At 38.9% G+C, this 288358-nt stretch overlaps 7 protein-coding genes across 7 annotated transcripts; 6 read left to right on the top strand and 1 right to left on the bottom strand.

Moving 5' to 3' along the window:
- Nucleotides 1-18873: 18873 nt before the first annotated feature.
- On the top strand, nucleotides 18874-19812 carry LOC140236532 (uncharacterized). Its single transcript, XM_072316456.1, has one exon. The coding sequence runs from the start codon at nucleotides 18874-18876 to the stop codon at nucleotides 19810-19812; it is 939 nt and encodes a 312-aa protein (XP_072172557.1).
- Nucleotides 19813-99775: 79963 nt separating this feature from the next.
- On the top strand, nucleotides 99776-100426 carry LOC140236531 (uncharacterized). Its single transcript, XM_072316455.1, has one exon. It carries the CDS (start codon nucleotides 99776-99778, stop codon nucleotides 100424-100426), a length of 651 nt encoding a protein of 216 aa, XP_072172556.1.
- A 6008-nt stretch (nucleotides 100427-106434) lies between these two features.
- Nucleotides 106435-133989, top strand: LOC140236404 (coiled-coil domain-containing protein 78-like). Its single transcript, XM_072316334.1, has 21 exons — nucleotides 106435-106491; nucleotides 108914-109077; nucleotides 109813-110042; nucleotides 110900-111057; nucleotides 111658-111801; nucleotides 112672-112868; nucleotides 113218-113392; nucleotides 114592-114717; nucleotides 115793-115924; nucleotides 117887-117973; nucleotides 118753-118932; nucleotides 120773-120946; nucleotides 121675-121716; nucleotides 122495-122583; nucleotides 123757-123835; nucleotides 126194-126319; nucleotides 126753-126946; nucleotides 127677-127853; nucleotides 128963-129014; nucleotides 130332-130432; nucleotides 131242-133989. The coding sequence occupies exons 2-21, from the start codon at nucleotides 108965-108967 to the stop codon at nucleotides 131402-131404; spliced, it is 2739 nt and encodes a 912-aa protein (XP_072172435.1). The 5' UTR covers nucleotides 106435-106491; nucleotides 108914-108964; the 3' UTR covers nucleotides 131405-133989.
- Nucleotides 133990-134951: 962 nt separating this feature from the next.
- LOC140236530 (MIF-like protein mif-2) lies at nucleotides 134952-139052 on the bottom strand. Its single transcript, XM_072316454.1, has 3 exons — nucleotides 138945-139052; nucleotides 137868-138040; nucleotides 134952-135042 (listed from the first exon to the last, which is right to left on the bottom strand). Exons 1-3 carry the CDS (start codon nucleotides 139050-139052, stop codon nucleotides 134952-134954), a joined length of 372 nt encoding a protein of 123 aa, XP_072172555.1.
- A 28724-nt stretch (nucleotides 139053-167776) lies between these two features.
- On the top strand, nucleotides 167777-199128 carry LOC140237326 (arrestin domain-containing protein 2-like). The gene is made up of 7 exons (XM_072317264.1): nucleotides 167777-167903; nucleotides 179589-179726; nucleotides 190090-190325; nucleotides 195019-195201; nucleotides 196088-196276; nucleotides 197535-197643; nucleotides 198503-199128. Exons 1-7 carry the CDS (start codon nucleotides 167777-167779, stop codon nucleotides 199126-199128), a joined length of 1608 nt encoding a protein of 535 aa, XP_072173365.1.
- Nucleotides 199129-213361: 14233 nt separating this feature from the next.
- Nucleotides 213362-251614, top strand: LOC140236817 (translation initiation factor eIF2B subunit gamma-like). Its single transcript, XM_072316754.1, has 12 exons — nucleotides 213362-213509; nucleotides 213834-213991; nucleotides 214435-214603; nucleotides 215600-215708; nucleotides 216447-216545; nucleotides 217385-217512; nucleotides 218326-218519; nucleotides 242060-242134; nucleotides 243402-243422; nucleotides 249329-249477; nucleotides 250251-250354; nucleotides 250948-251614. Exons 1-12 carry the CDS (start codon nucleotides 213362-213364, stop codon nucleotides 250995-250997), a joined length of 1404 nt encoding a protein of 467 aa, XP_072172855.1. The 3' UTR covers nucleotides 250998-251614.
- Nucleotides 251615-279224: 27610 nt separating this feature from the next.
- Nucleotides 279225-284888, top strand: LOC140236816 (uncharacterized). The gene is made up of 3 exons (XM_072316753.1): nucleotides 279225-279309; nucleotides 281395-282783; nucleotides 283579-284888. Exons 1-3 carry the CDS (start codon nucleotides 279225-279227, stop codon nucleotides 284886-284888), a joined length of 2784 nt encoding a protein of 927 aa, XP_072172854.1.
- Nucleotides 284889-288358: the final 3470 nt, after the last annotated feature.

Here is a 288358-nt window from a genome sequence, read left to right as displayed (position 1 = left end):
TTAGAATGTTAATTTTCAGTCAGTTTTCAAGGGACTTGGTCAGTATGAATGTTTTTTAAAGTTATGTTGAACAAAAATCTGATTTTCTGATTTTATTGGCAAAATAGGCATGTCTCAAAGTGGGTCCTATTTTATGGAATTACCCATATATATATATATATACACTCAGCAAAAAAAGTAAGTTCCCCCCTAACATTTTTGGATATATCTCAAAAAGTATTTTACGGATGTTCATAATTCGAATGGGAATGGATAGGGAATTTCATTACTCATAACATGAATGGCATATCATTGCCACCAGACATCATTATTGGTGTAAAAAATCACATTTTATGTCAAAATGCATGGGGAAAAAAGTTGCACTTTAGGCCATAGAGAGCATATTGTATACATTTCCTATGTAAGTTATCAAATGATCTTTTTAAATTGTGTAATTCTCAGGAATTTCTTCAGGTACAATGTGCTTCCCTATTAAACAGATGTTATGCATACTTTTTGAACAATAGGCCTTCTCAATATGAAAATATTGGTAGAAGCCATGTGATTTGTAATTCCAATTCAGGTTGATCACATTAATGTGCCTGTGGGCATTTTGCATCATGCCCTCAAGTTGTAGATCAGTTTGCTGAGGGAAATGGCATCGAACGTATGGAGTGGCCTGCAAGATCCCCTGACTGTAATCCAGTAGAGAATCTTTGGGATATCATTAAGTGGAAAGCGAGCAAGAAGTTGAAAGATGACACTTCACTGCAAGAATTTCAGCGTATCTTGCAGAGAGCATAGACCAACATTGAGCAGCGCCAAGTACAAACTTTAGTTAACAGTTTGAGGAGGAGATGGCGGCTGGTCATTGCGGGTGGTGGACATATCAATTATCAAATACTTCACTATATGCTCATGAAAAGAAAGAGATAGAGAAATATGCAATAACCCATGCTTAAATGTTCAGAATCATGAGTGATTGTTTGATTATTTGTGTAAAAGTCATTGCAAATCACTAAAGTGCAACTTTTGTTTCCATGCATTTTGATATAAGATGCATTTTTTTCACACCAATAATGATATCTGGTGGCAATGATTTTCCACTCATGTTATGAGTAATAAAATTCTTTATCCATTTCCGTTTGAATTATGAAAATCGGTTGAATACTTTTTGAGATATATCCACAAATGCTAGGGGGGAACTTACTTTTTTTGCTGAGTGTATATATAGTTGTATATGAATACAACCTACTGTACTGTAGTTTACATGCGACACGTGCGATGCTATGGTTCAACCACGTAGAGCAGACTCGTGTATAAACTCCTACTGTATTCTGTATCCAGTGCTCTACACAAGCATATTTATGTTGAAATGCTTGGCCTTCTCCTACTTTGTCCCTCCCTGCATGAATCTCTGCGTATATAAAGCGTAGACATGCGCTGTAAGCAGTCAGTATTGGTACGACTGTGCCACTATACCAGTATTTTCCCACAATCATGTGATGCTATCCAACCAATCACAACGCAAATTTCACTCTACCTATACACTATAATGTCATAAGAAATCCTGATAAATTATTTTTTAAATGACACTTCACTTGCTATGATCTGATGTTCTTGAAATGTGCATAACAGGTGAGTATGAGGACAGATTAAAAGTGAAATCTTGCAACAATTTTGCTATTGATAATATACAGGTTTGATGAAAAAAGGCCACTGGAATAGTCAATATTGGAATGAGAGCAATTTCAAGAACTCTCATTTCCTTTACATTAGATGACTCTTTGGTCAACCGTTATGTTTAATTCTAATCTGCAGATACTACTGAAGTTTCAAATTCATGGATGAAGCCTGGAATACAATGATAATCTCACAATGCATTCCTTTCAAGCACATTCCTTCCCTGAAACGCCTAAGCAAACAGGAATTATACTGTTTGACACAACACGTTTGCTCCATCTTGCAACATTTCACATTTGCCCTTTCCTCACACTTGGTCCCACTGTGATTTCCATGAATGCATAGTGTAAACACATGTGTTTTCATTGCAATGAAAATTTATCATGCTTCCTTCTGATGCCACCATTGATTGAAATTATGTAGCTTTAAGAGAAATATGACACACCAAATTGGAATTGAAGAGCCTTTTTGGAGGAGTTTATATGTAAGGATTGCCTAAGTATGAAAAAAAAACATTTCTTTCTTTATTCATCACTGTCAATGTTTGCAAAACATTAAATGCCATGTCCACTATTCTAACATTTCATGTGATCATTGATGCTATATTTCTTTTTCGTTTTAATCTCAGTAGGTACTGGGAACAGTTCCATTGCTACAACTTAAAATGTGATGCAATTAGTGAATCCTCATTTCCTGATTGATGAATTCTATTAACTTCATAGGCCAGACAGCAATTGCCACCAGCAGATGCGGAGCATCTTGCTCATTTCATGCAGCACAGTCATAGGACGCAAGGGCGTTATTACAACGCGTTGCAAGGTGGCAGCGTGAACTTTAGCTGCTCCGAATTCATAGAAAATTTGTGGAGGGAGGAGGTAATGGCCTGTGTTGAAGACACAAACTACAATCATTTTAACTACAAACAGTCATTTCTGTATTAAAGTTTACTTCTTGAACTTGTTCTATGTTTTTTCTGTCCTTTTTTCAAGTATTTCCCTCTATATTTCAACAAGTACACCCAATTTCATATTAAAGAATGAAGAGTATTATGAAAAGCATTGTGAAGAGTATAAATGACCAGTACTGTATTCCAATGTACAAATGAATTTAGGGACTCATCAAGTGTTGTCAAGGTAAGTCTATCAGTGTTCTGTCATACACATTATACGATTTAAGGGATTGTATAGTTTTGGTTGAGACGTAACTTCCGGTTTCCAATATTTCTTGTTGAAATAATGAGAAACCTTTTATGAAATGTGGAAGACCATGCGATTCAAAGAGGAATTCAAAGTTCATTAGTTAAAACACCATTCCAAGACCAATTTTCATCAAATAAACTTTGAATTCCTCTTAGAATGGCATGCTCTCAACTATAAGTGGTTTCTTGGTGATATGAAAAAAAAGGCCAATGCCCAATTCTCATCTCCACCACTACTATACCATCCCTTTAACTGGGTATAATTCAATATGAAATGAATTAAGTCATGAAGTCAAATTACATTCAAATTAATGCAGCTTAATTGTTGAAGTTCTGGACCTACCCCAGTATCCATTGTTTATATGGCATTTCTCCTTTCGAATAAAATTAAACCATGGTCTGAACTCATTTCCTATAAAGTGATTAAATGTGTGAACTGCATACTTATAAAATAATTGTTATCATATCACCAATAACTATGTTTTGATAGTGAAATTGACCTTGAGAAATCAGTGCTTTTAATCATTCATTTTAGCTCCTTAGGTATTTCTGGATTTGTATAATGTTTGTAACTGCCAAGTATGTGCACTACTCTATTTGCTGATGGATTTCACTGGGCATTCTTATGGAATTCATGCTCAAACTTTTTTATTTTACTTTCTTTATCTTTTACAATTCCTTTACTTCCTCAATTTTTGAAAAGAAAAAAACTGCTGATAACTTCATGATTATGAATTTTTAATAAAATTAATGATATATATGTTTTTATGTTTAATGATTGTTACATTCAATCCATTGCTGACTACGTTTCAATAGCCTCTCATTTTATCATGCATGACTTTCCTTATTACTAGCTCATACTTGCGGCAATGAGATCTCTATTTGTAGAAGACAAGGTGATACCAGGAAATACAGAGAAAGAAGCGAGTCTACATGGAGACACTTGCAGAGGAAGAAAGGTCTCTGAAAGATCATGGTCAAGTTTGACAGCCCTACCAAGTTCATCTCACTGGTCATACATTTCCCAGTCGGCATGCAAGCTAGAATGCAGGATAACGGTGAACGCTCGTAGCTCTTCCTGTCACAAATAGCATAAAGAAAGGCTGCGTCCTCGCCCCATCCCTTTTCAGAATCGATGCTCTCAGCCATGCTTTTCACGAAGGTGACATCAGAGTCAATTTCAAATTCAGAACTGAAGGAAAGCTTATCAACCTACAGAGACTGCAGACAGAATTGAAGGTTCAGGAGAATATCGCCTGTGAATTTCTCTGTGCTGATAGCTGTGCCCTGCAGGCTAATACGAAGTCTGATCTAGAAGGAATCATTGACCCATTTGCCAACACCTGTGATAACTTTGGTCTGATGATAAACATAAAGAAGACTGAAGTGATGCATCAGCTAGCTTTTTCAATTCCATACGCAGAGCCAACCATCACAGTCAGTGGCAAGAAGCTGAAAGTGACAGATAAATTTGCTACCTTGGCAGAAAACAGTCATAAAATATCAGCATCGACAGACTCGGAGACAGGTTGTGGGAGAAAAGAGGAGTAAGTCTTCAAAGTGTATGCCTGCCAAACATAGACAGTGTACAGCCGGCATGCCAGGCAGCTGAACTCTTTCCTCATGAGATGCCTCTGAAACTTGCTGCAAGACAAGGCAAGATGGCAAGACAAAGTGACAGACACCAAGATACCACAGAGAGCCCAGATGGAGAGTATTCATGCGATGCTCAAGCACCCTGCTCAGATGGACGGGGCATTTACTTTGAATGTTCAATGAACGTGTCAAAGCTGCAGTACTGGTAATTTTTACACCATAGTCCCTCAACCATGAAATTTTACCCACAAGTATTTTGGTACGATAGATGCGCATATGATGTACGTGTATGTCGTCTACCTTCTTATGCTGAAATTTGACATTTGTTCTGATAGCATTAAAGAGTTACAAAATTGAGCTTCAGAACTTTATAAAGCGACAATTTTGCATTTAGAGTATGCATACTGAAGCATGACCAACTGATATCTAAATAATATCATATCAAAGGTAGGTAAGAAATATTGCTGAATGCCCCTGTCTTAAAATTTCTTGAATGGTTCGAGATTTAAGAATTAAGAGTAATTTGTTTAGAATGTACTTATTTTTTGTTTAGTGATTTCATGAATAATCTAACAATTGTGTTTGGTTTCTTTTCCATTAGGATCATATCTTCACAAGGTTGCTGACTTCAGATGGTAGTAAAGTCTTTCAGCAGGTGCACATTTTTTATCATAGCCTTAACAACATCAGTTGTGTAAGTATTACTGTTTTTAAGTTGTGGTAACTGAATCCTACTGAGTAAAATCATGTACTGGTCATTTGTCCTTATTCTCAGTGGACAATTCGTATTCATTGATATAATTCCAATATGTGTACTTGTTGAAATGAGGGAAATACTTGAAGTTATTATATCTCTTTCTCAAACTACTAACATGTTAAATTATTTCTCTTTCAGTCATTTGAACACACCCTTATATTTCTAAGTATGATTTATTTAGATTCAACTTCCATTTTAAATGATATGTATATGATCATCTTTGTCTCCATCACGGATGGTCTTGGCATATTTGTCAACTCTTTTTACTTGACATCTAATCAAACCAAATGTTAAGAATCCTGAAATGATGTTACCCTTCTTTCCTCCCAGGTACCCTTGTCAATGTTACGAATGCATATTATTCATGTCACTGGTGTCTTTGTAATATAAAATGGTTTTCTCTTCATTTAGTACAGATTACCAATTAACCTGTGGGTCCGTTGCATAAAACTTACCGTCAAAATTTGGCGTCACAGCCAATCAGCATCAAGGATTATAACATTTAACGCTAATTTGAAGACTTACCGCTAGAAAGGAGCGGTATAAGTCCAGCGGTAAGGGTTTTATGCAACAGGGCCCTGTATCTTTTTCATCCATTGCCACTTTAACAATGTGACCATTGCATCAGTTATTCTCTCATGAAATAGAAATATGAAGAAGAAAAAAGTGCCAAACGGTGTCATAGTCATTGTAGTGGTTTACGTCATGACCACTTGTGTGTATGCATGTGTGTTTGAGTATGTGTGGCTCATTCCTTTACCTGGAGCAAGTAAAATCATCTTCATCCCCCTGCATCGTCCTCAGATTTGGTAGCTTATCATGATGTCATGAATGCACTTTTGGAATTAACTGTACTGAACTCTCTCAACATAGGAAGGGTAATATCACTGCCCCAACGACTTGCATTTGGTATCTCATCATCTGCACAACTTTCCTCCTTAATTATTACTAGCTCATACTTGCTGCAATGAGATCTCTATTTGTAGAAGACAAGGTGATACCAGGAAATACAGAGAAAGAAGCGAGTCTACATGGAGACACTTGCAGAGGAAGAAAGGTCTCTGGAAGATCATGGTCAAGTTTGACAGCCCTATATACCAAGTTCATCTCACTGGTCAGACATTTCTAAAACACCCTTCTCCTCCCCCCCCCCCCCTTTCCTTATGTTTGCACCTGCTAATTCTATGTAATATTTCTATGTACGTTTTATTTCTTTCCTATCCACATATATATGCAAGATATTTCACAGTAATGCAGTTGGATAACAACGGTACTGTGGTGTAAGGTCAGGAGGTAATTTGCATAATCATGGGGATCACACCCCCTTCAAATAATTGGAATCTCCCTGTGAGGGGTACAGGGAGTCCTGAAGTTATTGAGATGGAGCACTTCCTTTTCACCATTCTCGAGAAGGCGTCCAAGCAGGCAACATCATTTAAACAACCTGCTCCTGTGACTAACTGGTCTAGTCCCTCATCCTTTGTAATGAGGTAAGAACATCTGTGTGATGTGTCTTCATCATTTTATTTCAAGTAAAACATATGTGTTGTTCTCTATATGCGACATATGATAATTGTGTGGTAGTTTTTCATGTCAAATGATTAATTATGGATTTTGTTTCCCGCAATAGATGTTAGCCTGTCTGTAGCAGCCATATACTCACATGGAGCCTAGCCAAGCTGATGATACAGCCTGTTTTTCTGCTTTTTAGCTGTGCCAGTCATTCATGGGCAACGTTCAGTGATCACCACCTGCTTTCTTTATGACTGTACACATGCTACTGTGCAACAATTTGATATGCACCTGCAAATGCACAATTTCATTTCTTATAGTTCAGTAGATTACGCCACAGGTAATGTATGTGCCCGTTTTCATAGCAATTGCGCAATCGACAGCCGAGATCAATCCTCTGCCAGCCACAGAACAGTCCAAAAAGTTGAGGCAAGAAAACCTCTTCTCCCATTTATACTATGTGTGATATTTCAAGTTGTTAAATAGTGAAATGGAAGTACCTATCTTTTGTACATGTGTGGATTACTGTGCCAATTTAGTGAAAAGGGTTGGTCTGTCCTTCAAGTGAAGTTGCCAAACTACTTCCAAAACTCACTTTGCTGTGTGGGCATAATGACTGATGTATTTTGTAGTTGGTTGATATAGTTAACCTTTTTAGATTGAGCAATGTTTGGCGTGAATAATCATTTCATTTACAGTACAAACAAGCACACGTACATGAATTCATCATGACTTCATTTACAGATTCCTAACATAGGGAAAGATTAAAGGAAGTGTATTCATTTGCATTGGTAATTTTAGAAAACACCAAGTGGATGGACCCCAGAGCACTGCACTTTCTGTAATGTCAGAGGGTAATAGTTTTCTTAATATTGTGTGCATGGTAATGGAAGCAACAAGAATAATATATATAGCATAGATGTATGCTACTGGCTCTTCCTTTCTAGAGGTTTACTTTCCAAATGGTATCGCTCTCTTGAATTCAATGATTTTGTAACATTTACTGTCATTGATGTATTTCAAAGGGACAGTTTGCATGCTGTGGAAGTTTAAGGATAGCGCATTGACGACGCCTTATTCCCATGACATGTAAATATTTGGTTGCAGTGAACTATTATGATACAATTCATGCAAATCAATATGCTTATGATTTGCTTATCAAGAAATGTTTATCTAGTTAAGATATTATTGCTTTTAATTCACAGTACATTGTAATGTTCACATGATACTAAATGTAAATACACTTGCTATAGATCTTGGTGATATGTCACTGCATTTTTAAGGGAAGAGTGTGTAAAGTTACATTATGATTGATTCACCCTTTGTGTTGTGTAGCTCTCAGTTGAAAAGGGAGATGGACTGGCTGTACTCTTGTGTTGGACAATGTTGCGTCACTTTAAAGGGATCATATAGTTTTGGTTGAGACCTAATTTCAGGTTTCTAACATTTTTTGTGAGATAATGAGAAACCTCTTATGAAATATGAAAGAGCATGTAATTCTATGAGGAATTCAACATTTATTTGATGAAAATTGGTTTTGAAATGGCTCAGATATCCAAAAAAGAGCAATTCTAATAAAGTGTGGGACCCACACTTTATTACGATCGTTTTTTTTTTTTACTTTGTTTTTTGGATGTTTCAGTCATTCCAAACCTGATTTCCATCAAATAAACTTTGAATTCCTCTTAAAATGGTATGCTCTGTACAATATCATAAGTGTTTTCTTCTTATCTCGCAAAAAGCTAAAAGCCCAATTCTCATCTCCACCAATACTGTACTATCCCTTTAAACTTGTTTGCTTTGTGTTGTTTTCTATATCGTTGCTGTCATTGAGATACTTTTATTGTCACGTTGATTTGTTTTAGTTGCTTTGCACTGTCATAATTGCTCTGTTTTTACTTCACTTTGTTGTTTTGTGTTATTAGTTGATATTCTTGAGTTGCATTAACTTTTTACACTATTTCATGATATAGTTGAATTTGTGTTTCCGTCAATTATGTTCACGGGGATGGCTTGTAAACGATCAGTGTGAATGCTGAGGGATGATTTTTCCAATCCTTGTGGGATTCATTCAAGAGTACATTATATATCTACAGTTGTGTGAAAATTATTTGCTTCAGAACGGTCTCATATTCAAGTAATGTGCAGATTAATGCCCCGTCACTGACCAGGCACGCTAACCTGGAAACATTAAACCGCACATTACTTGAATATGAGACCATTCTGAAGCAAATACTTTTCACACAACGATAGATACATAATGTACTCTTAAATGAATCCCACAAGGATTGGAACAATTATCCTCCATGCAGCATTCCCACTGATTCCCACTGATCAGTTACTAGCCATCCCCTTTAAGTTTGTTTTCAGATAGCATTTGTGTTGATTTTAATGTAACAATTCTGGAGTTGTTTCCATTTTGTTCATTTTGAAGTACTGCAACAAAGTTGCACACCTTTTTTTTTTTTTTTTTGTTTAAAAGAAACATGGAAATCCACCTTCGAACATTCCTTCTTTTCCCAGTCCTTATTAAACAGAACCATGTGATTGATTTTGTCTACATGAATTTGTAGGCAACACTGACTGGACGTGTCCAGTCAGTCACATATTCAATGATGATAGGGAAAAAAAAAAATCATAAAAAATATGCACCAGGGGCCCGTTGCTAGAAACTTTGCGTTTAAACGCAACTTGCAACTGATTGTCACTGGCCAATCAAAATCATTGTTGCATTCATGTCTTCTTAATAGGGCAGACCCTGAGCCAATCAGAATGGTTGTTTCAAAATTAGCAATTATTTGCAATTGATTGCAACTTTCTTGCAACGGGGCCCAGTTCAATTAATTCATAACTGGAAATTCAAAATTGCCCTGGTATGGGATGGAGGATACATGTAGGCAATGCACAAGGTTGGATAACCTGTCTATAGCAGCCATCTGTCTCCCGTGGGTGGACACTTTAGACAAGTTCGACTGTGTGATATGTTTATATGAAATTTAATTTTGTGCTTGTTATAAATGCTGATTAATGTATATAACATTTTATCACAATTTCATATTATGTACATGTTATTATTTAGCAAAATTCAGTTGTCTCTCATTTTCATGTTCTGCCACTCTTCATTACACCACCTATCGGGCTTCCTACTGGTCTACCCTTACCTCTTTGTATTGTTTGTGGTCTTATTCATGTTCGTCCTCCACAGATTCATGGATTGCCCTCACGAATCCTAAGCTGTGGCTTCTCCATTTGTACACTCATCTCTTTGCTTTCCCCTCTTTGCCTATTTGTCTCCCTACCCTGGTGTTTTCATTGTTTTGTATCCCAAGCCCTCTTCAGCCTGTGCTTGCTGTGTGTGTAGTCTTTGTGATTACTTTCCCTTCATTTTTTTCATTTCGTCTCTGACGAAGATTCAGCCCCCTTTGACGTCATTTGACACCGAGTGCTCAGTAGCTTATTGGCAACTTTTGCTACATTTGTCTGAGAGTTTATCGTAAAAATAAGTACACTTTCTCACCATGATCTGTCCCCGGAACATCACATTACGTAGTTCATTTGCAAGTTGTCCAGGTTGGTAGATCCATTCTTCAGTATTAAAAGCTGATTTCCAGGTAGGATCAGATATAATGCGGCTTCCTCTTGATTGGGCACAGACGAAGGCAAACAACTGAGAAAACCAGCTTCTTAACAGATACAAGTCTATGTTTATGTTTTTTTCCCCTGAAAGGTTAAATAGAACATCTCAACCATTTTTATGCAACATTAATTACATGTCCATAGGATACTTTTTTCATTTGTGTACATTTGACTCATAGCACAGAAGTGGTTGATAAAGATAAGACTCCCCTTTTGCAGTTGGTGTGAATCATTTTTTTTTTAATTTCTTGTCTTTGCATGTCTTTGATGATTATTTTTTTTATTTTAATTCAAATCACTCTTATAGTAATATAATAACATGTGTGTTTTTTGTTTTGTTTTATGAACTACTAAAGTCTGACTTTAACTTGTACAGTTTTACTACCGATGCTCTATTTCTGTAATAAAAAACTTTATTCAATTTAGGTGAGTAACTTGCCCTCATTTATACAATATCGAACTATTACCATTTGTAGTTAAGTTTAAGTCTTTATGTACCATGGGAACCTCCTGTTTGCCACATTATTCTGAGACAACAAAATATGCATGCTTTTGGAAAAGATTCTTTGTTGCAAATGCCTGTAATCCTTATAAGATTTTTGTTACCCTGGACATTTAAAGGTCAAAGTGTGAGTAAATGCCAAGCTTTGGTGTAATGTGGATTGTATGACAAATGAATGCTTTCTTTTCTTTCTTTCATATAACAAGTAGCTACATTGTTATAGAGGTATGACTACTGCACACAAAACTGACAAAAACTGAGAATTGATTTGCAAATCAAGGAGGAACATTTTACAAGGGCAATTATCTAAATTATAAGTTCTTGAAATGTTGATGCAGTTAATGTTTTGTGAATCTTACAATCTTTACAGCACTTCAGATTAGTAAATGAAATAAGTTTTTTTTTTTTTTTTCAGTGAATTTGTCAATAATGCTTGAAGACATGAAGAAAAAAATTAGACACCTGTATTGATACATTACTTTGTATGATCGTGTGATTGATATCAAAAGGGTGTGAAAGGCTTATTTTATTTGTTTGAAAAAGTGTAGAAACTGCAACTGAATTTAGAAGGATTCTGCTATTCCTTTAAAAGTTTGCATATATTCTCATGGACATTATGTTTTAACAGACCATTCATAATTAAAATTTAATCACAGAATTACTTTAATAAGTGAAATAAGAGCAGTGAATATGTGAAGATAATGCTTGAAGGCATGTGAAGAAAATTAAACACCTGTATTACTCTTAATGTGTAAGACTGCAGTATTACAAATATGATTTACAAATATGACTGTACAGTATATCTCATCCATTTTGTCGACCACAGCCATCATCAACCATTGCTGCCCCTCCCAAGGTAATGCTTTGTGTTTTAGAACAATTCTTACTTATTTTAATGTTTGCTTTGTAATGTGTAAATAGCCACTAAAACTACTTGAAGTCTGTGATCTCGCAACTTAAAACATATTATGGGTCACACACTTTAATTTTCAACCTTTTCAATACTGCATGTTTCTTGTTTCTTTTTTCAAGAACAATTCCTTTTCCTACAATATGTAGAATTTTGAATCAGGAGACAGATAAGATATTTTGTTTTTATAATTTTATTCTTCTGCTATCTATTCTTCTATGTACGATTGTGTTGTGATAGGGAAGAGGTGTGATAAACGTCTCTTCATTTCTTTGAAAAAGTGGAGAATTCTTCACTTACAATCAATTACATTTAAGGCTTCTGCTACTGCTGTAAATGTTTGTAATACTCCAAGTGTGCGAGACTAGTTATACAAATATGACTGTATATCTCATCCATTTTGTTGACCACAGCTATCATCGAGCATTGCTGCCCCTCCCAAGGTAATGTTTTGTGTTGAAAAGCAATTGTGAATTATTTGGATGTTTTCTGTGTAATGTGTAAATAAGCCACCAAAACTACTCAAACTTTCTGCCACTAAGCATGTGATCTCACATCATAAAACATGCCATTGGCGTGTATTCTAATTTGCAACCTAATCAATTTTGCATTTTTTTTTAATATTCTTTTCAAGAACAATCATTTTCCAACATTATATCACAATTTGAAATGAGAAGATGGATGATATTTTTTTTTTTGTTCCTGTCAATTTCTAGAAGAATTTTCTTTTTGTATAAACATGTGATTAAAATCAGCAGGAGGCTTGTTTTGCTTTCATTTCTTTGGAAAAGTATAGAAACTCTTCACTTATAACTCCATTACATTTGAGAGATTCTGGCAATGCTTTAAAAGTTTGCATATACTGTTGGACATTATGTTTTAAAAGAGCATTCATGATTTAAACTTAATTACAGAAATAAGTACAGTAAAATAAGTACATTGAATATGTGAAGAATGCTTGAAGACATGTAAAGTAAATGAGACACCTGTATTATGCCTAATGTGTTTACGAGTACAGTAATACAAACATGGCTGTATATAGTATATCTCATCCAATTTCTTGACCACAGCCATCATCGACCATTGCTGCACCTCCAAAGGTAATGCTTTGTGTTGTAGAACAATTCTTGATTATTTTGATGTTTGCTTTGTAATGTGTAAATAGCCACTAAAACTAATTGAAATGTGTGCCACTAACCCTTAATAATTTTTTTTTCTTCTGCCATCAACTCTTCTGATGATCGTGTGATTGTGATAGAGAAGAGGTGTGATAAACTTCTTTTCCTTTTCGTTGAAAAAATGAAGAAATTCTTCACTTACAATATCTGCTACTGCTGTAAATGTTTGCATATTCTCATGGACATTATTGTTTTAACAGAGCACTCATGATTTTAACTTAATCATAGAATGACTTTAATAAGTGAAGTAAGTACAGTGAATATGTAGAGAATGCTTGAAGGCATGTGAAGACTAGAAATGTCGCTTTGGCGACTGGTATGCCTCCGCCATAATACATGATTTTCCCAATAGGTCTAGATAGTACATGTGGACAATGTGTGACTACATTTTCACAAAATTGGCAAAATATTGAAATAACAAATTTCTCACAAATGTGTTGAATGTTCACCTTCCTTGACCTAGGTTTAATTGGATGAATAGGAGAGCATGTATCTAGGGATTTAAGGACTTTAACTTGACTTTGACCCATTCATACATTTAGGCATTGAGTAATTTTCAAGGTACAGGTGTGGAGAATTGGTGTGAATTTCTGAATTGAATAGTAAATTGTTACCATTTTCATCTGGCCCTTGACCCTAAAATTCATAAGATAATCACTTTCAGGTAGAACATGCATAATATGTACTAAGTTTCAAGATAACTTGAGCCACTTCCGAGATATGGAGGAAAAAGTTAGTTCAGCACTTTCACTTGATCTTTGACCTTTTGACCTTTGAGGCAAAAAAAAGAAGAAAAAAAAAAACTTTCCAGAGAATTTCTATTAGGTTACACATGCATACACCAAGTGCAAAAAAAAAAAATATATAACCCTGCTGGCATTGCATAAATATGAGGGAAATAGTAAAATTTTGAAGTGTTGCACTTGACCTTTGACCCCTGACCTTTGACCCCATGAACCCTACATTCTCTAGATACAATCAATTCCAGTCAGTACATGTATATACTATGTTCCATGAAGATACCTTGAACAATTTTCCAAGGTACGGAGAAAAAAAAGAAGTTTTAATATTTTTACTTGACCTTTTGACCTTTGACCTTTGACCTCATGACCTAAACTTTCACCAGAGAATCTTCATTGGGTAATACATGTATACACTAAGTTTCAAGAAAATATCTTCAGGCATTCAATAGATATGGTGGAAATAGTGATATTTTATGTATTTGACCCTGACCTTTTGACCTTTGACCTCATGACCCAAACCTTCACCAGAGAATCTTAATTGGGTAATACATGTATACACTAAGTTACAAGAAAATATCTTCAGGCATTCAATAGATATGGTGGAAATAGTGAAATTTTATGTATTTGACCCTGACCTTTTGACCTTTGACCTCATGACCCAAACTTTCACCAGAGAATCTTAATTGGGTAATACATGTATACACTAGGTTTCAAGAAAATATCTTCAGGCATTCAATAGATATGGTGGAAATAGTGAAATTTTATGTATTTGACCTTGACCTTTTGACCTTTGACCTTGAGCATGTGCACCCAAAAGTTGATAGGCACAACTTCACCCCCTAATACACATACATGCCAAGTTTCATTAGGATACCTCAACAGGTTTTGATAGTTACCTTGTCCACAAAATTCATTACGGACGGACGGAAGGACGGACGGACGGACGGACGGACGGACAACCCGAAAACATAATGCCTCCGGCACCACTTCGTGGCGGAGGCATAAAAAGTGTGATGGCATCTATGAGGAGGCTAGCTTCTCTCTATGATCATTTCAAAGAAGCAGAGGACCTAGGCCCATATGACATGTCTGAGGAGAATGCAGTCGATATGTTCTCTAGAAGAAATTACAGACACTTGGAAGCTGCCATCAACTCCTGCAAAAGTGAAGATGGTCTCAAATATGGCCTGAAAAGTGCTCTGTATTATCTCATCAAGAAAGCCTGTAAAGTAATTAAAGGCACATATCTCATTGAAGATAAAGATTCAACGGCTGATGCCATTGACAAATTTGTTGAGGTGCTTGGTGCAAATCATGATTACCTGTTTGGTGATGCCATATATGCCGTGAACAAATGTCAAAGAGAAAAACTGTGAAAACCAGAGAGTCTTCCGCTTGACAAAGATCTACAACTGGTGCGAGAGTATTCAATCCATCAAATGGACCACTTGGTGACAAAGGAGAAATATGAGCTGTATGAAGGCAGTCACTTCACTGAGCTACGTGATGTAACAGTTTGCCGGCTTACACTGTACAACGCAAGGAGGGGAGGGGAACCATGTCATCTAACGCTAAATGAATGGAAGGAGGCAGAAAATGGAACCCGGATCAATGCAATAGTTGTTCAAGATCTCAATCTACCTGAAAAGGAGCTGATTAAGGACTTCAGAATAACTTATCAAACAGGAAAAGGAAAACACTTAGTGCCAGTAGTTATCCCACCAGACTGTCAGGAATCTCTGCGTATTCTTGCAGACAGAGAAATGAGAGCTGCTTCTGATGTTCTAGAAAGCAATAAATACTTGTTTCCATCAACCAAGCAGTCAAAGGAACATGTGTCTGGTTGGCACGCAGTGCATTTGTTGTACTCAAGGGTACCCAATGTGGAGAGGGTTTATCTAATCACAGCAACCAAGAATCGGCACTGAGTCAGCACTATCTATGTATTTTCTGTATTAATGAATAATTCATTTATGTATATATATTATCTATTTGTATCATGGGTCTAGAAAACTTTTCCCTTTCCACTAAGAAGGTATTAAATATGCATTTTCCCATGTTGTATTTTATTTCCATTCTTCTAGGAGTCCCTGGTCATCCTGTGGTTACTGAAGAAAAGACGGATTTTGTTCATCCAGCCAGTCCTGGTCAACTTGACCAACCCCTGGGTGATGTTTCTACTAGTGAGATGCTGATTACTCCAGAAGATCAAGGTGATTTGCAAATTCCCCCAAATATTTACATTCCTTGGGGTCTAAGATGTAGAATAAGAATCTTTGCCTGACATGAAGCTTACTTTTGACAAGAACAAATTATATGAACAAAGTTTGTATCATGGGTCTAAAAAACTTTGTTCCTCTGCACTAAGAAGGTATTCAATATGCATTTTCCCATGTTGTATTTTATTTTCATTCTTCTAGGAGTCCCTGGCCGTCCTGTAATTCCTGAATAAAAGACAGACTTTGTTCATCCTGCCAGTCCTGGTCAACTTGATCGACCCCTGAGTGATGTTTATACTAGTGAGATGCTGGTTACTCCAGAAGATCAAAGTACATTTTCCAAGTCTACTGTTAGATATTTCTGTGTTTTTTGTTGTTTTCCAAAACATGTTACAAAAGGGATATGTTGCTCTTCCACATACATTGAATTACTTTTTATTTGAAACAATTTGAGTGTTAAAGTTCCTTTCTCTCTCTTATTTACTTCCAGGGCCAGTTGATACTCCTGAAAGTTATGGCAGTCCATCTGGTACTGATTCCAGGAGATCAATTGTACAGGGGCAGTTTGTCCTTGTGAAACTGCCACTTGGGAAGAGATTGATATGCAACATTTGCTGCAGAGGTATGTATGCAACATGTGGAAAACTGATAAAGGAGGAAAATTTGTTATGCACTGTAACCCCGTAAACTTCGATTTTTTGTACTATTTTTAATATGTATCTTTAATATTTAAAGCTTACTAGTTTTACTACAGAGTACTAGTATTTTGTAGACTTATTTACTCATTTTGAATATTATTTGACAACAATATTGCAACAAGACTTAGATATTAATGCTTATGAAAAAGGTGATGATTACAAAATAGAAAAGTTTGCATTCATTTTCAAGAATTTGTAATTAATTCAAGGATATTGTGAATTGCATTTTCTGAGTCAGTCTCACAACTGTTACACGTATATTTAATTATTTCTTTTCCTCCTGCATTTTCCTCTTTATCTCTGAGGCCAACACCTTCATAGAATTTGTGCAGATAATGCAGTGTATGATTATGATTTGTTTGATGGAATGATCCTTTATATTGCCTTGATGCAATGTATGGGTTCGATTTGTTTGTCAGATTTATTTACAATATGATTTTCCATATTTGCATTGATGCAATGAATGGTTTTAATTGTTTGTATTATCATGATTTTCTGCTGTATGAATTTTCATATTTTTATCTGAATTATTTTGTTCAAGTGGCACACTCTTGCACCACTTCTTTACCCCTGCGTACATTTCTTCTTCCTCGTCCTCCTCCTCCTTTTCCAATATACTTCTCACACGCAATTATGGATAATCATACAATATTCGCAAAATAGCGACTGACATGTTTGGCTCAAGTTTTGCTCTCAAAACAAAACAAGCTGATATCATCGACAGCCTCACAGGAGGGAATCACCACCATGGCTATTCTGTCGACTGGATACGGCAAAAGTCTGTCCTACGTAGTCTTCGGCCCACTAATGGACAAGGCAGGTGTTGTTTTTCAACGCACACGCCACGCTCGCTTTGGAGCACCTCAAGTCACTCACGTGCATAATTTGCAGAGGTCAAGGCGCCATTTTGAATTCTGCGAGGATGAACCCCAGCTGTCAGGGATTGCGCCACACAACGGCAAATCGCATACATACGATACCTAAATTCAGCCTCAAGAGAGCGCTCGGCTCAGAACGCTGTAGCGAGGACCAATAGCAGACAATTTTTCTGAATGAAATTGCTGCGCACGCGCACATACACCATACTAGGTTATTGTGACATTTCCCATATGCTGCATCTTGGTTTCTGGATCACAGTCATACCAAATCATCGTAGGATTGCTACTTTCACGCATGCGTGGACGTGATGCAGCTGTTTGATTGTGTTTACGTGTTTTCTGTGTCAAATTGTGTGTGTGTGTGTGTGTGTACGTAGAGCTACATTTATGCATTACAGAGTGCAGATTCAAGAGTTATTTTTAGATCGTAATTGTTGGATGTTAACTGAATGACTGTGGTGCATGCAATTGTACACATGTGCATCCATATACGTTATAATGGCACAAGATGGAATGAAAGGTGACTGTTGATATATACACAAGAAACATAAGAAGGTCTGAATCTAGAGTAGATTGGTCAGATATCATAGTCCCAAATTTTAAGAAGAAAAATAGAGAACTTTGAAATAATAAAGATTTTAAAAAACTTTAATTCGAGAAAGGGTCAAATTAAGTTATGTAAATTTTAGACATTCTTGCAATAAGAAAATTTCGGTATTTACCATTCATTCGGTGAATTGTATGTTGTGAATTTAGATGAAAGGCATACTGCTGTAAAAGTTGTAAGGCAAGATCAGTAATATAATCCTTGTAAGAATGTTATTTATATTATGATGTATATACCTTCTGACATTTTCACATATATATGACCATTCATGGCATAGATTTATGCCATTCAAGTTAATCTGTTCCATGTTTAGGTAGTGTATTAATTATTCATTCATGTAATCATATTGAACATTAACACTATTGAAGAATATTAAAAGAGATAATTTTCAATTTCTGTCAATAGCCTGTGCATCCATAACATGTTTAGAATGCTTCATTACAGAGCTAGTCCTGATTTAGTATTCTATAAACCAAATTGAAACACACACTCACACACACACACACACACATGTACACCCCACTTATAAATATGAGCTTGAAGCAGCAAAATGTATTTCCTGAAAACTTATTGACTGAGTTGAAGTTATGTGTAGTTGAATTTCATTGTGATTCAGCCCAGTAATTAAATAATTGTTCATTAACTTGAACCTATTTTTCTCTCAATTTTACCTCCAATAGATTCTGTCATCATGGAATCAGGAGTCGAAGAGGCTCACACCGGATGATCGTCTAGCCGCGCAAGTAACAGCAACTTTGACCAAGGGACAATACAAAGATGTATACAGAGTCACCAAGGAAAAAGGCGATGCTATCTTTACTGCATCTCACAATCCTTGATGAACTGGAGGAAGAGTACCTGCCAGGAAATGTCCAATTCCAGCTATCAGGTGTGGCGGAGGTATTTCATCACACTCCTGTGAAGAAGGGGCAGTCGACGGAGTATGGCCAGTTTGCCTTTGAGCCCCTTGACGTTGGTGCTTCATTTGACGAAGCTCTTGAGATACCAGCCCCAAATTTCAAGGCAGTTGCCTGGCCCTATCCAAATGCGCTGGCCAAAACACTCGAAGAACTAGATGAAGAGATAAGTGACGGCATTGTGAAGCATGGACTCGATCCGAAGGAAGACCATCTTATTCTGACGACCATCAAAGATGGAGCAGATGGGATGGGTGATATTTCGATCTCGAAGGAAGCAACAGAGCGCATGCTCCCTGACAAGGCCTTCAGGGCAGCATTTACCATCGTGCAATGTCAAATCGAGCTTGAAGGTAAACTTCTATCAGTGTATGAGCCAGAGGCACCAAACTCTATTTTTGTGACCCGCCCTCTTCTCGAAGGGGACGAGAATAATAAAGCCTCCGCAAGAGAGATGCTGGAAGAGATCCAGACAGACATGCAGAAACTAAAAGACACCGAAAAAGAAAGAGTATTGGCTAGAGTGAGAACACAAAGTCCCCAAACACAATGTAACGAAAGAAATAGTCTGGAACCTCCAAGCCACCAGCTCCAACCGTCCAGCCACCGGCCCCCGCCGTCCAGCCACCGGCCCCCGCCATCCAGCCACCGGCCCCCGCCGTCCAGCCACCGGCCCCCGCCATCCAGCCACCGGCCCCCGCCGTCCAGCAACCAGCCCCCGTCATCTAGCCACCGGTCCCCGTCATCTAGCCACCGGTCCCCGTCATCCAGCCATCAGCCCCGTTCTTGGCTTCACTAGTCTCAAGGTTGGAGGCACTTGAGGCCGAAGTTCAAGATCTGCGAGCCTGGAAGAGACGCGAGCTGGAGAACAGAGAGAGGACCCCCATGGCCACAAGCAGGGCAGAGATTCAGAGTCGTCTGGAGTACGGCCTTGTGGATGGGAAGCAAGTGCTTCAAATTAAGCAGGTTGTGATCGAACAAATGCTGCCATTTGCTTCCTCCCACATGGACGTAGCTAGACGGCTTGTGAATCTTCTGTTTCTGCTTGAGGAGCTGATTGACCGGAACGTACGAGGCAGGAAGAATCTAGCGATGGATCCAGAATGAATTGCAGCAATCGAACATGGAGTCTTCTTGATTTGTCCAGCTGGAGGAGAGCCAGTGAAGAAGTATTGGGATAAGTGCGTTGAGGCAATCAACAGCCAGAATAGGAACCTTTGCAAGAAGAGGAACCTTCGCCGGCCATAGGGACTTCCTCCCACAAGGACGTAGCCAGACGGCTCGTGAATCTTCTGTTTCTGCTTGAGGAGCTGAATGACCAGAACGTACGAGGCAGGAAGAATCTAGCGATGGATCCAGAACAAATTGCAGCAATCGAACGTGGAGTCTTCTCAATTTGTCCGGCGGGAGGAGAGCCGGTGAAGAAAATTTGGGATAAGTGCATTGAGGCAAATGACAGCCAGAAGAGGAACCTTCGCCGGCCATCGGGACTTTGTATAGATTTGCCCATTTTTTAGTTACTGTAACTTTTAAGATTTGAAAGGTTTGCTACTTTTAGTCCATCAATGTGGAATTTTCATATTGTTTCTTATAATTTTCAAGACCCCGTACACTTCTCATTTGCATTTAATTTCTTTTAAAATGTTTGTTGCGATTATGCTAATTAACCGGATTATTCCCTTTTTATCAAATGATTTGCATTTGGCAACATAAAAAGTTTCCTTTACTGAATGTATGTTATTCAAATCACATTTCATTAGGTCAAGCAATCTTGTGCTATAAGAAATGTTTGTATTCTATCAAAATAATAAATTTGTATCCACTCTTGCTTTGTTTTCATGTCAAAAAACATAGTACAGAGATATCAATGGTACTGTTGCAAATACATCACAACTTAACTCCCTGGTATAATGTACACTGAATACAAAGACTAAACACTTATGACTGAAGTATGCAATGAATTGCCCTTTGTAACAGATCCTTGACTATTTTATATCTTTTTTGTCACAAAAGTAGCCCTAAGCATTTCATACCCCTTTCATACAAATTCAAAGAAGACATCTTAAAGAAAGTTTTGGGCAGAAGGCGAGAAGCATCCGTGAGAAGGATGCATGGTCAAAAAGACAGAAGAGGCAAAAAAAAACATGGAAATGTTAAATCAACTTCCCAAAACACGACCCTTCCTGCATATGCTTCAACCAGTAGGCCTACATATTACAACAAAGTATCCAAATTCAGGAAAGTTCTGCCGTCATCACCATCAAAATTTGCAGCAGTCATCAAGGCTCTTGTACTCGATGCATTGCCGGAGAAAAAGAAGGCACTGGAAGCACATGGCGTAACTGTCACCGATGCAAGTCTAACCAAGGAAAAGTAGAAATTACGCGGTGCGTAATATATGTCCCCCCCCCCCCCCCCCCCCCCCCCCGGAAGTAGCATTTTGTAGCCAATGTACAATACAGGTCAAAAATCAAGGTCAAAGGTCAAAGAAGTCAAAGGTCAAAATTCTGTGTATAAGTTTTGAAGCCCTCACCTAGTGCCATCACATAAAGAAAACAGAATCGAAATCGGGTTAGAAATGGCGAGGGAGTAGCATTTTGTAGCAAAATGTACAATACAGGTCAAAAATCAAGGTCAAAGGTCAAAGAAGTCAAAGGTCAAAATTCTGTGTAGAAGTTTTGAAGCCCTCACCTAGTGCCATCACATAAAGCAAACGGAATCGAAATCGGGTTAGAAATGGTGAAGGAGTAGCATTTTGTAGCAAAATGTACAATATAGGTCAAAAATCAAGGTCAAACAAGTCAAAGGTCAAAATTCTGTGTAGAAATTTTGAAGCCCTCACCTAGTGCCACCACATAAAGCAAACAGAATTGAAGTCGGGTTAGAAATGGCGAAGGAGTAGCATTTTGTAGCCAATGTACAATATAGGTCAACTAGAAATGTCGCTTTGGCGACTGGTATGCCTCCGCCATAATGCATGATTTTCCCAATAGGTCTAGATAGTACATGTGGACACTGTGTGATTACATTTTCACAAAATTGGTAAAATATTGGAATGACAAGTTTGTCACAAATGTGTTGAATGTTCACCTTCCTTGACGTAGGTTTAATTGGATGAATAGGAGAGCATGTATCTAGGGATTTAGGGAAGGGATATTTATTCTCACTAGCGTTCTACCGCGGGATCCCGCAAATTTGCGGTAGGACGATTTGCCGAACGCGTAATACGCGCTACACGTTTTTTTGTACGCGCAGCGGCAGGGGAAAAAAATCGTGCGGATGAACGCGGTAGGACGCCGATCGTCCTGCCGCGGTAGGACGGGCGTAATTCATTCTTCGTGTGCACGCAACTACGGGCAGATACTGAAGTAGTGCACGCACATCCTTTCCCCGTCGATCGGATCTGTGGAACAACCTTTGTAACGTTTGATGCATGTACGATACACTCGTACACTGGCGCTGAAAATCAACACATGTATCATGTTGTAGTGTATATTTGGGCGGCTCGTGTGTTTCACGCGGGATTAGTATTAAACGGTACGTTTCAATTTTTGAGTTCTCACGATCGTATTAATAAACATTATCTACACTTTCTTTCGATCTCAACATCAGCAAAACTGCGTTTGACTTGTTTGCACCTTACGAATCCTTTGAGCTCTGTCACAGCACGATCATGACAAAGTTTTATCAAATTCTTTCGAAATCATGCTCAGCAAAACTGCGTGTGATTTGTCTACAAATATACAATCTAGCAAATTATTTGGGCTCTCTCCAGCACGATCATGACATTTTTTTATCCAATTTTATCTTTTTTTTTTGTTCGATCTCACTTACAGGAAAATTGCGAGTATTTTTTTTTCTCGAGTTTGTACAGTACGATCATGGCATGTGAAGTAAACTTAAATCTATCACACACTTTCTCATACTAGTAGTAAAGTTGGGCAAGCGTTTTGGAACAAGGAAAAAAATGCTTGACCGAATCGGGCAAGCAAATTATTTTGAAGTCATCCTTTTCCCCCACATTTTCCCTGAGCTCCAATATCAATAAACCCATAAAAATCGAGCATACGGAAGCCCTAAACTAACGACTGTCTAGCGCTGCCACGCAGTTTCAACAACTTTCTAACACTTACTTTTCGATGAAACACGAACACTCGAGAGATCGCTATGATCGGAAGTACGAGTTTGAATGTACTTGAATATTCCATTGCAATTTGTGTGTGAATAATATTCTGTAGTGACAAAGCCCAATATTTTGGCAGTAAAAGTAGCCACAGCAGAGGAAACTGCCGTTTTCTGCTCGCCGTATTCAAAGCTGTTTGCAGGTGAGTATAGGTGACCCCCCTCCATCGTAAACAGCTATACAGTAACTGTTTGTGCACCACGTGTCTGTAGAGCACGCAGTGAGGAATTCGGAGAAACAAAACAGAACGCAGTCACGTAGACAAAGTTGTGAACACCAACTTGACCAAGAAGGAAAACATGAAAAATCCCACGATGGCAAGGTGCCAGACTTGGGGAAGGGTGGGGCGGTAGGATAGAGAGCATGCAACAAAGGAAACCGCGCGCACTGGTGCATTCCTGGAGGTTATTTACAGTCTGGGGCCTGGGGGACCCGGGATGGACAGGTAAGGAAAGCAAGTCGACGACCGAGGGCGAAGACCGAGGATGTCAAACATTACGATTCGTTATCACAGGCTATTTTTTCTTTTTCCTCTCATTTCTTATCTGTATGATCTTTCATTTATCGGTACAAAGAAAAAACAGTAATTGATGTCAGGATTCAAATAACTTGTTTTTTTTGTGCGTGCCTCATTTTCTTTTCTACTAAATTATATCTTGCCTGAATTATCACCACTGATCGGGGAAAAAACAACAGTAACTGTTCGTTTCTCACAGTTCACAATCCGATGTTTTTTTTTTTGTTTTTTGTTTGTTTGTTTTTGTTTGGTTTTTTTTTAATAAAGAAAAACAAAAATGAGAGAAAAAAAAGTTTCGGTTTTCCGAAGGTTCGCTTTACCAAATGTGATCATATGAAAAAAGAAGAAGAAAAGTTTAGTAATTTTGAAAGTTTGTTGATTCGAAAGCGAAACACAATGTGTAATTCTGAAGATTCCGCAATCCCGAAACTAATAGGCCCTAAGTTTCGTACCACTCAGACCTATACATGAGAGTTCGTTTTAAGATTAACAAACTTTTTCTCAGATTTACAAACCCTGGGAATATTCGTATTAACGAACCCTTACATTTGCTTTAACAAACATCTGGAGATTTTGCGTGTTTCAGATTCGAAATAACGGGGTCATCACGAGACTGACACCCACGACTCATACAGCCCACGAGTTCGACACTGAAAACAGGTCCATGAGTCATACAGGTCACGAGTCATAGAGCCCACGAGTTCGACGCTAGGCAAATGAAGTTCATGTGTTCGACACTCGGTAAAAACGGCTAACGAGTTCGACATAAATAAAAACAGCCCACGAGTTCGATGGATACAACACGGGATTTAATGTGTCGGTCTCGTAGGCCTTTTTTGCTTACGTTAAATGGATTATTCAAATACCGGTTATTGATTGGCTAAACACAGTCACGTGATGGAGGCACATTAGTTATGTTCGCCCATGGCAGCCTGTGCCATTTTTGTAATGTTCTCCCATGGGAAAACATTTTCACGTAAGAAATGACAAACGATAGCAAACGATTGAACGATCATATTTTCACGCAATCGATAGGATAAATTTGCCTATTCTGTATACAATGTGAAAATTAAAGCAGATGACCGATAATTGTAATGCGTACGAAAGTGTGATAATTTGACTAACCCATAGGCCTAATCTAACAGATGATGACTTTTGTTGTCGTGAACATGTACCAAACATTCCACCATCAGGGTTTGAAACACTATTTCGGGAGGCTGTAAGTTCCTCGACTTCGTCTCGGGACTTTACAACCTCCCTCAATAGCATTTCAAACCCTTTGGATGGAACATTCGGTATTTTCCCTCCCCCGCCAGTGGACATCATCTATGTCGAACTCAGGGCTGTAATGACTCGTGAGGTGTATGACTCCTGGACTGTATATTATGTAAATATGACTCGTGGGTGTCGGTGTCGTGACGTACATGCACCCGAAATAACGAAACATCAGAATTTCCTTTCAAAGGAATAATGAATACCGTGCCTGAAAGAAATCAACCACTCTAAACCAAAAGATATACTTATTTGTTACGATTTTATCTCCACGTTTTCTATACCTCCTTGTAAGGTATCACTCACTGCTATATGATTACTCCTCGATAAAAAGTAAACTATGTCGAACCATGTAGTTAACTTATCTTGCCTTAAAGATTTTGTCTTTTCTTGATTATCCCTAATAACCAGAAGGTTCGATAATAAAAAAGAAATAAATATATAAAAAAATGAGAGGAAGAAAGGATCGAAGGTTCGTTCATTTGATAACGAAAATTGATTCGGTATACTGCAAGTTCGTTTATCAGAAAAAGTTTCGTCCGACGTGATTCATTCTCTGATCAACGAATCTTATTTCATTTCCAGAGAAACGAACCTTCGGAATAATGCCACAAGTCGGATAAACGAACCTTGTTGATTATTTTCAGATCGACAAACTTCTATAGTCGGCAGTGGGAATCTGCGCGTATCGGATTTGCAATAACGAACCATCGGCATAACGAACCTCCTTCTTCTTCTTCTTCTGTCGGAAAATGAACACCACGCCTAGAAATCATCGATAGTGTCAAATAAGAATGAAACTGATTTCTTATACCTCAAAGATTATTCTTTTCTGAACTTTCTCCCAATGCCCGAATATCAAGAGTGGTTTTATAGCGTGTTGCTCTGAAAGTGCTTTATTCCAAAGGTTTGTGAATCCGAATATGATGAATGATAATTATGGCCTATTAAATTCTCCGAAGGTTTGCCAATCCGAAATGAAGGTTCGATTTTCTGATGGTTCGTTAGTTCATAGGGTACTGTTCGTGATTCCGAAGGTTCGTTAATCCGAACGTGCATTTTGTGGCGTTATTTCGAAGGTTCGGTAATCCAAAAATGAAATAGGGTTCGTTATTCCGAAGGTCCGTTGATCCGAAAATGAAATAGGGTCCGTAACGAACCTTCGTAATAACGAGCTTTTATTTCATTTTCGGATTAACGAACCTTCGGAATAACGAACCTTATTTCATTTTCGGATTAATGAACCTTGGGAAGAACGAACCTTTGGAATAACGAATCTTCGGAACAACGAATCTTCTGACTAAAGAACCTTCGGAATAACGAATTGTAACCATAATATGTATGTTGAAAAAATGGTGTTATGTTGAGGCGCATGTAAACACAATGTTACAAATACAAGAACACACTATTCACAAACTGGAATACAATCGTAATCTCAATTTGTCGAATTGATGAATTATATATCTACTCCTGACATTATTGTGATGAAAGAAAAAAATATCAGTTCTGCTTCTTTGAATCTCTCTGAAAAAATCGAGTGAAAATATTCACTCTCAAAGGAGTGAATACAAAAAAGAGTGAATTTAGAGTGAATTTCGAGTAAATTTTAAGTAAAAATGTTCATTTTCACTCGTTTAATAGAGTGACCTCAGGGATCACTCCAAAATCTAGATCCCTGAGGTCACTCCAAAATGAGTGAAAATGAACATTTTCACTCAAAATTCACTCCAATTTCACACTAAATTCACTCTTTTTTGTATTCACTCCTTTAAGAGTGAATATTTTCACTCGATTTTTTAGAGAGTACGTGTGTGGCGGAGATGGGTTAGATGACAGGTGGGTGGTCGAGTCGCGACTTGATAATGTTTTCATCAGCGTATACTCCATTACAAACAGTTAAAAAAAAAATGGAGATATCAAGGAATGAAAATTAAATGAAAACACGCACCTATACAGAATCACGCACATACCCGTTTAAAGCTGACAGACATGGTAGGCGTGGGTGCTGTTCGTTTTTCCGAAGGTTCGTTAATCCGAAACACACAAATTCCCTATAATACCTAGAGAATCCGAAAATGAAAAAGGGTTCGTTATTCCGAAGGTTCGTTTATCCGAAAATGAAATTGGGTCCGTAGCGAACCTTCGGGATAACGAGCTTTGTTTCATTTTCTGATTAACGAACCTTATTTCATCTTCGGATTAATGAATCTTCGGAATAACAAACCTAATCACTTTTTCGGATTATCGAACCTTCGGAATACCGAACCTTCGGACTAAAGAACCTTCGGAATAACGAACTACAATCGGTAGGCGTAAATTCACACACGAATACACGATATACACCAAGCGACGAACTGGAATATAATCGTAATCTGAATATGTGGAATTGATTTTATCATTATTATTTACATTTTTTCCTCTTCCTCTCCCTTCACACGAAACTGTGATGATGAAGAAAAAAATAATTTCTGCTTCTTGTACAGGTTACTTCATTATTATTACACTTGTGTGCGAAGGTAAGGTGAGGGGTACCGAGTGGTCAAGTGTCGGGGTCATCCAACGAGACATTGGACATTGCAGTAGTGCATACAGATGAGGCTTATAAATATGTCTTACGGTATTTTTTGAAAAAGTGGACCTTCCAGACTTTTATTTTATATTTATTTATTTATTATTATTATCATTATTATTACTTTTTTTTTTTTTTGGGAGGTTATATACGCATGCACCCTACTTCACCTACAGGACTTGTATACCCCACCCCCGCTACGGGCCTGCTGATCCTGATCATCCTCTTTGAAATAATGGGCTGCGTGTCCCCCTTGTCATATCAGCCCCTTCTCATCATCATTTATAACGATGACCCCCCCCCCCCCCCCCCCCGTCTTCGCCGCAGGTTTTTCACTGCTGTATAAGTTTATTTTAATTCCATTAAAGGAGTGGTATAATATATTGGGTGATTTTTTTCATAGCAAGATACTCACAAACAACCTTTTTGAAAAATTGAAAAACAGGAATTGAACATTCATTTGAGGAAAATCTTTTTTGAAATGGCTTATATAAAAACAGTGTAAAACAAACGATCGTCAAAGTGGGTCTAACTTTTATTGAACTGCTTTATTCCACCTCCCTGATATCTCAGCCATTTAAAAACCAATTTTCATAAATAAACTTTGAATTCCTCATGTGTGTTCTCTCATATTTCATTAGAGATGTCTCATCTAAAAGAAAAAAAAAAATCTAGTCCCATCTCAAACAAAACTGTACCATCCCTTTATCGAACCTTTCCCTGTGGAATAATGAACCGTCAGAAAACTCCACAAAGAGTCCGGGTAGAATTCCGCAAAATACTAGTACGTGGTGGCCATATTTTACTCTTTCTTTACAGACCGATCTGCAATTCCAAATGGTAAATACAAATTCCAGTCCCGTCCAGTCAAAATGGGATGATGTTCGTTATTCGGAAGGTTCGTAATTCAAAACAAATTTTCATCAAATACAACTTTGAATTCCTCACAGAATTATGTGCTCGTAAGCAGAAATTAGTAGAGACATACTCAGCAGCTCCAAAATTCGTATTTTGCCCTAAGAATAAAGATTCCTATGTTCAGCGTTCATTGATTGCTTTATGTTATACCAAGGACGCAATATCTGATGTTATACCGAGGACGCAATATCTGATCTCCAAAAGCTTCGGAAGGGGGGGGGGTGCGGAAACTCCAACTGCCTTTCAGGGGAGGGGGATACTTTGATCTTCTCAAGCGAGCTTTTGTGAGAGCGAATGCAAAACTTTGTTGGGTATTTTTAATTATCGTTTACTATAAAATATAGACATGCGTTGTTTTCAAGCTTTAACTTTAAACATCACCATTTCCCGGCGAAATATATTATTCCAGTTTCTTTTCCCCTAACTATAATCTGAAAGTCTGCCACATGCATGATCGCTAAACGCCACGCTTTGCGTGGATGTGCCAAAGTACGAAACGGTTTACAGCTCGTTATTCCGAAGGTTCGTTATTCCGAAGGCCCTTTAGTCCGAAGATTCGTTATTCCGACGGTTCGTTGTTCCGAATTTCATTTTCGGATAAACGAATCTTCGGAATAACGAACTTTCGGAATAACGCCACAAATGTTCGGATTAACGAACCCTTTTTCATTTTCGGATTAACGAGCCTCTAGGTATAGGGAATTTGCGTGTTTCGGATTAACGAACCTTCGGAATAACGAACAGCACCCGTACGAAACACGTGGTTTCACTCAATTCAAAGGAATGAGGTTATTGCAAGTTCGATGGATCGAATGCCCCTCATGACTTAGTTGAAGAAATCAAGAAGTCTTTTACGAGCAAAGAAATAAAGATGAGAATGAAAAAAAAATAGAAAAACCCTGAACGAAAGTTGCTAGCCAAAATATTCTAAGTAAAATTTAGTGGAAATTTACAGTATATATATATATATATATTTTTTTTTTTTTCACAGGTGAAGTTCCTTCGAACTTTGAATAGGGATACGCAGTTTTGAGGGGCATGAAATTGTCATGATTTTGCTGTCTAATCGGGTACATGTAGCTCTCAATAAGCATGCGGCTGCATAACATTCTCGTAGTGAATTTGTCTCGGCATACGAGACCCTTCATACTAGTAATATTTCTGTAATTCCATTTTTGATTGAGTGATTAATCAATCCATTTTATAGTTCAGTGAGCATTAAAAATACTGGTATTCAAGTATATACAATCGACTGTTCGATGTTGTCTAGTATGGGCCAAAAGAAAGGCTATACACAATCATGATGTGTTGCTTAGATTTGCCAATTACAAGCTGATCGTTGTTCGATCGATATTTCCAGGCTATGTAATATACGCTGTTTATTACCAGAAGTGCGCGCATTCTTTCGTCTAGCACCTGGAGTCTGGCAACTGTTTTTGTGGAAATGCCCACAAGTTAGTGTGTGTGTGTGTGTGTGTGTATTTTTTTTTTTTTTTTTTTTTGGGGGGGGGGGTCAAGTTTCTTCTATCCGAAGAGACTGCATACGCACAATCAGCTCTTCGCTTTTATTTTACTGTCGTCAATGTTTTTTTCCCCTTATTCTTTTCTGGTAATGAACATCTAACCCTTTATAGCATTCGTAATTTAACCGAAAATAAAAAAGGTTAAACACTCAAACGGTTGGTTATTCGGCAATTCCATCCAAGTTGTAAGTTAGTTTATCATAAAGAGCAATGCATGTAGGCCTACATGTACTAGTATTTGACAATTACAACAGTGAAAGAAATGATCAAATTTGATCCTGAAATTTGATCCTAATGGCGATGTAGAAGAGAGAGGGAAACGTGGCAGATGGAAGGATTTTTTTATCATTGAATTTTAAGAAAATTACAGATCACCAGTATATTTCATTTCGTCAAAACTATATCGTGTTTTGTGTTTATGTCAGTGCGTGTATGTGGGCATGTTTTAATTCAACTTTCATCGTGTAATATCCCATAATTATAATTACAGCAATTCTGCGCATCCCCAGAAAAAACTGAAAGATGTAGCATCTCCTTGCTCAAAGTCTTGTACTACGCCTCCGCCTCCACCACCCCCACCCCTCGAAAACCAACCTAACATAGTGTGTTTGAAAACACCGCTATGCTTCTCAAAAAAAAAAAAAAAATAGAGAAGACAACAACTGTACATTTGTTCGCGTCGTAACGTGTTGATTGCACGTCGGTCTCCCACCGCACCACTCAAAGAACATCTTACTACTACATGACACCGTGGGAGCTGAACATGAAAGTTGCGTTCTTCCCAGGCACGCACATGTTGAATGACAGCACGTGGTTATTGCGCACCTCGCATTGGACACAAAGTCATACTGAGTAGACTTCTTCTGCAATAGACTGTTCACAGACTGACTTGATTACAGTTGTTCTCAATCATTCAACTAGTGTACGAGTTTCTCTTCATATTTATGCAGTTAATAGCCTGCAGGGAAAACAACAGCTTGTTTGAAATGGAATTGTTGGGAATATATCACAGGTTACTACTGATTTGAGAAGAATTTGCTTTCCTGTCTTCCAAAGTGGTATGTACAGGCAATCTCCCCTAAAAGCCTAACCAATTTAACGTAAAATCCAGCGGTTTTCTTGGGATTGCAACGGTATTTTAGCAGCAGCCAATACTCCTGTAATGATAGGGAGATCAGGAACGAAATTGCACATCGTTTAATACAACCTTTGGCGTCCTTACACACGGAATGAGTTGCCCGTCGAGGCGTGGTAAATATTCTGTAGACTGTGTATGTACCATTATATACCAGATTAAGAACTAATTTCCGTAAAACAGTATCCCGACAGTCGGTAAAATAATGTCAATGTGACGATCAAGCTGTAATAACAATGTACAAAATAAATTTACAAACTAACTTTTTACAAGAAAGACATATTACATTCGTTCATCAGAAGTGAAATTCACCCACCAAAATTTACGTCTAAAGGCGAGTCTAAGCAAAGTGTGTGACCGTGGCACATGCCGTATGTAAATAATCATAACAGTGGTCAAAATGCAGCTTCACGATGTCTTTTTCGTGACTTTTGTTTTGTCGGGTTTTTTTTTTTTGCGAGCTTCGATATTTGAAGCTCACTTTTCCCATTGGCATTTTAACATGTCAAACGTTGCACTCTCGCTATTCAATTGCCTGACAAAGAATTCTATGAGTCACGTGTAGATTTTTTTTCAGTGATTTCGTTCATTTATATCAACACAAGACTCGCGAATTGTCATGTCACATTATATAGCTCATTTCACTGTCGTTAAATCAGGATTCAGGTACTACTAGTAATCATAATCACTTCATCCTTGGATGTAAATTAGGGCCTACACTTTATTTTTTGAGTGATCCCGATAGAATAGTGTCTCAGCTTGAAGGTTGCTCGACGATATTTTTCCACCTCATTTGTGATTAAACTGGCACCCATACGGCCACAAACAATTTCAAGCCGTGTAATTCTAGTCTTTACGCTGTGAAAATCGCCATACGCATCGTAGTACACCGATAACTAGCTTCTGGCTCTCGTTGTGAGTTCTCACTTCTGTTTGTTGTTCTGGGATCAACACAACCAAACCGGGCTCCTACACACACGCACAAAGCATGAGACGTGACCAAAGTGCTCGCGCGCGCGTTGCATGCTTATTTTCACTTTGAAAGCAGCGGCGGTAGAACGCGGAGGGACGACAGTCGTCCTACCGCGGTAGGACGATTGCTCTCTTACAGAAAAAAATCACCAGCGCGCACACCATGTCAAATGCGCCTATATACGCGTAAAATCGTCCTCGAGCGTTCCATGCGTCCTCCTGCGGTAGAACGCTAGTGAGAATAAATATCCCTTCCCTATAAGGACTTTAACTTGACTTTGACCCATTCATACATTTAGGCATTGAGTAATTTTCAAGGTACAGGTGTGGAGAAAAAGTGCAATTTCTGAATTGAATAGTAAATTGTTACCATTTTCATCTGGCCCTTGACCCTAAAATTCGTAAGATAATTACTTTCAGGTAGAACATTGTATGCATAATATGTACTAAGTTTCAAGGTAACTTGAGCCACTTCCGAGATATGGAGGAAAAAGTTAGTTCAGCACTTTCACTTGATCTTTGACCTTTTGACCTTTGAGGCAAAAGAAGAAGAAGAAAAAAAAAACTTTCCAGAGAATTTCTATTAGGTTACACACGCATACACCAAGTGTAAAAAAATAACCCTGCTGGCATTGCATAAATATGAGGGTAATAGTAAAATTTTGAAGTCTTGCACTTGACCTTTGACCCCTGACCTTTGACCCCATGAACCCTACATTCTCTAGATAATCACTTCCAGTCAGTACATGTATATACTATGTTCCATGAAGATACCTTGAACAATTTTCCAAGGTACGGAGAAAAAAAAGAAGTTTTAATATTTTTACTTTACCTTTTGACCTTTGACCTCATGACTCAAACTTTCACCAGAGAATCTTAATTGGGTAATACATGTATACACTAAGTTTCAAGAAAATCTCTTCAGGCATTCAATAGATAAATGGTGGAAACAGTGACATTTTACGTATTTGACCCTGACCTTTTGACCTTTGACCTTTGACCTCATGACCCAAACTTTCACCAGAGAATCTTAATTGGGTAATACATGTATACACTAAGTTTCAAGAAAATCTCTTCAGGCATTCAATAGATATGGTGGAAATAGTAAAATTTTATGTATTTGACCCTGACCTTTTGACCTTTGACCTTTGACCTCATGACCCAAACTTTCACCAGAGAATCTTAATTGGGTAATACATGTATACACTAAGTTTCAAGAAAATATCTTCAGGCATTCAATAGATATGGTGGAAATAGTGAAATTTCATATATTTGACCTTGACCTTTTGACCTTTGACCTTGAGCATGTGCACCAAAAAGTTGATAGGCACAACTTCACCCCCTAATACACATACATGCCAAGTTTCATTAGGATACCTCAACAGGTTTCGATAGTTACCTTGTCCACAAAATTCATTACGGACGGACGGAAGGACGGACGGACGGACGGACGGACAACCCGAAAACATAATGCCTCCGGCACCACTTCGTGGCGGAGGCATAAAAATCAAGGTCAAAGGTCAAAGAGACTCGTAACAAGCCAAATATCATTCTAATTCACTTCCGAACGAACAGCAAGCACCCAACATTTATTTAAGACTGATATTTATCCGAATATTATTCTAATTCACTTCCGAACAAAACAAGAAGCATCCAACATTTATTTTAGACTCAAACAAAGCTGAATATTATTTTAAATCACTTCCGAACTAAACAGCAAGCATCCAACATTCATTTTAGGTTAATTTCAATTTGAATATTATTCTTATTCACTTCCGAATGAAACAATACACACGCAACATTTATTTTAGACTCATGACAATCCAAAAATTATTCTAATTCAATTCCAAACGAAACAGCAAGCACCCCACATTTATTTGAGACTCTTACTGAACCGAATAATATTCTAATTCACTTCCAAACAAAATAGCAAACACCTGACATTTTAGACTCTTACCAAGCCAAATATTATTCTAATTCACTTCCCAACAAAATAGCAAGCATCTGACTTTAAGTTTTAGACTGATACCAATCCGAATATTATTCTAATTCACTTCCGAACGAAACAGCAAACACCTGACATTTATTTTATAATATTACCGAGCTGAATATAATTCTTACTCACTTCCGAACGAAACAGCAAGCACCCCACATTTATTTTAGGCTCATACCAGTCCGAATATTATTCTTATGCACTTCGAACAAAAAAAAGGGGGAAAAAAAAGTTCCCCCCCCCCCCCGACAATGGCAGCCGCACCACTTTAAATTGGCTCATCCCGCAGGCCTTGGTTGGTCGTATGATAAATCATTTTACTTTGTATGGTCATCAGAGATTTCTGCGGCAGTAAAGCTACGCAAACTTCTTGATGGATATCTATTGCCTTCTCAGGAAACTTCACATTTTAATCACTGACATTCATTGGTTGGTATTCCTCCTCGATCGGCCGATAGATTCCAATGATATGCTCGCGTACATGCAAAACTGTCAAGCATTTTATTTTAAGCTGCAGCGATCTGGTTCCCTTTAATAAAAAGATACATTTAAAACTAATCTATGCTATACACTAAAAATAAGATTTATTTAATATTTATGTTTTGACTTACCCCTTCGATTTAACTTCTCCGGTCCTAATAAAAATATTTGCTTTGTATTGTATTGTTTATTGATAACTGATATAACGAGATATCTAATAAAACAAACAAAATGTTTAGGTTCCAACAACCTCCTTATAGCGAGTTTTCCTGTAATGATGTGTATGCTGGTGCACATGAGGTAAACAAATACCATCGCAAAGGGATCTACCATTCTATTGATTGCTGGGTGACCTGAGAGTGCAGGTCACCGGAATCAAGAAATCTTGAATAATTTTTCATATTTCTACCTTAGTTTAGACTAGTTTTAGTATCTATAGACAAGTTTATATATTATTTAATGCAAACCCGGTCTCAGCTGCTGAAAATAAAGTGTTCAAAAGTTTCACATAGGCAAGTGCATCAATGGGATCTATCGCCCGACAAGGAAAACAGACCAACAAATGTCAATAATTGAATAGTTACATTTTCAGAGGAGGTGATAGATTTACCTATCAAACGTCTGTTATACACTACGGTGCATCATAAAGTTTTGAACACATGGGCAATCCCACGATAACTATTCCCTTTTTGACTGTTGATATTTGGGCATTGATAATAAAAGTATACCACATCTGTCTCCTTGTAATGTATTTATTTTCCTGATCTGAATGAGTGTGTGAGATAGTATAAATAATATCAAGTTCATTCATTGGGGAGATATTTATTCACATCACTTCAAGCGTCAATTAACGCTGTGAAACACGCATTGAAAACGGGACATTTCAAGTGTCAGAAATCTCATCAAAATTTTTTAAAAAAAATCTGCGATGAAACACAAGCCAGAACAGTACCAAAATGTAAATTGTATCGGATTTGAAACTCTCAATCTTTTTACCAATAAAATTTACTTCAGTATTAAATGAAAATAGATTTGAAAGTTAAGCATGTATAGATGCACACATGTCTGTCCGCTCCGTTACGTACCTTCGCCTGTTGATTACTTTTGTTCTCAGTCGGCAGATACGAAAGTTTGGGGTTCCTATCATTTCATTGTTGGCTCAGTCTTCAAGTGAGAATTAAAACTTGTCAAACTTCAAAGCCGTTTTAAATTCACGGCTGATCAAAATTTACTATTGATTTGTCTGTCCACTTTACGAAGGTACGTAACAGATCCTTAAACAGATTCGTCTTTTCAAACAAAGCTGCGTCGGCTCACTCCCTTTTATCATATAACAGGCGAGGGTAATGTTTACCAAATTGACACACCTGCTAGCCCCGTGGGGAATCCCAGAAACTTCCGCCGTGTTCGGTCGAATGCAACAGACCTGTCTGTCCGCCTTGATACATACCTTCGTTAGTTACGTACCACTATTAAAAATCAATGTTTATGAAAAATACAGAAAGATCGCCCACAGTGATTCCCAGTGTCAAAAAGAGGCAATAATGTTGCAATGTCTGAAATTATTTTTCCTTCCCTGGCCGATGTGGAAATAAGTGTGAATTTACTTTTTGTGCTTAGGCAGACTTGTTGCTTGTTGCCAGGGAAACCGTAAGTGTTTTAGTCATATCATTATAATTTTTTTGCGAAGTTTGTAAGCTGTTTCGTGACAAATTTGCGTTATTAAATTTGATCAATCATGTAAATAATTTTGTATTCTACAGTGCTTAGCCTTAGGTCTACAGCACTGTGTACCGAGAAAGTAATTACTGCCTAGTTACGTTTGTCGTTGACATCGTTATTTATAGAATAGTCCCACTTACTCGCATCCCTGTGTAGGGTTGGGGGTACCACCTATCGTCACCCTGTAAGGATCTGTAGCTTGTTTATTCTAAAAATATAACACAAATTCGCCTAATTCTTACCTCAAATATGCCATGAATACTGCAGTTTTGAATGTCGTGACCGTCTCGTTGATTATGAATCTCCGTTTTAAAATAGTCTAGCGCAATTTTAGTGCGTGCGTTCCGTTTTCTTCGCGCAGCTAAAAAGAGTACCTTGCGATCGGCACCCCCTCCCCTCCATAGGTAATACACGTGAATTTCACAGCATAGTATAGGTAATACACATGAATTTCACAGCCATGCGTCGTTACTGAGCGGATGTGTAATTTTTAGCTTGGTTTGTTTGAGTTTTTTTTTTCCCCGCCAGCGTTGAAAAACAAAAGCTGGGGGTGGGGGTGCTGATGAATTAGTTTTAGGTGTGACAAAAAAAGAAAAAAAATTCCAAACATGTTCTACATTACCCCCATCCCCTTTCCCTACGTGTATATTAAAATCATATTTTTAATTATTATTACCGTAGTTATGGGTAAAGTCGGCCTAGCGGGTAAAGTCGACCCACAGCGTGCACAGTACAACTATCTATAATGCGCGCGCTGGGGGCCGAGTTTACCCGCTATGCCGAGTTTACCCATAACTACGGTAGTACTTAGTTAAACTAGTGCCATATCTTATCCTTTTACATGTGTAGCCATACTTAATCCCATTATAGTGGGGAGAGGGGCTCGAGCATATGAAGTCATGCCACTTCAAATATCGGTACTCGGTGGGGTATCATGGGTCGACGGACTTGGGGGGCCACGCCCTAACTACGCCCCCCCCCCCCTTATGTGTGATGTTTGCTGGGTCCCAAGGTCCCATTGCTAACTTCAAAGGCTGTTTTTTTTTGTGTGTTTTTTTTTTTTTTGCCAAATCACTTTTAAATTTTAGTGCCAACACGAGCTACCACATACTTGCAACTGAATGCAAATTACTCCTTCTTATTTGCCCAAATTTAAGTTTAGGTATAACAGGGCTGCACACTAACCCATTTTTTCTGCCGGTCCAACCTGTCTCTGTCGGACCGGTAAATGCCCCGTTTTAACATTTTTTACCGGTCTGAACAGAAAATTTACCGGTCAACAACGACAACCTAAAAAATAAACTTATTTTCTTGTTTTTTATGGACGTACCCCCCCCCCCCACCCATGTACATTTTACAGATTGATATTTTTTTTTTAACTTGCATTATTTATTGCACAAGAAATTTAAAAAAAAAGATAGGAAAAACTAGAATGTTTGTTTGTGAATTACAGTGTAAAATGATAATGAACAAAATTAGATTGTATCAAAATGCGTTTGCGACTTTTTCTAAACATCGGCGCACGAACTTGCTGCGTAACCAGCTCTTGGTGGTCAGTTGGATTGCGACGATTTAATTAATTATTTTAGCTGTGAAATTTTCTGATGTACGCGCTCCAAGGAGTTCTTTATTTTTCTCCCGATAATCTATTCGCATTTGTGCATGCGTTCTTGAAAGGCACACGACATGCAGGGCCGAATTTGCAATCCTTTCTGCGCCCATTTCCACCTCAAATATTAGCGGGATTGTGACGATTTCATAAACTACTTCGGCTGTAATCTTTTATGATAGCGCGCCGAAATGGGTTGAAAATGTGTCCTTCATTTTTTCCCGATAAACTCTTCGAATTTCGTAAGTGCGTTCTTTAAAAGATGCACCACATGGCCGCGAATTCATGATACTTTTTGCGCTTATTTCCACCTCAAATATTAGCGGGATTGTGACGATTTCATAAATTACTTCGGCTGTAATATTTTCTGATGCAAGCGCCAAAAGAGGTTGAAAATGTGTCCTTAATTTTTTCCCGATAAACTCTTCGAATTTCGTAAGTGCGTTCTTAAAAAGATGCACCACATGGCCGAATTCATGATACTTTTTGCGCCTATTTCTACCTCAAATAATCAGCGGGATTGTGACGATTTCATAAATTACTTCGGCTGTAATCTTTTATGATAACGCGCAAAAATGGGTTGAAAGTGTGTCCTTTATTTTTTCCCGATAAACTCTTCGAATTTCGTAAGTGCGTTCTTAAAAAGATGCACCACATGGCCGAATTCATGATACTTTTTGCGCCTATTTCCACCTCAAATATTAGCGGGATTGTGACAATTTCATAAATTACTTCGGCTGTAATCTTTTATGATGCACGCGCCAAAATGGGTTGAAAATGTGTCCATTACTTTTTCCCGAGAAACTCTTCGAATTTCGTAAGTGCGTTCTTAAAAAGATGCACCACATGCCATGGCCGAATTCATGATACTTTTTGCGTCTATTTCTACCTCACCCTATCAGCGGAATTGTGGCGATTTCATGAATTACTTCGGATGTAACTTTTTGTGATGCACGCAGCGGCTAGAATGGTTGAAAATGCGATCTTTATTTTTCTCCCCATAATCTCTTCGCATTCCGTACATGCGTTCTTGAAGGGTATATACGACACGGCGGAATTCACGATCCTTTTTGCGCCTATTTCTACCTAAAATATCAGCGGGATTGCGATGATTTTATGAATAACTTCGGCTGTATTCTTTTATGCTAATGCGGCAAAATGGGTTGAAAATGTGTCCTTTATTTTTCCCGGATAAACTCTTCGCATTTCGTAAATGCGTTCTTAAAAGATATACGACACGGCCAAAAATCATGATTCTTTTTGCGCCTATTGTTTCCTCAAACTTCAACGGGATTGCGATGATTTCATGAATTATTATTCGGCTGTAATCTTTATGATGCACGGGCCAAAAGGGGTTGAAAATGTGTCCTTTTTTTTTCTCCCAATGATCTCTTCGCATTTCGTACTTGCGTATACGACACGGCCGAATTCACGATCCTTTTATCGCCTATTTCTACCTGCAAATATCAGCGGGATTGTGGCGATTTCATGAATTACTTCGGCCACCTTTTGTAATGCACGCACCAGAAGGGTAGAAATGTGTTTTTTATTTTTCCCCCGACAATCTCGTCGCATTTGTGCATGCGTTTTTGATGAACAACACGGCATGCAGAACTGAATTCAAGATCTTTTTTGCGCCTATTACTAGTATTTCCTCAAATTTCAACGGGATTGCGTTGATTTCATGAATTGTTATTCGGCTGTAATCTTTTATGATGCACTCACCAAACTGTTTCCTTTATTTTTTTTTTCTCCTCTATAATCTCTTCGCATTTCGTACATCATACGCTTTTGAAAGATACGACGCGGCCGGTCGAATTCATGATCCTTTTTGGGACGATTTCTACCTCAAATATGTAAGCGGGACTGCCATGATTTCATGATTTTTTTTCTCCCTAGTATTATCTCTTCACATTTTGTGCATGCGTTCTTAAAAAGTTCACGGAAGGGCCGATTTCGTGGTCCTTTTTTGCGCCTATCTTCATTATGAGACCATTCTGAGCGAATGAAAATATTCATTTGTGAAATGACTGTGTAAAATGAAAATAAACGCAATCAGATCCATTTACTGTATCGCTGAATATCGAATGTGTTTTTACTTTTTCTAAAAATCGACACTAGTATATTAGTTCTAACATAACTGCCACGCTGCAGCGAAGCCGGGATCGGATCGATCTTGCGTTAAAAATCATGAGTAAAATGACCCAGAAATGCGTGCGCTTCTATCAATGCTTCTTGTCTGGCATGACCGCCGATCGCAAGCAATCGAAAAGCAGTTACACTGTACATGCTTTGCATGTATTGCATTGCATGCAGTGCGTGAGCAGCGCCAAATGCGCAAGCTAGCGCGACTCCGATAACTGGTCGACTGCTAGTGCTCAAAACTAAGGGAAGGGATATTTATTCTCACTAGCGTTCTACCGCGGGATCCCGCAAATTTGCGGTAGGACGATTTGCCGAACGCGTAATACGCGCTGAACGTTTTTTTTCTACGCGCAGCGGCAGGGGAAAAAAATCGTGCGGAGGAACGCGGTAGGACGCCGATCGTCCTGCCGCGGTAGGACGGGCGTAATTCATTCTTCGTGTGCACGCAACTACGGGCAGATACAGTGCACTCCCGTTATAACGAACACGGTTATAACGAAATTCCGGTTACAACGAAATGAAATTTAGGGCCGCAACATTATCAACTCTATGTATTTTTATTGTTTATTCATTCGGTTATAACGAAATTTCGTTATAACGAAAGAAAACTGCCGGTCCCGAGGACTTCGTTATAACGGGAGTCCACTGTACTGAAGTGGTGCACGCACATCCTTTCCCCGTCGATCGGATCTGTGGAACAACCTTTGTAACGTTTGATGCATGTAGTGTATAACGCTGGGCGGCTCGTGTGTTTCACGCGGGGTTAGTAACGGTGCGTTTCAATTTTTGAGTTCTCACAATCGTATTAATAAACATTATACACTTTCTTTCGATCTCAACATCAGCAAAACTGCGTTTGACTTGTTTGCACTTTACGAATTCTTTGAGCTCTGTCACAGCACGATCATGACAAAGTTTTATCAAGTTCTTTCGAAATCATGCTCAGCAAAACTGCGTGTGATTTGTCTACAAATATACAATCTAGCAAATTATTTGGGCTCTCTCCAGCACGATCATGACATTTTTTTATCCAATTTTATCTTTTTTTTTTTTGTTCGATCTCACTTTCAGGAAAATTGTGAGTATTTTTTTTTTTCTTTGAGTTTGTACAGTACGATCATGACATGTGAAGTAAACTTCAATCTATCACACACTTTCTCATACTAGTAGTAAAGTTGGGCAAGCGTTTTGGAACAAGGAAAAATGCTTGACCGAATCGGGCAAGCAAATTATTTTGAAGTCATCCTTTTCCTCCACATTTTCCCTGAGCTCCAATATCAATAAACCCATAAAAATCGAGCATACGGAAGCCCTAAACTAACGACTGTCTAGCGCTGCCATGCAGTTTCAACAACTTTCTAACACTTACTTTTCGATGAAACACGAACACTCGAGAGATCGCTATGATCGGAAGTACGAGTAGTTATACAATGTACTTGAATATTCCATTGCAATTTGTGTGTGAATAATATTCCGTAGTGACAAAGCCCAATATTTTGGCAGTGAAAGTAGCCACAGCAGAGGAAACTGCCGTTTTCTGCTCGCGTATTCAAAGCTGTTTGCAGGTGAGTATAGGTGACCCCCCTCCATCGTAGACAGCTATACAGTAACTGTTTGTGTACCACGTGTCTGTAGAGCACGCAGTGAGGAATTCGGAGAAACAAAACAGAACGCAGTCACGTAGACAAAGTTGTGAACACCAACTTGACCAAGAAGGAAAACATGAAAAATCCCACGATGGCAAGGTGCCAGACTTGGGGAAGGGTGGGGCGGTAGAATAGAGAGCATGCAACAAAGGAAACCGCGCGCACTGGAGCATTCCTGGAGATTATTTACAGTCTGGGGCCTGGGGGACCCGGGATGGACAGGTAAGTCGACGACCGAGGGCGAAGACCAAGGATGTCAAACATTACGATTCGTTATCACAGGCTATTTTTTCTTTTTCCTCTCATTTCTTATCTGTATGATCTTTCATTTATCGGTAAGAAAAAAAACAGTAATTGATGTCAGGATTCAAATAACTTGGTTTTTTTTTTTGTGTGTGCCTTATTTTCTTTTCTGCTAAATTATATCTTGCCTAAATTATCACCACTGATCCGGGAAAAACCAACAGTAACTGTTCGTTTCTCACAGTTCACAATCCGATTTTTTTTTTTTTTTTTAAATAAAGAAAAAAAATGAAAGAGAAAAAAGTTTCGGTTTTCCGAAGGTTCGCTTTACCAAATATGAAAAGAGAAGAAGAAAAGTTTAGTAATTTTGAAAGTTTGTTGATTCGAAAGCGAAACACAATGTGTAATTCTGAAGATTCCGCAAGATTCCATGCAGACCTATACATGAGAGTTCGTTTTAAGATTAACAAACTTTTTCTCAGATTTACAAACCCTGGAACCACGACTCATACAGCCCACGAGTTCGACACTGAAAACAGGTCCATGAGTCATACAGGTCACGAGTCATAGAGCCCACGAGTTCGACGCTAGGCAAATGAAGTTCATGAGTTCGACACTCCGTAAAAACGGCTCACGAGTTCGACATAAATAAAAACAGCCCACGAGTTCGATGGATACAACACGGGATTTAATGTGTCGGTCTCGTAGGCCTTTTTTGCTTACGTTAAATTGGTTATTCAAATACCGGTTTCTGATTGGCTAAACACAGTCACGTGATGGAGGCACATTGGTTATGTTCGCCCATGGGCAGCCTGTGCCATTTTTGTAATGTTCTCCCATGGGAAAACATTTTCACGTAAGAAATGACAAACGATACCAAACGATTGAACGATCATATTTTCACGCAATCGATAGGATAAATTTGCCTATTCCGTATACAAAGTGAAAATTAAAGTAGATGACCGATAATCGTAATGCGTACGAAAGTGTGATAATTTGACTAACCCATAATGTATAGGCCTAATCTAACAGATGATGACTTTTGTTGTCGGGAACATGTACCAAACATTCCACCATCCAGGTTTGAAACACTATTTCGGGAGGCTGTAAATTCCTCGACTTTGTCTCGGGACTTATAACCTCCCTCAATAGCATTTCAAACCCTTCGGATGGAACATTCGGTATTTTCCCTCCCCCGCCAGTGGACATCATCTATGTCGAACCAGGGAGGTGGCTCACCTCCCTGGTCGAACTCAGGGCTGTATACGTATGACTCGTGAGGTGTATGACTCCTGGACTGTATATTATGTAAATATGACTCGTGGGTGTCGGTATCGTGACGTACATGCACCCGAAATAACGAAACATCAGAATTTCCTTTCAACGGAATAATGAATACCGTGCATGAAAGAAATCAACCACTCTAAACCAAAAGATATACTTATTTGTTACGGTTATATCTCCACGTTTTCTATACCTCCTTGTAAGGTATCCACTGCTTTACTCCTCGATAAAAAGTAAACTATGTCGAACCATGTAGTTAACTTATCTTGCCTTAAAGATTTTGTCTTAGTATCCCTAATAACCAGAAGGTTCGATAATAAAAAAGAAATAAATATATAAAAAAAATGAGAGGAAGAAAGGATCGAAGGTTCGTTCATTTGATAACGAAAATTGATTCGGTATACTGCAAGTTCGTTTATCAGAAAAAGTTTCGTGCGACGTGATTCATTCTCTGATCAACGAATCTTATTTCATTTCCAGAGAAACGAACCTTCGGAATAATGCCACAAGTCGGATAAACGAACCTTGTTGATTATTTTCAGATCGACAAACTTCTATAGTCGGCACTGGGAATCTGCGCGTATCGGATTTGCAATAACGAACCATCGGCATAACGAACCTCCTTCTTCTTCTTCTTCTTCTGTCGGAAAATGAACACCACGCCTAGAAATCATTGATAGTGTCGAATAAGAATGAAACTGATTTCTTTTACCTCAAAGATTATTCTTTTCTGGACTTTCTCCCAATGCCCGAATAAAAAGAGTGGTTTTATAGCGTGTTGCTCTGAAAGTGCTTTATTCCAAAGGTTCGTGAATCCGAATAATTATGATGAATGATAAAAGTTATGGCCTATTAAATTTTCCGAAGGTTTGCCAATCCGAAATGAAGGTTCGATTTTCTGATGGTTCGTTAGTTCATAATATATATATATATATATATATATATATAAGGTACTGTTCGTTATTCCGAAGGTTCGTTAATCCGAACATTTGTGGCGTTATTTCGAAGGTTCGGTAATCCAAAAATAAAATAGGGTTCGTTATTCCGAAGGTCCGTTGATCCGAAAATGAAATAGGGTCCGTAACGAACCTTCGTAATAGCGAGCTTTTATTTCATTTTCGGATTAACGAACTTTCGGAATAACGAATCTTGTTTCATTTTCGGATTAATGAACCTTGGGAAGCACGAACCTTTGGAATAACGAATCTTCGGAACAACGAATCTTCTGACTAAAGAACCTTCGGAATAACGAATTGTAACCAAAAATTAAAAAATGGTGTTATGTTCATGAGGCGCATGTAAACACAATGTTACAAATACAAGAACACACGATTCACAAACTGGAATACAATCGTAATCTCAATTTGTGGAATTGAATTATATATCTACTCCTGACAGTATTGTGATGAAAGAAAAAAATATCAGTTCTGCTTCTTTGAATCTCTCTGAAAAAATCGAGTGAAAATATTCTCTCTCAAAGGAGTGAATACAAAAAAGAGTGAATTTCGAGTGAATTTTGAGTGAAAATGTTCATTTTCACTCGTTTTAGAGTGACCTCAGGGATCACTCCAAAAATGGAGATATCAAGAAATGAAAATTAAATGAAAACACGCACCTATACAGAATCACGCACATACCCGTTTAAAGCTGACAGACATGGTAGGCATTGGTGCTGTTCATTTTTCCGAAGGTTCGTTAATCCGAAACACACAAATTCCCTATAATACCTAGAGAATCCGAAAATGAAAAAGGGTTCGTTAATGCAAACATTTGTGGCGGTATTACGACGTATTACGAAGGTTCGTTATTCCGAAGGTTCGTTAATCCGAAAATGAAATAGGGTTCGTTGTTCTGAAGGTTCGTTTATCCGAAAATGAAATTGGGTCCGTAGCGAACCTTCGGGATAACGAGCTTTGTTTCATTTTCTGATTAACGAACCTTATTTCATCTTCGGGTTAATGAACCTTCGGAATAACAAACCTAATCACTTTTTTCGGATTATCGAACCTTCGGAATAACGAACCTTCGGACTAAAGAACCTTCGGAATAACGGACCTTCGGAATAACGAACTACAATCGGTAGGCGTAAATTCACACACGAATACACGATATACACCAAGCGACGAACTGGAATATAATCGTAATCTGAATATGTGGAATTGATTTTATCATTATTATTTACATTTTTTCCTCTTCCTCTCCCTCCACACGAAACTGTGATGATGAAGAAAAAAATAATTTCTGCTTCTTGTATAGGTTACTTCATTATTATTACACTTGTGTGCGAAGGTAAGGTGAGGGGTACAGAGTGGTCAAGTGTCGGGGTCATCCAACGAGACATTGGACATTGGAGTAGTGCATACAGATGAGGCTTATAAATATGTCTTGAATATTTTTTGAAAAAGTGGACCTTCCAGACTTTTATTTTATATTATTATTTATTTATTTATTTTTATTTATTTATTTTTTTTTTTTTTTTTTGGGGGGGGGAGGGGGGTGGCGTATAATATATACGCATGCACCCTACTTCACCTACAGGATACCCCACCCCCGCTACGGGCCTGCTGATCCTGATCATCCTCTTTGAAATAATGGGCTGCGTGTTCCCCTTGTCATATCAGCCCCTTCTCATCATCATTTATAACGATGACCCCCCCCCCCCCCCCCCGTCTTCGCCGCAGGTTTTTCACTGCTGTATAAGTTTATTTTAATTCCATTAAAGGAGTGGTATAATATATTGGGTGATTTTTTTTTTTTTCATAGCAAGATACTCACAAACAACCTTTTTGAAAAATTGAAAAACAGGAATTGAACATTCATTTGAGGAAAATCTGTTTTGAAATGGCTGATATAAAAACAGTGTAAAACAAACGATCGTCAAAGTGGGTCTAACTTTTATTGAACTGCTTTATTCCACCTCCCTGATATCTCAGCCATTTAAAAACCAATTTTCATAAATAAACTTTGAATTCCTCATAGAATTATGTGTTCTCTCATATTTCATTAGAGATGTCTCATCTAAAAGAAAAAAAAATCTAGTCCCATCTCAAACAAAACTGTACCATCCCTTTATCGAACCTTTCCCTGTGGAATAATGAACCGTCAGAAAACTCCACAAAGAGTCCGGATAGAATTCCCCAAAATACTAGTACGTGGTGGCCATATTTTACTCTTTCTTTACAGACCGATCTGCAATTCCAAATGGTAAATACAAATGCCAGTCCCGTCCAGTCAAAATGGGATGATGTTCGTTATTCCGAAGGTTCGTATAATTCAAAACAAATTTTCATCAAATACAACTTTGAATTCCTCACAGAATTATGTGCTCGTAAGCAGAAATTAGTAGAGACATACTCAGCAGCTCCAAAATTTGTATTTTGCCCTAAGAATAAAGATTCCTATGTTCAGCGTTCATTGATTGCTTTATGTTTATACCAAGGACGCAGTATCTGATGTTATACCAAGGACGCAATATCCGATCTCCAAAAGCTTCGGAAGGGGGGGGGGGATGCGGAAACTCCCACTGCCTTTCAGGGGAGGGGGATACTTTGATCTTCTCAAGCGAGCTTTTGTGAGAGCGAATGCAAAACTTTGTTGGGTATTTTTAATTATCGTTTACTATAAAACATACACATGCGTTGTTTTCAAGCTTTAACTTTAAACATCACCATTTCCGAAGTATATTATTCCAGTTTCTTTTCCCCTAACTATAATCTGAAAGTCTGCCACATGCATGATCGCTAAACGCCACGCTTTGCGTGGATGTGCCGAAGTACGAAACGGTTACAGCTCGTTATTCCGAAGGCCCTTTAGTCCGAAGATTCGTTATTCCGAAGGTTCGTTGTTCCGAATTTCATTTTCGGATAAACGAATCTTCGGAATAACGAACCTTCGGAATAACGCCACAAATGTTCGGATGTTATAACGAACCCTTTTTCATTTTCGGATTAACGAGCCTCTAGGTATAGGGACTTTGCGTGTTTCGGATTAACGAACCTTCGGAATAACGAACAGCACCCGTACGAAACACGTGGTTTCACTCAATTCAAAGCAAAGAGGTTATTGTAAGTTCGATGGATCGAATGCCCCTCATGACTTAGGTGAAGAAATCAAGAAGTCTTTTACGAGCAAAGAAATAAAAATGAGAATGAAAAAAAAAAACCCTGAACGAAAGTTGCTAGCCAAAATATCTAAGTAAAATTTAGTGGAAATTTACAGTATATATTATATATATATATATATATATTTTTTTTTTTTTTTTTCACAGGTGAAGTTCCTTCGAACTTTGAATAGGGATACGCAGTTTTGAGGGGCATGAAATTGTCATGATTTTGCTGTCTAATCGGGTACATGTAGCTCTCAATAAGCATGCGGCTGCATAACATTCTCGTAGTGAATTTGTCTCGGCATACGAGACCCTTCATACTGGTAATATTTCTGTAATTCCATTTTTGATTGAGTGATTAATCAATCCCTTTTATAGTTCAGTGAGCATTAAAAATACTGGTATGCAAGTATATACAATCGACTGTTCGATGTTGTCTAGTATGGGCCAAAAGAAAGGCTATACACAATCATGTGTTGCTTAGATTTGCCAATTACAAGCTGATCGTTGTTCGATCGATATTTCCAGGCTTTGTAATATACGCTGTTTATTACCAGAAGTGCGCGCATTCTTTCGTCTAGCACCTGGAGTCTGGCAACTGTTTTTGTGGAAATGCCCACAAGTGTGTGTGTGTGTGTGTGTGTGTGTGTTTTGTTTTTTTTTTCTTCTTTTTTTTTTGGAGGGGGGGGGGGTCAAGTTTCTTCTATCCAAAGAGACTGCATACGCACAATCAGCTCTTCGCTTTTATTTTACTGTCGTCAATGTTTTTTCCCCCTTATTCTTTGCTGGTAATGAACATCTAACCCTTTATAGCATTCGTAATTTAACCGAAAATAAAAAAGGTTAAACACTCAAACGGGTGGTTATTCGGCAATTCCATCCAAGTTGTAAGTTAGTTTATCATAAAGAGCAATACATGTAGGCCTACATGTACTAGTATTTGACAATTACAACAGTGAAAGAAATGATCAAATTTGATCCTGAAATTTGATCCTAATGGCGATGTAGAAGAGAGGGAAACGTGGCAGATGGAAGGATTTTTGTATCATTGAATTTTAAGAAAACTAGATCACCAGTATATTTCATTTCGTCAAAACTATATCGTGTTTTTGTGTTTATGTCAGTGCGTGTATGTGGGCATACGTTAACTTGCGTGTTTTAATTCAACTTTCATCGTGTAATATCCCATAATTGTCCCCGCCGAACGAGTTCGAGCAGGGGACTATGAAACGGGCTCCGTACGTGTGTGTGTCCGTGTGTCCGTCCGTGCGTCCGTGTGTCCGTGTGTCCGTGTGTCCGTCCGTGCGTCCGTGCGTCCGTGTGTGATCAAAATGTTCAAAATGCTACTCCTTCGCCATTTCTAACCCGATTTTGATTCTGTTTGCTTTATATGATAGCACTACATGGGAGCTTTGAAACTTCTATACAGAATTTCAGTTGTGACCTTTGACCTTGACCTTTGACCTATATTGTACATTTTGCTTCAAAATGCTACTTCTTCGCCATTTCTAACCCGATTTTGATTCCGTTTGCTTTATATGATGGCACTAGGTGAGGGCTTCAAAACTTCTACACAAAATTTTGACCTTTGACTTCTTTGACCTTTGACCTTGATTTTTGACCTATATTGTACATTACCTACAAAATGCTACTCCTTCGCCATTTGTAACCCGATTTCGATTCCGTTTGCTTTATGTGATGGCACTAGGTGAGAGCTTCAAAACTTCTACACGGAATTTTGACCTTTGACTTCTTTGACCTTTGACCTTGATTTTTGACCTATATTGTACATTTTGCTACAAAATGCTACTCCTTCGCCATTTGTAACCCGATTTCAATTCCGTTTGCTTTAAGTGATGGCACTAGGTGAGGGCTTCAAAACTTCTACGCAGAATTTCGACCTTTGACTTCTTTGACCTTTGACCTTGATTTTTGACCTATATTGTACATTACCTACAAAATGCTACTCCTTCGCCATTTCTAACCCGATTTCGATTCCGTTTGCTTTATGTGATGGCACTAGGTGAGGGCTTCAAAACTTCTACACGGAATTTTGACCTTTGACTTCTTTGACCTTTGACCTTGATTTTTGACCTATATTGTACATTTTGCTACAAAATGCTACTCCTTCGCCATTTCTAACCCGATTTCGATTCTGTTTGCTTTTTGTGATGGCACTAGGAGAGGGCTTCAAAACTTCTACGGTGCCGACCGCGGGAAACGTCACACTTTTCCGAGATCTGGACGAGGCCACTGACGCGTATCCCCGCGGGTACCCGCGGGTATACGCGTTCAGTGGACGAGTCCATCCGCCCGCACGGATAATCCATCCTCGGGAATTTGCGTCTCGATTGACGCGGGTTGGACGAGGGTGGACGAGGGTGGACGAGGGTATTCAAGGGCACATTCCCGTTAAGCTTTATTTTGACCGCTCAATCAAAATACATTTCATGGAGTTCCGACTTTGCCCATTTTCATCAAATTCCGATTTCAGGGGCTTCTTTTCGATTTAATCACACTCTGATGTCCACTGCCTTGATTGTTCGCTACTTTCTAAAGAAGTACACCTGCGGAAGTTGTGCACATGCGTTCATCACTCAAGTATCAATAATTATTAGAACATATCGACATCGGTTACGATCATCTCGCTATTCACGACTTTTAACGACCTGCGCCACCAAAATTTCATTGCTGAAAATTCGGTGGCCCAATCGGGCTACAAAAAAAGTCGGATGTTTGCCTTTACTTTTGAAAATGAACAGCGGTAACAGTCGGCTCCGTAAGCCCCAAAAATGAATGTCGCATGTTTACTTTTGATTTTAGAAATGAATCACGGTGACATTTGACTCCGTATGATACTGGAATAAATACCGAATGTTTGCTTTGGCGTTCGGAAGTGAATGATAATATTCAACTCCGTAAGACGATAAGATAAATGCCGGATGTTTGCTCTTACGTTCGAAAGTAAATAGCAATAACATTCAGCTCCGGAAGATGCTTGAGTAGGCTATATGTCGAATGATCCCTTTGACGTTCGGAAATGAATAACCAAAATATTCAACTCCGTACGATGATAAAATAAAAGACGGATATTTGCTTTTACTTTCGAAAATAAATAGCAATAACATTCGGCTTCGGAAAATGCTAACGTAAATGTCAGATGATTGCTTTTACGTTCGGAAGTGAATAGCAGTAATATTCTGCTCCATACGATGCTAAAATAACTGTTGGATGTTTGTTTTTAGATTTCGAAATAAATAACAGTAACATTCAGGTGCGTTCGGTGGTAAAATTAATGTTCAATGATTGCTTTGATGTTCGGAAATGAATAACAATGACATTCAACTCCGTATATACGTTTATAAAATATACAATGTATATCTGTATAACAATATAGCAATAACATTCAGCTCCCGAAGATGCTAAAGTAAATGTCGAATGATCCCTTTGACGTTCGGAAATAAATAACAAAAATATTCAACTTCTTACGATAATAAAATGAATGACGGATGATTGCCTGTACTTTCGAAAGTAAATAGCAATAGCATTCGGCTCCGGAAGATGACAAAATAGATGTCAGATGATTGCTTTTACGTTCGGAAGTGAATAGCAGTAATATTCTGCTCCATACGATGCTAAAATAACTGTCGGATGTTCGCTTTTAAATTTCGAAATGAATAACAGTAACATTCACCTGCGTTCGATGGTTCGGAAATGAACACAATAATATTCAACTCCGTGTATACGATGATAACATAAATGTCTGATGTTTGCCTTTATGTTCAAGAGTAAATGGCAATAACATTCAGCTCCGGAAGATGCTAAAATAAATGTCGAATGTTTGCTGTGACGTTCGGAAATTAATAACAAAAATATTCAACTCCGTATACTGAGTATACGATTTTGCGTTCGGAAGTGAATAGCAGTAATGTTCTGCTCCATACGATGCTAAAATAACTGGCGGATGTTCGCTTTTAAATTTCGAAATGAATAACAGTATACATTCAGCTGCGTTCAATGGTTCGGAAATGAACACAATAATATTCAACTCCGTGTATATGATAACATAAATGTCTGATGTTTGCTTTTATGTTCAAGAGTAAATAGCAATAACATTCAGCTCCGGAAGATGCTAAAATAAATAACGCATGTTTGTTGTGACGTTCGGAAATGAATAACCAAAATAACTCCGTATATACGATGATAAAATAAGGCGTGACAGATTTAATTTCACGAGCGTTCGGCCGCATGGAGAACGCTCGCGTTCCTCCTTTTGTTAGGGGACGCCCCTATTCCTCCTGCGTGCAGAATGGGGGGCTTAATCCCTCTATTCATCAGCCTAATGAGGGCGTTCCTTGGACGCAACAGAACGGACTTGCTCACAAGTCGCATTCATGGCGTTCCTTTCCGCTTTAGGAACGCAAGGATTATCCCAACCACGTGCCTTCCGCGCACGGCTTCACCTATGAAAAGAACAATTTGCGCCGGCAAGTGCACAATTTACGGTGGACGCCAGAATTCCACATCGTTCTTGCCAGTTAAAAATAAATCGCGTGGCAAAAAACAGGGTGAGAGAAATCGCGCACTTCAGACAGTTTACAAACGATTGCGACTCCACATGCATTTTTAATCGTCAAGTACAGTCGCCTACGCTACGGAGTAACATTGCACCAGTTCGCAAAATTCTCTCGACTCGCAGTTTCCAAGCGTCATGAACAGGGCTGGTATTCCAAAAGTTTTGCCAAAGTTTTGCGATTATTCACAAGCAATGATTCACAAGCGAGAAGTTGCATTCTGGTTTACTTTTCGATGACATTAGTCAAGGCTCGACACTTACGGTGGCCCGGTGGCTCGGGGCCACCAAAAACGCACGTCGGGCCACCAAAATTTCAGAAATGAAGATTTTGGTGACCCGATCGGGCCACTAAAAAAGTCGGATGTTTGCCTTTACTTTCGAAAATGAACAGCGGTAACAATCGGCTCCGTAAGATGCTAAAATAAATGTCATATGTTTGCTCTTAATTTTGGAAATGAATAACGGTAATATTCGACTCCGTATGATACTAAAATAAATGTCGGATGTTTGCTTATACTTTTGGAAATGAATAACGGTAATATTCGACTCCGTATGATACTAAAATAAATGTCGGATGTTTGCTTATACTTTTGGAAATGAATAACGGTAAGAGTCAGCTCCGTACGGTGCTTAGATTAATGTCAGATAATATTGATTTTGCATTCGGAAATGAATTAAGGATAACATTCGGCTCCGGAAGATGCTGAAATAAATGTCGAATGTTTGCTTTGACGTTCGGAAATGAATAATAATAATATTCAACTCCGTATGATGATAAAATAAATGTCTGATGTTTGCTTTTATGTTCGAAAATAAATAGCAATAACATTCAGCTCCGGAAGATGCTAAAATAAATGTCGAATGTTTCCTCTGACGTTCGGAAATGAATCAGAGTGATATTCAATTCCATACGGTGATTAAATAAATGTCGGATATTTGCTTTACTTTCGAAAGTAAATAGCAATAACATTCAGAAGATGCCAGAATAAATGTCAGATGATTGCTTTTACTTTTGGAAGTGAATAGCAGTAACATTCTGCTCCATACCATGCTTAAATAAATGTCGGATATTTGTTATTCCACACTGCTCGATTAAAAAAAAAAAAAAAAAAAAAAAAACTGTTACGATTCGCTATTTTGATATGCTGAAGGTTCGCTTTTCTTATAAGTTTCGAAATTTCGGACGTTATATAGCTGATTCGAAAACGAAGTTTCTTACCACGAATATGATAATTCCTTTACAGATAAACGACCCACCTTTTTTTCCATTTTCGGATGAATGAACCATCTGAATATTTTTTTTTTTTTCCGGAATGATGAATATCGTGCAAAGAAGTAAACGATGTCACGTTCAGAAATAAACCCATATTCCCGTCACAGGAAAAGATTCGGCGTTTTTAATTTTCTTTTAGCCAAAAATGATATAAGTTTCGTACCATGCACGTAATTCATTCTCACATTTACGAACCTTCGGAATAATGCCACAAATGGTATTAACGAGCCCTAATACAATTTTGGATTAACAAATTTATTAGTTAAGGCATATCAAATTTGCGTGTTTTGCGGGTTCTGCAAAAAGAACCATCGGATTTACGAACCTTATTCTTCTTTCGGAATAATGAACATAAGGCAAAGGAAATAACGATGCCATAATAAGAATTCAACGTATTTTCTTGCCTCAAAGATTTTCAATACTTATTTTCCGAACTACTAACCCCCAATGTCAGACTAAAAATCCGAAAATTGAATAAGCTTTGCTTTCTGATGTTTTGTTAATCCCAGAAATTAAAAGGAACAAGTTGTGTTATTCGTTTTCAGAGTAACGTAATTAATTTCATATCCCGATAAATGCACCTTTAGAATCACAAAATTCGTGCGGTTTCGGATTAATGAATCGTATTTATTTGTCACATCAACGAATATCAATCACGGCAATCACGGCCTGTCACATTTGCCTATCTCGTCTCACAGCGTTGTTTCACGTCCGTCCCGTTTTGTCCTTGATGGCCTGAAATGTGACTGCCGTGGTTGCCGGGAACATGGTGTAAACGCGGCTTTTAGCTTTACACAACCCAATTCCACATCTCCAAGAGCCTGAAATGCTCAAAAGCGAGATTCTCTTTGCAGGTCGACTTGAGAATGGACAGGTTGGTATTCCTCCTGTGCGGAAGCAGTCAAGCTGTAGGCCTATACATGTATCCCCTTTCCATGGTCAACTAGTCATGTGCCATCAAACAATGAAAGTATCGATCGGGCACCAGCAGACACATAGTCATGAATAGACATTGCGCTATATGGGCTCACAAACTCTTTTGTTGTATACATGAATATTGTCACTGGAGGCAGGTATCTACTGAGCTGAGCCTCTATCGCTGTGTACATCTTCATTCGAGTTTTATTGCGAAACAAGCACACGCGGATTTGTAACGGCATTGCACAAAACCCAAATCTCTTGAGAGATTTTGAAAGAGCGGGATCCGAAACCTGGACCCGTTTCTAGACACTGTACGTTTTAAATTTGATTTGAAAAAAACAAACGCATATTCCCCAAAGTGCATGCAACTTTGCGATTTAAATGCAAGTGCGTTGCTGTGAAGATATGCGTGTGATTTCGTATGATTCTGTCGAGATAATTTTCAGTGTCGACTGAGTTGAAATAGGATGTGTGATTTTCCTTCCCTAAGTCGCCATGTGATTTTGTTTTGTTTAAATTTCTATTGCCATACTCTGAAAATGAATTGTTCTCGCGCTCCGATTCGCAACATTACCGCTCTGTACGGCGCGGGCCAGTCTGAAATAAAAAGAAGAAGAAAAATTTGTTAATCCGGAAACGACATCTTTCGGATTACTAACCTTCGTAAAGATGAATATCTTTCCATCGTCGGACTTTGATTTAACTTTGGACTGAGATTTATACCTTCGGAATAGCGAACTGCAGTAACAATAATTTGCTACTATTTTTTCACTGACATTTCGTGAAGCACGATGCGTTTCGGTAGTTTGAAACGTGTAAATGTTGCGATGTCTTTCCCCTGCTAGTGCAGACTAAGTTCGGTCACGGCGAAAGTTCCGTTACGAAATAAAAAAATATGATTCTTAAAGTCTTTTCAACAATAGCACGCTTCGGTATAGATTTTTATGCGTTTAAACGCAGTTTCTAGTTTCGTACAGAAACCGCAAGTCTTTTCTGCAACGCTCTTGCGTTTTAAATACAGCGTTGCTTGTGATTTTGATGGACTTGCATTTGACTTTTAGAATTGCGTTTAAACGCAATTGAGTTTAAGTTTCTTACAATTTTCTAGTGTCGGATGATTATCAAACGCAAGTCTTTTCAGCGTTCCGTGTGATTTGATGGACTTGCATTTGATTTTTGGGGTTGCGTTTAATTTTTAATTTTGCGTACGAAGTAAAAAATAATACAGGTCTTTTCAACAATAACTCACTTCCGTAGATGTTTAGAGATGCGTTTAAACGCAGTTTCTTATAATTTCGTACAAAAACTGCATGTCTTCTCGGCAATGCTCTTGCGTTTAAATACTAGCGTCGCGTGTGATTTGATGGACTTGCATTTGATTTATAGACTCGCGTTGAAACGCAACTGAGTTTTAAAGAAGTTCCCTACAATTTTCAAGTTTCGTACGATTATCAAACGCAAGTCTATTCAGCGTTCCGCGTGATCACAAGGACTTGCAATTGCATTTGATTTTCAGAGCTGCGTTTAATTTTTAATTTTGCGTACGAAAAAAACAAACAAAATACAGTATTCATCGCATAATCGGGACAGGTTGGGAGTAGCAAACACGGCCCCTTTAAGCGGGGTGCCCGATTTCGCGATGAGCATTCACCATACACTATACGGCATGCGACATGTACATGTAGTGCACACACACACACACACACACATGCATACTGACGTAATGTACATGTACATGAACACACAACCACGCTACCCCTCGGCGCGACCCTCCAGCTCTCCCTGCATTCTCGCAATGATGTAGAGTCATCGCAACCGGGTTCTTCTTCTGTCACCTCTCTTCGAACACAAAATAATAATATGTGGATTAAAAGCTAGCACTTTCTTTAACATTCGTAGAATTCTTGGACACGTAGGGTGTTCCGTATAAATACATATCCACAACCATGGGAAATGATTACCCAGAACTGATGTGGGAACGTCAATGAAAAGTCCTTCAATCATTCAATCATCACGGCTTGATTGTCTACTTGGATGCCGCGATCACTGCACTGTACACGTGTTGTCAATATGTAGCGATCTAGCTCGCCATTTTTTTTATATACACATACAGAAAAGCGAAGGCGGGCAGCGAGCTGAAATGTACGTGTACTGGATGGACGGAGGTCAAAACACACCAGTCCAAAGCTTGCTTTGTAAGTTCGATGTAAACGACAACTGATAGGGAATCTTTGAAATGTTGTTGTGGTATTTTGGTGGATTTTTTGTGTGAAATATCAACAAAATCAAAGATTGCTTGAAGAAAAATTGTCCCGTTTATCAGAGGTCCCCGCCCGATTATCCAGTGAAAATAACGTGCATTGGAAATGTTTCTGGGAAGCGTATGTCATTTAAGCGAGGTTCCCGATTATCAGATGCCCGATTATGCGATGAATACTGTAATGCAAGACTTTTCAACAATAACGCACCTCCGTAGATGTTAAGAGATGCTTTTAACCACAGTTTCTAGTTTCTTACGAAAACCACAAGTCTTCCCTGCAACGCTCTTGCGTTTGAATACAGCGTTGCGCGTGATTTGATGGACTTCATTTGACTTTAAGAGTTGCGTTTCAACGCAATTGAGTTTCAGGTTTGTACAACTATTTTCTAGTTTCATATGATTATCAAACGCAAGCCTTTTCAGCAACGCACTTGCGTTTATGTGCAAAGTTGCTCGTGATTTGATACACCTGCATTTAATTTTCAGTTGCATTTAATTACATGTAGTTGCATTTGATTACTTTTCTAAAAACGGGCCCAGGTTTCTATTAACGCTTCGGAATAATTAACGTTAGAATATTCGGTTAAACAGAAACACCTACACGTGTATCATGTTCTGATAATGATTTTCTACTAGGACCTTTATGTGTACACAGTTTGTGCGTTTTGAGAATAACGAGCAGGAGAAAAGGGGGAAAGTGAACTGCTTTGGGTAGGCAACTACATGTAATTCTCCAAAGAATGTAAATGAATGTATGCCCTTTCATTTCTGGCGTACAAGACAATGGACGCGTGGCGCGAACGCTACCACGCCGTACACTAGCGAATTACCGACTCGCGGGAAAACAATTCTTTTTCAGAGAATGGCGATAAGATTTTGAGCGAAAAAAAAAAAAATATGTCGACTTAGACGAGGGAATAAACACGTATTTCAGCTCAGTTGGCACTAAAAAATCAGGTCGACTTACGCGAGTTGTCGACTTCTAAATGTCGACTAAGACGAAGAAATTTTCAAGGAATAACAAAGGCAAAAATCGGGACTTTTTTTATCGTGTCGACTTTACTGTACTATAGCTCCATAGTTTCAGCAGAGCCAGATGTGTATGCACCTCCCTGGTTTCAGGCAGGCAGCTCTCATCAGCTAGCTCTCGCCAACTCCAGCACTTGTCTCCATCAGCATGCTCGTATTATACAGCACAGGGTTACTATACATAGCCCCTGTTCCCAGGCCCCATGCAATTGACACGATGTTTACGACCCATTCAGCGCGTACGCAAATTCCTTTACCCTGCGGTTTTGCCTGGCGGCAAACCTGCTTTGAAGTTCCTGGAAATTTCCACCAGCCTGTTGCCTGGCTGGCACGGCCATGGGTGTCAAGTTTCCGTCAATCTACCTAGCTATTGTGAATGTTTTTCTTAATACACTTGTCACTTCATTACACACATTTTGCTTCACCTGAGAAGCTGCTTACAAGAGTGGTCTCACGCTCATGTAAGGGGAATCAATACTCTTTCGGATATACTTTTTGATTACGCCTCTCGTCGACGCAAATTAAGGTAATCACAGCGTTACTAACGCGTAATAGTGCGATGCCTTTGGTGGTTTCATTTGTTTGCTAATTTGTCCGTTTTTTAAGCTTCCATGAAATCAACTGTGTATAAATGTTCAGCACAAGACAAAGGGAAGACTTAATCCGGGCGTTCCCGAACGCTGGCTACATGGAGCGGTGGCTTCGTGGTCGATTGGGTGCAGTGAAGTTGACGCTATTGTGTTCGAAACAAAGGCACTAAACAAAAGACTCTTAAGCTGGCGTTCCCGAACGCGGACGGCATGGGCGCATGCCAAGCTCGAGCCAAGCTGGCTACTTAACAGATAAGAAGGCATGCCGGACGCGGGCGAACGCTCGTGATATTAAATCTGTTACGCCTAAATGTCTGATATTCGGTTTTACGTTCGAAATATAACAATAACAATCAGCTCCCTTCGACTTTCGGAAATGAATGATAATAATATTCAACTCCGTACGATGTTTAAATAAATGTCGGATGCTTGCTTATAATTTATATTGCTATGTACTTTCGCAAATAAATAGCAATAACATTCGGCTCCGGAAGATGCCAAAATGATTAATGTCACATGATTGCTTTTACGTTTGGAAGTGAATAGCAGTTACATTCTGCTCCGTACTATGCTAAAATAAATGTCGGATATTTGCTACATGTTTATTACATTTCGAAATGAATAGTAACATTCGGCTGCGTTTACATTTCGAAATGAATAGTAACATTCGGCTGCGTTTGATGGTAAAAAAACAAAACAAAAACAAAACAAAACAAAACACACACACAAAAAAAAAACTGTCTGATGTCTGCCTTGACGTTCAAAATTCGGCCCCATACGATATGATGAAATAATTGTCAGATGACTCATTTCACTTTCGCAAGTGGACAACAGTGACATTCGGCTCCGTACGATGATAAAATAGATGTCGGATGTTTGCTTTTATATTTGGAAATGACTAACTGTTAAATTCTGCTCCGTATACGACAGAGCTGCCAACCTTTCGAAGCACAAATTAGTACTCAGCAGCTCCAAAATTCGTGTTTTCCACCAGAATTCGTATTTTTTTTTCAATCTCCCTCTTTTTGCTATGAGGCCTACAGGCTCTAAACATAACGTTATGACACATGCCGAAGCATCCAGCTGGTCACCAGCACGATAAAGATTCTAAACTACGCAATGTTCAGCGTTGATTGATTGCTTTCTCGCAATGTGTACAAGTGCAAGTTTGTACCTCCAAAATCTTTCTGGGCTGATTATGGAAGCTTCCATTTTCTAGCAGGTGACGGGGAATGCTTGATCTTCTCAAGAGAGCTTCTGTGTGAGCGGATGCAAAACTCTGTTCTGTGTTTCCAATTATGTACTATCAAAACATAATCATGCGTTGTTTTCAGGCTTTTTTCATTTTATTGGATTTTAAACATCAGTATTCTTCGAAGTATTCCAATTCCTTTTCCCCTGACTGGAATCGGAAAGTCTGCTATAACGATGATCGCAAAATGCCGCGCTGTGTGTGGAAGCGCCGATGTGGTGCAAACACGTGGCTTCATTTTCAAGTTTAAATGAATGCGCCATGTGCTCCTGCCTATAAGAGGTTACTGCAAGTTCGATGGATCGAATGCGCCATAGCTGAGCTGAGCTGAATGGCTTGTTTACGGTAAACATGTAATTTACGTTCGATATGAAGAAATCATTACGTCTTTCACGAGGGAAAAACACACAAAACAAACAAACAAACAAAATACACCCACGAACGAATGTTGATAGCCAAAACTTTGAAAAGTAATAAGCAGTTTTGATGCGCGTGAACTGAAATTAATTGTCCTTACACGTTGTATTTTGCTGTCTAACCAGGTGATGACTGCATCTCATTGGACCTTCTCGTAGTGAATTTGTCTGGGCATACGAGACCTTTCATGTATTTCTGTGATTGCATTTTTAATTGACTAATAATCAATCCTTTTGTTATTGTTCAGGGAACATTAGATATTCGATCAAGTACACTATAATCGACTCTTCGATGTTCCCTACTATGCGCCAAAAGAAAGGCTATAGACATAGAATCATGATATCTTTGGAATTATTCCTTTAATTCAACTAATGAGCTGGTTCTTCGATCGATATTTCCAGGATACTTACACGCTGTTTATTCCAATGCGCGCATTCTTTCGTCTGGCACGCACCTGGGTGTGGCACCTGCTTTTGTGGAAATTTCCACAAGGGAGAGGGGTGGGGTGTCAAGTTTCTTCGAGCCGAAGAGACTGCATACACAATCTCTTCGCTTTTATTTATTGTCATTCGTGTTTTCGCCTTATTCTTTGCTGATATTGAACATTTAGATTTAACTTTACGAAAGTTGCTATAGCACATGGTTCGTTTTGTTGTGAGGTGTACGTAATTTCTTTTTTTTTATCATTCTTGAGAGGGGAAAGAAGAGTAAGGGGGAAAGAAGACTAGAGGGAAAGGGAAATAAAACAAACGTCACGTACGCTAAGCATTCACAGGAATCCGTCTTTTTACGCCAGTCACCAGCATAGTTATCATCACTATCAGACATCACTCAAGATCATTTTAGCCTTTTCCTATGATCAACATTAAGAAACACGCATAATCCCTCGAGATAAATACCTAGGAAACTCATAGTTACGTTCAGACGGCAGGCCCTAACCTCGAGGTTAGGAAACAAATACAAAGTATCAACACTTCCCAACAACACAAACATTTAGAAAAGACAACAAATAGCACATCGAAGCGGCTGGGATCAAACTCCGTCGCTTCGATTGCAGCGAAGCGGAGAAATCGCCGTTACGAAAATAACAGTGCGAGACACTAAGAGAATAACGTTTAAATACTTCAAAGTATAAAGGGAACAGATAAAGTGATATAAAATGTAAGAAATCGTACTAAACGAGGTGTGAGAAACGACGGAAATAAAACGAAGTTTAGTAGTAAGCTTAGGCCCTAGCAAAAGTTTTGCAGCACCGAAAGCTACGCGAAAATAAACACACATATAAAACTCGGTATTGCGACGAGATCCTATGGGATCAAGTCAATAAACGATACAAAACAAAGGAAATTGATTCATTTTGACGGGAAAATAGTTTGTTATAAGTATTCTGTTATATGAAATCTCCTTTAATAGGCCTAGAAATAATCGAGTTTCCACGATACTCTGGAAAGAAAGTTCGAACGCTTTTCACCTGCACATATACTGCAGAGGGCAGTGCACATCAGTCATCAATACACGAACAGAAACTCACCTCTACAACTTCCTCGCAGAAAATGATGCAATAGCGTTATAAAAAAAAACACACAACACTCTAAAAATAATTTCGTACTTGGGAGGCAAGGGACAAGAGGATGAAAAGAAGAGAAAAAGAAGCAGACATTGCACAACGGGACGCTTTCACCCCGCCTCATACGGTACTGTAGTGGCAGCTGGCTACAGTGTGTAGACACTCCCCAGCCGGCCGGCCACACATTGGGATACCACGGCGATCCATGTAAACATCCAGGGTCCGTAGGCGACAGGGATTCACGCGCGCGAAGTTCTGTTCGGTGTACACAGTACGCAAGCAGCGATATGCGTGCGCGCACATTTTTCTATTCAGCGCTTTCCACATACGGTGCGTACGCAATGCATCGATATCCCAGCTGAATACAGATAACATGGCACATGCGACGTGCGTTTGCGATATTTTTACCCATTATTTTTCCCCACTGTGAATTCGTACTTTCTAAGGACGTTTTCATATTGTCGTATTCCCTTCGATTTTTCGTATACGAATTTTTCGGAACGGTTGGCAGCTCTGGTACAATGCTAACATAAATAACAGATTATTGCTTTCACATTTGAAAATGATTAATGGTATACATAGGCTCAGTATGATGCTTAAATAAATAGAGGATGTTTGCTTCACATTCGGAAATCAATAAGGGTAACATTCAGCTCCATAAGATGCTAAAATGAATGTCGGTTGTTTGCTTTTATACAGTGTATTTGAAAATGATTAACGGTAATATTCGGCTCCGTAAGGTTCTAACATACTATAGTAAATGTTGGATGATTGCTTTTACAATCAGAAATGAATAGCGGTAACTTTCGGCTCTTTACAATGCTAAAACAAACAATCTGGAAATGCTCCCACTTTCTCATCCCAAAAGTAAGCTATGACCACCTATATAGGCATCAACTTTTATAATTATCTATAAGCCTATTTGCTAAATCTTAGAATTCAGAATAATGGTGATAAGATGATCTACTTTTGTATTCATTTATTTTAGACATGGGTACCTGTCACGTCAGTAATGCTTAATAATTGTTTTTAGTAGGACCGATTTAGTTTTTCCTAGATGTTTTTCTTGATTTTTTTGGCCACCAAAAAAAAAATAGAAATCAATGATTTTGGTGGTCAAAAATAAAAATTAGTTTGGAGCCCTGCGATATCATTGGGCTCATCATTACTTAATCTTTCCCATGATACGCTAATATTTATATCATCAATCTGCCGACGTCATCCGACAATTCATGATTAAAACCTTTTTTTTTTTGCATCGTCCGTAACCCAACTTTGAACACAGAGAGGGTGTTCTTTCTCATTCTAGAGTAATGAAGGAGCGCACTTTCGGCTGTGATCTAAGTCCTATTATCGATGTCGCCGTTTAGTGATCTAAACTTCAGCTTTGCTGAACTGTTCAATGTCTTGAGCAGGAAGCGAAAACAATGGCTGGACTAAGGAACCTTCGTTTTTAAAAGGGGGAAATAGAAACAAAAAACAACACTGAAACCGAACAGGCCGGCCGAGCATTGTTTAGGTTAACCACGCGTGGTGATAATCGCGCCCATTGATCGCTCTGTCCAGCTGGCTTAACCCTATTCTAACTGGGAGGAGTTTTTACTGGGGTGACCCCCCCCCCTTCAGATCTCGGCCACCGATCGCGCGATCGCTGCGAAATTTTTCCTGAAGATAGAGCTGGATGTCAACTACAAGATTACATGGTCATACAATAGAAAAATATTGCCTTTCTATTTTTAATAAATTGATGCAAAGTTGTGCATGAAATCATATTTTCACCTATAACTCCATAAAAAAGACTGAAGTATTGCTAAATTTTTGTGTCAAAATTCCTCAAGACATATAAACCAATTTTCATTTAAAAATAAAGCACAGTCAAAACCAATTTCTTTTGTTTTTTTTGTTTTGTTAATTTCTTATGTATTTTATTGTTTTTTCGACCTTGTGTTTTCTGTTGTTTTTCAAAATTTGTTGCAGGCACTTTTTCAGGCTTATCTACACTATATAGAATTGATTAATTTCAATGGTTCAAAGATGAAATACTATAATTTATATCAATTTAACCCCAAAAACACAATTTACATTCAATTTGCACACGATATCATGAATTTGAGCTGTTTTCCGGTTGACATGCATTTGCATAACATTACGTAACTTCAGAACGGTGTACTCAGACGTCGCAAATTTGGTCTCAAAATATGCGGAAGACTTCAATGAAAAAAGTTGTGAAACGACGCGGCAAAATCTTTGCTCGTTGCAGAATCGTGACGCGAAAAGTGGGGGGGGGGGGTCAATTTGACCCCCCCCCCCCCCAGTTAGAATAGGGTTAAGAGTATGCATATTGACCAAAAATAGAGGGATGCTAATTTACTCTTACAAGCTATCGCTACTATTTAAGTTGAAAACTGGAACTTTCTGAAAGGTTAAAGATGATCGTAAAATCAGTTCTGGCTACAGGATTTTATAATAATTATAATAGCATACAACATGTACCAAGTTTTCATCGTTTACCTGTCTTATCACTCCAAAGCAGTTCAGCTTAACTGTTGGCTTATAGAAGTGATCATGAATCGGTAAGGATTAGTCAGATGAATTCATGAATTCTCTTTATGCATCACGGCTAATCGAACTATTCAACATCGTTGAAGTAACCATACTTTTTTATTTTCATAGTTCAAACTATTTCTTAACATTTATATGCAAAACGAAAGTACTCTACACGTTTTTCAAAATGCTCAGATGTAGTGAGTCAATTCCACAAAGATTGAATTACGGCAACCTTTACTGACCTAAACAAGTTTTCTATAGAGCTATCAGTTCTATTATAATGGCATTCTGATAACTTCGACTGCGTTTTGAAGTCCTACCGAGCACAGCATTCAAAACAACGGGTTCCTCAGGTCCTCTTTAGGTACTGGTATACTTGCTAAAAGCATTCTCTTTAGCTTCCATTGACAACAACATGGGAGGAGAATGGAAGCGATCAACTTTCTCGGTAAATGAGGCTTTTCGTATATAGCACGCATTGCGTGCCTCTTTCTTTTTTCTGTTTCTGTTGTTTCAAACTACACTGCAGCCGACACACAACACAAACACACCAAAGTTTACATTCAGGCAACCGTATTTTGGTATTGGTTAGAATCGAATTATATCTGTCTTGTGATTGGCTAATTATCTGTAGCAAAAACAAAACAAAACAAAACAAAACAAAAACAAAAACAAACAAACACAAAAATGCTGAAAACTGCTTATCGAATATCAGTGGCGTGCCAAAGGAGTAAAATGGAGTCTATACTCTAAAGGGGCCTGAGCTTTTGATTCCAAAAGAATCTTCGTCAGAGGCAAAATGATAATCAGGCAGGGAAAGCAATCACATTATAAAGAAGTTCACACAACACGAACAGTCAGGGACAGGCTAGGGACACGGAACAAAGAAAACAAAAGGAGAGGATGGGAGGTCATGGGCAAGGAGGCCAACAGGTGAAGGGAGGGGGATTAATGCAGGAGGGTGGATAGACAAAAGGCATAGGAGGGTCAGTGATAATCCTGAGTGCCATGGGGGTGCATCCATTTAAGAATGAATTTTCTCACACACCCAAGCTGTCGCCATTTAAGTGTGTGCGATGAAGCGTTAACGCCGTCGCTATAAAGCAGGACTGTTGCATCATGGGGGGGGGGGGAACGGGTTGTGAGCTTCAACATAACCTGAACTTTAAGGGCGATTTTCTTTTTTTTTTTCTTCTTCTTTTATGACTTCTAGGGATGCGGAAAGGGGTTGTTTTATGTATTATTGTAAAGATAAAACTATACAATGTATGTAGAATTCAAGTATTTATATATACATGTGTAGACATGCCTAAAATTTCGTTTACTGCGACATACGCATTTCGACCGAGCGCATCACGACCTGCATGGACTACGCACATGTATTCTTTTATCTTGCGCTCTGCTTTTGTGGGAATTTCTTCAAGCATAGGTGTCAGGTTTTCCTACGTTACGTCTGCGGTCATTAATTCCATATTTGTTAGTTTGTCTGCTTTCTTATTCTGTGTTTATGCATTTTACTTGAACTTAAAGGTCTAGACATTTCGTTTGCTAAATGCACGCGAGTCACGTTGCATTGTATGATGTATTTTGTTTCGTTGACCATTCATGAGAAGCGTTTCTTTGAGCAAACTCTCTTTTCACACCAAAATCACTTATAGAAGGTAGTCATCCACATTGGTTATCAAAATAATAATTCCGTCATTTTCCTTTCGTTCAGAAACAGGAATCAGAATTCTCAACACGTCATCCACATTGGTTATCAAAACAATTCCGTCATTTTTCCTTTCGTTCAGAAACAAAAATCTGTTATTCTCAACACGTTATTACAAAAATTACATCTCACAGCAATAATAGGGCCTACTATATTATAGAACCAACTCATCGCAGCAAAATGACACATTACGGTTACGAGGACATACACAATGCTTGAACAAATTACTTTGCTTCAAAATGTAGAAACAGATGAAGTGACATAACAAGAGAAAGGGCGCACCGAAAGAGGTACACTGTATCAAGATCAACTGAGATAAACTCTAACAAAAAAGAAGAAGAAGAAGGAGGAAACTATTCCCCCCCCCCCACACACACACACGCACACACATACACACAAACGAGTAGATACACAAAGGTCATATGTTTACCTTTGGGAGCAGTGATTTAAAAGATGTTTTAGATATCACATGTGATGCATAATAGGTCCGTTGTGCAAAGCATCCTACATAATTTTTTGTAATAAAGCCTAGAATATAAGGAGATATCAGTATTTCTCTTATAGATTGTAAAGAACCTTCGGAATTAGGACCTTTGTTTCATTTTCGGATTAACGAACCTTCGGCATAACGAACCTTATTTCATTTTTTGATAAATGAACCTTTGGAATAACAAGTTACAAACCTCATATTTTCGGATTAACGGACCTTCGGAATAGCGAACTGTAACCGTTCACATAGTGTACTGTATTTTCGATCATACGGATTCAATTTTTTTTTTCCAGCAGTTGTTTCTATCCCTATAACTCACATTTCAGAACTATGGGGGTTTTGTTTCATGTATACGTGGTGAATTAATACGCCTTTAATGCAAGAGCAAAAACATGGGAAAGTTTGAATGCTTTTCACGTGCACAGATTCTGATAGGTATTATCCCGTAACAGGGGCGGATCCAGGAATTCCGTAAAGTGGGGGCGCGTTTACAAAATTAAAGGGGGGCGCACGCACCCCTCCCCCATTTTTTTTTTTATTTATTTTTTTTTTACATTTCTTTTGTTTCAACAACAAAAAATAAAAATAAAGGGGGAGGGCGGGCGCCGGTTGCGGTCCTCCCTGGATCCGCCCCTGCGTAACCAAGTAAGTTTGAGAGAGAAAAGTTTGAGCCAAAAACACAGCGTTGACAAGTACTACCACAAATTGCATAGTACACAGTACGAGAAAGTATACAGCACGAGATCTCTAGTTTGATTTTCATTTCGCTTCGAATAGTAGACGAGCAGTGACAATCCGTCAAAGTGCTAACTACAGCTAGGGCCTAGCGGCACAGTTTACAGGTCTACCTTCTGTTCACTGCATGGTACACATAAACAAGAACAAAAGCGTTTTCTTCTTTTGCATGTTAGCATGGGGACGATAGTGAATTAAGTTCACCAAGATTCAATGTTTGTAAACAAGAAAGCAGCGCGGAGCAAAGACCTCAGATCGTTGTTATAGCACACGTGCATCTATTGTGGTAACATTTTAATCAACGCACTAACACCATCTGAACATACTCAACGATCATGCCACACAATCACTGTGAAGGGGAATTTAATGTTCAGCAACAACAAGAGCACGAGTATGTAGCCTACCATATACTGCACGCGCATTCATTCCGTGAGTGCCAAACACAAGCTAGAAACACACGCAATAAAGAAACATCGAAAGTTCGTGAACTGAGGGACCCTTTTTTTGTCTTATATCTTAACAAGATAAAGACGTGATTTCGGGTGCTGTTCGTTATTCCGAAGGTTCGTTATTCCGAAGGTTCGTTTATCCAAAACACATAAATTCCCTAAACCATAGAGGTTCGTTAATCCGAAAACGAAAAAAGGTTCGTTAATTCGAACATTTGCGGAGTTATTTCGAAGGTTCGTTAATCCAAAAATGACATAGGGTTCGTCATTCCGAAGGTTCGTTAATCCGAAAATGAAATAGGGTTCGTTATCTCGAAGGTTCGTTGATCCGAAATGATATAGGATCCGAAATGATATAGGGTCCGTAACGAACCTTCGAAGTAAGTCGAGCTTTGTTTCATTTTCGGATTAACGAACCTTCGGAATAACGAACCTTATTTCACTTTCGGATTAACAAACCTTCGGACTAAAGAACCTTACTAACGAACCTTCGGAATAACGAGCTGTAACCGTGATTTCATATCCAATTTGTTTAATTGGACCTTTTAAAAGCTATGACTGTATCGAATCATTGAGAGCAATGAAATTTAACGGCCTTCTGTCCGCCGTATCAAAAGTGTGATGATAAAGGGGATGTGCGCATTGTCATTCGAAATACATGTAACTACATGTAACTCTACATTTAAGTAATTAGTCTGATTATTATATAGAAACTGATTTTGGGATTGATAGTCACTACTGACAGTTTTTATTCTCGTAAACGGCACCTGTCAATCTCACAGGCGTCAAGTCGAAGTACTCACACGTCATGAATTGACCATAACGTAAAAACGACAGAACTCTACACACAAGAGTTCTGTGATAAAAACACGCTGGGCACACAAGATGAGTATGTTGGAACCACATGGCGCACTCACTGCTGGCAGGGCAAGCACGTGCTTTGCTCATCGAACTGATCGTTTTTATAGCGATCATAATATCGCTGCACAGCAGAGATTCGTATTCCAATGCACAGTAGGCCTTCTCTCTCTCTCTCTCTCTCTCTCTCTCTAAAAAAAAAAAAAAAATGAAAACATTCACACTTGAAGGAGTGGATACATTTAAAACGGAGTCAATTTAGAGTGAATTTGGAGTGAATTTTGAGTGAAAATGTTCATTTTCACTCGGAGTGACCTCCGGGATCACTCGAAGATTTTGGAGTGCTATTGATGTAGCGCGATTCCGCTGCTTAAATGCATTCAGTTTTGCTCATAATCATTGATTTCATCCTTCTTTTTTTTTTTCTTGGAAAGCAAGCACTCCTTAAAGAGGGAAAACCCCGATTGGACAAATTGCGACGTAAACATGCATTGACATAGTTATGTGATACGTATAAACAATTTATCATGAAAGGAGAGAAGGGTACCTACAGTACATGTATCCAAGATAAACATTATGCATGCACGTGTAGTACCACTTCTCGGGGACTCGAGTGAAGTTAAACGCAGCTTTGTTGATTACATAATGCCACTCTGGTGGTTTCGCCATACCCTTCTCTCTCTCCTACGTTTTCTTTGTTTTCTCCCTCTCTTTGTCTTTTTCTTTTTTCCCTACAAATCGTGTACTTTAAGAATAGACAGACGGTGTTAAACTTCAACTCAAGTGGCTTCTTAAGATCTGCGCCTCTTTCATCCATCTTAGGGACCGTGACACTATTGTGAATGACACAATTAAAAGCATCACACAAGGACTTTCACGCCTCGTTAGACCTTTAAGACTCAGATCTTTTTCTTTCTTTTTATGTGTGTGTGTGTGTAGACGTGGACGCCATTGGGAAATATCAAGCTCGAGACAATAAGTGGCCACTTACAATATAATGACCGACCGATGTTGAAGGTAGATTAAATCAGTAACTAAGTCAGAAATTGGGGAACCAGTAAATAAATAGGCAGCGATCGACACTTCGACGGTTTGCCAATCTAATGTGCAGCGATCGACGTCGAAAGTGTCAATCAAATACGTTATTTACGGTCGACGTCGAAGGTTGATAAAATCAGTAAGCAGCGATCGATGTCGAAGGTTGATAATCGGATGGGTGCTGTTCGTAATATTCCGAAGGTTCGTAATTCCGAAGGGTCGTTAAATTCGAAACACACAAATTCCCTAAACCTACAGGTTCGTTAATTCGAACGTTTGTGGCGTTATTCCGAAGGTTCGTTATTCTGAAGATTCATGAATCCGAAAATGAAATTAACGGAACAATATACCTTCTGAATAACGAATCTTCGGACTAGAGAGCCTTCGGAATAACGAACATCGGAATAAAAGCTACCGATGTGTAAGGTTGATGAAATTATTAAATAGCGACCAATGTCCAAAGTTGATTAGGTCATACCGTCCGACGTTAGTGATCGAGAAAACTATAAAGTAGCGGCTGATGTCGAAGGTTGATAAAATAAGGACAATTAAATCAAATAGGTATAGCGTCCATAATGTCGAGATCAAATAAAATTGAGCAGCAACGAAGTGTCGAAGGTTTATGTAATCAACTTGGTATCGCACGACGTCGAATGTTAAGCAAAATTATCTGATTTATCCGACATTTGTTTTAGCATTGTAAAGAGGCTAAAGTTACCGTTATTCATTTCTGATCGCAAAAGCAATCATCCAACATTTACTAGTATTTTGACACCTTACGGAGCCGAATGTTACAGTTAATCATTTTCAAATGTTAAAGCAAACAACCGACATTCATTTTAGCATCTTACGGAGCTGAATGTTATCCTTTTTCATTTCCAAACGTGAAAGCAAACATCCGCTATTTATTTTAGCATCTAACTGAGCCGATTGATACCGTTAATCATTTCCAAATGTAAAAGCAACAATCTGTTATTTATCTTAGCATCGTTCGGAGCAGAACATTACCGTTATTCATTTCCAAATTTAAAAGCAAACATCCGACAATCATTTTAGCATCGTACGGAGCCGAATGTTACTGTTTTTCATTATGAACGTCAAGGCAGACATCAGACATTTACTTTACCATCAAACGCAGCTGAATGTTACTGTTCGTCATTTCGAAATGTAATAGCAAATATCCGACATTTATTTTATTATATGGAGCAGACTGTTACTGCTATTCACCTCCAAACGTAAAAAGCAATCATCTGCCATTTTCTGGGCATCTTCCGGAGCCAAATGTTATTGCTATTTACTTTCGAAAGTAAAAGCAAACACCCGACATCTGTTTAATCATCATACGGAGTTGAATATTAGTGTTATTAATTTCCGAACATCAAAGGGATCATTCGACATTTATTTTAGCATCTTCCGGAGCTGAATGTTATTGTTATTTACTTTTGAACGTAAAAGCAAACATCCGGCATTTATTTTTATCATCGTACAGAGTTGAATATTATTGTTATTCGTTTCCGAACGTCAAAGCAAAGATCCGACATTTATTTTAGCATCTTCCGGAGATGAATATTATTGCTATTTACTTCCGAAAGTAAAAGCAAACATCCGACATTTATTTAATCATCGTACGGAGTATTATTGTTATTCATTTCCAAACGTCAAAGGGATCATTGGACATTTGCTTTAGCATATTCGGGAGCTGAATGTTATGGTTATTATTTTACTTTCGAACGTAAAAGCAAACATCCGGCAAATTACTGATACTTTTCAAAAGATTTTCGCGGATCGATTTCAGCTAATTTCCTTCATGTAGCCGATGGTTGACGGGAGAGTTTGATTTTCATATCATTAATTCCGCGCTGGAGCGCTCGGGCAAATGCGGGTGTTTAGACGAGCGTGAAAGTGCGGGCGACTTCCCTCGTCTGTACGCGTCCAAATGCCCGCGTATTACCTAGTACGCCCGGACGAAAGGGCTTCCCGCATTTGCCCTAGGGGTTTTCGTGACGTTTCCCGCGGTCGGCACTGTACATAGAATTTTGACCTTTGACTTCTTTGACCTTTGACCTTGATCTTTTTACCTATATTGTACATTTTGCTACTAAATGCTACTTCCGGCGGGGACATATATTACGCACCGCGTAATTTCTACTTTTCCTTGTTATAATTACAGCAATTCTGCGCATCCCGAGAAAAAAACTGAAAGATGTAGCATCTCCTTGCTCAAAGTCTTGTACTACGCCTCCGCCTCCACCACCCCCACCCCTCGAAAACCAACCTAACATAGTGTGTTTGAAAACACCTCTATGCTTCTCAAAAAAAAAAAAAAAAAAAAAAAACAGAGAAGACAACTGTACATTTCAGGTCGTAACGTGTTGATTGCACGTCGGTCTCCCACCACTCAAAGAACATCTTACATGACACCGTGGGAGCTGAACATGAAAGTTGCGTTCTTCCCAGGCACGCACAGGTCATGTTGAATGACAGCGCAGCACGTGGTTATTGCGCACCTCGCATTGCAATTGGACACATACTTCTTCTGCAATAGACTGTTCACAGATTCTTGCAGACTGACTTGATTACAGTTGTTCTCAATCATTCAACACTAGTGTACGCGTTTCTCTTCGTATTTATTCTGTTAATAGCCTGCAGGGAAAACAACAGCTTGTTTGAAATGGAATTGTTGGGAATATATCTCAGGTTACTACTGATTTGAGAAGAATTTGCTTTCCTGTCTTCCAAAGTGGTATGTACAGGCAATCTCCCCTAAAAGCCTAACCAATTTAACGTAAAATCTAGCGGTTTTCTTGGGATTGCAACGATATTTTAGCAGCAGCCAATACTCCTGTAATGATAGGGAGATCAGGAACGAATTTGCACATCGTTTAATACAACCTTTGGCGTCCTTACACACGGAATGAGTTGCCCGTCGAGGCGTGGCAAATATTCTGTAGGTGTATGTACCATTATATACCAGATTAAGAACTAATTTCCGTAAAACAGTATCCCGACAGTCGGTAAAATAATGTCAATGTGACGATCAAGTTGTAATAACAATGTACAAAAATATATCTACAAACCTAACTTGTTACAAGAAAGACATATTACATTCGTTCATCAGAAGTGAAATTCATCCACCAAAATTTACGTCTAAAGGCGAGTCTAAGCAAAGTGTGTGACCGTGGCACATGCCGTATGTAAATAATCATACCAGTTGTCAAAATGCAGCTTCACGATGTCTTTTTCGTGACTTGTGTTTTGTTTTGTCGGGGTTCTTTTTTACGAGCTTCGATATTTGAAGCTCACTTTTCCCATTGTCAAACGTTGCATCTCGCTATTCAATTGCCTGACAAAGAATACTATGAGTCACGTGTAGATATTTTTTTCAGTGATTTCGTTCATTTATATCAACACAAGACTCGCGAATTGTCATGTCACATTATATAGCTCATTTCACTGTCGTTAAATCAGGATTCTACTACTAGTAGTAATCATAATCACTTCATCCTTGGACGTAAATTAGGGCCTACACTGTATTTTTTGAGTGATCCCGATAGAATAGTGTCTCAGCTTGAAGGTTGCTCGACGATATTTTTCCACCTCATTTGTGATTAAACTGGCATCCATACGGCCACAAACAATTTCAAGCCGTGTAATTCTAGTCTTTACGCTGTAAAAATCGCCATACGCATCATCGTAGTACACCGATAGCTAGCTTCTGGCTCTCGCATGGTTGCGTTGAGTTCTCACTTCTGTTGTTCTGGGATCAACACAACCAAACCGGGCTCCTACACACACGCACAAAGCATAAACGTGACCAAAATGCTCGCGCGCGCGTTGCATGCTTATTTTCACTTTGAAAGCAGCGGCGGTAGAACGCGGAGGGACGACAGTCGTCCTACCGCGGTAGGACGATCTCTCTCTTACAGAAGAAAATCACCAGCGCGCACATCATGTCAAATGCGCCTATATACGCGTAAAATCGTCCTCGAGCGTTCCATGCGTCCTCCTGCGGTAGAACGCTAGTGAGAATAAATATCCCTTCCCTAATCTAATTGAACAGTGCGATATCTTGCATTCTGTTTTCTCCCTGATCGGGGCTGCTCTTTTTCTTTCTTCTGACCCCACCAATTTTTTTTTTTTCTTCTTTTTTACTGGTCACGTCGGACCGGTAACTTGTGGATTTCCTGAAAAGTTACTGGTCCGACAGTGACTTTTACCGGTTTTTGACCGTCGGACCGGCGCCAGTGTGCAGCCCTGGGTATAAGACTGGATGACTACTTGCTCTGATCATTGCTGAAGAAACAATACATAGGTACCTACTATGATTTATTTCTGCAGCAATGCTCGTAGCAAGTAGTCTTATAGTTTATACTGAAATTTATTCATTTCAAAAATGTAGACAGATCTTAACTTGTCTTTCAACTCTCTCTTTTACATTTGATATTAGATTCTGTGTTTCTCATACCAGTGGTACTTCATAAGCCACATAATTCTTCATGTAAGCACAACTAGAAGAAAGAGCAAAAAATGCCACTACAAATAAAACTTAGGAGCTTCACGAGGAATGTAAAGACCACACAAACAGAATCTTGTGAAACTCCTCGTCACCCAAGTAAAGATGCTGCACGTATGAAAAAGAATCTACAGAAACTAAAAAGGGACAATCCAGAAGGTTACAAGGCTTTCTGCGTCAAAGAAGCTGCAAGACTACGTTTGTACCGCCGAAGTCTATCTGGAAACAAAAAAAAACATATAATGAAAAAGCAAAAATTCGGATGAGAAACTATAGAAATAAGAAGAAACTAGAACAAGAAAAGGACCAGAGTACAGGCAGGGACAAAGTTAATGCACCACCAAGAACACGTCTCTCAGACCTATGGAACGAAAAACAAAGAGAACTAGAAACGTTGCTTTGGACACTGGTATGCCTCCGCCATAATGCATGATTTTCCCAATAGGTCTAGATAGTACATGTGGACAATGTGTGATTACATTTTCACAAAATTGGCAAAATACTGAAATGACAAGTTTGTCACAAATGTGTTGAATGTTCACCTTCCTTGACCTAGGTTTAATTGGATGAATAGGAGAGCATGTATCTAGGGATTTAAGGACTTTAACTTGACTTTGACCCATTCATACATTTAGGCATTGAGTAATTTTCAAGGTACAGGTGTGGAGAAAAAGTGCAATTTCTGAATTGAATAGTAAATTGTTACCATTTTCATCTGGCCCTTGACCCTAAAATTCATAAGATAATCACTTTCAGGTAGAACATGCATAATTAAGTTTCAAGATAACTTGAGCCACTTTGAGATATGGAGGAAAACGTTAGTTCAGCACTTTCACTTGATCTTTGACCATTTGACCTTTGAGGCAAAAAAAAAAGAAGAAAAAAAAAAACTTTCCAGAGAATTTCTATTAGGTTACACATGCATACACCAAGTGTAAAAAAATAATAACCCTGCTGGCACTGCATAACTATGAGGGAAATAGTAAAATTTTGAAGTGTTGCACTTGACCTTTGACCCCTGACCTTTGACCCCATGAACCCTACATTCTCTAGATAATCACTTCCAGTCAGTACATGTATATACTATGTTCCATGAAGATACCTTGAACAATTTTCCAAGGCACGGAGAAAAAAAAAGAAGTTTTGATATTTTTACTCGACCTTTCGACCTTTGACCTTTGACCTCATGATCCAAACTTTCACCAGATAATCTTAATTGGGTAATACATGTATACACTAAGTTTCAAGAAAATATCTTCAGGCATTCAATAGATATGGCGAAAATAGTGAAATTTCATGTATTTGACCCTGACCTTTTGACCTTTGACCTTTGACCTCATGATGCAAACTTTCACCAGAGAATCTTAATTGGGTAATACATGTATACACTAAGTTTCAAGAAAATATCTTCAGGCATTCAATAGATATGGTGGAAATAGTGAAATTTTATGCATTTGACCTTGACCTTTTGACCTTTGACCTTGAGCATGTGCACCCAAAAGTTGATAGGCACAACTTCACCCCCTAATACACATACATGCCAAGTTTCATTAGGATACCTCAACAGGTTTTGATAGTTACCTTGTCCACAAAATTCATTACGGACGGACGGAAGGACGGACGGACAGACAACCCGAAAACAAAATGGAGAGAAGAAAAAAGAAAACAGAGAGCCAGATTAACTTCTCAAAAGAGGAGGAGGATTAGGGAGAAGGATGCTGCACGCAAGAGAGACAATCGAGAGAAAGAGAGGGACAAAAATAGGAAGGAACACAAGGAAAAGAGACAAATACAAGAGAATCAAACACATGAAAGCAACAAATGCTACAAGTCAAGTGATGCTCAAAGAAAGGCGGTGTACAGGGCCAGAAAGAAGTTGCCATCCAGTGCCTGCAAGAGAATGGATGTTATATCTTCTCTCTCGAAGAGATTGTTGGCCCGTTCTAGACCTAAATCTGATCAAGGCCAAGATGAGACACTGGACTGCATAGGGAAGGCGCTGACATCCATGAAAGAAAGAAAAAGAGAATTTATGGGTGGATTCACGAAATACACTGACCTAAAACATGGCCTGAGACAAAAAGCTGCTGCACATTTGGGTGTGTCTGCCAAGGTGCTGAAAAAAATATAGTAAAATGAGACGTTCCCGTGTAAATCTTCTTAAAAGAAAACAAAGGAAGGATGCCTTCCAAGAAAATGTTCAGAAATCTGTGGAGAAGTTTCTTGAACGGCCTGATATCTCTACATGCCTTCCGAATAAAAAAGCAGTTGGGAAAGATTTCAAACCAAGGTATGTCCTCCAAAACACGATGCAGGAAACGCACAAAAAATTCTGTAGTGAGCACAAGACAGTAAGCATGGGCACATCAACATTCTCTTAACTACGACCGAAGCATATCTGGTTACAGAACAAAGCAAAATTACAGCAGTGTCTCTGTGAAACTTGTACAAACATTGACTTGAAGTTGTCATGCCTCAATCAGGAGCTTTCAGGTGCAGGCATTGAAAGAATCAACAGCAGGTACACCTTGTCAAATATGACACTTTGTAAGGATTCTGGAACAGAAAACCTTGGTTGCATCGATCAAAAATGCAAAAAGTGTGGAACAAAAAACTCAACAACATTCTTAAGCTATTAACAGATTCAAAGGGAGACAAAGTTGTGAATTGGAAGCGATGGCAGTCACTCGAGTATGCCCCTGGGAAGAAGAGAATGGCTCTTGTTCAGCACACAGGCACAATCCTGCAATTGTTGGATGAACTTCAAACAGACCTTACACCATTTGCAAGCCATCTATTTGAGGCTAAATGGCAGCAGACTCAATTTGTGTCCATCATGACGTGTCCTCCTCCGTCTGCAGTTGCAGCGGTTATGGATTTCGCCGAGAATTATGTTTGTGTAACTCAAAACGAGGTTCAGTCCGCACACTGGTATCAAACAAACATAACTCTGCACCCATTCGTAACATATTATACATGTTGCGATCCTGCCTTCACTGACAGTTCAACAGTACGTGAAGCAGTGGTGATAATTACCGCAGACAACAATCATGATCATCACGCTGTCAATCACTTCACCACCTTGGTAGCTGATCATCTACACAATCGTGACCCAGCTGCAGAGCGTTTCATACAATATTCGGATGGTTGTGCAGCTCAGTACAAATGTAAAACGTCCTTTACGGACATTTCATTTGCTCCTACCAGCTTGCCCTTCAGAACCGTTGAGTGCCATTACTTTGGCAGTCAACATGGAAAAAAACCCTGTGATGGGGAAGGAGGGGTCATTAAAAATTGCGTATCCAGAACTGTGAAGGCCAACCCGTCGGTTATTGTTGGGGACAGTGACGCCTTTTTTCAACTATGTTCTGAGAAGCTTAGCAAGGGGACCAAGGACAATGATGGGAAGTGTTGCCATTCAAGGAGGACCTTCATGAAAGTTTCTCCTGTGGACATCTGTCGTGATAGGAGGGAAAAAACAGATGTGGAAACGGTTAGGGGGACCCGACAGATCCATGCTGTTCTTGCGGTGGAGCCATACCAAATAAAGACCAGAAGATTCTCATCCTTCTGTCAAGGGTGTTTGCAGCAAGAAACCTGTGTCAATAAAGGTGTTGTTGATGCCTGGCAGTGTAGAGAAATCAAGAAGAGGTTCAAAAACTCTAAAAGTGTAAATCAGGACACTGCTAAGATCCATGTTCAAGTGTCCATTACTGATGAGGAAATTGACTAAACCGCAACTCCTGTCCAGATCCAGGATACCAGAGAAGATCCCCTGGGCTTGATCATCGTAGCAGGTCCGGATACAGCCTATAAGAACCAAGTCACGGGGCAGGCCAGTGCTGCTGCAGATGGTCCAACAGCTGAAGAATCTAGGAGGCTTGAAAGGGTACATTTTTATTATAATTAATTGTTACTACTTAGTTGTTTTTTTTTCCAATAATGTGAAAAGGTACTTGAAATTTAGTGAGTTTCATGATTTGCCACTCATTGTTTAGTTTCATAGATTGAAAAGTAATAGCACGTGGAAAAAACTACCTGAAATTTCATTGCTTTCTTTTTTACTTTAAATATTACCAGGTTGTTATAACTGTAGAGAAAATCCAATAAAACAAGTGTGATTCTGATATGGAGAATTAAACCAGTTATCTAAAATTTATTCTACCATCAGAAACACGTAATTCAAGTAAGTATTCCTGTTGCTAATAAAGATAAAGTGCTACTGTTGATCGTCCACCCACAGCTGAGAAGTCCAAGAGACTGGACAAGGTACTTGAAATTTAGTGAATATAATGATTTGTTACTTGATGTTTTTTTTTTTTGTTTGTTTTTTTTTTTGAGAGAGAGAAATTGGACCCGATAAAATAAATTTAAGTTTCTTTCCTAATTTTTTCTTACTTTGAATATTGCCAGTTTGTTATAGCTTTTGAGAAAATCCAATGACCCAAGTGTAATTCTGATATGCAAAATAAAACCAGTGGTATTAAATTTATTCAATGTGCTCCAAGTATTCCTGTTGCTAATAAAGATATTGATTAAATATAAATTGACGTCACACTTTTCACTCGACTCCTGACCAGGATGAGATGGTCTCCAGAGACTACCAGGGCACGGAGGCGGTTGAAGATGGCCAGGACACAGCAGAGTCAGAGTGCCACCAGGTAACCACACTAGTCGGTGCTTCTGTTGATTGTCCAACCATGGTGGAAAAGTCCACGATAGTCGAAAAGGTACTTAAATTGTTGTGCATTTGAGTTGTCACTCATCGTGGTTTTTTTTTTCCTACAATAGTGGAAAATGACCTTAGATTTATTTACTTAAAATTCTTTTTTTCACCCTTTACTTTTGATTAGCTGACTGACAACTTCCAGTGCGGAGACTTCGTGCTAATCAATATTCCGATCGGAAGAGAAGGGAAGATGATGGAGTTTGTCGGAGAGGTATGCAATTACTTCAGCAATTTTTATGGTCTATAGGCCCATTTACACTTGCTTGGAAAAATCACGATTTTTCTAAAATCGCGACATTTGGGTGCAAGTTGCTAAGCAACTACACCCAAACGCCCTCGAAACATCGCCAGAAAAATCGCCAGCCGGAGTGCGATTTTTTGAAACATCGCGAAGTTTGAGGCAAAGTTAGCGAGTGTAAACCCAAGCTGCAGAAATATCACGATTTTTCATCACGTGACTTTCGGTATCGGATTGCCAGGAGTTTACGCGCGCTCCCGATCCCTCTTTGGAACGTGTAGAGAGTACGTCGGTCACTGGCCAGGGTAATAGTACACGGTACAGTGTACAGGTCTAAACGGTCGATCCTCGATCGGCTTGTGGTCTCTCACCTCCCTCTCCCTGATGAAACTAGTACGTGAAAACTACTACTAGTAGCAAACCTGAAGTTCTCCAACCACGTATCATCACCCCATGACGACTTAACAAAATAATGTTCTCCCAGAAATGCGTTGATTGTGGGAGTGCCCATACTGCTCTCGATATACGTTGTTTGTGGAATACAGGAGTACGTAACAAGTGTGAGTTCTTGCTGTCGCCTGATAATTTAAAATACCAGTCCTAACTTCCAAGTCCTATATATACTTCTCACTTTCGTCATATCGGCGAAATTTTATGATCCTCCTGAATGCTGCTGTCATCAACTTTTCCATACTTAGATGAAGTTTTACACACCTACTACGTATGTGATCTATTTTTATATAGCAAGCTATATAGTTTTACTGTAAGTAAACAGTCTCGAGAAGCACGAATTTATGTGTGCATTGTACTGATAAAAAGCCCTGGCTCAACGTTCCAACCAGCTAGCTGTGATCAAAATATACTGCACTGCAGTGAAAACGAACAGAGTACACCCTGAAAAGCGCGCGCTTCCACTCAGCTACCGTGTTGAAAAGAGGTAAATTATGCATGCGCACTACCGACCCAAAAATCGCGATGTTTTGTGAAGCTCAAACTTCGCATGCTTTTGCGCAAGTGTAAACGGTGGAACCAAAATATCGCGATTTTAAAAATCGCGATGTTAGTAAGTGTAAATGCGGCTTATGTTTAAATCTCACTTTCGTTCTAATTTTACTGAATAAAAAAACATGATAATCCCTGAAAACTAGCACTTTAATGTCCTTGTACCTACATTGCGAATTTCCCAAATACATTCTTTATTCGTGTGTATCTTCTAGTTTGCAATCTCATATTTGCAGTTCTCTCGAAATCTTCATCTTCTGGAAATCTATATTCTTTTGAAATCTTTATCCTCTGGAAATCTATATTCATTGAATGCACAGAATAAGCATTTCTTCTTCTATTTATTCTTTTATGTATTTGTTCATATTGCTTGATGACCCCTTTTTCAAAATTTTGTTCAAGTAGTTGCCTCAAATCATTCAAATGCTCCATCCCCCCCCCCCCCATTTGAGAGTGTTGTCCTAATTACCCCATTTTTTTCCTAGCAAGTAGGTACTCCCCTATTACTATGGATACAGACCCCCTTCCCAATTGTTTTAATTTCTGAATTGTAAATCCTTTCTTGCAGGTGAAGGCTGTTCTAGATGGTAATGTAATCATCAAGTATATGGAAGAAGTCCGCCCTGGTGTTTATAAGTGGCCAGCCAAAGATGATATGTCCCAGGAACTGGCTTCCAACATCATCAGAACACTACCAGATCCGGTGATGTTGGAAGCCTTAAGTTCCTCAAGGACCCAATTCTTCTCTTTTCTTAATGCATCGGAAATTTAAAGGACAAGTCCACCTTCATATACATAAGGATTGAGAGAATGCATCAACATTAGTAGAACACATCAGTGAAAGTTTGAGGAAAATTGGACAATCCGTTAAAAAGTTACGAATATTTTAAGTATCTGCGCAGTCACTGCTGGAAGAAAAGACTACTATAGTGTATGATGTCATATGCGTACAACTATATAAGGAAAAAAAAAAAGAGAATTTCACAAAACTTTACTTTTCGAATAAAGTGCACAGTTCTTCGACTTGCTACTGACGTATGTTAAGGGTAAAATCATTCCCCCTGCCTTCTGAAAGAGAGAAGTGGAGTGTTCTTTTGTTATGCGAGAAAAATGGAAATATGTTGAATTTTCTTTATTCTTTCTTTATATCGTTGTACCCGTGTGACATCACAAGCTATAGTAGTCTTTTCATCCAGCCGTGACTGAGCAGAAATTTCAAAAATTCTTAACTTTTTAACGGATTGTCCGATTTTGCTCAAACTTTCACTGATGTGTTCTATTAATATTGTTGCATTCACTCAACCCACATGTCTATGAAGGTGAACTTGTCCTTTAAAGCAATAACATCACTCACATCTTAGAAATGTCTTCAATCAATCTGCATTGGATTATGGCATTTCTAAGCTTCAATATTCAGTTAACTTAGAAACTCAAATTACTGTTGTAAAGAAGTTGTACAGATAATTATACACAGTATGTCAAACTTGATGTTTGATGCTAATGCTTGTTGTGATTAATGCTACTTTCACGATACAAAGATAATTGGCTATTGAACTTCTGAAATGTGAGCACAGGAAAAGCTGTGAAAAAAAGTTGGATTTTACCCTTAAAGTAACATGAATATTTATTCTCTAAAATTCTTTGGATGATGAAATTTGGTTTGACATTTTGTCACACCTGAAGTTCTTGTTTTGCTGCAGAAATGTGAATGATGCTCATTTACAGTAGACTGTAGACTATATAATGTTGAGTATTGGTATTCTCAATGGGATTCAATATGACCGCTTACAATGAAGCAATGTTCACCTAAGTCGATTTGCATGTAACACAATTCTCTTACAACGAAATATTTTGCCTGGTCCCAAGCAATTGACACATAACTACATTGGTCAAACTTGATGTTTGATGTTTGAATTTGTAATGTGAGGAATGTTACTTTTAGGAAATTAATTTGCCATGTAAATTTCAGAAATGTGGAACACAGGTACAGCCTCGAGAAATCTATTTTAATCTCGCGGTTTCATTGTTGTTGAATTGACATGAATTTGTCTCATGCACGAAGTGTATGTACTGCTGAAGAATTGTGAAATAATATTTATGTACGGTAAACCAATTTTTCCCTCTCAAATAAAGCGGAGTTCACAAAGGGAGATGAGAGAGAGGATGTTACCATTGTACATTTATGTAAATACAATGCACACATTGAATGTTCTTGATGGGATTCAATAGATTATACTGTATGTATCTGAGTAAGATTTCCACCAAATGATGCTAGATCAATCAGGAAATGATACTACTTGCCATGAATTTGTTTACATTCCTGCATGTATCAAAAAATGTTTGCTAATCTAAAATTGTGTCATCTGATTTACAGTTACTTGACAGGAAAAAAATGCCTTGTGAATCTTTGAAATTTGAACTTGTGTACGGCCTAGATAAATCCATTTTATCTTGGATTTCATTGTTAAATTGAAATGAGCAAGATTTCCAATTGGCCTTGAAAATGAAACTACTTCTCATAAAGTTGTTTGGGAAACTGTGCATGTCATGCATGCTAGCTATATCGATGTTTGACAATGTTTGCCTTCTTTGCTTTCATGGATTTCACTTTTGAATTGACATGACGTTTGTTATTGCTGCATACTACATACAGGTAAATCAATCACTTTGTTAGAACAGGATTTACCTGTATACATGCATGTATGGCTGAAGAATACTTACATGATATTCAGGCTAGTTTGTGTTTCTTTATGACGTTTCCATTTGTAATTCATTATACACTAATGGATGTTATTTCAGTGCTCTTATAAACGTACTTAAGTGAGTCCATAAACATTTACCTGTTCGTCATGATGGTCTGATTAATTTAATACTACATGCGCCGCAAGCAAACAATTAAGTCAATCATAACATTGCTAGTCATATGGTGTGCAGGTGACTGGGTATGTCAATGAGGGAATGTGTTGAATAATGCAGTATTGACTTGCCGTAGCGGGGGGTTACCGTAACATACAATGATATTGTGGAGATGTTTAATTTGTGCTTGCACATCTCATTTATGTACCTCAATATGCATGACAACAATACATTCGAGTTTCAGAGAAATAATGTGTGGCAATAGCTGAGATATTCATTGTGATGACAGATTTGACCTGAAGAAGAGTATTGAGCTAAGACCTGGACTGAGTGTTAATATGTACATGTATAGCACTCAAGCAAGTAGAAAGAGCAGGAACTGAATGTGGTATTTTTAAAGGTTCATGTTACCACACAAGGGCGGCGGAACCGGGGGGGGGGGGGGGGGGGGGGAGCATTTGGGGGGGGGGGGGGGGGCAAATGCTCCCCCCCCCCCCCCCCCCAAAAAAAAAAAAAAAAAATTCCCAAATCGGCAAAAATGCCTTTTCTGGGAAAAATGTGCCCTTTTCCCAGTGCAAAGTGCCCTTTTTTGCTTTTGCCCCCCCCAAAACAAAAGTCTTTCCGCCGCCCTTGTTACCACACCTTTAATCTTCTATAATGCATTCCTAGAACAAAATAATATGAATAAATAAATAAATGAAAAAAAAAAATCATCAAGTGTTTTTTACTTCTCTTTTTTTTTTTTTTTTGCAATCGTTCAAATGAATCTTGTGGACAGAATAACACCCAGGAAGATCACTGTTACAGGTCTGTTTTATTTCAGATTTTCTAGAGTCGCACAAAACTCGAAATACACATGTACATGTTTTTGACACACAACAGTGCACCCATATACATGTAATTAGCACACAACTTTAAAAAAAAACATTTGATGCATCCTTTGTGAGTTTACAATAATACAGTGTGCACAGATAATTCTTGGGAGGTATTTTGGATGATTTATCTATGCAAAGGCATGTAACGTGGCCAGATGCCTGTCTATGTTACATTTGCAGGCATGTAGCATTGACAGACATCTGTCCATGTTACATACCTTCAATGTAAGAGGCCCCTGACAGCTTTCTAGTGTGTAATTATACAGGATCAGAATACTGCCAATTCTTCACATGGATTTTACTACTTTTATAGGCAGATCGGAGAGTGCAGGTGTTTTCAGAGGGAAAATTTTGGATGATTTTACACATGAAGGTATGTAACATGGACAGACGTCTGTCCATGTTACATACCTTCAATGTAAGAGGCCCCTGACAGCTTTCTAGTGTGTAATTACACAGGATCAGAATACTGTCAATTCTTCACAATGATTTTACTACTTTTATAAGCAGATCGGAGAGTGCAGGTGTTTTCAGAGGGAAAATTTGGGATGATTTTACACATGAAGGTATGTAACATGGACAGACGTCTGTCCATGTTACATACCTTCATGAACACATGCCTTTTACCACATAGTTAACTTAATGCTTTAAGTCAAACCAAATGTGTTTCTGTGAAAAACATTTTTTGTAAGTAATTTATGCACAAATTAAAAATAACATAGGCTGTTTCGTAACGATCTGGCTTTACAAGTAAGCTCAGGGAGGAATTTACATTTAATATGAACATACAGTTTCTGTACACTTACATGAAATAAATATTAATATTTCTTAATATTTTATTTATAATCGCTTAAACCAAGGAGAAATCTACCTGAACTTTCTTTGGGCTTGGTAATTCAAAGTATTAATACATTTTTCTTTCAAGTTCTGAATAAATACAAATGTCTGGTTGTATCGATGTCTGTCCATGTTACATACCTTCACTTTAGTGTACATGCTGATCATCAGCTCTACAAAAAAAAAAAAATGTGGTCCTAATTTATCTTCCCACAGTTTGACCAAGACAGAACACATATTTGGGTTCATGGAAATCATAAAATTAAAACTGGTTAACAAAATTTAATTTTTAGCCTAAATGTCCCGCTAAAGTACCCCACTTATTGTGAGATTGCCCATATGCAAAATTGATCTATGACTTTTTGATATTACTGTATTCAGAATATTTTTCCATCTATTTTTGAGTGATCTGCTAAGCCTTACCCCTTAAAATATCAAAAGTCAAGCTTTGATTGTAATCAAAATGTGTGACATCATATTAGTCAATCATCAGTATCACAAGAAGCTGTAATATTGAGAAGACAGAAATATGTGCTACCCTATTCAATCACTGGCTATCAAACTGAGTGACCACAACAGATCTGCTACTGAACTAGTATTAGATATAAATTGTCTTGTGTACCTTTGGTCTTTAAATATGAAAGTTTTTCAATTTCTCCTAAAGTCACTCCATCACAATGTCAAATGCAGCTAATGTGACTGACACTCTTAGATATGAAATTTAGTCTTTGACCTGGTTTTACCTTAATTTAACATTTATACGGAGAAATGTTATTTTTTGTTGAAATTGTGAACCATTAATCATCCCTTCAAATTTTGTTCGTTCAATTGAAACAGGAAGATGACGCCAAATCTCCAGACTTTCGGTGAGGATGGGGTTTTCCAGGGAGAGACCCTTACTGGACATGGAGATATCAACTCTGCTATGATCGCAGTCCTGTCTGGACTTGAGAAAAGTCTGGATGGCAGGTTCGCCGACATGAAAACTACAGTACTCTCGGCCCTGAAGATCTCAAGCTTCAAGTTCTGGCCAAGCAAAGAGGATCCAGATTCAGAAGTTAAAATCAGGGCCGCATTTTATCAATAAAATATTAGCAATTATAGATTTCCTGTATACACAGCTGCCTCAGACAACTTATGAAAGAAATTATAATCAATTATAACCAGACTCTTCACAAAACACGACCTAGCAGGCCAGGTACAGTCTAATTTTGATGCTGATATTCAATCAAAATAGAAACTAAATGTTCAGTTTCTGATTCTGGATCCTGTTTTTGCTGGGCCAGAACTTGCATGCACATGATGTTGGTTTTTTTTTTCTATCTCTCGCTAAAATTTATACACTTTCACTTTGTTCATTTGACAGACAAAATCTGAATTTGCAATGAATGAAAATTTAAAGCCTAAGTGACACCCTTTCTCTTTGTAGTTTATCATTTGGGAAGAATTCAAAATAGTGTAGTTATAATTTCATTTTTTTTTTTGTAAGTAAACTTTCATCTTACAACATTTTTTGTTGTAAATTTTTTTTGATCACTGCACTAGACTTTGGAAGTGAGGAAGTGAGGACCCTCAACGAACACTTCGCCCCAGTCCTCGCAGAAGCTGGCGTGGCTACAACGGAGGCGGAGGTGGAGTGGGAGTTACTCAAGGAGAGAATCTATGGAAAGTAAGTAAGCTGTGTATCATGATCAAATTTCTCGTGACGTGGGGGTCCGTGGATATGCAAAGCCTAAGGCTCAATAATAAATTCCTATGAGATTTTCTGTGAAACATCATTTCATCAGCTCTAAATATTAATCCCAAGTTTGCAGCCTGATCTACATGTCTTACACTTTACGTACTTGAAAATAAATTCAGTAAAAATTACTAGTAAATACAATGTACATTGACTTTCCAAATTTAGTTCAGATCGTGATTGTTGTTTTTATTATTTTCTCTTGTGATGTAGATACAAGACAGTGACGAACGCCTCCTGGAGTGACATCATCACTCTCCACAAAGATGACTTCCCCCACATCTGTTCCTTTGTTGACTTGATGCTCACCATACCTGCAAGCTCAGTTGATGCAGAGCGTGGCTTCAGCCAGCTGAAACTTGTGAAAACCGCTCATCGTACCAGGCTCAATGATGATACTGTGGGCGACCAGATGATGGTGGTTCTGCACGCCCCCAGCATCGGAGAGTTCGACCCTAACCCAGCCATTCAATTGTGGAACACCGCAGGACCCAGGAGGCGGCGTTTCCAAGTTGACAGTAGTGACACTGACAGCGACCGAGAATGATTAATGCTTACCCAATTACCTAGTACTACCTTGCTTACCAAGAATCCAAGACAAGTTAATGTAACATTGTGGTTTTTTGCTATCTTGAGCTATCTTTGTCTCCAGCAGGGGTATATCTTCTTTGTCAAACTTAAAGTATGAATTCTAGCTCGAGTCTAGTATGTTGTCTAGATACAAGTAGTGTTCGATGAGCTGCTACTTGCGCTTTAGATCAGTGATAACATTGTTGCTATTTCAAATTGAATTGAAATAGGGGGGTCCTCTCAGTCTGTTATCATTATGTTGGACAGAGTGATGCAAATGTGCATTATGGGCACATCATGAGTTTTCATTGTCGTTCATATATAGGCCTATCTGACTTCTGAATCGTGTGGCTCAAACCTGCCCCAGACTCAAAGATTGGTTGATTTTATGACATTGTTTATCGGTATGTGAGTGGAAGACGAGTCGAGTTGACAAATATTTATAAGAACTTGTTGGAAAAAAAGCTGGTTAAAAGATAGACTTGACAACTTGGAGATAATGTTCATTGCTACTTTCACATCTTTATCGGTGACTGTATACTATGATGCATGATTATATTGTGGCCATATCTTGCTTATTGAAGATGAGTTTTATGAGCGTTTAGCAGTTTAAGTTTATAGAGAACTTTATGGATGCCCAGTATTGAATGCAGTACTGTTTGGTTCTTTGTCCTGAGAGTGAGCAAATTGATTCTTGCCATATTATGTTGAGTTTTGTATTCATGATTGAGAGAATATTGAGATCTGCTGCCGGCTGGATTGAGTTGCAATCATCTTTATATGTGGTATCTGTCAATTACATCTGCTAATTAGTCTGCTCAGACTCATTATTATGATTTGTGTGACTACTTGTAATGTTCAAGTTAGTGAGACATTTAATGAACAAGTTCAAGAACATTGTTCAAGTAGAAGATTCATTCGAGCAAGAAACGCTCTCTGACTGTGACCTCAAGATTCTCTTGTTTACATCCTTCAGGGATTGGGTTGAACGGCACCCTGGTTCGGTTTTGATGATCCTGCTGCAAATTAAAAAGAACTGGTCTTCATAACCAACATTGCGAGTCCCGACTCTATTTGTTGTCGTTACACTAAGAACCTGTTTGTGTCTATGAGTATCACAAATACAGATATAGCATGACTACAGGTGATGATGATGAATACGGATGATGCAGCTGATCATGATAAACCCATGTGATAATTTCGTTTCATTTTATTGTTTCTGTATGGTATAATGGTATAAATCAACTATGTTCACTTTCAGAAATAAACACATGGTTCATAATAATTCATGGCTCACGCTGATTTTGCATAAAAATGAGATAAGCAAATCATTGTGACAAAGAACGGGGACATAATGATAAAAAGTCCATGTATTAACACGGGATCCCCAGTAAGCTGAGCTTAATATTGGGGCCTCATGCACAAAGAAATAAACAGTTTCAACCAATTATCGACAATTATTGATAAGAATACCATGGCAAAATCGAAATGAAAGAGTATTACAAACAAAACAGCAAGAAGTAAAATATGACTAATGTAGAATTTTACTCAATGTGAAATCCCATGACATTTGCTGATACATCTATTAGACATTCATGGGGGGGGGGGGAGACCATTGTTATTCAATAACTTATAAATACTCAGGCCCTCCCCAAATTAACACGTCTTCATGGAATTGAAAAAACTTGACGGACTAGTTAAAACTTTCTGTTGGCCAGCCAAAAATTTTGCGGACTAGCCAAAATTGAGTCTAACTGGTCCGCCTGGCTAGTTAAAAAAAAAGTTAAGCGCGACCCCTGATAGAGCCATGGTTTTCATTGTGGCACTTCTTGCCGAATTCAACAACGAATCTCTCAAGGAATTCCTAGATCGCTGCTGGAGAATTGTGACCGGAAAGGCGTTGGATAACGATATGGAGAAGAAAATGATCCCTCATGCCTGTGCCTACCACGTAATGCAGGATGTGAAGAAGGCTTGCAAGAAGCACTACTCGGGAAATGTAGAATATGGGTTGTATTCATTTAGCACCATTCTTAACAGTCAGTCGCTGGAAGAGGCGGAGAATGCACTGTTCGATCTGGCAGTGATTTTGCAGGGCCGCAAAATAACACCAGAAGTTCAGAAAGTGAGCATGAGAATGTCGCAAAGGATCAAGTCTCTGTCTAAGGACAGGAAGCAAGAAGTGACAGAAGCACACCAGTACAAAACAAGCGTAAATATTTGCAAAGAAGAGACATACACACAGAAAAACATGAACAGAACAGAGGAAGAATTTTTCCAGCTCGCTGAAGGAACCTCCTTCAAGAAATGGTCAAATTACAAGCACCTCAAAGCTTTTTCAGGAGCAATTTTCCATTTTGCTTCACTCAGGTCGCCTTTTCCCCCTGTTTTCGCCAGGAAATTCGTAACAATATGGAATATATACAGGGTGTTGGCTAGTAAAACTTGAGTACTAGCCCACTTTTCGTTGTCATGAATTCAAAGACGGGATATCCAGCTGCAAGTAACCCAAAGATTTTTCAGGAGCAATCTTCCATTTTCCTTCAATCAGGCCACCTTTTCCCCCTTGTTTCCCCATGAAAATCGTATGTATACGGAATATATAGGGGGTGTGGGCTAGCAAAACTTGACTACTAGCCCCTTTTTGGTTTTCATGAATTGAAAGAAGGGGTACCCACCTACAAGCACCTCAAATTTTTTTCAGGAGCAATTTTCTATTTTGCTTCAATCAGGTCGTCTTTTCCCCATATTTTTCCCATGAAAATTGGACTAATAAGGAATATATAGGGGTGTGGGATAGTAAAACTTGACTACCAGCCCCTTTTTGTTTTTCATGAATTGAAAGAAGGGGTATGCAGCTACAAGCACCTCAAAGCTTTTTCAGGAGCAATCTTCCATTTTGCTCCAATCAAGCCGCCTTTTCCCCCTTGTTTTCCCCTGATAAATCGTAACAATGTAGAATATATAGGTGTTGGCTAGCAAATCTTGACTACTAGCCCCTTTTTGGTTTTCATGATTTGAAAGAGGGGGTACCCACCTACAAGCACCCCAAAGCTTTTTCAGGAGCAATTTTGCATTTTGCTTCAATCAGGCCGTCTTTTCCCCATATTTTTCCCACGAAAATCGTAGGGGGTGTGGGCTAGCAAAACTTGACTACTAGCCCCTTTTTGGTTTTCATGAATTGAAAGAAAGGGTATCCACTTACAAGCACCCAAAAGATTTTTCAGGAGCAATCTTCCATTTTGCTTTAATCAGGCCGCCTTTTCCCCTGAAAATTGCAGGCCTAAATAGGGAGTATGGGCTAGCAAAACTTTACTAGCCCCTTTTTGGTTTTCATGAATTGAAAGCAGGGGTACCCACCTACAAGCACCTCAAAGCTTTTTCAGGGGCAATTTTCCATTTTGCTTCACTCAGGCCGCCTTTTCCCCCCTTGTTTTCGCCTGGAAATTCGTAACAATATGGAATATAATATGCAGGGTGTTGGCTAGTAAAACTTGAACAAGAGCCACTTTTTGGTTTTAATGAATTGAAAGCCTAGGGGTATCCCCCCCCCCCCCCACAAACACCCCAACCTTTTTAGGTGCAATCTTCCATTTTGCTCTCGTCAGGCCGCAATTTCCCCCTTATTTTTCCCTGATAATCAAAACAATATGTAATATATGGGCAGTGTCAACTAGTATAAACTTGAGCGCTCCCCCAATTTCTTTTTAATGTATTGAAAGAGGGGGATGGGACCCCCCGGCCTCTACAATTTTTCCAGGAGCCTCCATTTTGCTTCAGTCAGTGTGCAGTGTTCACTTTTATTTTATCGTTGGTTTGTTTTTTCTGCGTACCTCTCCTGCATCCCCCGCATCCTCCTGCATCGCTTTTTCGAGAATCTGTGAGCAATCGCATCGCGCCGTCTTGAGATATTACGTCACAGATCTGTGCAGCCAATGAGAGGTCCCGATTTCCGCTCTGCTAGCTACTGGAAATGTGTGCGGGTTTCGATGTGCTATTCTCGGCTGTGAGATAGAGCACATCATAACCTTTAAAATGAGTACAAACAAACCATAAATTTACTTTCAATAAAAATTTAAAAATGATTTGGCTTTGCTACTCTACTTTTCAACAGTGCACACACACACACACACTCAAAATAAATAAATTTACTCAGAGAAGTCCATGCTTCTTTCATTCAAGAGATAAGAAATTTGTATTTTACCTGTTCGGCTGGACGCTGATCTTTCAGAGTCATAGTCTAGATTCAGGGTTCAGTGATACTGATACGGATACATACCACAAGACCTGCCCTCTTGCTTGCCTTGTTGCCTTTGTGGAAAATTGGCCAGGGAGGAGGAGGGGCAACACCCCCCTGGAATTCTTCCTGAACTTCAGTGAAGTTGAAGCGTGATAAAATATCAAGGTGCTGTTGTCACTTTGCGAGGCTTCCCATCAGCATGACTGCCCGTGTCATGTCCAGGCAGCTCAGCACTTATCAGTTTGGCGAGGCAAAATGTCTGACTGACGACAAGCCAGGGTCCGAAGCCCCAAAGTCAGAGTCCTGGAGCAGCATCAGGTTGCAGATTGAGATGGAGCTCCATGTGTAACCCTTAGAATCACTGTGCGCGTGGCCGTGGTGTGGTTAGGGTCTCTATCACCTCGTGATGGAGAATGACGCAGGAGCCAGGACGGAGGGGCATAAAATAAAGACCACATATTACACCAAAACGTGGCGCTAGTGCGCCAAAAGCATAGCCAAAGCACAGTCTAGTCAGACACCGGCCTAGTAATATTAAATGAGTTTTTCGGAGTTTTACTTGTCTAAGTTCTAGTTAGCAATAGCAGTCCCCGTTCGTCTTTCCCAGAATATCTGCATCATCATACACGTGTGTGATACCGAATGCATGCCTCTTTGGTCTAAGCGGAGGGCCAAACCCCAAAAAGTCGCTTACTTAATGAGTGAGTTGCACTCTCTCTACAAACTAAGTAGACCATGCTTATTTTCAAGTTTTTATTGTAACAAACAACATTCCACTGGTCTACCTCAAAAAAATTGTTGCGAAAGCCTCCAAATCCAAGATGGCGTCCAAGATGGCCGCCATATTTACTGAATTTGTTATTTGCAAGATAGAATTTGATTGAAACATCAGACTTCAACAAATTTGATGTCATATGAAAGAGAATAAAATTATCTACAAGTTGATACCATTTTTGTGGGTTATTGTGATCACTGGATTGAGATTTTAAGGAAAAAACACTCATTTTTTGATATTTTTCTGAAAAAAGGAAAATCATGAAAATGCTTGATTCAGCATAAATCAAAGAAAGACTAAAGGATTATCTTGAAACATTTCAAAAATTTTGATTTACATATAATTGATATTTGGAGAAAATTTGGGGTCAGTACCATCTTTGGATCAGGAGTAATAATGTCTCAAACTTGAAAACTCACTATGTAAAAATGGCCACTTTAGTTGTGACAAGATCTTGTTGGTTGTGAAAAAAGCCTGCGCGCGCAAAGACTACTACACGCACCTCTGGCACTGGCGCTTGTAGCAGTGCCAGTGGTGCGTGTAGTAGTCTTGGCAAACGCAGACTTTTTCTTTGACAAACAAGGGTTTGTGCCTGCAAACTAACTTTTCATACCAAGTGGTAGCTCAGGTGACGCTGATTGCTATTATTTCAAAGTAGATTGTTCTGAAGCAGATGAAATGAAGCAAAAAATATCTTTCAAATAGAGGTAGAAGCTTGAAACACTAACCTTGCTATAGAAAGTTTAAAACAAAATTTGGATCAATCACTCAAAAAATTCAAGATTGCAGGCCATCAGAGCTGACATAGTGTATTGCGCCAAAGTAAATGTATCATTTTAATTTTGATACAATTTTGTCTGTTTTGCTGTCTATTTATATGGTTTTTATATATTCTGAACATTTTAATGGTATTTCAAACCATCTTAGGCTTTTATGGAGACATTTTTCAGAATGCACCATGAATATTTCTCTGAAAAGTAAAAAAAAAAACAAATAAAATTGAAATGTTTATGAAAACCATGCAGAAATTAACATCTTTCTCATAATATAATGAATATTTGGAGAAAATTAGGGGTCAGTATTGTATTTGGTTCAGGAGTTATAATGTCTCAAACTTGAAATCCAATTTTACATAATATATATTTGCACGCATCTGTTCCCAAAGACGTCACAGAGGGTCAAATCCAAGATCGTGCTTACTTTTCGAGTTCCACTCTCTCTATAAACAAGACCATACATAATATTAAGTATACTAAGCAATGTTCCGTAAGTACGCCTAGATTTGTTGCAAAAACCTCCAAAGTACAGATGCGGTCCAATAGGGCCTCCATTTTTATTGAATTTAACAGTTCAAACATAAAATTTGATAGAGACATTGGATTGCAACAAATTTGATGTCATATGAAAGAGAGCAAAACTTCATAAAAGTTGATACCACTTTAGCTGTGTATTGTGATAAATTGGGGGGGGGGGTTGTTTGCTTCTCTTTTTTTTTTGGGGGGGGGGAGGGAATACATATTTTATATTGTTTTGAAAAAAGGAAGAAATGTAAAAATGCATGATTTAATATTTATCAAAGAAGACCTCAAGAATTGTTTTGAAACCTGCGATTGAGATTGAGATTTACTGAGATTGAGACATATTATTCATATTTCTGGAATTATAGGTAATATCATACACTGTTGACAAGTTAACATCTAAAACTTGAAAAAAATATATTTATGCATTATACATTTTGCATACAATGTGTTTACGTGGTCACATGCAATATTGTTATGATTTAGTGACTTGCAAGTACCTGCAAACTAACTTTTCATGCCAAGTGGTGTATAGGTGTCGCTATACTGTAGCATTTCATCATAGAAGATTGTTCTGAGGCAGATAAGATTGAACAGAAAGTATTTTCCAAAAAGAGATAGGAGCTTGGAATTTGGCAAAAATTTTGCCAATGTGTAATATTTAGCGATAAAAATAGTATCCACACAAAATTCAAGATGGCGGTAATTAATCAAGGTTGTCGTTCAAGGCATTATTTACCATTAGTGCACGTAAAACAAAAACCCAGCTTTACTTATAATGCCTCAAACTAGTTCTAAACTGTGACTTCGGGATAGAACAACTAATGCACAAACTTAAATCAGTAAAATTAATGCTAAATGTTGTTAGATATAGTAAATAGATCTGATAGGAATGTGTTTTTTCTTAATATACTAAATTGTTAACAGTTATCATGGTTATGGTTTCTTGAAAAGAAATGGTGATATCTCCGTATGGTTTAGGCTTTATTATATTTTTTTTTTTACATGGTAGAATGTTTTGTGATACAACTAACCTGCACATATAAATCGAATGTGATGTTGATCCCAATGGTAAACAATACCTTTAGTGTGTTGCGTGAAAGTTAAATCTCAACTTATATACTGTAACTTATAATTTGATATATTTTTTAAATCTTCTTATATTGCTGTGTATTACATGTTTCTATACATCCGAACGATATTGTACTAGTGTAAACCATATTGAGGGTTTTTTTCTTTTTTTTTTGGGGGGGGGGGGTGGAGCTCATTCCAGTGTTTGGGTAAGGCCCAATCTTTGATAAAAAAGAAATGCTTCTTATCAAAGATATGCTTCTTTACTTGTATGTTACTCTGCTGTTGTAGAAACGTGAATGATGATGGTATATGTGTAATAATGTCTGATCCGCGATGTCCTTGAAAGCCCTTCTGATCCGAACCCCCCCCCCCAAAAAAAAAAAAAAAAAAATCCGACATGGCGGCAATTTCTCAACTTTGCTCTTAAATGTGTTGTGCGAAATTACTTTTCAGATTATTGTTCGAATAAAATTGTCCAAATTTGTTATTCGTGCTGTATATTCACATTTACAAATAAGCATGCTGAAACTGTATTTACTGTTATCAGATTTTCTTACATTGTTTTTAGGCTGATTTCATGTGGGTTATAGTGTCACAATTGATCTGAACTTATGCCATTGGTATGTCTAGATGCTTTCCCATATTAGATATAAGGATCTCTCGAAAGTGAAAATGTTCATTTTCATTCATTTTAGAGTGACCTCGTGGATCACTCGAAGAGTGACGAGTGATCCCTAAGACAGGGCTCGAAACTAACGGTGGTCCGGTGGCCCAGGGCCACCAAAAACGCACGTCGGGCCAACAAAATGTCAAAAATGAAGAATTTGGTGGCCTGATCGGGCCAACGAAAAAGGTCGGATATTTGCCTTTGGGGGACCAAAAATAAAAGTTAGTGTGGGGCCCTGCCTAAGGTCACTCTAAAATGAGTCAAAATGAACATTTTCACTCAAAAGTCACTCCAATTTCACTCTAAATTCACCGTTTTATGTTATTCACTCCTCACATCAAAAGTAACAACTTCCACTCGATTTGTTTTTTTCTTTTTCGGAGAGTACAATATCACTAGTTTTAAAAATATGTCCATAAAAACCTAAGACGGTTTAAGATAGCGCAACAGACAAAATTGTATCAAAATCGAAATAATACATTTAATTTGGCGCAATACACTATGTCAACTTTGATGGCTGTCATCTTGATTTTTTATTTATTTATTTTTTTTTTTAGCGGTTGATCTAAATTCTGTCTTAAACTATCTACAACAAGATTGATGCCAAGTTTCAAGCTATTACCTCTATTTGATTTTTTTTTTTGGCTTCATCTCATCTGCTTCAGAACAATCTAATTTGAAATAATAGCGATCAGTATCACCTGAGCTACCACTGGGTATGAAAAGTTAGTTTGCAGGCACAAACCTTGTTTGTCAAAAAAAAAGTCTGCATTTCCCAAGACTACTACACGCACCATTGGCACTGCTACAACCTCCAGTGCCAGTGGTGCGTGTAGTAGTCTTAGCGCGCGCAGACTTTTTTATGACCAACAAGGTCTTGGTCACAACTAAAGTGGCCATTTTTACGTAGTGAGTTTTCAAGTTTGAGACATTATAACTCCTGAACCGAAAATGGTACTGTCCCCTAATTTTCTCCAAACATTAATTATATGTCAAACAAAATTCTTGAAACGTTTCAAGATAATCCTTCAGTCTTTCTCTGATTTATGCTCAATCAAGCATTTTCATGATTTTCCTTTTTTCAGAAAAATATCAAAAAATTAGTGTTTTTTCCTTAAAATCTCAATCCAATGATCACAATAACCCACAAAAATGGTATCAACTTGTAGATAATTTTATTCTCTTTCATATGACATCAAATTTGTTGAAGTCTGATGTTTCAATCAAATTCTATCTTGCAAATAACAAATTCAGTAAATATGGCGGCCATCTTGGACGCCATCTTGGATTTGGAGGCTTTCGCAACAAATTTTTTGAGGTAGACCAGTGGAATGTTGTTTGTTACAATAAAAACTTGAAAATAAGCATGGTCTACTTAGTTTGTAGAGAGAGTGCAACTCGACCTCTGTTTTTAGCTTTTGGCCCCCCGGTTAGTCTATTAAATGCGTTTAAAGCTAGCACATGCACGATGCATGCAGCAGCAGTCCTGACGTGGACGCAGTTCGAAGAATTTGCACATCGAAAACACTGAAGTTCGAATTCGACAATACTTGAAGCAACTATATAGGCCTACTGATGATACTGCCCTGCCCTTGTGGTCAAGCAACTCACATCAAAGCGGTGATATGTGATAAAATATAAAATCGTTGACGACGTCGTCTGGGAATCTTCACTAAGCCGAGGTTGAATCATCCGAACTTGCCGCGTATAGATGTCGGAACTCAAAATTTTATATCATGGGCCGGCGAACGGCGAGCGGCGGGTGGCGCATTTCAGCCAGCGGTGCAGGCTGTGGCCACCGCGTGCATGCTATCGACAGCATGCAGCGGAGCTGCGCAGCTGCTACCCTGCGCCCCTGGATCCCTGGGTGTACTTGCTACCAGGCTCAGCTCATACTCATGGTGTAAACAAAGTCCGCGAGAGTATGGGCCGCCAAATATACAATGCGAGGTTACTACAGTACCGATCTGGGACCCGTTGCATAAAACTTACCATTGAATTTCAATGGTAACTACCGTCAAAATTAGGCATCACAGCCAATCAGCATCAAGGATTATAAAATTTACCGCTGATTTGAAGACTTACCGCTAGAAAGGAGCGGTAAGTCCAGCGGTAAGGGTTTTATGCAACAGGGCCCTGACGGCGGAGGGAATATCCAAAGCCTATGATACAGTGTATATAATATCCCTTTATGTAAAAAACAAACAAAAAAGCAATTCCTCGTGGATTTTGCCGTATTTTTGGTTATTCATCATTTTCCGGTGAAAACGCTGAGGTGAAAACACTAATGCCACGCCAATGTAGCTTTATTTCCATCAAACAATGAACCGGTACAATACAATACGTAATAATAAATACTATTGTAAATGAGCAGAGTGATTTTTGTTTAAAACTGATGTATTTGTTGAGAGGGTCCAAGTATAAAAACAGTATAGATAATTCCTTTTATTAGTAACTTTAGATATGATAACGGTACATTGTTTTGTTTTATTGTTTTTTTTTTTGTTGCAGTGTTTACCAGAACTGATATTGTTGTTAATCAGACAAACACACACACACACACACACACACACACAGACACGGAAACTATTGTCACACAATTAGTCCATGGGCCAAGACCCGAAAAATGGGTTACTGGTACCACCTGAGGTGGCAAGTTCTAGTTGTGCATTTTGAAATGGCATATATCTAAGGAATATTATTTTGCTATAAAAGTATAATAGCATTTCCAGAGTAGTAGCTTAGTCATAGATTTCAGCCATCAACCCGACCAATGCCAAATATTTTTGACGCTCTTTGACCAAAGACAGGCAGAGTGTGACCCTTTGAAAATTTCCACTAGATTATTGTTTGTTTGTTTTTGTTTTGTTTTTGTTTTTTTTTTTTTTTTGCTTTTTTGCTTTTTAGATAAAGGGATATACACTCTATCATTAGCTTTGGATATTCCCTTCGCCGTTTTGAATAAAGACTATAATAAGCGCTGTGGACATCATAACCCTTGGATATTCCCTTCGCTGCCTTGAATAAAGACTAAGCGCACAGCGTTTACAACAGAACACCTGTGGACATACTATAGAAGACAGTGCTCTTCTTTCTATAGCAGTTAGTTTCGATTCAGAAGTAAAGGGATATAACAGCGAAACCAAACGGGATAAAAATTCATTTATTAGGACTAAGCTACTCATTTGGAAATGCTATCATAGCTTGATAAGCATATCTATGCCCGACAAACAAAATGACACCAAAAAGGTTTTGCCACCTCAGATGGTACCAATATCTGGCCTGGCCCATGGACTATAGGAAAAGAATGACGTAGCAACAGCACAATTGAAGGGGAGATTGAACAAGCAGCCAATCAAAAGAACTGATGTACAAGATGTGGGATAACAAAATGTATGTGACACGACGTGATTGTGTTTACATCATATGTCGTTTCTGTCTTGGTGGCTGCTCCAGATGACTTTGGGTTAAGGGCGAGGTTATGGGAATTTCGATAGAAAATGTGATGGAAGGGGTCATGATGGTGAAATGCGGTTTCTGGAGTGTTTGTTTGTTTGTTCATTTCCATCTGAGAAGATGGCTGGATAACCCATATTCAGCTACGATAAGTTGGTCTTCCATGCGGTCCAGTTGGATGTGATGAGGTGGGACCACTTCGTCGGGTTAAACACCCTGAATGAATGAATGAATGAATGAATGCCAAATGAATGAATAAATGAATGAAGCGGGATCTTGTACGTGCACAAGTTGTTACTCTCTCAGACTCTCATACACGGGACCTCCATTTTATATGTCACTATCCGAGGGACACAGTGTTTTCCCTCTTGCTAGAGGGGACGGTATGCTTACACATGCACGACATTGCTCAGTCCAGACTCGGGTTCGAACCACAGAACTCTACACTCAGAGTTCTGTGGTTCGAACCCGGACCCTTAGGATCACGAGGCAGACGCGCTACCGGCTGATCCAACTCACCACCCATCAATTTACACAGTATAATCTCGGACACAAACACAATGTTTACTACCATGCTACCATGAGAGTGATAGTAGTGCTCAGAATATAGGTACAAGAGTTTAACGGTACACAGATAAGCAATAGCTGGTAAGACAAGGTGGTGACTAATAAAGCAGTGTCACATTACTCGAGTGTGCCTTAGACGGAATGAATTAAGAGCTATTGTATGTTTGAAATTGAATAAGCCACTTAACTGTTCCACACTTTTCGCTTACGCAGAAAATACACATATTATGTACATATGCAATTCCCTGTTTTGCAGCCTTGTACAAAAAAAAAAAAAAAAAAAAAAAACTCTGTAGGCCCCCTAAACTGCAACGTCTTCATTATTGTGCCACTAGATTACTTTCACAAAGAAAACTTTTTAGGTAGAAATGAGAGCTTTATAAGAGTCTCTCTATTATTATTATTATTATTATTATTATTATTATTATTATTATTATTATTATTATTATTATTATTATATTATATCATGTTATATATTATATTATATATACAATATACATATATATATATATATATATATATATATATATATATATATATGTATATATATATATATATATATAATTTATAATGATCAGGCATGTTGTTTTTCAAAATTAACTGAGATGAGCATCCTCAATTTATTGATAACTAGTATTCATAAAATCCTTGTGAATAGTGATTGCCAGTAACGTCCCCTTGCATAATAGCAAACCTGGTATTTGGTAAGATTAACATACATTTACAAACTGATGAAATGGATGCCTGCTGAAGTACAAATAAGGGAACTATTCTGGACGCCTGGTCAAATTTATTCTTTATTTGAGCATGAATTCCACGAATTGTTTCGTCAGGCAACCCTTGTGTATTATGCCACTTTGAAAATGACTGAAACAGCATGAGGTGCCTAACCAACTGGAAAAAAAGAAAGAAAGAAATTCCGTTTGAATCGATATACCAATGCGCATTTGATTTGATTGATTTTCAGTTAGTATGAACTAGGAAGAAAGATTTGCGGTGACACCATGTGTATGTAGTCCTTAACCGGATCGTAGTTTGGAAGAAGAGCTTAGAAAGAGGAGAAACGAAGAGGGAAGCGACATATGGGGGTTGTGAGGAGGGCAAAAAGTGAAGAGTGGGAGACAGTAATGGGCTGGAAGTTGAAGTTGCACTAGTGGAGACAGTAGAGAAAGGAACACAGAGAGTGGTAAGGAAGAATAGTGTGAGAATCAAGTAAGATGTTCGGACATCGTTAGAAGGGGAAAGATGAAATACATAGAAGGGAAGAGGAAGAGGAAGGAGTTGAATGTTGGAGAATCATGGAGAACGCTGGCACTTTCTCTCACCAGGTCTACCGCAAACCCACTCACACAGACAGATATCTTCACTACCGCTCCTTCCATCATCCAGCAGTCCGTCAGTCAGTACCGAACGCTCTCGTCCGACGTGCTCATCAAATCAGCGACAAAGAACATCTTCGACAAGAACTCGAACATATCACAGACACACTCACCACTATCAACCAATACCCCAAGCACAAAATCAACACTCAAGCACCTTCTCATCCCAACCAAGCAGCCAAGGAACAGCCCATCACAACTGTTAATCTTCCCTACCTCGGCGCCACCTCGCACAAACTACAACGCATCTTCAAGTCCGCCAACATCCAGGTCCGTCATACATCTTCCAACAAACTTCACAATTCATTGCACTCACACAAAAACAAGCACTCCAGACACAAACAACCAGGTGTCTACCGTATCCAATGCGAATGCGGCAAAGTCTACATAGGTGAAACAGGGAGATCGCTAGAGACCAGACTGAAAGAACACAAAACATGCTACAGACGTTCGGAATGGGAAAAGTCAGCCATCGTGAAACACGCTCAACAGTCGGAACATCGCATCAACTGGGAAGACAGCAAACTCATCACATCCATCAAAAACTGGAACACACGACCAACGGCGTAAACCCATACTGAGGAGTGGGGGGGGGGGGGGGGGATGGTCACCATCACCACGATTACAAGCCCATAACCGGACCGGCGCAGCCTTTTTTTTTTTTTTTTGTGGGGGGGGGGGGGAAGAAGCTTTGTGCCCCCCTCCCCCCCCCCCCCCACACACACACACTTTACAGGGATCGGATGCCCCACTCTTTTGCATGAAATATAAAGTGGGAGAAAAGTGGCAGCAACAACATAAAGACTTTTTGTTCTTGTTGCTTTTTTTTTTTTTTTTTTTTGCTTGTCAGACGACTTTCGGCGGAAAATCAGACCTCAAAAAGTATGAAAAATTTTTTTTTTTGGAAATATCTGTGAGAGGGAGCGGAACGACCGAACGGGGGAAGGGTGTGTATGGGGGGGGGGGGGGGTATCCCTCTCCCACACGAGGAAGATTTTGCATTTTCAGGCCAGAAATTCAGCGATCTGGTGCTCACTTGTGGTGAAAATTTTGTTTTCTTTTCTTTAAAAAACAATAAGAAAATGGAATATTCACAATATATTATTGAATGACAAAATCGTGGAATTTCAGCTCTTGCTGTGCGACATCACTGTGAAGGCCTACTAAATAATGGGGCCTATCATCGGCGTAGACAGGATTTTATCTTAGGAGGAGCGGTTATGTGAGGGAACGAATCAAGCGAGGGGGGAGGGTATGGTAGGGGGTTTCCCCCTCCTACGGTGAAATCTCTTTGCGTTGAAAATTTTGACATTTTCAGTCCAAAAACTGCCGTTTGTAGCTATATTCTTCGCTTTGGAAATTAAGGGGGGCACACCAGGCGCAACTGCTGTCAATCACTGGCAGCAACATCAGGAGAATGGCATAGCGATTAAATGCGAGCGAGCGGAGTGAGCGAGCATGAAAATTTTAACATTTTACAGTCTAAAAACTGCCGTTTGTAGCTATATTTTTTCGCTTTGGAAATTGAGGGGGGCCGCATCAGGCGCAACTGCTGGCAATTACTGGCAGCAACATCAGGAGAATGGCATAGCAGTTAAATGCGAGCGAGCGGGGCGAGCGAGCTTGAAAATTTTGACATTTTACAGTCCAAAGACTGCCGTTTGTGGCTGTATTTTTTCGCTTTGGAAATTATGGGGGCACACCGGGCACAACTGCCGGCAATCGGGCAGCAAAATCAGAATCTCATAACGATTAAATGCGAGCGAAAGAAGCGAGTGAGCTTGAAAATTTTGATATTTTACAGTCCCACATGTCCTTTGTGGCTGTACTAATATTTTTTCGCTTTGGAAATAAGGGGGGGGGGGCGCACCGGGCGAAAACTGCTGGCAATTACCGGCAGCAACATCGGGAGAATGGCATAATGATTAAATGCGAGCGAGCGAAGCGAATGAGCTTGAAAATTTTGACATTTTCCAGTCCCAAAAACTGTCGCTTGTGGCAGTATTTGTTCGCTTTGGAAATTAAGGGGGCGCACCGGGCAAAAACTGTTGGTAATTACTGGCAGCAACATCAGGAGAATGGCATAATGATTAAATGCGAGCGAGCGGAGCGAGCGAGCTTCAAAAGTTTGACCTTGACAGTCCAAAAACTGCCGTTTGTAGCTATATTTTTCGCTTTGGAAATTAAGGGGGCGCACCGGGCGAAAACTGCTGGCAATTACTGGCAGCAACTTCAGGAGAATGGAATAATAATTAAATGCGAGCGAGCTTCAAAAATTTGACATTTTACAGTCTCCAAACTGCCGTTTGTAGCTATATTTTTCGCTCTGGAAATTAAAGGGGGCGCACCTGCTCACAATCACTGGCAGCAACATCAGGAGAATGGCATAGCGATTAAATGCGAGCGAGCGGAGCGAGCGAGGTTGAAAATTTTGACATTTTACAGTCTAAAAACTGCCGTTTGTAGCTATACTTTTTCGCTTTGGAAATTTAGGGGGCACACCGAGGGCAACTGCCGGCAATTACTGGCAGCAACATCAGGAGAATGGCATAGCGGTTAGATGCGAGCGAGCGGAGCGAGCGAGCTTGAAAATTTTGACATTTTACAGTCCAAAGACTGCCGTTTGTGGCTGTATTTTTTCGCTTTGGAAATTAAGGGGGCACACCGGGCGCAGCTGCCGGTAATCGGGCAGCAAAATCAGAATCTCATAACGATTAAATGCGAGCGAGCGAAGCGAGTGAGCTTGAAAATTTTGATATTTTACAGTCCCACATGTCCTTTGTGGCTGTACTAGTATATTTTCGCTTTGGAAATAAGGGGGGGGGGCGCACCGGGCGAAAACTGCTGGCAATTACTGGCAGCAACATCGGGAGAATGGCATAATGATTAAATGCGAGCGAGCGAAGCGAATGAGCTTGAAAATTTTGACATTTTCCAGTCCCAAAAACTGTCGTTTGTGGCAGTATTTGTTCGCTTTGGAAATTAAGGGGGCGCACCGGGCAAAAACTGTTGGTAATTACTGGCAGCAACATCAGGAGAATGGCATAATGATTAAATGCGAGCGAGCGGAGCGAGCGAGCTTCAAAATTTTGACATTTGACAGTCCAAAAACTGCCGTTTGTAGCTATATTTTTCGCTTTGGAAATTAAGGGGGCGCACCGGGCGAAAACTGCTGGCAATTACTGGCAGCAACTTCAGGAGAATGGAATAATAATTAAATGCGAGCGAGCTTCAAAAATTTGACATTTTACAGTCCCCAAACTGCCGTTTGTAGCTATATTTTCGCTTTGGAAATTAAAGGGGGCGCACCTGCTCACAATCACTGGCAGCAACATCAGGAGAATGGCATAGCGATTAAATGCGAGCGAGCGGAGCGAGCGAGGTTGAAAATTTTGACATTTTACAGTCTAAAAACTGCCGTTTGTAGCTATACTTTTTCGCTTTGGAAATTTAGGGGGCACACCGAGTGCAACTGCCGGCAATTACTGGCAGCAACATCAGGAGAATGGCATAGCGGTTAGACGCGAGCGAGCGGAGCGAGCGAGCTTGAAAATTTTGACATTTTACAGTCCAAAGACTGCCGTTTGTGGCTGTATTTTTTCGCTTTGGAAATTAAGGGGGCACACCGGGCGCAACTGCCGGCAATTACTGGCAGCAACATCAGGAGAATGGCATACTGATTAAATGCTAGCGAGCGAAGCGAGTGAGCTTGAAAATTTTGACATTTTCCAGTCCTAAAATCTGTCGTTTGTAGCTATATTTTCGCTTTGGAAATTAAGGGGGGCGCACGGGGTGCACCTGCTGTCAATCACTGGCAGCAACATCAGGAGAATGGCATAGCGGTTAAATGCGAGCGAGCGGAGCGAGCGAGCTTTAAAATTTTAACATTTTACACTCCAAAAACTGCCGTTTGTAGCTATATTTTTCGCTTTTGTTTGTCCCACTTTTATCTGAGAACCATCCCCCCCCCCATCGACGCCTCTATACATATTAGGTTGCTTTTGTTAAGTGAAAGATCTGCTGCACACTCTTTGATAAATTAGGGAATATACGTCTATGTCAAAAGTGTACAAAGTTTATCCCTTATCCTGTATAGCGGACCATTTGCATGTTCATGATTGCAATACAACGATCTGGTGCATAATTCTGGCGATATTTGGACAATTTTCCATTAAGAAAGTTCGAGATTTGTCCTCATCTCGGGAATTGCTTGGGGGATAAATGATTTGTCTGTCTAAACACTCGCTTTGGGGCGGGGCAAATGCCCCTTTGCCCCCCATAGATACGACGTCCCTGATCTTCCCTTGGTATGCCCATAGATGTATCCTGACTGAGTCATCAGTCACTGTCGTTTCTCAGGAATGATTCAGGAAATGGAGGGGATTCAATTATGGCGATAAAGTTGTTGTTATTGTTTGTTTGTATGTTTTCGTACATATTTTGCAGATGGTCCCCAGTTACTCGCGTCATAGCATGTTTACATGTAGACCTTGTCCTATACTATTTGACGTTGTCAACGCCTGAGCCATACCTTACAGTGTATGTCGATGTTACTTTCTTCGCGAGCGAGCGAAGCGAGCGAGCGCTTGAGAAAATTATACATTTTCCTACAAGATAGACAGTTCAGCTCTGTTACCTGTCTGAAGGCCGGCGTACAAACGTCATGCAATATGCCAAAATTGATACAATCACATTTCTGCTTCCTCCATTTTTTCCCCTCAAAATTCAGGGGGGGGGGGGATGATTGTACAGGCCATCCCCCCCCCCCTCCTCCATTTCAGGGGGGATATATCCCCCCCATCCCCCCCCCCCGGGATTTACGCCCATGACACACACACACAAACACACACACACACACACAAAACACAGATCGTCCATTGTCCATATGTCCATTGTCACTGTGTATAGCCTTTGGCGGTAGAACTATTAGCAGGGGAAAGAGGTTTGATGGAGTTTCCCTCCATCAAAAGGGAGTTTGTTTGTTTATCTTATATTTTATTTGGTGGAATTTTGAGAAAGATTAAAGGACGTAAGAAAACTTAAAATAAAAGGATATTATGGTATAATAACCAAACGGTTCATGCAGTACTGACACGCACTTTGTTGGAAATAAAAAAGCGCTCACTTAAAGGGGAATTAACCCTCAACATTCATGTTGATCGAGTGAATGGAGCAATAATAGTTGAATACATCAGTGAAAGTTTGGGGGAAATTGGACAATCCGTTCAAAAGTTATGAATTTTTGAAGTTTAGGTGAACACAACATCTCCCAAAAAAATGTATTTAGGCGTGTCTTCATCAGCCCGAAGTTTCAAGATAGCGCGCTATCTTGCGGTTACCAAACTAGTCCGATGTCAAAATAGCGCGCTATCTGTGTAGTGAAGACGCAGATAGCGCGCTATTTGATCGGGAAAATTTCCCCCAAAATCTTGGTCTAGTTCGTCAACTAGAGCGCTAATTCGTGAAATAGCGCGCTATCTTGGGTGCGTCTCCATCAGCCCGAAAGTTTCTCGATCCCTCCACGCTTCTGGTTAGCCAGCTGGCAATGGAAAGCGCATGTACAAGCAGCTAGTGATTGTGTATAGTACCTTACACGCACGGTGTATTCAAGGATCACATGTGTGTACTATAGGCCTACTGTTCTTGTCATCTTTAAAACCAGGGAGGTTATTTCTCTCACCTCCCTATTAAAACTCAGTGCTGTGCATGCTAGCTGTTTTTTTTTTTTTTTTTTGTGTGTGTGTAAACTTCTTCTTCTGGTCCACTCTATTCATACCTTAGCTGAAGATTCTTGCAGATTGTGTGCATTTTGGATTTGTTTAAACATTGCAATTCGTTAATTTCATATAAGATGCCTCACTGGACAGAAGAAAGAGTAGCGTTATTAATATCCCTTTGGAGAGAATTTACTGTACTGCTCACCTCCCTGGTTGTAGAATCGTACATACGGTGATATAGGAGATTTTGAGCGGGGAAATCCACTTTCGAACCGCGAGCCAGGCAGAGTAATATTGCAAAGTGCGCATGCGTCAATTTTCGGACTAATTTCCCGAAGCAGGCTGTTCGAGCTGATGAAGACGCACATTCGCTGTATCGGGCTATTTTCTAAGACCGCAAAATGTCCCGCTAGTTTGAACTTCGGGCTGATGAAGACACGCCTTATGTAGGCCTACGCGAAATACAGCGTATTATAGTGCCCGAACTAATTTCAGTCTATTTTTGCATGGCATAACAATTGAAGAAAATAAATACTCGTAAATCTACAATGTACTACTAGTACCACATTGGTTTGTTCAACACCACCGGGGTTCAGGACCTGTTCAAGAGCAACTTACAGAAGCACATCTACTCTTTGGTCAAGAGTACCCGTGATAATCGCCCTCTTTTGGCGACTAACAGGGTAAAATCGATCGTTCCTTTGACAACGAAACGCGCTGGTTGCTTTTGTGTGAGCGATGAGCCGATCTCCGATCGATCGCATAGCTTAGCTTCATAGAGCTCTATTATACGTAAATACAGCTCTATGCATGCTTAGCTTATTAGCTTTCAATTCACTTGCACTGATTTGTAATCCTACGGACAGTGACACTGATTTCTTGCGAGGTACTCTCTTTTACGGCAATATTTTACTATGAGTGAGTAAACTAACCATTTTCCCAATTACTTACAGCATGTATGTCGGCATTTGGGCATATTGTGTCTTCGGTTCTTCTGATTATTTGATGGAATAAACGTAAATTTTACGTGTAAATGTAGCGTAGTCTAGACACTAACTTTTGTTAGTCCCATATGTAGAAACTGACGTTAGACTATTATTAAATTTAAGTATTAAGTTTGTGGCCGTTTACTGTATGCTAGTGAGGTGCCCGCACCTCGTCAGGGGCCCGAATACTGTCATCCCGCTTAAAACTGTTGCAAGCACACTGAACGAAAATTTATGCCCCAGTGTTCAGTATCCCTTAAAAAACTTGAAACTTGGCAGAGTTACCAGGGCCCACTGTACTAAACTGCAGCAGCGACCCCAACACGCTGACGTACCGAGTTAAATTAAAATTTAACGTTACTGGTTACTTAGCTTTACAGTTACAGCGCCCCACGCCGGGGTTAGGTTACCACAAACAAGCAAACTGTAGTGAAAATGAGCAGTTTTTTTGCAAAAATCTAAAATTTACATTAGGAATAAATTATCACATTGTAAAATTAAGTATCATCACCAATCACGGTCACCCGTTGACCGACAAGTGGGCCTAGACTCTAATCTCTAACGTTAGATGACTCTATGTCTAATTCCGCGAAAAACTTCTCATTTAATTATAGTAATGACATTTGCTGGGTCAGTTTTTCGCTTCTTAGACACCATTGATACATACCACAACGGTTTCAACCGTTCTGGTTGAAACGCAATTTCGACCCTGTTCCCCCCGCATAAAAATGGTTATCATTAATTATTTTTTCCAGGTTGGTTTTTAAACCAGTCTGGAAAAAAAAAATATATACAGGATTAATCAGTAAACATTTTGACTCACCTCTTCCACTGTTTCCTCCTGTTTTCTAGTTGTTTCCTCCACTTCTTTGCAGCGCTCCCCAATTCATTGCCACCTTCATTTTGAAAAATGACCGCACGAACGTCTATGGCAAGCCAAATGCTCCATACAATCACTATATTGGTACACTTACGTTTATTGACTAGAGTACTAAGTTGTTCAAGTGCTAGATTTAACTTTGTAATATTGTGGATGAGCATTTGGCTTGCCATAGACGTTCGTGCTGTCATTTTTCAAACGAAGGCGGCGATGAATTGGGGAGCGATGCAAAGAAGTGGAGGAAACAACCAGAAAACAGGAGGAAACAGTGGAAGAGTTTAGTCAAAATGTTTACTGAGTAATCCTGTATATGTTTTTTCGATATTGGTTTGAAAACCAAGCTGGAAAAAAAAAAACATTTTTATGCAGGGGGAACTGGGTCAAAGTTGCGTTTCAACCAGAACGGTTGAACCCGTCGCAATAGCGTATATATCAATGGTGTCTGTCTAAGAAGCGAAAAACTGACCCAGCAAATGTCATTATTATAAATGAGAAGTTTTTCGCGGAATTAGACATACTTGTCGGTCAAGGTCACCCGCACACATTACATACTTTGTCTATGGCAGCGCGGGTGAAGAGTTGCGGGCTCCTTCCTTAGCGCACAACTATTTCGCGTCATTCGCATTTGAGGAGGATACTGTAGCTGCAAATCTCCGATATTGATCAGTGACCAAGTGATTCTATTGGAATCTTCATCATTTTTCCTGTATGTGAATGGGATTTCAAAGAATTTCAGTGACGAAATGTGATTCAAATATGCATAAACATTAACTATGACGAGGTGCGGATCACCCGCCAAGTATACCGTGTCCTCCCCCAAGCCAAGGCCAAGCATAACCAGTCAAGCTAGCTGCACTGGCAATGCCAATACATTCGCGTGTTACTGGTAACAGCGCCTCGGGTTAAACACCAAAAATGCCAAAAGTGTGACACAGAAATGTAATTCACCTGACGTGGTCTTTCGAACTGCTAAGTTTACTGTTAGAGTAGTTAGATTCTAGAAGAAGATGTCGATTTATCACAACACAATTCACAAGATTTTATTGCATATCAAAACAACATAAATTGTTTCAATTCAGTGGTAAAAAGGCATAAGTTGTTTCTAGATATATTTGTAGATCAAACACTTGTTTTAAGTATAACATGTTAGGTTTAGAAGGGTGTATTGGACCTAGATCTACAACTGTAGATACCCTATATTCCTAATAGATAGATTGGTATTGAAAAAAGCAAAGAAAAAAAAAAGCATCCGCGTGTCAATAATAGTTTAGATCTAGAACTAGATGCATCTACAATTTGTAGTTAGATCCTAGTACACTCTCCTATCAGATTTTAGTGTGGATAGCCATTTCTGCCAGTGTTATTGTGAATTGTAGCATCTAACGGTCACCATAATGTTACTTCAGAAATATTAACGACTAATTAGGACTTAAAGCTACACGTTTGCACATCAGATCGTCTCCTTCTCTTTCAGAAAATGTGAGTACATTTCTACATACCCTTGGCCTTGTCAGCAACAACGAAGATGAATATTGATGTCATCGCCAGAATACGGCCACCACTTAGAGGAGAAGGAGCACACAATCTCAATGTTCAGGGGACAAAGATTAGACAAGATGAGACCAACACAGCTCACACGTAAGTCGCTTGCTACTGACAGGACATTCAGAGAAAATCACTGTGATAAGACTAAGAGTATGCCCAGCCTGTCACACCTATTCAATGATGTGGAGTTTAACCCTACCCAATAAACAATATTTGAACTTAAGGGTAGATTGTCCAGTCAGTTTAAATCTGGCAGACTCCCTTTATGTCTGATTTGGACAACCAGATGAAGACCTATACCTTCAAAATGTTACTAACAATGAATGCAAGAATAAAAAAGAAATTAAAAATATGGTATTCAAATCAAGAGGTTTCACTGTGTGATAAAATTTCACTGCTAGTCCTGTGTCATACGTGTAACTCATAATACACAGTGGTAGTAAAATCATGGGGTGTTCCTGAAAAGGTAATTTCAACTTACAGTAAAATCATATGGTTTGCCACTTGTTTCCGTGTTCAGCATTATTTCATGTTTTCAGAATCCACTTCAAATTTAGAGACAAATTCCTTTGCCACTTTTTTTTTTTTTAAAGGAAGTTACAATGTAGCATTGAAGACACTACGTACCATGATTTTGAGTTAATCTTAAACTTTTAAGATTGGTTTAAATTCTTTGTGAACTATCCCCAGTTCTACATTAAACCAAATCGTCAGACTATACCATGATATCAATTCATTCACAGGTAAAAGATGAAGATTAAGATATTGATGATAATAAAGACGTATTCCACTTGTATAATTTCTATCTACTGAATGTTTCTTTCTCAGGTTCAGTGCAGTGTATGATGATGACGTGAGTAATGAGACCGTCTACCAGGAATCGGTGTCCTCCCTGGTTGACCTGGTGGTGTCAGGATTTAACTGCAGCCTTTTGAGCCTGGGGGAGAGTGGGGCGGGAAAGAGCCACACCCTTCTCGGAGATGGCAAGACAAGGCTTGGTGTGGTCCACCTGGCTCTTAGGGGCTTGTTTGACCGTATCAGTGACTCGAGAGAGAGAGGTATATTGTACTCTGTAAATAGTCATGGTTCAGATTTTTGGTTTGTAACATCCAAGATATGGCAATATGGTGTGCTTGATGATAGACTTGATGGTAGACTTATTCAATGTCTCAAAGTAGCAAAGTACATTTTAGGTCTGTTTCAAAATGTTAAATTCTGTGTGTGTGTGTGTGTGTGTGTGTGTGTGTGTATGTATTTTTTAAATTTTTTATTTGTATTTCAGTTTTTGATGACAAAGTGCATCCAAACTCAGTTTAGTTGTTAATACTGCTCATGCAATTAAGTGGAGTGCATTCTGGATTAGATCTACCGTACATGTAGTTGAAATACGTAGAAGGTCATTGTCAAATATTTGGTGTATTCATTTTGTTTATTTTTTTTTTTTTTACTTTTTACCGTCCTGTGGATATTGTCAAATATGAGCATATGGGGCAGGCATTAATGAAACAAAGAGCACAATAAAGCAATACAAACTGATTGGGGGGGGGGGGGATGGAAAGAGAGTGTTTCAATGGAAAGTCTCAACTTGATGTTATTTTGCAATGCTACACTCTGAAAAGCTACAATTATATTTTATTTATTTTTAAAGGAAAAGTAATGACATGCAGGAACTTGTTTCAATCCCAGCCATGGCTGCTGCAAAAGAAATATTTCCATAGATACGCTTATGGTCTCACTCAGGAATGTTGAAATGTCATGAAGATTCCATTGTATGATGTGCTTGTTTCTATGATATTGATAGTCACAGTGAATTCAGGGATATGCGTGTGCAGGTTTTTACTATTTTGTTTTATCTGTGCTCAACATATCATTATTCAATTGTCTCAATATGTGCGTCATCTCCATCTGTTCAAAGCGAGCCGGGCTGACAACCTCCTCAGCTCTGAGATCAGCCTCAGCATGTATGAGGTGTACAACGAAGTCGTGAGAGACCTCCTGAAAGGTGGAGGTTCCCCTGTGGCCAGGGAACCCAGTGACATCACCGTCACGGCACAGCAGTGGGCACATGTCAAGGTACTCGCAAGTTGATTGGGCAGGGGTCATATTTCTTCTTCAATGTGTTTTCATCATTACCAAGCCCTAGGTTCTTTGTGTCTGCAATTTGTAGAGATTATAATGAATATCCGTGAGTATGATGTGTGAGTGACAGAATTATGTGTGGATTTGCCAGTTTTCCTCAAACTTTATAGCGATGTGTTCTGCTGACATTGCTGCATTGACCTAACCCACATACTGTAAAACCATAGATTTTTGTGTGCACAAAACTTTTGCGAATTTTGCGAGAAGCACGATTCATGAAATTAAATGCTAGTAAAAGTCTTGTCTTCAAAATGCATTTATATGCCAGTGGCAATTATGAATGTTTCATGCCACAAAAATCGGCCATCAGATCCACTTCACAAATGTTTCACGCCACAAACGTTTTTGGTTTTACAGTGTATATTTGGGTCCCCTTTAACTGATCATGGATATTCCCCCTTAACTGATTGAGAAGATTTGCTTCCTGTTTGTAGTTTGTAGTAAAACTGGAAGTACCAGGGTAATCTAAAATAGGGAGACAATGACAATCAGTGACCAAACCATGTCTACATTTTTGAATGCCTGGTTCCACAGGATCTGACCTGGCTCCCTCTGAAGTCCGACAGTGACGCAATGCCGGAGCTGTGGAGGGGCTGGAATGAGAGGACGCAGTCCTCCACAGACTATGGCAGGACGCAGGCCAGAGCAACACTCTTTATAGAGATCAGGCTTGCCACGGTGAGAACTGATGGATATACTTGATGCTATGCCTTTTTTTTTTCTTTCTTTCTTTCTTTTTTTTTTTTACCAGTCAGGAACAAGCAATTAAAAATTGACCTTTCACAGAACAGTGCATTAATGTCATTTGAATTCATGAGTTGATACTTTGTAGTTGACGGTGATGGTAGTGCACATTTCCTGCAAAGGAGTCATTTGGAGAGTTCTGATATGCATGGACATCTCAGAGCAAAGAATACATTATAAAAGAAGAAGTGAAGTAAAACTTGTGACATAAGTGTGATTACTGCAGAGGTAAACAAATGAGTTTAGGTGTTTGTTTGTTGGTTTGTTTGTTTGTTTGATCGATCACTTGTTTTTATTTTCTTTCTGGCAATATGGATGGATAACCCATATTCAGCTGCACGAGCTGGTCTTCCATGGTGTCCAGTTGTATGTGCTTTGGGCCGACCACTCCACTGTTTGTATTCCAGTATTTTTTAGTGAAATGCAATCAAACTTTTTTTTTAAATGTTGTTCTGACTTTGTGCATATTGAACAAATTAAGCCAGTTTTATCTAATGAGTCCCAATACAAGTAATGCAGTGAAATTCAGAGATGAGAAATTAAAGGTGACAATATGACAATTTCTGCAGCACGTTTTCCCGAGGAATCAATGGGTTCAGGGAATAATTTTCCTGATATCGCATCGCAATTTGCTGTATATTTTGTATACCACTGCTATACAAACTATCTTGTGTGCAGTAGTTTTCCTCCATAGAAGTGTGCAGAATACCATTGAAATATTATTCATCGATTGAAATCGCTAATCAAATCTGAGTTTGAAATCATTCCCATGTGTTAATTAGATTAATCCCTTGATGTCTACAGGACAGGGATGAATTTGGTTATCCTCACCAATCAAGGTTCCTCTTTGCGGAGCTCCCTGGCATCGAGAAACTGGCAGAGAACCAGCAAGAGCTACGTAAGAGAGAGGGCGCCGTCCAAAACAAGTCCATTTTTTCGTTTGGCCACCTGGTCAGCGAGTTGTCCACCAGACAAAAACCAGATCGCGTCATAAATTACGGGTCAGTGTCACATGAAGTGCTATTGAGAATTTTCATGTTACAGTTCAATCAGTTTATGTGTGAAGGGTAATAGTGGTGTGTCGAAAAGTTAAAGTGTTTCTTGATAATTACATTTTTATTCACATTCACATTGTGCTGTAATTAACCAATTCAAAAAGAATCATAATTCTGTTGATCTCTCAGGTAAATGTAAACGTAATTCGAGTATGATTGACATTGCAGTTTTATTTTGCATGGTTTGCTATACGTCCAGGAGACTTTGTTTGTGTGGATTGTGTGTTTATTTGTGTTTGTGTTGTGTTATTTTACATTGTTTGATTTTGTTCTGTTTGCAACAAAATTCTCTCAGGGAGTCCAAGGCAACCCAGCTCCTTGATGTGACCATCGGAGGCAATTCCAAGACAAAGGCCATCATGCACCTCAGCCCTAACCCCGAACCAGCCACCCTCAAGATGTCTCTCAGAGTCTCAGATCAACTCTCACGTATCAAGAACTTCTTCATCCTGAATGATGCTGCTGCTAGGGTAAGGCCAGACTTTGTCATCCATGATTGTTAGAAGTCTGCAACATACCTGTAGACTCGATTCTGCACTTTTAAAATTTAGAAGCTTGGGGATTCATCGATGGCCTGATTTATTCCATGCCCACCAGGGTACATTTGAAAACTGCAAATAACACTGGTAAGCAAACATGTGCATCAAAGTGTATGCTGATATGTAACTAACAGTTGAGTCCAGTCAAGATTGTTTGTTCACAGTTTGTAGCAGGAATTCTCGAATATATCCTAGCAGGACTAGCTTACCCACTCCATGGTGTACCCACTTTACTGGGTCTTTAAGTTTCAAATACACTGAGAACCAGTATAATCATTGATGGTGTGGGGGGGGGGGGGTGGATCTACTTCAGCATACAAATATGCATCATCAACTTCGTGATCCTGGAAGCTTGACACAATTTTTTTGAGTGAATGGATGATTGGGTAGAGGGATGTTTGTTTGTTTGATCATATGAGCTAGGAAGCATACCCATGATTGCAGTGCTTGACTCTCCCATTGAATAAGGTAAAAAAGGGCAGTCATGTGTATGGGCTAGTCACAATTCATGCAAATGAAAGAACCCGCCTCTTTTCCCCTTGTGAAGAGCAGATGTTAACCTGATGACATGGTCCATCCCATGCACACCCAGGAAAACGGGTGAACAGTGCTGACCCGTTGCACTTCACCCCAAGATTAGAGGCTGGCAATGGTTGGCAAACCAGGGTCCTGTTGTATAAAAGTTGAGCTCAACCTTAAGTCAGAAACTCAAACACACAAGTCTCTAAATATTCAATGCTGTTTGGCGTATACCTGACTTATGCTGGATTTTCTGACTGATGATTGGTTGCATCTTTTCATTCAACAAAGGTCCACGAAGACTGTGTCTCATGAATGTGTGAATTAAAAACGCTTGAGATTAATGGCAAAGCACCATGATTACAATGACTGTACTTTAGGACATTGCTATTTTCCTTTTTAGAATTGTATATCTATTTATTGAAGAAATGTTATTCTGTCTTTATTATGTCATATATCATCTCGTACACATACCATTACTTTGAATGTATTTCTCTGCATGTATGTAATGTCAAGCAGACACGAAACATTGCATCAGATGGTAATAAACACTTTACATGTTTTATCTCTATGTGTCTACTTATGATGTGTTTAATTTGTGTATATGATAGGCCTTGATCATCCAATACCAAGCCAGACTTCTCAGTCTACAAGGTCAACTTGGGGTCAATGCGGTAACAGCCGCTACAACAAGGGATGAAACGTCGGACGACCAGGCCAAGCTAGCCAGGGAAAACGTACGTATTGTAGCAATCTGCGCAAGATTGATGGAAAGCCAATATGTCATATGTAGTAATAATTGGCTTCCCTTAACACGACCCTCTTGTGTCAAATGTTCATGCAATCTTACACCTTTGGATAACACTTATGTCACCATGGGAACAAATTAAAAACATTCATTGTAGTACTTATAATCTCTCCTGTAGGCATAATGAAATTTCTCTTTGTGCTACAAAACTATCACTTAGCCTTTGTTTCTTTTTCATTTTACTCTTCTGTTCTTCTTCTTTCATTTCTCATTTTCTTCAGCATTCATCTTCGTGCTGTTCTCCTTCTTTGTCATTTTTCTTCTGCACTTTCTTCTTCCAAAATTATTTAGTGTACAAAGAATTTTCCTGCTCATTAAAACAATTCTTGTAATCACAGTAAAAGCTAATTTTATTTTCTCTGGCCAACTTAACTGAGCGAAGAGGTAAATTTGTGCAATAGCAATGACTAGATTTTTCATTTTCCAGATGGAAAATTAATAAATTGAATGCTTGTGTGGGATTAAAGGAGACCTCCGGATGATTTTCAAATTTTTACATTTGAACATATATAAATTAGTAATACTGGGTACAGAGTTTCAGGATTTATAATGATTGGGATGAAAAATAAGAATGTTTTCGAAGTTTATATAAATTGCAATGAACAAGGATGATGACATGGCACCCTCACCATAAGAATGCATGAGATGTGGCTCAAGGAAGCAGCACAAAAGAAGAAGGCATGCATAGATTACACACAGGTGAGCTTGCAAGCATGCGGTATTGTAATGGAATGACACTGCTACATTTCTGAGATATGTGAGGCTCCTATGTCATCATGTTTGTTCAGTGTAATTTGTTTAAGGTTTTTGAAAGTACTGTTTCTCTGATCAAGAACCACAATAAATTCTACAAATCTATACATGAAGCTGTTGATTTATGTACTACATGATGTGAAATTATGAAAATCGTCCGGAATGCCCCTTTAAAACCTTGATGTGATAAAACAAAATGTCTGAGAACACGAAATGTACAGGTTCTAAAATGTTGATCATGTGAAACACAGCTGAAGATGAAAGAGGAAAATGACTACCTGAGGCGAAGGCTGGACCAGATTCAGAGTCGCTTTGGAGACGTTGCGTCGGCCAAGACAGACCTTTCCTCCAGACTTATAGGCAGTGAGGAGGAAAAACTCAAGGTAAGAGACTTTGGTAGTAGAGTCTGTCACAGCCTTTGCCTTCCAGATGGCCTGTAGGGCAAGATGTTGTTGTTGTTGCTGTTGTTGTTGTTTTTGTTGTTGTTGTTGTTGTTGTTTGGAGGAAGTTAGGGGTTTGATGGATTGATATCTAGTTTTTGTCCCCGCCGAACGAGTTCGAGCAGGGGACTATGAAACGGGCTCCGTACGTGTGTGTGTCCGTGTGTCCGTGTGTCCGTCCGTCCGTCTGTGTGTCCGTGTGTGATCAAAATGTTCAATTTGCTACTTCTCTGTCATTTATGACCCAATTTTGATTCTGTTTGCTTTATATGATAGCACTACATGGGAGCTTTGAAACTTCTACACAGAATTTCAGTTGTGACCTTTGACCTACAATGTACATTGTACATTTTGCTTCGAAATGCTACTCCTTCGCCATTTCTAACCCGATTTCGATTCCGTTTGCTTTATGTGATGGCACTAGGTGAGGGCTTCAAAACTTCTACACAGAATTTTGACCTTTGACTTCTTTGACCTTTGACCTTGATTTTTGACCTATATTGTACATTTTGCTACAAAATGCTACTCCTTCGGCATTTCTAACCCGATTTCACTTCCGTTTGCTTTATGTGATGGCACTAGGTGAGGGCTTCAAAACTTCTACACAGAATTTTGACCTTTGACTTCTTTGACCTTTGACCTTGATTTTTGACCTATATTGTACATTTTGCTACAAAATGCTACTCCTTCGCCATTTCTAACCCGATTTCGATTCCGTTTGCTTTATGTGATGGCACTAGGTGAGGGCTTCAAAACTTCTACACAGAATTTTGACCTTTGACTTCTTTGACCTTTGACCTTGATTTTTGACCTGTATTGTACATTTTGCTACAAAATGCAACTCCTTCGCCATTTCTAACCCGATTTCACTTCCGTTTGCTTTTTGTGATGGCTCTAGGTGAGGGCTTCAAAACTTCTACACAGAATTTTGACCTTTGACTTCTTTGACCTTTGACCTTGATTTTTGACCTGTATTGTACATTTTGCTACAAAATGCTACTCCTTCGGCATTTCTAACCCGATTTCACTTCCGTTTGCTTTATGTGATGGCTCTAGGTGAGGGCTTCAAAACTTCTACACAGAATTTTGACCTTTGACTTCTTTGACCTCTGACCTTGATTTTTGACCTATATTGTACATTGGCTACAAAATGCTACTCCTTCGCCATTTCTAACCCGATTTCGATTCTGTTTGATTTATGTGATGGCACTAGGTGAGGGCTTCAAAACTTGTACACAGAATTTTGACCTTTGACTTCTTTGACCTTTGACCTTGATTTTTTTACCTATATTGTACATTTTGCTACTAAATGCTACTTCCGGCGGGGACATATATTATGCACCGCGTAATTTCTACTTTTCCTTGTTGATGTTGCCATGATAGATCATTATATCTCTCTAAAGACAACAATTTGGAGTAATTCCACTGTATTTGTTCTCGCTGGTCATATTGAAGAAGCAAGATTTTGAGTATATGATTTTTAACTCCTCCATTTCTACTCATTTTTTTGTCATTATGGTCTGTTAGTCCACCAGTTGTTGTAATGTGAGATGGAAACCATCTATGTCTCTTCAAAAAGGTTTATCTATCGCCATGTCCATGGATATATATCTTCCTCATTAGTATTGACGCATCCATTGCATGTCCATGTTACTTTGTACGGATTCCAGTCAGCAAAAATGTGAATATGATTTTGAAATTGTCCAGGAATATGAAAATTCATGCTTTTTTCATATGCAGGGAATCTTAAACTTGAGTTTTAGACATTAAATTACTTTCTTTACTGAAAGGTCAGCATTAGTGCTATTGGCTGTAATCGCCTCCTTTCATTTGCCATGTGCAGTGTGTGCAGTACAGTTCTGAAGCGGAAAACAGTTAACATTTGCTTGATGTTTCTTACTTCAGCTGTCAAAATTGCTGGTAGATCTGAGGATTGAAAACAACAAGCTGAAGGAAAGAGGAGCCCAGGAAAACTTTGAGCTGAAGAATAAGGTATGGGATAGATGGATACCCATTACCCTTCATGATATATGTCATGGAGGATCCACAAAATGATGATGAAAACTTTAGCATTTTGTAAATTCCCATTTCAGTGAGTTTGCTTGGTTGCTGCAAAATGTATTGGAGGGACATACACTGTACATTGCAGATTGCATCAAATGGAAATTAATAGATGGATGAGAAAGAAAATGTATCAGAATCCTGTGTTTAGTAAGTATATATCTTTGCAGAGTATATAACTGGGCCGATGCACATATTTTGCTACAGTAGTTAATAGTGCATGACCTTGAGAGGAAAGAGGGCATCGTGGAATAGCGTACAATCATCAGTTACAATGTAATATGGTTGAGTGTTATTTTTATCTCATTCCTTTTACTGAAGTGAAATGCATGAGCTTGTAAAATATCATCACTTTTCTAATGTTAGGTTAGGGTACTGTTTCACTGTGGCTGATACAGAATGCAGATCAGACAAGGAAGACAGGATACAGCAGTAGGAGAAATAATGTCACTAGAACAGGCCCGAAGAAACAAAATTTCAAAACAATACCATTTTCAGTTTGGAAACAGATTAGAAATGCCAGGTTTTATGTTGAAAACTGTGTAGAAGAGATAATATAATGAAGTATATATTACTTGCATGTATACCATTGCTCATTTCTTAAATGCTGCCTAATTGCATATCATTTTCCTTTGAGGCAGATTTATATGCGGACTGTGTTCATGATGTGAGTGTTATTCCTGAATACTCACATCCATACTATGCTGTAGGTATTGGCGCTGGAGAACCGATTGATACAGACGGAGTCTGAACGAGACAGACTACTGAGGGACTTCCGACACGTCAGGGATCACTTTGACGAGATGGATCGCGAAAGGCAGAACGTGGGAGATCGCTTCGTGGACCTCAGTGCAGACTACAAGGCACTGGCTAAAAAATATGAGAATGAGGTACGCGTGAGTTGAGCAACAAAGCCCAGTGAATGTGTGTAATCTCCCATGCTGTGTTATTGCTGTGAATAGGTACCTTGATATCTACAAGGTACTCTCATAAATAGCATGGGAGCATTGGTATGGATTGAATTGGTATAGTGGAACCATGAATTGAAAGGTAACAAGTTCAAAGCCTGGACCAAGACAGTCAAGGCTAGGCATGTAGCATGCACAATGATTAACTAAGGCTAAATAGATGGATAGGGAGGGAGAGAAAAATATGTGTGGTAAGAGGATGAGATAGATAGATGTGGATAGATCAATATATAGATCGATAGATAGAGAGAGAAATAGATAGACAGACAGACAGATGTGTAGTTACTTCATGCTACAGAAACTAAGGATAAGCTCTGGCCTTTTTGATATGTGGAGCCTAAGGCCTGGGCCCCGTTGCTAGAAACTTTGCGTTTAAACGCAACTTGCAACTGATTGTCACTGGCCAATCAAAATCATTGTTGCATGCATGTCTTCTTAATAGGGCAGACCCTGAGCCAATCAGAATGGTTGTTTCAAAATTAGCAATTATTTGCAATTGATTGCAACTTTCTTGCAACGGGGCCCAGGTCACTTTGCCCAAAAGTCGCGTTAACACATGAATCGTGCAAGAAATTTGGGCAGTGTGACTGGGCCTTTAGATGAAATTCTCAATATTGAACACAACTCATTGTTGTTTTTTGTCTCTGTATATTTCAAAACACTGAGTAATGTTCATCTTACAATGAGTGGCACAGCTTTGAGCTATAGGGCCCTGGACTGATGTGCATGGACTCTACAGCTTGAAACATGCTGCATCCATATTATCAGTATCCTTATGATTATAGAGAGCGTCACAAAAATCTAATGTACGAATCTCACTTCACATAATGTAACATTGTCGATTCACCAGCAATCAGAGTACGAAAGTGTGATGTCACAACCATTCATCACCATGGAAACTGGTTTAAGACTACCTGTCTGAACACATTAGCTAAAATTGACGAAGATGATTTAAATCTCAGCCATTTCTTCTGTGTAATTACGACTGACAGATTGCATATGCCAACAGACGTTCAGTAACAAATGCACATTGATACACACATGTGAAAGGTATGCCTATTTTAGACCATGGTCTAAATTTGTACCATGGTCTAAGTTTAAACCACCTTCGTGAATTTGGGCCACTGTTGTTAACAATGCTTACACCTGGTTCCGACCCAAGCCTGAACAATAGACTGTGATATCATTTCTGTGGTACTCTGTACTGTGTTACATTGAGGACTTGATCTCCTATTAATAGTCCTGGTAATGTGGAGGAAAAGATTGGTCCATGATGGATGCTTGTGTTTCTTTTGATGATAAGCGTGTTACCTCCGCCAAGGAAGGAGGAGGTTAAGAGATCATTGGCATTGGTTTGTCCGTTTGCAAAATAACTCAAAAAGTTGTGAACAGATTTGATTGAAACTCACAGAAAAAGTTGATAATGACACAAGGAACAGATGATTAAATTTTGATAGTGATGTGGGAATGTTTATGGATTTTTGAAGGATATTTTGATGTTTTGGCATATAAGGTCAATGAACTTGGGCGTTCTAGCTGCACATACTGGAGGTTTACATACGTGCACTAAAAGGCATGCTCTGCTCGTACAAGGCGCAGCGCAGCTGGAAGCTGATGATGTAAACAAAGGGCTTCTACTCAGTATGTTGAGAAATTGCTTGCGTGTATGGGTGGAAATGAGTTACTGGTTTGCCGGAAGTATACGTTCTCTGAGTGCTTTTCTAGTTTTATATGTTTGTTCCCCCCCCCCCCCCCCCCACAGGTGGCAAGGAACCAGCAGCTAGGCTTGGAGCTCCTCAACCTCCTCAATGCTGAGGTGACGCTGCTAAAGCAGAGAGACAATTTGGGCCTGGCGGGGGATAGTAAACGGGGGATGGGGGAGGACCTGTCCAGGGTCAGGGACATCGCTCTGGGACTGTCTGCGGAGAGACAGAAGGTGAGTCATGGCTTGTGTTGGGCCGTATTAGCTGACACTCCCTTGGAGATAAGTAACCCTTTTACGCTTAGCCAAATCTACCTGTAATCTACCAGTAATTCGTAGGTGATGCTACAGTATGAAAGGCATGGGGGGGGGGGTTAAATTCCCAGGTAAAATGCTGGGTGACTTTTCAGAAATCTTACCCTCAAACCATCCTTTGTAAACTCCCAACTGTCCCCTTGAACTCCAGGGTTACACTGTCGTATGATAGGCATCACAAGTAAACTCCTGGTTGAAAAGCAAAGGTAGCCTCATACCACAGTGTTTTCTTGTGCTGCAGAAGAGTGGATGGGAAAATTCAACCGGGAGCTCATTGATAGTATGAGAGAAATTTGTTGTGGATGTTCCACATTTGATTCCTTTATGAATCTCCTTGTTGATATCTGAGTGACTAGCATGAAAGGGATATTATGTCCAGTTTTGATCTCCCTCGTGAAGAAATGACAGTTTTTAAGTGTCCACATTGAATAGCTTGCTTTAATTGTCTGTACCACACATGGGTAATTTAGCAGTAGAAGCAGTGCTTTGGTGGAAAGCATGTGCTTGAAGCCGCTCATATGCTTTTGCTCTCTGGAATTTTATGCTTTTACTGAAGTTTGTCTTTGTCAGGATTTTCATATTACTCTTTTTTTTTGTACTATGTTTATTTCTCTACTTTTATCGTTTTTTTTTCTTTTTTTTTTCAGGTTGCAGCATCAGATAGAGACAGGCACGAAGTCAGACAAAATGTGAGTGTAGACTTAAAACATTTCCATCGGTGCAAACAGTCCACAGCTTTACACTGTGCTTGGCAGCTGACAAGTGAATTTGCTTTTACAGAACACTCTTTGCCCCTTTTCTGACTATGGGGACAAGCTGTTGAACACAAACAATTTATGTTATGGAATGTATCTCACCACTTACTGCAGAAATATTGGTGAACATATCATTAGAAAATGAACTGCTAAGACGTGCTGAAGACCTTTCCTTCAGAAAGCATATCTTTGTCTATGTCAAGATCATGATATGACCAAAACAGAACTCTGAAATTCTATGGGAGGCTCCCTGGGAAAAAAAAAAGAATAATCAAGTCTTGACAACAGATAATAAAAGCTTTCCTGTGCCCTGTTGCATAAAACCCTTACCGCTGGACTTACCGCTCCTTTCTAGCGGTAAGTCTTCAAATTAGCGGTAAAGCATATAATCCTTGATGCTGATTGGCTGTGACGCCTAATTTTGACGGTAGTTACCATTGAAATTCAGTGGTAAGTTTTATGTAACAGGCCACAGATTCAGTCATTATTGTTGCCTGTTGGGATACATACTACTCACAGGTTTCTTCCTGATACACATGTAGCTCTGTAGAATTCTCCCTGATTTTGAAATGTAAATTTTAGTTACCCTGAGCTGTGCGAGTTACATATATATTCTTGTGGGGGATAGTTTTTATCATGGCAAAAACAGAACAAAACCCAACAACATGTAATGGTTTTACCTGAAATGCTGCTTCTAATTCCGCACTTCCAGTTGTTTGGCGACCAGGACAAGTTCCGGGGAGAGATTGCCAAAATGAAGAGTCACTATGACAACGAGCAGGACAAGCTGCAGGGCATCATGTAAGTGCACAACACACTCATCTCCACCTGCTGTTTGCGTCACGTTTACATGATAGATGTGTAGAACTCGTGGCATCATATTCTATTCTATATCACAACTAGCCATCTCTAAGATCATCTTTTCACAGTGAGGACATTCTGTACCCCCTTGTAAAAGTATGATGGATTCCCGGTGACACGACATTTGCTCCTGCGACAATTGCTCCGGTCTTATTTTCTCCAAGGACTTAGGGTTAGGGTTGTGATAGGGTTTCAGGTTTATTTTGATGTGAGGATTAGGATTAGGGTGAGGGTTATGTGTTTGTGTAGGTTTTATGTTGGGCTTAGCCTACAGATATTTCATGGGAGCAATTGTCGCAGGAGCAAATGTCATGGAACCGGATTCCCACATGAAGGTTCACTGCTATAAATTTGTACCAAAAATGGTTCAGCATTAATGCCGAGTATAGTTATATTTGATCAGAGCAAAGCTGGATGAAACTCAGTTTTGTATCTCATGTTTGTTTTCATTCATTTCCCTTAATTCAATGACTGAAAATGAAAGAGAAAGGCAGACATGAATATGACAGATTTAAATGTCACCGTAAGGTACTTAATTTTAACCAAGGAGGTATGAGAGTCTCGTACCTCCTTGTTTTAACCATCTCCTTTTTGTTTGAATGGAACATGAATATTCCTGCACAGTCCAGGATTTTGATCTTCCAGCTCACAAAATTTAGTTGTCTTTAAGTCTTATTCAAATTAGTGAATTCCTGTATCAAGTTCTTTTTATTGCAACTGATTGACAAATTGCCCTACATCGACGTTTGTAAGCACCAATTAATCAATGTTGTAGTACAGTGGAATCCCGTTATTACGGAAGTCCTTTGGGCCTGCAGTTTTCTTTTGTTATATCGAAATTTCGCTATAACCGAACAAATCAACAATAAAAATGCATAGAGTGAATGATGTTGTGGCCTGAATTTTTGCTTCTTTGTACAGGAATTTTGTTATAACTGTGTTCGTTATAATGGGATTGCACTGTAGTAGACATCATACTGAAAATTTAAAAAAACAATAAAAAAAAAAATTAGGGGCATTCATGTCTCTATCTCTAAACTTTTTATATTCCATGTTTGACAGCCAAGTTGATTTGATTCAGCTCTGGGATGTGTCTGTTTGTTTGTTTTCCAGATCCCAGTTGAATCGTGACTTGCAAAACATGAGGGAGTCTGGCAGAGAGTCCCAGCGTAAACTGGCAGAGGCAGAAGTGGTATGTGTACTCACATACTGTATACGCCGAATATTTCGTGAGGTTTTTATTTTCGCGAATTTCGCGAGTCAGCTGCTATTCGCGGAATTAAAAACACGCAAAAATATTGACTCTGATCCTCATATGAATGTGACGTATGTGTACACATTTCTCCGTTCAATACAGGACTGCACAATCGCAAATTTAACCACTCGCGAAATCGTTGGGAAGTCTCGATTCGCGGAAATTTAGACTTGCGAAATATATATGGCGTATACAGTAATCAGAATCATGTAGTTTCTTGCATCAGATATTCCAAATTGGCTCCCAAAGGGCTAGATCAGAGCCATCAACTGCTGTGTTTGGATGTTATGTGTTCTTTTTCTTCTTCAAATGTAAAGGGGGGAAAATAAATTAAAGTATTAATTGTAGAATGTGATTTAGTATGCTTGATTTGTGCAAGTTTCCCAATGTTTCACCCAAAACATGACTTTTGCCCTCAAAATGCTTCTTTATTCTTCAGTTGATCTGTAGAGCTTAGCAGCTCTGCTACATTAATCCCATCAAACGATTCACTCGGGCATACAGAGATTTTATCAAATGAACATACAGATATCTTTTACCCTCATAGAAGAATGGTTGTGAGTAGCAAGACAAAGATAACACTGCTGAGATGTAAGACCATTGAAAAATACTGAGATAAAGCACAATCTTCCATCTGATAATTACAGTCCTCGTCACCAGCACTCGTGATTCAACTGGTGGAGTGTGTGATCATCGGCAAGTTTTGTTAGTTTGTCAAGTTACTGCTGATTCATGAGTTCTTAAATAGCTTGGAGTCTACAAACTTTTTTTATGCCTCCGCCACGAAGTGGTGCCGGAGGCATTATGTTTTCGGGTTGTCCGTCCGTCCGTCCGTCCGTCCGTCCGTCCTTCCGTCTGTCCGTAATGAATTTTGTGGACAAGGTAACTATCAAAACCTGTTGAGGTATCCTAATGAAACTGGGCATGTATGTGTATTAGGGGGTGAAGTTGTGCCTATCAACTTTTGGGTGCACATGCTCAAGGTCAAAGGTCAAAAGGTCAAGGTCAAATACATAAAATTTCACTATTTCCACCATATCTATTTAATGCCTGAAGATATTTTCTTGAAACTCAGTGTATATATGTATTACCCAATTAAGATTCTCTGGTGAAAGTTTGGGTCATGAGGTCAAAGGTCAAAGGTCAAAAGGTCAGGGTCAAATACATAAAATTTCACTATTTCCACCATATCTATTGAATGCCTGAAGATATTTTCTTGAAACTTAGTGTATACATGTATTACCCAATTAAGATTCTCAGGTGAAAGTTTGGGTCATGAGGTCAAAGGTCAAAGGTCAAAAGGTCAAGTAAAGATATTAAAACTTCTTTTTTTTTCTCCATACCTTGGAAAATTGTTCAAGGTATCTTCATGGAACATAGTATATACATGTACTGTACTGGAAGTGATTATCTAGAGAATGTAGGGTTCATGGGGTCAAAGGTCAGGGGTCAAAGGTCAAGTGCAACACTTCAAAATTTTACTATTTCCCTCCTATCATGCAATGCCAGCAGGGTTATTTTTTTTTTTTTTACACTCGGTGTATGCATACATGTGTAACCTAATAGAAATTCTCTGGAAAGTTTTTTTTTTCTTCTTTTTTTGCCTCAAAGGTCAAAGATCAAGTGAAAGTGCTGAACTAACTTTTTCCTCCATATCTCGGAAGTGGCTCAAGTTATCTTGAAACTTAGTACATATTATGCATGTTCTACCTGAAAGTGATTATCTTATGAATTTTAGGGTCAAGGGCCGGATGAAAATGGTAACAATTTACTATTCAATTCAGAAATTGCACTTTTTCTCCACACCTGTACCTTGAAAATTACTCAATGCCTAAATGTATGAATGGGTCACTAGATACATGCTCTCCTATTCATCCAATTAAACCTAGGTCAAGGAAGGTGAACATTCAACACATTTGTGACAAACTTGTCATTTCAATATTTTGCCAATTTTGTGAAAATGTAATCACACATTGTCCACATGTACTATCTAGACCTATTGGGAAAATCATGCATTATGGCGGAGGCATACCAGTCGCCAAAGCGACATTTCTAGTTTTCCACTTAAGTAGTTTTCAGGCAAAATCATTATCAAATGCTTTGTATATTTGTTACTATACATGGTTTTAATCGTAGGGAAATTGTAGATCGTGTAAAAAGTTTGACTAAAAATTGTTTGATATGTGCAGATTTAAGTGATGATTAGATGATGCTTCAAGCGAGTAAAGCCTTTTTAATAGAATACGTATATGAATTTGAAGGTGTAGTAGCTGTATGTATTCTATATATTTGAAGGAACTGGTGACTCTCAAAGCAAAGACCAAGGAGCTGCAGTCAACAAACAGCAAACTGCAGCTTGACCTGAAAGAGAGGAACGAAGAGGTTAGAGCGAGACTCGTCAAATATCTGCAGGATGTTGCAGTAAGTGTTGATTTCAAGTCATTACAACACTAGTACACACTCTTATTTTCTTGGAGGTTGAATTCATGCACTCTGCCCATAGATTGATTACTAATTTGTTTGTTAGTGTGTTATGATGGATGCTTACTGTCACCATGATGCAAGAGTCTATACCCATGGAGACACAATCTATATTAGATACTATATCTCTATTCATTGACAATTAGTTTCCTGACATCTATGCAAATTGACAAAAAGAAAGTGCTCCAGTCTGTGGCAAACAAAGCTCAGTAAGGATCAAGCTCCTCAATTGCTGAGGGCAAGGCCACAAGGCCTGTAAATTTTAAATAAACCAGACTATGTCATGCCCTTGCTTTGCTTGTTTGTTGTTCACTTGTTTATTAAGTAGAGTTTTATTGTTTTGTTTTGATTTGTTGAATTTTTTTTTTTTTAGAACCATATTGACAGGCAGCAAACAGGCGGCCAGGGAACTAGGGAAGGCCTGAAGGGCCAGGTGGCCGCCATGATGAAAGACCTGCAGAAGACCTACCGCACGAGGGAGTCCCAGCTGAGTGATGCTGCTAGGGACTACAAGCATGCTGCGGACAAGGTGTCCAAGAAACATCAGCAACTCCTTGTAGAGTACAGGTAGAGACCATCAGTAGGGTTTTCCATCATTCCATGGATTAGCCTCTCTCTCTAGCTTTGTTTCAAGGATTAAAGTTTTTCTTTCTTACATTAAATAAAAAAGATATAAAACCCTTTACTTTGCCAGGTCATGGTCTTCTTTTTACAGAATGGAGAGAAAATGGGTCAAAACAGTACACCTAGAAAGAAATCCACTGGCCCTGTTTTTGGTATTGTCATTCTCAGGTAATATACATTCTGTATATTGCCTGAGATAAGCTATATATACATTCTGTATATTGGCAATACCAAACTTCTGGTATTGTAAGTCTCAGGCAATAAACAGAATGCAGGGAGTTGTTCAGATGATATTTTCTTGTTAGTCCTGTTTTAATAGACCCCAGAAACAGAAACAGCTGGCTGTAGGCAAGTTCTCAGGAAAAGTAGTTGATTCACATGATCCGATTGTCCTTTGTCCTATTGTAATAAATTCCTCATACAGTCAAACCTGTCTATAGCGGCCACCGAAGGGAGATGAAAAAAGGTGACCATTATAGACAAGCCTTTGCTCCTACAGAGAATTTTTTAAGTGGATGTATGCAGCAGGTGGCCGCTATAGACAGGTGGTCGCTAAGATAGGTTTGACTGTATAATTCGTGATCCAGCTTTAAAAGACCCAGTAATCAACAGGTTATTTGCAAGGACTCAGTTTTTCTTTACAATGTCTGATTCTCGGTTTTTCCTCCGATAGACTCCTGAGACAGCAGGTGTTGGAGAAGAAGGTTGCTGGTCTAGACCCAGGGCCAGAGGAACAAGACCTGACTCTTGATATAGATGAGGTGGAGTCAGCCAACAGGAGAGAACTGACCAAGGTCATGAAGAAACTGAAGGAGACGGAAGAACAGCTGGAGAAGATGAGGAGAGAAGGGTAAGGATAGAATTCTGCCTCAGTCATCCTTAAAGCATTTAATTGAAGAACTGTCCCCCCAGGTCCAAGTTGTGTGCATTGGATGAAGTGTCTGAGGAAATTTGAATAGGCCCTGTGGGCTTACTTTTTGGATATGGGTAAGGCAGGACTGTGCAGCTCACATTAAAGAGCATATTTCCATTACCTTTCCCTTCTGGTTAACCTGTTGAAGACTAGTCCTGAGTTTACTCAGGCAGGCATTTATGGGAAATGTGTTATAACAAAATCAACTCATCCTCAACGGGTCCTCAGCATCAGCTGCTCCTCAACAGGCTTACAACTGTCTATATTTGGTTGAATAAGTCTTTTCACTTCCATTTGGGGCAGTCTTTCCTCATTACATAGTGAGAAAATTAAACTTATTTAAACTAAGAAGTAGCACACATACATGTACAAATTGAAGCCACTGTTGTCCTTTAGCGCAGTTTACCCCAAATGTGTGACAGTCATTCATGTATTTTGAGGATGTACATAGAGCATGACACATTGCCCCTGAAGAGCTGTTGGCAGTAAGCCCTTTACCGCACAGTTTTAACATACAGTTGAACCTCTCTTATCCGGCCTCCCTTTATCCGGATCTCTCTATTATACGGACGCAGTCTCGCCGTGATTTTTTTTAATAATTATGGGAGGAAAGGGGGATTCCCAACTCAATCTAACAATGGTGACCTACAGTCGACTTTGCCAAGTACGGTTTATTTTCAAGATCTACTTGATACATTTCTTAATAATTATTTAGGTAAATCATTCCAAGAATTTATAAAAAAAAATGATTTCATTCTTGCAAACACGAACCTCTATTTTTGGGTCTGTTACTGAGTGTAACAATGAAAAGGTTGCAGTATACACATTACTACATGTGGTACTACAATGGGCTACATCAGTACGTGTGTATGTATATGTACATGTATAAAGCATTGAGTCTCCCGTATCCGGCCAAGTCCCTTATCCGGATGAGCCCCGGTCCCGACTTGTCCGGATACGAGAGGTTCAACTGTATGTAGATATACATGTATTTGCGTGACAGTCATCATCAATTGAATAGTTTTGATTGTTCTTAATCTCTGTAGGACAAGTGATGAACGATGGAAATCACTCAAAGACGAATTCATCAGAACTCAGGTGAGTCATTGTTACTGATCCTAATACTTTATGACAGTTATTGTCCCCGCCGAACAAGTTCGAGCAGGGGACTATGAAACGGGCTCCGTACACTTGTGTGTCTGTCCGTGTGTCCATGTGTGCGTCCATGTGTGATCAAAATGTTCAATTTGCTACTTCAGTTATTGTCCCCGCCGAACGAGTTCGAGCAGGGGACTATGAAACGGGCTCCGTACGTGTGTGTGTCCGTCCGTGTGTCCGTGTGTGCGTCCGTGTGTGATCAAAATGTTCAATTTGCTACTTCTCTGTCATTTATGAGCTGATTTTGATTCTGTTTGCTTTATATGAGAGCACTACATGGGAGCTTTGATACTTCTACACAGAATTTCAGTTGTGACCTTTGACCTTGACCTTTGACCTATATTGTACATTTTGCTACAAAATGCTACTCCGCCATTTCTAACCCGATTTTGATTCCGTTTGCTTTATGTGATGGCACTAGGTGAGGGCTTCAAAACTTGTACACAGAATTTTGACCTTTGACTTCTTTGACCTTTGACCTTGATTTTTTGACCTGTATTGTACATTTTGCTACAAAATGCTACTCCTTCGCTATTTCTAACCCGATTTCGATTCCATTTGCTTTATGTGATGGCACTAGGTGAGGGCTTCAAAACTTCTACTCAGAATTTTGACCGTTGACTTCTTTGATTTTTGACCTATATTGTACATTAGCTACAAAATGCTACTCCTTCGCCATTTCTAACCCGATTTCGATTCTGTTTGCTTTATGTGATGGCACTAGGTGAGGGCTTCAAAACTTTTAAACAGAATTTTGACCTTTGACTTCTTTGACCTTTGACCTTGATTTTTGACCTATATTTTACATTGCATGGCTACAAAATGCTACTCCTTCGCCATTTCTAACCCGATTTCGATTCCGTTTGCTTTATGTGATGGCACTAGGTGAGGGCTTCAAAACTTGTACACAGAATTTTGACCTTTGACTTCTTTGAACTTTGACCTTGATTTTTGACCTGTATTGTACATTTTGCTACAAAATGCTACTTCCAGCGGGGACATATATTACGCACCACATAATTTCTACTTTTCCTTGTTCACATTAGCTTTAATTTATTGCCTTTCTTTTGCAACAATCCCCACTGTGTATTGCTAGAAAACGTTCAGGTGTGCAATTCACTTTTTTGAAGTATGTGAGGCATTTTTGTTTTTTTATTATTACTATACTTTATTTCAGGATGGATATCAGATTTACTGTGTATGACTGTTGCAAGCATGTTGTTCATTATTTGTTTCATGAACCCCTACTTCACCCAGAATGAACTTGAAGCTGAGAGAACCCACCTCCTTGCCAATAACTCAGTCCTGGAGGAACAGCTTGCCGAGTGCCAGGACTACATACAGAGTCATATGACTAGGTGTGTGTCAAACTGAGTGAATTTTCACTCTTTCAGTGCCATTTTTTTTTCCTTTTACAATTTTACACACCAGCTAGTAAGTGCCAATATGAGCTGACATCCTGAAACTGACTGTTCATCCTGAAACTGACTGTTGATTAAGTGAACTTGTGTGATTTTTTTTTTTTTTTAAATTCCCTGCTGTATCTCAATAGCCTTTCTTGGGGAATTGTGGCAATCTTTGCAATTAAGTTTATCCGCATTTCATTACTTCTGAGTTTTGTCTTTGTTTTGTTTGTAATTTCTATTTGAGGAGAATGAAGGGATCATTAAGTAAATATGATAACACAACAAGTTACAGCTCATTGCATGGGACAGTAAGGAGAGCATGGTACACATGAATTAAGATTTTTGCTAATTAAAGACATATCTAGTTGTTGCTTTCTCTAGAACACTCCAGTAACTGTTCAACTAGTGTGGACAAAAAGTCATGTGGATTTAACTCTGCTATGGACTCTGTGCTTCCAGAAAATCATTCAGCATGCCATTAACTCAAGAAATCAAAAGATATGAATGAATGTACTTGTGCCCCCAAAATTGTGTGTTTTGCAAAGAAGGCACAAATAAAAGCCTTGAAGTTTAAATATATGATGCAGTGAACAAAAGGTTCAGTATTCCTGTCTATTCACACACACACACACACACACACACACACACAAAGTGACACTACAGCACACTTAATTGCAATGTGGAAGTTCAATGATATATATCTCATGAAGTTTACAATGTTGCAGTGAGAGTTCAAACACTTATTGCTTTGTCATCATCAGGTACAAAGATGAAATCAGAAGGCTGAGGAGAGAGCTTGGGATCGACGAGCGTCTTGAGCCAATGGGACTGTCCGAAGACTTTGGTATGTCCAGATTCCGGACGGCGAGGAACTCGCACTATCCACAGTCCCTCAGAAAGTACAGGACACTCCCTGAAATATGAAGACTAAAACTCCCTACCTGGGTGGAAACTTTCCAATTGGCCATTTTTTCCCATATTCCAATTGCAATGAACTCCACATATTCATATTTCAAGGCTGAGAGTATTTTCATTTAAATTTTGATATCTCCAAACTTATTCATATGTAATTATTTTTTTGACAGTTCAGTTGAATTTGAAATGTGCAAACTTTCCACTTTGCAAAATGTATTCTATGTTTATTATAGCTGTGCTATGTCTTGCAGTATAGGTATTTCTTGAGTAATAATGTTGGAAAAAGAGGAATAACAGAGAGAGACAGACTGACAGACAGACAGAAAAAAGCAATAGATGAATGAGATGATTGTTCTGTTGAAATGTTATCCCTCAGCGTAGTATGAGTGGTATAACAAAAAATCTGCCGTCCAGTTGTACACGTATGTGACTTACTATATGCCTTCCTGTCTACAATTTTAAAGTGGACATCAGCAAATGTTTGTTGATTTGGGTGAGGATGCTTTACCAGTACATGTATAGGTATCAGCTTGAGTGCATGGTGGAGGAAAGTTTATCATGCAGTTAGACTGTTCTAACTTGCATTATGCCCTGTTTCCGATAGTATAGTGCTCATGGTTTATGCATGTTAATCTAGAATATCATGTTGATATCCAAACCGTCCTCACTTGCATTACATGTTCTTCTAAGATATTGCTAAGATGGTAATGTGTTAATCTGTACTGTGATAATGTCACATGTGTAAGCAGTTGAAATAATGGATTTATGCAGGGATACCAGTGTTCAGGCAAAAGCCTAAATTCAGGCTCCACTAGTACTTTCCGCTTAATCGGGTACCACTTAATCGGGTACTCCAGTTAATCGGGTAAGAAATGCTCTGCCAGACACTACCCGATTAAGCAGAGAGTATTGTTTCAAATTTCAGGTCCTTTCATGTAGAAAATAGCTTTTTGTAGAAATTTTTTCAGGTACCCTCTTTCATTTTAATTGGTTTCCCTCTTTATGTCGCACCACACAGGTAGCTTGTACACTTCTTCATACTCAGAAAACATATGTCGAGGTAGTGATTTTCATCACTAATACTTGACCCATGAAGTCCATGCACCTCATTGTTATGATTTGGTGGTGCATCTCTTCATGATAATCTTTATTATTTATTGCAAGCATTTCAGATAGAGTGAAAGATGATCTTTCACTTAACCCTTTGTTGATCATCTATGTTTGCTGTAAATGATGTTTTGTGCAACCCATCGTTGATCATCTATGTTTGTTTGTTGTTGCTTGATTTTCAAAAGCTTGTTGATTCCTCAATTTACCATCTTTTAATTTACTACACATTTAGAAATCTAGGTGCAATGTCTGTTTTTTCTTTATCTTGGCTTTTTTGTTTGTTTGTAAGGATCTTTGTGATTTTGTGCAGATTAGATGAATAGAGTAAAGTCAATTCCACGTTACTTTCTTTAATATAATACATGATAATAATACATGAAGTGTCAATTCAAATGTGTGTGGGGGGGGGGGGAGGAGAATTCAACTGCTTACCTACAACATTCCATGCCAGTTTCAAAACCCAGAGCATCGTTTGGATTACAAATGTACATTGGACATATTTTTCAAGTGCAATGTTCTGAATAATTGAAGAGTTTTATTACAAAATGAGTTAACTTTATTCTTATCAGTTTGAAATATATTTGATTAAATTTCTAAAAGCAAAGGAAGTAATAAGCAAATAGGACATTTTTTTAATCATAGCTTCAAGAATATTCTTTGCTAATTAACAAATGATGTATCATTGGAAAGATTTCATCTTGCTTCATCTGATAACAGACTCTAAAATGTTTGGAAATGACACTTACCTGGTAGCTTGTTTTGCAATCAACTCTTCAATTGCTTAGTACTGACAATATGGCATCATACACAATACACAGACTTTGGTAGTTGGCCATTAGTATACAAACTCTCAAAATCTTTGAAATGTAATAGCTTCATAAGATTGTATGTTCATTGTAGAATAACATATTATAATAGGATTTTTTTTTTTTTTTTTTTTTGGTCAGATATGACTTGGTCTTTTTGACTGATATTCTCCCTGCGAAGTCGTTTTGTTGAAAATCTTGCCTTTAAATAATTTTCATGATGTTTTATTGCAGCAAAGAAAGTGAAATGCTATTTGCAAAATTGTCCAGTAGTGGGGAGGGGGTTTCCCATCAATTAAGTGATTGTCATGTTTATATTTAGCTATTGGCTGTATGGCTGTCTTTAAAGTTGATCATTCTGAATTTACCACACCTTCAGTGTATGATTTTCTTTTCTTTTTTTCTTTTGCAAATGTAGTGTGTTAAAAGCACTGATTTTCAGGGGAGCATTTATTTTTGTCATTAATGTCAGTGTCCATATTCTGTGTGTCCTTCATCATGCAATGATGTTCAGTACTTCTATCTTTGAATCTGTGTTTTTGTTTGGCTGATCAATGCTTGTAGATACTGAAATTATGTCAGATTCATATCTTTCCTCATTGTCTGAAGATCAGACTTTCATGAGAAATTTGTAGAGCGAGTGTATTTTACTATTTCAAATTAAATTTCGTGTATTCTTTAAACCAATATATCTGTGATTTTATCCTATTCTCACTGTATTCACAAGTCCCATATCAATGCTAGATTCCCCAAATAATTCGTATGTGCACTCACTTTATTCGTAATCAGGGTATTTCCTTTCTGCCTCCTATTGTGCCTCCAGAACGACAAAGTCATGTAGTTTGTAGTTTGAACCTACTAAGACACATAATTTTTTAATTCTATAAGTAAGTTTGATAAGTAAGTAAATAATATTGAACTTACTTAGACATAGAATTCACAAGACAACAAATATCAAACACTCAGTGTGTTATAGAAGTGAAGAGAAGAGGATGGGGGTGAAAGAGAGATGGACAGAGAGGGAGAAAAGTCAGAAAGAAGTTGAGGAGAGGAGAAACTAAACAGATTCAGAGAATGAAAGATTGAGACGGAGAAATGGTAGTACATTGTAATAGTGAAGAGAGAGATTCTGGTCATTGCTAGTTGCAGACGAACATATCAAACATATCTCATTCATTTTTTTTTTATCATTATTTTTTATTAATCACACGTCACTAACAAGTAATATTCACACTACTTCATTGGTTCCTTGGATTCAAGGAATTTGCTGATGATGAAGGTAGGGAACTTCACAATTAAATTTCAGTATAAAGATTGGAAGCAGGGAAATGTGTGTAATGCCTGCATTCATCTCGTGATACGAACACCTCATATCAATTAAGCCTCTTTTTTCATTAGTTGACGTTCTTAACTCACTCAGTCACATGGGCAACGTTAATGGGAATTTATTGACGTGGTCGCGAGATGGTGAATCAGATTCCCCATAACACAACACCCACACAGTGTTTCATTAGGTCGTATTGTCACGTGGCCGATGCTGCGCTGCTCAAGCCGAGTACTGGGCCGCCTCATTGGTCCCCCGGTGGCCATGGGGAGCACGTGGGTGAACGCCTCGGCGGGAGGGTTAATCTCCTTCGCTCCTACTTTGCGTCTCTCATCCTGTCGCCCAGGAGACGACCTCCAGGAATCCCTATCTCCCACGGAGACTGATTCTCCATCGTCATCACTATCCTGTAGGGAATAGAAAAGAGGGTGGGTAGATGTGATTGATCCTCGTCCTCTTTAGCAATGGCAATTAATGGAATAAATTGGCTGTATGGCATTTCTGCCATGTCAAACCGATTACAATGTCATGTTCCTTCCCCTTTTCTTTCTTTTATTCTTTTTAACCAACCAGTCGTTACGAAATATATTTGCTAGAATCATGTTACATAAATTTTGATATGTCCCCCGGGAAATTTAAGATGCAATATGCACCGGTTACAACATAACCCGTGTGGGGGTTCTATTTTCTTTCCCTTTGTTTGTCTGAACGATTTAAGATTTTTCGAATGTATTCATTTGACCTTTCAGTTTGCGCGGCGACCATTCTTTCGATGAATGCACTCGAGACTTGCGACAGATAATCTGAACTTTTCTTCTTTCGTTGGTCGTTACCGATGTGATTTTCTCTATCGTTACCGTCAGGGCAGCCTGAGATGCAATAGTTTATTATATCCACGCACCGTTTGCCATTATCTTGAGATTCTCGAAACCTTACAGGCTACGTTTTTTGTTTTGTTTTGTATTGTTATTGTTATTTCATTGACTCCACTCTATCCAGTATGAAATCATTCCACGCAATGTTCTAGTGGACTTTGATATACAGAGTACAATTGACAGAATAGTACAGGTTTCACTTAAAACTATCATCATACTAAATATCAGATGGGATATAAAGTTTAACATACTTTCGAGGGAAAATTATATCAGTAGCAACCACATTTTCATGTAAGTCGCAGTAATGTGGTCATGGCCTTACAAGTCAACCCTTCCACTGACTACACAAGTCCTTCGTAAAATTCCTTCGTTGTTTTTTGTTTGTTTGTGTTTGTTTGTTCGGTTGTTTTGTTTTAGTTCAAGAAATCACTATTTTATTCACGAACTGACGGAAAGGTTGTGAGCTGATAGCATCATAACCTCATTTGAGTTCTACATTGTGGCTACTATATACCCCTCTGTACATATCAATATTACCACTTGATGGAAACGTGTGAAACTACAAGTATAATACCCATAACCTTTAACCCCCCTTCATTCAGCTTTATCTCGATACATCATAACATTCGATGTGAATACGGTGTCGTTGCAATGCACTGTAATCTCCTGGTGCCAGCATTTTCACAAATGTGATTTGCAATCATTGAACGTTGGAATGATTGTAGCTATGGTGGCTGCAATCATGTAAGAACGAATCATCTGTGAGTATTAAAGCTGTCATGTTTCAGTGACTGTATTATAGCAATCTGGAATAATTGCGAAAATCTTAATGGAACAGACCCATGTACACTCTTCATGGCAGTATGCCGAGATAAAAGATGTGTTTTGTTTTGTTTTTTAGCTGATATAATATTGTGAAACTTCCTAACGTACATTTCGCTGTTTAGAGCAAATATTAAGCAGCTCCCCTAACCTACCTAAATGCTGGAAAGAAACCACACATTCTGGAAAAGTGTGAACTGAGAAAAGAGGCTCTGAAGTACACGGTCTATTCAAGCGCTTAATCTTTACCAGGCCGTGCTGGCTGTGCCATGAAAGGGACAAAACACAGGATGTAAACCACTGGGGCAACAAAAATGAAGGGATTATCAGATTAAGCTGAAATTAAGCATGCTCTATTAGCACATTCTGCCCATGATTATTATTTACTTTCAAAGCAGTAGGATCATCCTTTCAAAAGTTATTAGACTTGAAAGTGAAGAGTGGGCAAAGGATTTCAAGACATGAAGAGCGGCCTGTAAGTCATACCTGATCATTCTACTCTTCCCCAAAAAGGGTTGCAGAAAAACTGCTAAAAACACACTTTCCTATTCATGTTGAGATACCAAACTGAAGAATAATGTAGAAGAATGATAGCGCTGTCAGACAATATGAAAAACTCAAGATTGACTTGGTTGAACCATTTCACCTTTTTTGAGTCCTCACTTAAAATCAAGGGGTGCGACTTTTTGTTTGTTTTGTGGTGCACGTTCACATTTAAGACAGGAATCCGGTATGAGAAACTTCATACTCATAATACATATTATGATCTAGAAGTCAAAGAAACGGTAAAAGTCACGGGATACCAATTCAGCCCCCAAACAAATCGCGTTGTAAACTCCGTCATCTTACACTACAATCTTGATTCAGTAATTGAGCATAAAATGTCGCCGTCCATGTGTAATCACATTATGTTTGGATTAAGTGAATATGGCAATATTGGTAGAACACACCAGTGAAGTTTGATAGAAATCTGACGATTCGTTCAATAGTTCTATATGAATTTTTAAAGTTTCTGTACCACGATTACCGGATAAGAAGACTAAAACAATTCGTAACGACGTCATGCATGGGCAACGATTTAAAGAAAATATAACGATGATTCCACAAAAAGACAAAAAAAAATATATATATATATATATACGATTAGTATAATTCCCTTAACTTTATACTGACATATATATGTTAAGGTAATATGATTCCCCCTGCATGCTTATTGAAAGAGGTAAGTCAAGTGCTGCTGTTTCATAATACTAAAAAATGAAAATAGGGCGTATGTCACATTTTTTTTCATCACTTCGTCGTCCATGCGTGACGTCATGAATGTTGTACATGTAGTCTTATGATCCATGGCGGTATCGAAACTTTAAAACCTCATAACTTTTAAACAGATTGACCTTCTTTCCTCAAACTTCACTGATGTGTTCTACTCACAGTGCTGCGTGCACTAAATCCACATAATAACCAGGGTTTCATATTTTTTAAGATTCAGTTTTGAAGTAGCGATGGGCACACTTTTGTTTCGGTATAACACTCACCTGTCGTGGGGAACACCAAGCTCCTTCGACGCGAAGTCAATGATCGCCTTGCTGTACGTCCTGTTCTTGACGTGGTCATTGAACGCATCGACGCACGCCAGCCTGATGACGATACGGGATGCATCACTACCATCACGGAATATGGACTGGTGTCTGATCATGACAACTGCGGCCTGTTTCAAACAAAAGGGAGTGGGGGTGAAGTATGCCATAATCAGTTTAACAAGACTATAGTTTGAAGATCGGTTCGCTAGAAAGTATGCACAAATATTTTTTTTTTCTCCTGTGCCTTCGTCTTTTACAACGATGCTGTCTTACAATTATTACCACGGCTACTACTACTTCTGCGACCATGAATTTTTCATTCTCTTCTCCTTTATCTTCTTCCAGGCTAAGGACCACAAACCACCTTTTAACTACTGTGTGATTCTCTCAGGAAAGTCGTCAGTTTGATATATATAGCTGATGAACGTGCACTGTAATGCATTATAGTTCACTCCCGCTATAACGAACGCGGTTATAAGAAACTTAGTTTCAAGGAAGAAACAATTCAGACCCCGAAATCATTTATCTTTATGTATTACATCTGTTTGGCTATTGCGAAATTTCGATATAATGAAAGAAAACTGCCTATCCCAAGGACTTCGTTATATTACGGAAGTCACCTGTATGTTTTATTTATTCATTCATTTATTTATTTATTTTAGTAAATAAGGACGAGAGAAAGAGAGAGGGAGAGAGGATTAAGGAATTAATTGCATTGGTATAACAGCCATGACTCAAGACACTGGTATGACTGTGTCACGAGTGTCTATTACGTCTCGCGTGAAGGTGTATCAACATTAATGATGGTGTCTTTCGCTGTACACCATTTTAAACTTGTACGTGTCTCACGCCCTTCACGAGTACTGTGCAGTTTCATGCCAGTGTCTCTTTTGGCATTAATTTAAATCTCAATGAACAATTTTGATTTGTTAGATGAGCACTCTACTAACATTTCATTTCTCATGCTCACATCGGGCCAACATACTTTTTTTGAAAGAAAAAGAACAAAGATCACGTTGTAATTCATGTTACCTTTCGTGGTGTGCCCAGCTGTTCTGCGACAATATCAGCTGCTCTTTCCGTAAACCCATCGGGGATATTCTCCCGCGGTACGTTGGTGACTAACTGGAAAACAGGCATGGCTTGCTATCGGTAGGAGCTCAGACCAAAATACCTTGAAAACTTTAAGTGCTGAAACGTAGAAAACAAAAATTCTTCACTGTAACTTTTCAGTCCTTATTCGATCGTTGTCAGTCTCTATTTGCCACCACATGTCTCACTGCCCTGCCGTTGAAAGATCTCGATGTGCTTGTCTTACACATTTTCTTTAACATACCAGCATTCTTTAGTTGTTGTTGATTTCATGCCGGTTCTCCCCCTCCCCCCTGCCCGTATAGTTATCTGATCTTCATTTATTTTGGAAGTGATAAACTTGTGCGGGTGTGTAATTAGCGCTCCTCTTGCGCTTTCCGTATATAGGCTACCTGCATGTTCGCCTCCTTACAGTGGCCCGCTGTCGCTTTGGTGAGTGGTTGATCACTATGGTTTACCACACGGGTAAGATACAGTCACAATCTCTCCTCCTGTCTATAGGAACTGTATGTTTGAAAAAGTTTGAGATCATGTTGTGTCACAAATCCCCGTTTCTCGCCTTCTCAAAGGTATTGTTTACCATCGGGGGAAAAAATTGTTCGAGATATCACATTTGATGCATATGTGTAGGTCAGTTATATCACAAAAATCCTATACCATACAAAAATTCGCAATAAAGCCTAAATGAGAAGATATATCTGTTTTTCTCAATTAACCATAATTGCAGATGGCTTAGTCCATAGAAACATTGTTATTATAACTATTGTTCACATTTTGCATATTCAACAATACTTAACATTGAATATTATGATGCAAATTTTTACATTGATTGTTTCTTTTCCTAACTCACATTTTAGAACTATTTTGAAGCACTAAAGCTGGGTTTTTGTTTCATCTGCAAATGGTAAATAATGCATTCAATCACCCCCACTTTTTGATGTCATATACCTATAGCCGTTATCCATACAATTAGACTGTAGTTATCCACAGCATCCGTTTCCTTCTTCTATCCTTCTCTCCCTTCCGATGTCTTTCCTGTCAATATCGTATTCTTCCGACTGTCTTTTCCAATCACATGCCCTAAAATTCTCATTTGCTTCGTAGTTCTGGTCTCCCCGATCACTTTTCTCTTCGATCCAGATAAGAACCTCTTCGTTGGTCGCTCTGTCCACCGATGGGACGCTCATTTTTCGTCTATGGAATCACCCTTCACAACTCTCCAAACGTTTTCTTCACGTCTCATGTTCTCAATGTTTATCACGCTTCATTTCAATACATGGGTATATGTATGTTTAATACAGTGAATTACTAGTATAATCTTAGTTCCCAGTGTCCTGGTTCAATCTATTTTTTTTTTTCAGTTTTTAAAAATGCTGGTGACAGCAGATGCAATCCTCCTTTCAGTCTCTCTCACACACCGGGAGTCACCTGTCAAGGTATACTGCAAAGGTATATACAGTTGAAAACAGAAACTTGCTTAACCCTCTGCGTCCCACATTTTCTTACCTGCTCGTAGGTTTGTGTGTGAAATTTGTATACATTTGACTCATTTGCACAGAAAGGAATAGTCCTGTCTTTCACTTTGAGATTACATGTTGGAGCCCACTTTTTAGACATAACCACGCTTTCTGTCTTCTTAAGAATTATTATTCATTTATAATCCCTTTTCTTAACTCTCTGCAAACCACCACATCCAATAGCGTTTGGAGGTCCTCTCCAGATTCTGCTACTAAGACTGTATCATCTGTCTCGGAGATGACACAGTTTTAGTCACCATACCTGCACAAAATTCAAGACAACTTCCTGCTGCATGTTATGTTAGAGAAACGTTCTTTGTTGTTGCTGGTCGTTTAATGTCCACACTATCACAGATTCATTTCTAATTTTGTTATCTTCAGAAGGCATCTATTCTTATTTGTAATTATGAAATGGGCATGAATTATGTGTAAATGTGCAGGTCAATGAGTCATAAGAATAAACAAATATATAAACAAAAAATAAACATTGTTCCGTGCATGGCAACCGAACTATTTTGTCGCCTAACACTGGGGGCGCTGTAATCATTCCACTGAGCACATTTTCTTGTTGATCAACCACAAGATTACGTAAACGCTGAGGGCGCCACAGGTGGTATCAAATCACAGGTGGTATCAAATGACACTATCTGCCATAGCGCAGTGTGTGTTTGTATGTGTGTGTGTGTGTGTGCTGTGTGTGTGCATGTGCGTGTTTTTTATACGCAAGATTCTTTCTTTTTCATTCGTAATATTGACTACGTGGAATTTATGTTGTCATGATGAAATTTGTACCATTGATTGTCATACTTTGTAATGTATGCTCATGATTGAATTTTTGATTTACTTTGTGTTATGTTTTGTTGAAAGAAATGAGAATGAAATGAAATGAAATGATTTTGCCATCAACTAATTTGTATGTTATTGTTTCTATGAAAAAGAAAGAAAAATAAAAGATTGACAAAATTAAAAAAAAAAGTTTGTGTGTAAAGGGGGATCAAATAGAAAAAACAGGTGCATTAGGTAGTGTTGTGGCAGTTTCTCTTCCAGCGATGATGCGTCTCATTAACTCTTTCTGCACGGGAGGTGATGGCAATGACAATAGATTGGCATAAAATAGTGAAAACTTGCACTCCGGAGTCATGAGGGAGAACACGCGAGTCTCACCTTTTTTAAATGATTTCCTCCTACTCGACAGCAATGGCTTTTCTTCTCTTTAGAATGCCACGCATTGTTACGGGTAAAAGAGTGAGTCACGTTGCTCCAAGGCTGGCATGAAATGTTTATTAGCGGACGCGACACCTTGCGAGCATATAAATATACCGAACAATATTTTTATATTTTTTCCACTCCATTAAGTTTTTCGTTTGTATTCAACGTAAACGTAACCCTCATTGTATATCATCCTCTCTCTTACCCTTTCTTCTTTCTTTTTTTCTTTCTCTTTCTCTTTCTATCGTTACTTGCAAGTACGAAGTAGTCTCAAAGTCAGCCTACACGTATAACAAAAAATGTGAATAACAGTCGTTTGTATGTTTACCTTGTTTTGTACGTGGTAGTGTACAATAACGCAATGGTTTACTCAGTTACTTTGTGCGCTCCTTCTATTCACAAGGGCATAACACAATTGGGTCTTGCGGCGTTCTATAAATATTTAATATAAAAAGGGCGCTGTATGGATTTACAAGCATGCACACACATACACACACACATACACACACACATGCACACACACAACAATGGCTTATGGCTATCCCGAACCAGGCAATCATTGATAGACACCGCTAATAGAATTTGATTGTTGCCACTTAAACACAGATACAGACAGACAGACACATACACACACACACACACACACACACACACACACACACACACACACACAGGCACACACACACACACAAGCACGCACATACACACACCTTTTCCTTCGGATTCCATGGCAATTATAATTCCAATAATTCAATGACAGATACCTTGCGAGATCATTATGTGTCCGTTCATAATAATTATTTAGAAAGGTCGCTCACCCAAAGACTTGATACGCATATCTCTGTTCTCAAATGCTGTGACGAGAATGCCTCCAAAGAGAAATTAAAATGGGATATACACGGAACACTGTCCATGATTGTTAGTATTACAGATTATGTTTTTACACGCCATAAAGTAGCGCGCGATAACTGGAGTGCACACTTTGCGTATACCGCAGTATTAACAATCTACTAGTAATTTAATATGTGAGAATGCTTGAACTTTTTTATACTGTATAGAGTGGCGTCTGTGTACGAGTGTATGATTACAAAATCTGGCAATCGCAGTGATAAGATAATTTCCTCGAAATTAGGTGGCCTTCGGGCATGTACAGTAGTTGAAAGCAAAGCTTTCGTTGTAACAGTTGTCCGGCTTTGAGGACAAGCGGACAAAGTTTATTTAGATGAAGAAAAGAAAGTCGTGTTTTTATTCAAAAAAGACTAAAATTCTTCAAACTAGAACATTCTGCCATACGCAGTGACTCGATTATGAGAATAATGGATGCTCTATTTCACGTCTTGCAAGTGGTGATCTCAGGTTCATCAATGATTTCTGGGGCATTAGCTGGTATCCTTGGAGGGATAGTTGCTGCGATGAAAACGTCATCGACAAACTTTAATAGGTATTGTTGCCGGCCATGGCATAGGAGAAATTACATTTAAAATCACGAGGCATGGCATGTGCGCATTATATTTGGTGGATGACTGAGACTCCACGCAGATTTTATTGCATCAGTAGGGCGGAAATCACTACTTTCTAACACAACATGAAGTATAAATGTGCCGTGAAAACAAAGTTGACTTCAAGCTATGTAGCTTGTCATTAATAACGGTCTTTCCAACAGGTGCTGAAATGCTGAGAAAGAGATTATACTCAGGTCTTTGCAGACAAAAGAAACGGATGACATCAGTTGTCACGTGTGCCTGCTGGGCAGTGCTATAAATGCATGCGCGCATAATGCGAAAGTTCGTGTGTGTTTTCGTTGTATCGATGTAATTCTTTCATAGGCCTACAGTTTATCAAAGTAAGTAAAGGAGTATTGCTGAAGTGAAGCATGACGTAATTGTAATTCAGTGACGGTAATGAACGATACCAAATTGGGTTTACTACTTCAGAAGCGTGGGTATAGTCGTCAAATCAAATTAATTGATCAAAAAGCAGTCTTAAAATTGAGGTTAAGATTAAGCACATTGTTAGAAGGCAAAGCCTGAGAAAATGAGGAGATAATGAAATACCTGATAATTACCAAGAAAGGCCTATAATCATTGTACAACAGCACCATATTTTATACATTATTTGAAGGCGATTGCAGGTACGTGGGTGCCGTTGAAATGAAAATCTCTAGTGAGAACAAATAGCTTTAGACATGATTTTTGTGTTTAGATTAAGTTGCATGAATAACAGCGCTTTACCATACGTTGACATAAATCATACTCCCCAAGGAAAATGTAAGTTCGAACGAAAAATTAACTGAAGCGAACACCCCTCCCCCCGCCCCCTTCGTGTCTCACTCACGGTATGCAGCATTTGTTTGCAGAGAATGGGGGGAAAGTGACGAGATTATAGTGGAGCACAGACAGCAGAAAAAGAGATAGAAACATGTAATTTACACTGGTATTCGACTGATTATGGTTAAAATGCATTGAAATTAAACTTTTATACCTTTTAGTATCCTGGGATTACAAAAACTGTATAAGCTCTTTTAATACATTAACCTGCTTTTGACTTCAGGCGTGTGTCATGCAAACACTACATTTCGCACTTATTCACACAGTATACGCCCATTTTCTTGTTTAGCTTCGCCTCGCCACGCCAACACAAGGGTAATGTTCAGACGAACATTGCGCTGAGGACACTGAGAACTCGGGAAGTATTCTGAGAATCAGTGCGGAGCTGTTGATTCCGTAAATTGGCACATTAATTCTGTGATCATGCGGTTTGCTCGGCGAAATTGTACACCATGTAGCTGCGTCCGCGCGGCGGGCGTGGAGTGTGTTAGTGCATGCTTCACCGGGCACATTGGACGACGCCGAGTAGTGGTAGATAGGTGAAGTGCAGACACTCGCCATCAGCCAATGTTATCTTCACACATCAGTGTTTGCCACGGATTGCGAACAAACGACTGACTCGACGCCTGGAGGACTGGTGCGTAGAAGAAGGTAGAGCTTGGATTACATTACGGAACGAGGAGATTCAGGGGCGATTCGAGGCGCAAAGTCACATTAATGCGTGATCCAACTCGGAAGTACCGATACTGGCGACAGATCGTTTACTGTATTCGCGGTTCGGAGATTGTCTCGATTTACACACACACACACACGTGAGTTTGCTTTAGAGGAGTACTTTGTGAGGAATGTACTCCGAGCCAGATAGTGATAGGCGTTTACAGAATAATAGTCGGTTGCAACGAGTTGGATCAACAAGATATTAGGTATCGGCTGGCGCCAGAAGCAGACTGCAAAGTGAGGAACGATCTACGGGAGATATGAACTCATCGTCTGCATTTGATTCACTAATGGCGGGCTCACAGTAATCAGTTGGTATGTACCCATTGTTGTCCATGTCCTCTCATGCCAACTTATTCGATATGTTGCAAATATTATTATAAAAATACTAACATCATTAACTAGCGGTTAGCAAGAGTTGCCTAAGGTGACAGAATGTTTCAGACACAGTGTTGGGTGGCTTGGGATATAGATCTATTCGATGAATTAGATTAATTGATAAACGGGCAGGCTCTTTTGAGCGTAAAAAAAGCGACGAAGACTGACTTGATCGAAGGTCCTACTCGTGAAATTGATTAGTGAGTTATTACGCGACCTACTTCTATTGAATGCCACTTGCCTAATCGCTTTCAATATCATGATAGACATGATTGTTTGAATGATCGATAGATTTAAGAACACACATAGACGATTATCGATCGTTTACCTTTCTTCATGATAATTATTGTTGTACCTTCTAAAGAAGAAGACTATTGTCGCATCCAAGTGAGGCATACGTAACTATGAATGTACGATTTCTCACGAAAAAAGAAAATGGCGTATGACTATGTCGCAAATGATATGCCAGTGGCGTCAAAACAAAAGAAATAAAAAGGAAAAATGGGGGGGGGGGCGTGCGCCACACTTTAATTTTGTAAAGGCGACTCCCCTTTACGGAATTCCTGGATCCGCCCATATATGCTGTGATTAGGGCCATGATAATTTTGCTGTTTCCAGAAAAGCACTGTTATATAGTTTATACTGCGCTACAAAATTGCGTAATTGAAATATTTTGTTCATATTTGTGACCGTTTTGTTTGATTTCTTTTGAACACAAAGTAGATCTTCCCTTTAACAGATACTGGCGATAGCATCTGTCTCCTTCCTGTAAAACAGAAAAAAAGTGCTAACTTGTAAAATCACTGAGCTCACTGGAAGATGGCGGATCAAATCTGTCGCTGCTGGGGCGACAAGACCTCGTATCTACAAAATGTCAAATGTTCAGGAGAGCTAAAAAACATGGCAGCCAAAGCCCTGTAACAAATGAGATCGCTTTTCCTTTGACATGCCGTGGTGGCTTTATTGTTGGGGTAAGACAGCTAGGATTTGGACAGAGCATCACTTAAGTGATTATCTGACAATTAATCCAAAAAAGTCATTTTCACCAAAATTTGAGATACAAGGTCTTGTCACCCCAGCGACGCTGTATGTGGCAGCTCTCGCTTATGGCGTCTTAGTTGATCAACCTCTCGCTAAAATACAAGATAAATATTCATGAATTCAGCCAATTATACGAAAGAAAATTCCTAACTCACGCACTTGACGTCATAACCAGGTTGTTATCCGTCATGATATATTGCATATAGATAGACAGGTTGTAAATCTGACAAAGAATGATACTAATTTTGCAATTCAATTTACCATCACCCTGTTCACATGAAATGCAGTGAAATAAGCGTCTCCCTTGACCTGCACGTATGATATCTTCTCGAAATTTCCATTTCTTTTTTACATGAATCAAAAATAAAATCGTTTTTTTTTTCTTGGCATCAAATTTTTGATGTGTTGCAAAACCTTAGCAATGACAACTTCTAGGTTAAAACGGTTATAGTGCTGAATTGTAGACCAAAAACGTGATCCAACATTTTTTGGTGTAACAATCAACTGGAGAATAGTGAGGTAAAGGCGTAATCACCACACCTGCCGTGTGGTGGTTGTATGTACATACCTATTCAATTCTGCATAATTTCCATCCAACAAAAGTAATACAATTTACACATTACATGTTTACATAATGTTATTCTACATTTGATATATCATATTATTGACAATTTGTAAGAAATATGTAAAAATCATAAAATTTGATACAAAATATATGAAGGAATACATTTATGATGAAATAATACATACTTTGCAATTGTAAAAAAAAAATACTACAATAGCAATGGAAAAAGTGTTCTGAAAAGTGGAGCTTGCAAAATGTGGATCACACGAAGCACACACACACACACACACACACACACACACACATATATATATATATGCGTATATAAATATTGTGTTTGCGTGTATATATGTATGTATAATATATACATATTTACTAGTCTCTGCTAAGACGAATAATTCGGCAAACGCATTATATAGGATGCGTGACTTCGTGTCGTTTACCTGGTGGGTACACAGAGCAACAAATTTCATTCTTTTTTGCAAGTTCTGAACTTCTAGGACTGAGGAATGCAGAGAGGCAAGATTAACAACTCCTGGGAATTTCTCAACTATGAAGAGAAATAAATACAGTCATAGGTCCTGCAGAGCGGTTGTTATGGTGATTAGATATGTATGTCGGGCAAGGTCGCACGCTTCGAGAGAACAAAAGAAGGATGGTGTCGAGAGAAGACGAAGAGGTTAGCGTGGAGAGGTGCTGAGTAAGTTGCATTTGAAAATTTGAACAAAAATGTTGCATGTCCCTTGGGTTCTTTTGTTTTTGTTTTTTTTTTCAGCGAGTGCTCGTGGGCGTAGCGAGGATAGGTTGCTTGTTGTTTTCATAGCAACACACACACACAAAAAAACGACAAACAAACTGACACACAATGGCAATCTTTGATGTCAATATTTGAAAAGGAGGAAAAGATGTATCATGACATTATGTGTGTGTGTGTGTGTGTGTATGTGTGTGTAGTGTCATGCTATGTGTATGTGTGCGTGTGTAGTGTATGTGTGCGAGCTCGTGTAATTTGTGCTTGTAGTGTGTTTCTATATGATTAGGTGTAAGGATGTGTTAAGTGAATATGTAAGGTCTCTGTGTGTGAGGTTTTGACTGTGTGATGATGGGTGTGGCATGGTTTCTTGTGGAGTGATTGTGTTGCATCCTTTTTAGGGTGGTTAAAGGAAGGACGTGAGAGGGGTGTGCGTGATGGTGGTGGTGGTGGGGGAGGGGGAGGGCTAGATGTTACCATTTTAGGCTGGAGAAGGACAGAGTTACGTTTAAGTCTACGCTCTCAAGGTTATGATGGGCTCAGAGCAAGTGGTACAATATTTGCTTAAATTTGATATTTTTTTTTCTCAATAGACCATGACTTTCGACGGTTTATTCTCCAAACAATCCTGATAACTGTTGTTCGCATTTTGTATATTTATGAATACTTAACATTGATTTGGTTGCATTTGGTTGCATTAGTTGATTCTTTTCCTTACTCACATTTTTAGAACTATTTTGAAGCACTAAAGCTGTCTTTTTTTCCCCATCTACAAATGGTAACTATGTTATCTTTAAACGATTCTATACCTTAAGGATCCTAAATGGGACTTTAAAAATGAACCTGTTATTTCGTACTTTTTGTTGTTTCTTTTGCGATGGATGATTGAAAAGAACAAGCGCTGGTGGAATGCACACGCTGGATATCATGGAAATGCAATCGCATGAAACAAGTATAAGGATCGTGGCATAATATATACTTTCTGACGCTAGTAACAAATCCGGAATCTCAAATAGAATCTTTGCGTCGAAATTTGCAAGGCTTGATCTTGTTGATACACACATAATACACGAGTACTTGCTCATAATATTATTTTCTCCCGAGTGCGGCACCGAGTGCGTTGTTATATTCAAATCAGCAGCCCCGGCTTTCAAATTGACGTGAACAAGACATGGCGTTTTTACAATCACCGTGTGTTTATGACTCCTCAAACTTCTCACGTTGCGCAGCAAACAGACCTCGGCGGAGATTGTTGTTGCCTACATTATTCACAGGTCGAAGCCATTTTCTTTTTCGTGCGATGAGCCCCGACAGGGGGTGTACCTGCTGTTGAACACGATGCAGGCAGACATCACGGTATATGAAGTTGCGTGGGAGCTATGGTCCCCAAGGTAACGGCTCTCACATTTTAGGCCTTTTCGTCCAGATATCACGTACCGACACTGGTTGTCTGACTATATAAACTAGCCCGAATGTACATGTATACTTTAAATTTCCTATCTTGGGTTTCAGCCTTTTTAGAGACATCGTATAAAACGGGATATGAAATGTATGATGTTTCTTTACCATGATGTTGGTTTCGATAATGGACTATTGTATCTGTAATTGTATCTGTAATTGTATCTGTAATTGTATTTGTATCTGTAATTAATTGTATCTGTGTTAATGTCACTAATATTATTTTGATCACACTTGATTCCTCTGTGGGTTTTGGTTTCCTTTAAAGGTCCTGTTTACCTTTGGCAGCGGTGATTTAAAAATGTCCAAGATATCACATTTGATGCGTATGTGTAGGTCTGTTGTATCGCAAAACATCCTACCGTATAAAATGTTCGCAATAAAACCTAAATTATAAGGAGATATCAGATGATGATGACATTGTGGTGCTTCAATCTAAGGACCGCGTCATTATGATTGCCTATCGATAGCTGAACTTTTATAGAATATTATTTTTATCGAGAGATTTTCATACCCAAAGCAGCGAAATGATGAATTAAGGTCATCATACCTTTCAATTTCTAGCAATATTGAATAGAACGTAATTTCGTAAAATGATCATGAAATCATGAAAGTTTTAATAAGGAGAAAAACTATTGTCTTGATTAGTTTGGCCCGACGGGAACTTGCATGAAAGTACACCGCTTGCTGAAAACTACACCCTTGTAATGATAAGGTACGGGCTAATGTGATTTATAACCGGATTGAGGAGATGCCCTAGTTCTTTACCTGGATTTCAGCGCTTACCCTGTTGACAATAACTGCGAGATATAAATGATTGATGAAAGCAAATTTAAAATACATATGAAAAGTTTGTTTGCAAAAACCGATAAGTCCATTTTTGAAGATTTTGAAGTACGATCTCTGTCATAAAGTACAAATTAATACCTTTTAAACGATATATTGGTCACTACATATAAAGGTATATTTTCAAGTTATGGTCAAAAGAAGCAAAAAATTTCTTATTATTCTCTTTATTTTTCTTGACCTTTAATCGCAAATATCTCCATTTGACAAATATGGACTTATCGGTTTTTGCAAACAAACTCTTCATATAGTGATATAGCTGGTACATCCTAAAGCCCTCAGAAAAGTTTCAGAGCATTTGTTTGTGTGTGTGTGTGTGTGTGTGTGTGTTTGTGTGACGAACATTGTCCTGGGGATTGCAAATAAACACTCTATGTCGCACAATACCAGTATACTATTTCGCGGTTGTCGATGGTTCTAATGATCCCTAATTTTAAACCAAAACAAAACACTTACGAAGCTATAGATACCACCTACTTACGATATATCCAACTTGTTTTTATGTGGACAAGCTCCCTTGAATGTTCAAAATGCTATGATTTATCACTGCGACGTGAAGAAGGTAACACTGATGGCGCCGTCCATGACATCGATCATTGCTCAATATAGCTATGTGTCACATCACGTCGTACTATTCTCTCATGACCTTCACTTTCTCGTGCGCAAACTTTGACACCGATCATCGATCTGCTTTGAGCATGTTGAGCATTAAAGGAAACCCAAACCCAATGAGAAATGCGGATTGAGTGAAAGTAGCAACAATAGTAGAACACATTATAGTGAAAGTTTGAGGAAAATCGAACAATCGATGCAAGAGTTATGAATTTTTAAAGTTTTGGTGTTGGAACCACTGGATGAGGAGACTACTATATAGAGGTTATGATGTCATGTGTGGACGATAATATAAAGAAAATATAAATGAAATTCCAAAAAAAAAATCTTTTTTTCATGGAAACTACACATTCCATCAACTTGATACTGAAATATGTTAAGGGTAGCAATTATTCCCCCTGCTTTCTGGAAGCGGTTAGTCAAGTGCTCTTTAGAAAAATCAATTCAATACTTTGGTTCCTTTAAAGGTCCTGTTTACCTTTGGCAGCGGTGATTTAAAAATGTTCAAGATATCACATTTGATGCGTATGTGTAGGTCTGTTGTATCACAAAACATCCTACCATATAAAATGTTCGCAATAAAACCTAAAATATAAGGAGATATCAGTGTTTTTCTCAAACGGTAATTGTAGACGGTTTAGTCTGGAAACATTGATGTTATATTGTGCACATTTTGTATATTTAATAACACTTAACATCAATTATACAGATTCAAATCTTTACAGTGGTTGTGTCTATCCTTAACTCGCATTTTAGAACTGTTGTAAAGCACTAATGCTGGTGTTTTGTTTCATCTGCAAATGTTGAATCATGCCTTTAACAACGGAAGACGCATTCTCATGAAATAGCAGAAGATTTTTAATGCATCTGAAATTCATCACGTTGGCCTAATCCGGCAAAACAAAAGCACCCACAGAGAGCTTCGCCGTCACTTTATGCCTTTCTGTATAAGTGACGGAGACGACGGCAAGGTCGGCTCTCACTGCCGCACATCTAGAATTTCTAGCTAGACGAGTCGCCTTTTCCTAGTTCTGTTTGTATGCATGTACAGTCACCTGGCAGCAACAAGGACATCCCTCCGACCCTTGATTCATTATGAGAGAGTGCTTTGTGGGAGTAATGTTTATGTGAGCAGCACTTGCCTTCATTTGTGATAAATTTGTATAATAGCACCTGTCCACATTCTTTGTGGCTCTTTATATCCTGTGAATATGGAGCTTATAAACGATCACTCACGTTATGACGCCACCGCGCCTTTTAACGTTTTGGGTACACGTGTCATTCCTAAGCTGTCATTACCTACGAAATGTCGGGTCGACAATATTCTTGCTTTTTACGTGCAGGAAAGTTGTCGAATGTACCCAATAAAATCATTATGGTCATGACTCATATATCATATAGGAGCACCATGTCGGACCCCTTTTTTCATTGCATCAGCATCATGTATCATTGGTTGCCAAAGAGTCAAGCTTTTAGCTATTATTGACAATCGTTCTGTATGGTAATTTGTAATGCATGTACTGTAATTATGTCACAGATGTATGTGTAATCAAAACAGTTCCAATTGTAGAAACTAGCCAAAGTGTAAAGGGGGATTATAAATGGTATGTCATACAGAGAATAAATCAAATCAAATCAAGTCAAATCTTTTGTCGAGTATACATTGCACCGTTCGACAATACACAATGCAAAGGGTTTTACCAGATTTGAAAGAAAGAAAAATGGAGAAGAGGAAAGAAGAAAAGAAGAAGGAGGATGGGGAAATAATCCCATGCGTCAGTTTGAGCATAGAATACAAGAATACTTTCGTGGTCTCTTTTTTCACCGACTGCTTACCCAATGATACACTGTAAAAATATCGGTGTTAGATTTAACACCATGGGTGTTAAATCTAACACCGATCAAACTTCAATAGAGGACCACACCCACAGGTGTTGAAAATGTATTGTGACGGTGTTAAAAAGTGTTCGCCTGGCACTTCGTGGTGTTAATTTGACACTGTGGCTGGTGATATTTTTGACACTGCGCTTGAGTTAATTCAATAATGACACCGTATGGTGTTGATTTGATATTGGTGGTGTTAATTTCAATGGTATAACACCCGTCCAGCTTCAATAGGGGACCACACCAACTGGTGTTACTGTGATATAAATGTGTTTACACATTTTTTCAAAAATCAAGTACTTTATCTGAAAATTCTTTATCGTCTTGTTGAAGTTCAAAATTAACAAGAAGTGCACTAACTAAGAAACTATTAAAAAAACAATTTTAAATTTTGAAATGACACCCAGAGGTGTTAATCTGACACCATAAATGAGCACCGGAAATTTAACACCAGCTCGGTGTTTCATATTTAACACCGGACTTTTTGCAGTGTAGCATTCATTGTTAACTATGTATAGTGTTGGAAGCCTGTTTCTCGTTATCAATGCGAAATGTCGTTGAGATCCGGCGTCGTGAAGTGAAAAATACGGTATACGCAAAATCGTCATGCTTCACGTAATATCACTCGTCCATGAGTGATTAGACTATACTTTACAATGATTGGTGTGCTCAATGATAATGAAATCCATTTGAGCACAGAAAACTGACTCGTTCGAAGTGCCCATGCATATAACAAAACCACAACGTAAGCCTCGAAAGCCTCGAAACTTAGGTTTTACGTGGAAAAGTCGCATTTTTCTACTCCTAACGCATACGGGAAACATCCTGAACGAAAACAACAACAGCAGCAGCAGCAACAACAACAACAACAACAACGGTGATGATGAGAATTACAAAACGAGATTTTAATCACTTGTCGGTGACTCATGAGCAGGATGGTAGAAAAAAGAACAACAACAACGACAAATGGAAGAAACTGAGAAAAATAAGCTCTATCCTGCAAATTTAGTTCAGCAGTATACTCATGGTTTGGTGTGTATGTGTGTTTTTATTCGTGTGTAGGTGGGATTGTGTGCACACTTTATATTTATTATGATTACGTTTTACTAATGCAAAATGATCCTTTCCCTCACACACATTCACACAAATACAATCACGTAGAATATGTTTGTGTGGGGTAGGGGTAGTGAGCAGTGAAGAGTGCATGCGTTCGTTGTGGTCATTGTTTGCAAGAGATATTAGTTTTAAGGAAAGAAGTATGTGCATCCAGAATCAGCTATAATTCCTTGGTGATTTATACTACGATGAGGTCGCACTTGAAGTCAAGTGATTATTCCGCTCTCAGTAGGTCTTCAAAGAGACAAATCGTGGAGTAAAAGCAAGGAGGATTACGGTATGACGGTTGCATCGGACTGCTTTTGCAGATCTAGTTTTCCCTGCCAGTCCGATTTGCTCACAAACTTTCCACGTTATTCTACTACCTAGCAGGCGAAACACTGCACAGTGCAGACGAACAATCGCATGACCCTTTAAGATTTGTGTGCCACAATTTGCGCACTTGAACTCAATTCCGCTGGTGTGCTGAGTACAAAATAATTGTACTCACAAATAATTTTGCGGAATACGCTCTGCGGAGAAATAATGATCCCACAGCACCAGATTTGCGAACTCAATGTGTAAAAATTAAATGGGGCACTTACACATCACTGACACATACAGCCGTCAAAGATGTAACGAGCATGTAAATAGAACGAGAGAAAATGTCATGATTCGTTTTGTTTCTTTTTTTTTTAATTTCCGTATGAGAAGTAGGAAGTAATTTGACGTATGATTCGATATGTGCAATTCTAGCACCAACAGACATGCTTACATGCATTTACATAGATTCCCAGATAAGAATCTCTGGATGTTTGAATGAGACTTATTGAAGGGCAAATATATTTTGTCTATCTAGGGAAATTGTTACTGCTGCAATTATCCCAAGAAGCTTATTAATATGTGGAAGCAGTGTACATAAAAATCATATTTGCGCCTATTTCTCGACACTCCTTAAGATGATTTGTTAAGAAGTGAGAAGTATTCTCACACACAAATTGTTCGAGCGTCTTATCGTGTCAGGGTTGCATTTATCTTGTTTTTCTTTGTCACGTTGTTTTTGTTTTTATATCCATCTAAAGACGGGTTTGATCTCCGGAACACCGCGTGCTGCATAAGCAGGGAATTCAACAACAACAACACACACACACACACACACACACACACACACACACACACACACAAATACAAAACAAAACAAACAAAAAACAAAAACAAATATTCAACACAAAACAAAACAAACAAACGAAACAAAAAAGAACGAAGGCGCATCCCATAAAACTTCGGCACCTGTAGAGATCAAGATAACAAAAGCAGATTGTGTTGAAATCTGTTAAAGATTACTCTGGTCATACGGTTAGAACTTCCTGACTGGAGAAGGATGCCATTCATCGCCGAGGAATAAATGACTTGCAGTGATTCGTGCCTATAAAATGAACATCGAATGAATATGATACCCAATGGATTGAGTGAATAGTAGTAGAACACATCAGTGAACTTTGAGGAAAATCAGACATTCTCACCAAAAGTTGAGATTTTAAAGTCTTCGATGTCGTCATCGGAGGATGAGAAGAAAACATAACTTCGTGACGTCACTGCCGGACAACAAAATAAAGGAAATATAAAAAGAAGTCAACGTATTTTCATTTCTCTAACATAACGAAAGAGCGCTTTCCTTGCCTCTTCTAGAAAGCAGAAGAATATACCCTAACATAATATGTCAATAAGAAGTCAAAGGAATGTGTACCTTTCATTTAAAAAAAAAAAAATTCTTGGGATTATGTCGTTGTCCTATACGTACGAGGACGTCCCGAACTGTTCTGGTATTCTTATCCAATGATGGCGGCTCCTAAACTCTATAAATTCATTAAATTTAAATTAGATTACAATTCATTACTCAATCCACATGTATCTGGGTATCATGTCCCCATGAAGGTACGGTCCTCCTCACTCAAAATGTACAAAGCATGATGATATTTTCACTCAGATTTTAACCTTATTCTTAAAAATAAGCGTTTTTGCTTATCGGGTTTCTGAAGAACCCAAAGATAATATCCTTCTGTTTGGTAAAGTCAGCTCTTACGAAACGTCAGAGCAATTCGCTGTTACAGTCTACAATATTGCAATGATCTGAATGATATCTTAACCATGTGTAGGCTCTACTTGTTAACCTTGACACAAGATGTGCCTATTTTCTGGTACGATCAATCATTAAGCTGTTAACTTTTCTTCTCTCTCGCTGTATAGGCAGTTTAGTCACCTTCCGTTGATCGCATTGTGAATCTTGATGATCGGTTCCACCCCGGCGCCACTTACTGCCAAGAGCAAGGCGAGATCTTGTGCAATCCATACGCAATTTTTATTCACGGTACAAAACATGCTGTACTGCATCACGTTCACAGTGTTACAAATCGCCTCGCAAATGATGACACCAAAATAATTTGAGTAATCGTCATTGTTTAAGAAGGACCTCCACACTGGAAAGTCGAATATCCCTTTTACCAACATTAATTGTACAGCATTGGAAGGTAATGATAATGATTAGCGCTATTAAGTAAAGTAAAAGTGACTTTCGCTCACGTGCCATTCGAACTGTGTGGCACATCTTTAGTGCACACTGAAAACAATTATTATTGGTAACATGAATGGCTACTGTCATGTCATGTGGAAACTGTCATGCAGAATGAATGGAGAGGTGATTGTTCCGTGTCCCAACGTCTCAGATCTTAGAAACTGTTTACATTTCTTGTTTACGGGCAAGCATTTGGAAAAACAACATTACTTCGGTTATCTGAACTGAAGTTTACTATCAACAACCTTCCAGACAATAATTTGATTTCTTCAAATTTCTTGCCAAGGATAATTTGTACATGGAATTATCATGGTCATAATTTGAGATGTTTGCAAACTTTTTGTTTCTTCTGATGCACAGCTTATTATTCAACATATAGGAGTAATTCTAAAGGATAAATTAAGTGCTTATTGTATCCCGTTTTGGAGAAATTTCAAATACCAGTATATAAACGTTCTTCTCTTGTTGCGATCATATTGGCCCGAATTCTTGAAGGTGGTACAAATGAAACCGTTGTTTAAACCATGGACAAAAACTATGGAGCGCCAAGTGTCGCACGGAATATTTCGTTACGAAATTGGTCATTTTATCGACAAAATGACTGTTTCGTTAACGAAATTATCATTTCGTGGACGAAATGTTCATTTAGTTACAAAATGTTGTCATTTCGTTACAAAATAATCATTTCATCGACGAAATGACTGATTTCGTAACGAAATATCCCATGCGAAACTTGGAGCTCCATGGTTTATGTCCATGGTTTCATTTGTACCACCTTCGTGAATTCGGGCCATAGTGGACATGTTTCTTTGCCTATTAATTTTGTTTCTCTGGCGGTCACAAGGAGTGATACCTCGTCGGTTGCTGTCAAAATTCTGGCCGATCGATCTATCTCATGAAATATGTTTATTTTATTTGGCTTGCCCTCTGAGTAACCTTCACTTTTCCCGCCTGTGTATATTCTCCATCAAACGAATATGGCCCTTCCAATCAAATTCGTATCAGAATAAAGCAACCAATACATTCTGGTGAGTTCAAACACCGGAAATAATATACGGTTTATTGCGTGATATAAAGTCCTCAGGTGTCGGTGTGTTGCTGGGAGACGGCTATCTCCATCGAGTGTGCTGTGTGAGATGATATCAAGCGCAATTATGGAGGAGACGGCAACCTTTTGTCTTTTATTATTCCAGAACTGAACTCGTTGTAAAGGCCATGAATGAGCTCTCCTCATGAACTGTGTACAGTGGTAGTTTGAGGTAAATAAAGGAAAGAGGGAAAAAGAGAAAGGGGAGGAAGGGGAGAGTCACACAACCTTCTCAAGTGTGTTTAAAATGCGAGATTATTTCAAACATAATAATGACTTGACATTTTTTTTTGGGAGGCAGGTGTAACAAGGATAGGATTTAAAAACCTAAGAGGAAGAATGTATTAGTTTTTGTGCGTTTGTACGCGAAAAGTCGAATTTAAGATGAGTGTGCATGATAGGTAAACATAATTCTTTGTTCTGATACCAGCATAATAACGTGATGGTAGCATGTAGTTTAAAACTTGCCCAATTACATAATGTAAAGCATTGTGGGATAAAGTCTCCGCACAGAAGTCATCAAAACAGCCATCGATACAAATATAAACGCGGGTGGGCACCACACACACACACACACACACGCACACGCACACACACGCATGCACACAGGAGTGCATTTTAGCGTATAGAGACTAGATTATAAAGTGCCATAAATTTGATATAGCGGAGTAGGAACCTGATTTGATACAAGAATTAAAACTACTAATGTAAGGGAAAATCATAAAAAGATAAACAGCTCTTTAGTATTCCTTTAGGACCTTCCAACAACAACAACAACAAAAACAACAACAACAACAACAACTTTGAACGTCTGAATGTGATAAAATCATGGAATGTTTGTGAAGCTTCTTCTAAAGAGGAATTCAGCAACGCTGTCGGGACATCTTGATTGTAATCAACGCTTTCATGAACGTCTTGGCTCAGCGACGCTCTGTTCGTTCCGGGATTTCTTACAAGCTGTGCGAAAATTGTTTTTATCGCCGCCGAGTCCTTCGTCGCTATAATTGAAAATATAACCTCGGAATATGGCTGATAAATCCTTACAGCACCCCCACGGCCATCATTACTAAGTGTTGTGTAACTATGGGTATTTACCCAATCAGCACTTGCAAGGCAAGAAACGATATTACGAGATAATGTTGTTTTTTTTTCATTATCTTTGTATGATACAACGCGGTGGCTTCAACCTTTGACTGCATGATTATTTCCTTAAAGAGAAATCTGACGAAGACAACAGAACACTTTCCTGAATATTGCGTCAAGCCTCGGGTTATTTTAAAGGAATCGTTAGCACGGGGTGTGATGAAATGACAACGTAGCTCGGTACAGTTCAGCATTCACTGCCTGCTGCGTGGTTAATTATGGCGAACAGGTTTTCTTCTACATTTTCGTCTCACACTGACTTTTTAACCTCTGAAGTTGAGACTATTTATCACTCATATAATCCATGGTTTATACAATTTCCTTTGTTTTAATAATTGACCATGCACTGTGTGTTAAAGCTTTCGTGTTACTGTCTGCAAACGAACATTTGACCTCTATAAAAACCATCGCAGCCAAAACAATTTCAATTATATGGATTTATCAATAGATATTGAGCGGTGCATAAGGTTGTCGACACAAGGTATGTTACCTCAAGTGCATCTTGTTATGCTGTCCAATTTGATACCTCCGATTTCTTTGATGACCCAGCATGTAAAGATAATAAGAGAATGTGCTGCTTAGAAATTGGAAAAATGGAAGATACCTTCGTTATATGTAGCTTTTTTTTTTTATTAAACGAAGGATATCGAAAAAGGCAATCTAGTTGTGATTGTTGATTGTGTCGCGACGTTCGTGTTTGCAATACATTATTCTTTTGATGATAACTTACTGATATGACGTTGTATTTTGATGAAGGCCTACATACACATTATAGCAACGTACAACCACTAGCAATGCTGCCAACATATGCATGTCGAAAGGATATCATTGTATATCAGTTATTCACTGAGAAGTCGTGATGTGGGAGCAAATTGCCCGTGCAAAATAGACGGAACACCCGGCCGAGCGTTTCAACCACGGATAGCGAACAGGTGGAATCAGGTTAATGGGAGTGAGAATGCGTGATTGAGGGGGCGATGGGAGGGTTGTTCACCGCCAGATGAAAGCAAGCGAGATAAGTCCTATGGTGATGGGCGTGTGTCAGGGATTCAGCAAACGAGGAGAATACTTGCTGGCACAAAAAACTGTATGTAGCAAAAGCGGGGGTAAAACAGTGGGAAATACCGGGAGAAAACACCACTGGGAATCACCGGGTAGAAACACCAGTTGTAAACACCAGTGGGAAATAGCAATGGGGAACTCCAGTGGGGAACATCAGTGGGGAACACCAGTGGGAAACACCAGTGGGAAACACCAGTGGGAAACAACAGTGCGAAACACCAGTGGGGAACACCAGTGGGAAACACCGCTGGGAAACACCGCTGGGAAACACCAATGGGAAACACCAGTGGGAAACACCAGGAGGGTACCTGACAATGCTGGGAAAATAATAATGGTATGGCACAACAAAATGATCAGCTCTGATGGCTTTGAACAGGATACTCTCGGTAAAAGTCATCGTTATCATCATGGAGTACTAGTGCAAGGAGAATGACAAGGAGGAGGAGGAGGAAGGGAGGAGAGGGAAGGAGGAGATAGAATAAGATCAACAGGATGGGAAAGAGTGAGGAAGAACAAAGCGGATGCGGAGGGGTATAGCAGGAGGAAAAATAAAGAAAATCTAACATCGAAACAGGAACTCGAGAAGCTAGGCAAGGAGATTGGAGGAAAAGGAAGGGAGGATGATACACAGAAAGAGAAGGTGACGAAGAAAAATAACGAGCAGAAAAGCTGCAAGCTGGGTGTGACTCAGACACTACAGAGAGCCTAATTATGATTCGAAGTGCTCTCTTTCAATCCTCGTAAAGTTGTGGGCGATACGCGTGGTCATTTCAGACTACTTACGCTCACTAGGGAGAGGAGACCGAGAGAGTCGAAAGAGGGAGGGTAAGGACGAAAGAAGAGAGATTAAATACGAAAGATTAAGGTAAGAGATGAACAGCGATGGAAAAAAAAAATTATGGGAGCCACCTGAGAGAGCGTAGTTGTCACGTTCAATTACCTTTACAACCATTGACTCACTTTAAAAGTGATGCCTCGTTTCTTACATAAAGTGGTGTGAGGTCTAGAGTGGGCAGTCTCATCTGCATATTACATCCACGCGCTTGGATGTTGCTCCTTGAAAGTGTGCCCTTCATCTTCTAAAAGCACAGTCAGACGGGGGCCGTAGCACACATTCGAGTGCATGATGGTATAGACTTCTAGGAAACCAGCGCATGAACTTGATGTCCAATTCAAACAAGCTTGGATGCGATTATCGACGCTAAGAACACAATACGCATCGGTATCGTGTCCATCATGCTCACCTCGTCTTTCACCTCAGACACACTCGCCGATCCGCCTGTAGCCTTGTCTCTCTATTTGTACACACACAGCATGATGATATAGCGTTGAGAAGAGAAAATCCAATAACAGATCGATTAATGTTTCAGTTGCTAACGCTATATAAATATGGAATGAAATTTGATAGTATTGCTCGTGGTATAATGTATAGAAAATCGCAATCGCTGAGTATGGTGTACGTTTAAGGAAATTACTTTTTTTTGCGAGTGAACATAGGTTATGCAAAAGGTACCGCAGCAGATTGCTTGCAAAATATAATCATGTGGCTGTATAGTGTATGAACTACACACTACACTAAATATTTTGTTGCATACACTGCAATGTTTGAAACAGTGTTTGTTTAAACATGTTGCATGGCAGCATTTCCCCTTTTTTTTCATTTGCTTTTACTGTAATATCATCTGCACACGTTTATATCGTTGAATTAGACTACAATGACGAAATTTGGAACATTTACCCCAAAAGAAATGAAAGTAACTACGTGTTTAAATGAGGTCGAGGTTTTGCAAGTGACTTTACTTTGTCACAAAACCGTGTTCATCATAATGAGTTGGAGTTGGATTTAATTCATATTTTGAGTTCCGAATAGATTAATGAGTCGGGATGGTGTATATAATACGTTCTGCGAGATTTCGGAAGTATTCACTCGACCAGAAAAAAGGATATGATGATGTCGTATACTTCGTATGCATTCACAAGTCACGAAAGAAGGAAAAAGTGGCATCGCATTTGGTTTAGACTACTTTCCAGAAGGGGAATTTCAGTTTTACAGGATAGTCTCTGACAAAACTTAATGGATTCCTTCTGACGAGTAAAGACACTATAGAGATAGCACTTGGCTACAAACTGCACTGTCCTCGTCTGAAATCTGATGATGTTCTTGAAAAGATGTTAAAAAAAACAATACAAATAAAACAAACAAACAAAAATACACACATACACATACACGTGCACGCACACACGGACAGTTGTGTAAGGTGGTTATTTTCCTTTCGCAGGATGATGCGGATGACTCAATTAACCGTGAAATGCATTTGAGTTCCATGAACGTCGCAGCCAGTGAATCTTGCATGCCCGAGGGTTGCATTTTGTTGTTGTTGTTGCTGCGGTCTTGCTACGCAGGGCTGAAGTCAAACCTTAAAAAACGGCGAGGTTTGCTCCCTCGCCCTTCCCTGCTTCGTCCCCTTTAAGATTGATGTCAGCTTTTAAGTCTGTTTTCTTTTTAATTATTCTATTTTAGAAGTTTAACCGTAAAGAATGAGATGGTATACGACGTTTGGAAACATAAAACAAAACATCATAAAAGTTAAGTTAGCTAGGCCTTACACTGCATGTTGCCAACTTTGGTGACTTCTGGAGTGTGTTAGCCATTCACAAGTGCCCCCTTTAAACACTGAAGAGCAGGTGACCACTTAACTTTTCAAATATATTCCTGCAGTCTCTTGCTGCCCTTAAAAAAATAAAGATAGTTATGAATTTTTAAAAATGAGGGGATTTTGTTAGGCTTCTTGGAGAAGGGAACTTCTACTTTTATTTACTTCCTTCTATTTATATATACTATAATATTCCACTTAATGGAAATTCTTTACCGTTTAAAGCGCTGAAGAGTTTGTGTAATTGTATGATTTATCTTTCATTACTGCATATTTGACCATTGGGGCTCATTTTATGTTGATATGCGTTGATTAAAGATAGCTTTTTTGGTTAAAATCAACAGCTTGCTCACGAATAGAAGATAATAAATTCTTGGAAGCATCCAGCCATCATGCCTTTATTGATTCAGATGTCTTTCAAAACTAGGTGAGTGGCGTCCATAGAGGAGCATTATGCATTGTCATTTAATTCCTTTGTGGTAGTATATAAGAAAGACTTTGACGCCGCGTCTCGCTTTGGCGATCGCTCGCTCGCTCGCTCTCTAGCATTACGCCCACACATTTAACACGTTTCGAAATTGAGCGGGAGACAGCACTGGTCGAGCTCTCTCGGGGTAATTGAATTGACGAGTATGCAATGAAGGTATGAAAAAAAATACATATGTATTCTCGCATGGTGCAGATTGTCGGCCGGTCAATCGGGAAAGCAATAGACTGCAAAAATATGAATATTGCATGAACACGATATAGAGATCAAATCTACAGTCTCGAACAGCATATTGGAGTCACTATAGCATTGAAACCTGTGATTTTTTTTCAGTTCTTTCCAGTATTGGCTTGTATACGACGAAGAACTCACAGTTCATAATCCTTGGTTTCAAGTAAGGAAAACAGGAAAAAGGGAATGCTGTATTCGACAGTGTACACATACATTTGCATATAACGCATCTACCCCATGGAATAATCTACCCTATTTTAAACAAATCACTTATATTAATAGATTTAGGACTGCTTTATAAACCCATTTTTCTTATAGTATAAGTAAACATGGAACTTGGTATAATCATTGTAGCTGGAATGGCATGTTTCTGTATAACCTTTCCATTTTTTGAGAGCATAGGGACCGAAACTATGCACTATGTCTTATGCACTTTATGACCACTGTTAATTATTGCTATTATTATTATTTTATGTCTGTTTGTATATATGTATGTATTGTATACATCTCCAATCATATACTTACATATATAATGTATAGCTGTAAATTATACGTCTGAGTATGCATGTGTGTATGTTCCTTACATACAAACACGTTCCCCTGTCCCACATCACATTTCCTTTAAATGAATATGTGGCTCTGTGGCATTTGTATTTATCGTATATATATATATATATATATATATATATATATATATCATATAACACACGTGTTTGTGTGTGTGTGTGTGTGTGTGTGTGTGTGTGTGTAGATAGATATTATGTACATGTATCCATTAAGCACCAATTTATTGTGTGGGCGGGCGCTTCTAGAACATCATCGAAACACCCGAGAACCATTATGAACCCGAAGGTGCTTAGATGTTGAGCCTCAGAAGGGTAATGCCATTATGTTCTTCGACACCTTTTAATGATGATTCAGCGATAAGTTCTCAGAAGTTTGGAATGAACATCGTGATCGGCCGTTTCTTAGAACAGGCAGAATGTTATTAAATTATTCATCACTACAATAATAATAACAGTTGGATGATATTTTCTTCTAACTTTGTAAAAACAGAGTCGCAGTTTGAAGATTAATGTACTATACCTCCATGTGAACGTCCACGTTAAAATGAGTCAGATGAGACATTTGCAGCCTTCGGATGAGAAGCAAAATGTCATATAACTATTTTCAAGAACCGTAAGATAACACGACGCGATGTTTACTCAAAATGTAACGTTAGTGGGTGCTCCCTGATACTTCATTATTAGAGGTGAATGATATTTGATGGCTGTTTACACATTGAATGGCAGCAAGGCACTTTCCTCTAACATGTCAGAGCTGTGGCGCTTTTTCTCCTTTTTTTCTAGCGTTCGTTTCTAGTGGCTTTTGACGAAAAAAAAAAACCAATCATCTCACCGTCTTTAGCTCGTTTTGACAATAAATGATGTCGTGAGAATCGTTAAAATAAAAAGTTAAACTTCATCTTAGCGTTATTCGAAGCGTTGATATGACGAAGTACCCAATTATGAATGCTGTGTTAATGATGGTGTTCTCACTTTGACAATTAAGAGTGTTTCTCGATTTTTAGGTAGGTATTAATATAGTATGTATTAATATGGTATGTATAGTATATATATATAATATATATATATATATATATTATTTCAATGATTTGTTTTCGCAAAGACGATTACAATGCTACTTCCAAATAATACCAAATACTAATGATAACTGCAAAAACACTGAGAAACACCCTCGAAAAAAAAATCAAATTTAGGCTGTTTTAAGTTCTCGTCTTGGACACCGAGCATTCTGAACTGATGGAAACAGTAATGAAAAGAAGATGAGAGAGAGAGAGAGAGCGAGTGAGAGAGAGAAGGAGAGATGGATGTAGAAAGAAAAGAGGGGAGGGAGAAAAAGGAGTAAGTGCTACTGCATCTAAGATTTAATGAGGTAAGGCAAGAAAAATAAAATGGAATGCATATAGCCATCAATAAATTAATTGCTTGCACACGTGATTGTGGGCAAAATATACCGGCCTCCATTCTGTTTGTGATACTTGAAAGAGCTCCATTTGTTGTTTGGAATGGTTGGAAAAGGTTGGAAATGGGGAAAAATGAATGAGTGAATGAATGAATGAATGAATGAATGAATGAATGAATGAATGGATGAATAAAAGAATGAATAAATTGTACAGCTATCGTGGTCCATATTTCGTCACACTGCATGACAAAATATTGGAGTAGGAATAGTATTGGGGTAAACCTTAAAGGGGAAATCCAGTCCAAATATAAGTTAGTCTGATAAGAAAGAGTAAAATGTATCGAGTTCAACGGTTTAATTTTGATCGAAATCGGGTGAAATATAAGGAAGTTATGACATTTTGAAGTTTTTCACGAAACAGTTCTTGAACGGTCAGTATGAATATGCAAATGGTAAAGTGAGCATGTCATACCCTCACAACTTGCCATATACTGTAGTTTGTACATAAAATTTTGAAATTTCCAGTTTTTCACTGAAATGCCCGAGGCTCATATTCTGGTTTATCTAACTGATCACTATTCTGAAGTTATTAAACCAGGAATAACATCATGTTTCACGCTTCAATGAGAGAAACATCGAATTTTCGTCATTTTTGTTCATGGTCAATGGAAAATATTGTGAGGTTCTGACATGGTCAGCTCACTCATTTACATATTCATATCCACTGTACAAGAACTGTTTTGCAGAAATTAGCAAAACATCAAAATTTCATAACTTCCCTATTTTTCGTCCAATTTCAGTCAAATTTATACCGTTGAACTTGTCACATTTTACTCTTTTTTAAAAGACTAACATTTTGTTTGGACTGGATTTCCCCTTTAAGTGACACTAGGAAGTGACGTCATTCAATGTGACAGAGACCTGACACTTAACATGAATTGTGCGAAGTCTCACCTCACCTCCTCAAATATTGTGTAATGAGGTGGAAATGTATTTACCAGTTTGTTGTGTCTCCCTAACGACCCGTGATTGTTTTTGCCAATGTGTCTATTAACGCACACACCCACACCTGCAAATAATTTTGTTAATATTGTACATGTGTGTGTCAGTGAGTATGCACACAAGCACAAATACCATTGTAGTACAATTTATAATGTGTCACGTGTTTCACTGTTTCCTTTGTTGCTGTTTGATTAACGTCAATAAAGTGATGATAATCATATTAATGAAATAACGCATGAGTACTATGACGTCAGAAATTAGTACGGTTCAATTAAGTACATCTAGACGCCTATGCATCTATTTTGATGAACTGTGAAATGGGGAGGGACTTTGTTATCAGTTTGAGATTCATCGCGCATGATACAAGTTATTTGAGTCGGTTTGAAATCTTATGGATTCATGTCCAATGCCCGTACAGAGTCATCAGATTGAAAGATCAGATAAATAGTGCCAATGTGGGTCATTTCATTCAAGCGGAGAAATATGACATAAGCTCCATCTAGGGGACTACCATGTGATAAAGATAAACGTGTACACCGTGTACACTGAGCTAGGAATTCGATGACCCCGTCTGGTTCTAAAAATCACGCCTTGAAATGGCCTTAAAATAGAAGATTGAAAACAGATAGATTCTCTGTAATTGCACTCATTTACAGCGTCAATCAGCAATGGCTTTACTCCACGATAGAAGATAACGCCATTTTGAGACTCAGTATAGATGGGCAGTCAAAGTAGTTCCGTCTCCTTTGGAACGGCAACCTTTATGATCAATCATGAGGTTTGTGTGTACATGACGTGTTTACTTTATAAAGCCGAGTCGACATACATTGCCTTGCCTGTTTCAACGATATGAAGGAGCAAGTACCCATATTCATAACTTCCTTTAAAATTTCCGCACCAGCGTAGTATTTATAAATTAAATGAAATTGAAACACAGCGTAGTTGCTGAAATGTGGCAAAAACAAATTATCTCCTATCAAAATGATCTCCCATCATTTTCAGATAACTGGAGTTCTATCAAACGTAATTTCATGCGCAGTGTTAGGGCTTGGTTTTCGAACTACCATAATGTTTTTGTCACAAATATGTAGTTTTTCGTCCATTAGTCCTGTGTGATTGGTTAAGAGATGATGCAGAACCATAGATAATAAAGAATGATTGTTATTCGAACGGTTTTCATCCCCTAATCTGTTTTTTTTTAATCTGTTTACATTCAGATGAAGGAGGATCGAATACCCGCAGTGAGTCACGTGGTCCGAAATGGCACCGGTGAGAGGAGCATGGAATGGACGGCTTGGCGCCTCTCGCTCTGCGCTGAATCTGGTGCTGGGTTGCGGCTGTGATGGAAAACAAGGAATGCAGACGGTCACGACTCGTCGTGGGTAGAATACGAAGATTTAGCGGAGGGCTCATCGCTTCTCGCATCTCGCTTCTCGCTTCTCGCTTCTCACTTCTCTTCGCTTTCCGAAACCGTATAGCCTAGTACAATGTCGTGAAGTCACGGTAGACGACGACGTTGACTCGTCAACATGAGTCGCTCAGATTATACAACTGTATTTATGCGTTTTATGTCTGTACGGCTTTCACGCTCATGCGGATAAAACAGTACCTAATTTAGTACGGAAGATGTTCATCATCATGGTAGTTTCAGTACCTATACTTTGTTATGAAATTACCATTCAAGAGGAATTTTGAAGCATCTCCTCAGGCTCGATCGGTGCCAGATACTAAAATACTGAAATGTAGAGTGAAGACAACAGGAAAAATAACGTCTGATTTCACTGCCTGAAATGTTCTGGATGCCAGCCTTCATTCTCGAGAACGCGTCGATGAAAAACATTTCCTGTTGTTTATGCCACCTTCTTCGCTGGGTAAAATCTGGCCGGATTACGCAAGTTAAATCTGTGTTATTGTTGATTTCGCGATACGAAGCCGAACCATTCTTGGTAAGGGAGCAGCGAAACTCAGTGATTGCTCAAGGCTTTAAATCGGAGTTGAACTGACCGTGATTATGTTCTTTTCACTAAGATTTCGGGGACGAAAACGCCAAAAGAAGCCACAACAAGACCAATAACATGTACACTGTCCGCGCGGGATGCTAATGTCGCCGCGTTGCACAGAGTGTGCCTTTCATTTAGGATACGTGTTTGTGACCATTCTGACGTCATAATGCTGAACATGGGAGCAGTGAAGGGCTTTGACGTGTTCTTGGACGACCCGCTGGAGGTATATCACGTGGGAGAAACATTGCGGGGTCATGTGATACTGACGTTGACCAAGGATCTCGCCATGAAAGGTAAGGTTTATGTGACGATGACGATGTGTGTGTTTGTGTTTGTGTTTGTGTTTGTGTTTGTGTTTGTGTTTGTGTTTGTGTTTGTGGGAGGGGGCGGAGAAAGCGAATGTAAGTGATAGTGATGTTTGTGGTAGAATGCGCTGACATTGATTAATTCATGAATGTAATGTATCTTCTATTCAGAGGATTCTCACTCTTGACAACTGAAGGAAAATGAAGCACTTGGTGAATGCTGTCTTCCTTTTGAATCGCGGATAAAAACAAACACTGGGACAAACAAACAATGGGAGACCTCTGACGCTCATACATCATCACCTCTTCAAATTTGCATATTTATGTTAACTCCTTGTGTCAGCGTATCTTGGAAGATGTGAAAATTAAAGAAAAAAGAATCATTACTGTCTTATTTCAAGACGATTCTGATTGAACATAGTACTATTCTGTTTGTTGATTTTTACCGAAGTATTTAAACCAACTCAAACATGGAGTAAAGTTGCACTTTAAAAGTCAAATGGCCGACAGAAATTTAGAAAAATTACGTAGCTGCATATACGCAGGTTTGCAACCAAGGTAGAGTACTAGTACATTACGCAGGTGTCATCATGAAGATGATAATATTGACCACAATGTCATACCATGCACCGATTTTTTTCAGACTGGAGGGGGGGGGGGTGGGGTATGATTTGCGACGCAGAGAGGTGATCACGATGTACGTTCAAACAACCACACACACACACACACACACACACACACACACACACACACACACACACATTTACATACATGTCATACACATTATTTACAGACATTTTTTGTTTTGGTCGAAATATAGTAGACGGCATACATGGTCTCAAATAATTTGATTTGACAAATAGAAAGTTCACTTCATCTAAAGAAAGGGGGATAAAAATATACACGATCAAATTTTGATCAACGAACTCTGATCTATACAAAGTGCTCGCAGAAGATACTTCTGTTTATATTTCGATAGTCCACCTGTTAGCATCTTCCTTCTTTCAAGCTGCAACGTTGCTAAACCTTTGATAAGCCTTTGATGAATTATCCTTAAGTTTTCAGTATTACATTGACACCTTATATCTTATATTGACGAAATATTGAACTGGTTCAAGTCATATCTGGACAAAATGAGAAATAAATTTACAGAAATGTCGCAATTACACAGAGAAACAAGAACTGCAGTCTCCATATTTTTCTTTCTTTTTTTTTTTTGCGAATTCAAGGATCAGTTCTGAGACTTCCGAAATTCCTGCAATGGGAACAAAAATTGCGTGTGTAAGAGCTCAAATTAAAGATAATAATCTTATCTGCCTTAATTGTAAAACACTCACAATGAATAGTAAAAATCAAAGTATTTGAAGGTACAGCTCCAAGCCACAGAAATGTATACTATCTGGTACAGTACTTGAAGGGTTAAATGTGAGGCCATATATATATATATATATATATATATATATATATATATCCCGATGAAAACCCATTTTCTTTGCTCAAAGTTTTCGCTATATATATATATATATATAATAAAACTTTTGCCATATCTGTGTCAGTATCTGTGATGCTCATAATCAGTTCTGTAGAAACAACCCATCTGCACACATACGTAAAATTCTACCCCCCCCCCCCCCCCAGCATTAACTTGTGCTCTTGCTTCTTTCTGGAGCAAGGTCACGTGATCAAATCGCTAAAAAGTCATTCTCACGTGCAACTCTGATTGTTGTCGTGCATTGGCAATGTTTTGTTGGTTGGAGCTAAATATCGCCGGAAGGGAAAGTGCCCTTGGAGAGGGATTCCACCATAACGACAGGAAATCAGGCCATCGCTGCGGTCGAACTTATCTCAAAAGCAACGGCGGTATATCCTTTCAACAGCCATGGAAAGGCATGTGGGCGTACCGACCAACAACCGCTGAATGGTTCGCTGCTCCTGAATGATTAATGCCCTTTCCCCATCATCACTGTGAAAAATGCAAGTCTTGGGTTCCGCAAAGAGCATCTCCAGAAGATGTGTGTGTCAGTGCGTGTGTGTGCGTGCGTGTGTGTGTGTGTGTGTGCGTGTGTGTATGTTTGTTTGTGTTTATCTTTTTTATTCCCTTTGTTTCTTTCGCTGGCGAAGGTGAAGGATGAAGGTATATTGCTCTCCGTTAAGGCCAACGACTCCAGGCTTTTTTTTTTCTCTCTCTCTCTCCAGGTCAATTTCCCCATACATCAACCGTCTCACCTGGCACCCAACGCATTGCCACTGCTAAGTGTATCACTGTTACCATAACCACTATTGTATACTCCCACAACGACTACTGATTTACCACCATTCTTACCACTTTGCTTACTTTCCACACCAAATTTGTTATACATATATATTGATGAAAAAAAATAGCCATCTTTATTTTCAGGCACAAGGGCAAATACGTTCTGCTTCCGGCTTTCTTCTTCTTCTTCTTCTTCTTCTTCTTCTTCTTCTTCTTCTTTTTTCTCCTTCTTCTTCTTCTTCTTTTTTTTTTTGGGGGGGGGGGGGGAGGAGGGGTTGAGGCACTGAATAAGGTAAATTTACCTGTAACAGTTTGTCTTGTACTTTTCATCTTTCTTAACAGCTTTTCTTTGAGCTCTTCGTTCTTTTTTCCTCAGGTAAGCTTATTATAAAGATAATATTTCCATATCGAAAGTCAATCGCGCATTTCTCTAAATGCCTCGGCACCATGTAGATCCATAACCCTCTGAACCATACACCAAGCCATACAGATGTTTAAAGTGTCGAAGTGACCAAAAAGCCGGCTTACTAATGAATTCAAATCTATACATGCATACTTTTCCTCATGATTATGAGGACCATAGCAACAAGCTTCTTAATTCGAGTATTTCCAATATTTGTTTTTGATTTGTCGTCCAAGCTTTTGTCAATCTTTCTTGTAGCCGACCGTCTTATAAAGTGTAATTGATAATGTTTGATAGACTGATTTATGGAACGATGGAAATTGAACACCACCCCCCCCCCCCCGAATGTGTTGCAGAAAAAGAGAAAAGTTATAGATTAATGATGATTCAGTAATTAATGCACTCAACGCCAGTAATCCAAACTGGTAGATCCACACATACCCCCAGAGTCCAACAATAATAGTGTCATTAATGGTTCCCATAGCAACCTATAATACTGCATCCAATATGTGGTAAAATGGCGCTCTCCCCGTGAGTGTATTCCCTGCATATGAAAATCATTGTCTGATGCTATCTCTATACCGGCACGCCTGTACATTACGGCAAACAATAATCATTTTGAGTAACACCTCTTTTCTGGAAAAAAAAAAATAGCGCGATACGATGTTGTTTTTCACTTTTGAATATAGATTTCAAGCTTCTTCGTTTCTATTTCTTCTCCCCATGTTTTCTCATTTTCCCGTGACAATACATCGTACACTGGAATCTGCGCGTTTCCATACCCACGCCCGAATAAACATGTCTGCGTGTATTATTGTGTATTCTTACCTATTACACACACGCACACACACACACACACACACACACACACCCTCACACACACAGACACACACACATCCGTTTTGTATCCAGAAGCATAAACATATATTACATTTTGTATATGTATGCGTGTATACACTCAGCGAAAAAGAAAGAAAGTAAACACTTTTTCAAGTTTTTATTTCTCATAGAATATTTGAGCACATTTAATATACAGTTTAGTAATATTTTCAAAAGACAGTACAAGAAAACATTGATTAGTAAGTATTGATATATATATATACATATATATTTTAAATGGGTATACTGATCTTTCTTCTACTTGTATTTTCATTTCATTTTTCATTTCATTTATTTCATTTCCAACATTTTCATACACAAAATAACACAACATCAATGCAATGTAGTAACAAAGAAAAATACGTGAAGTTGACAATACTACGCATCACAAAAGCAAAGTAAACAATGAAAATTGAATTGAAACTAAAGTTGCAGGAAATGGAGGAGACATGCTAAAAAGCTAAGCTTGTATTTTGCAGTCTCCTCGTGGACAAAAAGACTAAATAACATCAAAAATGAAATGAAACACCATCATTATGGTGTTTCATTTTTTTAAAGTAATTGTAAGATGATTATTACGCGGGGTATGTGCAACATAGCAAGCCTATTCTGGCTTTCTGCGCGCATACTATTTTCCGATCAACCAAACACACAATGTTAATGTGTTTCTTTTATGTATCTGTGATATCTGTTTTCCCCGTGTGTTTTTATTCTTTTGCCTTCATCATAATCTCGCCTTGTTTGGTTGACGTTTCCATTGTTTTTAAAGTCACTTTTTGTACAATTTGCTCATATTATTCACATGCATTTTTATACATTTATATATTGAATCGGAAATAAAGACTGAATTGAATTGAATTGAATATTTGACTAAAAGTTAATGTACAATACTATGAAAGGTAATTCAATTGGCTATCACCCTGGTAGGTCAATATAAAGGGGAAACTTTACGCATGAGTGAGCACCTTTGTTTTTCTCTCACAAGGCACAAAACTAAAATTTGCAAAAATGAACAAGATGTCATTCATGCGTAAGTGCTCTTCCATGTAACATTAAGAACAAACGACAAATTGAACACAATAAAAAAACATGAATTAGGTTGCAAAGATAAACCTTTGATCTCTATAGTATCTTTGAAGTCCAAAAGATCAATAAGGGCTAAAAATAATTGAGGAAAATGAAAAACCTTCTGTCAAATCCGAATTCAAATGAAATGAAAGAGGAAGCAATATTAACGAAATGAATGGAATTTGAATTGATTGCTCAAATTAAGAAAATTATAAGTAATATTTAGTTCTTTAATTTGTCTCATGAACTCTTGAATTACCAAATCAAAGAATGAAAGAACATTTAACATCATTGTGCCCTTACTTCCTATATGTCATTTGAAATTTTGGTTGGCAGAAAATTTATATTTTCCCCCTGTAGTATCCCACTTTGATTTTGTTTCAGGTTATAAAGAGAAAAATGAGTACGAAAGCCTATCTTGACTATTTCATTAATGTCTCTTATTTGTTATTTTGAAGGGCATTTGCAAATAAAAGAGAACATGTCAATTTTTGCAATTCTTACTTTTGTACCTCGGAGGACAAAAACGAATGTGTTCACTCATGCGTAAAATGTCTCTTTATATTGATCTACCATGTCGATAGCCAATTGAATTACCTTTAATGTGGTATATGATATATTGATTTTCATCAAAATCTTCTGTGGAAAATATGAACTGGAAAAAGTGTTTACTATCTCTTTTTTTTTTTTTACTGAGTGTATGTGTTTATTTTGTGACATAACCGCAGAAAGAAAAATGCAGTGGGCTACATTTGCGGCGGTTTAAAAAAAAATAATGATTCGGGTTTTTATCAATATTATGAACGTCAGTAGGATACATGGTTAGGTAGATTCATTATTTTTACAAGCATAGATTGTAGTATTCATTACTTAACATTACATTTATAATCACATTGTACCATCTAAATCATCACGAAAATGATCTCTGTGTAATTAAGAGCGACCCATAAGCAGTATCATACTTTGACGGAAAGGGGGAATAGATTATGATGAATTCAAGCAAACTCTTTGATCTGTAGCTAACCAACACAAGAAATTGAGCTGTTTTTTTTTTCTCTTTTTATAAATGAATTTCTAGGATCAAATGCCGTATACCGACACGGATGAGATTCAGTGGACATTGGGCGGATTTCCTCCCCTCTGAACAACTGAAAAGAGGACTTTTACATTCGAGGCATATCATCACCCGAGATAATCACATATGCAAGGATAACATCTTGGTCTGAACAATCCTTGGTGGTGAAACATGTTAAAAGACCAAAACTGTGTCAATATGATTCTTGACTGTCAAACCTATTTTCACGTGACTCATACAGTTACACTTTTTAATAATATCATTTCAAAAACAGGAGTGGATCCAGGAATTCCATAAAGGGGAGGCGCCTTTGCAACATTAAAGGGGACGCACGCACCCCCATTTCTTCTTTTTATTTCTTTTGTTTTAACCAAAGATAAAGAGGGGGCATGCGCCCAATGCGCCCCTTCTGAATCTGCCACTGTTAAAGAAAAATATTCAGAATTTCGCGATGATTTGGTACGTATATAGCTAATCTTTTACAGGGTTTCAAGAAAACAGTAAAGAAAAGATATAATGATGTAATCTAAATTGCTTGTGTGGCAGTAACCAACGTCACATTATCACGAAAACAAGTGACATAACAAAATTTCCACAACGTTTTGTAAGGTTGGATTTTGATAAAACTCACACCGTTTTCCTCGCTTGACTTTGCTCTTTCATCAAAGTCAATTTGGACATCGAGCAATGTTGAGTGTCGACTGGAGTCATGACCATTCCATGTGTAATTGTAACAACATTCTCATGCATACACTTTGTAACTTACACTTGTAACATACGCCTGTGTGTAGTCATCAGTCAGTTAAATCAACATTGATGCTATCGGATTCAAACTTTTAAATGTCTTCCCCCTTTTTAATATTCCATCTCGACAGATACTTAGTTTCATTAAAGATTTAGTTAAACCTACGCGATCTTTTTATTTGCTTCACGGCACCATTCTCACTGAATTGTTTAATGGCCTTAATCACTGTCTTACGTATTGTGTGCATAATGTATATCATACTATAGTTAGCACTTGAATAAATGTTAATTATTATGATAACTGAATGTGTATGTTTTAGAAGGAGTGATTTGTTTAACAAGAGTGTTTAACCCTAGCATGGAAACGACATGAAATTATGCTTCATTCTACTGTTTAATGTGACAATGGATTGAACAGGGCAGGGGAAAACAGTCTTGTTCGGAATTTCCCATTACTGTATCTTGAGAAAACTTGAGGACATCTTGAGGACATTCCATGGTTTGAATATAAAATTAAAAATATAATAATAAAAGGACATTTATATTGCGCAGCTACTATAATGATATACTCTACTGCGCATTACAAAATGACATGCATACAAGAAATTCAAACAGAAAATACATTACTTCAAGAGATGACTTTTTAACCTGGCCTTAAACTCATTAATTGTGACTGCTTGTCTTACAAACAAAGGGAGATTATTCCATAATTTTGGTACAGCGTACAAAAATGCCCTGTCACCCAAGAGTAACTTTTGATTTCCCCGATGGATACTTCAATAATGTTTGATCCTGTGAACTTCGAAGATGATAAAATGTTTGAAATGATGTTTTTAACTCTACAAGTTCCTGTATGTACACTGGTGCTGTACCATGAATGGCTCTATATATACAATTAGCAGAGTTTTAAATATGATTCTCTGTTTTACAGGCAGCCAATGTAATGCACGTAGTAATGGACGACAATGAGAAAAACGAGGAGAATTACAAACTAATCTAGCACATGCATTTTGCACCGTTTGTAGTTTACCTAACTGATTATCAGGTAATCCATAAAATAAACTGTTACAATAATCCAAGCTGCTTGTGACAAACGCATGGATGATTTTTTCAGTACTTTCCCGTGTCAAATGCTTCCGAATATGTGCAATATTGAACAAATGATAAAATTAATTTTTACATACTTCAGAGATAATATGTCTGTCAAAAGCTAGGCGTGAATCAAACCACACTCCCAGATTCCGTGCAGAATCAACAGGATAAATATCAACATCAATCACTTTCAGGCTTTCAGTGCGTAATTTTGAAACTTGCTGATGAGTGCCACATATTACAAATTCAGTTTTCTTATCATTGAGTAGAAGATTGTTGGATAATAACCATTTGTGAAGATGCACAATACATCGCTCTATAATGGACACAGTATAATTCTCATTTGCTGCAGTAGGTGAAAAAGATATGTACAGCTGTGTATCATCCGCATAGGTATGACACATTACTTCTTTGAATTTGTGTTGGATTTCATGGAACAACCTACTAGCATACAAAGTAAAAAGAAGGGGACCCAGGCAGGAGCCTTGGGGCACATCCCAGGGTACATCAAACTCCTTGGACATACTGGAATCGACCTGAACCCTCTGTCTCCTATCATTCAAATAGGACTCAAACCATGACAATGCTCTGTCAGTTATTCCAAAATGTGTTTGGAGAACATTCACAAGAATGTCGTGTCTAATTAAATCAAAAGCTGCACTCATGTGCAGCTTTTGATCCACAAATCCGACATAATATAATCACTCTGTGGCAGGATGTTGTATAATCGCGCAGATTTGACGAGAAAATGGCGGGGGATGCTCATATTTTATCTTTTGGTGCAGTTTTCGTCCACGACGCAACACACTCAAATCACACGCAGCAGTCGTGTCTTCGTAAGTGGCGTTTTTATTATACTGGTAATCCTCAAGGGCAGGTCCTCTCAGATTCGTCCATTGTTAATCACAGGAGGATCGCAGTGTGTCGTGTTCACTTGCCGGATGAAAGCAGCCTCTTTCTGCACGACAGGAGGAGGAGGAGGAGGAGGAGGAGGAAGAGGATGGCATCCTTTGCACTCCATTTCCCCTTAGCAATGAGGCGTTAAACGACCGTAGCGACGGGGAAACAAACAAAAAAAACAACACCTTGTGCCCAATAGCGACTGAGTTATGGGAGTTATACACGGCACGGGCGACAGGTAGTCAGTTCCCAGGTGATTGCTGGATGGCTTGCTGGTTGCCATGGTAATGCCTTTTTGAAGAATCGATACTTGACGGGGGTGGCGGAAGAGGGCGGTTGAGATCGATCTAGAGATCGGGACTGCAGTGGTACTCTCTTTTTTGTCGATAGGCTGTGAAGGTTGAAGAGCAGATGAATACAAAAATGAATGATGGCAGGAAAAGAAATGCTTGTTTGTAAGATGGGAAGATTATAATATATGAAGGAGAGAAAGAGAGAGAGAATCATTATAAATCTTATATAGACTTTTAAGAGCCTGATGGTGAAATAAAAATAGAGAAGATGCTGTCAAGGAAAACAAGTAAGAGATGTTCCCACTTCTATAAAATCTTAGAGAACAGTTTGTATGGAAAGAAAGAGGGGTGGAATTTACATCTGTGTGTTGTATTCAAGCCTGTCACACGCACACACGCACGCACACACACACACACACAGGCACAAAAATCATGACCAATGCCATTATTATCAAATTGGTCCGCGTATTCACACACACCTCCTACATAGGCTACAAAAATAGCATCGAAAATGCTAAAACGTCAACACATTCAATATTAGTTTTTCCCAGTGTCAACATCACGAATACATATTTGTGTTGTATTTGACATGTACAAACATGAAGGAGATTCGACACTTTTAGTCAATTCAGATGAAGCGCTTTGAGAGAAAATGATATCAACACAAATTTTGAGCTCTTTCCCCGCAGGAAAAAAAAATGCAATTAAGTTGTCTCTAGGATACTTATGATTATCGTCAAGCGGGAGGGGCAAAATGTGCATTTTGATAACCAAAGATAGCATTAAAAAGTTTTGTAAGAAAAACAGAATGGAATTATATGATGTATATAATAATAATAATGATGATGATGATGATGATGATGATGATGATGATGATAATAATAATAATAATAATAAAAATAATAATAGTAATAATAATAATAATAATAATAATAATAATAATAATAATAATAAAGGACATTTATATTGCGCAGCTACTATAATACTCTGCGGCGCATTACAGAATAACATGCGTTTTTCTTAGACATCATTACAATGAACGACATTGAAGTGTCAGTCCACTACTATATACTGCTTGCAAAATTCGGAGGACATTGCAAATGCGTGTTTCCGTTTGACGTGCGCAACACAATATCCATCTTCTATAGACAACTTTTCACAGGATATTCGTATGTGTGGTTTGTTTCTTTTTTTTTTTACCTGAAAGTGTGAAGTTGCACGCTTGTAACAGAAGGCGAGTAAAGTTTCGTAATATAATATTAAAATATCAACACTGTGGAGAGTGGTTCTTGGTTGAATTCCTAACACTGTATACAAAGACAACTACTTCCTTTAATCTGCATGGACTGAGTTCACGGAGTCTGCCCGTTGACAATACAATACACACATTTAAAACGAGCACACACAATAAGAATTAGTATCTGCCACTCCAGCAAACCTTCTCCGCCTAATACTACACATAGCACGAGTCCTTTGCGCTTTCCATACTATATCCCGGTTGCCATGGTTACTGAGGGGCTAACTTTGTGTATTTGGTGGAGTAAAATTAACAATTCAAGACAGGAAGCTGGCGGAAAGAGCACTGCATTATGTATTTTACGCGTCTTTGAGGTCGATGGTGGTAACAAAAGGAGAAAGAAAGAAAAGAAAGATACCTGATGCTCGTGTAAGCAGAAATGCCGTCGATTCGCGCTCTCTCGTTCTCTGGCAGACGTCGCAAAATACGAAGAGTGTCGATTTAAAGGGGCACGTCTATATCTTGACGGAATGCAGTTTTTTTAGTTGCTTCTTCTTAATTGTTATCGCTAATTGTCAAAGTGATACACTGCGGTCGGTTTTATACGATACGATGTAAACGCATCACGTCAGAATGTTTCTGTGCTTTTTGATAATCACGTAAGTTTTTTGCCGTGTCTTGATGATCATATTTCTGATTTTATTGAAAGAGAGATGGTCAAAAAATGTGTATTTGTCCATTTTCGTTTTATTAGTAATGAGGGAATGTATTACCACATGCACATTACCAAAAAGAAAACATCACATACATGGAAAAATAATACACACACAGGTTTGTTGGTATAGATAGACTGAAAGACAGATAAAACTATAAAACTATACAGCTATAGCTACTGGCGGATACGAAGATAGGTAAGTAGGTAGGTAGGTAGGTTGGTAGGTATAAGTATAATCGAATAGATCGATAATCAATAGATAGACATTTGCAGATAAATGAATAGATGTGTGTATGTGGAAAGAGTTCAGCAAAAAAAGTAACCTGAAAGCTATTTAAATCGTTCCACAGTTTTGCTGAAACAGTAATGTTGTAGCGAAACGAAATCGTTCTTTGTATTATTCTACCTCGGCATGTCTTGTTGTTGTTGTTGGCTGTGTTCTTTTTTCCCCAAAAGGCCCGGAAATTACTCGGTTTCTTCATTCGCACGTCTCATTTTCAAGGAAAGGGCCCAGGGTTGTTGTTGCACTCGTTCGATTAATCTCGTGTTTTGCTTAAGGCCAGAGTGAAAATTTCATTGATTCGTCCCAAAAGCATGCCCGTATTACACCCGAAGGGTTAGTCTCAAATGAGGTTTCTGCGAAGGTTTTTAGAAGGACGATGAGGTCAGATTTAATAGGGGGATTTGATTATTCGTCGGCCTGTATTTGTGCATTGTATGGCGAGACACGACTATGAATAATGTGGAGAACGAGGAAGGAGCACGATTTTAATTGAATCCAGCAGACTTGATAAACACCACATTCCATAAAGTCAATAAAGAGAAGATGGATTCGTATTAATGTACTAGTAGCCTCCTTTCCTGTCGTATGATAATGGTGGTGGTGATGGTGGTGGTGGTGGTGGTGGTGGTTTTGTGTGTGTGTGTGTGGGGGGGGGGGGGTATGAGATGCAGTTTGCCATTGTCTTTGTGTATACTGATTATACTCTCCTCATCTCGGCTTTCCCCGCCAGGTATTCGAGTGGCGGTAAAAGGCGAGATTCGGACCCAGTGGCGGGAAAGACACGCTTCGGTAGCAGGCGGGAAGAGAGGATCAATTTACCGAGGTGGCGAGCAGCTCTTCCTGGAGAGGAAAACCGTCTGGGGAAATGGTAAGCATTGTGTTCTTTCCCTCATTCTCTCCCTCCCTCCCTCTCTCTCCTCCTCCATCGCGATCTTTCCCTCTCTTTCTGCGTCCCTCCCCCTCTACTCTCTCTCTCTCTCTCTCTCTCTCTCTTTCTCTCCCAGACAAACCTTCGCATTAGAATGAGTCTCAGGGTGTGGTTTTGCCTCTTTTTCCCCCTAAAGGGTAATATAACTGAAGCAAGCCAGGGAATCGTGATATTAATGTTGGATAAACTCGATGGCTATACTTTTCAACATCTCTTGCCGTCGGGTAATTGCCGCAGCAGGTAAACGTCTCAGAAGGAAATTAACCGTTCAGAGGCAATTATTGTTGTGGCTGCCGATGAAAAAAAAAAAAGAAGAAGAAATGAATCATTCATCAGTAAAGAATATAAGGACTGCAGAAGTCCATTGGTACCTTTATATATAGTAATTGCGACCAAATTAGACGCCACTTACTAAGAGTATTAATTTTAGAAATTTGCGAATGATTATATAGTCTTCTTTATCCGGGGTTTCTTCAGTGTTGCCAGCATCACTGCTTTACCAGAGTCCCCCGTTATTAGTGTTACCAGTTATACCCAGTTATACATCTGATTCAAGAGGGACTTAGTGGGTAAAAACATCTTATTCAAGGACGTAGTACTGTAGGCACTTGACTGGATTCGAACTCGAAACCTCCAATTGAAAGTCATGAGTGTTATCCACTCTACCACAGCCCCCCCCCCCTTTGAAAGATTCATTATCACCCGGTTTGCTTGTTTCATTCAAGATCATGATTATGGTGGACAGTGGACAACATTTCAAAACAATGAGTCCAGACAAACAAGAACAATGTGTACATATAGACTCGAATGATTTGATCTTTTTGTCCTGTAATCTTAAGTGACTAAAGTGTATTCTTTAAATTCTGGAGTCCATGTCGTGGGGACACATTAGCCTTCGTTCATTGGTTGATACGATTCTATTGAATATTAAATTTTGATTAATTAATCTCCGCGTTGATTCTTTAAAAGCATTACTTTTGAATTCAAATAACTTCAAGTGACAAAAGACTGAAAATATAAGGAAATAGTATCTGTAAGGAAAATTAATCAAACTTGTTTGAATCCATTTAGATAATTAATTTTTGATATCTGTGATGTCTTATGTGTATTTGTGTGCGCAAATAACCTCAAGTGACAAAAGACTGAAAACAGGGAAAAGCGTTTCAGGGAAAATTAATCCAGCTTGTCTGAATCCATTTAGACAGTTAAATTTTGATATCTGTGATGTCTTAGGTGTATGTGTGTGCGCAAATAACCTCAAGTGACAAAAGACTGAAAACAGGGAAAAGCATTTTAGGGAAAATTAATCCCGCTTGTTTGAATCCATATAGACAGTTAAATTTTGATATCTGTGATGTCTTAGGTGTATGTGTGTGTGTGGAAATGGCCTCAAGTGATAAAAGACTGAAAACAGGAAAAAGCATTTTAGAGAAAATTAATCCAGCTTGTTTGAATCCATTTAGACAGTTAAATTTTGATATCTGTGATGTCTTAGGTATAAGTGTGTGTGTGTGTGTGTGTGTGTGTGTGTCTATAATGTGTGTGCTGTGTATGTGTATTTTAGGTATGTGTGGTTTGGCATTAGACCATTCAAGTGTGCATGTATAGTATGTTGTCTTGCCTGCATTGCTTGCTAGTAAGTGCACTCATGTGGGCCGTAATGTTTTGTGTTTGTACAGGTAGTGTACGTGCCTTTGAAATGAAGGCTGGTAATAATTCGCGGACATGAATACCGCTAAACACTAAGGTTGTACAGCGAGAAGATTGTTACTAACGATCAAGTGCAGGGGAGGATCCAGGAATTCCGTGAAGGGGAGGCACCTTTACAAAATTTGAGGAGGGGCGCAAGCACCCCCTTTCTTTTCTTTTTATTTCTTTTGTTTTAACAAAAAATAAAGAGGGGCGCGCGCCCGGTGAGCCCCATCTGGATCCGCCACTGCAGTGGCTCTGCAATGATACCATAACCCATAGTCCAGGGGCTTTTTCTGTAGCCCCAAAAAGGGAGCGGTGCTAAAGTTGGATACCTACGCAGAGTTATCCTCTAAGATTTGGCGCAAAGCCTTCTGTGAAGTGATCATGACCAAGCCAATTATGACGGACAAAGCACCACAGTAAAAAGAGGCGGAGTATCTTATTCCACAGCCCAAACTAGGGGCAAGATTAGTGTCAAGTGCAAGTGTGCGAGATGGATTAACACCGCGGTTGTGCTGTGTATATACAGTCATCCTTGTCCTTATTCTTACATTTACTTGTTTAGCCTAGCAAAGGGAAGGTACCCCATCGTTTCAATATACATTAGTGACTTCATATGACATGAATATATAAAATATAATGTATAATTGTATTGATACTTATTGATACCTAGTCATACAATCATTTGTATCTTGTATATCATTCCTAATAATGTATATCATCAAAATTGATTTATGTACATTATACAACAAGTCTACATGTCTCAGTGGATAGTCGAAGTGAATGCATCACACAAACTTGAACAAAAAATGGACACATTATGTAGAACTCCTATAGGCCCTGTAGGCTGTCATAATAAACTGTAATATCGGGGTGACTCCTTCTACCTCCCTGGTATCATCAAACTTCTAATCATCTTATTATCTTGATGGATTACGCTATCTAATCATTATCTTTGGATTTCTAAAAACAATCATCTCATGCTGGAATTTTCCGTTACAAACTCGTCCGTGAGATCGACGCAGTACACCCTGGCTTATCAACCCATTTAGAAGACGTTCGTGCTGTACACCTAACTTACACAGGCTCGCTTATTCTTTCCGTGGCGTCTGCCTGTAAAATATTTAAGTGTCATTGCGTGCCAGCCCCGAGTAAAATAAATCTATGAAAGATGCGATATTGCACGCGTTTCGCTGTGGAAAACTTGAAGAATAATGATATTCTATTGCTACACTGTATGTATACAGAATCAATATGCTTCTCGCTGGTTGTAAGGTATCATTTCGTATCCAGTCAGACTGTTCAGTTGCTTTTAAAATGAGCAAAGAAACAGCCAATATCATTTTTATGATACTTTCTATAGATATGATAATAAGCATCATACGCTGTCCTTGCTGTCGTAACATTTATGCGCTGCGAATACTTTTGCCAGAGATTAGTTTTACACTGTGCACAATATTATTATTAGCCACCACATGTTCCAAAATTTTGTTTCGTCTTTTTATCAAGTATAGTTATCAAGGACGTATCATCGCCTAGTGTTTCCACTTTCATCACAGACCATTTAACCCTTTGTTCACATTCGTAGTACATTCACATTCGTTTGCCTTCAGGAGCCTCATCTTAAATACTAATTAACATGATTAAGGTGGAATATAATCGCTGCCTAAAAACAAACAAACAAACAAACAAACAAACAAACGAACAAACAAAAACAGAGTACGATGATTGACAAGGCGTTTTATTTCAAAGAGTCATCAGTAGACAAAAAAAAAATACACAGAAACAAATAAACCGGATTTACAACACGTAGTCTCTTAAAAAATCTTTATTTGAATTTCGTTCGATGATTGCAAAATCATCTTCGCAAAGAAACCAATCACACACACACACACACACACACACAATGGCAGCGTGTAATCCACTCATTCTTCTTGATATCATAAATTTATACGTGCAAAGAAAGAATCTGTACAGATTCATACAAAAGATAGAAGTTCTTGTAGCACGAAGACCTCGAACAATGGATACATAAAGTCCTACGTTGAATATTAACACTTAAACAAACACACACACACACACACACTTTTTTAATGATATTTTCTATTGGAATTCCGTTTGATGTCACCATCGTTTTCACAACGAAGCTAATACAAACATTAAACTAAATCAACGTAATCAAACTGAAAAACTTCTACTTAATCTACTAAGATAATTATATACAAATGAAAGTATAGCGTGGTATGAGCGCCTCAGTAAACACACGCACACACACACACAAGCACGCGCGCACACACATATGACGTTGGTGTATGTAATGTATATTTTATATGTATATTATATATATATATATATATATATATATATATATATATATATATGTGTGTGTGTGTGTGTGTGTGTGTGTAGGGAGTCGTGACGAAGGAAGACACTTTCACGTTACACACACACACACGCACGCACGCACACATATACGTTGTACATGGCAAGCTGAATTAAATAAAGGAGAGTTATAGAGAAACAGTGGTGGTAACACCTGCTCGATTATATTTACAGAAACTGCGTCTTTGTGCGTCAGATTTTTGCAACAATAGCAAAACGACAAATCGTGGAACTCGGGTCATGATCGAAGCTTGTCCCGCTTGACTTTACATACATAATTAATAGAAAATGACTGAATTAGTTTGACTAAAAGCTAAGCTTTGTTACCTTAGGCTTTAATAATGATGAACAAAGATGAACAAAGTATGATATTCATTACGTAACTTCATTACATTTTGTACTCGTGTGTTTCGTAATTTTTTGCCATTCTAAACCCTTATACCATCTAATTACTATGGTGCCTACAGTCTACAAGCTTCTGCTTTTTACTTCACAGGTTCCTCATATTACATCCATGGTTTTTCACATTTGCTTACGTGTTTGTTTATTTTCATCTCAAATTGACTGTCTTGTGTTGAACTGTCTTGAAATCAAGTAGAATGTAAAAAAAGATGTATGAAATGTGGAATGTGGAACAATGAATAAAGAAAAATAGCCAAAACATCAAAGAATCGAAATATTCGGGTGTTGCCAGACACACACACACACACACACACACAAATGGACTAAGACAACAATTGTGGCTAACACATAGGGAAAATGCTTCAAGAAGTTGTTGCTATTTCGCAGATTGTCAGCTCAATGTAATTTTTTATCCATCCCGCATCAGTATCTTTATCATTATGTCTTGAACTATAACTTAACTACTACAGTGGACTCCCGTTATAACGAAGTCCTCGGGACCGGCAGTGTTCTTTTGTTATGTCGAATTTTCGTTATAACCGAACAGTAAGGTATACAAAGAGATGTGCATGATAATTTGGGGACATGAATTTTAACTTCGTTGTAACGAGAATTTTGTTATAACCGTTCGTTATAACGGGAGTACACTGTAGGGTCTACGGTCACGAACCTCTTATCTACGGTAGATGTGGAAAAAAGGGAATGTTATTTCCTTTTTCGCGAATAATGGCTACTTCGAGGAAAATGTATACTTGAATAGAGGCAATAATTTTTTAAGGAAATCTGGGTTTAGCTGTCCACAGCACGATAGTACAATTTAGTGAGAATTTACTGCTGATAAAAGGATTGATCTGGATGTGAAGGTAAATAATGGTTGAGTGCTAGTATACCAAGGTATGATATACACACGACACACAGAGACATCGGATGTACTGGACTATTATGTATGAATGATACAATGTGTCCGTATATTTACTATGCTGACATGTAAAACGCACACACACACACACACACACACACATTGTTATATATATATATATATATATATATATATATATATATATAATAGAGGGTGGGGATGTGTCTGTGTTTCTGCCTACACGGCATATGCGTATAATGACGTAATGCAAAAGGCGACCTAAGCAGTTTAAGAGTAGTTTTCTCAGTACTTCAAAGTATACCTTCCTAAAGTTCTGCTACCTTACTAGATCCATTGCCCTCTGTTCTTTTTTTTTTTCGCTTGAGACTCAATAAATGTAGGGCCGAGACCTGAAAGATGGGATAACGCTAAAATTTGCCTGATATTGATTTAAAATAAGACCAAAGTTCGGTATTATTATTTGCTCTTTCTAAAGGATATTAACATCGATTCTCATTTCGGTCAGCCCTGAAAAGTTATAGCTGAGTGGGTCTTCTATTACATACAGGCAAACCCGAGAAGCGTACAATCACTCTTTCTTTTCTTTTCTTTTCTTTTTCTTTTTTTAACCAAAGCCCTGTAAAGCCATGATAACAATAACCCCCAGTACTGTCGGGAACCTATGGTCATCGGGGACATAGTGAGTAATACATTCTGCCTCATGATGTATACGCTCCGAGGATTCATAAACGCAGTATTTCCTGTCACAGTACACACATACATATATATATACACACACACACTCAATAGAGAAAGAAAAACAAAACAAAACAAGAATTGCACAAGAATGTAGGCCTATATTTCAATTCAATTCAATTCACTTCAATTCAAATCTTATATCATTTTCGACGAGAAATAACGTTTTATTTTCTTTGGTAACAGGGAATAAGGTTTCACAAACAAAACAAAGCAAAATGAGGAGAGTATACAATAATCCTGGAACATTGTCATAAAAATGAAGTGATGAAAATGAAATAACGATACGCAAGTTGCGAAAAATGGAAGGACCAACTAAAAAGACAAAGACTGAAAAATGTAGGCTCCTCAGGTAAAGAACGTCAAAAAAAAAAATAAGTTGATGCACAAGGGAAAAAATCTGAGGAGAAAAAGTCCGAGAAGCCCACTGAGAAGACAAAGCACGAAACATACACACACGCGAATAACATTAAACGGGACTGGGACAACGAAACTAATAAAGGAAGACTAGGAGACAAGATAGAATGAGACAAGACTAACATGACAGAAAGACAACACAACGGACAGAAAGGCACGACAGATATCTGCATTCGAAGAGCTCCTACATTCAACCTGATTGATCTCCCGCCTACAGAGTAAAACATCGACCTTATATAATATGTATTAGTATAATAAGCCACCTGTAATGTAGCTGTGTATAGCTGCTCTCACGTAATCGGAGACTGACGTATAGAACTGGGTAGCTGGCACTTAATTTTTTATAGGGGAATTATTCAGGATGTCTCGGCATGAATTAAAGTAGCTGAAACAAGCCAAGGAGATCATTTGTATATAGACGATATGGTGAGAGCCTCGCCAACCCACATGCAGATTTAACGGCTGCTGTGGATCAGGGAAGAGTCGTTAATACTAGTAACAAATAAACAAGGCATGCGTGCAGCTTGGTTGTAGTTTGTTGTTGCTAAGGACAGATTAAGTTACCAGTCGCGATAGAACGGCAATTCACTTCACGCTTTGCTTTCATTGTTATACATTTGAAAATCACCAAAACATATATGTTTTCAATCTTTGCGATGCAATTTCAGTGATCGCGAGTGACGGCAAAGTATTTTTAAAGCCGTTCAATTTCCTGTTGTGTCAAAGATAGCGATTGGGAATACTTTCCTAGACGTATACGGTGCATAGCAGAATGTGCCCAATTACAATGTACATGCAAAGCGCAGTCTGAATTCATATGATCATATCATATCAGAATCCGTACTGTATACTAGTAGTTGGCGGGATATTATAGTGTCACGTCCGCATGATTAGGCTAATCATCATCTCAATGGCATCCAAATGACTGCTGTTACTCCGGCTGTTTGTTCGCGGAAAAGATGTGACCTCGTACATTCCGATGAGGTGAATATCAGTCTGACGGTTAATGTCTAATTTGCTTTCATTTCAAAAATTGTCCCCGGGAAACGCTTTCTTAGTCTTAGTGCAACTCGTGATATTATGTTTCTTCAATAATTGAGCTTATTATCACCCAACAGCAGCGACGCAGTAGGCTTAAATATGGATTTAGGCCGCTTGCGCTTGTGTGTGTGTGTGTGTGTGTGTGTGTGTGTGTGTATGTGTGTGTGTTTACAGATTTAAAAAAGTAATGAACAAAGCTTCATAGAATGCAGGTGACCTCTTTGGAGAAGGGATATGTAAACTAAATTATTATATCTAGCCACAACACCGTTTTCCTGCCATGCGGTAAACGGATGTATTGTTTTTGTTTGTTACTTTGTTTGTTTTTTGTTTTTTGTTTTTTGCACGGGGTATAGGCCCTACGTAAATTAAACTCTTTTATGATGTCAAACAGTTTCAATTCAAACCGCTGCATTTTTCCCAGTACTATACAAGACAGTCATGAATTGTGATGCCAGATATTGAGTATTTGATGTGTTTCAGTACTTGATGTGATTAAACGTCAAAAGATTCGGTGTGTCTTTCTTAAAGTCATTAGTGTAAGTGGCATAGCGGCAATCTTAATTTAATTTTCTCTTTAATGCTCGGTGCGAGTCATGCTAAAGACTACGACGCGTATTCATTTAATTTTCTCTTTAATTCCATTACAAAGTGCAACACACACGGGACCGAGAGAATGTTCGTTGCAACAACTGTTGCATGCATGTGATCGAGTGGGAGGAAGGACAGGGTAATGAACAAGCTAAATTGACTACACAGTAAAGAGAGAAGAAAAAACCGGCAGCAAACAGAAAAATCGCTATGAATGGAACAGGTTCGAATTACAGTATGTATTGTGCAGAGTTTTAACGGACATTCACATTTTCACTCGATATGAATTGGCGCAGAAAAGACGTCCATTTGGATTGGAAGAAAGAACTGTTAACTGATTGACAAAACGATAGTAAGTGACAACCCCCCCCCCCCCCCCCTCAAAAGCAATCAAGCAGTCATTTGCATTATCCTCCCTCGTATCGTCGTTATTATAGAAAATTGATGTGCGTTTGGTATCCTGAAAAAGAACTAATGTGCAATAACCGTACTCTGTTTGCATTAATGAACCTCTTCGGTACAAAAACTGTAAGGCTGGGGGTAGCGAAGGCAGCGAATGTGTCATTCAGAGGCACTTCATTGCTTGCGCTGTATACACTGAAGTATCATTCGAACACTTGCACATGGTATAGTGTTGTCCGTGCCTGTAACGGGACGCCACCAATTATAATGCATGTCGACTATTGCGAGGGATGTATCGTTTATTGCTGTGGCAAACGAGCCCGTTCTCGTTTAGCCAAATTATGGTCTGCACTGCATTAGCACTCAAGTTGATACAACTAATTACGGGTAATGCATAGTAGCATGATGAGGAAGACGGGAAGACGACAATCGGGTGATTGAAGGGGTGGACCGGATCACTCAACGGTCACATTCTCGATTTTCTTTTGACAAAGTACATCAACAACAGCAACAACAACAACAACAACCACAACAACCACAACAACAACAATATAAAAATCAACATCTTGTGATGAGACAGAACATCTCACTGTCTATCCATTGCTATCGTTGTCATCTACTGTGCTGGTGATATACTTGTACCTCGCAGCTGAATCACCCGTTATGGAGACCATGCTTTTAGCTACGTATGTACACTTGTAACACCAACAATGTGGAACAGGCTGCCTGGAAATACTATGAACATACCTAACCTCAAAACTTTCCAGTCAAGTCTTAAGTATCATCTGTTTATCAAAGAGTCTAGGACATTTTAATTATCATTTGTATATTTTGTGGTTTTGTTAGTTTTCTTAATTTGTGTAACTTATTTATTTGAATGATGTTGTTGAGTAATTTTATTATAATGTATCAATTATTGTAGCGCCTTGAGTGACAGATTTTCAGAAAGTGCGCATTAGGAATATTTATCAATATCAAAATAATTAATTCGTTGACTTGCTGGCTGAGCATTACAGCCGTTTTAGAGCATGACATATCGTTAAGCCATCACATGACGAAATTAGCGATCAAACATTTCGTGAATCCATCCGGGTCCAGGCCAGCGGGATATGCTGTACAACCTCCAAAGCAAATAATCATCGAGAGAAAAGTGGTTATTTTACACGTTATTAATCTTGATGTTCATTTCCTTCCAATCTGTGACATTGTGCAAAGAAACCTGACTGTTTCCCTTGTGTGGAACACTTTAATGAACGCAAATCATCTCTTATATATATAGCGCTTTGTCTCTTTACGTGTGGTGAAAATATGTTCATGTTGTGCACTTTCCTAAATTGAATGTTCTTTGCGGTGACAGATGAAGATCAATATCATGATGCAAAAGAATAGAAGAAAACATTCGATCGAATGCGAAAAGAGAATATAAGGTTAAATGATTATGTGTGTGTATATATGTATATCCAATATGTATATGAATCCGTATATATAATGTAGGCCTATGTATACCTAGCACTGCAAGGGGAAAAAAATCGTATGCTTTTCACGACCGTTCTGTTAACGCATTGCTGTTTAGAATTGAGAAACGGAGGTATGAGATTGAAAAAAAAAAAAGTTGATTTCCAACTTCATCTATGTTACCTCCGGCAGGCATATTCTTATTTCTCTGCTCTGTCAGCAGCTAGGTGAATACATGTTATCTACTTCACGGGCTAATTTTAAAGAGCATTTCTTTTCTTTATCTGTATTTCCCCCGGCACCTAGAACCCGACGACAAGTCTGAGATACCGCTGCTTACGGCGGGCAGCTACTCTTTCCCGTTCCAGTTCCGCCTTCCAGCTGGACCTGGCCTGCCTTGTTCCTTCGAGTGCGGAAGCCTCGCCAACGTGCGCTACCTCGTTCACGCCAACATGGACATATCGTGGGCTGTGGATCCCGTGGCGGAGCGCTACTTTTCCTTCATTGGCTCCGAGATCAACTGCAACCTTCCAAAGCATCAAGTGAGCAATATTTTCTCACAAAATTTGCACTTACTTTATATTCCCCTCTTCCTCTTCTTCCACCTCCTCCCTTTTCTTCTTTCTTCCTTTCTGTTTTCTTCTATTCATCTTCCTTCCTACTTCATCCTCTTCTGTTTCTCTTCTTCTTCTTCTTCTTCTTCTTCTTCTTCTTCTTCTTCTTCTTTATCTTCTTGGTTTATTCTCCTTCTTCATCTTTTTCTTATTCTTCTTCCAGTTTGATTGCTGCACCCATAGTGGCTGTGGGGTCGCTGCCATGACATTATGCATATTAACGTCCTTCATTGCTGTCTGTCATGGACGCCCTCCGTATTCTCTCCCTTCGCTCTTTTAATTAAGTTCTCAATGTTATTGAGCCACTTCCTTATTTTTTTTAAGTCTCCTTCTCCTTTCCTCACACACACCTGCGACTTCTTATTTTCATCCAAGTGTGATCATCTTGGCATTAATCCAATGTCATCGTTCGAGAGGTTAGAGTTACCAGTGTTGGCCAGGAGTAGCTGTATTCGGAAGGTTATCATCAATGACGGGTTGCCAAGTGAGCAGCTGTTCAAGCCTTCTAAATCAGAAGGGGGAAGGATATCAGATATTGAAAACGTAGTTCAAAAGGTGATTCAGAAATCAGCATCTTATACACGGTACACCCTTGGGAGTGGTATAGGATCACTGAGTACATAATGATTATGATAGAGATGGGACGTCATGTCAATACCACCGGCAACCACATTCAAGATATCAATGCATGCCATTTCAAAGTCGCGATCCTAAACAGGAAATCAACAGCACAGTAAACGATGCCATCGAGAGTTACTTATGCGTGAAGAACACTCACATGAAAATGATCATACATGTGTAAGAATCCTATGAAAAGAGTAGGCCTACCTGGTACTTACGCGAAATAAACTCTACTCACGTTCACATAGACACATAATATAGACAGACACTAGTCATGACATGCATGACCAACGGCGTAAATCCGTACTGAGGAGTGGGGGGGGGGGGGATGGTCACCATCACCACGATTACAAGCCCATACCCGGACTGGGGAGGGGGGGGGGGGGGGGGGGGAAAGAAGCTTGGTAACCCCCCCCCCCCCCCCCCCCACACACACACACTTTACAGGGACCGGATGTCCCACTCTTTTGCATGAAATATAAAGTGGGAGGAAAGTGGCAGCAAAAATATGAAGACTTTTTGTTCTTGTTGCTTTTTTTTTTGCTTGTCAGATGACTTTCGGCGGAAAATCAGACCTTAAAAGTATGAAGACATTTTTTTGTTTTTTGAATATCTGTGAGAGGGAGCGGAGCGACCGAAAGGGGGGAGGGTGTGTAGGGGGGGGGGGTATCCCTCTCCCACACGAGGAAGATTTTGCATTTTCAGACCTGAAATTCAGCGATCTGGTGCACACTTTTGGTGAAAATTTTATTTTCTTTTCTTAAAAGAAAAATAAGAAAATGAAATATTCACAATATATTATTGAAAGACTAAATCGTGGTATTTCAGCTCTTGCTCCGCCTGTGCGACATCACTGTGAAGGCCTACTAAATAATGGGGCCTATCACCGGCGTAGATAGGATTTGACCTAAAATATATAGGAGGAGCGGTTATGTGAGGGAGCGAAGCAAACGAGGGGGGGGGGGGTATAAATCTTTTTGCATTGAAAATTTTGACATTTTACAGTCCAAAAACTGCCGTTTGTAGCTATATTTTCGCTTTGGAAATTAAGGGGGGCACACCGGGTGCAACTGCTGTCAATCACTGGCAGCAACATCAGGAGAATGGCCGCTATTTGATAGCGATTAAATGCGAGCGAGCTTGAAAATTTTGACATTCTACAGTCTAAAAACTGCCGTTTGTCGCTATACTTTTTCGCTTTGGAAATTAAGGGGGGCCGCGCCGGGCGCAACTGCTGTCAATCACTGGCAGCAACATCAGGAGATGGCATAGCGGTCAAATGCGAGCGAGCGGAGCGAGCGAGCTTGAAAGTTTTGACATTTTACAGTCCAAAGACTGCCGTTTGTGGCTGTATTTTTTCGCTTTGGAAATTAAGGGGGACACACCGGGCGCAACTGCCGGCAATTACTGGCAGCAACATCAGGAGAATAGCATAACGAATAAACGCGAGCAAGCGAAGCGAGTGAGCTTGAAAATTTTGATATTTTACAGTCCCCCAAACTGTCCTTTGTGGCTGTATTTTTTCGCTTGGGAAATAAAGGGGGCGCACCGGGCGAAAACTGCTGGCAATTACTGGCAGCAACATCAGGAGAATGGCATAATGATTAAATGCGAGCGAGCGAAGCGAGCGAGCTTCAAAATTTTCACATTTTACAGTCCAAAAACTACCGTTCGTAGTTATATTTTTCGTTTTGGAAATTAAGGGGGACCGCACCGGGCACAACTGCTGTCAATCACTGTCAGCAACATCAGGAGAATGGCATAGCGATTAAATGCGAGCGAGCGGAGCGAGCGAGCTTGAAAATTCTGACATTTTAGAGTCTAAAAACTGCCGTTTGTAGCTATACTTTTTCGCTTTGAAAATTAAGGGGAGCCGCAAAGGGCGCAACTGCTGGCAATCACTGGCAGCAACATCAGGAGAATGGCATAGCGATTAAATGCGAGCGAGCGGAGCGAGCGAGCTTGAAAATTCTGACATTTTAGAGTCTAAAAACTGCCGTTTGTAGCTATACTTTTTCGCTTTGAAAATTAAGGGGAGCCGCACCGGGCGCAACTGCTGGCAATCACTGGCAGCAACATCAGGAGAATGGCATAGCGGTTAAATGCGAGCGAGCGGAGCGAGCGAGCTTGAAAATTTTGACATTTTACAGTCCAAAGACTGCCGTTTGTGGCTGTATTATTTCACTTTGGAAATAAAGGGGAGCGGGCGAAAACACCGGGCGAAAACTGCTGGCAATTACTGGCAGCAACATCAGGAGAATGGCATAATGATTAAGTGCGAGCGAGCGAAGCGAGCGAGCTTCAAAATTTTCACATTTTACAGTCCCAAAACTACCGTTCGTAGCTATATTTTTCGCTTTGGAAATTAAGGGGGGCGCACCGGCCGAAAACTGCTGTCAATCACTGGCAGCAACATCAGGAGAATGGCATAATGATTGAATGCGAGCGAGCTTCAAAATTTTCACATTTTACAGTCCCAAAACTGCCGTTCGTAGCTATATTTTTCGCTTTGGAAATTGAGGGGGGCGCACCGGCCGAAAACTGCTGTCAGTCACTGGCAGCAACATCAGGAGAATGGCATTATGGTTGAATGCGAGCGAACGGAGCGAGCGAGCTTTAAAATGTTGATATTTTACACTCCAAAAACTGCCGTTTGTAGCTATATTTTTCGCTTTTGTTTGTCCCACTTTATGGGAGAACCATCCCCCCCCCCCGATCGACGCCTCTGCATATGAGGGTGCTTTTGTTAAGTGAAAGATCTGCTGCACACTCTTTGATGAATTAGGGATATATACGTCAATGTCAAAAGTGTACAAAGTTTATCGAAAGGGATCCTGTCTAGCGGAGCTTTTGCATGCTTATGATTGCAATACAACGATCTGATGCATAGTTCTAGGGATATTTGGACAATTTTCCATTAAGAAAGTTCGAGATTTGTCCTCATCTCGGGAATTGCTTGGGGGATAAATGATTTGTCTGCCTAAACACTTCCAAAGGGGCTGGGCAAATGCCCCTTTGCCCCCCCCCCCCCCCCCGAGATAGATTTGACGCCCCTGATCTTCCCTGGGAATGCCCATAGATGTATCCTGACTGAGTAATCAGTCACTGCCGTTTCTCAGGAATGATTCAGGAAATGGAAGGGGTTCAATTATGACGATATAGTTTTTGTTATTGTTTGTTTGTTTGTTTGTTTTCGTACATATTTTGCAGATGGTCCCCAGTTACTCGCGTCATAGCATGTTTACATGTAGGCCTATACTATTTGACGTTGTCAACGTCTGAGCCATACCTTACAGTGATTGTATGTCGATGTTACTTTCTTCGTGAGCGAGCGAAGCGAGCGAGCGCATGAGAAAATTATGTATACATTTTCCTACAAGATAGAATACTGTTCAGCTATGTTACCTGTCTGAAGGCCGGCGTACAAACGTCATGCAATAATTATGTCAAAATTGTTACAATCACATTTCCGCTTCCTCCATTTTTTTCCTAAAAATTCAGGGGGGGGATGATTGTACAGGCCATCCCCCCCTCCTCCATTTCAGGGGGGGATATATCCCCCCCATCCCCCCCGGGATTTACGCCCATGTGCATGACAGACAGACTGACACGCGCACACACAGACACATATTAGGAAAAAAAAAAGATTACGCTGATTCCAGCCAGCAATTCCCTCCAAGTTTCTGGTCGTCACCATGGTTACAGGCATTCCAAACCTTATCTTGAGTAGTGATATCATACATCAGTTCAGGTGCCTGTAATATCAATCACCCATATCTATTGTTATTCCATATATATTGTAAAGTGAAATTGCATGGCTATGCTGTCGCGACATGCATTTTTATAAACTGTCAGCCTTTTATTCAACTCTGTTCGATTTCCTCTGATTATGTTGTTTCCATGCTCCCTTCCGTTATTCAAAATTGATGTCACAATCATGCCGTTGTCACTGGGAAGAGTTTTCTCTCACAACCCTGCAATTTCGCTGACTCCCTTTTAGAAAACTCTCAACGCGAGTGACCGCAAGACGTTGCTCCGCTGCTGTTTCCGATCCAGCGGTCCCATAGCACTGAAAGCCGAGATGCAGCGAAATGCCTACTGCGCCGGGGAGTACGTGAACATCAAGACGAGACTGGAGAACAACTCGGACAAGGTCATGAGACTTGGTGTCAAATTCATACAGGTACGTTATATATGTCACTCCAGTGCGCAGGTTTGGGCTCTATGCATTTTGGCTTTTTAGTTCTCGTTTGCTTGTTGTTGTCGTACATGTTTGGTGTAATTTGTTTCAAATTCAAATTCAAACTTTATTATCACTTTTTTTTTTTAACAGAAAGTACAAGGAAATATGTGAAAATTGACATGCATTTTGTCACATGTATATACAGACAGCCAGGAATAACAACGTATAATATGATCAGTACAAAAAAAAAAAGGAGAACCATACAGCTGTACTATACAATCGTGTTTATACACTCTGCACACACACACACACACACACACACACACACACACACACACACAAAATGGAGGTACCCACTCAAAAGACACAATATTGTTGTTGGTCATTGAAGTCTAAGACCATGTCCTATATAATCTTGCTTCATATGACTACCTTGACACACACCTGATGTATGTTAATAAATATTGTTCAGTCGCAGTGTCGCTTCAGATTATGCAACAATTTTTTTTTCGAGTATGGAGTAAAGTGTCAGAAGACTCTACTACACAGATATCGTACATCCAGTCTCGATCGTCTGCCGTGCTGTTCTACTACTTATATTTAGCTTTCCCCTCTATATCTATCTTTTTATCTGTAATTATGTCACAGATGTATGTGTAATGAAAATTGTTGTAATTGTAGAAACTAGCTATAGTGAGTATCATAATAATGTTTGAATTGTAAATGATGCCATATAGAGAATGAATAAATCAAATCGAGTAAAATCAAACCTGTCTATCAATCTGTTTTTCTTTCTATTTATTTATTTATCTATCTATCTATCTATCTATCTATCTATCTATCTATCTATCTATCTTCATATCTTTCACTGTAATTTCGCTGGCAGAATGTGACGTTCGTTGCCGAGGTGCCGAAGCGAGTGACCAAGGCCGGCTCGTACGAGATCCTCAGCTACAGCAGTCCCTGTGTGTTGCCCGACCAAGAGTACTGCCTGCAAACTGCCCGGATGTTACAGATCCCTATAGTGCCCTCATCGATCGAGACCCGATTCATCTCCCTTCGTTACGTCATTGAGGTGAGCGCTCCACTTCCCTATGTACATAACAGATATTCTATATCACATAAAACCGATAATTACATAATCATAAAAGTTATATTACCTTATTGTTGTTATCACCATTATGACTGTTATAAATACTGATTAAACTAAAATACTGATTAAACCATACCGCTACTCATTGTTATTACTATGTTCTATTGATGCGGCCAATCTGCTGCTTCAACTATTATTTTCACATGTATGTTGTGTTTTGGCTAATCCCTGACAAGTAAACCATGGCATTTTGTTGTTGGTATTGTTTTATTGGTTATTAAGGAATGCTAGACGATTGTCAATTTTCTCTGACGCCAATTTGAGCATAAACCACAACAGACACACACAAACATGGTTATTTATGGTAAATTCTAATGCTTACTGTTTTTGGCCAGGCTCTTTCTCCCTTTCTCTTTCTTTCTTTCTTGTTTTCTTTGTTTTCTTTCTTTCTCTCTCTCTTTCTCTTCCTCTCTTTCTCTCTCTCTCTATCTATTTCTACCTACCTGTCGGTCTGTCTGTATCTGTGTATATCTATCTATCTATCGATGAATGCATAATAAAGTATGTAAACATTGTTGTATGCTATCAGCACAGTCCATTGTTGTAAAGAATGGAGCTGCCCAGCCATCAGGCAAGTTAGTATCTAAAGCCTTTGCACGCGGAAACTACGTGTGCCATCGATTCACTCTGAACGCATAGGATTACTGATTCACCTTTTTCTGAAGAGGCTTTTGTTCGTCATAAGCAACCATAGAATTTGGAGGATAACAACCTTAATTGTCAAATTGTCCCCTAGGAAGAATAAGTTGCAAATGCAACATATCGATAACCGATGAATGTGGTCGGCTAATAGATATTGCTGATTGTAATGGCTATTACACAATTACTATTATTCTTAGGACAATTGTAAATGACTGTATAATTATCTGAAGCTCAGAATACATTCAGAAATATCGATATTTGCACGTGTCGAAGTCATATCGTGGAACACTGTTAAATGACTTATATAATTTTGATTTATACTGAAATAGCGATACTTTAAAAACAAACGAACAAACAATGAGCTTCACTATGTTGTGAGGTTTACATGGATTCAAAGACTACACTTCACCATTAAATGTTGAATATAGTGTAATTCCAAATTTGAGAAATTTTTGCTTAATTTTCATTTTCACATTGAATCTTGGATTTTTTTTTCACAACTGATAATCAAATTTCTCACATCAACTCATTGCTCCAGATTTCATTGATCGTAGACGAGAAGCCGGAACTCAACATCTCCTTTCCCGTTACCATTGGCAACGTTCCTTTCAAAGACTCGCGGGGGAAAAGTAGAGAACTGAATTATGGTGAGTTTGATGAAGAAAAATTAGTGGCAGGGGACTCTTCTCTTGGTCTTTTTTTTTTCAATCTCTCTTCTTCCGTCACTTTTCTCTTTAGATATCATGGGTATGTAATTTTTGTATGTGTACACAAATGTACTAAAAACAGACACATATCATACATAGCAATACAGTATATAAGTATTTGTGTTGGTGTGTGTGTATATATATATATATGCAGAGAGAGAGAGAGAGAGAGAGAGAAAGAAAACAGGGAGAGAGAGAAAAAGAACCCTACCATGCACACCTCTGACGAACATCTACCATGATGATGATAACGACAAAGAAGATGATAATAATTATCATCATTATCAACATCGTCACCATTACAACATTAACCATGTAGTCACAATGATTTAGAACTGAAGATAGTGAAATTCAAAGGCTTTTTACCCACCATTCATCCACCTTCATAGCCACAGTCGTCCTTTGGTGTGGTCTCAATAGATTTCCATTACTCTGAGAGTAAATAACGGATGTCAGTTTTCCCGAATAAACAAAATAAGCTAGCACGTTCCGCTATCTAAACAAAATTTTGCTCCTGTTATACGTAAAAAAGGAAGGAAATACACGTGAATTTCTAACCAATTCGAATCGCAGCGTTCGACCTAAAACAAAACAATGGCAACTTGGTCACCAGGGTGTATATCTTAACTGACTTACATTCACAATGTAAATGAATGGATGAAAATGACTGAATGTCTCGATTGTCAATACCACCAAAAAATGTCCTTGTGTATTGCACTATAACATATTGTATAAGACAGAGAGATTTGGTTTATATTTTCGATTGCATTGACGTCTGTTTCTCTGGATATTATGGCAGGTCATGCATGCGTGCAGTCATGTGGTGCTAATACCGAGATCGTACACTACCGCGACGGGGAGCGCGTAGTGCAGCTGAAACATTTCACCCCACTCTACCTCACCGTCTCAGCCGCGCACGACCAGGCGGACTCACGCCACATGCTGCCGCAGCAGCCGAACGGAACCCCCGCGGTGAACCACTGTGGTGCGCCCAGCAACGGCAACGGCAACGGCACGACGGCCAACGGCTACCTGATGAGGGACGACAACCCCGTCATCTCTCACCGACAGAGCGGCAGCGCCATCTCTAATGGTTTCTCCTTCGAAAGGGCCGTCTCGCGCGACTTCGAGGCCGCCGACGACTTCGACGCCTCGGTGATCGCCAGCAAGTCAAGCGGAAGCGTCACGAAGTACAGCACACGCGCCACGACGGGCACGGGTGTGCTGAGCCGAAAACCTTCCAAGGAGGACGGATATGACGAGCATGGACAGTTTGGAATGGCGCACCCACACCAGAACGAAAACATGTTCGCCATTTCGGGACATTCTGTCGACATGAACCCAATGGACGAGATGCAGGCGTCGACGTTTTTTCAAATCGATATCGGCGACGACGGACAAATGTATGAATGTCACTATGTCTGACGTCTGGCCAGAGTATCCGGTAGATTTTTAGTAAACAAGTGGACGCTGATGTTTCTCTTTTTTCGTCAGCATTGATCTTTCTTTTTGTGTATACAATACACAGTTTATTAAGAGCAAAAGAATCTAGACCGACAGGCGGATTTGGACCATTTAGACAATGATGGCAGAGTCTGTGAGAGGACGGTTGGCGGGGAGGTGCAAGAGCTGCAGAAAACGAGTCCCGCCTAATTCAAAGCAGGCTCACATTCCCTCCAACACCCTCACAAAAACTATGATCTTCACTGAAACCTCTCCTGGAACTACAACTTGACAATTCAGAATGATAATGCTTCCCGTCTTCATCGCGCAAATGATATTTCAGTGCGCCCCCTTTTGATGAAACGAAACAAGACAAGACAGCGAAGGAAACACACTTGTCTTTACGTAGAGATCAGGCAGAAAACGGACTGTATCTGCCATAATTGCTGCCAGTAGTGCAATCGACCAGCGGTCACAGTTTTTTCTAATGAAGTGATTATCTTTTTCTTTGTGTTTTATACCTAGAGAGGTCTAATCGAGCAGACTTTTAGGTAGAGAATGATATTTGTGCAATAATGGATTAAGATACTAGAAGTTAATATCCCTATCCGGTCTATGGCATAACAATATCAAATACCCAGGCTGGTTACCCGGAAAACTTCATCTCACCTGAGGAGTTTCTGCATAAACAGTAACGCCAAAATGCCAAAGACGCCGACAGCTTTATGATAGTAGAGACGGCTTGTGAGGATTTTATTGATGTTCTTAATCATCCACATCAACATCGCAGTGCGTGAACATTACGGTGATATCGAAGATTTGCTCTCGACTACGAGTCAGAGATATCAATCAAAGCTGAGGCTTTTCTTTTCGCTGCGGAGAATGATACACATATCGACTGGTTTCGACTGGGTTTAAAGTGCCTTTGATTGACACACGCGGAGTTTTCACGCGAATGGTGGTCATTTCAGTAAACTTTGATTGTATAGCCAGTGTCAGTCGGAACACATTCGAGTCACTCATGTTTATCATCAGAGTCTATTTTGCTAGTATATTCGTCTGAGTTACATAATTTGTTTGTTATCTACTTTTGCTTTTCTAAATCGAAAAACCTTGGTGAAAATAAGCCGCGCACTGCCCTATCTGTTGTGTCTTATCAGTAGGTAACTCACTGAACATTCATGTTATTCAGATTAACTTTGCCGAAAGTACTATGATCTTTTTTGCCTTGTCGTGAAAGACTTTGTATATTTTCATAGGTGTGGTCATCTGTTGTTGCCATGTAAAGGGGGTGTATCGTTTGGTTTTCAAAATGTATTCATCGCATGCATATAGGGTCTAACCGTTGAATGATGCCGTGCGCAAGAAATGCCTGCATTCCTCTAACTTTTCGTGATTCACACTTTTTTATTTGAATGCTATACTTTTTTCCGTCAGTGTAGTGACCTTTGATCGCAGTTCAAGTTAAACTCCTTTAAGTGAACAGCACAAAAACATCGGTAACCTGGAATTCTCCAGTGTATTCTTCATTCCTTGTGTCACCTACCACCTGCTACTATATACTCTCCATTGTGTGACACGGGGGGGGGGGGGGGCTGCCCCTTAAACCCCATCTTTACTCTTGGTACATGTCTACATACATTAATGTTCACGGCATTTCCATACGCTGGTCCAGAGAGAATTATGTTAAGAACCTGCTGAGCGCAAATCACAAACCTGGAATGTGGTGTGTGGATTCAGCATCATATGTGTTTCAAATTGTGGTTTCCCAGTTACTTCCTGAAAAGTTTTGCGACGATTGCATTGACTTTTACATTGTTGACTTTTATGGAGAACAAGTTTAAAGGGGACCTCCGGATGATTTTCAGACTTTTACATTTGAACGACTATAAATCAGTTAAACTGAGTACAGAGTTTCAGAATTTATAGTGATTGGGATGAGGAATGAGAATGTTTTCAAAATGTATAACAAATTGCAATGAACAATGATGATGACATGGCAGCCTCACCATTAGAATGCATGAGTTGGGGCTCACGGAGCAGAACAAAAGAAGAAGGCATGCATAGATTCTTCACAGGTGAACTTGTTGAGCAAGTGGTATTGTAATGGAATTGCACTGCTATATTTCTGAGATATATGAGGCTCTGATGTCATCAACACTGTTCAGTGTAATTTGTTTAAGATTTTCAATTTATTTGTTTCTCTGCTCAAGAACCACAACAAATTCCACGAATCTATACATGGAGCTGTTGATTTATGTACTACATGATGTGAAATTATGAAAATCGTCCGGAATGTCCCTTTAAATGCCGCAATGGTCCTACACTTAAACTGGGAGATACACTATCTTATACGTCAGTGGTCGAATTGCAATTTCCAACAACACTCTTTTTCTAATCGGTATACATGCACATGGTTTGCTGTGTCCCTAAAACCTTGAAGCTCCATTATTGTAAAATTTTACATGTGTTGTGAAGGAGTCGTAATTCAGTGGATGCACGCTGAACGTGCAACAACAAGGTCTAGGCCTATACCGATTGATCGAGCCCTGTCATGGCACTTACCAATGTTAACAATCAAACGCTCCTCTTCAGCTAGTATCAGTGGTATATACACATATGGTATTATAGGAAGTTGACATCAACATGGTGTCGTTCAGCACATATGCGCCAGTGGTAGCCTGGGTTGAACGTTTCCAGTTTGGAAAAGGTCATTGAATATCTGCAATGTATTATCATTATGTATAATCATAATAAAGTGCCTGGGCCAGAACGTTATGAAGGAAGGAACCATCTAGTATATTAAACTTCTGTAGGGTTTCAAACAAGGGTACGTTCTTGTCATTCCGGATGGGGGTTGAAATTACGTCCCACAATACAACAAACTCGTTCAATAGAACGGAGTTGATTTACAATTTTTGAACAAAATATTATGTGCATAGTTAGATAGATGTCCGTCTGGCGCATGATTTCACAGGCAAGTTGACAGGGTGTTGTAATAACGCTAAAATGCTCCCGGGTCAATCACTCCCATTCCCCGACAATACTCCCCTATAATCCCAGTTTTGCTTTCCAATTCATTACCAAAGTATGTTCGCGTTCATAAAATATTTGTGTCCAAACAGCAATCACAGTAATGTCCTTCTAGCAGATCTCACTTGCACAGATAACATTGATTGGTAAACAGTAGGCACGATTGTGCGGTTGGATTGAAGTATATAGCGCAAATGCTGTATGCACAGTGCGCGAAGAAAACTTGCAACGACTTTGTACAGACAGTACGACACACACACACACACACACACACACACACACACACACACACACACCCACACACACACACACACACACACACACACACACACACAAATGGTGCAGGTTCGTCTTGTCTTTTTTTTTTTTGTTACTCTATTGTTCTGTAAGTTGTGAGATTAGTAGAGTGAATTCCAGGTTTGAAATGGTAACAAATTATTGACTGAATCGTGTGTCGTTATTCGGAAAAACACCACTATTGTTAATTTGAAAATTTCTAAAATTAGTCTAAATCCACTTCACCTGTTTGTGATTCTTTCATAATGGGGATGTATACCTCGAAATCTTTCTCCGTAATTGTTGTTTGACTTTGCTAGCTGACGTTTGTCCACACACACTAGAGCAATTTGATTACTCTCCTAGCATCGAACATACACACCATTGTATTTCCTCATTGGCATAGTGGTGACTGTATTCCAACAAGCACCGCTCAGCGGTACGTGTCAACATCATCTTGCACAGTCGGCCTACACATGTACAGGGTGTTACTAAAAAAAAGTAACCGAAGTTCAAAGGTCAGCTATGTCAAGAATACATGGTTTATTCTTAGTGAACTAAATGTGTACTAAGATACAAAGTGGCTCATCAGGTTTAATTAAACACCTTGCTTGCGTCACTATCGTCACGGATCACAGAGTTAGGGTCTTTCGAAGGTGAAGGGTACAAAACCTTCTTTTTCCAAGTTTTTGGTTTGTAAGGTAAGAAACCAACTTTTCTGTGACTTTTTTTTTTTGGTTTAATCGTTTGTTTTTCACTCCAAGTTTTAATGGAATGACATCCCCTCTGTTAACATTTTGCGAATGATTGTAAGTTACAATCTCTGGTAAGCACATCATTCAGCCCTTAACTTTTATGCACCAACACCTTCGACGTGTCCACCTCCCCTGTCGACACAAAGCTGTGAGCGACGCTGCATGTCTCGCACTGCTCTTCTTGTTCTAACCATTGCGAGAGCATGACAAAAAACATCAATCTCATGCCGAAGACGCGCCTGCAAGTCATTCAGATCACGTGGTGGGGATGTGTATTCTCTGCTCTTTAAGTGTCCCCAGAGGAAAAATAAAATCACAGGATGTGAAGTCAGGAGATCGTGGAGGCCTTTCCACCTCATGATTGAAGGTTATTATGCATTGGCCAAGTAGCTCTTCCAGCCTCTCATCATAGACAGCTCGAAGACGGTGAGCTGGAGCACCATCCTGTACCTATCAAAGGTGCCGGAACACTCCTCAATCCTGTCTTTCAAAGTTTTCTTCCAGCTGGGACACAATGTCCTCATTGATCAAGTCTAAGTACATTCCACCTTTCATGTTTCTGGTGAAGAAGAATGACCCAATTATTTGGCCACTTCCACACAGGCCAGCCCGCACGGTCCATGTTTGTCTGCTCATATAGTGTTTGCGTCGTAATTGAACTCTGGTGGATGTCCTGCAGCCGCATACTCCATGACATTATGGGTGTTCACTTTCCCGTCCACGGTAAGTGTGGCATCGTCGCCAACAGCAAGGTTTCGCAGGAAGGAGCCACCTTGAAAAGTTGAACCTCCTCTGGAAATCCCTCTCCAGCAGTTGATGACCCTCATGCACTTTAAGGATACATGTACCGTACAAACCAAAACTTGGAAAAAGTAGGTTTTGCACCCTTAACCTTCGAAGGACCCTAACTCTGTGACCCGTAACAATGTAGGCGCAAGCAAGGTGTCAAATTAAAGCTGATGATTTACTTCGTATTGTAGTAAACATTTCACAAGAATAAACTATGTATTCTTGACATATCTGATCTTTGAACTTCGGTTACATTTTTTTTTAAAGGAGCACACTGTATAGCAAAACAGGATCGTCCGCTAAACACCATTTGTTTCGTGCAAATAACATCATATAATCTACAAAACTTCTAGAGTTGAAGTCAAGCGTGCTTTGAATGAGTGTATGCTTGCTGTTGTTCATTTGAAACCGACTTTGGAAAAGGAATACAATTGGTTAATACTCTAATAATGATTATACATATATAACAGAAAATGATCTTTATCATTATCATTACCATTATTATCACAAATATGATTGTTATTATAATCATCATAAGCATTATTACTTTTATTACTCAGTATTATTATCATCATTATCATTGTTATTAGACACGTATGGATCTGCCATCCTTGTTGAAAGATTCAACCAAATCATACATATTGATTAGTCCCCATGGATTGGTATATAATGATGATGAATTTGAGTTGGTATATTGTTAATGTGCGACGCCTGCACGTTCCATACTGAATGTGAACATCAGTGTAAACGAATGTTTTCAAGCATGACCAGATTTGCCTTAGCCTTTATTCCAGAAAAGGACCTTTTACACCTGTGATGTCTGTATTGGAGGGCACTAAACCTTCTCTCTCAAGTGATATCACTTCGCGCCTTTAAGTACAGTCATTACCTTTCCTTTTGCTACTACTAAGCAGGCTACATGTATTACTACGACATCACTACGGTTGTTGCTCCCACAAGACCGTAGCGTCTGATCATGAAGTGCTAATTTTAATTTGTTCATTATTCATGTATATCCTCGTGAGTCAAAAATACAAAAAATTTTATTGTAACTTCATCAAATCATAATTATGCATGCCTTTATGACAGAGGTTGCTATTGACAACCAGAAAGCTTGCCCAAAGTTTGTTCGATATAGCAACAACAACTAACGCATCCTGGACTCCAGTGTTGAAGCGCATTCAATCGGAACAGGTGGACTGAACTGAACAAGCCGTCACTAGATCATCACAGACAAACTGACAGGGGAGATCATGACCATCACAGATTTGTATTCAGTAACCATGATGCCTTTTGGATAACGCCTATTACGTTCTTTGGGCCATTTTTTGTTTTGTTTTGTTTTGTTTTTGTTTTTTTCACTGTACATTCTACAGTGGTATATCAATCATGTCAATGCAGCACACTCCCGTTATAACGAACACGGTTATAACGAAATGCTCGTTACAACGAAGTAAAAATTCAAGTCAAAGGATTATCGTCTATCACGTACTCTTCTGTGCGCCTATAGCGAAATTTTGATACAACGAAAGAAAACCGCCCGTCACGAGGACTTCTTTATGACGGGAGTGCACTGTATAACGATATTAATCCTTTGTAGACAAACCTGCTGTATGAGGTTGTACTCTTTGCTGCTGACATCCGCATAGGATAGTCTCAGGAGATGATAGGCCTAAATCTTAACCCAGTGTCTTTAAACCTTGTTGGTTGTGTAAAGTCTATCCATGTATGATATAAAGTTAACACTTTCTGTTCCAGGGACTTCGGACAGTGTGTACAACACTAAATGGGTTTTCTGTGCTAATCACACTCAAAGGATCCGAAGGGTTGTGATTTCAGAATCTCGAAGAGAAGAAGCTAAGACGATCGGAAATGGATGGTAGTGACAGTCCCGGCCATGCTTGCGGTAGAAAATATTGACAAATACATCTCACCATAAGAAATACTATATTTGTTCATATGATCACACGACGTACATTGTGTTACCAACAATATCCACGGATATAATCATGATCAAATAACGTAATCATTAATAAAATAAACATTTGCTATCATAAATTAATTGTAATCATATTATAATCGATTAATATATACTAGATTATATAATTATATCATAATATTATAATAAATAAATATTTATTCAAAGATATGAATAAGTTGATATTAGCAACAATATCTAACGACATAATGATCAAATATCGCATGAGCAAAGTTACCCAATGATTATGATCAAATGGCGTATCAGTAACCATGGTAACAATACCCAACGATATTGATCAAATGGCATATCAGGAACGATATCTAACGATTTATTGTGATCAAGTGTTTTGATTGCTAAGGTAACGCACTGGTTCCCACAAGTTAGTGATATACATTGGGTAGTGTTCCGTGTTTCCTTGTGAATGGCCAAATCAAACTTTTGACAACATTCGTTTAAACTATAACGGCCCATTATACTAAAAGTCGATAGGTAGCGCCTGAGGCATTGAAGGGGGAGGTAAAATTACCAAAACAAAATATTCAGTGTCGAATTTCTGATAAAATTGCGTGCATGCCTTTGGATTGGCGGTCGAGGAGCTCGAAGAGCCCACATACGGAACGGTTACAGCTCGTTACTCCGAATGTTCGTTATTCCGAAGGCTCTTCAGTCCAAAGATTCGTTATTCCGAAGGTTCGTTATTCCGAATTTCATTTTCGGATTAACAAATCTTCGGAATAACGAACCTTCGGAATAATGCCACAAATGTTCGGATTAACGAACCCTTTTTGATTTTCGTATTAACGAACCTAGGTATAGGGAGTTTGTGTGTTTCGGATTAACGAACCTTCGGAATAAAGAACTTTCGGAATAGCGAACCTTCGTAATAATGAACAGCACCCATATGGAACTAGATCATTAGTGAATATTAAGAAGAAATTGGCAGTGTCTTGGAAGAACTTATTCTGTAGAAGTACTCGTCTACCGTGTATAGATAGGTATACAGCACATTATGCTCGGTATGTTCATTTCAGAATCGCCAACTCCATGAGGAGAATACAAGTCCGGTTATGCAACTTGTCTTGCAAGTCGCAATGATGAATCTTACACCTGCTTTCTGAAAGAGCAGTTACATGTAGTGTTACTGCAGTCACGTTGCATGAAGAGAAGGTCCTAACAAAGTCACCATTACTTGATGAGATAGGTAGGTTATATCGAGTGAGGGATTCTTGATGTATTTCTTTATTTTTTATTGCAAAGATGTTGATGTTCGTCGCACTAAGTGTCGTTTTGAATCCGTTGCTCGCTAAGTTTACAGACCACTCGTTGGAGGAAAAGGAAACCGATGCGTGATAGGTATAATCTTGCTCGACAGACTCGTGCTTCTTTGAAAAATGACGAGATCATGAAGCAATGTGTAGCAGAATATTGAGAAGTCTTTCACGATTTTTTTTTCAAGCGTAGTAAACTCAGATATTGAGGGACGGCGGTATGTAACCCTTGGTGAATTTGCTGAATTTTAAAGATGTGAAGAGTTAGTTGCCTGTCTCTGATATACAAAGGGTTTGCATAAAACATCGAGGGCTTGTGGTAAGTTTTCATGTTTGTTTGTGTTTGTTTTTTTGCCTGTGTAGTACTACGCTTCAGCACTATTTGGTTCAAGATTAAAAAAAAAAAAAAAACACCTGTTTTCTCTTCTGCGTCAAACAAGAAGTAAAAAAAAAAAAGAGAAAGAAGATCAATGTTGAAAGTTTTCAATTCAGTTTATATTACAATATGTCGGTACGTCTTTTTATTGATTTATATAGAGTAATAACGATATCTATGTGACATTTATATCCATAATAAAATTATTACAAACAGTAGAAATGTGTGCTTGCGTAGTATGTTGATGTGTATGATATACTTCATGTACTGTGATTGTCCGTGGACTGGACTGGACTGATGGACTCGCCAAATGAAGAGCAAATTTCGTTTTAAAAAAAAACACTTTAAAAAGAGCAGGCATGTACGTGCATGTTCTTGTTTGTTTATTAAAGTTCTAATGAATCAACTGGTTGACCTGAAGTCCCTGTTCGCTGTTTTTCAACAAGTGAAAATCACCAACTTTCGTTGCTCTGCTAACACTGGCAAAAGACACAGTAACAAAACAAAACATATATACACAAACACGTAAACACAAACAAACGAATAAAACATTCAGATTAAGACACGAGGCCTCGTTGTTGAGCACATAGAATATCGGGATATAATTTTGATCCTCTTTTTTTCTAAGAATTAAGAGAGGGAGCAAACAGTCTGGTCGTTAATGGCTTTAGCTTTTGATAAAGTAACTCTGTGTCCCAAAGTACCTCCGACACAGGATTTAAATGCGTTAATTATGGAAAATTGACATTGTCATCTTTGCCGACACTTTTAAAATGAAGTGGAATATGCACCTCACAAAATAAATGGATGAATATGCTCAAGTACATAATTAAATATTTTGTCAGACAGAGGGCACCCACTTTGACTAGCATGGGTCATTGATAGATCTTCTGTAAAACTAATGCTTTCCATTTCAATTCAATTCAAATGAAATTTTATTTCCAATAACGCAAGTTTTGTGTCGATACAGATTCATAGAAAACAGATCGTACAATGTATTAAAACAAAAAAGAATATGCATATGAATTCATTATTATGGAACTATTGTTTAAAAAAAGGGGCACCCACGAAAAAGATAAGCTTGAATACGCTTTGATAGAAATCTATGTATAGGACTGTTATTAAGAAGAAAGAGGAAAAGAAGAAGGACCAGGCGGAATGAGTCAGATGAATACGGAAGAGAAAGAGGTGCAGTGGCGGATCTACGGGGAAGGGTGGGTTTAACTCCCCCCCCCCCCCCCAAATTGGGCTGCAAAGTGAAATTGCGGTGTGCACAGAAAAAACAAAACAAAACAAAAAACAAAACGCCATCATGACTGTGTGCAGACCCACACAGTAGCTATGTTCCTATAGGACAGTCTCTGTCTCAGGCTCAGCCCAACGGAACAAAAATGTGAAGAACTTTTATTACATTCTTTTATTTTATCTTATTTTACTTTTTTACTTGTGAGCCGATTGAAGGAGGAAAGTGTTAGCAAAAAAAGAGAGGACTTTTTTTTTCTGCTTGTTATGACCTATTGTCATTGTGTCAACCCCCTTTCAAAAAAAAAAAAAAAAAAAATCCGCCCTGAGGTGGAGGAGAACGGGAGGAAGAAGAGCAGGAATGACATTGATCATGATACTGAATGAGAAGGGGAAAACATAATTCAAGACTCAAGAAGAAGCAGAAGAAGCAGAAAAAATGACAAAAACAGAGATCATGATGATGATTCATGGAGAATGAGAGGAAGTATCAATCGTAGAGGAGAAGAAGGAGAAGAAGAAGAAGAAGATGAAGAAGAAGCAGAAGAAGGAGAAGAAGAAAGGAAGAAGAAGAAGAAGAAGAAGGAGAAGAAGAAGAAAGGAAGAAGAAGAAAAGAAGAGAGGAGAAAAAGGAGGAAAAGGAGGACGAAGAATTACCGCTTCAATTCAGGTAGGTCTTGAGAATTATTATACGCTTCAGCTTTTCCGATCCTACGGAACGTGAATTCACTCATTGCGCTATTACTTATCACAAGAGGGCGTTACACTGGTTCGGGTTCATATCTCCAGAAATGTGCTCTGACTGAAGCAGAAGATCAAGGCATTTTACGACAGAAGTGAGCCGCCCGTACACATTTACTTACAGGTAAACGTCATTAATGATTGATAAGATAGGCTAGAAAACATGTGGGGTTTAACTTTGTGGCAAAGATAAACGTTAAGTGACCGTAGGGTGGGAAAATATCGAACTTGCACCATATTGCGTCAGCCCAGTCCCATACATTCATTTCTATGTAGTTCTGCCTTACCAGGATTACCAAGCATGAATCATATTAACTACACGCAGCCGCTGTCGCGAAGCGACAGCGGCTGCACCCCTATTCCTTCGCAGACGTTGTCATTTTTCAGTGTGGTTGTGCGACTCCTTCATGAATATCTTTATTAATCGTGGAAAACTAAAATACAAGGAATTATCGTAATCTGTGATAATCATTCAATAATTGGTATGCGATTTTTTGTTTAATTACGTCAAAAACTCACTGAAATCTGTGGCTGAAATCAGGTCTGTAAACGTCCTTATTGCTTCACTCCTCATCTGCGTGTTATTTGAATGGCATTCACTCTCGTATAATACAACGTAGAGACCTCTCCGACTACCTACGTTGTAGTATACGAGAGTGAATGCCATTCAAATAACACGCAGATGAGGAGTCAAGCAAATAAGGACGTTTACAGACCTGATTTCAGCCACAGATTTCGGTGAGTTTTTAACGTAATTAAACAAAAAATCGCATAACGATTATTGAATGATTATCATAGATTACGATAATTCCTTGTATTTTAGTTTTCCACGATTAAGAAAGATATTCATGAAGGAGTCGCACGACCACACTGAAAAATGACAACGTCTGCGAAGGAATAGAGGTGCAGCCGCTGTCGCTTCCGACAGCGGCTGTGTGTAGTTAGCATCATATGAATTATGATGCCATCATCATCGACATTGTGAAGGGTTCTACTTAAACTCTAGGGCTAATACAATGGGCTGATCAGCAGTCGAGTTGTTCAAAGCAGACTCCACATGCAGAGTTTAATATGGTACAATATTTAGAAATACTCAGAAATTAGTATAAAAATGGATGGTATAGTCAGAGTCAGTAGTATTGGTGGAGATGAGAATGAGAATTGGGCTTTTCAGTTTTTGCGAGATACCCGGTAGGTCCTACTGGTACCAAGACAGCATTTATGTCTGAAATAGTACTGAACATACCATTTAAAGAGGAATTCAAAGTTTATTTGATAAAAATCTGGTTTGGAATGACTGAAACATCCAAAAACAAAGTAAAACAAAGCGATCGTAATGCACTTGTCAATGTAATGACGCACCCCACTACCCCCGGACATGGGTGCGTCATGGTCATTTTCTGACTGACCACACGGGGTTTTTGACGGACACCACAGTCACTTTTTTGACGGACAAAACGCTGCAAGTGACGAACACCACAGTCACTTTTTTGACGGACAACACGTTGAAAGTGATGCACACCTCGGTCACTTTTTTGATGGACATCCTCGGTACATTTGACGCACCCCCGTAAATACTGAAACGATTTTTGCATACGTCTTATTCAAGCAATTTCATTTTCTTTTGGTTCGTAACCATAATTTGTAAAAGTTTCGGCAAGTTTCCCTTACCATGGCCCTGTAAGCACTGTACTGTCATTCACCGTACATCACGCTGCTGCTACGATATTCCGTACAGTACTAGTAGTATGTATTCTGTGCATGCGATCCATACATGACAATCACATGTGTGCAGATTCTATGCGCTGTGTGTGCGCGACCATTGCTAGTCCGGTGGATGCATACTGCTGCAGCGCAGGTACACACCACGCCGCGGCATTCCCGCGAGTAACTACATACAGCCCAGTCGCTGTACGTAGAGATTCGCACAGCTAACAGCGTCGCGCGTCTGCTGGTCGGGCTATCCCGCGAGCAGAAAATGGCATGCGGCAGGCAGTTTCTTCTGCTGCCGCTTCTTTTACTGTCAAAAATTTTCCTTTGTCACCACAGAACATCATTTAGACGCACATTGTATTGGAATGTAAACAAACTTTCTTCGATAGCAATGTTTGTTTGTTTGTTTGTTTGTTTGTTTGTTCATTTTCCATCTGACAAGATGGCTGGATAGCCCATATTCAGCTACGTTAAGCTGGTCTTCCATGGGGTCCAGTTGGATGTGAGGTGAGACCGCTTCACCGGGTTAAACACCCTGCTCTTTGCGATGAATGAATGAAGCGGGATCTTTTACATGCATGAGTTGTTGCTCTCTCATACACGGGACCTCCATTTTATGTCCTATCGGAGGGACAGAGTGTTTTGCCTCTTGCTAGAGGGGACGGTATGTTTACACACAACATTGCTCAGTCCAGACTCGGGTTCGAACCCGGGCCGCGTGATCGTGAGGCAGACGCGCTACCAACTGAGCCAACTCACCGCAATGTGTGTTGGTGTTGCATCGCACGCAATATGCAATAGGCACTAAGTGTTCAACAGTAAGGTAGAACTAAGTTGTTTTCACATCGCTGAACAGTCCCTGGTTTGAGATTGAGTATGCATGATTTCATGGGTTTGTTGGAGGGAAAATGTAAGGAGAAAGGGTGACTTTTAAATTATTTGCTTGCCAGATTCTGGCAAGCATTTTTCCCTCTTATTCCAAAACGCTTCCCGACTTTGATTTTCACTTGCCGCGGGAAAGCGCTCACTGTAATTTCACTCGCGGTACGTGTATCCGGTACTGGTAGCGTGCAAAAATGCGTGCAGTTTTCCATAGCCAAGTGATGTACCATGACGCACCCCTCAGTTCAAAATAATGCGTGTTATTTTCCATAGCCAAGTGACGTACCATGACGCACCCCTCGGTCAAAATTTTGACCGACAATGATGGGATTTTGACGCACCCCTCGGTCAAAAATTTGACGGACAAAGCTGGCAAAATGACGAACACCTGGGTCACAAATTTAACAGACCAAACGAGGAAATGACGCACCCATGTCCGGGGGTAGTGGGGTGAGTCATTACATTGACAAGTGCATAATAGAATGTGGGTCCCACACTTTATTAGAATCACTCTGTTTTGGATATCTCAGCCATTTCAAAACCAATTTCAATCAAATAAACATTGAATTCCTCATGGAATTACATGCTCTTTCATATTCTATAAGAGGTTACTCATTATCTCACAAAAAAATGTTATAAAACTGAAATTAGCTCTCAACCAAAACTGTATACAACCCCATTAAAGTTACTCATCATTTCAATAATCGTTAAACTATAGGCCCTGTCATGTCTTCCTGGACTGTCTTGGTAGGTGTCTTGTTCTGACAAGGGAGATAAGAACCCCCACCTCCCTGTTCTTACTCATTGAATCTGAAACTGTATTTTTCACTATTTGAGATGTATGACAGCATTTATTTGGCAATTAATTCAGTCCTTTCTTTCTATTATTTCACCACAAAGCAGAGGCTGAAACGAGAATACATCCTCTCTTTCGTGTTTCAGTGCTAGTGCTCTTGTCTTAAATAGTGCCTTATTATTCAGTAGATATATTTTGGGATTCATTAGTACTTTTTGTCTAAAGACATACTTGTTCAGCTGATTGACAAATTGCCATACATTGACATGAAGACGTTCATGTTGTTTGTATCTGCAATTCAGTGACATTAATTTTGTAGTCTCTCAATTTTTCACATGACCACCATTTTCACCAGATTTTAAGATGGAGTTCCAGGCGGTCATCATGGCTGCAGGCCGTGGCTCTCGGATGACGGACCTGTCCAACAACATCCCCAAGGCCCTGCTCCCGATCGGAAACCATCCCATGATATGGTACCCCATCATGATGCTGGAGCGGGCAGGATTTGAACGTAAGGAGGGGTCTTGAGCGTCTGCTGCTGCAATTTTTATCAAGTATGAAACAAAGACTGAGTGTACATCGAGGAAATTTAATGAACAGATTTTTTTGAGCAAACCGAACAAATGCTCTCAAAGCAGCTAGCAAGGATGGTTGTGTGACCAACTGTGTGAAATGTTAGTTGTGGATAGAATAGAAGTGAATCTCTCTTTCTTTTAGCTTTGGCATCCTTTATTATGAATGATGGTAGCAGCACAAACTGGCCATTTAACAGATTTCTTAGAGTGGCGTGTTGTCATAAATGTTCTTCTTTTTCTTTTCTCCTCTGTTTAACCAGGAGCTATTATCGTCACACTCGATTCAGTCGGAAAGGACCTGAGGCAGAAACTGAAGTCCTGCGGGGAGATCAAACTGGAGCTGGACGTCGTCACCATCCCAAGCGACGAGGACTGGGGCACGGCGGACTCTCTGAGGCACATCAGGGACAAGATCAAGGTGTGTCTCCCATGCCTGTGCTGGTCATATATGCACAGCAAATTCACACCCAAATTCTTGTCATTTCCTTTACAGGGGGAGGGGCAATATGGAGTATTAACCCATTGAGGACGGTTTGATTTTGCTGCAAGAGGCATTTCCCATAGACACTTGCCTGAGTGTACTCGAGACTTCGTCCTCAGCGGATTAAAATGTATCCTTCATTTTCAAAGGGAAAGACAATGCTAAAAGAAATATGGCCAGTAATTTCTTAATATAAGAAACAAACTTCCCACTCGGTTCAAAGTTCTAGATAGATTAAACAAGGAAAATTTAGACAATTTAACTATTTTATTTGTCATATTTGTGGGCTAATACCAATTTTTTTTTCTTGATTTTTTTTTTCCATCCAAGTGTTCAAGAGCTCAACGCCTTTTTATCTTACATTTGTCATTATGTCACAGACTGATGTCCTGGTGGTCAGTAGTGATCTCATCACCGATGTAAAACTCCACCTCTTAGCCGATGTCCACAGGAAGTATGATGCGACCATCACTGCCCTTCTCCACACACAAGCTGACCAGGGCCTGGAAGGTGTGACTGTTCCAGGCACAAAGTCCAAGAGAAAGTCAGGTGAGTCCTGTCCACATCTTTCAGAGAAGGATTGATGAAATAAGAACGAAGATGTCTGGCTATAAGCCGTGTCAAATTTGGAGAGTAAGACTACCTGAAGCTGTGAGAAGTGGAAGAATATTTGAAATTTCATGCTAGCCACAACCCCAGAAGTGGTTCCATGACTTTTGCTTCTGCAACAATTGTTCCCATTAAATATCTGCTCACTAAGCCAAACATGTAGATTCTTTTACCTACAAACCTAAACCTAATCCTAATCCTCACATCAAACTAGACCAAAAACCCTATCACAACCCTAACCCTAAGTCCTTCAAGAAAATAAGACAGGAGCAAATGCCGTGTCACCTCAGAAGTACATATATCATGATATTTCCTAGATTTACTAGTATATCTTGCTCTCCCAGGGAAAGGGCTAGCTTCAAGTAACTGTGTAGAAGTGTCTTTTCAGTTTATATAAGTGTGAGTGTCTGCCATTTTTTTTAGGGATATGATGAAATCATGCAACCAGAAATTGAATGCCAGAATTTTTCTTCGTTACCACTATGACATATATTTGTGGAGAAGGACCTTTTTATTGAGGTCAGAAAGAGCATTCATGGAGAGTACTATGCAAAATGTGAGAAAGAAATGAGGTCTTTGTTACAATACCAAAGTAAGACAGTAAGGATCATGCAATTTGTCAACATGATGATTTGATGGGTGTCATACTACCCAATAAGAGTATTGATTTTTAGCACTCTCACTAATCCACAATAACACTGAGTCACTACTATCATGGTAATTTGGCACCAATGTGTGTGCATGGCTGTTGTTTTGCTGCCATGTATTTGTATGTCTGTGCCAGCTAGCTGAAACTCTGTCTGTTGCACAACGTCATTTTTGCTTAAGTTTTTGTTTGTTTGTTTGTTTTTTCTTCAGGTTGTAATTATATGACATGAATTAGAGTGAATGAAACATAATTTCTTTTTGTAATGTTCTTCAATTCATGCATCACAGATCAGAGAGATATCATAGGTCTAGATGAGAATGGTCAGAGGTTGTTACTGATGACTGCAGAGGCTGACGTGGAGGTGGATCTTGGCTTAAAAATGTCATTACTGAGAAAGTGAGTGCCAGAAGAGTAGATCTTGCCAATTCCATCCTCCAGACGAATTCCATGGAAATGTATCCCACTGGACATGCCTTTCAAACTCTTCATATTCTCTAATAATTACACCTGCGATTCCATCAAGCATCAGCCGTATTATAACTTGTCATCAAAACGCTGTGGGTCTTAAAATACAGATGTTACTTTTGTCAATGAAATATGTATCTTTTGTTGTTGTCGTAAGTGAACACTGTCTTCTTGGGTGTAAATCCTGAATCACTGATTGAATTAGAACCTTTGTGGGAAGTCAAGATGAAGTAAAGTGCTTAAAACAAAAGACCTACTAGTATGTGATTGGAGAAACATAAAATCTCATTGTTAGGTGTATCCGTCATCTGCTCTCAGTGCAAGAATGTAAACATAAGAATATTTTGTTGTGCTGAAATTTTAAAATATTGTGCTCAACTTAATCAAGTAGCCTGAATATGAAAGACAAATGTGGGAGATATCAAAGCAATGTGTAGAAATACTCTCATCCACAAATATGTAAACACGTGAAGTTCATTAAAATCAACCCAGGAAGAAAAAATGATTCTGCAAAGGTTTTTACTTTTACAATAGTTGATATTTCATGCTTAAATAATGAATTCACATCTGATTAATAAAGTGTATCAGATGAAGCTGTTCAATTGCTGTTACCATGATGTGTTGTTTTCTGATGAAAGACTGTGTCCCTCATCTCGTTTTTTCCTGCAGGTTTCCTTGTATTCAGTTTCAAACAAAACTACTTGATGCACACATGTATCTGCTGAAAAAGTGGGTTGTGGATTTCCTGGCTGACACAAAGCTTGGAAGGTAAGAGTGCAGAAAGTTGCAGTCAGCAAAATCAGGCTGCTCTATTTTTGTATCTTAGCAGCTGCAATTATATGTCCTGCTTGAGGGCAGTGTCCAATTAATGAGACAACACTTCACCATGATGAATTTAAGCTGTGTAATGCAAACTTGAATAACTTTTCCTGAAAATTAGAATAAACACACACACATACACACACCCAATATTCACAAATACAAAAACACTGACACGAACAATATGTAACATGATTAAAGTTTGAGATTGGATTATATTTGAAATGTAAAATTTGAGAAAAAAGCATCAGTGCATTCTCTGTATTGTAAAATCATTGGAATTTTTATCAATTTCAAAGACTGGGTCCAAACATCTCCAACAAATGTGTGCTACATTTTATTTTCTGGTGTGGCAATAATGGACAGAATGAAGCAACTCATTCTTTGGTGTTATTTGCTGTTCAATTCTTTGTGTGCCACGATCACATGCCCGACATTACTTACATTCAGACAGTGATCCTTAACTTTGAGGAAAAGTTAGTTAAATAGTTAAGTATGGGGCGCCAAGTGTCGCATGGTCTCCTTCGTCACACAATCAGTCATTTCGTCAAAAAATGACAGTTCATGACAAAATTGTTTTTTCTTTGACAAGAACATCAATTTCATCAACAGATCACTGTAATGAAAGAATTTCCCACACTTCCCCTCCCATAATACAGGAGATACGATTCCAAATATTTCACTGTGCATTTATTCAATATACAGCAGAAAGAAATGATATCAAACAAAGGTAGTTTTGCCTTTTCCTAAAATAAAATATTTGTGCGTGTGTTTGTGTTTTATAATAGGAATCTTACAACACTGAAAGGAGAGGTGCTCCCATATTTGGTCAAGAAGCAGTTCTCAAGGAATTCATCCCGTAAAGGAGATGACAAGGACACACCCATAGGGGAAGTTAAACCAAGCTCCCAACCAGGTAAGGCTATAAGATCATTTAGAGGAGCCTTACAATACAAGCTCTGCTTCAACCAAGCCTACCTCGTCTTTCTTTCCTCTCAAACTCTACTCTGCCACATTCTTGTTTATTTTTTTTTTCTAATTTCTGTACTATGTGTTGATTTCTTTTGCAAGAATAGGTGTATTCTTTGTTGATATATCTTGAAGAGAGACAAATAAATGAACTTGAACTTGAACTTGAACTAGGTGTGCGACAACAAATTCAATCTATCCTATTATCTGTCCAAAGATTAGAAAGTTTATACCTTCTGAATGTGGCAAATGAACGAAGTTAATTTTTTCTTGAGAAACAGGGTTAACATTTATGTATTTGACTTAAATGTTTCATTAAGTAGGGTTAAAAAGAAATTATCTCTCATTCTTGCCCTCTTTTGGCCTTATAATATTTCTTATATCTGTCATAGAACTATCCAAGACTCCTAAATTGCCATATTGTAACTGATTCTTAACCTGTTGAGGACAGGCTGTTTTTGCGTCTGCACGCATTTCCCATAGACATTTGCCCGAGTATACTCAGGACTAGTCTTTAGCGTCTTAAAGGTGATATTTCTATCTCAACATGGCAATTTTTATTTGTGGTATCTTGCAAAATTGATGAGATTAGCATGTTCCATGCACATTTGTTTTTTTCTGATATATATTATGTGGCGCAAAAATCAAAGATTGTTTATTAAATGATGACAAGATTGTAATTTCTGCAGCTAACTTTCCCCGGGGGCATAATGACTTAAAGTTTAGCAGTGTCTTGTGATTTCTTTCTTCACCTGCACAGAACTCTCCAGCTACCTCCCCACCAATGAGCTGGACATGAAGGTCTTGGAGATGTCGCCGTGGAACGCTCACAGGGGTGAGATGTCCAAGGTCTACCAGAAGGGTGACCACCTCCGCTGCTTCACCTACATCACCTCGGGAGGCATGTGCCTGCGGGCCAACAATGTTGCTGCATACTGCGAGGCGAATCGCCAGGTAGGACTCAGTTATGATTCTATGAAATTCATTATATTAACTGGTCAACATAAATACTGGCTGGTGATTGGTCATTATGCAATCTCTGACTAATGCAGCTACTTGTAGGATCAAAATCATTATATTGCAAACAGAGAAATCAGCGTATCAGGAGATATAATTCAAGAATTTTACTGGCTGCCGATGGGGCTAGAATGAAGTGATGTGTATTTATGTGGACCATATAGTATAACATACTGTATATTGCCTTGTCTATCATTGTGATATAAAACTTAATAGTTTTTTTGTCTGTTACATTTTCCCCTCCTAACTATATTTTTCTTCAATGCTGCATGCTGTGGTAAAATATAACTGCTGCGGAGACATCAATTCATATATTACATCTCTGAAAATGCAATGTAATATCTATGTGCAATTTCATGCATTTGGTTTGTCATGGAGGATATATGTATTATGACTTTGGGTGCCACAGTATAATTCTGGCTCTGGGCTGTAACTGCTGGGCAGGAGGTTAGGTACATCAGTAAATCTTCGAGCTAGACCATTTGCAGCAATCGGTAGAAATGAAATTGATTTTGTTTCAGTACTTTGCCTTCATTTAGGATGGGCTAACAAATTGTGCATGTCTCAGCTCTGATGAAAATGACTGATCTACTCACAAAGCTGAACAAGGGGAAATGTGTTGGAGAACATCTTCAGACCTTGTACGTTGTATGAATCACATAGAAATTGATTTGGGTGCAAGTAATTCAACTTTAAAGGACAAGTTCACCTTCATAAACATAAGGATTGAGAGAATGCAGCAATATTAGTAGAACACATCAGTGAAAGTTTGAGGAAAATTGGACAGTCGATGCAAAAGTTATAAATTTTTAAAATTTTTGTGTTGGAACCGCTGGATGAGGAGACTACTACAGCTTGTGAGTCATATGCGTACAACAGTATAAAGAAAATGTAAAGAAAATTCAACATATTTTCACTTTTTTCGCATAATAAAAGAGCACTTGACTTGCCTCTTTCTAAAGGCAGGGGAAATGATATTACCCTTAACCCTAACTAGGCCGGGGGGGGGGGGGGGGGGGGGGGGGCCTCCGAGGCCCCCCCCCCCTCGACGTTCCGGGCGATGTATCGCTAACGCGAAAAGCTATCGCCGCGACGTTTCATGAATTTTTTCTTTTGAGTTTCCCGCATCTTTTGACACCAAATTTGCGATGTCCGGGCGCGCGGTTCCGAAGTTGCGCATAAATATGTACGTGCATGTCAGACCAAAAGTTGCTCAAAAACGTGAATTCATGTACAATTTCAATGCAAACTGTGCTTCATAGGCAAATTTCATAAAAGTATGATTATTTTGGGGTTTTATTGATTAAAATCAATTAATAACATATTTTCTTGATCGGAACAATGTCGCGGACAAGTTTCATCGAAAAAACAATGAAAAACATAAAGTCGAAAAAACAAAGAAATACATAAGAAATTCAAAAAACAATAAAATTCTTAAGAAATTTTTTCTGATGGCACAATTTCTTTCACTTATATTTGCTCACGACACTGAAAAGAACATTTACACAAAAAATGTGCCCATTTTGAGCTTTATTTAGTGATTTATACCAAATTGTCTGATTTCATGCATCATTATGAATAAATTTGCATAATTTAGCATGAATGATAACTTTTTTAAAATTTAACTTCGTGGTACTTTAGATTACATCATAGGCAATGTGTGTGCCAATTTTCGTCGCGATCGCGCGGTCGACGGCCGAGATCTGGAGGGGGGGCCTGGGAGGCAGATTAGGGACTTTTTGATTTTACGTCCTGGACGTGGATGGCGACATAATGACGTCATGTGAAGGAAGTGCGCTTACTCCAGGTTCTCTAGCACGTCCACCGTCAGATTCAAGAATGTGTCTTCCAAGGATTTCACGTCCTCCTAGATTCAGGATGGGAATGACGTCATTGCTTGGTGCACCAATTGCCAGCCTGCAGGAGGGGATGGGGCCATGACATCATAACACTACGTTGTGAATGGCCTGCACTGAAAATCGAAAGGGGTGATTTAACACCTCTGACGTAACAAGTGGACTGCAGCCATTTGGAACCACTCAAGTACGAGAATGGCGTCCTCATCTAAATAATCAAACAGTCCCTATCTATAGTCCACAATATAGATCCTGACAACAATCCAAACACTCTGAATAAAACATCAAATGAGAAGGTCCCATGTAAGATGATCAGGACTCGTCCTGAAAAGAGATCTTCATGGTGGATTGGAGATCACCCGGAATCAACAAACAGCATGAGCTGCAGGGTGAACAAGGTGGATGAGAAACGTCATTGGCCGAGACTTGCTCAAGATTCAGTTGGAAAGAAAAATACAGTCATGCCTGTCTGTGTGCAGCGACAACTCTAGGGAAACATAGAATATGGCCTTTGTAGAGAGGTGGCCATTGTAGACAGATTTACGGCAAATTTGATGACGTCATGTTATATCCATACTTCACAGCCAGCTCATATATCCCCGTACACATTCAAATGGAAATAAAATGTCCGTGTAGCATGCTATGTCAGTGTGCTTGCCGTACTATTAAAAAAAGGAAAAAAAAGGAATGAGAAAGAAAAACTGTTTACATGAGACATAAAGGCTCTGACAGAAAAAAAAAGTAACCATTCTGTGTGCCTGCAAACAGAACTCAATGTGGACTCTTTTTCATTCATTCCTTTTATTTCATTTCATTTCCAACAAAAGTGTAGAGTACAATATAACATTTGCATGATATACATATGAAATCAATGCAGCTCATTTTTTTTTTTTTATAATAGAGAAAACACAGTTTAAGAGTATACAACCATGATAGGCAAACTGTAACTGAATTGTATCAAGGGAAAGTTGTTGGAAATGGAGCTGCTTCACATTTACTGTAGCTGCTATCCTCAGTGAAGTATTTCCCATAGGAGACAAACTGAATGGCTTTTGGCAGTGTGGCACAGGTGGCTGCAATATGCATGATCTGTAATACGTGATTTCTCTCTTGTGCAGTATGTAGGGCTTGCATTAAGCAGACAGCTGCAACAGACAGATACTGCTTTAAAAAAAGGTTTTATTGTATTTTTGTGTCATTTACATCGCTTGTAAAGATAGGTTTGCTTTTTATTTTTCCCCGTTGACAGTTGACGCTGCGACACAAACTGATACTGGTGAATTTATCACTCTTTTTTTTTTCCATTAGCCCTTTCTATGCCATTGAGTCAAACTTGCACAAATTTCATACATGTACCTACTGTATGGATAGGAAATAAACGTGACACACAAACCGTTAACAAAGTGATTCAGATTCTAACATGTCATTTGATCTTATCCATAAAATTGTCCAACACAACTTTGAAATCTGCTCCACCTCATTTTGTTCTTTTTACATTTTTTGTCATTCTTTTTGTCAATTCCCTTTTCAATCCCAGGTAAAGGAAAAAGAAAAGGGAAAAAACAGAATTGTATGAGTCCATCACCTGTTATATCTGTGATCTTGTGTCATTTAATTATTCACAGATGATGTGCCTTATTTTCAGATTATATCCACATAATGACATTGATGTAGACGCTTATAGACATTCTGGTTTGAGTGCATGAAGTGTAAATTTCATGGCGCCATTTCACCAACATCTAACATTCCAGTGTTAGTGTGCTTGTCCACATTCTTTGGTAACCGTGTCAGCCAGGTATGAATAAAATTTCACCTAGATATCCTAGAGGTAATTATTCACCTTGATAAGATTTTGGTTACACAATTTATTCCTACTCCTCCTCCTCTTCCTACTCCTTTTTCTTCTTTCCCCTACAAACAAACGAATAAGAGGTGACAAAACAAATGAATAGCCAATGCCCCTGACAGTTTCCCCGTTCGTTGAAGCATAAAATTCTGCAAATGTTTGGAGACTTATATTTTTAGAAAATTGTGTGACACATTCCTGCGTGTACTTAGCAGTGGCGTGATGACCCATATTCTGTCGCCCTCTAGAGGACAAGGAATAAGAGGAGGAGGAGGAGGAAGAGGAGGAGATGGGAAAGGCAGATTTATAGCTCCCTTCAGGTTTATGTTGCAAATATTGCATGGCATTCCCAGAGCTTCTAGCCTTTCAGTTGTAAACAGCTGTTTTCTCTTTTTCATTGCTTTTTATGTTGTCATTTTTTTTTGACAGGGTGGAATCAGTGGCCTGTGGGATATGAAATATGAAAACCACTAAATGGGGTTTACTTTTATGCCAGTGTTTATTTGTTTTGTGTATCTGTGTAGCAGTATCACTCCAAAACATATGAAAGGATTTTGATGCAGTTTTCAGAATGGACAGTATGTTGTTGCTTAAAGGAATAAGCTTTTCCTTATGCTTGTGCCAGTGTGTATTCATTTTGTATATCTACACTCAGCAAACACTTTTTCAAGTTCTTATTTCTTATAGAATATTTGGCTAAATAGTAATGCTTTACATACTATGTTAAAGGTTATTTTATTGGCTATCAATCTGGTTGGTCAGTAAAAAAGGGAAGCGTTGCACATGAGTGAACACATTTGTTTTTTCTCTTCCAAGGCACAAAAGTAAAAATTGCAAAAATTAGCAAGTTGTCATTCATGCATAAATCCTCTTCCATTGTAACAATTGGAATGACAAATTAAAACAATAAGGAACACAAATTAGTTAGCAAAAATAAACCTAATTATAGTCAATATGATCTCTACAATGTCTTTGTAGCCTCTAAAGATAATACAGGGCCAAAGATAATGGAGGAAAATGAAAAATCTTCTGTCAAATCCAAATTCAAATGGCATTAGAGACAAAGCAATACCACCAAAAAATGATAGAAATTTTAAATGTTATTTGAAATTAGGAAAATCGAAAACAATAGTTCGGTTCTTGAATTTGTCTCTTGAATTCTTAAATTCCTGAATTAAAAGAATAGATTGTAAAAATTCTGTACATTTAATCAATTTTGTGGCTTACTCCCTATGTAATTTGAAGTTCAAGTTGACAAAAAAAATGTCTCATTTCCCCCTTCAGTTCCCACTTTGTTTTTGTTAGGAGACATAGGGAAATAGTGAAGGGAAAAAAAACTTATTTTTGCTATTTTATTCATATCTCTCATCACGTTGAATTGGTCTTTTGCTATCATCGCTATCTTGAAGGGTATTTTTAAATGAATGACAAAATGTCAATTTCTGCAAGTTTCACTTTTGTGCCTTGGAGGGAAAAAACGAATGTGTTCACTCATGCGTGCTGTTTCCCTTTGTATAAACCTACTCAACTGGTAGCCAATTAAATTACCTTTAATATGGTATACATGTATATGATACAATGATTTTTATCTAAACATTTTATGAGAAATATGAACTTGGAAAAAGTGTTTACTTTCTTCTTTTTTTTTTCTGAGTGTATTTAGCAATATCACTCCAGAACATACATTGTATGGAAGGATTTTGATGCAGTTTTCAGGATGGACATGTTATTGTTAAAAAAGGAATAGGCTTTTCCTTTGAGGTGATGAATCTCGATTCAGGATTTGTTTTTTTCCAGAGAAGAATATGTGCACAGTTCTGTGGCATGAGTGACCCTACGGCATTTGAGGAGGTTTGCGCTTGCCAGGAAATTCTTCTAGGTTTTTTTGTGTGTGTGATTTCTGCTTAATATTTACCCTTTTTTTTTGGGGGGGGGGGTAAGTTTGTCTTTTTCAATCACCTACTAGACTTTCCACGAGTCATCATGTGCTTCCCTCAATCAACATTTCATTCACACATAAGAAAAAAAAAAGATATTTAAAGATGAGAATATCTGGGTGTAAAGACAAATCCTTGAAAGTGAATTTACCTCTAATGTCATCTTCTCTCCTTCAAGATTTTGTAGTATTCCCTAACAAATTCTTCACTCCTTCTTAAGCCAGGCCTTGATACTAAAGGCCTCTATGAGAAGTTTAAATGCAAAAGCTGGTAAAAGTTATTTTCAAAGTTTTTTACGTATTAATGGTCACCATCAAACAGAGAAAAATTAAATCTTTTCAATGATAATGCATTCATTACATAACAAGACATTTTTTGAGATATTATTAAAATTATCACATATGTTTGTATTGTTTTCTTTGTTTTCGAGCAGCTTCAATCTCAAATATCTCAAAATGATAAAAATGGCTACTCTTCATAGTGTAAAATGAAATAACATCTAGGAATTTAAGCCAAAAAATAAACTCACAAAAATTGTAATGCAGCATCATTTGGATATTGCCCTGAACCCAGAAGACTAATGCATCATGACAATACACCCCTATTGCCATCTGATTTGTAAGGAAGAAATGTGTACAAAAAAAAAAAAAAAAGATAGAAAAACCAAACAAATGGAAAGGTTGAAGAAACAGACTAAACAGAGTGAGAATTTATGTGTGTGTGTAGCCTACTCCTTGCATCGTATGAGAGGCTGTATTACATCCCTTTGAAGAGCCGGAAAATCTTGCTCTAGGCATGGGTGCTTGTGATCAACATCGGGGACAGCAGCCAAGTAACATGATTTTATGATGACCTTGAACACTCTCCAGCTTCCACCACCCAATACTCCCCTCTTCCTGCCCCCCCCCCCCCATCATTGCACTGCTGCTGTCAGAAAATCCCTTCTATGCAAAGACCTGTTGAATTACCATTGAGTCACATTCTGTGTAATATCCTAAATAGATCATGAAGCACAAAACATTGGTTGGGGGGGTGATGCAGAGGGGGATGGGGATCTGTATACCGGTGTCTTCTGTTGTCTTCCTTCATCATTGTCATCAATATCACTGATTTCACCTGGACACCATCAATCATTTGCGGTGGAATGCTGGTCATGAACGTGATATAAACAAGGTTACTGGCCTTGAGAGAATGTTGCTCCCCAGGAAGTCAGGAAAGAGGAGCACTCTCTCACCCCACCCCACCCTGCCTTCCTCCCCTCTCCTTCCTCCCTGGGATGGGGGTAAAAGCTGATGCAACCAGCTGGAGCTGACGGCAGGATGAACCCTTCTACTTAAAGTCCCATCCTATTCTGAGTGGTGCCTACAGTCAAAGAACAGCTGTGTTTATTTCTTTTGCTTATGTTGAAGTCTTTTTCTCCTGCAAAGTTAGATCATTGGCCTCTGTGGTATAAAGTATACCCTCCCCCTTTACCTATGTTTTTGACATTGACTATGACTATGCACAAGTCAAAGATTTATGCAATATCATTCAGTGCATTCTGTCTACTTTGGCTACCAAAGTTGACTTTAAAAGCTGTTTGAAGTTGCCAACAGTTTGTTTCGTTTTGTTTTGTGTTTTTTTTTTCAGCATGTATGAATGGCATCGGAGGTTGGAATGTGACGGTGAGGATTTGAAGATGTTGTTAAGATCAATGCACACACACAGAAAAAAAAAATCTGGTAGTTGCCACCTGCTGAGAGCTACCACCTGGCATAGCTAAGAATTCCTCCATAGAAACAATACAGACTGTATAGGGATACATGCTAGAGTAGTTCCCAGGTGTGATGCCATAACCATTCATCCCCATGGAAGCTGGTTGTAAACAGCCTCACCTGGCCCGAATGTCTGTGAACACTATTGTTGCTGACCATGCTCACACCTGGTTCCAACCCAAGCTATAACAAAAGACTGGTGACATCATCACTTTGGTACTCTATAGCCACTCACCTGTTTGAAATATCTCCTATGCTTGTTTATTTTGTTTGTCAAAGAAACAAAACATTGGAGTCACGTGTTCATGTATTGTCACTTACTGAATGGAATATGTGTGTATGTTTCTTTTGTTGTGAAGAAACAAGACAGTTATTCTTACCAGCCTGAAATAAACAAATCAAGCAAACGAATCAAACAAAGGAAATGTGTCACTGCTGTGAACATTCTGCAGGGACATCAAAGGTTGTATTGGGGCAATCACCCCCCCCCCCCCCCCCTGCTAAATACTGGTTAGTAATATTGAAGGTTAGAGTAAAGATTAGGGTTAGGTTTAGGGTTACACTAAGTATGGGTTAGGATTAGAATTAGCTTCAGGATTAGGATTAGGGTTAGGGGAAGGATGTGGAGTACTAATATTGTCCAGGGGGTAATTGCTGTACAACCATCAAAGATGTATACCTTTTGTATGGAATAAAAGAAAGAAACTGAATGCCCCTTTCAGGAAAGCATTCATCTCTGCACGAAAATAAATGTTAATCAAACAGACATTCCCATCTAAAAAAGAATAAGACATTTTTTTCTAAAAAGTTGTATTAACCCGGTGTGAGGACAAGTCCTGAGTATACTCAGGCAGGTGTCTGTGGGAAATGTGTGTTGTAGCAAAATCAAACCGTCCTCAAAGGATTAACAACAGAAGGACACAGGTGAAAAGAGAGAGAGCAAAAAATAGGAAGAATGTTCCTTTAACATTCTTTAGTCAGTCCACTGCAGTGGGTTATGTACACAAACAATGTGACATCATTTTATCCTCTGGGCTTGCTCCACAGGAAGTTGGAAGCTACTGGAGGAATGTTATGGCATGGTTGAGACACCTGCGGGCATTCTTCAGTCAACCTATGCCTCTCAAATCAACTTGGGATGTTCACTTTCGTTTCTTCCAGCGTTTTTTGTCTGTTTTCAGGGGCGCAAAATATTTACAAATTCCTGTAATGAAGAGGCAAATGTGACCGAATTCTAGGGGAGGGCTGTTGTAATCTCCCTTGTAGCACCATCCATACCCAGGTTATGGGGGAGGGGAGGAACAGAGATGTGTGGTGCTCTTTTTTCATGTTGCATACAATGACATGGCAAAATCTATTCCAAACTTCTTTGATCTAGAAGCCATCAATAGCCGTGGTCACACTGGCAAAAGACCGCGAAGTTTAAGATCGTGATCTTACAGATATCGGAGTTTTGCCAGTGTGACCGCAAACTTCCCGCAAAACTTCTCACAAAACTTCTCACTAAATCTAGGTATACTTGAATGCTTGCAACTGAAACTTTGGAAAGTTTGTCATGTGACCAGTACACTGCCTGTTTCTGGCGGTGCCCCAGTAGGATGCGCCTGTATGCATTGTGATTTCATAACAATTGGCTGTCAGACAGCATTCTCTTTCTTCTCTCTAGCGCACATGCACTAGTGACCCAAACTTCTCGGTCCTTAAGTTTGGCTTCCAGTGTGAACAGACAACTAAAGATCGCAGATGAATATTTTTTAGTCAGAGTTGCAAAATATTCCATTGTGTATAAATAATTACATGAAGGTTTCTAGAAGGAGATGCAGCAAGATGTCTGTAAACGATTAAAGGAAATGGTCTGGCTTTTTTTTTTTTTTTTGGATGGTTTGCTGTCAGTACTGGTTTCATTTAAATGATTCGGGCCCTACACACATACAATCTGCTGGTTTTAGGTTGTTTTGATAAAGTGTTCAATCTACCGAATTGCACTTTGACATGAAATGTTCTGACTCTTATGAGGGTTTTTAGACTTGGTGAAAACTTGTTTGTAAGGATGGTTCATCAGAGATGCCAACTGTTACTTTTTTTGGCAGCATTTTGTGCTGTTGGCTTGTTTTATTTTTCCAAAAATAGTCCAGGTCTCATGGAAAATACTGTTTTTTCCCAAATTATATTACTATACATGTCTGTTGGCAAGAAAGGTTAATAAAGAAATGTTGTTTTCTCACCCACAAATACACCTTTTCTGCTGTCAAAATCCTGCAATGCTGTTTAAAAGGTTTGCATCCCTGGTTCATGGTAATAGACTTATGTGAGTAAGGATTTCTCCTCCACAAACACTGATGGTGGTCCAGAGGTGTATCTAATTGAGTTTACTCTTCCACTTTAGCATCGATATCAGTACTTGTTCAGAGAGACAGGCCTTTGATACTTACACAGCTGTCCTACGGAATGTTGGCAGTAAGTGGTTGACGAGAAGACTCAATTCCAGTGACTGACTCTGAATGTGATGAGAAGTGGGTTTCCAGAAATGTTATGGTTAAAGTAAACATTTGTGTAGTCTGGAACCCTCTGTGAGAAATAGAATTTTGTTGTTGTTGTTTTTGAAACTCAAAACATTCTTTCTTGGTCATAGAGGCATATTTAAGAAACATTAGCGACCAGAAGAATTGAGTTTATTTTACTGTAGTTTCTTTTTGTTTTCACTTTTTGGACAGAGTCCTGATCAATGACAGCAGAGTATGTAGCATAGGCTAGCTGATACAGACCTCAACCCCAATTCCGGGATTCACCCCTCCCGGCAAGTTGACCCCACATTTTTTAGAGTTTGAGTATTGTTATTTCATCTTTATCACTTCAGTTCTCATGACAACGTATTATTACGTACAAGGTTCCACAATTATTAGGTGATACGCTATCAGCGTATCACCTATTGTGATTGTCAAAATCTCTCTTTATTTTTTTTTATTCTTCTTTCTTTCTGGACAATTTTGTGTCGTCAATATCTCAACAATGACATTACGGAATGACATGAAATTTTCAGTCAACATGTCTCATAACAATATCTAGCCACAATAAGGTTTTCATGACAGTAACATATCTATGACGTCATCTAGGCGCCATTTTGTGATTTTCGGACCTTGTCACATGATCGATCATAACTTCATAACTAGATGTCATTTCTGTATCATTTTCGGTGGACATGAAGTTCAGGTCACGCTCTATCTTACTTTTTAACGCTAGTTACACAGGTCATCATTACGCGCGCGTAAGCGCGCGTCAAAATTTTAAAAGGCTCAAAACGACTTCCCAATGGGAAATCTCGAAGTTTCAGACAATTTTAAGCGTTTCAAACATTTTCTCGCGTGCGTGTCCGTCCGCGCAATTTCGCGCGCAGAGGGCGTAAGCAACATGAAAATGCAATTTTTTTTGACTGATTTGGATTCCTGATACTTTGAGTAACAACATCCATTGATTTTCGATCGATTTCGACCTATAACAAAGGAATGCACTGGCGTCAAAGTTGAAATTCCACGTGCGCGTCTTTCTGCAAATATAGTGAAAAAACATGTCTTTGTTTATTTAGCCATAGCTCTTTAAATCGTCCGTTGACCCTATATTTCTATTGCATATTACAAAAGTATGTGAATTGTAAATAACATTGCTAGTATCAATATTGCCAGGAAAACGCGATGACGTCATCATATCGTCATTTTAAATAAAAAAAGTGGAATTGATTTTTTTGAGGTACTGTTTCTGACATTCATTTGCTCGTATCTCTGTTGTTTAAGCTCAATATTATCCCAAATTCACATATGTTGTACTTTAAACATTTGCCTTTCAAGTCTATGTCATGGTTTTGAAATTTGATGACGTCATCATACTTTAAATTGTGATTGAAAGTAAAGATGCAAAATCGGACAAGTTTACGTGTTATGTCTATGGGAGGTGATTTTTTTTAAAACCATCCATTGACTTGACAACGTTTAAGCACCTTTATCTCAGCTGATTTTGCTTCATTTCCTCTGAAATTTAAGTATGTTGTAGCTGAGACAATAAGCTGCAGTAATCATGCATTTTGTTCTTTGAAATCTTCTCATGAGGTTGACAATTTTGCAGTTTAAAACTGAAAATGAGAATGGAATGCGGACCAAACGATTCCTGATTCATCTTTCACGTACATAAGTTTACGTTCCTCTACTTTTCTCGTCGAGACGTATGGCCGAGTGGTTAGAGGCGTCGTCTTAGAAACGTGAGGTTGCACACGTACGGGTTCGATCCTCACAAGAGCACGAAAGAAAATATTTTTTTTTTTTTACTTTTTTTCTTCAATGGAGTACTACACCTTCGTCCATGTAGAAATCACGTTTGCATGTAAACACACCTATACGCACACACTCACACAGTATACCTTTGTTTTGCGTTGGAGACTGCATTACTTCGACTGCTGCAAAATTTTGCAGGCTGGGCTTTTCAAACTGATATAGTATATTTAACAAAGTGAAATTTGTTCATATCAATTCAGTAACACAATGTAGTCGTGGTTACTTTGTGCTGATTTATACATGTAACAAGCTATACATTTTTAAAAAGGTATTCAGTCTTCTGTATTGATGATTATTTGTCATTTAGTGGTTTTTGTGGAGTTTCAGATAGTGATAAAAAGTATGGATGATATTAAAGTGCAGCGATAATTCCTACAGTTAGTTCAAAGTTGTGTTACAGATGTTTGATACATACATTTAGCATTGTGTGTGTGTATATACGTGTGTATACAGGTTGGCCATATAACACATTCTAGACAATTAATCTTAATTGATTAGCAAACGTGATCAGCTATGGAACTGAATAAGGTACTAATGTATGATGTTAATGATTCTAATTAAACTGTGACGAGTTTAAAGGGATAGCATAACTGTGTGTAAAAATAAGGCAATTATAAGGAAATTTTAGGGCAATTTGATAACTATGCCTATAATAATTTCATACAGGTACTAATACCTGCCTCATCTTCATGTGGTAGATTGTCGTGTCAGTAGCAAACTGACAACGTACGATGAATGTGTTATACATTGAACAACTGTCTTTCAAGGCCATAACGTTCCCCATATTTTCCCGTCGAGACGTGTGGCCGAGTGGTTAAAGGCGACTTCTCAGAGACGTGAGGTTGCGGGTTCGAACCCCACAAGATCACGAAACAAAATACTTAGATACTTTACTGTTTTTTTTTTCTTCAATTTTGTATTACATATTCGTCCATGTAGAAATCACGTTCGTATATAAACGCACCTATACACACACAGAGACACACACACACGCCATATCCCTCTTTTTTGTGTGTTGGAGACCACATTGCTTCGACTGCAGCAAATTTTGCAGGTTGACTTTGTCAAAGCGATCATAGTATGTAATGACGACGACAGAGGTGTTGTACTTTGAACAATTGTCTTTCAAGACGATGTCATTGTTTTGTAATTTGATGACGTCATTACATTGAAAATTGTGATTAAAGGCAAGGTATCAAAACCACCCGATTATAGGTTTTATGTCTGCGGGACGTATTTTTCCCAAGTTGCCAGAAATGGCATAGCGACCTCAGTCGTTACAAGGCCGCTTTTCCGTCTAGCAATGCAATAGATGTTCACACGGCCACGTTAGTTGAGTGGGCATTGACTTTCCCCCTGTTATATCTATACATTGTTGTTGTTTTTTTGTCTTACCATTTCCGTGGATGACCCGTGGCCGAGTGGTTACAGAAACGGTTTCGCATGCACGCTCAATATAACTTCAAGGTGCCTATATCACATTCTTTTCTTTGTCGATCACAGATGACTGTCATCTGATGACCACAAGCGTATCACCTAACTCGTCCTCAATGTGACGAGTTTTCATGTCTCGTTCTATACTGAATTCTCAGTTTAGGCCCTAATTTGTTTTCCTTATGAAACCTTATTCTGTGTTAACAAAGAAAGTAAAATGTCTATGTTCTTTTTGAAAAATGAAATAAAATTTGAATTTGAATTTGAATTGAATTTACCTGAAATAACAGTAGAACGCACCTTAACTTCCATGTTTGTTACCTCCCTTCATGTGTTTACATTACAGCATGATTATAAACTTTCTTTGTTAAGCATAAATAATGTTATTTGATGGCTGAGTGGTTGTGTATAACCAATATACCGTATCCGGGCAATTACCCCCAGAGGGCAATTACCCCCGGCTAAATACTGGTTAGTGGTAAGGTTAGAGTTAAGATTAGGGTTAGGGTTAGGTTTAGTGTTAGGAGTTTGGGTTATGGTTAGGATTAGTTTCAGGATTAGGATTAGGATTAGGGACAGGGGAAGGGTCAGGGGTAATTGCCCAGGGGGTAATTGCCCTAGACCTCCAATATACGTACAAGTCTCCCTACATTTTGGACAAATATGAACATTCATGAGAAATAATGAAAGATAAATTTCCCTCAACGCCTCACAAACAAAGATAGTCCCATTGTAGTCATCGCTGTGTCATAATGACATCTCAGGCAGGAAAAAAAAAAATGTGACCTGTCTTTTCACAAATTATTACAGAGTAGAACCTTGAAATTCTTTGAACAAGTGGTTTGATGAGCAGCTGTTTTATCCAACGAGGAAGTGTGTTTTTTTTTTTTTTTGACCACCTGCAGGGAAGCTCAGCAAATAAAGAGAAGTGCACTAATGCGAAAGTCCTTTGAGATGTCAAGACACTTTTCTATCGTGTATCATAATGATAGTACACCTTACTGTCTCAGTTCAGTTCCTTCCTTCTTCTTGTTATCTGCATGTCAAAGATGTCAAACTCTTTGTGGGGAAAAAAGAACAGATTTTGTCCTTTAACCTTCTGAGGGTGAGATGATATTGATATAACATGCATTTCCCATAGACACCTGCCAGAATATACATGGGACTAGTCTTCAATGAGTTAAGGACAATTAGGGGAAATGCTACTGCGTTAATTTCTGTTTGCATATTTAAGTGTCATCATTTATGTTCACATTTTGAAGTGGAATATGAGCTTTACAGTATACCTGAATTTTGACTGGTTTACATCTGATAGCCAAAGTTGCAGTTTACACATCTAGAGTTTGTGAATTTTGTTGAGGGTTACGTTTTGTAGAATATCTCAGTGATGGAGAATGATGTTCACACTCCTCAATTCAGTCCTCTGAGAAATGAAGAGACATGTGAACACACTTTACAATTTCCCTCCTATTGTGCATGATATATTTTCTTCTTATATTTAGTAGAGTCAGAATCAGCAGGGTGGTTACATACACACAGTCAAACCTGTCTATAGCGGCCACCCAAGGAAGACAAAAATGATGCTTCCAGGTTAGCGTCCCTGGTCAGTGACGGAGCATTAATCTGCACATTACTTGAATATGAGACCGTTCTGGAGCAAATCATTTTCACACAACAATAGATATACAATGAACTCTTGAATGAATCCCATAAGGATTGGAACAATCATCTCCCAGCATTTCCACTGATTCCCACTGATCAGTTACTAGCCTTCCCCTTTAACCGAATATTTTGTCATTTAGATGTTCATTAATCTGCTGTTTGTGCAGTGCACATGTGATGACTTCTACAGGACAATTTTGACCAAATTCATCTAGCTTGTACTTCGGGGATCTCTAGTTCCATATGATAGGAGCATACATATTTTAAAAGCCCCTTTTGCAGATGCCATTTAGCAGGACACTGATGTGGGATACACTCAGTTTTGCATGTATATCTGGAGCAGAAATGGCTTCAACGTATCAAAGAATATTTTGACTTTCATATTACTGTATATGCTGAATATTTCGTGAGGTTTTTATTTTCGCGAATTTCGCGAGTCAGCTGCTAATTGCGAAATTAAAAACACGCCAAAATATTGACTATGATCCCGATATGAATGTGACAAACGCGTACATACATTTCTCCGTTCAGGTCAAGACTCCACAATTGCAAATTTTACCTCTGGCGAAATTGTCAGGAAGTCTTGATTCGCGAAAATTTAGACTCATGATGTATACAGTACTTTGACAACACCTGCAAATTTGACTTTAACTTTGACTGGAGTTGAGTGCGCAATCTGTATATTGACTGTTTTACAAATCTGTATATTGACTGTTTTACAATACATGACTGATTGGGAAAATAAAAACATTAATTTACATGCATGTAGTAGCAAAGAGAATATACAAGTAATGTCTTGAACCCAAAGATATGATGATTTCAAGGGCTTTTATGTCTTCTTTGCAGCATTTTAACTAGGGACCATTGCGGTTCTCCTTAGCAAATTTGTCACCTTTGGCCCACATACTCCGCACCCCTCTGCACCTGCCAAGCTTGTGGTTTGGCGTTGGCTGGCCCATTTAGGCTCAACACTTGTCCATATGTACTCCCCCTGAGGTCTGTTAGCCTTCGCTCCAGGCTTAACTTTTTGTTTTTTTTTTGTTTTTTTCCCCCCATTCTCATTTACAACTTGTTAACATGCAATGAATACTGTTACACCAGCCGGTCATACAAGTACATGGTGTATGTATTTTGTGTGTTTTGGTGTAATTTTCAATCAGAGTTGGTGTGTGTATGGTTTGTGCACCATACAAACTGTGTAAAATTTGACCTGACCCTGTCTTCATCTGGCCAGTTGATAGCTATTCAGATTGATAAACATATGTCGAGGTAGTTTTGAACCATTGGGAACTAATTTTGCATGTAGCAAATTTTTCCTTTTGGTAGCCCTTTGTCATGTCATAGAACTGACACCCCCCCCCCCCCCATTCTATTGACACTGAGGGATTGAACAAAAAGGATATACAGGTGTATTTTTTCAAGGATTTGATATAAAATTGCGAGAATAGAAAAAAAAATACTTAATAGTCTGAGAGTAAGGCAAGACTTTTGCTAATGCTTTATTCATCTCTTTTTACCTGTCTGTTTCTCTTATCTTGAAGCCAAGTGATGAGATGAGTTTTCATGTTTTGAAGGCTCCCATCCCTCTCTCCTAGGTCAGTGTGACGGAATGCATTCCAATTGCCAACCCTAATAGGATTTTATCCCCAGAATGTCATTGGTTTGGAAGTAAATGAGGGGTGAATTTTTGTGGTCTCTGTAATGAGTCACACTGTGTATTGTGGTGTGTGTGGCATTCCTGTGGTTACATTCATGTATATTAGTAGAGCAGATAAGCCCTCAAAATCACGTGAATTGTGCAAAATTTGACTAAAGCATGAAACTTTCACCAGTGTTAGTACATACCATAAGATTTATTTTAAGATCGGGAGGTAAGTCTGATTTGACCTCTGATGACCTCCAGAGGTCAATGTACTTTAGATATCAGAAAATCGATGTTTTTAGACATTTGCAAATGATATATGTGGTTTTGTTGCACTAAACATGCATTTATACTACAGAGAAATCATTTCCAGATTCAACAGAGCACTGACAGGTTTTTACCTTTGACCTCTGATGACCTCCAGAGGTCAATGAACTTTAAATATCAAAATATCGATGTTTTTAGACATTTGTGAATGATATATGTGGTTATGATTCACTAAACATGCATCTATACTTCAGGGAAACCATTTTCTGATTCCACAGAGCATTGACAGGTTTTAACCTTTGACCTCTGATGACCTTTGGAGGTCAATGACCTCTAAATATTATATTGATCTGTGATGTCATTGGTTAATGGTAACCATTGTTAAGATGTACAAAACAAGCATATCTGTCTTACAATGAAATTGTCTTCATATTCTAAAGAGCAGACAGGTTTCTACCTTTGACCTCTGATGACCTTGAGAGGTCAATGACCTCAGAATATCAGAATATTGAAGTATGACATCATTGGTGAAAGGTCAAACATGGTAAGGATGTACAAAACAAGCATATCTGTGTACAATGACATCGTCTTCATATTCCAAGGCACACAGACGAGTTTCTGCCTTTGACCTCTGATGATCTCGAGAGGTCAATGACCTCAAAGTATCAGAATAGTTTGGCATCATCAATGGTAAACATGATGATGTTTTAGAGAGCACTCGTAGGCCCTGTTTTTTAACGAGCCATTACCGTTCACCTATGAAAATCACACAAGGACAAATACCTCGAATGAAATGTGAGGATGTTAATATTGATATTGCGATAGTTAATAGTTAATAATTGTTTATAATGTAGGGCATTTCTGTTACCAAAAAAGTGGCTACTCATTCCGCAGAACTTTTCAGGTAATTATCTAAGTCGGGTATGTGCACAGAGCAAGGGGTGTCGATCTGTTTTCACGTGGGGGGGGGACTTGGAAAATATGTAAAAGCATAAGTTCATGGTGCAAAGGAATGAAGCGGAGGGGGAGGGGGAGGATGTGGGTGGGGGATTGGATTTTTGCAGGTTTAGACCTGAAATCAGTGATTCAGTGTAGCTCTTGTTTAATGTGTGCGTCATCACTTATACGGAAGTTGATGGGGTGTGGGCGCATCTCACCTACCCTCCTCCCAAAGACGAAGTTTGTTTGTTTGTTTTTTTTTTTAAGAATCTGATGCACACGTTTTGGGGAATATTTGGAAAATTATGGATCACCAAGGTGTACCAAGTCTATATGGATGGGAACCCAGGAAGCGCAGCGTTGGCGAGGGTAGGGTATTCCACTCCCATTCGACAGAGCTCTTGTATTTTGAGAAAAGAGATTCAACGACCTGGCACACAGGCACTTTTGAAGGAATACCTCGAAATTTGTATCAAAAAGGTGTAGTAAGTCAGCCATCTATGGAGGAAGACCAATCGACAGAAGGATGTGGGTGGAGGTATCCCCCTCCCACATTATGGAGCTTTTGCATTCTTTTGTTTGCAATTCAATGATCTCGTGCCACTCTTGGTTGAACTACCACTTTGAAAAAAAAAAGTCCATACCCAAATGTGTAGCCATAATCAATGCATGGAGGGGAGGTTGATACAGCGAGAGGAGGGTATGAAAGGGGCTGTCCCCCAATCCTTCCCATGCGAGGGAGCCTTTGCAGTAAGAATAGAAATGTAAAAAAAAAATCTAGTATACACATTTATGATGGAATATTCGGGAAATTATCAGTAAAAGGAGTGTACCAAATCTAAGGGTAGAAACCGAGGAGGGATTGTTAATTGAAAGATACACTACCCCCTCCAACAAGAGGGATTTTCTTTAATATGTCGGAACTGAAATTAAAGATCTGGTACATACTTTGTGATGATATAGAACAAAAATGGGACAAAAGCACTGAGCGTATATGGAAGGGGACATAACGAAAGATAGTGTGGGGGAGGGGGTATGCAAAGGAGATTCTGCCTTTTAATCTGGTGCATACTATAGCTAAAATGTTCAGTGACAATTCATTTTCTGTCAAAAAAGTGAAGAAAAAAAAAATCTCAATCTCAGGAAATACTTGGAGGCAAAGTTTTATGTCCCCACCATTCCCCCTCCCATATTTTCTCGGGAGGCGGGGCAAATGCCTCTTGCCCTCCAAAATGAACAATCGTGCATATATAGGAAAGCCTTTTCATCTTTGGAATTCAGATAAAAATATCTCTTAAAAACATTTTTCATAGAATAAGGGAAATTATCATTCCCCAAAGTATGTTATATCTGTGGAAGGAACCAAGCAAGGGGAAGGAGTCTATCGAAAGGAGATATCCCCTCTCACAGAAGGGAGATTTTGCATTTCAGAATTAAATTTTAACAATCCGATGCACACTTAAAGTGAAAAACTTGGGCAGTTTTCTGTCTAAAAGGCAAAAAACAAAAAACAACAACAAAAACTAACAACAACAAAACATAGTCCACATCTCAGAATTTAATGGGGTGGGGGTCAACTATCCCTGCCACCACCCCACCCCTCCTCCAAACTAATGCCCCGGTATGTGCATGTGTTTTATTCCACTTGTTGAAAAGAAGAGAGAGTTTTAAGAAACAATATTGTTCAGTGGTCGCTATCCCAGTCAAGTAAATTGTTTATCAATAAGGTGATTTCCTTCACCTGTATACCTTAAGATGATGTAGGCCTGGTATTTGCCTTGCACGTTAATACATCTATTTCTTTTTTAGTATTCTCGTTTAAATTTTGATGTGAAAGTTGTTTACTTTGCCACGATTTTATTTGTACATAGAAAAAATAATCCAAGACTGAAAATGAAACTGATACAATATTTAATGATTGACATGATGCACATATTGTGTATTTCTATAGCAATAAAAGTGAGCAATTCAAAAGGCGTGTACTCATTTCACATGAACATTAGCGATGATCCTCTGACCTCTGGAGGATATTGAAAGATATGCATCAAAATGTAAGAATATTGATGTCTGGTCTCATTGGTTTGTAATGGCCTGCTGCTTATGAAATAATAATTATATTTAAAAAAATGCATTTTATGTGTGTGTGTGTGTGTGTGTGTGTGTGTGTGTGTCCAAAATTGTATGCAGAGTATTCCACACACAGTTCAATTTTGACTTCCATCTAGGACAATGAGCGGTTACTTTTTTCTCAACTACACTGTAATATCAAAATCTATTGAAAAAAACACGGTGGCGGCTGGGTCTAACACATTATCATTCCTTTTCGTTGGAGATCCATGCGGGATGGTCAAAACGAACATAAAAAATAGATATCTCAGACCTAATTGTTATAACAAAGCATCATATCCTCATATACCCAACCCAACCCTCTATGCCCAGACAATGTAAACCACCCCATGGACTTACTTGGAGCTTTAGAATATCCTTTGTCAACAGAGAGAGACATCCAAACCTTTGCAGTGCCGACTAAGATCTGCCATGGAACTGATTGGTATTGGCTCTGCATCATTGACAGCAGATCTCGTTTCCTATTCTCCTTCTTCTTCTTCTTCTTCTTCTTCTTGTTCTTCTTCTTCATTATACTGTGTAATCTTGTAATATTCTGCCATTGAACCTTTTCTTAATTGGTTAAAGAAGGTATCCAAAGAGCTATATGAAGCAAAAAACAACAAACAAATGCAAAAACAAAAAGAGAGACATATGTATCTTTAATAACAGAGCTGAATATTGAGTATCTCTCTCCTGAAGTGTTTCAAAGAGATACAAGAGACAGTGGCCGAGAGTAGCCGCCACCTTTTTTGGGAGTAGGCCTACTTTGTGTTCTTGCAAATGATGCCTGACATTTTTGGTCATTTGCCCTTTTTGAAGAATGCAGCAATAGAGCCACAACTTCCTGCGGAGTGGATATTGTGGGGTTCTTGATGCAGAACATCATCGCTGAATTTGCCTGAGCTGTACTTTCTTACAGGGATTGCCATTGTAGTTTTGTTTTGTTTTGCTTTGTTTTGTTTTTCAAGTGTGGCTGTAACACTGCTTGTTTTGCATATGATGGTCATTGCAGCTAAAGAGTGCATATCTTCTCTGGATCATTCCAAACTTCATGATGTTTCACGTGGGTGAATGGATCCCAGATGCATGCATATTCCAGGACAGTCCTGAGCGGCATGGAGTAGCAAAACACCTGAACTTTATGATACTCGTATCTTCGTCTGGAGAGAGTCTTTGGTTGAAGTATAACCTTTTTAAGCTGCTGTGGCGATTTGATTCCAGCTGAGCCTCCTATTGGAACTCCAAAATATTTTGCACAATCCGCTTTCTCCATGGTTTGCCATGAATGCTTATCTATTCCCTGGGTAGGTCTCGGATGGCAATAGCTAGTTGCAATACACAGGATTGCTTCATGTGGAATGCATGTTGGGCCTCACAGTATGTCGAAGTGTTCAAGATGGTCCATGATGTCGCAGCTGTGGACTGTATACTCCAGGACCATGAGTCATTCATCGCAGTCATACTGTAACAACCCACCAGCTTTACACTGGCCAATACAGGCCCACCAGCTGGAAACTATGCAAATATTGCCCATGAGCTTGACACTTAGGCAAACCAGTCCTATAATGAGTCCGACAAATGGGGGAAAAGATCTATGAGACTTACACTGAATAGATTAAACATTCTGTAGATCAGTCTCGTGGGCCTTGTTTTCCTCGAGTGTCGAGATAATGGCCATATTTGCTAGTCTACATAACTAACCCAAACATAACAGTTGCATTTGAGGTCACTGCCATCACTCAAGAAACTTAAGCTTTATTTCTGAAGTAATTGACCTCTCACATTTCAGAGACCTGTTACTATAAACCAATGCTCTGTGGAATATGCATACATACTTTGATCAAAACATCAATGCGTGATTTGTACATGATTAAGTATTTACGATTACACCAATGAAGCCAAACATCAATACAGGTAAGCCTACACATGTGACCTCAGTGACCTCTCATTGTCCTGAGAGGTCAAAGTTGGATATAACGCACAGGCTAATGACCAATGTTCCATGGAATGACAAGATTCTTCTATTATAGCATAAATGATTGTACATCGGGTATTAAAGTTGACCATTGACTATACATAGAATATCAATATTCTGATATTTTGAGGTCATTGACCTGTCACCTTCCTCAGAGGTCAAAGGTAGAGACACGTGAGTAATTTCTCTTGCTCTGTGGAATAGGAAAACAATTCAATTGTAATACAAATGAATATAACACCTAAATCATGTTTGTCATCAACCAATTGCACCAAATATCAATGTTCTGACATTTTAAGGTCATTGGCCTCATCATAGGTCATCTGAGGTCATCAGAGGTCAAAGGTAGAAATCTGACTCGAAAGGCTCAGTGGAACATTGAGGCAATTCCTCTTACAAAAATTAGTTTTTAGTACATAATTATCGTGTTTCAGTTATGAGTGACGCATTAAAATATCAATTTTCTGACATTTTGAGGTCATTGACCTCTGAAGGTCATCAGAGGTCAAAGATAGAAACCTGACAGGGCTCTGTGGAATATAAAGACAATTTCACAGTGACAAAAATTAAGTTTTAGTACATCATTACTGTGTTTTATCATTAACCAATGATGCAAAATATCAATTTTCTGACATTTTGAGGTCATTGACCTCTGGAGGTCATCAGAGGTCAAAGGTAGAAACCTGTCAGGGCTCTGTGGAACATAAAGACAATTTCACAGTGACAAAAATTAAGTTTTAGTACATCATTACTGTGTTTATCATTAACCAATGACGCAAAATATCAATTTTCTTAGATTTTGAGGTCATTGACCTCTAGAGGTCATCAGAGGTCAATTCAGACTTACCTCCCGATCTTAAAATTAATCTTATAGCATGTACTAGCAATGGTGAAAGTTTCATGCTTTAGTCAAATTTTGCACAATTCTTCGGCTTATCTGCTCTACTATATACACCACACAGAGCCAGAGTGTCATCTGTGGTGTAGCTAGAGAGTTTGAAGCAAAAAAACAAAAAACAAAAACAAAAAAAACCTATGGAGTTAATATTTTTATGAAGTGTATCCATATCATTGGGTCTAGTTGAATGACTGGAAATCCTTTTTCACTCAGGTCTACATATATATATATATATATATATATATATATATATAATATTGAACATGGATACAAGTTGGAATCACTATATTCTTTTGTATAATCACATTTCTTCCTGCATATGTGTGTGTGTTTTTAACATGTGGGACTTCCAATCATGAAGCTTTGCTGTTTTATGCAATAGCTCGTTATTTGCATGAGCAAAGACAGTACAGTAGAACCTTGTTATAGAGAAGAACAAACACTCTTATTATAAGGGTAGTATGTAGGTCCCAACTCTTACAATTACATTTCTTTGCATTTGTACCCTAATATAGTGAGATACCTATAAATACAGCAGGGTAATTGTCATGGTTTTTACAGTAGATCCATGTTATAATGATGATCATCTACTTTAAATCATTATAATGATCATTTATCAAATAAGCAATTGTTACATAAGAGAGATTGCTCAGTTCTTTCTTCAAATAGACATGCTGACTTAAAAATCATTGTGACATTTAGTGAGCATGCTGATGAATATCAAGATGTTGTATTCCGACCCCCAGGGAGGCCTTCGGGCAGCCAAAACATTTTGAAAACCCCCTATATTGATGTGACTTGCCTCTCTCCTACTCTAAATTTTTTCTTTCCTCCAGGTGACAGCTCAAAAACATCTACTGGGTGAGGAACCACTAATACACCCCTCTGTCACCAGGAGCAAATCTGCAGGGGTAAGTGTTTACACCCATCTCCATCTTTAAATAATAATGTTGCTCAGTACTGCCTCATCTTCACTGTCCAACCCCACCCCCAACTCAACATCAATTGCAGAAGGTAAACTCTGTGGCTGCCAAATTATGGCATATGACTTTGATTTTTTGTTTCCAAAAGGCAAAGATCCATAGATGCACCAGCCTCTTAAAAAAAAAAGTAGTAATTCATTGAAATATGAGATGTGATATTTTGTAGCAAAAGAAAAAAAAAAACAACAGTTATTTTTGCAGCTGATTTTAATTGACAAAAAGGCCCAGTTTAGGTGTCCATATATAGGCCCCATAGATACAATGATTCTACCAAGATCTGCACTCTGGCTGTCCATCCCGATGCAACAATAACTGTCAATTTGTGTTGACTTTGCATCGTTTAATGTGTGCTTATTCTTATTTTTTTCCTTTTTTTTTGGCGGGTATCAAAAGCCAGATTGATAAATCTGGTAGATAATTATGCCACTGAGTTATTAAAGGAGCAAACTTTTCATACACTGATGCAATCTCATTCAGTGTGTTGTATCAGCAAGGTGCTAGGTGAGTGGCTTGTATGAAAAGTAACCCCATCTTTTCTTATGAAAGCTGTATAATTGAGAATGTCATCATGGTTACTACTTCACTTCAGGTTATGTAAAGGGATGGTATAGTTTTGGTTGAGATGGGATTCAGCTTTTAACTTTTTGCAAGATCCTTACAAAGCCAATTATGGAATATCAAACAGTATGTAATTCTAAGAGATATTCTAAGAGGAATTCAAAGTTTATTTGATTGAAATTGGTTTTTAAATGGCTGAGATATCCAAACAACAAAGTAAAGCAAAGTGATCCTAATAGAAAGTGGGTCCCACCTTTTATTAGGATTGCTTTATTTGGGATATTTCAGCCATTTCAAAACCAATTTTCATCAAATTAACTTTTGATTTCCTCTTAGAATTGTATGCTGTTTCATATTTCACAAGAGGTTTCTCATTATCTCATAAGAAAAAGTTGGAAACCTGGAGCCAGCCACCTCAACCAAAACTATACCATTTCTTTATTGTCTCTTTAGTTTACCATAAATAATGGGGTTGTTCATTTAGCAGCCTTGTACTGAGACTATTTTTCCACATATCCCCCACCTTGTATTTTTTAAAGAGGTACATTTAGAGTATCATAGCTTGTAAAAGGTGTTCTCACAATTTCTCTTTTGATATTTCATAAGTCTTTTTTGTCGTTGTTGTTTCTGCTGACAGGAACGCAAATCCAATATTTCCGTGAGTCCACAGAACATGATTTTCTCCTGCTATGCATCATATTTTTAATGCATATATATATTCACTCCATTTTGCATTTTGATTGTTTACCTGTAGTACAGAGGTCGCATCATGCTGTGTTACCCATGCCTTGAAGTGTAGTCATACACTTTAATAATTCTGTCATCAGCAAGGAATGTCTTGATTATCAAGATATTTTCAATCTTCAGTCTTGCAGTTGCATCTTTTTCTGAGCGGTTTGGTGACGGGATCATGTTGCCTGCCTTTTGCCGAGAATAGGAGCATGTCTGTTCTCACATGGTCAATAAAAACATACCCCATCCCATTTTGCAAAGACCTGTAGTGGAGTCGCCAGCATTCATAGTGCATTGCCATGGAATATCATGCAACTGAAATGACAATTGCTGCTCTGTTGAGGGCAGTATACGTGAGATCATCATAGAAATACAACCTTTAAAGGACAGGCTACATCAAAGTGCTGCAGAGCACAGGATATGCCATTACTGAAGATGATTTATATGAATTTGATATTTGTCTAATATTTATTCATTATGATTATTTAGTTCACCGTAGCGAAATCACAGTAAGGAGCTCTTGCAGCACAGTAGAATTTGATACAATTTCTGCGCTCAACAAGTGATTTGCTCCGCCAAGGGAGGAGGTTATTACCATTGGTTTGTTTGTTTGTTTGTTTGTTTACAAAAAACTCAAAAAGTTGTGCATGAATGTGGATGACACTTGCAGGAAAGGTTTAGAATGATACAAGTAACACATGATTAAGTTTTGGTAGTGATCCAGAAATTTTTATGGATTTTATGAAGGATTTTTGATATTTTGGCAGGTAGGGTCAATGAACGTGGGAGTTTCAGCTGCGCATTTTGTAGGTTTTCATACGTGCACTATAGTGCATGCTCTAGTTTTTGCTAGGGCAAGGCCTTGCCCTAGCAAAAACTAGCCCTTGCCCTAAGGCTTCTATATTGGGAAATCAGCGATTTTTCAGCATCATACATATGGGTAGAAATCATTGATCTCTATGCAAGGAGAGCAAGATCATCGGTGGAAAGTAGCTGCTTGGCGGAGGTCTGTGCTCTCAGAGTGCTTTTCTAGTTTTATATTTTTCAAAGATAGGGAACTGAGTCTTGGTGGTAATTTTGGACACAAACTGACATGGAATTGACAGCAACTTTCAGATCACATGGAGTGAAAAAACTTTCAAAAAAAAAAGAAAGAAATAAAAACTATTTGAATAAAGAGAAAAAGGTGCCAGGTTCATGAGTTGCTCTATCGAAAGATTTTGTAATGTAGAAAATTCATAAATGAGCCCCATTGGGCCATAACTGAGGTTTCACACTGCACATTACTCGTAGCATAGTGTTGAAAGGGATGTCTCTGTATTTACTAGAGTTGTGCCTATCTCAAAGGTAGTGGTCTGTGCTCCATGTATACTCACAGGGCCTTGGAGTGCAAGCGTACTGAGAGTTGGCGCTCTAGTTGTTCTTGCTTAATATGAATCTCTATGGGTATTTCTCTATGGGTCTGGTATTCCTGATCTCATGGCCTGTGTTTGTTAACTGTGCCAGCGAGCAATCTACGTAGAGCTCTACATTAATGCTGGGTACCATATTGGCTGTATGAGGAGCACTGAACTTGGGCAGAACTGTAATGCCAGAAATATTCAAGGCATGATATTTTCACGAATTTGAGCTGACGGCCTTTTTTCATGGCATGAAATTTTCACTAAATTAATTGCCACTGGCATCCAATACATTATAGTGTAGACAAGAACTTTCGCGTGCATTGTGATACATGAATCTTGGCTCTCGTGAATGTAATAGACTAGCCTAACAACGTATTCAGATTTCATGCAGACATCTACAAGAAGAAATGTATGCCTGAGAAGCATGAGTTTGCCTGAGGCGCCCCTACACTACCAACAACCAATCCATGCAAACTGAATTCCTACAACTCAGTACTGAAATTTAACACTTTTAAGTAGACAAGCTTCCCGGCCATTAGGAAAAAAAAATTGTCCATGAATTTGAGTGCTAATAGACCGTTTCTGTAATGCCTTCAGATGTTATGCATGCTTCATTCACAAAGGTTTATTAAACATAACAACCTCAAAGTTTGCCAGAGGCTTGCCTGACCTGGCAACAACTAGTTGAATACCTGCCTATGGAACTTAATAGTGGGGGAGATATGTGAAAAAGATGCTCACATATCTCCACATATCACCACGCTTTTATGCATCAAATTTCAATGGCTTATGTCCTTCAGAACTGAAAATAGGGATCTTTGACGGCGGCCATATCAGAATTCAAAATGGTGGCCGACCCCGTGGTTAGATCTTTTGGATCCGGCAATTTTTTATATCAGCACCTCAAAATACCCCTATATGCAAAATTTCATACTTTCCGCCGGATGTGAGCATCTCAACCAATTTTTGCTACGTATCTGTCCTACTATAATGGCAGGGAGCAGGTGAATGAAATGTTTCATTGCCAGGCTGTAGGAAAAGAAATATCCACAAATACTGATAAATTACAAAACAGTCTATTACCTACCAATGAATGTGTGACACATTTTGTGTATCAAATGGTGTAATGTCTGAATAAAATTATTATACTGTACGAGCTGAAATTTTTGCGGTGAAATTTCGCGAATCGCCTTTGAATCGCGAAAATAACAACACGTGAAAATAACAACGCGCAAATAAGTAAGTTCAGTTAGACCCTCGCACCCGCGAAATTAACAACACGCGAAAATGTCCTCGAAGGACCAATTCGCGAAAATATCTGTACGCGAAAATTTCAGCTCGTACAGTATGTCATTCGTTTGTGGTTTATGCAGGGAGGTGTAAGAAAAGGAGAGACAACTCCTGCTCTCCTTTGAAGGATGCGTGGCACCGCCGAGAAGTTATGCGCTTAATTACAGGTGGAAATCAGGTGCTTTGACAAAAGAGAGCATCAATAATCGGGACATCTAGAAATACTTGCCCCTACTGCATTTTGCTCTCTCTCTTTCAATGAGATGGCAACAATGAATTTGTGTACCTTGCATTGGAGCAGCGAATCAAAATGCAGTGTAAAACTGACAATTTTAACAGCAAATAGTTTAAAAGCACGCTGGTGCACGCTTTAGCGAAGTACTTTATTTGAAAGATCAAAATATCCCAGATTAAAGGATAGAAAACTAACATGCGGAAATGTGCGCATCATAGAAAAATATTAGGTTTTTAGGAGGGCCTAATTTTCATTTCATTTCGATTTGCGCATTGCGAAGAAACTAGAAATACATGTTTATATTATTGAATTCTTTCCTAAACTACTCTTAATCAATTCGAGTATTTCATTTAAAATTTTACGGGGGAATAAAGCTTGTATTTCAACAAAAGGTGAAATGCGTTCTTCGTCTCCGAACTTTGCCTTGCAACTAGAGCGGTGCAGAACATGACTTCAAAGCGTATAGTGGAATGCTAGACATCCCATTGTGACGCTTTGAAACCAAACATGTGTTTGCATGAATTACAAACGAGTTGTCTCTCCTTTTCTTACACCTCCCTGGTTTATGTGAGCACTCTAACAGGAATATTTAAAGCATGATGGCAGCCAGCCTTTGGGGGGGGGGGGGATGAAGGGGGATAAGAGTTTGTTCACTCGCTTTGCAGGTGTTTATTCTTTATTGACAATTGCTCAAAAGATTGGATAAACCCGAGATTTTGTGCGTGTGTGTGTGCTATGAAAATAAATGTATCACAGCAAGCTAGTTCAAGAACTGTTTTGTCAAACTCGTTTGCAAAAGTACAAAGGAGAGTTCAGTAAACAATCCTAGAGTTGCCAACATATTTATTTGCACATGGGATTAAAATGAAGGTATTTTAAAGTTATGGATTTTGAGAAAAACTGTTTTTTACTTCTTTCCTTATTTTTCTTCAGAGGGGGTGATCTATATGTGTGTGATTGAAAGACTGCAGTCAACCTCCAACTGCAAATGTTTTGTAAAGTACTTTTCAAGATGGTCTCTTTGGGAGTATAATACTCCTTTACTTATGAAACACTTGCGACCTCCACCCCAAGAATGACAAGATATCCACAGAAATATTTCCTTTTTTTTCTTGCTATTTTTTTTTTCATCCTAATTATGAGAGGTGGGATCCTTTCTTAGAAAGGTATGAGCACATTTTATCACCTGCCCTGTTTATGTGTTTTCTTGATAACATACAATAGATTAGATATAATGCGTGGTTGTCAAAACATTTGCCATTGATAATTTATGCAAACAGATGGTGTTTTAGGATATGGAGTAAACAAGAAATGGCAGCAGCTGGAGAAGGGATTCTATTTTGAACTTCAGCAAAAAAAAAAAAGCTACATATTTTTCTTCAATTCCTTTTTTGTATTTGTGCCTGGCACTTCTGGTGCCGTGATTGATGCCATGCGAGTTACTTTTTGACACAGGGATCATGATGTATGTCATCGATGTGCCATCAATTTTATGCACTAAAAAAAAAAAAAAAAAAAAAAAAAGAAGAGAAAGAAAGAAGCCAAAGTATTTGATATGTGACATTTGATATATTTTTGATGTTTGTTTTGTAGAAGGAGAAGGAATATCATTAGTGGTAATCCATTTTTTTTTTCAAATATTTACAGCCTGCGGCGGTTATTATTTTATCCTTATTTTATTTTACAGAGCGACTTGAAATATAAATCAAATTATGAACAAACCCAAATTTTCTACTTCTTTTCATGACACAATCTGGAGAAAAAAAAATGTATTTGATATGTGAGATACCTTTCATGTTTTTGTAGTTGATTGAAAGGGGAGTTTCTTTGGTAGCAAAGGCATTCTCTCTTTATTTCTCTTCTTCCCAGATATTTCTTGTGTGTGGGACCTTCTGGACTGACTGAAAAATATATAAAAACCTTCTTTGTCATCTTCTTTTAATGATATACTGTGGAGTTTTTTGGGAATGCGGTTTCTATAGGGATACACCTTCATCCCAGTTATGATGTCACTTTTTTTAAGAGTAGGCTAATGAGAGAAGAAATAGTCCCAGATCTGCATGTACGTTGCTTCTTGCCATTCACTCACATCTGTATTATCTATTGTAATGTCATATTTTTGAAGACTTGTAGGACAATTCCAACAGTGGTGGAAATTTGCAATCAAAAACCACAGTCATAGCACTAGAGTTCAGTATGACTCCTTGACGAGAAAGAATGCAAGCAGTTTCCAACCTTGGAAACTGAACACTGTACTTTTGTTTAATAACAGAGGCAATGTTTTAAATAGAGAGTTGTTCACTTTATTAAACATCCGTTGACTTACAAATTTGCCAAATATATTATAATACATAATAATACATACAATTTCTATGGCGCTTTACACCAAAGCAAAAAGACTGAAATTACATATATACCATAAAAGAAGAAGAAGAATAAGAAGATATTAATGTCTGCCTTCAAAACGCAATGCCAAACAAATAAGATTTTAGATTACTCCTAAAAGATGTTATGGAGCTTGAGTCTTTCAGGTCATGTGGAAGTGAATTCCAAGGTGTAATAAAATATGGTATATTGCACATACTGTGTTGGAAATTAACATCAAGTCAGAAATCTGTGCTGTCTTTTTTATGATGACTGTGTGCATTTTTGATGAAATATGCATAGATGTCAGTTGGCATGGGGTTGCGTTTTTTTGTTTTGTTTTGTTTTTTTGTTTTTGACATTCTGGGTTGCTGTTTACATACCCAATGACCACACCCATGCTTCACATTCATTGCATCACTTTTCTATAATATCAGTTTGTCTTATATGCATTATCGAAGTATTTTTATATTGCTATTATACTGCTATGACAGTACAGAATATTCTGTTTTTAATCCCCATTTCATCGGTGGAATGTAGATCGGTCAAGACTGTGTGGTTGGCGAGGGGTCCACTATTGGGGATAAGGTGTCCGTGAAACGTTCCATCATCGGCAGACACTGCACTATTGGCGACAGGGTCAAGATAGCCAACTCCATCATCATGAACCATGTGACCATTAACGAAGGGTGAGTGGACACATCAGGTGTTGGATGTCCTATCCTCCCACTCCCTCCCCCTCACCCCACCCCAGCACCTATCAGGTGTGCTTACTCTGTGAAAATTAAGTACATAGTGCTGTGAATTTCAAAATTATGTGCTACATGTTGGAATTCATTTGGCCATGTTCTAGATTGTATTGTTGTTGTGTGTGTTACTAAAACTACTTTTGTTACTGCTGCTGCTGCTCTTCTTCTATATTGATCCGTAATTTTGTTGCTACTCTCATTGGTACTGTTACCACTACTACTACTCCAAGTACTACTGCTTTTACTTTTACTAGTACTAGTTGGTATTACTACTTTTGCTACTATTACTACTTCTACTTCTACTCTTACTGCCACTATTACTACTGTATACACCAATTATCACAAAATATTTACTGAACTCCAGCTACAGCTGTGCCTTATGCTGCTGTTACTAATACAGGTGTATCCACATACATGTATTATCCACCTACATGTTTTCAATACCTACATGACTACCTGCCAGATACGTGTATATCTGAGCTTACTTTGTGTAAAGATAGTCTACCTTCCCATAAAGTACATTGATATTTCTGTATCAGCATGGACCAATGTGTGTCTCCTCAGAAGATCTATGTAAGGAAATTCCAGGAAGTCTTTTAAAGAGTAAACTTGAGATATGGGGGTTTATGCGGTGAAGGTTGTAATGCACATCTAGCAATAATCTTGACACGATTCCTCACTCTGCTGTCTCTTTCTCTCTCTCTCTCTCCAAGGTGCGTCGTCCAAGGGTCAGTCATCTGTCCAGACGCCCAGATCTACAGGAACACAGAGCTGAAGGACTGCATCGTTGGTTCCTCCCACCACGTGGCGGAGAATGGTGAGTGGGAGGTTATAGGACTATGACAGCGCTGAAACATCCTGCAGCTCCGCTTGAGTGTTTCTCCACCCAGAAGTCTACCTCAATGACTTTCTTTCTTTGACAAAATGCACATGTAGTCTGAATAAAGCACCCAAATTTGAACCCTAATGCTGCATTGTTAAACACTAGAGTGAACAGTACTACATCTTCTAGTTTCAGAAATAACTTTATTTATGAATGTTAGAAATTGGTCTTGATCGTGAGAATTACGTATAGTGTATGCAAATTTGGGCATCACTTTCTACACATTTGACAAGCAATTCAAGCCGTTACATTTCCTTTTGTGTGTTTTTGTGTTGTTTTCTATTTTCCTGGTATTATCTTTCTTTCCCTGCATTTGTGTCTTTCTATCCTTTTCTATTATTTTCTATGGCATATTTGCTCACACCTTTTGCAAGCTTTAGTCAACATTTTACAGAAAGTGTAATAATTCCAGTAATTTATGTATGTTTTTGTCGTTCTTCTTTACACCTCATCTTTTTTCTTTCTCTTCATATTAATACCTGGCTTTGTTTTGCTTTGTTCTTTTAAATTATTCTTGACATCTACAGCATCATACAGCGGAGAAGTTGTTGGCGAGAGTTTGAAGTTTGAGTTCTAAGAGTGACCTTCTCAAAGAACATACACCAGCTTCCCAAACCAACAGGAGCACTCACCTCGGAGAGTAAGGTCACTGGTTGGTGTTTTTCAGCTGGACAGATGACCATAGGATCACAAAGCTGGTTCAAAACTGACCATCACTCTCTGTCCAGCCACTTAAGTCATCACCGGACATTCTCTCAGGCCGCCCTCTCTGTACAAGGACATGGGAGAGAGAACAAGAACTAAGTGGATGTGATCCAAAAAGAGGATGGGATTGTTTAGCCTGGTGATGTGGGGAAAGTCAAGGAACTTTGTTTAGAAAATGAAGAAAAGTGAGTGCATCATATTCCAGAAGAGACTATTCCACAAGGCAGTGAGTGACTGTGGAGGATCTGTGATTGTTGTTTGTCACCAAACAGGGCTGCACACTAACCCATTTATTTTCCTGGACCAACCTGTCTGTCTGACCAGTAGGTACCCAGTTTTTCCATCTTTTACTGATTTATTCCTCAAAGAGTTACTGGTCTGGCAGTGATTTTTACTGGTCCTGGACCATCAGACCAGTGCCAGTGTGCAGCGTTGCACCAAATATCATTGAAGAATGAGGTAGCCCTCCATTCCATTTGCTTCCCTTATCTGAATTTTTCCAGAAGATAGCCTTGGATGGTGGTCATTAGTGCTCTATATATATATATATATATCTATATATATTGAAATGAACTACATCAGTTTTTCTCAGGGAGAAACTGGAGTGTTCCATTGGACACCCCTGCCTGATTCTTGAAGAAAACACTCACTGGCAAATATCCGTGTATGGGGTTTGATTAATTGATAGAAAGAGTTTATTACAGTACACAAAGCCACTGACCCGTCATTAATCATGCTCTTTCCAAGTCATAAATTCATGATAGTAGCCTCACATTCATTCGATTAATTAGGCTATTGCTATGGCAAAGGGACTTAAAATGCTTTCACTATCAAGAGAAAGGGCTCATCAGGAAGACAAAGTGAAAATAGAAAGCCCCAAAGTGATTGGGTGTGCTCAGAGAACCAAGCTTTCCTCTGGCGTCAGCGAGGTCTATCTTACGGGGGACTCAAAGTTCCTGTATACACCATATATTTAGCGAGTCTACTTTTTCACAAATTAGAACTTTGTGACAGTTCCGCTAGTTGGATTCAGGATCATGGAATACAGGAATCACATGAACAGTGAAATTGGTACTATTCACTCATTTTAGAGAGCAAAATTAGTATCTATTGCTCATTTGGAATCAGAGTTGATATCTCTGCGTGTTGTAAAATTCATGAATGGCACATGACTTGCGAAATTTGGGGAAAATAAAAACCCATTGAAATATATGATGTATACAGTATACCGTGCATATCAACCCCCTGGGATCTAGTACATAGGTGTGCAATATGTGGAGGAATACTCACATCATCACAAAAAGCACAATATTGCTAATTCAACAAGTTATAATAATAATGATTATTATGATATTGATAATGAAAACAACTATGATGATAATCATAAGAACGATAGTGATAATTACAGTAATAATGAAAAATGATAAAGATGCTGATTAGAAAAATTATGATAATACTGACCATCATGATAATGGAAGTAATGAAGATATGGTGGGCTGTCAATATGTATAGAGCTCAAAACGTTTTAGATGACATCTTGGAAGAAATCGTAATAAATGAGCAACATGTTTTCAAGTGAATTGCTGCTCCTCTCTGTACTTATGTACTGATGTTTCAACCATGTACCAGCGAAACTGGTGTGGGAGGGGCTTGGGTGCCCATAATGCACCTGCTGTTCACATCTGGCTGCATGGAGGCAACATGTGAAGTTCACGTCTATCTAGTACAGTCATATTTTATTCCAACACATATCACATGAAGCAGCCATGGCAGATATGAGTAAACCAAATTTGGAGTGGTAATTCTATCAATGCAGTCATTATTCTACCAGTTTATATTGGAGGAAAGTAAATGACAGTGATTTTAATGCTGCTGCTGAGGACAAAGGAATGACTTTATTGTTCAGATTGTTGTCTTAATTACCCAGTGAAAATAATCCACAAACAACTTTCACATAAAGGTGATGACATCAGCACACTCATTTGCATAAATTCTTATTTGCTGTTCAGTCAGTCCGCAGCGCGAGTGAAATTGTGCCTATTTATTCAAGATGTATGCATGGCTGAGACGCGCTTGTATGTACGTGATGTAGACACATGATCATAAACATGTACATGTAGAACAAGTGTTTCTAGACGGTTTTTGGCAATTTTACCATCAAATGAAAGAGAAAATATCAACGGATATGCCCATAATAAAAATAAAATGGAAAAGCAGAATCTGGATTATCAAAATTACTGTCAAAGTTCAGTGTTGTATTTCAAAAAAAAAAAATCCTTCATGTTTGACACACACAAAAAAATGACATGAAATTTTCCATTCCCCTCTAAGATACCTTGTATGGTGTATGCTATATTTGTTAAAGTACATGTGTATATCGTAGTGCATTTAGGGAATGTTTTTCTCAATCTTATTTCAATATGGGTTAGGAATCAGCAAAATTCATAGACATTTATATTCCTGACATGGAGTTAAAAAACTATTGCTTTCAGGTTCGTACCGGAATTCTGGGTCTGTGATTGGTCAAAATCTGATGCATGACACTAGTCTTGCTGTATCCATTGGCCGAATTTCTTGTTGACACTTTTGAGGATCAGGAAAACCCAAATTCCATGAAGTGACATGAACACCAGTAAAACATCAATAATCTGTGGGAGCTCAAACTTTGAATTATATATCAGGGAGCAAACTACGCATAATTTCGCGCAGTGTGAGTGCGCTGTTTTTGTGAAATGTGTGTATTACATCATAAACAGCATTGTTCCTTTCTACGTCGGCAGAGACTCCAACTCTCCCGTTTTCGACGGGAGATCTCCCGCCGAAAACCCATTTTTGCAAAATCTCCCGTTCTCCTGTTTGAGATTTAATTTCTCCCGCCCTGGCTCTTTGTCTCCCGTTGGAAAGGATTTCTTACATATTTCTATCGTATGTTGAAAAAATAAGTCTTAGATAGCACCAGAGAGCATCTAGAACCCTGGGAATTTCGCGCTTCGCACACATCAACTTTGAGTCTCCCGTTTGGTAGGGGTTTCAGGTGGGAGAATCTCCAGATCAGAAGGTACTTTGGGTTGGAGTCTCTGCGTCGGTGATTCTAGAACATTATCATTTTGACCTACTGCTGTTGTAGAATTGAGAGAACGCAGGACTTCAAGTTTGTAACTATGCTATTGGCAGAAATTTGCACACGACACATGTTTGTCTTCAATCAAAAGCTCCCAATTTTTGCACGCACTGCGGACTGAATGTGTTTGAGAACTATTTGAGAAATGCACAATGTAAATCCTTGCCATAACAATGAACAGGTCAACATTTGTCTGACAGACTTGAAGGTTCTAACCGGCTATTTTATGATTATGTCAGACAAAACAGTCTAACAGCAAACGCAATAAGTGGGAATATTTCTGAAGTTGGACAGCATATACACATGTAAAATCTTTACCATTTTTTTTCATAGCCATAAATATCTTTTCAATGAATGTACCAGTTAGATGTGAGTGTGGATGCATCTTTACTTCACATAATATTTTGCATTAATCTGTAAATCATCAGCCAGACATGAACTGTGATTTGTTACTATATTGTTTGGTTGAAGACTATTTTGGGGTCGATAGGCTGTTTTTGTAATGTATTCAAATTTATGGATGTTTCATTCCTGAGAACATAGAGACAAGCTATTCCATTAACCCGCTCTTCGTAATGAATTTCAGTTGCTTGAATCCAGTTTGCATACATTGTTGCTATGTTGGACAAGCCTCGGAAAAGCTTTCAGGTTGTCAAGAACAGACTTTGTTTAAAAGGTATGCATAACGTCTGAATATGTTGTGAAAATCACTTATTTGATTTAGGTGAACTCTTCCTCCATATATGATCAAATTAATAGAATAACTACTTTAAAAAAAAGTGTAGCAAACCGCCTCAGCATGCATCTGTCAGAATATGGACTTGTATATTTTATGAGGTAGATACATCAAATAGATATATTGTCAACAGGTGGATGATTTGTGGCATATATAAAAATAATGTTTTTCATATGAATTGGTATTTTTCAATGACTAACACTTAAAGTGTTTACAGATTGATGGTTAACAATGGGGAAGTTTGGATGTGTTACATCAAATTTTGTCCCCCACTTTTTTCCCCTTTTCCTTATTTAACATTAGCAGACAAAAGTGAGGGTGATGAAGTCAAACCAGAAGTTCTTTGGTGTGTGAAAAAAAAAAAAAAGATGAAAGATTTTTCCGTGGACAGTTGACTACTTGATGAGAAGGCAAAGTGCAAAAAACAAAACAAAACAAAACAAAAACAAAACAAAAACAAAAAAAAACTATGCTTTACTGACCATCAAACTTTTTTTTTTTTTTTTTTTGAAGTGTAAGGTGATTCAGTTTTTTAATGTAGCTAGGGGATATAGATCAGGCACGAAATTGAATTGATCACAATTTTGTCAGAATTTCATGCTCTTTGATCCAATCTAAATTGTGAGAATGAGAGATTATGGATAATCAAGCTGTGATTGTACCCCAAATTACTTTGAAATGGGTGCCTATCTTCTCACGTTCAAATGCACTGGATGCATTAGAGGTATTGATAACTACTGTAGCACTTTCTGCACTGAAAGATGTTAAAATTCGTGATTACAAACCTTCAACCTGAATTAAGTGAACAGACAAAGAACAACCTAAACTAGAATCGATTATTGTACTCTTCAGCCAAGTCCAAGACCCTGTAAACACCACACTTGGACAGCCATAACTTAGGCCCAACACTAAGCCGCCTTTTACAGGCAGTATCATGGCAGGATACAAGATACAATGTATATGGAATGTTTTCAGGTCAAATTAGTATTGATAAAGTCGTCGGGTTTAACGTGTCTACAATCCAAACATCTTTCTGTAAGGTTCTTTTGGCTTTGTTATTGTTGTAATTAAAGATCCTTGTGTGGATTTACTGTTTAATCAAGCTTGTTCTGCCTTTATAGGAAAGAAAGAGAGAGAAAGGGAGAGAGAAGAAGGAAGAGAGCATTAGGAATGTAGCCTATGCGTCGGAAGTTGGAACGTAATATTACTCTGACACCCTTTAAGTTATTTTTTTTAAAAACTGGTCACAATAAGCCTGCGCTGACGCCAGTCAAATTTTGTCACGTTTATAGCTCGTGTTTATCATCAATTACACACTTACCCATGGATAGCGTCAGGGCCGAAGGGCAGGTGCGAGAAATCCCTGAGATGTCAATACAAAGGAATATGATATTAATACGGGATTAAGGACATATTCTCGTGCAGAAAAAAAAGGGGGTTCTCCGTACTTTTTGGGCATATTCGTGACGGAAAAGGAGCAATCAGATCGAGGCATGACGTCAGGAGAGGGAGAGAGATAGAGAGAAGGAAGGAAGGAAAGAGCTGTCGGCAGATACAAGTAGAGGTGATAGAAAAAGAAGAAAGGAAGACAGATTTAGATTTTTTTTAAAAAGATGAGAGGGGTAGGGACAGAGAGAAAGAGAGAGATGAGAAAAAGAGGGAGGGAAAAAGGTTTATACTAAGATGAAGATAAAAGGAGAGAAAGAAAGCCAAACAGACCGACAGAATGTGATAATAAAGAAAGATGGATAGATCGAGTGAGAAATTGAGAAACCAGATGGGAGAGAGATGAACGATAGTGGACGAGGATGAAAAGGAAAGGATAGAGAGGGAGACATACAGCGACAGACAGACAGACAGACAGAAAAACACAGAGTGAGAAATTGAGGGAAAAAAGAAGAGATGGGGGAGGGGTATACCGTGTATGGAGATGGCTCGTGAAAATGATGCCCCGTGGAATAATTACACCGGTGACATATTTTCCAGGTCTCGAGTTCTCCGACTGCTCTCTCGAGACGTCACAACAGGAACCATACAACAATATCAATTTGCGCGAGAGCCCGAAAAGTGGGCGGGGTCGGGGCAATCCTCAGCGGCACGTGCGCACTCTCCGGGTTGATCCCGTTTGAGAAACCACGAATTAGATCGGATCTGACATGTCGTAATAAAGTTTTTTAAAATAGTGTCAGACTTCGATGCGTCTTGGTTAATGCGTTTAATGAACCAGACAGGGCTGTCTCTAGATGTATCACTGCGTTTTGATCAAATTACACCAATATTCAGAGCAGTTTGCATATCTGTACACTTACACATATCAATAGGTTTTCAAGCTTTTAAGAAACGGTGGGGTTTTTTAGCACCTTCAAAATGATAATCTCTATTCTGCTGAGATTTATACGGTATATACAATCATCTCATGTAAGCTGTCAGTTATACAGGTATTTTCGATCATGGTATGAAGCGAAATGAGGTTATTATGATACACATTGCAAGAGGTTGATTGTCATTATGCTCGTAGAATCAAAATATAAACAGAAGCACACATTTTAAGGCCACAGGACATTCACATGTCATCAAATAAAGTAAAAATCACGCTGCCATTGAGTCACATATTCAAATGATTGTTTAATAAAAACTCATGTTTGAATATTGGTTAAGGTATCAGCCCTGAAACACGCCCCTATACCATTCCTGGAACCAACCTAAACTACATATCATTCACAAGGTCTAAATTTGCGTAGAAATTGCACTACATTACAGACTGAAATTCTGTCACTGAGAGTTAGACAGGGTTTACCCGATTTAAGCAACAATTAAACAACATTGCAAGAGCGCACTGAGAGCGAGGTTTGATATAAAATCCAACATATTTAATACGGGCCATTGACTTTCCTCTTGCATTCATCAGCAGTTTATGTTACATGGCTCGACCTGTTTTCCGCATCTCCATGCTATGTTAGAGAGACTATGAGAGGGTTTAAATTTAAAAAGAAGTTACTAGGAATAAAACTTAACGTCTTCAATCTCTTAATCTTTTAAAGAATAGCTAATAACCTTTCCTCTACTATCGCCGTTAAATGGAGTCGTGTAAGAAGCCATAAATGCGCATAAGATATATATATATATATATATATATATATATATATATATATATATATATGAGAACTATACTTATATATAAACGCAATTGATTTAACAAAGACTGCGCAGAGTGACTTATCCAAAAGTCCAATTATATCTAATTGTTATTTCCTTTCCCTTTTCTTCTGTTTCAATTTTAGAAAACATAAGTTTGTGTCTGTCTGGGGAGCACCCACGCACCAATTATCTCTGCAGCTGAAGAAGGTGCCAATATTCTCTCCCACAAGTGTCAGGTTGACTTTCGAGTGAGCAGTAATTTGCCTGTCAGTCCTACTGTATATTAGGAAACCGGATTACGAAGTAACAAGGGTAAGGGTTTGGACTGTATTGGCATCGGAGCGTATTCCGCGACACATCACATGCACGGACATTTTCAGCCTGATTGGTGGTGATGGACGATTATCTTTCCTAGGGGAAGTCTGATTTCCCCTATCCTTTTTATCCGTCTACATCTTTCAAAAGGAAAAATGAAGAAATGCCTCAGTTCTTTTCTCTCACTCACACTCTTGTCACCTCCGTACGTGCGAGAAAACAAGGGAGTTAAGACCGGTGCAGTGCATGCACGTGCGCTTTTGACGCAAGCTCGCCTCCCGTTCATTTCCCGTCTGTTAGCAAATTGTTCTGCCCTTCTCACGCGCATGGCATCGCAAAAAAAAAAAAAAAAAAAAAAAAAAAAAAGCGCAAAGAGATTGTATAAAGGCAGTGAAAAAAAAAATAACTCATCAAAAACTCGGAAATGTCACCCTGACATGCCACGTCGTCACTCTTATTCGAGAAGTTTGATTTTCCTCCCCCTAATTCGAAGAAAATTGTCCTTCTTCCGTTTTCCCTTCTGCCCTGTCCAGAAGTCGTTCATAATAACAGGCATACGAAATTACAGGACGTAACTGATACACATTTAACGATCGAGAAAAACAAAGAATCAAGAGCATTTTGTTTTTCATGTTCCGTGTTCTGCTGATGTATTCGTTCCCGTTACCAAACCTCTCATCAACAGGTTCTTTTTTTCTGTCAGTTAAAGTAACGTCAAATTTAGTTATCGTTAATTTTTCATTACATTTGCTTCCGTCATTGCATTAATTAATCATTGACAGTATAATGGGAAAAATTTTTCATACAGTCTTTCTGTCGTCGTCCCTAACATGCGTTAGTTTCTAGACTCGATCAAAGTAAAATAAACTAATCCGATCTGCACACAAGTCTGAAGTTTTAGCTTTTAATGACCATTACGTTAGCGATAATAGATTTCTAAGTTATTTCCATTGGTGCTATTTAAATACCAATGACGTATTTCATGCCTCTTAAAGGGAAAGTTTGCTTCTTGTTTTTAGTTCACTTTGGGAGCAAACTAAAAAAAAAAAAACCCACCAAAATAGCTATAAAGTAGAATCGGACCTTCGAAAAAGAAAGTCAGGTAATTTCACATTGTTTCGCGAAGCAGTAAATTAGTCACAATCATAATTATCATGCAAGTCAATGAGAGAAAGACGTATTCACCTCACAAATCTCCCGGGTTTTTTTTTTTCTTAATATAATACGTCATCAAAACTATGTTTTGTTTTGTTTTGTTTTGTTTTGTTTTGTTTTGTTTTGTTTTTGTTTTTGTTATTTTGCAGATGATACAGCTGCAAGACCGTCTCACTCGAAACTTTAGACTTGGCATTCTGTATCTTGTTATAACACGTGATGAAACTTCTGTTTGTTCGCTCGTTTTTTGTTTTTTTTTTCTCTCTTGTCAGCATTGTTAAATTTTTACTCTTTATTTAATCTATGAGGGGGGAAACAAGCCTTAAAAGAGCTAATCCATCAGACAAAATGTTCCCCACGGACCGTCAATGATATCATATTTTGTACGAGGGATTCTTTACTATCTAACTTTGTTACTTTCACCGACAACTTCGTGACACAAGGTGTTGCTGTTATAGTTTCTTCGCTTTGTAAAAAGTAGTTTAAGTTCAATTTTGTGTTTCACCATCTCAACATAATTAGTAGCACATAGGCCTACACACAATATTGGTCCAGAGTGGGGATGATATAAATGATAAATGAGACAATTATTTTGGACCCAATTTTTGGTCTAACAAGAAAATATGAAAATTTTCTGTTATCTTCTTTTTTTTCATTTCGTCAGTTTATTGATCAACATTCTCTCAAATAATAGATGTGTGTATTTCATAATATGTAGATGAATATGTGTAGGGCCTACTACATACATACATACATGCATATTGAGTGTGAAAGAGTTCTATGTGATTGATCTTATCCAAATTATCGAACGAGTGGCTAGAACGACACAAGCTTGACGCATATGTAACAAAACCTGTTACAATACTGTATACAATCAAGTACGTCATCCCGAGGGAGGAAACCGATCGGGAAATAGGAGGTGATCAGCAGCCAAAGGGGGCATGGGATACACGCTGTGCCTGTTGAAGGACAAAACGCTTGAAAAGCATGCAGGAGTCATTCATTTCCTTTTTTTTTTTTGTTTTTTTTTTTGTTTAAAGGAAACTCAGCTTCATGTTTAAAGTGACTGTGATGACATCAGTAGATTTGTCTTCACAAAACGAAGGTGAACATTTTGTGGAGATCAAACGCTCCACCCTCTCAAAAAAAAAAAAAAAAAATCATGAAAGAATTAGTTTGGCATGTTGTCGAGAAGCAAAGATGTTGTGCAATGACAAATTTTGATCAGTTGTCTCCCTCTGTACAAATGTATTGGCAAGATCGCAGCTGATTCGTGATACCATATTAAACTGCACTATATATAGATTTCATAATTATTCTAAGTCATATTTTAATGAAAATTCCGCTCCCATGCTAACTTTGACCCATTCTGCTTTTCGTCACATTCAGCTTGAACATGGAATGTTTTTTTGTTTTTTTTTCATCAGTGATTTTCTCTATCAAAGGAAGTAGGCAAACTTTTCCAAACAGTGGTGAATTTACCATTAGCAAAAAAAAAAAAAATCTAAAAAAATCTAAAAAAATCTGTGAAAAAAATGTATGGGAAAGAGACTCACCACTGTAGTGCGAAGTGCCTAGTCACGGTTTTCAATCACATCAATAGAAATAATGTGACCTTCATGTTTGTGGTTGAAGGAAAATTCCACTCCATGTTCAATCGAGTTAAAAAGAGGAATGAACTCAGCGATGTTATCGTTAAATTATGACGAAGTAAGCTGTGGACTGTTAAAGGAAACCTTCACATGACTTGAAGCGGTGACATCGGTCACATATCACGTATGCAGAAATTAGAAGAGTTGAGGGTGTCATCAACGGCGTAGCCAGGATTTGATCTTAGGGGGGGCGGTTAGTCTGCGAGGGAGCGAAGCGACCGAGCCCGAGCGAGCGGAGCGAGCGAGGGGGGGGGGGGAGGGTGTGGGAGGGGGGTGTCCCCCCTCCCACGGTAAGAACTTTTTGCATTTTGATGTTGTAAATGGTGCAATTTGATGCATGTTTTTGCGCGTTTTATCGACGTGAAACAGTCCCACTTGTTTAAGGTAGCAGTATATTTTGATGTAGATTATTATTGAACAATTTGCCTATAAAATGGTATAATTTAAACACACTTCTTATATTGATTCTTTGCACTGAATATCATGAACGCGACTGAGCCCGAGCGAGCGGAGCGAGCGAAGGGGTAGGGAAGGGGGTGGGAGGGGGGTTGGAGGGGGGTGTCCCCCCTCCCACGGTAAGAACTTTTTGCATTTTGATGTTGTAAATGGTGCAATTTGATGCATGTTTTTGCGCGTTTCATCGACGAGAAGCAGTCCCACTTGTTTAAGGTAGCAGTATATTTTAGTGTAGATTATTATTGAACAATTTGCCTATAAAATGGTATAATTTATATACACTTCTTGTATTAATTCTTTTCACTGAATATCATGAACGCGACTGAACCCGAGCGAGCGGAGCGAGCGAGGGGGGAGGGGAGGGTGTGGGAGGGGGGTGTCCCCCCTCCCACGGTAAGAACTTTTTGCATTTTGATGTCGCAAATGGTGCAATTTGATGCATGTTTTTGCTCGTTCTATCGACGTGAAACAGTCCCACTTGTTTAAGGTAGCAGTATGTTTTGATGTAGATTATTATTGAACAATTTGCCTAAAAAATGGTATAATTTAAACACACTTCTTATATTGATTCTTTGCACTGAATATCATGAACGCGACTGAACCCGAGCGAGCGGAGCGAGCGAAGGGGGAGGGGAGGGTGTGGGAGGGGGGTGTCCCCCCTCCCACGGTAAGAACTTTTTGCATTTTGATGTCGCAAATGGTGCAATTTGATGCATGTTTTTGCTCGTTCAATCGACGTGAAACAGTCCCACTTGTTTAAGGTAGCAGTATGTTTTGATGTAGATTATTATTGAACAATTTGCCTATAAAATGGTATAATTTATATACACTTCTTGTATTAATTCTTTTCACTGAATATCATGAACGCGACTGAACCCGAGCGAGCGGAGCGAGCGAGGGGGGAGGGGAGGGTGTGGGAGGGGGGTGTCCCCCCTCCCACGGTAAGAACTTTTTGCATTTTGATGTCGCAAATGGTGCAATTTGATGCATGTTTTTGCTCGTTCTATCGACGTGAAACAGTCCCACTTGTTTAAGGTAGCAGTATGTTTTGATGTAGATTATTATTGAACAATTTGCCTAAAAAATGGTATAATTTAAACACACTTCTTATATTGATTCTTTGCACTGAATATCATGAACGCGACTGAACCCGAGCGAGCGGAGCGAGCGAAGGGGGAGGGGAGGGTGTGGGAGGGGGGTGTCCCCCCTCCCACGGTAAGAACTTTTTGCATTTTGATGTCGCAAATGGTGCAATTTGATGCATGTTTTTGCTCGTTCAATCGACGTGAAACAGTCCCACTTGTTTAAGGTAGCAGTATGTTTTGATGTAGATTATTATTGAACAATTTGCCTATAAAATGGTATAATTTAAACACACTTCTTATATTGATTCTTTGCACTGAATATCATGAACGCGACTGAACCCGAGCGAGCGGAGCGAGCGAAGGGGGAGGGGAGGGTGTGGGAGGGGGGTGTCCCCCCTCCCACGGTAAGAACTTTTTGCATTTTGATGTCGCAAATGGTGCAATTTGATGCATGTTTTTGCTCGTTCTATCGACGTGAAACAGTCCCACTTGTTTAAGGTAGCAGTATGTTTTGATGTAGATTATTATTGAACAATTTGCCTATAAAATGGTATAATTTAAACACACTTCTTATATTGATTCTTTGCACTGAATATCATGAACGCGACTGAACCCGAGCGAGCGGAGCGAGCGAAGGGGGAGGGGAGGGTGTGGGAGGGGGGTGTCCCCCCTCCCACGGTAAGAACTTTTTGCATTTTGATGTCGCAAATGGTGCAATTTGATGCATGTTTTTGCTCGTTCAATCGACGTGAAACAGTCCCACTTGTTTAAGGTAGCAGTATGTTTTGATGTAGATTATTATTGAACAATTTGCCGATAAAATGGTATAATTTAAACACACTTCTTATATTGATTCTTTGCACTGAATATCATGAACGCGACTGAACCCGAGCGAGCGGAGCGAGCGAAGGGGGAGGGGAGGGTGTGGGAGGGGGGTGTCCCCCCTCCCACGGTAAGAACTTTTTGCATTTTGATGTCGCAAATGGTGCAATTTGATGCATGTTTTTGCTCGTTCAATCGACGTGAAACAGTCCCACTTGTTTAAGGTAGCAGTATGTTTTGATGTAGATTATTATTGAACAATTTGCCTATAAAATGGTATAATTTAAACACACTTCTTATATTGATTCTTTGCACTGAATATCATGAACGCGACTGAACCCGAGCGAGCGGAGCGAGCGAAGGGGGAGGGGAAGGTGTGGGAGGGGGGTGTCCCCCCTCCCACGGTAAGAACTTTTTGCATTTTGATGTCGCAAATGGTGCAATTTGATGCATGTTTTTGCTCGTTCTATCGACGTGAAACAGTCCCACTTGTTTAAGGTAGCAGTATGTTTTGATGTAGATTATTATTGAACAATTTGCCTATAAAATGGTATAATTTAAACACACTTCTTATATTGATTCTTTGCACTGAATATCATGAACGCGACTGAACCCGAGCGAGCGGAGCGAGCGAAGGGGGAGGGGAGGGTGTGGGAGGGGGGTGTCCCCCCTCCCACGGTAAGAACTTTTTGCATTTTGATGTCGCAAATGGTGCAATTTGATGCATGTTTTTGCTCGTTCAATCGACGTGAAACAGTCCCACTTGTTTAAGGTAGCAGTATGTTTTGATGTAGATTATTATTGAACAATTTGCCGATAAAATGGTATAATTTAAACACACTTCTTATATTGATTCTTTGCACTGAATATCATGAACGCGACTGAACCCGAGCGAGCGGAGCGAGCGAAGGGGGAGGGGAGGGTGTGGGAGGGGGGTGTCCCCCCTCCCACGGTAAGAACTTTTTGCATTTTGATGTCGCAAATGGTGCAATTTGATGCATGTTTTTGCTCGTTCAATCGACGTGAAACAGTCCCACTTGTTTAAGGTAGCAGTATGTTTTGATGTAGATTATTATTGAACAATTTGCCTATAAAATGGTACAATTTGAATACACTTCTTGTGTTAATTCTTTTCACTGAATATCATGAACGCGACTGAACCTGAACGAGTGGAGCGAGCGAGGGGGGAGGGGAGGGTGTGGGAGGGGGGTGTCCCCCCTCCCACGGTAAGAACTTTTTGCATTTTGATGTTGTAAATGGTGCAATTTGATGTATGTTTTTGCGCGTTTTATCGACGAGAAACAGTCCCACTTGTTTAAGGTAGCAGTATATTTTGATGTAGATTATTATTGAACAATTTGCCTATATTAATGGTACTTGTGTTAATTCTTTTCACCGAATATCATGAACGCGACTGAACCCGAGCGAGCGGAGCGAGCGAAGGGGGAGGGGAGGGTGTGGGAGGGGGGTTCCTCCCCTCCCACGGTAAGAACTTTTTGCATTTTGATGTTGCAAATGGTGCAATTTGATGCATGTTTTTGCGTGTTTTAACGAGTTGAAACAGTCCCACTTGTTTAAGGTTGTAGTATATTTTAGTGTAGATTATTATTGAACAATTTGCCTATAAAATGGTATATCATTTAAACAATCTTCTTGTATTAGTTCTTATAATATCATGAACGCTGTCTGCAGTTCAGCAATCAAACAGAAAAAGCATGCACACGAGGGTGTAAATAGGGGCATATCCCCTCCCACACGAAGGTGATTTTGCGTTTTCAGACCTGAAATTCAGCGATCTGGTGCAGATTTTCGGTGCAATACTTTTTCATCGAAGTGTTAAAATCACGGAATTTAGCTCTTATTCCGAATGTGCACCATCTGTGTGTATGTATAAAGTCTAGTGAGGTAGAGCTTAGGGGAAGGGGGATTCCCCCTCCCGCTCGCGGAGCTTTTGCGTTTTTAGAATTGAAATAAAGCGATCTGGGTACAGCCACAGTCTACTTCTATGCATGGCGGAAGGGGGGGGGGGGGGGGCGGGCGAGCAGGGAGAAGGCGTGGGCGAGTGTTATCTCCACCCTTCCCTTCCGATGGAGCTTTTGCCTTTTTAAGGTTGAAATTGAGATATCTCGTATACGCATATTTGATGGAATCAACATTTGGGAAATCACAAAAAAAAAAAAAAAAATGATGGGGGGGCTGAGGGAGGAAAGGGTCGATTAAAAGGGGAAATTCCCCTTATACATGAGGGAACCTTGAGTTTTCGGAATATAAGTGATAAGTCTTGTGCACTCAGAATTATTCATATTTTTTTTTTTGTAAATCTAAAAAGTGTACTAAGCTAGGGAAAGAGGCACAGAGGGGGAGGGTTTGGGAGGGGGATACCCCCTCCCAAGCACGAGAGATTTTGCATATTTTGAATTGAAATTCAACGATCTGGTGCACACTTTGAGTGAAATATTCAAAAAAATATCTTATTTGATGAAAGGTTGCAAAGGAGACCCGCTTCATGTGCAAGCATACAGTATACACGCATTTTTTTTTTCCGCCTCCCAAATCCCCGGTCCAAATCTTAGGGGGGGCGACCGCCCCCATCGCCCCCCCCCCCCTGGCTACGCCAGTGGGTGTCATCCCCTAACAAAACTGCCATTGACCTTGAAAGGGAAGGTATAGTATTGGTGGGGATGACGATTGAGTTAAAAGTTGTGTACAGTTCTCGTCGAGGTGAGGATTTAGCTTTTAACGTTTTGCGAGATATTCAGAAACCACTGTATGAGATGTCAAAGAGCATGCAATTCTAAGGGGTATCAAAATTTTATTTAATGAAAATCGGTTTTGAAATGGCTGAGATATCCAAAAACAATGTGAAACAAAGAGATCCTAATAAAAGGCGTGGCCTGTCGCCTTTTATTATTATCACTTTTTGGATATCTCAGCCATTTGAAAACCAATTTTCATCAAATAAACGTTGAATCCTTCTTAAAACTACATGCTCTTTCATATTTCATAAGATGTTTCTCATTATCTAACTTGGGAATGTTCAAAACATGAATCCCCACCTCAACCAGTACTGTAGATACTGAAAGACCACATATGAAATGTTACAGAGGATACCATTCTAAGAGGAAAAGTAAAACAAAGGGATCCTAATAAAAGATGGGTCCCACCTTTTAGTAGTATTGCTTGTTTTAAGTATCCTTGCCATTTTAAAACCAATTTTCATCAAATAAACGTTGAATCCCTCTTGGAATTACATGTTTTACATATTTTATAAGAGATTTCTCATTATCTTACACACACACACAAAAAAAAATGCTAGAAACTCAACGTTAGGTGTGAACCAGACCTATACGATCCCTTTAACCAAATGATCTTCACCAGATTTTGTTCTGATTTAGTTTGATGAATTCAGACAGAAGACGTCAGTCAAATTCTAGGTTTGTAAAAAAAAAAAAAAAAAAAACTAAACAAAACAATACAAAACAAAACAAAACAAAACCTAGCAATGAGGACTTGTCAGGAGGTTTAGAGCAAACATTTCAAAATTATCTTCGACGCACATTCTAAATCCGATTGATTACTCCCGATGCGACGACCAATACTACTCCACTATTAAAGTTTGCATTATTATATGGTTGTACTCGACAGCATGTGTTTCTTGGGTTCTAGAGCAATTATCCCTGGACAATTACCCCAGACCCTTCCTCTGACCCTAACCCTAATCCTAATCCTGAACCTAATCCTAACCCTAACCCAAACATTAACTCTAAACCTAACACTAACCCTAATCTTTGCTCTAACCTTATCACTAACCAGTGTATAGCCGGGGGGGGGGGGGTAATTGCACTGATACGGTTTCTTGAAAACAGAAGAATCGTGAGAATTCCATAGCCTTATAAATTATATGGAACGTTTTTCATCCTGCTCCCCTTGACAGATGTATCCTTTTGAAGTGTCTTTAATTCTTAATCTCATAGTCTGCTCTTTTTCGTGTTTGAGTGTTTATTTCAAACATTCTTTCCTTCGAAAAAATACTGATATGGGTGGAGTTAAGGTTAAAATTTCAACTCATACTGTGACAGGGATTTATCTCCGCACCCTAAATGCATGCCTGCACATCCTTTGTGTCCTCTTTTGTTCTCTCTGCTGGCTCTATTGTCTTCTGACCTAAATCGGGATATCTTGAAGACATAAGTTTAGTTAGTTTTCATTCTTGCCTGCGCGAAAACTCCAACCAGTGAAAAAAGTAATCGTGCAGATGGTCAGCCAATCAGTGTCAAGTATTTCCTGACGAAAACAAGAGTGTCAGGCCACTCTGGTAGGGATCCCTGCCACCTGCGGATCTGCGCGGAAGTGGCGGTGTAAAGAAACGCCGCGGTATGCTATTATCGCTTACACAATGTCCTTTGGAAGCTATCGCATATGTCAATATATATGCCACTGCACCGAAACGAAAGTACTTGAACTTGCTTCGGAACCGGGAGAAATGGGAGAAAAATGGTATCTCACTGCCGCTGGCAGGATGTCCGTGGGGGTGTGTCAGGAGAGAGTGGAAGGAGGTGACTTTTCGGATACTTTTTTTTTGTCCTTTCCCAAATTTTGATGGTTGAATTCGAGTCTTCTGTTGCAAGCCCAATCGATGCTCGGGAATAACACTATTTATACAATTATATCATAACTCCTGACCTATTATCAGTTAAATTATCAGAATCATTATCATTATCAATATTATCATCATTACCTTTAATTATTACTAATTATTGATTATTTTAAAGTTTGCCAGCTTTAGGGCAGCCAAACGAAACCAATAATATCTGTAACCCATAGGTCTCACCACCCCTTTGCCCCTTCACCGTGACTTCTTCCTATTCTTCACGACTTTACGGGAGAAGTGAAGTGGGTTCTTTTTCCACAGTGGAATTCCGGGTTTTTTTTTTTCTTTAGATTTTCTTATATTTCCCAGTAATGTTGAAGACGCAATCAAGTCGTCATACAACTAGAAATATATATTTCCTAATTCATGTATTCATTATAGTCAAATTGGTACCATTGAAAAGGATGTAGAATGAGGTGACCACCTCAGATATCAAGTTCACATTTGACGATGCTTCTCCATTGTAGATTCTGCTCCTCTGAAGCGACAACGCTGTGTCATCTTTTTCTTGAGCGTTGAAGGTAGGCCTAACATGTCAGAAACTTATCCTTTCTGACAGAAATCACTCTATTTCTGATAGAAATCACTCTATTAATTTCTCGTTGTTAAGAACGCGTAGTCACAATCACGGTTTGAGGATTAAAGACAGGATTAAAATTAGTGCTTTAGGAGTTGGTTAGAATTTACAATAGGCATAATAGGGATTGGATTTGGAACAGGTTTCAGGCTGGAGAAATGGACGTCTCACATATATCGTTCTTTTTTTACTTTAAATGAGAAATGAATACGCTCAAATAAGAATGGACCACGTGCTAATAAACAAGAAGCACGTCCACATACCATAAAGAACGATGTGATACATAGGGGCCTAGAAGTCAGTTTTGAGATGAAGTAAAGTGTGGAGGGCGGGATAGAGCAACCTTTTCTCCCTACAAGCTGCTTTCCATATGCTCGAAAGCAACGGAGTGACAGAAACGACGTGATAGTCAAATGTATCTTCTACTTTCTTTGCTTTTACTGCATGTTTGCTATCACTATAGAATAATTCTTTTCTTATTTTCACAAGGAAAAGCATTCCCGAAATGAAATGGATGCGTATTTACGTTTTTACCTTTACAAGCTGTCTTATTTGCTGAGAAGCAATCACATGAAATTATGAGATTACAAGTAGATCGCACAATGTCTCTCCTGTACGTTTCTTTTGGAGATTCTCCGAAATGAATGATAAAGGGAAGAAAACAGGGAAAAATCGATTGCATTCACATATCGACACTTTTTATTGAAGACTGTCACATCTTATAAAGGCCAGTACATGTCTTTAAAGTGATGGTGAAGTGTAGCGAAATATAAATAACTGGTTTCTTTAAAAAAAAAAAATAATGACATCATGATTATGCTTTTCTTATTCAACAAAGCAAGTGGAACAGTCTTGAACATCCTTGAGATTTTAACGCACAAATAAATTTTGACAGACAATTAGAATAAGCATAGTTTGAACCATTTCTAAGTTCATTTCCAATCCCATTGTGTTGGAGAGAATAAGCCCGTAAATGTTAGCGAGCCACTACAGCATGGTGCAACGGATTCTAGATAGGTTGTTAAAAAGAAAGGAAAAGGTACGAAAGCACCAACTTGGTGCCATATCTTATTATACATTTTTAAGTATAATTACTTAACGACCATTTTGTGACATGTATATCGTATTTCAGTCCTCGAACGAAATGAACGAGATTTTCGCAGAGAGACGAATGAAATAAAGACACATTGCGAGCATTCTGACAAAATTTACCATTTCAACGTGAAAAGATGAACCTGAAAGTTATGAATTAATGTCAACTTCAACATAAAAATTTCTATCAGACACCCTTTCACCAGCAATTTCTAACGTTTTGTGTATTTTCATGGAATCAAAGCTCTTCCATTCAAGATTGAATTTAACATTAAAGAGTGCTCGATTATATACTGCGTATACAGTTAGACATGCAGCACAACTTTTCAACCATATCAATTTGTTTTTACGAGTGATGTATACATATATATATTACATAGGGTAACTTTAACGTGCCCTCATTTAATGACAAGTGTCTACATGCATTGGCATTGACCATGACATTATACCACCGGTAGTTAAGCGCACCAATAGAAAGGCCACACAAAAGTGTGGTTTGCCGTTTCCTGTCTCCGATATGGGAAAAAAATAAACGAATCGTAAACGCACATGCGCTTTGAACAGCAAAAGCAACAACAATAGCAACAGAACTCATTAGTTGATCCACGAGATAGAAACGTTTGGCTTGTGTATAAATTTGGAGAGGACCCACAAACATGAACAGTAAGTGAACGTGTTCGGTGTTCGAACGACTCGCTGACTCCCTGAGGTTGGTGTCCGGCAGAGGTAGATGGTCATCGTATCAAACGAAGTTGGCCTTCCACAGCTTTGATACTGCAGCGTGGTAACATGGAGCTCTGTGCCGCCACCACCGTTATCGTGCTCTACTCCCTGCTGGCTGTGAATGTGGCGTCTGCCAGCATTCATGGTGAGACGTTGCACACAACCTATAATATACAACCATTTTGTTTAACGGGTGCCGAACTACCTCATCACTGTTATCAGCTTGACGTGACGTTGTCAATCAATAGGGCAAATGCATATTTTGTTTCATTTACAGAAAGTTGATCCAATGAAACCTAGTCTCTGCAGGCTGTATTTAGATTTAACTGATTGATAGTCCTGTCTTACATTTTTTCTTTTACGAAAATTAGCGTTATAGAGAAAAACTAATATCAGTTAAGGCGTAACCCTAAGATCGTATTGATCTGAGCTGAGGTTAATTGTTTTCGTATTAAAAAGGGTCTTGACATAGCTAGGTAGTGAAGGATGAAAATAACAGAGTGTCTGAGAACTAAATACACGTAAGGATGAACCTACTCAGCTGTGACAATACATGTCCAACTGTAATACATATTTAGTTGTTTTACAGTGAAGTTCTAAAAGATAATATGACAAGTATGCCCTTGAAAGTATTCCTTAGCTTTCGGCTGTGCAGATCAATGCCATGAAAAGCCAATAATGGGGAAAGTCCGATGTTAAAATGTTCTTTAAATTTTGCTTATTTTGATTACCCAGATGATTTCCGTTTTGAGCCGCAACCATCGTCTAAGGGTCGAGAGTTTGTATTCGCCTTTATGGACAACCGTATGTTAATCAACGCAATCACCGAGTCTAGCCCGAGGCTTGTCATCACAGCACCGGTAGAATCCAACGAAGTCGTCCACGTTAATGTCGCAATGCCCCTCTTGGAGTACGCCACCTCTCTGACCCTCGGTCGGGGAGAAATGTCCACCCTTACTCTCCCAACCCAGGCGATAATTCGTGGCGCCAAATTGGGTCAAAACGGAATCCGCGTCGTTGCGAGTGACGATATTTACGTCTACGGAATGACTGCTGAGAACAAACACTCTCGCTCGGAAGGGTTCCAGGCTCTCCCGGTAAGCATCTATAGCGGCATGGCTGGCGGCACTGAGTACACTGTCGTCTCCGTGGACGAACCCAGGACAAACACTCGCCGCCACTCCCAGTTTGTTGTCGTTGGTGTATCGCCGTCCATCACCAGGGTTACCATCGAAAATTTTCCCTGCAACATCACCTATGAATCAACGGTGCACGGGTTGGGGTCATCATTAACACAGCATTTAAGACAGTACGAAGTCATTCAAATTAAAGGTGTGAATGACTTAACAGGTACGCATATTTTCGCTTCAGGTCCTGTCGCTGTTTTGTCTGGTGCAGACTGTGGAACGATTAAACTTGGTCATTCGCGCAGAAGTCGTTGTGGCTACATGGTGGAACAGCTTCCTCCGAAAGCCAACTGGGGCAAATATTTCATTTACCGACCGCTCGCTGGAGGACCAAACACGCACCAGGGCAGACGTCAGACAGAACCGGTTGAGGACGTTCTGACCAAGATTAAGATCATGAAGTCTAACCGACACGACGGCGGCAACACAGCTCTCATCGGGACGAGCAGCGGGCGTATCGAGAGAAATCTGCAAGAGATTGTGATAAGAGGAACAGAGACGGTCTTCATTTCGTCCATAGAGCCGGTACTGGTGGTTGCCTTCACGCTTTACCATGGAGCATGTGCAAACAGCAAAGCGTGCAAGGCGCGCTCTCCCACCATGACAGTGGTCCCACCGTTGTCGCCCGCTGCATCGTCTGTGTCGTTCGCTACCCTAAACTCCACAGCCAAGGCCAGGGGTCCTTCTATTAACCATTACCTGAGTGTCCTCTATGACTGTGATTGCGCCGATCGCCTTTCGTGGGGACGGGCAAGCCGGGATGTGGTCACTGCCGTTGGTTCTGAGACAGTCACTGAGGGTGTCTGCTGGGGACAATATCAGGTCGAAGAAGGATATCACAAGTTGTCCTCTGGAGCAAAGGCTGATGAGAATCCGTGCATCTTCTCAGCATTGCTCTTTGGACACGGCAGAAATGGGGGATATTCATTTCCCATCGGACTCGACGGTCAACAAAGAGGTATGTCCCCTTACGGATTCTCTTCATTAATTATTTTCAGGCCGTATCCATTTTAGAGCATGAAAATATCGACTGACTCCTCAATCTTCCACTGTTTATTCATTTGATGCTTAGGCAATGCATCAATTTCTCTTGTAGCCACTGTGAAGAGTTAGGATATTACGTTTAAGTGACTGGATTACACACTACTATGTTTAATTACTGTATTTATCTTTTTCCGCTCTGTATAAATCGGTAGAATTTGATCACGATGTGTACATACAAGCACATTGTGAGATTAATTTTCTGTCAAGCACATCACACGTAGGGCCTACTATTATTAAAAGAGTGACAGCATGCCACATCTCTGTACAATATAGGAAATATAATCTAAACTAGTTCTTTTCCCTCAATGCAGCACGACCAACAACGGAACCTCCATCATCTTCAGTATCTGGCGTCGAATTTCATATCGCATTTGCCACATATTACGTAGGCACGCTCAGGGGACCAAAACTCATAATACATCGTGGGCAGACAACCGGAAACGCCACATTAATCGAAGGCACTGTCACTGGGGACCGTTTCTCTGTTCCGTTCACAATACCCGCCAGTGAACAGAGCACCCGAGTCCAACTTCCAAGCAGCGCTATCCTCACGAATTCCAGGGATGAGACACGCAGCCCCGTACAAATCCGAGCGAAGAGCCCTGTCGTAGTCTATGGTCTCAACGACGCGTCTGACGACGAGTCTGACGCCTTCCTCGCCCTGCCGCGACCAATGATGGGCATGGAGTATTACCTGCTCGGATCTTACGAGATGAGTGATTCTGAATACAACATTTTCGTCATCTCGGGACTGTATGATGAAACGTTTGTATCGCTCCAGCTCAAGGGAAGTTTGTTCTTTAGGAACCACGTCCACTATGCCGGAACTAGGACGGGCTTCACGATCAGACAAAACCAAACAATTTTCTTCATGTCCCGGGGCGACCACACAGGTACTCATGTACACGCGAGCAAACCCATTTCGGTCATGTCGGGCACTACTTGCGGCTATTCCCTCTACCCGGACGGCGACAACCACGGCCTCCGATGCGATCACATGTTTGAGCACTTGCCGCCGGTAGAGAGATGGGGACTTGAGTATGTCGCATCCAGTTTCCTTGGATACAGCAGGGGTGACGTCACAACATTTGTGATGGCCAGTCGAAACACTGGTGTGTACCTTAATGGCAATGAGAGGTTCTTCTCTCTACCAGCAGGGCAGACACAGAAAGTGTACCTCAGCGAGAAGAGGGATATGAATGTGCATATCAGCTCACATGACGCTCCCATCTTGGTTTTCCAAGTACCTAATGACCGTCCTCTCAACTACAGGGAGGGTTTCTCCCGCCCTACGCAAACCCTTGTTCCTAGTCTGACCAGGCTAAACAGGGATGAAAGTGAGATGGAAGAAATCCCCCTGGCAAAGTTCAACCTCCGTGGGCACACCAGTACCACCAGCTTCGCCAACATAGCCGTTCGCTGCTCCGCCATCGCCAACGTTACTCTAAATCAACAGCAACTACCGCTTTCTGACTGGGACGCCGTGTATGGCTCGGACGTATGTATTGCAAGGAAACGGCTGGAGGGTGATTCTCAATATGTGTTGAACACCGGAGGCGCTAAGATGTCCGCGGTTATTTACGGCTTTTCTCCTGTCTCTGGATACGCATGTCCTGCTAATTGGTAACTGTACACCAATGAAGCAAGAATCAGTCGATAAAGATTCCATTAATATTGCAACTGATGCCTCAGGGGAATAACGACAATGAATCTTACACATTCAATTATTATCATTAGTAGTAAAAGTGAAGTTGAAGTTAACACTTTTCCCTGATCCTCGCAACTTTGATTGTAATACACATGGTATTATTGTTTATACCGTTTGATTTTTTATGCGAGATTATCATAAGACGGTTAGCTGCCTTATTATCGAAAGTCCTAGTCGAATTAGATGTTGCGCATATGATAACATGTCCAACATATGTAATGGCATGTTTCCTTTTTCTCTCATAAGATGAGAAAGTCTTCAGAGGTACAGTTTGTCCTTTCAGGTCTGCTTGCTATACCTGGGCTTTGCATGATTTGAGTTTTGAATTATATACGTCATTTCTAGCAGTCTTCGCCCTTCGAACTTCACGTGATTAGTAAATGGGAACTTTGGAATACAGACCAACAGAATGAAAAAAAAAGATACTTCTGCTAAGACAACCAAGGCGTTCTTATTTGAGGATGTGGGAAAGCTCAGAGGTAAATGACATCAAAAATAAAGGAAAAGTGGCAACAACCACCTAAGAGAAAGGTGATAACACCAGTATGGAAATATGCATAAAGAATCGCTGTTTTCGGCAGATATTGGACCCACTTTCCCAAAGCTATGGGGATTTTCTGCATTACCTTATTTGCACATACAAGAGAAAAAATGTTGCATTTCTTCTGGCTGATTCCCTGCGAAATATCAGAGCACTGACGGAGAATTTAACACGTTTACCATTTTAATAGCAAGTGGAAAAATTGAATGAGAGCTGCTACTATACTTCCTTTTGCATCCACATTATGAAGTCAGGAAAGTGCATCCATTTCATGTCGTACCCACTCCCAATTTGTTTCACGCAAAATATTTAATCTTGAATTTTACTGGGGGAAAAAATGTATCTACCAAGATTTTGGACAGGACAACCGTTTCTCTTTTTCACATAGAAATTATGCATTTATATGGAAAGACAAGGACTAATGTTTTGATTTTGTTTCAAAATATTATTTTGTAAAAGTAAGCAATAGGAGAAATTGATCTGAACTGATTTATTTCTTTAATAAGATTTGTACCCATCACTGTACATGTATATGTGGCAGGTTTGAAATTGCACTGCATGGTTTATTTATCGACCCGGCTTTGCAGTTTGTAAGTTTTCTGAATATATTCACCAAATGTTCTTGCAATTTTATCGGTTTGAAAATATATTTTCCTAAAACTTGCTATTTTATGTCAAATCTGATAGTTTTAAATGACTGTATATATCACCAAATGTCTATCCAATTTGTATTATTCTGAAAATATCATGTTTATCGAATTTGCTAGTTTCAGTTTCAGTTTCAAATTAATACATAGTATAGTCGCCAAAAGTTTATTCAACTTGTATCAGTTTAAATAAAACCCTGTTTTACTGAACTTACCGTTTCAAGCACCTCATCTATATACAAAAGTTAAAATGTTAACTTTTTGATCTGCCCCATAAGGTTATCTTGAAGATTTTCGTGTTTTACAAGTAGAATTTGGTATTGATAGTAATGATTATCTGAGGTTACAAGGTATTTGGTCGACTGTTAACAAGAATACAGAAATTCAGGTTTTATCAGTTAGCGCAGAATTTCAGCAAGTCGTCAAAGAGATTGTCGTCCTTCCGGAACACTTAGTCTGAGTGCCTGATTAAAGAGCAGACATTTTTATGATGTATTAGTAGAACTGGAATATAACACTTCTGTTAGTGTTTTTTCAATGAAGTCTAATTTCGATATGACAGAGCAGGATAAATGTAAAACACGTAAACTCATAGTGCAAGCGTCAATAGATGCAAGAAGCAGATAATTTCAGTTCAAGATACTTGATAACATATTACTACTAAACTATAAGTTGTTTAAAATGAAGTTAGTGTATTCCCCTTTATGTTCATTTGGATGCACTGAGAATGAAACGATTGAACACATTATGTGGAACTGTAAGGTGTCACAAACATTTTGGAGGGAAATAACATCTTTTCTTACGATTATAGATTTGTCATTCCTTAATGTGAAGACGGTATTAACTGGAGTTATAGAGAATGATACAAACAAAATATTGGTAAACCATATTTTACTTATAGGAAAAAGGTATTTATGCAAGCAGATGTAACAACACTATTCCCTGTTTGTCCTTTTTTTTAAGGCTATGTTATCAAAGTTATAATCGTGAAGAGTGTTATATTGCAAAGAGACAAGGAAAGATTAATGTGCATAACGGGAAATGGGAACCACTCAGCGGTATTATCGAGCTTTAGTTGTTTTTTTCACTGAATGTTTCGCCGTGGCATTTTCATGTTTCATGTTGTTGTTGTTGTTGTTGTTGTTGTTGTTGTTGTTGTTGTTGTTGTTTTTTGTCGATATGGCATAGATTTCAGTAATTTTAGATTGTTTATATGCGCTTACCACTCGACATCTCGTAATAGCAACCTTCCGGTTATGTCAGCTTTTTAACATTCCTTTCCATTATAAACCAACACAGACAACATTACCTCAAGAGATAAATGTGCATGTGAAATTAAGGAGCTGAACAAAATTTGTACTTTGTCATATATCTCTCAGCTGTGATTACTTCAAGAATGTTATATGTTAAGTACCAAATAAAACATCACTTGGATATTAAAAAAAATACCTTTTTGATCTGCTATAAAAGCAATCAAACCCAAAATATCCATTTTTATTTCTTTATTCATTTTTTTTTTTTTTTTTTGCTGAAGATGAGAGTGTGATGTTAAGGAAAGTAAAGTATGAGACTTCATTTTTATAGTAGTCGTACATTATATATATATATATATATATGCATCGTTCTGAGTGCATTTTACATTTTTGTAATCTTTTGGAACCAATAAGTCTCTATTCAATAACAAACAAACAAAAAATGCCACACGTGTCTCATTGCTTTGTTTTCTCAGCGCATAAGACTCCGTTTTCCTTTCTGCAAAAGTATTTAGGCCTATGAACTGACACACGTTTGTAGATGAGTTAACTCCCCTATGACCACTACGTACAAGAGAATTCTGTCGTGATATCATCTCAAAATTCAATATTCCGGAAAACGACCGCTTATTTCACACACAAAAAGTATGTGCTCGTATATTCCATTAGACACCTGGTATTGTAACTTCCTGCAAAACACTCCTCTATGCATTGTAAGGGTTAGGCATTGCATACAGGTTCCCCTGGGAAGGTTCCTCAAACACAATGCACAACTTGTAAGCTGTAGTATATATACGTTGAATTAATGTAGTGTTAGAAAATCTGGATGGATGATATTAATCCGTTATTCTTATATAATGTACTTCAAAAGGAAGATTTTATCAGTGTTAAAGAAGAAGATTGGAGAGGGAGGGACGTACTCTCACACATTTACTACAGAATGGAAACTGGGGCTGAAGAGGACCTTTTTTTAATTGCGATTATGTAGTACGTGTTGTGCCACTTATTTAAACAGGATATCCAACAGTACCTATTTCTATACTTCCCATTTTGTAGGCGTTTTATAGTGCATGATCGTGCTCTGGACTGAAGGATTAATGATTAGACAAAAGACATTTGATAAGAGGCAGTTGATTCCTTCTACATTAGTTTCTTTCTCTTGTAATGTTCTCTCTTTAGTTATACTACGATCACTCCCAACTCATTTGCGCAGATGCAACACGACTGGTTGTCCTGTTCGTATCTGCCGACTCGGCATAGTCAACCTAGAACCAGCTCATCATAACAATCACTATTTTCCTCTTATTGGAACCAAGAGAAGAGATAAAGAGCAATAAACATCCGTTTCAATCGCCTCTTCATTACGGGGAAATGTTTCTTTACAAGAAGAAGAATCCATCTCGTCAAATCGAGGAGTTTGAATTAAAAATGCAAAAAAAAAAAAATGATGGGTAAGTATAGGCCTACATCCAAGTAATCAACACCGCCTCGCCCCCCCCCCCCCAAAAAAAAAAGAAGAAAACAAACAAAACAGATCAGGTCAGTTTGAATGATAAGTGAACGATGGATGAGGGACAGAGCCTGGAGTAGGAGGAGACGGAGTGGTTGATAGCAGACAATCTTTCACCATAGTCATGGCAACTAGGTTACGAAAACATTACAGGATTGTTTATGCAAATTATAAAACATGGCCTCTCTTGCCTAAAGCATAGGTCCTTGCCTAGAGCATATTTTTTACTTTTGAACGACAAGTAAGAGAATAGCGTTTTCGAAGCGAGAGAATAAGCATTAAATGACACTCGACTTCGTACTCGCGAAAGTCTTCGCACACGATACGGTATCGTGCAACACTTTTCCCTAACCATCCCTGACATGAAATCGCAAGTTACCTCCTTTGTGTGACGTCCCGCTGTTTACAGTTCTTGTAACGTGAACCTTGGTCCGGATGGGAATTTCGTGTTCGGGTCAGTACCATCGCAGAGCAGACTACAGCGAAGCTCCTGGGAAGCAGGGAACAGTGTGCACGTACTGTATATTCACGATATTTGTCCCATACTCTTTTTATAGTTGAATTCACAGCCGTAATAGAGCGAACCTACTCCATGTAGCTCTGTGGTCCATGGTAACAGCTCATCACGTGTACGACCTCGATCGGCGAAGAGTTGGTAGACGGATTCGTGACGAGGGCATTAAAAGATGTCGTCCAACGGTTTGCTACGCAGTTCATTCACCCTTTTCTGCATTGCTTTGCTTTTGACAACAGCTGCTGCAAGAATTCGGGGTAGGCAAACTCGTTAGATCTTCGCTCTACTTAGCCATAAAAGTGACACTTGCCATGGTTTACACATGTATATATATATATATATATATATATATATATATATATATAATATGTATATAATATGTATATGATATATATATACACATATACATGTATATAAACTTAATTTGATTGATTTCGCGTGATGTCTTTTTTAACTTTGTGAAGAACACTGGATTATATTTGTAGACCCTACTGCATTAAGGTAATTGTCCATGAACTCAGCAGATCCGTCGCTCTTTTGCCTAACATCATGCAAACTTTTTCTCGATACTTCGCCTAACACTGTGTAATATGCTTCCCCCACTTTACTGGTCTGTGATATCACGTACGCTTCCCGATGTGTCAGAACTGGTATGCCGAAACTTTAGATAGAAGTAAATGCCTGCTTTAATCATTTGAACGTCGCATCGTTTGTTGCTGTTGTTGTTTACTGTTGCAAGCTCAAAGGAGGAGCACAATTTTATGCCTGTCGATGTAAGACGTTACCACCACCTCCATTTTGTATAAAAAGTTTTAAAAATATGAAGTTCAAAGTTTATAGTGTGATGAATTTATATCTATATATATAATACATATAGGCCCTATCAATCATATATATTTATAAGATATATATGTATATATACATCATATATGTATACTGTATATGTATATATATATATATATATATATATATATATGTTGCGAATTCACGTATTGGCTCCAATATAGCGAAGAATCAAGAAATAAACTAGTAATGCATTATTTCGCCAATAAGAATGAGTTTATTGAACAACTCAAATTTTCGGTGGCCTCCACCTTCTTCAGGAAATAATGCATTACTAGTTTATTTCTTGATTCTTCGCTATATATATATATATATATATATGAATACATATTATTTATTCAGCTATCAGTTTTGTTGGTTTTTAACCGTGTAACTGTTGTCATTTTGTTGTCATTAATATTGGAGTTACGGTAATCGTTTTTACTATGTCATCACCATGCACTGGCCACAATCCCAATCACTACTGTTTGTTTTGACTGGGTTCAAAGCAATATAGCTTTCCACAAGAGAATACATGCCAATAGCTATCACCATATTGTCATTATAACCTACAAACACCATTACACCAGCCTAGTCAGAACTGCGAAATGCTCGCAGTGCTATTCGGCTGTTAAATTGTAGTCACAGCCTCTAGATTACCAAACGTTTTACGTCCTTCCGTTGCTTTCATATACAGGTGGAAATGCCAAAATAGAAGAAACAAAAACCAAAACAAAACATGCGTTTCCTGTGAATAAGCTGAAAAACAAATTCAGAAGGCTATGAAAAAAGACATGTAAAAGAGCCCAAGTCAAAAACGTGTAAATGATGAAAATTCTGAAGGACGAACTGTATGGTCAAAGCTCACAATCTAACCTCAGTCTGTTTACATGCAATATAATTTTTGATGATCAATGTGATACAGCTGTACTTGAAATTACACATTAGCTAAAAATCATACCACATTTGCTTCCCAATCAAAGTAAATAAACCATTTCATTGCTGTACGAACAACATCTTACATTGTCTTGACTCAGAACACATTTTACATAATCGTTTCCATGCGTAATGCTCTACTACTTTTCTTTGATGTTAATGTTGGCGAAACCCTTGCAAGTCCTCAGAGACAGTATCAAGGAGGATATAAATGCCACTGTCATGAAGTCAAGATATCAATAGGGTTTAGAAGAAGTAATATCACGAAAGCATGAAAATGCGAGTGGGTAAGAGTTTTGTTCCAATACCGATACAATGAGAAATGTCTTCAATTCAGTAAAAACAAACATTCTAATGTCTTTCTGACTGATTGTGCATTGAAGGGCAAGGTAAACTTTGAATAGATTTATTTAAAATCATATTTAGTCATTGTTATTCTTCTTTATTGTTCCTTTGTGTGTGTGTGCTTGCAAGAGATGGATGAATGTTGAGTGATTTCGTTTTTCTCTCGTAATGATGTCCAGTTTGATTGAAACGGTAGTCAATTAGGTGGACTGACTAACATATCTTTTGTTCTCTGTCAGATGAATTCCGGTACGAACCACAGGCACCAACGAAGGGTCGCCATTTTGTCTTCGCTTTCATGGACAACTGTCTCCAGCAACACGAGGATGCTTGGCGAGGACCGAAACTGAGCATCACCGCGCCGCCGGACTCGGCTTCCACCGTTTTCGTGAACGTCAGCATGCCTCTCGTCGAGGTCTTCGACACGGCAACCATTCCTCCAGGAGGTCAGGCAGTGGTGCGGTTATCCTACCAGGCATTCCAGCATGGAAGTGGAATTTTTCCCAACGGAATCCGCGTCGATGCCAGCGACGACGTATTCGTTTACGGTTTGGCAGAAGAGGAGCGGCATTCCCGATCGGAAGGATTTCTTGCGCTTCCGGTCAGTTCGCTCGGAGCAGAGACTGACCCTGTGGAGTACTTCGTCATGTCCATGAAACAGAAGAAGGGAAATACTCGCCGACATTCGCAATTTGCTGTTGTTGGAATCGACGAAATTACAGAGGTAACCATCAGACCCGCTGAGGAAATTTCTTACAATGATCGCTTCTATGCGCTTGGCTCGGTCCTGAAATTTAATTTGACAAAGTATCAGGTCCTCCAGTTTAAGAGTCTTGATGATCTTACCGGGACGCAAATCTCAGCCCCGACTCCAGTTGCTGTACTATCTGGAGTAGACTGTGGAACCATAAAGCTGGAACATTCTGTAAGGAGCGGATGTGGTCACATGGTAGAGCAGCTTCCTCCGACACGAGCATGGGGCAAATACTTCGTCTACAGACCTTTGATGGGTGGCCCGCGGACTCGCCAAGGTAGACGTCACACGCAACCTGTTGAGGACGTCCTGACTAAGATCAGAATCCTTAAATCTGAGGACGACACCAACGTCATAATCGGCACAAGTTCTGGGCGTATTATGAGGTATCGTCAAGAAATCGATATCCGGGGGATGGAGACAGTCTACATCACGTCCATGAAACCAGTACTGGTGGCGGCCTTCGCGCTTTACCACGGAGCGTGTCAGAAAGGCTGTAAGAAGCGCTCCCCTACCATGACACTTATTCCACCGCTGTCTCCTGCAGCCCCAAGCATTGCATTTGCAACTATCAACGCAACGGATAAGGTCGATACTGCTGAAATGAACCACTACCTCAGCGTTCTTTACGACTGTGCTTGTTTTCGTCGTCTCACTTGGGGAAGTAGCAGCAGGAGTCTTGTGACCCCAGCTGGATATTCCGAACTGACCGACGGGGTCTGTTGGTCTCAGTATCAGGTTCCATCGGGATACCACACTCTCTCATCAGGACCAGATGTCGACGTAGATTCTTGCTTCTTATCGTCATACGTGTTTGGACACGGGACGCATGGAGGATATGGGTTTCCAGTCGGATTAGACGGAACAAGAAGTGGTAAGTATTACACTTGCCTTTACTATGAATAATTGTAGAAGAAGTTTTTTTTTTTCCGAGGTAACAGTCAGATGCAACATTTCAACAGAAGAGCAAATGTTGTAACACTTGGTGCTACCTCCAATTCATAAAATCACCAAAAATGAGTTATAGAAGGTCATGACAAACTGTAAATTATATGGTATATGGTTTCCCGTAAGCTAAACCCAGTGTTTGAAATCCAAGCCGTCCCCTGTTTTAAGAGCTATTTTTTTTTTTTGTCCACTAAAATTTAATCTGATTATGGAGCACTGTAGTCTCGAAAAAGCGTGAGACAAACCTGACACTATCACGTCATTCAGCTTCAAAAAAGTGAACAATTCTTCAACATTCTGCACTTCTTGTAAAGTATTCAAAAGATCTAGCCGTCGCCAGATTCTAATTCCTCAAATTATGTAGTTACAATCATGATATAAAACTTTTAGCATGATAACAATGATCCAGTCACATCCCATCAAAGGAAAAATAAAATGATTTCGATATTAAAAAAAAAATCAAAATCATGACATCACATCTCAGACCATGATCTTTGAATGTTTATCAGTCTAATTCAAGCCTTTCGCATGTCAATATGACAAAGAAGCAGATGAATATTTCCTTACGAGCAAAGTAATGACAAATTCCGGTCTGTCTCTTCAAAGTGAAATGAAGATAAATTGAGCATGCATATGAGCGTACACAGCTGATATCAAAATATATGACAATACTGCACATCGATTCTGCAGCTTTCTATATTGCTCTGATTTGCCATTGCAGGAGCAGCGCTGGCCAATCCAAGCCAGTCTTCAGCTGTTGGCAGTGAGTTTTACGTTTCGTTTGCTACTTACTTCCCTGTCTCTGGAGAGGGACCTAGACTGTTCATCAGCCGCGCAGAAGGCCACGAGGACTCCACTCCAATTCAAGGGTCAGTTACTTCCGGTCGCTTTATGCATCTGTTTACGATACCGGCAGGCGAAAGGGGCGTCGAGATCAGGCTTCCGGCAAGCGTGATTCTTAGGGATTCTCGAGACGAAACGGGCAGTCCGGTGGAGGTACGAGCTTTCGGTCACGTATTGGTTCACGGACTAAACGACGCTTTTAGCGACAAGTCCGATGCTTTCCTTGCCCTACCCCGTCCAATGATGGGCATGGAATACTTCATCGTTGGCTCCGTCGAATTGTCTTCCAGTGAGTTCAATATTTTCATCATAACCGGTCTCCATAACGACACGCTAGTTTCGCTCGGTCTCCGAGGCAGCCTCAGCTTCAGGAATCGGGTCCATTACGCGGGGACCTCGGTCGAATTCAGTCTCCGACGAAAACAGGCACTCTTCTTCATGTCGTATGGTGACCACACCGGCACTCATGTTGTCGCAAGTAAGCCCATCTCGGTCATGTCTGGAACCACGTGTGGCTTCACACTCTTCCCAGATGGAGAGCCATATTCGACTCGATGTGGCCACATGCTGGAGCATTTGCTACCTGTGGAGAGGTGGGGACACCTCTATGCAGTCTCGGCTTTCAGGGGGTACAGCAGGGGCGACACTACGGTTTACATTATGGCATCTAGACACGGAACAGAAATCAGGATCAACGACGGAAGACCGGAGCCCCTGCGTCCTGGGAACGTGCGTAAGATTTATCTGAGCGAGGAGAGAGGCTTGCACGCCCTGATTGATGCAAACCAACCGGTTTTGGTGTACCAGGTGCCCAACGACCGCCCCCTCAATCACACCTCTGGATTCTCTCGACCCAGTCAAACATTGGTTCCTAGTCTCGATGCTGAGGGTCAGTCTCCGCAGGAAGCGATCCTCTTGGCATCCTTCAACATCCGTAACCAAAATGACACGACCAAATTCGCCAACCTTGCTACTCGTTGCTCCGCGATCGCTAACATCGCTCTGAACGGCGTACCGATACTCTCGTCCGAGTGGTCAAAACCGTTAATTTCCTCGGAGGTCTGCGTTGCCCGGAAACGCCTTGACGATAATTTGAATAACATTTTGAATACTGGAGGTGCAAAGGTATCTGTCGTTCTTTACGGATTTTCTCCCACCTCTGGATATTCATGCCCAGGAATGTTTTAAATCAAAACAGAATTTTTCATTAGCATTGCAGTACATGTGCCACATAAGCAAGCGCACGCACACACACACACACACAGACACACACATTATATAAACTTTTATAAACTGTTGTAATGGCTCTTGAAGACCTCTTCACATGAGTCAACGTAATTTTAAATCGATGCTTCCTTAAAATATTTCCATTTGATTTAATTTGATGGACTATATCAATGGACTATATACTCAGATACAAACTTCATTTGTGCATGCTAGCTGGATATTATCGGGTTTTTTATACTTTGTTATATTTAATGTACCGAGAAATATTAAAATTGAATAAAATTGAAATTGGAATTACATTTGACTTTTTATGTTTGCATTATACATGACTTTTTTAAGCAGCAAAATATCGTATGAAAATCTAGTTTTAGTTAAGATATTGCTCTTAGAGTCACCTGTAGAATGGTGAAAACTTAGTTTGATATTTGAAATGTATTAAGAGTTGAAGAAGTATTAATCATGAATTGAATAACTATATATATATATTACAGTATATTTATTGAAGATATCAAAGCAATATTGGTGTATTGCCCTCCTGTTAATCCCAAGTACAAGTAGTATAGAATATAATTATAAAATCAATGTTTGGCGCCCAGATGAAGTGATATATGTAGGCCTATTCGTGTTTCACTTTACACCAAGTGAAAAAAGAAATACATGAATGCTATATACTCGATATGCCAATTTGTTTCAACAGTTGTAGGGGAAGTCCAGACGACTCTCATAATTCCACACCGTGTGGTAAATAATCGACAGCTTCATGTATAGATTTGTGGAATTTATTGTACCCCTTGAGCAGAGAAACCAATATTTTGGAAAACCCAAAACAAATTACACTTTTGAGATTATTTGGTGGCATTTGTTGATTGCATAATACCATTGGAATGTTATTTCGAAATCGCTATTTCGTTCCCGGTATAGCAGGATCCAATCTGCAAAATGCCCATAACGCTGAGTAGATTTTTGTATATGTGGTAAAATAAAGGAACCAAAAATAGCCTTCCAGTCACGTGACATTATGTTCATCTATAGTTGTGTGCTGTTTTCCCTTCCACTGGAAAGCAATTAAACGCCACTTTCTTTCTCTGCAGTTTGACAATATTCATAATTTTAAGTCATGGAGCGAAGATCAATGTATAGATTTGTGGCATTTATTGCGGTCCTTGAGCAGAGAAATCAATACTCTGTAAAACCCAAAACAAATTACACTGAACAAGGATGATGACATACGAGCCTCACATAATTCAGAAATGTAGTCATATAATTCCATTACAATACCACGTGCTTAACAAGTTCACCTGTGACGAATTTATGCATGCTTACTTCTTTTGTCCTGCTTCCTTGAGCCCTGACTTATACGTTATTATAGTGAGGCTGCCATGTCATCATCCTTGTTCAATGTGATTGGTTATAAATTTTATTCCTCATCCCAGTTACTATAAATTCTGAAACTCTGTACCCAGTATTCCCAATTCATAGTTGTTCATGTGTAAAAGTCTGAAAATCATCCGGAGGTCTCCTTTAAATCATGAACATGGTTGATTGCAGAATGGGTGTGAGCTAAAATGTAGGATTTTATTGCGAATCTCTAACGTTCGCTCTGTTGGCTGTTGTCTAAGCGGACCTAGGCTGTAGTATAGTTTCACATGTAATGCACAGGCGTCATGAGGTAACGACATAGTCTAGCAATGTTTCATGAACAACAAGAGCGATGAATGTGTAATACTTTTGTTTATGCTTACACAAGTCAAGTGTATAGATCTTTTAATAAAAAATGCTGCAGGAAGCTAAAAAGTTTTTGACTTGATTTTAGTTCTGCATTTAAAAAGAAACACAAACGTACATGTAAGTAGGCCGATATACACGTGGCATAATTTGATGCGAGATATCGATGGCTGTCTCTGAAAGCACAATATTCTATAAAAGATGCCTGCATTCAAATATGACAAAGAAAATTACATAAGAAAATAAGGTAGTAGGCCCCCAAATGGCCGTCCAAGAAGAGGAAAATGAAGAGGCGATATAGATAAAGTGAACTTTAGCCCAGAATGGGAAGGTGAATGCAATGTTACTGTATGTAGCTGTCATCACGTTTAGTCGGTTGAACCAAATTAGGTGTATGGTGTGAGTTTTCGCGCGCGTGACTGCGTATGTGAAGTTGATAATGGATACTTGTATTATAGACGATTACACCCTTATTATGCCATCAAAACTTCAAAAGAAAACAAGGTGAAGTACACTTTACAGTACTTACGAATCTAGATATCAGGCATGCATGTTTATGCTGTTACAAGGTGACGCAGAGTTTACACTTCCCATCGACCATCACAAGTACATTGTAGCGAGTACATTCTTTCGATTTGGCCGTTAAAGGGAAACTCTATATATTCAGTGGTTATGTTGATACAGTTAGCATAAACTTTCAATTGCTCCATTAAAGAGAAACTCAGTGTAATGTTTGGGTTACGTTTAACAAGAATGAGTAGGATCAAATAAACGAAAACAAAAAAGCAGTATTCATAGAACAAAATTGTGAAGTCATTGTCATCTATCCAAAATTAAAGAACTGTAGAAATGTATAACTTCCGCGATGTTTTCAGGAGATATCAATATCAGTTACAATCGCATAGGCCTGCGGAATAAGAATTAAACGATGTTGCTATCGCCTCTTTATCTTTTAAATAGCATTTAAATGAAAAATAGGACTTTGTGTCAATAATTTACCATTGAAATTAATCCTCTCTGAAGGTATCCATGCAGAATTATTCAAGCTCTAGAATGATATGATACGACAATCTCTCCTATTTCCTTTAAAGAATTTATCCATGGTTCAAAGTTATTCCAATGCGCAAGTGGCTGGGAGATTTTCGAGGCTATGACGTCATCAACCCACCTAATCGTATAACGTGTGACATGTGCGACTTATTTTACTGTTTCGTGCAGACGTGTCAAATTTTACCCCCATTCATTAAAGTTGAATTAATCACGAAGTGGAATTTTTCTACCACGCGTACTTTTTAATCTAGGGAATCGTGGAAATCAGGGACAGAGGAGGGCATTATAATGGCACGCACCGAAAATTTCATTTTCTACTTACAGCCAGTTGACGTCACATTCTCATTGGTCTCCATGTCCCCACATTATTGTGTGTGGTCCCGTAACTGAGATTTCTCACCCAGATTGAATTGTTAGAGATACTTCGCACATGTTGCCGCATTTTGTTTTGTGTTTTGACCGGCAGGAGTTATCGATCTGTTGCCTTGGAATATGATTTAATGGATGTGTAGTTTCTGATCGCTTGCTGCAAATTGTGACGAAATCGAATTTGATGTCAATAATTCAAGACGATCAAGACAAACACATTGTCCCCCTCAAAATGACGTAGAGGAGCAGCAATTATAATAACACCAAAGGAAAATGTATGGATACAT

This window comes from Diadema setosum, chromosome 13 (genome assembly GCF_964275005.1).
Source record: "Diadema setosum chromosome 13, eeDiaSeto1, whole genome shotgun sequence".
Taxonomy (NCBI): Eukaryota; Metazoa; Echinodermata; class Echinoidea; order Diadematoida; family Diadematidae; genus Diadema; species Diadema setosum.
The sequence above is the reverse complement of the archived record's forward strand: the minus strand, read 5'-3'. Positions and strand labels throughout refer to the sequence as shown.

Coding starts and splice junctions, on each gene's coding strand:
- LOC140237326 (XM_072317264.1), top strand. CDS start 167,777: ATGCTGAACATGGGAGCAGTGAAGGGCTTTGACGTGTTCTTGGACGAC. Junction 179,727..190,089: donor GAAAACCGTCTGGGGAAATG/GTAAGCATTGTG, acceptor CCCGGCACCTAG/AACCCGACGACAAGTCTGAG. Junction 190,326..195,018: donor GCAACCTTCCAAAGCATCAA/GTGAGCAATATT, acceptor ACTCCCTTTTAG/AAAACTCTCAACGCGAGTGA.
- LOC140236404 (XM_072316334.1), top strand. CDS start 108,965: ATGAATATTGATGTCATCGCCAGAATACGGCCACCACTTAGAGGAGAA. Junction 118,933..120,772: donor CTAAAAAATATGAGAATGAG/GTACGCGTGAGT, acceptor CCCCCCCCACAG/GTGGCAAGGAACCAGCAGCT. Junction 130,433..131,241: donor ATACAGAGTCATATGACTAG/GTGTGTGTCAAA, acceptor TGTCATCATCAG/GTACAAAGATGAAATCAGAA.
- LOC140236532 (XM_072316456.1), top strand. CDS start 18,874: ATGTATACAGAGTCACCAAGGAAAAAGGCGATGCTATCTTTACTGCAT.
- LOC140236531 (XM_072316455.1), top strand. CDS start 99,776: ATGGAGAACGCTGGCACTTTCTCTCACCAGGTCTACCGCAAACCCACT.
- LOC140236817 (XM_072316754.1), top strand. CDS start 213,362: ATGGAGTTCCAGGCGGTCATCATGGCTGCAGGCCGTGGCTCTCGGATG. Junction 216,546..217,384: donor GCTGACACAAAGCTTGGAAG/GTAAGAGTGCAG, acceptor GTTTTATAATAG/GAATCTTACAACACTGAAAG. Junction 249,478..250,250: donor CATGTGACCATTAACGAAGG/GTGAGTGGACAC, acceptor TCTCTCTCCAAG/GTGCGTCGTCCAAGGGTCAG.
- LOC140236816 (XM_072316753.1), top strand. CDS start 279,225: ATGTCGTCCAACGGTTTGCTACGCAGTTCATTCACCCTTTTCTGCATT. Junction 279,310..281,394: donor AGCTGCTGCAAGAATTCGGG/GTAGGCAAACTC, acceptor GTTCTCTGTCAG/ATGAATTCCGGTACGAACCA. Junction 282,784..283,578: donor ATTAGACGGAACAAGAAGTG/GTAAGTATTACA, acceptor TTGCCATTGCAG/GAGCAGCGCTGGCCAATCCA.
- LOC140236530 (XM_072316454.1), bottom strand. CDS start 139,052: ATGCCTGTTTTCCAGTTAGTCACCAACGTACCGCGGGAGAATATCCCC. Junction 138,041..138,944: donor AGCTGGGCACACCACGAAAG/GTAACATGAATT, acceptor TGTTTGAAACAG/GCCGCAGTTGTCATGATCAG. Junction 135,043..137,867: donor CTTGGTGTTCCCCACGACAG/GTGAGTGTTATA, acceptor TATTCCCTACAG/GATAGTGATGACGATGGAGA.